The sequence below is a fragment of the Bubalus kerabau genome, chromosome 2, assembly GCF_029407905.1.
Source record: "Bubalus kerabau isolate K-KA32 ecotype Philippines breed swamp buffalo chromosome 2, PCC_UOA_SB_1v2, whole genome shotgun sequence".
In the NCBI taxonomy this organism is placed as follows: Eukaryota; Metazoa; Chordata; class Mammalia; order Artiodactyla; family Bovidae; genus Bubalus; species Bubalus kerabau.
Genome location: NC_073625.1, coordinates 29,587,814 through 29,860,945, shown reverse-complemented (window position 1 = coordinate 29,860,945; position 273,132 = coordinate 29,587,814). Strand labels below are relative to the sequence as shown.

Below are 273,132 nucleotides of genomic sequence, written 5' to 3'. Positions count from 1 at the left end.
CTGGGTTCTATCCCTGGCTTGGGAAGATCTCCTGGAGGAGGGCATGGCAACCCACTCCAGTATTCCTGCCTGGAGAATCCCCATGGACAGAGCAGCCTGGAGGGCTACAGTCCATGGGGTCTCAAAGAGTTGGACACGACTGAACAACTCATCACAGCACGTAGCACAAGGCAGCCTGGGTGCTTATTAGAGATGTGGACTCCTGGGCTCCACTCTACAGAGATCTGAATTCAGTTGCTCGGGCCAAAATCCACTGTGGGTGGTCTGTGGACCACACGTTAAGTAAGAAAAAGTACATCAACACATAGGATTCTAATGTCTTATACTGTGGCTTCGTATGTGTGGTTCATCCTTTCGGAAATGTCTTATTTTCTCTATCACAGCCCACTGCTTTCCACATTTTCTGGGAAGACTTGATTGGCCACCAGTATCTTCCCTGGACATTTTCTTGACTTAACTCTTATTTCTTGTCAATATATCTTGATTTTGAATTTAGCTCTTCTCCAATATAACCAAGCACCTGCTAATGTGATGGATGCTGGGGTTAAACACAGGGACAAGGGATGAGTCTGGATTTTGACAGGCACATAATCTTCTAAGGATGATGTTTTATTTTGTTTTTATTCTTTACTTTTATTTATTTATTTTTTGGCTGCTTGGCATGTGGGATTTTAGTTCCCTGACCTGGGATCAAGAATTTCCCTGCATTTGAAGCACAGAGTCTTAACCCCTGGCCCACCAAGTTTGACGTTTTCCTGAGAGTTATTTTGCATTCCCAACCAGACAATAGGTTCCTCCAGCGCAGGCGTCCTATTTCATTGGAATTTACCAAAACTGCCATCTAGTACAGGGCTTTGAGGAGGTGATTGGTAATTACTGATAAGTGTGCCGTGCTGTGCTAAGTCGCTTTAGTTGTGTCCAACTCTTTGTGACCCCATGGACTGTAGCCCGTCAGGCTCCTCTGTCCGTGGGATTCTCCAGGCAAGAATACTGGACTGAGTTGCCGTGCCCTCCTCCAGGGGACCTTCCATAGGTAGAAGCAGGTTTTGGTCTTGACTGGAATTGGTTGGAGTAGGGAAGCTCATTGTTCCTTCTTGATTCTCCCTTCCACAATAGTCCTACCAAGAAGCACCTTCCCTGACAGCTTCTGTTATGCTCATTGTTCACAAGGGTTTAGTCTCCCCAGCCCTACCTTGCTGGTGCAGTATTTGCGTGTCTTTGCTGGTATGGGCCACACAAACCAACTTATCCAGGGGCCCGGGCAGCCAGCCAGTGCTCCCAAGCCCTTCCCTGCATTGTATCTGACTTCCTCTTTGGTAAGAGCCCGTGTGATTTTCATGCTTTGGAGGATTTGGGCCCTTGTGAAATCTTTTCTGGAGAATTAACCACACTGAATTCCATGCTCTGTGCCTGCCCTCGGTGCTGGCAGGAGCCTCCATTGTTTCATTCCCACGTCGTCACACTCCTTGGGACCATGCGATGGTTCAGCTCAAGTTCATTTGGTATTCCCCTCTAAAATGTCACTGAGTTTTTCCACTGTTTGTACTGAATTAACTAATAACAATCAAGAGACTCATCAGTATGCTGGAAATGAGAACTGAGGCACTATAGGCTGAGCAGCAAAGAGGGGCGACTTCTGGGTACCAGCCTCTCTTACTGCTGGTGGCTGCCGTTTGCATGCGAGGGCCTTTGCAAATTGCAGTGTCATATAGAGAAAGAGAGTTGGTCAGAGGATGAGAGTTTTTTAATCATGTTTTCCCATTGAAACCACTTATCTGGGGTATTTCCATCCTTACTAGATTGTCTTCTGGGTGGACTTCAAGCCGAGTGAGGGCAGGTTGCTTCCTGGCACTGGCAGCTTGAGGAAGAAGCTTCTTTCTTTGTGGACTACTTACCTGTTTCTAGTTCTGCCAAAGTGAACTTGATCAGCAGAGCTACTATGGTGTGTCAGGCATTGTGCTAAGCATTTAACAGGCTAGTTATTTCTGATTCCTAAGACAATCCCGCAGAATAGATATTATTCTGAAATTATTATTCAGAAATAGGGACTGTGAGAAAATAAGGAAGCTACCTAAGATCTTATACCTGACAGGTGGCAGAGTTGGATTCAAGCGTAGATCTGTCCCTTTCGGCCACTTCCTGCTTCTTCTATTATTTCATAGTGCTTCTTTTTTTTTCTTTTTGGCTATTCTGGGTTTTTGCTGTGGTGCACAGGCTTTCTCTCTAGTTAGGGAGCCCCTGGCTCTAGAGCGTGGGCTCGGTAGTTGTGGTGCATGGGTTTAGTTGCCCTGCAGCAGGTGGGATCTTAGCTCCCTGACTAGGGATGAAACCCATGTCCCCTGCATTGGAAGGTGGATTCTTAGCCACTGGACCACCAGGGAAGTCCCTTCATGTTGCCTCTTAATTCACATTTGCTAGGGTTTATCCAACCCAGAGAGCCTCTAACAACCTCTACTGGCCGTTCAGTGCCATGGTTTGAGGTCTTTTAGAAGCCAGAAGCTTGTTTTCCCTGGGGACCTAGGTGGAGTCACAAATCCCAGTGGAAAAGGACTCCTCAGAAAGTTGATATTGCTCACCACAACCTGTTTTTGATGGTTCAGGGTCCCTAGAAATTCCTGCCTAAATGGGTCTTGGGAAATCAAAGACCTAATCTTCAGTCAAATGGTATTTTACTTGGTAGGGTTAACTGCCCTCAGATTCTATCTAGATTTCTCTTTTTAACACACTCATGAGCCATTAGAAGAGCCAAGATAATAGTTATAATAGAAATACATTGGAACCCATGCTTCGGTAACAGAGACCATGTGTTTTGGGGCTTTTCTGTTTGGAGTCAGTTTATCATCACTATAAAAACATTTCAGATGAGAACAGAGTGAGTGGGAACCCTGGGGAAATGTACAGGGAGCTCTAGACTTGGATGGCTGGATGCCGGGCCTGGATTTAGTCACCCAGAAGGTTTGAAGGGAAGCACTAAGGCTAGAATTTAATCTATCACAGACGCCTTGGCCATCTCCTTGAGCGTTTCCACCTGCTTCACCACTGGGCTGCGTGACTGGTGTCTGAACAAATAAAACGTGTGTGTTCTGTACTTGATATATCAGTTTAGTCCAGATAGAACTGGGTTCCATACACAGTCATCTTAGTGGCCCCATGTTTTCTTTTCTTAAAATTCTTTAAGACTTTTAAGATGAAAAACGGGGACAATAACTAGTGAGTAATTAGTATATACAGTCTGTGTTTATATTATTTGGACAATGTTATTGCTGTTCTAGAATAATGGGCTCAGCCTCCTCTTGTGTGGAGGAAAATGAATACTTCTGTCCCATTTGTCCCAGTTTTCTGGTCACACAAAGGGAATGAACATTCCGGGTTCCAAGTCCTGGCCAAGCGATTGTGATTGGAGGAAAGCCTTCTCACTACAGGAATGCCATCTGCAAAGAACACACATTTGCTCTTCCTCCAGGATAATGAAACCTCTTGAGTTTTAAATGTAGAATTGGATGCTCCTGGTACAAACTAAAACCAATTCAGTGAAGGCTCTGGTCTACTTATTCTGTTAAAATTGTGCATCTCTTAGACCTTGTGATACCAGAATTTTCTGGATTTTTTTCTGACATGTATCATTGGAAGCTCCTGAGTTTCTTCAAAAGCCCCCTTCCATATTTGCCTCTTAAATGTCAGTGGTTCCAGGCTCATCTCATGTTCTGGAATCTCACTGCGAGGTTTTATAAAAGCCTGTGGCTTTTTTTCCTACTTAAAAATTAAAGTCTGGGAACTTCCCTGTGGTCCAGTGGTTAAGACTTCATCTTCCCATGTAGCGGGTGTGGGTTCAATCCCTGGTTGGGGAACTAAGACCCTACATGCCAAAAAACCAAGACATAAAACAGAGGCAAGGTTCTAACGAATACAATAAGGACTTTAAAAATAGCATATGTTAAAAAAAAAAAAACGTAAAAAAAAAAATTCTGGATGGCTGTCTGGCTTCCCTTATCAGCCAGCATGGAGGGAGAGGGCCCGGAGAAGGGCTCTGCAGAGCTGGAAACCTGGGGAAGGGAGTGACCGGAAACCAGAGGCGGAGGAGGAACAGTTGGAACCCAAGAGGCTGCGGCAAGAGACGGATACCCTCTGTGTACATTGCGGCCCCCGACCCCTTCAGGCCTCTGCACATAAGGAACCTTCGGGAACCTTCTCGGCACGCATGGAAACTTCTCAGCTCTGTGAGGTCGGGCGCAGTATTTTTCCAGCGAGGCCGCGGGTTTGTGAGGTGCTAGAGGGAGGTCGCAGGAGGAAAAAGCAGGAGGAAAAAGCAGTCCAGGTGCCACGAGGCCTGCGCCGAGGGCTGGGTGTGTCCTGACAAGCGAGGAGGCTTCACCGAGCGCCTCGGGTTCTCCCAGGCGCAGCCTCTGCTCGAGCACCTGACTCGTGGTACCTGGTCCCGCCCCAGCGAGCATTTTGCAGTCTGAGCGCCAGGTATGCAGGCGGCGCCCGAGGGGTCAGGTTGGCCGGGTCAAGGGTGAAACCGGTGTCTGTCTCCCGGCTATGGTGCGCGGACACCATCTCCTCATGGCAGATGGGGACTCAACCTGCCCGGACGGCTCCTGGGCCTCTGCCCGGTCACCTCCGTGTAGGCGCTGAGGGCCGGACGGCAGGGCGGCCAAGGGGACGCGGACCACTAGCCTGGTGACCGCTCAGGACCGGCCCTGCTCGGACCCAGAGCTTCTTGTCACCTGGGAGTTGGACACTCTCAGAGACCATGGAGGGCTCCTCACTGGTCAGGAGTTCTTGAGGGGCAGAGAGGGCCCTTGCTAGCTGAGCCTATCTACTGATAATGGCTATAGCCAGGTGGACGTTCCATGGTGTTTATCAAACGAGGCATCTCTGGTGAGTGCTCAGGCATTGGTTTTATAGGCTTCTCCATCTGCCTCCAGCTTCTGTACCTGCCTGAGTGAGGCACCTAGTTCTTAACTAGCATGACTGACTATTGCAGATGTCTGGGGTTGGTTGGTTTGTTTTATTTATTTTTAGCAGCAGTATCTAATTGAGTTCTATTGTGTTTTTGGCTGTGCGTGGGGTGTGTGAGCTCTCCAGCTGTGGCTTGTGGGCCCCAGAGCTCAGGGGTCTCAGTAGTTGTGGTGCATAGGTTTAGTTGTCCTGATGGCGTGTGAGATCTCAGTTCCCTGCTGCTGCTGCTAAATTGCTTCAGTCGTGTCCGACTCTGTGCGACCCCATAGATGGCAGCCCACCAGGCTCCCCCGTCCCTGTGATTCTCCAGGAAAGGACACTGGAGTGGGTTGCCATTTCCTTCTCCAATGCATGAAAGGGAAAAGTGAAAGTGAAGTAGCTCAGTCCTGTCTGACTCTTAGCGACCCCATGGACTGCACCCTACCAGGTTCCTCCATCCATGGGATTTTCCAGGCAAAATTACTGGAGTGGGTTGCCATTGCCTTCTCTGCTCAGTTCCCTGACTAAGGCTCAAACTTGCATTCCCTAAGCTTAACCACTGGATCACCAGGGAAGTCCCCTAGATCTCTGTTTTGTCTTTGTTTCTTGACTGCTTGCCTCTTGCCCTCTGGGCCCCTATAAAAATCTACTTTCAGGCCCCAAGAAGAGTCTTTCTTTTGAGCTAGAATGATACTGGCTAGTCTACACAAGTGTTTACTAACCATGGTACTGGGCGGTAGCAACATCCTTTTTGTTTAGAAAACATTAACAGGGACAGGGGTTAATGGGCTGGAGTGGCTTGGGAGCCTCCTTCCAAATATTTTTTTTTATAGAAAAAGATATATTTATATACTGTATATGCCTTTGTAGTTTATGGTGGGTGGGGATGGTCACTGGATAAGTTCCAATTTCGTCTTTGTCTCATTCACTCACCTTCACTCCTCTCTTGGTCTCAGTCCCCAGTTCAACTTATACCCTTTTCTATGTATCTGATCAACTTCTCTGGCTTCCCTGGTGGTTCAGTGGTAAGGAATCCTCCTGCAATGCAGGAGATACAGGTCTGATCCCTGGGTTGGGAAGATCACTTGGAGAAGGAAATAGCAACCCATTGCAGTATTCTTGTCAGAAAAATCCCATTAACAGAGGCGACTAGCAGGCTACAGTTCATGGGGTCGCAAGACTTGGACATGACTCAGCAATTAAACCACCACCACCACCAATCAGTTTCTTAGGCCACATTACTAACAGTTATGTGGTTAATTACTCACTCAGTCCCTATATGAGAACATAGAGTGACAGTGGGCAATAACACATGGGTCTTGGTATACGTCTTATAGACTACTAAAAAAGAAAGATGTTGGGGCTTCCCACGTGGTCTAGCAGTGAAAGACTTTGCCTTCCAATGTAGGGAGTGTGAGTTTGATCCCTGTTTGGGGAACCAGGATCCCACATGCCTCCAGGCCGAAAAATTGGAACGTAAACCACAGAGGCAATGCTGTAACAAATTCAGTAAAGACTTTAAAATGATGCACGTCAAAAAAAAAATGTTTTTTTAAAAAGGTAGATGTTTAAGAAATAAATGTGCAGAAGGACTACAGGCATCATGACCGATGTGTAAGAGGGGTGGAGTGGGGCCATGGGAAGCATGGTTGATTCCTTCTGGGTAGGTAAGCCATGTGCTCAATGTGGAACTGATTTCTGATCAGAGGCTTCTGAGATGGGTCAGTTTTCACCAAGTCTTTCAGATCATTCCTGAAATCTGAAAGAACCTATGTATGTATGAATGAAGACTCCATTGTGTCCAACTCTTTGCGACCCCATGGACTGTAGCCCATGAGGCTCCTCTGTCCATGGGGTTCTCCAGGCAAGAATACCAGAGTGGGTTGCCATTTCCTCCTCCAGGGGATCTTCCTTATCCAGGGATTGAACTTTCATCTTTTGAGTCTCCTGTATTGCAGGCAGATTCTTTACCCACTGAGCCACTGCAGAAGCCCCAAAGAGCCTAGTGTACTCCTATAATTGCAAACAAAGCTCCATGGATATAGAGTGTTGGGTCAAGACCATGGTAAAGGTAGGCAAAGCCTGGGAAGCATTTGTGTACATGTGGTATCCCTGTGGTGCACTTATACATGTTGTCTACGCTTAGACAAGGAGGGATTCACAGACAGTGTGCAGAGTCGCTCTAGAGGTGACTGAGAATCCCTGTAAGCCCCTAAGGGGAGCTGAAAACTGAGGTGTCACCATAAACCAAGAAAAATCTCCATACGGCCTCATAATAGATTAAAATTCTGGTCAGTACCCCGGCTTTTAAACTTACAGGAAGTGTTAGAGTGATAATAATAAATAATTGAGTTTTGAAACAAAAATGAAAGTCTGTCTCCCCCAATGAGATATATATCCTGTCATTTCTTTCTTTTTCTGGATGTAAGAGCCATATATCGAAGTGTCTGTTAACCTTTTCCCTCAGAGAAAGGCAGGCTCAGCTTGTCCAAACTTTGAATCCTCTGCCTCTTTCCCTTCCTCTCCCCTCCGTTCTGGTGAGGAGCACCCCCAGTGTTGCCAGTCAAGGCTCGGACCTAGGTGCTGGCTCCCCTTCTCCTCGCAGCCACTGCAAGTAATGAGCACTCCCCACATGTTGTATTATTCCACTTATCTGAATATTCAGAACAGCCAAATCCATAGAGACAGAAAGCAGATTAGTTGTGTCTGGGGCTGGAGACTGTGGGAAATGGGGAGTGACTATTTCATGGGTGCAGGATTTCCTTTTGGGGGAGATGAAAAGATTCTGGAACTCAATAGTGGTGGTGATTGTACAACACAGAGAATGCCCCTACTGCTACCGAATTGCAATCTGGATGAACATGGAGGACATTATGTTAAGTGACATAAACCGGTCACAAAAGGACAAATATTGTGTAACGTTACTTAGATGTGTGTGTGTGTGTATGTTTGTGTGTGTGAAAGTTGCTCAGTCGTGTCTGACTCTTTAGCAACCCCATGGACTATCTAGTCCATGGAATTCTCCAGGCCAGAATACTGGAGTGGGTAGCCTTTCCCTTCTCCAGGGGATCTTCCCAATCCAGGGATCGAACCCAAGTCTCCCGCATTGCAGGAGGATTCTTTACCAGCTGAGCCATGAGGGCATGAGGGAAATTTAGATGAGATGTCTAAAATAGTCAAACCCACAGAAACTCAGAAACGGGGGCCTGAGGGGAGGAGGAAATGTGGAACTGCTGTTCAGTGGGAGTAACATTTCAGTTATGTAAGGTGAATAAGTTCTGGTCTGTTGTACAATACTGTGCCTCTAGTTAGCAATTCCATACTGTACGCTTAAAAGTTTTCTAAGAAGGTAGATCTCGTATTAAGTGTCCTTACCACACAAAAAAGTTAACTTGAATCATGAACAAGATCAGATCCATAATTTACATGTCATTAATCAGCTTACCAAAGATGATCAGCGAGGCAACTGGAGTTCTTCCATGCTTTTGATAAACTCTCCACTCTGATACTCAGCCGGAATCTGTAGTCTTCTTTGAAGGTTTTCTGAATTCCTACATCAAGGAGTACTATCTTCTTGGAGCTGTTTGCTTGAAAGTTAATGAGGCACATGAAATTGGCGAACATTTTCTGTTCTCAGGATAATGAATGGTAGGTAGCATTATTCTTGGGGTCATCTATATTCTTAGAAATTAGAAGAGGTAGATATAATTATGCATTTCTTTAGGTAAAAAAATGAATTCCTTTCAAGAGGTCATGGGCTTTGGAGAGTTTTCTATCAATAGTTATGCGTTTTTGCTGTTCTGTACATACATGCATGCTCAGTCATGTCTGACTCTTTTGTGACCCCATGGACTGTAGCCCACCAGACTCATCTGTCCACGGGATTTCCCAGACAAGAATACTGGAGTGCGCTGCCTTTTCTTCCTCCAGGGGATCTTTCCAACCCGAGGATCGAACCTGCATCTCCTGCATTGCAGGCAGATTCTTTACCAACTGCTAAGCCATCAGGGAAACTCTGTACATACATTTTGTCTAATTTCCCTGTTACTGGGTATGTGCATACTTTAGGTGGTTGGCTGGGCTCATGGAGTGGTCTGAGGGCATGAAATAGATTATAGCCAGCTTGTTAATATGGCAACTGAATCCTTTGATTTATATTTCCCTAAATTCTACCCTCCAGCCAGCAAATTGACCAGCTGCAGATTAAAAGCTTCCTGAAAATGAAACCATGAAAGGATTTAAAAGCTATTTTGAAATGTGTCAAATATTGAAAAATGTTAGTTGATTGTGTATTTCTTAAGATATATGAATTGTGCATTTACCTGGCAGCGTGACGTTTAAAAGAAGCCAACACAAAACAGAAAACACTGCATCTGTGGCTGTCACAGAGACTCTACTATAAAGACTGCCTGCCATTCATATTTTACATGCTCATTTGTTTAGTGGAGACATACCCTTTTGTCCTAGGAAAACACCGTAGTTTTTCCTCTCTCTTTCCTGGGTTAAATTTAGCACATCTCCACCCATAGCTTATGGTATACTTTTAAATAACACAGGGCCCCACTGGAAGCAAGATATCCCTTTAGCTAAATATTTTTTGAAGGTGGATGAAATGGTGATTGACTTGAGAGGTTGGTGGGAGGCTTAGCAGGCATTCTTAGAATTGCAGGCATGTCTGATTTCATTTTACCAAGCAGTTTAAAATAGATGATGAAGAATTAGTCTGTCTTGGGGGCTTTCATATCGCCTGCTCCTCCAGCTGTGATGAGGAGTGGGTGGAGCAGTGACAAGCAGGGCATCCACATCTGACGGCAGTGTATCTTCTTGTGGGTCTTTCTCTGTGACCCTCAAATTAGAAAAGCACTCTTTATCACAGACTTGTCAAAGAGAGTCCTGTGATCCTTACATTGTGATATCTGGTTATGAAATTCAAATTCCGATTAATTACTGTGGTATTCAATGAATTGTAAGAAATTCGAAACTTCTTTTCTTGATACTAACTTTCTGTACCATATTCTGTTAAGGTTTTGGTGGGTTTTCTCAGAATTGGGACACAGGTTTTAACTTCTTTAAAGAAGATGTGATGTTACTTCTAGAGACACCCACAAAAGAAACAAAGAAAAACAAAATTGCCAGTAGTGAAAATTGAGCTGGTTCAGTTCAGTCGCTCAGTTGTGTCCAACTCTGCGACCCCATGAATTGCAGCACACCAGGCCTCCCTGTCCATAGCCTGTGCTTTTTGGAACTCAAGTTTTGAACTTCTAGGTTTGTCCACCACTTGGCATCAATAAAGATAAGACCATTTCTTATTGTCTTTGAAGTAAATACTCTTAAAAAAATAAAACACATAGTTGTAGCAGGCAGGCCATGGAATTCCAGATTGTCTGCATATATAAAGGACTCATGAGCTGACCAGGCACTGAAGTGTTAGTTGCTGTCTACTAGGTGCTATGTGGATTTTTAAATGAAGAGTAGTTGCATATAGTTCGGGCTTCCCTGGTGGCTCAGATTGTAAAGAATGTGTCTTCAATGCAGGAGACCCAGGTTCCATCCCTGGGTTGGGAAGATCCCCTGGAGAAGGGAATGGCTACCCACTCCAGTATTCTTGCCTGGAGAGTTCCACAGACAGAGGAGCCTGTTGGGTAGTTGTGGTGAGTAACTCCTTCTGAAGAAATTGATCCCAGAGCAAGAGAGAATAAGAAATTGGATAATACTCAGAGGTTTGGTGCAAGTCCATAAGTTAAGTTCAGTCATTCAGTCATGTCCGATTCTTTGTGACCCCATGAACCACAGCACGCCAGGCCTCCCTGCCCATCACCAACTACCAGAGTCCACCCAAACCCATGTCCATTAAGTCGGTGATGCCATCCAGCTATCTCATCCTCTGTTGTCCCCTTCTCCTCCATCCCTCAATCTTTCCTAGCATCAGGGTCTTTTCCAATAAGTCAGCTCTTTGCATCAGGTGGCCAAAGTATTGGAGTTTCAGCTTCAGCATCAGTCCTTCCAATGAATATTCAGGGCTGATTTCCTTTAGGATGGACTGGTTGAATCTCCTTGCAGTCCAAGGGACTCTTAAGAGTCTTCTCCAACACCACAGTTCAAAAGTATCAGTTCTTCGGCACTCAGCTTTCTTTATAGTCCAACTCTTACATCCATACATGACTACTGGAAAAACCATAGCCTTGACTAGATGGACCTTTGTTGACAAAGTAATGTCTCTGCTTTTCAATATGCTGTCTAGGTTGGTCATAACTTTCCTTCCAAGGAGTAAGCGTCTTTTAATTTCATGGTTGCGGTCACCATCTGCAGTGATTTTGGAGCCCAGAAAAATAGTCAGCCACTGTTACCCATGTATTTGCCATAAAGTGATGGGACCGGATCACATGATCTTAGTTTTCTGAATGGTGAGCTTTAAGCCAACTTTTTCACTCTCCTCTTTCACTTTCATCAAGAGGCTCTTTAGTTCTTCTTCACTTTCTGCCATAAGGGTGGTGTCATCTGCATATCTGAGGTTATTGATATTTCTCCTGGCAATCTTGATTTCAGCTTGTATTTCCTCCAGCCCAGGGTTTCTCATGATGTACTCTGCATATAAGTTAAATAAGCAGGGTGATAATATACAGCCTTGACATACTCCTTTTCCTATTTGGAACCAGTCTGTTGTGCCATGTCCAGTTCTAACTGTTGCTTCCTGACCTGAGTACAGGTTTCTCAAGAGGCAGATCAGGTGGTCTGGTATTCCCATCTCTTTCAGGATTTTCCACAGTTTACCATGATCCATACAGTCAGAGGCTCTGGCATAGTCAACAAAGCAGAAATAGATGTCTTTCTGGAACTCTTTTGCTTTTTCGATGATCCATCGGTTGTTGGCAATTTGATCTCTGGTTCCTCTGCCTTTTCTAAAACCAGCTTGAACATCTGGAAGTTCACGGTTCACGTATTGCTGAAGCCTGGTTTGGAGAATTTATAAGGGTGGGGGTGTTGTACTTAGTAGTTATCATTTCAGGTCAGCCACACTAATCAATATCAAAACATGTATCAATGGGTTTCAAAGCCCTAAGGCAAGAAGTTATACGAATGAGAAAGAGTGATCTCACGAAAATGTCAATGTGATTTAAGACACATACTGCCAGTTACAGGCTTCCCTGGTGGCTCAGTAGTAAAGAATCTGCCTGCCAATGCAGGAGACATGGGTTTGATCCCTGGGTCAGGAAGATCCCCTGGAGAAGGAAATGGCAACCCAGTCCAACATTCTTGCCTGGAAAATTCCATAGACAGAGGAGCCTGGCAGGCTACAGTCCATGGAGTCACAGAAGAATCAGACACGACTTAGTGACTAAACAACAACCACTGACAGTTACTCTAGTGTGAACAAACTGTTAGCTTCAGAGAGCAGCTTCGTTAGCCAGCAGTACCCTCAACACTGGGCATGGTTCACTCCTGGGGACTGGTGGCCCAACAACATAAGTAGACGTTAGCAGTAATGTCATTGCTTCTGGGAGGGAGCAAGCACATTGTCGACTTGGTGTAGCTGTATTGCCCACTTTTCTTGGAACTGTTATTTGGATCAGTGACTTCAGTGGGCATAGGCAGCAGTGATAGCAGCTTCTCTGGGCATTGGTGGTTTTGACTTCATCATGTTACATTGGCAGAAGCTGTCATTTTCAGTGTAAACAGTTCTAGGAAGCAGACCATGAAAGAAGGCATCATGGTGTACAAGTGAGGTACTCCTGGGGAGAACAGGGAAGCTGGGAGGACTGCCCAGTCGTGGGGGCAGAGTCAGATAGTAGTCTTCTGCCATTGAGTGTGGCCTTCTTTTTAATCTCAGATTAAAGCAACCTGAGAATGAGACTTGACCAGTTTGGGCCAGATAATCAGCTTACGTTTTGAAGTTTTAGGCATCTGGAAGGAACCAGTGAATAATCGAGAAGGGAGAATTATAAAGCATTCCTTCCGTTCCTGTTTTCTTTCCATCTTTCTTCTGTTTCTGTTAGAAATGTTTAAAATTTGCTTAATTTCAAGAAACTTTCAACTTAACTTTACATTGAAAGAAACTTTTGTAAAACTAAATATTCTGTTTACATTCTTTACACACGTGTAAAAAGAATATAAATGAGGATGAGATTTACTGAAGCCCTACCGGCCAAAGCCAACTAGATAGATCCTTTAAAAATACATTATGGCTGTTCCTCTGGAAATCGGGTGTCATTATTTTCCATTCTGTCATTTTCTCCTCAGTGGCTCAGTGCCATATTGATCGTTAGAATCAAACGTCATCTCCAAGTTTGGCAAACAGCTGCCCTGACTTGGTTTAGGGCTAAGACCTATTCTGGCAAAGAAGATGGATCTGCTCATTCCAGATGAGAAGATTTGGATGGAAATGGTGGGCCGTCAGCCAGAGCTTCAGGGATCAGAGCAAGGGCCGCAGTCCACGTACAATGTGAGCTGGACCCAGGAGTGCGGATGGAATCTACAGTCTCGGGAGTCTGTGTGCCTGTGAGCAAATGTTGAGCTCTCCAGCCAGCAAAATCTGCTCATGGAACAATTGCATGGCCTTGAATCTAGGTATGTTGCATCATCTCCTCTGAAAATACTTACACATGGCAAAGGTCAGTCATATTTCAGTTCTCTTAGCAGAAGAAAATTAGCTTGGTTTTTCATAAAATTCCCTGTCCATATATCATACTTAATTGGAATAGTAGTTTATTATTCCTGCTGAAAATATTTTGGATAATACTGTGTTAGATTAGCCTTTAAGCAGCCATTCTGAATCTGCCAGTTTCTCGATTATTCATTTATTTTAAAAACTCCTATGTGTCTCGCATTGGATAATAACAGAAAGAAATGGAACGTAAGATGACATTCCCTGTCTTTGAGAAGACACATATGGTTGTACAAAACAACTTGAGATCAGTAAATGGGTCAAATGAGTGTTAGCGGTTTCAAAAGTTAGACAATTCTGAACAACAGTCTCAAGGATGGGAAATAGTCAGGGAAGGATTCCTGGGTGTTTTGTACATTGTGAAGAGTATGTTTGATCTTAGTTGGCAGAGAAGAGAGGATTTGGCTTTGCAGGCTGGTAAACATTAGCAAAAACTACTAGGTGGTGGAACTACTACAAAAACTACTAGGTAGGTGGAAAAACGCATCTTGTGTGATTAAAGGTAAAAGAAGAGGTAGTGGGGAGCTTGGAAAATGGTTGGAGTGGGAGGAGAAAGACTGAGTAAGAAGAAGACCAGCCTAAAATTTGTCTTGTGAAGGTTATTGGAAGAAAACATTAGATAGAATGGATGGATCCATCTGATGGAGGTTTTTACAATGTCTGTCAGGGGCCTTTGAGTTATTATTCATTCATGCATCTGTTCATTTATTTATCAAATGTTTATATGTGAGGCATTGGACAAGACATCGGAGATGAACATACCCATTGCTTACTCTAATGACCTGACATTAGGGTAAAGAGGCACAAAGACAGTCACTGCAACATAATAAAGGTCTGTTGGAAATAGCCTGTAACAATACAGAAGATTCATTTTGCCTGGAATAGAGGCAGGGCTGAAAAATCTTTGGAAAATATAAATTCTTTAGCAGGTGGAACTGATGAAGCCGGCTCTGGAAGCTGTTGCAGAATAATAGAAATCGAGACGCAATGAGAGGAGTACATGTTCTAACACAAATTGCAGTGGGTGCTAGCAGTCAAGGACAGAAGAAACACCCTAAAGATGTGTGCAGTTTAGGTGTGTAGCTGGCCTGGGGTTGGGCTGCTGGGAAGAGGCAGTGACACAGAGCAGTTTGGTGCTTACAGTTAGAAAGTGCTGATGCTGAAGGCAGAGATGAATTCCTGGAATCACTGTGAGTACCAGCATGCTGCGTGGGCTGGCCACTGAACTGCACCCAAGTCACCATTCACAGAGACTTGGTCTGATTGTTTTCTTTGCTGGCCCTCCAATACTTCAGATATTATTTTGTGCATCTCGATCTGTGAGTATTTCACTCCTCTCCCCATCTACCACCTGAAAGCCCTTGTTCTTCTGGAGAAATCTTATTCATGTTTCAAATGTCATTTCTCTGACACCCCAAGGAACTCCTCATTCCTGTAGATAAGTATCTCTACTTAATATACAGCTCTACCTTGGCGTTTACATCTTATTATATTTAGTCATTTACTTGTGAACCTTTACTGTGGATTGTTCATTCTTGAAGGACAGAGCTTGTGTTTATGGCAAAAGCAGGATTAAGCCTAGTTTTGACTTCAAGTCCCTGCCTTACCACATATTAGCTCTATAACCTTACAAAACATGGTTAATCTGTCTTTATTCCTCATTTAAAAAACAGGGCAAATTGTATCTACCTCATAAGGTCTCTAATAAAAAGTTATTAAGAGAATATATGTAAAACACTATCAGAGTGGTTTATTCATGAACACTCAATAAACATTAATTTTTTTCTCCTCCTTTTTTGTCATTTGTATTTGCAGTGCTCAGCCATATATAGGAGTTTACCACATCCAGGCACTGTTCTAAGCACTTAGATATATGTTAACTCATTTAATACTCTGTGTAACACCATGAAGAAAACACTTAATATCCTTCTTTTGTTTATGAGGCATCCAGGACACAAAAATGTTAAGTACTTATTGAGGGAAGTCCAGGGAATAAATGGCAGAGGCAAGATATTTTAAAAATATAATTTATTTATTTTTGGCTGTGCTGGGTCTTTGTTGCTGCGTGAGCTTTTTTCTAGTTGTGGCGAGTGGGGGTTTCTCATTGTGGTGCCTTCTCTTGTTGTGGAGCATGGGCTTTAGGGCCCTGGGGCTTCAGCAGCTGCAGCACCTGGGCTCCATAGTTGAGACTCACGCTCTAGAGTGCTGGCTCTGTAGTTGTGGTACGCGGGCTTAGTTGTTCTGCAGCATGTGGGATCTTCCTGGATTGGGCATCAAACCCTTGTGTCCTGCACTGGCAGGCAGATTCTTTACCACTGAGCCACCAAGGGATACCCAGAGGCAAGATTTGAATCCAGGTAGATGCAACTCTGAAGTCCATGCTCTAATCTTAACCTTGATTCTATACATAGTTTAAATTTGATGTTGAACCTTCTGGAAATTTTCTCATGGTGATGAGCTGGCCCCCTCAATAGAGTTCGAAAAGTAGGACTGCCCTGTGCCTTGAGCAAACCCACTCCTAGTATGCTCTTTCAAGGACTTCTGACTGCTCTTAAATTTTTGAGAAATTATTTCCCAAATAAAAAAGGGTCAGTTCTTTCTTTCATGGGAACTCCCTCACCCACATGGACATCCATTCAGATTAGAATATGAATTAACTAAGTAGCTTATTCGTCTGAGTCCTACTTAGAGGTTGCTTAATTGTTGTTAAGCTACAGAGGTGTAAGACATGGCAGTTGCCCTTGTCTTGGTGGTGGTGTTATGGAAATATTTTGGAGTAAGTTCTGCTATAGCTTCATCTTGCAGCTGAGAAAGGTGAAGCTCACAGAGGTAACTCATTCTCCATGGTCATAGAGAGAGCAAATATTTATACCTAGGTTTTCCTGACTCAGGCACTATTGGGAATGCAAAAGCAACATAATTAGAGAAGCTGGGTGATGGTTCCGTAGTAGCTTGTCCATGGTTTGTCTCAAGAGGAGAGAATGCAGTGTACGTTATCAGTACTCTGCTGGGAAGTTTTCAGTATCTGTGTGTCCAAGACATCAGGCAGGATGTCTTGGGTTTGAGCCTGGAATCTCCACTCAAGTCTCCTAACTCCTTCATTTATTTAAAAAAAAGTGAGAATAATAATGGCACTCACCCCAAAGGGCTGTTTTGAGGATTAGTTGACATTACGAAGGTGCTTCAGCAAGGTAAGGCACTTTTGAGGACATTTATTGTTTTGTCTGTCCAGCTTCTATGAGATAGAGACATTCACTTATGAGTGGGAGCATAAGTAGAACAGATATGTGGGCATGAAGTAGGAGAGTCCTGAAGAAACCATGAGTACGAGGAGCCAAAATGCAGAGAGTCAAGGATACGGGCTGCTTATCGCACACAGGTTGGTAGCATTGTCACCTTGCTATCCCTGAGGGGCAAGACGGTAACTAACACAGTAGTCTTCTATTGTTAAATATCAAATGAGCGCAGACTCAGCTGCTTAAGACAAAGAAATCTATTTTACCACGATTTCTGTGGATCAAAAGTCTAGGCACAGCTTAGCGGGGTCTTCTGCTCAGGCTCTCACAGGCTGAAGTCAAGGTGTCGGCAGGGCTGTGGTCAGATGAGGCTCAGCATCTTCCAGGCTCATTGGTTGTTGGCAGAATTCAGTTCCTGTGGCTGTAGGACTGAGGCTTTCAGCTCCCAGAAGTTGCCTGCCGCTCCCTGCTGCATGGCCATCTCCACACTTGGCAGTATGCTTCTTCAAGCCCTACATGAGGATTTCACTCCAGTCTTCTACTCAGTGTCTTATGTAACAGTGTAATCATGAGTGACTGTCTTACCATACTCACTGCTCCACATTCAAGAGGAGGGGATTGCACAGGGTGTGTACTCCGGGGAGTGGGAGTCTTTGGGGCCACCTTAGGATTCTGCCTACCACACTCAGTCTAGTCCCAAGTGCCCCTCGCTGTGCTCTACCTTCCTGGGTTCCCACACAATTCCTGTCTCTCATCACTAAATATTGTAATTCCTAGAGTGAATCAAAAGACCCTATTTAACATATAGGACGGAAGCATAAGAAAAACTATATCTTCTGAGAAATGATCATTTTTAGTGAAAAAAGAAAAAAGTACACATCAAACATTTTAATTATTCCTGATTTAACTATTAGTTTAATATGAATTTTGATTTCAGCAAAATAGTGGTTCTATGACCTATAGTTCCTCTAAGTCAGATTTTTTCATGAAGAAAAATAGAAAGCTTAAAAATCAATTTATTTTCTGACTATTCAGATGGAAGAATATTTTTCTGTAAGAGATTTTACTTTAAAATTAACAAATGGGGCTACAATAGTTTTCGGGTTTTTTTCTAGCTCACAATATAACTTTTCAATTTGTGGGGAGGCCAGAAGATGAATTTCTTTTTAGGAAATGAAACAAAACATAAATATTTTCTCAAAAGAGGCCTGCACAGACAATATTAATTATTAGTGATGAAATGGTATAACCTTATGACATCTAATTTTGGTTGTGTTTCAGAGTATTGATTGATGGAATTCAATTTCCTTTTTGCTTTATTTAAACCCATTTTATAGTTCCTGAGCAAAGGCTTGAAAGCCAGCAAACATGATAAATAAGACTAATGTACACCAAGTACATATTCCTTTCCAAACTGGAAAGTACATACATTCCTTTTTTTTTTTTCTCTTAGGGGTTACTTGGCCAGATAAGCACAGACTGTACTTATGACTAAGTCAAGAATAAAGTCATAAACTTATAAACTTCAGGAGAGCAGTGTTGAAAATGAATAGATACATGTGAATTTCCACATAGATGAGACTCCATGGGAAGTCAGTTCAGATGCCCAGCGCAGAGAGGACTGGGTCTCGCTCCCCTGGCTCGGGTGCCCTGGGGCCCTTCCCTCCCACTGGCATTAGTGTGCTGCTCGAGTCAGCGGAGAGCGATGCCCCCAGGCCTCTGTTGCTGGGAGAATGCGGGGCAGACATGCTCCAAGGTGTCTAATATTATTGTTGCAGTGGGCCTGGGTCTCTTTTCTTCAGACGCTAACCCTCAACACAGTAGGACCAATCTGGCCAATTTGCTCTTTCTTGGTCTCTTCCTTTCATCGTGAAGGCAGTCCTTATACAGGTGTTGAGAAAACACCTGCTTCTGTTTTGTTCCAGGAGGTACTTAAGTGATGGTGTTTAAATGACAGGTAGACCCAGGGGGCTCCTGGGATGATGGAGTCTCTGAGCTGGATGCTAGCACTTCTGGTCCTGGCACCTTCTGGTCTCCGTGGTCACCAGCATCTCTGCCTCCCAAGGGGACTGACTGGACTTTTTACTCCTCATGGTTCCTTAAGCCTGTATTCAGCCAAGAATATCCCACAACAAACCTCCTTGACAACAAAACACCAAAGCCTTCTAGCTCTAATGACACATCTCTTTCCATTACTATGAGTACCATTTGCCTTTTAGCACACACATTGTGACAGTGTGGCTGGAGCATCAGCTACACTCCTGGCTGGGGATCAGCAGTTTTTCTACCTAGGCCCCGCTGTTGTGTCTGGATCCATCCTCCAGACACCCTTCTCCCATCATGATGATAAATGTCTACCACGGTCTTTTGCTGTTCTTGGGACACACATAAGATTATGCTAGTTCAGCAGGCAGATTTTGAAATTCTTTGGCTTTTAAACAGAAAGAATCAGGCCACTAATCAATTGTCTTCTTGGTCCTCTGCCCCTTAGTTGCTCATGGTTGCAAAATGATGCACGGGGAAAGGCAGCACTCTGTAACTTTACCAGCCGAAATGCAGATAGATATTTTGGTGGATGGTGACATCTGTCTCCTACACCAGTGGTGTCCAGGACTCAAGATCTTGCCATGCTCCATGTAATGTGAGGACAGCGAAGGGATTTGAGCTGCATCCATATGCTGATGAGCAAGCGCTCACAACATTCCGGGTATGGTGCTGCTTACTTGCAGGTAACAGTGTTTCTGCTCTCAATAGTCCCCTCTGACTAGGTTCCATTTATTTCTCTGTGATGTGCTGAAAACTCCTGCAGTTGCCGAGAGGCTTGGTGTGACTTGTTTATCAAGTGGTGTGATGACAGAGGGATTTATCTCCAAAGCACTTCCATCATAGCTGGGTTCTCTCGCTCTCTTGATTCCAGAGCAATGCCTTTGTGTTGAAGTGACATTTCTTCCTGGAACATGTGCTCTTTGTCTCCTTAGACATGGACCTGTTCCTCTGAATGATAAAATTCAGGTTTGGAGACCTTAACAGCATTTTCTTCAATGTTCCTTTCCCATATTTCTGAAGCAAACCCCTTCTGGTTCTGAGGGAACCACACACCCCTCTGCATGCAGAGGGTATTTGCCAGTGCCTGCTCCTTGGGATCAGAGATGAGCTTCTGAAAAAATGTAGACATCCTGGGGCCAAGGAGGAGCTTAGTCAGCAGTTACCTGCTAGCTTGAGAAAGGAAAAGTCCATTTATCAAGGATAAAATCGTATTACTCTGTAAGTATCTCTCTCTCTCTTCTTTTCTGTCTCTATAGATTAACTTTTCCTGGACATTACACAAATGCAGTCATGTAATATGTGGTCTTTTTCTCAGTCTTAGAGGAAACAGCATTGTCTTTCACCAATAAGTGTGATGGTAGCTGCAGATTTTTCAAAGAATCCTTTTATCAAGTTGACAAAATTCTTTCCATCTCTAGTTTTGAGACTTCTTATCATGACTGAGTGTTAGATATTGACAAATGCTTTTTTTCTATGTGTTGACATGATCATATGGTTTTTTTCCTCTATTCATATTAATTAAAATTATTTTACATTGACTTTTAGATATTAAGTCAACTTTGTACTCATACTCAGTCATGGTGTATAATCCTTTTGATACGTTGCTGAGTTCAGCTTGCTGACATTTTGTTGAGAATTTTTGCATTTAGACTTGTGAAGAATATTGGCCTGTAGTTTTCTTTTCTTGTGATGTCTTTGTCTGGTTTTAGTATTAGGGGAATACTAGCCTTGAGTGACTAGTTGGGAAGTGTTCTCTCTTGTGTTTTGTGGAAGAGTTTTGAAGGAGTGGTGGTGTTTGTCCTTTAGATATTTTATAGCATACACCTGTGAAGACATCTGGACCTAGCCTTTTATTTGAAGAAAGATTTTCAATTACTAATTTAAATTCTTTATTTGTTATGGATCTGTTCATATTTTATCCTTTTCACTTAGTCAATTTTGTTACTATGTACCTTTTTTGAATCTTATTTCATCTAAATTGCCTAATTTGTTAGCATAAAAGTATTCATAGCATGTCCTTGTAATCCTTTTATTTTCTGTAGGATTGGTAGTGATGTCTCATCTTTCATTCCTGAGTTTAGTAATTTGAGTCTTCTCACTTCTTGGTTGGTCAGACTAGCTCAGGTTTCTCAACCTCAGCACTATTGATATTTGGGCCCAATAGTTTTTATTATGCCGGGGCTTTCATGCTATGTAAGATGTTTGGCAGCATCTTTCCCTGGCCTTGGGCAACCACTCATCTGCTTTTTGTCTCAATGACTTTGTTCATGTTTTCTAGAATTTTATATAAATGATCTCATGCAGTTTGGACTCTTTTGTGTTTGGCTTCTTTCATTTAGCATAATGATTTTAAGATTCACCTATATTGTTGTATCAGTTGTCCATTCTTCCTCCTCCTCTGTTATTTTTTCCTTAGTAGTATTCTATACTGTGGATATTCCACAGTTTGTTTATCTTTACCTATTGATGAAAAATTGTTTTTTTTTTCCCCTCAGTTTGGGGTTATTATGAATAATACTGCTTTGAACACTTATATTTAACTCTGTGTGGACTTATGTTTTCATTTGTGAATTCCTAGGAGTGGACTGACTGGATCCTATGGAAGGTGTATATTTAACTTAAGAGACTAATAAATAGTTTTTCTATGTGGTTGTTCCATTTTGCATTCCTACTAGCAGTGTATGGGACCAGTTACTCTATATCCTTGCTAGCATTTGGTATTGTCAGTATATACCACATTTTCTTAAAGTATAAATTCATGTAAATGAATGGTTGCAAATAATTCAGTTCAGTTCAGTTCAGTCGCTCAGTCATGTCCGACTCTTTGCGACCCCATAAATCGCAGCACGCCAGGCCTCCCTGTCCATCACAAACTCCCAGAGTTCACTCAGACTCAAGTCCATCGAGTCAGTGATGCCATCCAGCCATCTTATCCTCTGGCGTCCCCTTCTCCTCCATCCCTCAATCCCTCCCAGCATCAGAGTCTTTTCCAATGAGCCAGCTCTTTGCATGAGGTGGCCAAAGTACTGGAGTTTCAGCTTCAGCATCATTCCCTCCAAAGAAATCCCAGGGCTGATCTCCTTCAGAATGGACTGGTTGGATCTCCTTGCAATCCAAGGGACTCTCAAGAGTCTTCTCCAACACCACAGTTCAAAGCATCAATTCTTCGGCGCTCAGCCTTCTTCACAGTCCAACTCTCACATCCGTATATGACCACAGGAAAAACCATAGCCTTGAGTAGACAGACCTTTGTTGGCAAAGTAATGTCTCTGCTTTTGAATATGCTATCTAGATTGGTCATAACTTTCCTTCCAAGAAGTAAGTGTCTTTTAATTTCATGGCTGCAATCACTATCTGCAGTGATTTTGGAGCCCCAAAAAATAAAGTCTGACACTGTTTCCACTGTTTCCCCATCTATTTCCCATGAAGTGATGGGACCAGATGCCATGATCTTCGTTTTCTGAATGTTGAGCTTTAAGCCAACTTTTTCACTCTCCACTTTCACTTTCCTCAAGAGGCTTTTGAGTTCCTCTTCACTTTCTGCCATAAGGGTGGTGTCATCTGCATATCTGAGGTTATTGATATTTCTCCCGGCAATCTTGATTCCAGCTTGTGTTTCTTCCAGTCCAGCATTTCTCATGATGTACTCTGCATATAAGTTAAATAACCAGGGTGACAATATACAGCCTTGATGTACTCCTTTTCCTATTTGGAACCAGTCTGTTGTTCCATGTCCAGTTCCAACTGTAGCTTCCTGACCTGCATACAGATTTCTCAAGAGGCAGATCAGGTGGTCTGGTATTCCCATCTCTTAATTACATGTATTGAAAATAATCTTGAAGAATTATTATGTTTTTGTAACTAAAGTGCTTCCCAGGTGGTGCAGGGATAAAATATCTGCCTGCCAATGCAGGAGATGCAGGAGATGTGGGTTTGATCTCTGGGTCTGGAAGATCCCTTGAATTAGTAAAGGGCAACCCACTCCAGTATTCTTGCCATGGACACAGTCCATGGGGTTACAAAGAGTCAGACATGACTAAGCACACAGGCAACTGAAGTAGTTTATAGATCTCCCTCTTTTTTTGTTCTCTTATGTTGTATCAAGTCAATTTCTTTTCACTAAGGAAAGGAAGTTCATATTCTAGTCACTGCTGCTGCTGCTAAGTCGCTTCAGTTGTGTCCGACTCTGCGACCCCATAGATGCTAGTGGACAGTTAAACCCATTGTAGCTGAGGTTAATGAAAAGCACTGCTATTAGTATCCTGGCAGAAAAAAAGAAATCTCTAAATTACAATTGGGGAAAAATGGAGAAGGAACAACAAGTGATTAAATATTGTATGTGAAACTGAGGGATTAGGTTAGAATATGGTGATTTTCACAGTAGTTCTGATCATATACAGTCACATTGCTGTCCCCAGACCAGAGTTCCACCTTTAGATTTCAGAAGTTGGGCAGCCAAATCGCACCAAACCTATCTCTTAATGGTGAGTGTGCTTTCCACTCAGTTTTCCATTTCCCACCATCACTCTCTGGCCATGTTAACAGGGCCTCCTAGAAGACCAGAGGTCATGAGAAATTGGCAATAGCTGTGACCGATTCCCCAGTTTTCCCTGAGGCTGCCCGTTTGCTGCCTTTACTATTTAGTTAACAGCAAACAAAGCAGCTGGAGTCAGGCTGGGCAAGGAGGAGGATGTGGGTGGGGTGGTCATTACTGGCCACAGCAAGTATCCTGGGAAGTCCTGAGTTCATGAGCTTTCTTTTACTCTTGGGGCTCCAGTGTAAGTTGAGTGTGTAAAAATGGAGAGAGAAAGGAGAAAAGAGGAAGAGGTAGAGGAAGAGAAAAAAAAGACAAAATTTGTGACCAAGGAAAAGAGCTTTAAAAAAATACAAACAGTATACAACAAAGTTTCCCATTTTTACAGTAAAAATACTCACTATGCCCTCTGCCTGCTCGTGCAGTGGCATGTTCTGATGGGGGAAGGACCAGCACCATAGGAGTGGCTTGTTGTATCCACACGCGTCACTGCAGCCTTACCTGAATCACAGTACATGCAGGATGGAGGCTGGATGAAGGGGAGGAGCAGTCCTGGCTTAGGCTGGAAGCCTGGCTCTGATGCTTACAGACCTCAGCTCCTCTGGGCCTCAGTTTCCTCATGTGTAATGCAGTGGAGATAATATCCTTGTATGTGTGCGTGCCTGCTTACTCGCTTCAGTCATGTCCGACTCTTTGCAACCCCATGAACTGTAGCCCACCAGGCTCCTCTGTCCTTGGGATTCTCCAGCAAGAATACTGGAGTGGGTTACCATGCCCTCTTCCAGTGGATCTTTCTGACTCTGGGATCAAACCTGCATCTCCCGCATTGCAGGCAAATTCTTTAATGTTGAGCTACCAGGGAAGCTCAGATAATATCCTTATCAATTGTGGGGATCAAAATGAGCATGAAAGTTGGCATTCAATATAAAAACTCTGTTCACAATATTTTTGCTTTTTCCAATTTTGAAACGTTATTCATGAGAGTTAGTTCTTAACTATCTCTAAAATGTCATATGTCTTCAAGGACATGGTAGGAATATAGGATTAAATAATTTCTTCTGGGTGTCTTTTACTTTCATTGCTTTGATGATTAGCATCCCAGATACTTGCCGACAGGCAGCACTTGAAGGATCGTGGCTCACAAAAGTTTAATTCTTTCACTCAATTACTGAAGCTTAGTGTATTTTAGTTATTCTCAGTTTAGGTTTCACACTGTCTGGCCTTGCAGTATTGCACCAAACTATCCTTCCCTCTTGAGGATTCTCCACAGTTTTTCCTCCATTAAACCCAGTAATGAGTTTTGTTACCAAGATGCCTGCTGTTTCCATGCCTACAAGTCCTGTTTTCCAAACTGGCTGTTCTCAGGCTGGCAAGAGTGAACTGATTTAACTCCAGAAACATTTTCAACTTCCTGAAAGCTTCAATGGCCAGGGGTGCTCCCACAGATCCTCTGTGGTATTTTTTTTTTTTTTTAAAGTTTCTGCTTTCTTTACAGACATGATGATTTTCTGTAATGCTCTCTAAAATGTAGTATCCATCAAGGCTGTTCTGTGGTTGTCAACAAAAAAACTCCCTATCTCCTCCCTGCTCCTTCTTTCCAGAATCTCTTGAATGCTTTGATCTCCAGCTGCTTTTTCGGTCATTTTGGTTTCCAGAACTTTTACCTGTTCTGGAGGAACATGTCATCCTTGAACTGCCTTGGCGATGACTTCCCGTGGTGTCTGACACCAAAGACTAAAAATAGCAAGATGGAGCCCAAAGCATTCTCCAAGGAAGTAAAATTGAATAACGTAACCAGATTATTCTTGGTTATCTTGCAGATATCCGTGTGACCAGACGTCTACAAATGGCGGTGAGATCATTTCTAGTCGCCCTTTAATCTGTTGGCAGCTGGCTTCTGAAAGCTTCTTGTGAGTTTTTTTCTTTGTTTTCCCCCAGGCCAAAGGCAGCCAGCAGTATTTGAAACTTTCCGTACTGGATTGTCCTTCTGATTTTCACATGGACCTTGGTCAGTTCCCTTTTCCTTTCCTTCCTCATTTCAGGCTTGTTTTGGAGGTGGGGGAAGGGAGCGTTCTACGTTTTCACAGTGGTTGCTAAGAAAGCATCTTCTCTGTTTATAGGCCCCTAACAAATAGTGACAGCTGAAAGACAAATATGGTATGGTGTTTGCAGGAGGAGGATGGAGGGCGGCCAGCAATTAGCAGCTCCGAGCACCAGCGCTCACAATGAGGCCTTTGAGAGCGGGGATTGGCATTATGCTTCCACAGATTGCTTGCAATAATTTAAAAAGGGGCTTGCCTCATGCCTTCAGTGACAAACTTATTTCCAGAAATCAGCCAGGGTTGTATAACTTGATAGGGTTGTAAAATAACATAGTCTTTTCTTTCTCAAAGAAGCCTTTGCTTATGAATGGGAGCCAAATCTCCATTCTCCAAATCTCCCATATCCATTTTCAGAACAGGGTTCTTGAACCTTCTAGTCAGAGGCTGGAGTGTCACCAGCCAGAAAAGTAAGCCAGGTGTAGTGTCATTCCTGTTCACCCTTTGTTTGGGAGCCTTTACTCCATTCTGGTGGAGTGGCCCTAGGGTAGGAGTTTGGAAAAGCATTGTGCAAAGAAAAGAAAAATGAAGTTGTCTTTCTATCTAATACTGATATCTCATAGGAATTTAGGTTCTTCATTTCCTAATTTTACAGTATAAAAGAAACGGTTGTGTGTGTGTTGCTCAGTGGCTCAGTCGTGCCTGACTCTTTGTGACCCTATGGACTGTAGCCTGCCAGGCTCTTCTCTCCATGGAATTCTCCAGGCAAGAATACTGGAGAGGATTGCCATTTCCTCCTCCAGGGGATTTTTCCAACTCAGGGAACGAACCTGCATCTCCTCCATTGCAGGTGGATTCTTTACCACTGAGCCACAAGGGAACCCCCTAAAAGCAATGGTTCAGTTCAGTCTCTCAGTTGTGTCTGACTCTTTGCGACCCCATGGACTGCAGCACACCAGGCCTCCCTGTCCATCACCAAGTCCCGGAGCTTGCTCAAACTCATGTCCATTGAGTTGGTGATGCCATCCAACCATTTCATCTTCTGTCATCCCCTTCTCCTGCCTTCAATCTTTCCCAGCATCAGGGTCTTTTCCAATAAGTCAGTTTTTTGCATCAGGTAGCCAAAGTATTGGAGTTTCAGCTTCAGCATCAGTCCTTCCAATGAATACTTAGGACTGATTTCCTTTAGGATGGACTGGTTGGATCTTCTTGCTGTCCAAGGGACTCTGAAGAGTCTTCTCAAACACCACAGTTCAAAACCATCAATTCTTCAGTGTTTAGCTTGCTTTATAGTCCAACTCTCGCATCCATACATGACTCCTGGAAAAACCATAGCTTTGACTAGATGGACCTTTGTTGGCAAATAATGTCTCTGCTTTTGAATATGCTATCTAGGTTGGCCATAAGTTTTCTTCCAAGGAGCAAGTGTCTTTTAATTTCATGGCTGCAGTCACCATCTGCAGTGATTTTGGAGCCCAAGAAAATAAAGCCTGTCACTGTTTCCACTGTTTCCCCATCTATTTGCCATGAAGTGATGGGACCAGATACCATGATCTTAGTTTTCTCAATGTTGAGTTTTAAACCAACTTTTTCACTCTCCTCTTTCACTTTCATCAAGAGGCTCTTAGTTCTTCTTCACTTTCTGCCATAAGGGTGATGTCATCTGCATATCTGAGATTATTAATATGTGTCTCCCAGCAATCTTGAATTCAGCTTGTGCTTCATCCAGTCCAGTAATTCTGATGATGTACTCTGCACATAAGTTAAATAAGCAGGGTGACAATATACAGGCTTTGAGTTACTCCTTACCCAATCTGGAACCAGTGTGTTGTTCCATGTCCAGTTTTAACTGTTGCTTCTTGACCTGCATACAGATTTCTCAGGAAGCAAGTCAGGTGGTCTGGTATTCCCATCTCTTGAAGAATTTTCCACAGTTTGTTGTGATCACACAGACAAAGGCTTTGGCATAGTCAATAAGGCAGAAGTGGATGTTTTTCTGGAACTCTCTTGCGTTTTTGATGATCCATTGGGTGTTGCAATTTGATCTCTGGTTCCTCTGCCTTTTCTAAAACCAGCTTGAACATCTGGAAGTTCATGGTTCATATACTATTAAAGCCTGGCTTGGAGAATTTTGAGCATTACTTTGCTAGCGTGTGAGATGAGTGCAATTATGTGGTAGTTTGAGTGTTCTTTGGCATTGCCTTTCTTTGGGATTGGAATGAAAACTGACCCTTTCCAGTCTTGTGGCCACTGCTGAATTTTCCAAATTTTTTGGCATATTGAGTATAGCACTTTCACAGCAGAAGGGAACACAGCCCCGCTATTTAACAGGAAATTGAATTAAAAATTTACTGAGCATGGCCCCACCCATCAGAACAAGACCCAGTTTCCCCCTCAGTCAGTCTCTCCCATCAGGAATCTTCTGTAAGCCTCTTATCCTTCTCTGTCAGAGGGCAGACAGACTGAAAACCACAATCTCAGAAAACTAACCAATCTGATCACATGGACCACAGCCTTGTATAGTTCAATGAAACTATGAGCCATGCTGTGTAGGGCCACCCAAGATGGATGTGTCATGCTGGAGAGTTCTGACAAAACATGGTCCACTGGAGAGTGGAATGGCAAACCACTTCAGTATTCTTGCCTTGAGAACCCCATGAACAGTATGAAAAGGCAAAAAGATAGGACATTGAAAGATGAACTCCCCAGGTTGGTAGGTACCCAAATGCTACTGGAGAAGAGTGGAGAAATAATTCCAGAAAGAATGAAGGGGTGGAGCCAAAGTGAAAACAACACCCAGTTGTGGATGTGACTGGTGATGGAAGTAAAGTCCGATGCTGTAAAGAGCAATATTGTATAGGAACCTGGAATGTTAGGTCCATGAATCAAGGCAAGTTGAAAGTGGTCAAACAGGAGATGGCAAGAGTGAACGTTGACATTTTAGGAGTCAGTGAACTAAAGTGGACTGGAATGGGTGAATTTAACTCAGATGACCATTGTATCTACTGCTGTGGGCAAGAATCCCTTAGAAGAAATGGAGTAGCCGTCACAATCAACAGAAGAATCTGAAATGCAGTACTTGGATGCAATCTCAAAAATGACAGAATGATCTCTGTTCATTTCCAAGGCAAAGAAATGGTTATCTGGGATAAGATAGAAGGCTGTGAGATAATACTTATTGGAAAGGAGGCCATAGAAGACAGATGAGGAAAACAGACAGTGATGTGAAGAAACACAGACAATGATGAGTGATGCAGGGGATGACGACAGGACCCCTTCTAATGTCCTTCACACATATATCAACTTTGCTGTCATGCACACCCCCACCCCCACCCCCAGCCTTAGCCGTAGGTCATGTAATGATCAGTTTGCAAGGGAACAGAAGAAGGTATACATTACCTGCCCAGGATACGCAGTGGATGGTGGAGCTGTGGTCTGAATCCAGGCGGCTTGATTCAGAACCAGTGCTCAGAACCCTGGCTCTGTTACTCCGTTGGGAGGCCTCCATTCTCCAAGCCTCAGCTTGTGTTCTCCGTCTTTTAGTTTGATCGACAGCACTTTTGGTTCTGGGGAAACTGTCTGGAGAAAACTTTTCTGCCGATTTAGTAGGAAGACCACCTAGCTTGCCTGTCTTCTTTTTCCATAAGCCTCCTCTAAGGGGACATTGTGTATGAAAAATTCTGAAGTGACTTTAGAGAAAACAGAGGACATGTTGATATGGAAAGAATAATGAAAATCTCAGTGTTAATTCTTTTCCCAACTCAGTGTACCATTCACAATCTGAACGTCTCAGTTCAGTACCACCATCTGCAGATTTTCTTGAACCCACAAGTGCCTAGATTTAATTTTTCTGGAATCCAAATTATGTCAGAAACCATCCATAGGCAGGTGCTATCAGGTAATAGTGGAGAAAAATTCAAGTACCTATCGGAAAGATTTCATTCCGTTGGAGAACTAAGATACATATTTGTTGATAGAACTGATTAGGCAGAGTTTGTCCTTGCCTTCAGGAGGAAATTCAGATTTCTCATCTTCAAGGGCCCTACTTGCCTCTTCATCCTCTGGTGCGGTGCATGAGTCTGCAAATGCAATACTCTCTGCCTTTATATCCTTCTTGGCCTCTTCACTTAGGAACCTCTAGTGTAAATTTTCTCCTTTACTAACTCAGGTTATTAGGCAGTACTTCACTCACTTAAAAAGAAATTTGAAGAGTTTCAATACTGGCTCTTGAAATTATTTGGGGTTGAATGGAGACTTTTTTTCATTTTATACCCATATGATTATTTTGTAAAATTTCCATATTATTATTTTTGAAAAGAAATCTAACTAATTTAAAATGACAAGGCTTTAATTACTTTGAATGTTTATGGAGCATACTTGAAAAAAAATTATTTCTAACTGAAGGATAATTGCTTTACAGTGTTGTGTCGATTTCTACCAAATATCAATGTGAATCAGCCATAGGTTTACCCATGTCCCCTCCCTCCTCCCCTCTCCCTCCCTATCCCACCCCTCTAGGTTGTCACTTAACCCCTGTTTGAGTTCCCTGAGTCATACAACAAATCCCACTGGCTATCTATTTTGCATATGGTAATGTATGTTTCCATGTTAGTCTGTCCATACATCCCACCCTCTTTTTCCTCCCCTGCCAGCTGTGTCCATAAGCCTGTTCTCTATGTCTCTGTCTCCACTGGGGTATGGAGCATATTTTTTATGTGGCAAGGATCTGAGGGCGGCCTTGGGAAGCTCGTCTCCTGGGCAGTGAGGGGCAGTGGAATTTTTATCGTGTGAGAGGTGATACCCGTACAGTGGTTATGATACAGCCTGCTCCACTGGCAGCAAGATCCACTTGTTATGGGAGCACAGAACAAGCAGTGGAGGGTGAGAAGGGGTGGCAGCATTAAAGAAAGGTTTATAGAGGAGATAATATTTTAGTTGGATTTTGAAGGATGTATTCACCTTCATTCAACAATATTGTTGAATGCCTGTTCTATGTAGGCTCCATGACAGGCACAGGGTGTGAAGAGGGGGGAAAAAGGCTCACCCTCTGTGTGGATTCAGAAGCCAGGAGTTGGCATTGGCGACTGCCATGGGCAGTGATCTGGGTGGCGGGAGGCAGTGTCGGGCTCAGATGTCAGCGACGAGGGAAGCCATCGTCTGCCCAGTCCAGCGCGGACCAGTTGTCCCGAGGGGCACAGATCCAGAGTCCAGCCTCATCAGGCTGCCGCTCTGCAGAGGCCAGCGGAGGACGATGTCTGCCCCCACCATTGCTAGGAGGATCCTCAGGTTTCCCTTGGACCCAGAGCAATTCGGGAAGGAAGAGGGAAGGGAGAAAAAACCGGTTAGCCAGTATGCTTTGCGCTTAATGAGTCTTTACCAAAATTAAATTGTCCTAAACCAGAAATGTCTGAGATGCTAATTGCTAAGTTTGAGCTAAAGTAAAATTTTACTGCTGCTTGACAGGATAAGAGTTCTTGGGGCAGTTTGGTTGGCTACACAGTCTATGATCTAATTGGTAAGAAATATCTGAAATAGGCAAATTCATAGAGACAGAAAGTACCATTAGGTACCATCCTAATCTGGTACCATGTTGCTTAACAGACTACATATAGCTTTACATTATTTCTACCAAAGAATAAACTTCAAAAAGAAACACAACTGGTAATCATAGATAGCTCTGCAAAAATAAAGCAATCCACAAGGTGTATAAACTCAGTGTGAGAAGACACAAATTCAAACACTTTGGGTTAAGTCAGTGTTTTATCTTTTTGATTTCTCTTATGCTTCAAAGATAACAAATGGCATGTTATGTTCTAAATCAGAGCGCATCTTACAGCTATTAAGTATACTGATTCAGAACAAATTTTTAAAAATTTTCATTTTCACTTTTACGTCTATTGATATTGTTATCACAGAAAACTTTTATGTGGAAAATAAATTACCATCACTCTTTTTTAAGAGCAAGACTGGAAGTGGGCCATTTCTCATATTGTTTTTATTATTCCTGCAGTTGGCTTGGCTTGGAGCCGCATAGTTGTCATGGACCCCACCATTTCCTTTCATCCTTAACCCAGTCACTGGCCAAGTCTTGCTTCTTTTATTTTTGTAACCCCTCTGACACGTTTTCCATGGCTGCTGCCTTACTGTAGACTCTCCTTTTCCCCCACCTGGACCAGCATGGCTGCCGGCTTCTTGGCATCCGTCTCACCCCCTCTAAAGGCTCCAGGGTCATCCTCTTAAGCTTCGTGTCATGTCACCCAGCTCACTTCCCACATGCTCTTCACCATGCTTTCCTTGATTGAATCTTCATTTTTCTCTCATACTTTGGTCTGTCTTCTTTATACAGCTATATCATCTCCAACATTTCTTTCTTCGTTTTCTGTGTGAACTAGAGAGTTTACACCTTTAAATGCTTCTAAAAAGAAGAAACATTCTTTTCATTTTTTTTGAAGCTCCTTAATCATATACCATTCATTTTTCCTGTAGGCTGAGAGTTATCCCTGTCAGCTGCTTGGAATCCTTTCTGGAACAAGAGAGCAGAGAAATAAACCATGGACATGGGTGTCTTAATTATTTATCCTGGTCTCCAGAAAGTGTCATGCCCGCAGCAGGAAGATTGTGCGTAGCATAATTACTTCTCTGTGAAGCAACATGAGTATGTAGAGAAAGTACACGAAGTACGCAGGATGTTTTCTTTCTTCTTCTTTATTTTTTTAGAAGACGGTATTTTATTTAATTTATTTTTTGTCCATGCCACAGGGCATGTGGAATCTGAGTTCCCTGACCAGAGATCAAACCCATAACCCCCTGCACTGGAGGTGCAGAGTCTTCACCACTTGACTTCCAGAGGAATCTCAGACATTTTAGTTTTTATCTCTCACATTTTCTCTATATTTTGCACTGATTTATCTTAATTCCCTTCATTAACATCCAGCATCCTCCAAGTCTCAGTTCATCCTTTCCTGGTATCTCTCTGTTTTATCTAGGTATGTAGTAATATTTAGGCTGACTCTTTTTTTTTAAATAGCTTTATTATGGAGATAAAGTTTTAAAATATTTAATTTTTTGCTTTCTTCAGTCAAACACCTTTGCTGCTTCTGCCCTCAGTATTCGTTTAAATATAATTTCTGTAGGAGAAATACCAAGAGAAAGACCAAGGTAATATTCATTATTAATATGATCAAAAAACAGAATGATATAAACTACTGTCTTGCAAGCAGTTTCTTGAGAAAGGCTTCCTACTTCCCATTATCAGATTAATAACTGAGCATAGAGGGTTCAGATTAATAACTGAGCATAGAGGCTTCAGTTCAGAGAGATTTTTAATAGTGCAGAGAAGAGGGCTCAGTTGCTTCAGTCATGTCTGACTCTTTGTGACCCCATGGATTATAGCCTGCCAGGTTCCTCTGTCCATGGGTATTCTTCAGGCAAGAATACTGGAGTGGGTAGCCCTTTCCTTCTTCTGCAGCGAAGAGACCCCTGCATATTTAGCTGGAGTAGGTAGCGGGAAGGGGCTGGGTATAAAGGAAGAGAAAGAAAAGCCAGGCCATATTCTGTCCTGGGAAATGAAATGAAAGAAAGATGGAGAAGGAGAGAAAGGATGAAGAAAGTGGGATGTCTCGATTCCCCGCCCCCGCCCCCTGCCGCCCGCCACTGGAGGCCTATGCTCTCAGGTGAATTAGTAATCTGGGCCTTGGGCACATCACAAATAAGCTGGACAAAGCAGTGTGGTCAGGCAGATGGGGGGCCCTGGGTTTGAGTTTTGCCCTGCTACCATAATTCTTTATCTGATGGGGATGCAGAGTTGAAAAGAGAGAGACCTACAGTGGTGCACACGATGGTAAGGTGAGGTGATCGCCGAGGCAGAGGCTGAAGGAAGGGCATGGCAATTGTTCAGTTAGCCTGCAGAAGCTAACACAAGCCTGAGTCAGCCAGGAAGTGACTGTTTGGAGCAAACCAAGGCAGATCAGATCGCTAGCCACACCATCCTCAGATTTCAGCCCTGGAGGCCAGGGGACACCCAGGGGACAAGGGATGCAGCCCTGGAGACCAGAAGAGGTAGAGGACATCTTCTCCCAGACCCCGGATCTTGCCCACCATCATGAGGATGTCAAATGCTCCTTCTTCCCATTCACCTGGGAACTGTCTTGGGAAGGAAGCCTAGGAGTGGAGGCTAGCCTGAAGGTCCAAGCATTTTCATCCTGATGAATGATTCTTTGGGGAAGTGTTTTCCCTAAAGACTTCATGGACAGCTCAGAAATGAAAGGAATTCACTGATTCTGTTGATATTCTTCACTTTATCAGTGAGGATATTGACCTTTTGGCCATTCCAGTAGCTTTCAATGTCACAGATCACACGAGGACAGAATTCAGGCTCCATAGTGCCGTTCTAGACGTCTAGTCTGGTTGTATGCCCATCACCCCCAGTCCCACTAGGGTTTCTGCAGATGGACTAGATCTCTGTGTTGGAACTGTCTGAATAACTCATGGTTGGTAGCGCTTTATCCACATTTCCTGCTCTGTAATTTTTCTGTTTCTAGCTTTTAGCTCTGTTTTTATGTCATTTCCTTCTTTAGAACAATTAGCTTATATGAAAAATTATAATACCTGTTTTATATAAAATATGCTTTAAAATATTATTTGTTTAAAATGTTTTTTAGTGCTGTATTCTGACTGTCCTCGTCAAACATCTAGACTCTGAAACTTAGTAGTGTAGCCAAGAGGCATATCTACAAGTAAATCCAAATATTTGCGCTAATTAAGAATCAGCCAAAATGGTAACTTCAAAAGGAAAAGAAGGCCAGGGAACTAGCCTTTAGAGTCAACTGTGTGTTCAATTCTGCTTGTATATTTTTATCTCATTTACTTCTCAGATAAGCTTTATGTGATTTTTAAAAATTGTATCCATTTACAAGCTAACTGAAGTTGTCACCAGTTCAGGGCAACTTCCTTAGAAACCTAAGCAAGTCTGAATTTGAACGATGTGCTTTTCATACTGTTTTACTGATTTGTGTTGGCAAAGCAAGGCATTCATTCTCTTATGCTTTTTCTTTTGATTAATCCTGAATTCCAGAATGATCCTCAAAAAATATGTCATTATCAGCACCTGCAGAGTCAAAAAGTCGCCATGTTTGAATTTGAAGTTTACACTGTGTTCCTTGTTTCTTCTTTAAATCTTTTCTTGCCGGGAAAAATAGCTCCTGAGGTAGGAAGATTATTCATGAACCCATTTAGAAAGCAGGTCATCTCATCTATGCATCATCAGTGTTGAGAAGTATGCTGTGGTTTTCAATACAGCTGTCTAGTGATTTATCTTTAATAGTGAAAGAAATACCAAGCCCATTAATCCAGGGGCAGATGTATGCCAAGCTTGTTGTCATATCGTCTGACAGCTGACCAAAGGCTAACTGTTTGTTGAAGCGGGGGTGGTGGTGGTGGTGGTGGTGGGAAGTCTAGATGGCAGTAGCTCAGAATTCATAAGCATTTTGAGATTCCTCCATTAGAAGAAAGAAGGAAGGGAAAGGGAAAGAAGGCGATATTTTAGGGGCTTCATTGTAAATACTTTGAACAAATAGTACCAGTGTTTTTCTTAGGGAGTAGGTCAAAGATCAACTTGCTAGTTCCAACTCATTTCTGTCCACCAGTAACTAACTATCTTAGCTGATGAGTTGGGGGAAAATGCCAGTAATTCTAGGCAGAAGCCTATGCTATCAGCAACTCTGATAAGCTATCTAACAACTGCCTGGTTTGTACAGGAGCAGACTTCCAAGGAGGGATTTTCTAACTAGCAAAGTAAGCCTACAGGTGGTCAACAGACACATGAAAAGATGTTCAACATCACTCAACGTCAGGGAAATGCAAATCAAAACCACAATGAGGTATCACATCACACCTGTCAGAATGGTTATCATCAAAAAGCCAGGAAATAACAAGCGTTGATGAGGGTGTAGAGAAAAGGGAACTTTTGTGCACTGTTGGTGGGAATGTAAATCAGTTCAACCACTGTGGGAAATAGTATGGAAGTTCCTCAAAATTATTAAAAAATAAAACTGCCATATGATCCAGCAATTCCATTTCTAGGTATTTACCTGAGGAAACAACAGTAATTTGGAAAGATATCCACACCCCCATGTTCATTGCAGCATTATTTACAATAACCAAGACATGGAAGCAACCTAGGTGTTCACTGACAGACAAATGCATAAAGAAGATACGGTGTACATATGCAATGGAAGATTACTCAGCTGTAGCAAGAATGAAATGTGTGCTATTTGTGACTACATGGATGGACCCAGAGGATATTATGCCAAGTGAAATTAGAGAAAGAAGAATACCACAAGATCTCATTTACATGTAGAATCTAAAAAACAATAAAACAAATGAACAAACAAAAACCAGGCTTATAGACACAGAGAACAGATGAAGTGTTGCTGATGCGGAGAAGTGGAGGGGACTGGGCGAAATAGGTAAAGGAGATTAATAGTTGCAAATTTTCAGTTACATAATAAGTCACAAGGATGTAGTATGTAGCAGACAGTAATACTGTAATACAGACAATAATGCCATAATAATTTTGCAGGTGACGATTAGTTACTAAGCTTGTTGTGGTCATCTTGTAATGTGTTTGTCAGATCACTAGGTTGTACACCTGAAATGAACATAATGCTGTACATCAACTATACTTCAGAAAAATTTTAAAAATTAATACAATATTGTAAAGTTAAAAAATAAAATAAAATTAAAAAAAAAAAGTAATCAAGCCTCATGTCCCAGGTCTGATCTATGGTGACACACACAGGTTCTGAATAGCTCTACGACTAAGTATGTATTTGTTTTGTTTTGAGTTAAATATCTTCTATAGATAATGAGTCCCCAAACGAGCCCAGTGGAATGATCAACAGCAGTCGTGTCTGGCCGTGTCAGAGCTCTGGGTCTCAGGCCCCAGGGGAGCTTAGTTGAGATATTGGCAGCTTGCAGTCAGGAGTCTTCAAGCCAGGATGCCTTGAATACGTGGTCTTGATAGCCTATTCCTTGTATCAAAGCTCATCTGCAGAAAAAAATCCAGGGGCACAGGTTCAGATATAGACTAGTGGTTTTGAGCAATGACAGTATAAGGAGTCCTATGGGTTGACGTTCATTAGAGACCCAATAAAGCCAATATTTATACCAATCTAATTTTGAGACCAGTTTTAGTTGACATGGTTAAATAGTGAGTGAGTCTTTAGAAAAGGTATGTTGATTCCTTGCCATTTTGTCTAAGGGAATTTCTCTAGGATAAATATTATCTGTAAACTCTTGAGCTTATACCTCATCATGGCTTTATCAGTACTTACACCCTCAGGAGAAACATTGGTATTTCATATCCAGTCAACAACTTCTGGAGCCAATAGCACCCCCACTTTTGACAACCAAAAATGTCTTCATACATTGCCTGATGTCCCCTGGGAGAGGGACAAAATTGCTCTTGGTGAGAAGCACTGTGCTAGTACATTATGAAAATGTTTTAGATCTAACTTTTCTGGAATATATCTACTTTCAAAATAAATTATTATCCGTTCTCTCAGTTTTGATTCAAAACTTGTGCACTCAGCTAACTCCCAGGACAGTTTGGATGTTGTATCCAACTCCTCTGTAGTTCATACATTTCTCATTTTAATCTCTCTCTTCCTTTAGCCACCCCTTTAGCTATAAAAATGCCTAATGCATGTGGTGGCTTATGGCAGGGAGATAATAAATATTATTTCTTCTCTCTCTTGATCTTTGCTTTCTTTCATTTACCAATTCCTTGGATTGCAGCAGATTTTCTAGCCTAGTGGTAATTCTGTAGTTCTTGCCTCTTGGCTTTGTGTTCATTACATTTTCATGAATCCTGGGGTTGACTTTGACTTTTTCTCACAGGTTTTGTAAACCTTGGTAATGTTGAATTGAAATACTATTTATTTAGTATTTCAGAGTCCTGTTCAATGTTAATTGTCAAGTAATATGTTCAGTATGATTCCATTTTTTTTCCACACACACACATATGTACACACACACAACAGGCTAATACACATGTGCAGAAAAACATTATGGAGGGATATATTCCAAATGATAATCTTTACCCTAAATGAGATCCTGAGTGATTCAGTGTTTTTTCTTTCTGCTCATTTATATTTTCTAATTTTTCCTACAATATGCATTTGGCTTGTAAATTAAAAAAGACAAAAATGTTTGCAAAGTCATTCTCCAGCTTTCTGTCTCATCAGTGCAAGAGTTGACACTCACCCACGGGTGTTGTTAATGGTAACCAGAGTTTTGTTTTCAGTGGTGCTTATTTTTGGAAGACACCAGGACAACTGAGTCACCCATCGTATTTTAGGGAAAAGGATGAAACAAGAAACCCCAAAGGAACAGGTGAAGATTCGCTAGGCAGATTTCTGCCTTGTACTGAAAGTCTTTTGGGTCAAGATATATGTACGTGCATGAGCTCAGATGGAACTTTCCTGAGCCATGGCGGGGCTGAATTTAGCCGTGAGCTAAGGCTCTCAGTCACTCAGAGTGTCATCCAGCAGAGAATGGCTAGTGTATCCTGGGGCTTTGTTTATTGAAAAGAGGTCCAATAAGCACACCATGTTCTTAGAGCATGCTGGCCTTGCTCTTCTCCAAATGGCTCCACAATACTAAGCATCTCCCTGAGCACCATCAGCTGCTGACGTGACTCATCGTCAACAGCCTCCAGGACCTTCATGAATCACAGCTCACAGGCAGGCTCTTGCTCAGCTGAGACATGCCAATAATTGAAGCTATAGCCTCACTGGTTACTGTGTACTTTTAGAAACCCAAATTAGCTTTCCTCGGGGAAACACTATGGTGGTGGGCAAAAGCAGACGCCTCTTTCTTGTCATCTTGGGCACAGCTTGATGCTGCTTTGAGTGGCTGGCTGTTGCTGATGGCGGAGTTCGTGAGAGGGAAGTGATAGGGAGGGAGCTGGGTGGATGTAGCTGTTTGACTCTGACTGCACACGATCTAATCAAAAGTGTTTAGCACCAGGCTCAGCTGGCTTAGAAGGAGGAGTACAAGCTTGGTAGATAGACCCCAGAGTGTGAATTCAGCTTCCATTGCATATTTTGTATTAACTTCTCATAGCCTCAATGTCCTCATCTGTAAAATGGTCATAGAGATTTCCTCTTAGATCTGTTGTGAGGATGAAGAAAGAATGCTTGTAAATGACAGTCTGGTATACAGCAGACATTCAGCTTTCCTTTCTCTCTAGTTGGTTTCCAGGTTTGTGACTGACGATTTGAATAGATGAGGGGTTCACAGTTTTTTTTTTTTTTTTTCCTATAAAGGGACAGAGAGCAAATATTTCAGGTTTTGTGGGCCAGGAGGCAAGATTGAGGATATTATGTACCTATTTACATGGATGGAGGTTTGTGACGTTGTACAGGAGACAGGAATCAAGACCATCCCCAAGAAATAGAAATGCAAAAAAGAAAAATGGCTGAGGAGGCCTTACAAATAGCTAAGAAAAGAGAAGCGAAAAGCAAAGGAGAAGAGGAAAGATATACCCATTTGAATGCAGAGTTCCAAAGAATAGCAAGGAGAGATAAGAAAGCCTTCCTCAGTGATCAATGCAAAGAAATAGAGGAAAACAATAGAATGGGAAAGACTAGAGATGTCTTGAAGAAAATTAGAGATACCAAGGGAGAATTTCATGCAAAGATGGGCTCAATAAAGGACAGAAATGGTATGGACCTAACAGAAGCAGAAGATATCAAGAAGAAATGGCAAGAATACACAGAAGAACTGTACAAAATAGATCTTCACGACCCAGATAATCATGATGGTGTGATCACTCACACTCACCAAGAGCCAGACATCCTGGAATGTGAAGTCAAGTGGGCCTTAGGAAGCATCACTACGAACAAAGCTAGTGGAAGTGATGGAATTCCAGTTGAGCTATTTCAAATCCTAAAAGATGATGCTGTGAAAGTGCTGCACTCAATATGTCAGCAAATTTGGAAAACTCAGCAGTGGCCACAAGACTGGAAAAGGTCAGTTTTCATTCCAATCTCAAAGAAAGGCAATGCCAAAGAATGCTCAAACTACTGCACAATTGCACTCATCTCACATGCTAGTAAAGTAATGCTCAAAATTCTCCAAGCCAGGCTTCAGCAATATATGAATGGTGAACTTCCAGATGTTAAAGTTGGTTTTAGAAAAGGCAGAGGAACCAGAGATCAAATTGCCAACATCCGCTGGGTCATCGAAAAAGCAAGAGAGTTCCAGAAAAACATCTATTTCTGCTTTATTGACTATGCCAAAGCCTTTGACTGTGTGGATCACAATAAACTGTGGAAAATTCTGAAGGAGATGGGAATACCAGACCACCTGACCTGCCTCTTGAAAAACCTATATGCAGGTCAGGAAGCAACAGTTAGTACTGGACATGGAACAACAGACTGGTTCCAAATAGGAAAAGGAGTACGTCAAGGCTGTATATTGTCACCCTGCTTATTTAACTTAGATGCAGAGTACATCATGAGAAATGCTGGACTGGAGGAAGCACAAGCTGGAATCAAGATTGCTGGGAGAAATATCAATAACCTCAGATATGCAGATGACACCACCCTTATGCAGAAAATGAAGAAGAACTAAAGAGCCTCTTGATGAAAGTGAAAGAGGAGAGTGAAAAATTTGGCTTAAAGCTCAACATTCAGAAAACTAAGATCATGGGATCTGGTCCCATCACTTCATGGCAAATAGATGGGGAAACAGTGGCTGACTTTATTTTTTGGGCTACAAGATCACTACAGATGATGACTGCAGCCATGAAATTCAAAGATGCTTACTCCTTGGAAGGAAAGTTATGACCAACCTAGATAGCATATTCAAAAGCAGAGACATTACTTTGCCAACAAAGGTCCGTCTAGTCAAGGCTGTGGTTTTTCCAGGAGTCATGTATGGATGTGAGAGTTGGACTATAAAGAAAGCTGAGTGCTGAAGAATTTATGTGTTGGAGAAGACTCTTGAGAGTCCCTTGGACTGCAAGGAGATCCAGCCAGTCCAAGGAGATCAGTCCTGGGTGTTCATTGAAAGGACTGATGTTGAAGCTGAAACTCCAATACTTTGACCACCTTATGCAAAGAGCTGACTCGTTGGAAAAGACCCTGATGCTGGGACAGATTGAGGGCAGGAGAAGGGGGCAACAGAGGATGAGATGGTTGGATGGCATCATCGACTCAATGGACATGAGTTTGAGTGGACTCGGGAGTTGGTGATAGACAGGGAGGCCTGGCGTGCTGCGGTTCATGGGATTGCAAAGAGTCGGACACAACTGAGCAACTGAACTGAACTTACAGAGAGAAAACTAATTTCTACCAATTTTGAATTGATGAAATCCAAATATAATAACAGAATAAAGTTTCTCTAATACAGACCTACCATTGAAAAGAAAGGGATTCTTTTTCTGGGGAGAAACGTTTGACTTAATTGGGACTCCAAGTCAGTGCTCCTTATCATCAGATCGATTGCCCATGTTCATCTGTACAAACCATTCTTAACTTGCAGACCAAATAAACACAGGCAGCAGGCTGAATTTGGTCTGCAGACCATAGTTTACAGTTTCTTATTGTAGACTCTCTACAACTAATGCCAGTCTCTGCTTGTGGTCTAACCCAATCATCCATGATGAGTAAATAATTTGAAATCATAATTGCTACATAAACAACAATTGGAGGGCTACAATCTGGAAAGGAAGATGAAATAGTTCAATCTATAAATAGGCTTTTGGAAGCTGACAAAGTGCTTATTCTATCTGATCCATTTGTGGCTGAAATCAAGAAAACGGTAGGAAGAAGTGATCAGGCCACACAAACTAACCACCTACACACAGAGATCAAGCCATGGATCATCATGGCAACAGACAATTACTCTATCAGGTTCTTTCTGCTTCTTATCAAATAAGAAGTGGACATGCATATTTGTATTCATTCCCACCCCCTCCGTGCAAAGAAGGGATTAAAATTTGGCACATAAAACGTCAGAGGGTCCCTTCCTGCTGCCCCTCCCTTGACCCGGCTGGCTGGTTGGTGCACGGGTGTGAGTCCGCAGCCCACTGAGGCCAACGAGTAGAGACAGTGCTCTATGGGGCTTATTGTGTTGGTTTCACAACAAAATGGATCCTATTCTACCTACCAAGGCAACCATTAATGGCGTAAATGAGGAATTTCACTGATGATCGTGCATTGACATAAAATCAAGTAGAATAGGTCACTAAGCATCAATTTTGGAACAAAAAAAATAATTCAGCATTCAACCCAGAGAGTGGGGAAGCACGGCAGGAGGGCTGAGCGCTGTTATGGTGTCTGCATCTGGCAGCATTGCTGGCGTGGCTGAGTCAGAAGTCTGGGCAAAATGCAAAGCTGTTTAGGAATTCTTTGTACTATTTTCATTCTTTTTTGTTTGTTTGTTTTTTCGCCTGTGCCATGTGGCATACAGGATCCCTGACCAGGGATCAAACCCATGCCTCCTGCACTGACAGCGTGGATATCTGTCACTGGTTAAGAATCACTGGACCACCAGGGAAGTCCCTGTTTAGGCATTCTTGAGCTTGGGCTTTGACAGAGTTGCTGGGGCATCTCAACAGATTCTGCAGAGGAGCACAGATGATAAAATTCAGTGAGACAAGGAAGTCCAGATTTTGATGCAGGTGGTTTATAAAATCCCAGGTTTATATATTTAGAGTGCCGATCATTTGGCAGATTCTCTTGCAGAAAGTTCACCAACAGCATCCTGCATTTGATCAGATTCACCTGGTTAAATTACCCATAAATGTTCTCACAAAACCAGGGACTAGAAGAATAATACAGGGCGTATTCTTCCTACAATGGAAACATACTTTTGTGGAAAGCTAATACATGGTGGAAACTACCCAGTGGAAAAGAGGGGATCAGGGTGGGTGTTAGGGTGAAGCTACATAAGACAACATTGATAACTAAATTGCCAACAGAGGAACGTCCGTGTTTCTGAGTATGTGAGTGATAGATATGGAAGAGGGCTGAAGCACATAGAGCCAGAAAGGACTCCAGTTTATTAGAAAGGATCCAAGTGGGAGAGCTAGCTGCTTACTATCTGTTGAGATGAAGGAATGACACCCAATGGCAACACATAATTTGAGATTCATTGAGCGCTTGTGAGTATTAAGTTTGCCATGCCAATGGTGATAAAGCTTTTTGGGGCAAGGATGTTGAACTGAAGATTGTTGAATTTGTAAAGTGCTTACAACTTCTTATAATTAACTCCTCCTTAGAAAAATAGCTATTTTTGAGGCAGAAACATTTTAAAATGTGTTGTTTTAGCCGAAGAACAATCTTTAGCCAAAGGGTATTTAGCAAAGGAGCTTTGGTGATGGTTTTAAAAAATATTTCTTATCTGAGCTGATCCAAATGCATCTTTTCTCCATTTGTGTGTCAAGAGAACAGAGAGCAAATGCATGTTATCTGAGTTTATCTAACCAGTTGGAATAAAGTACACAATTCATGAAAGGATAAATGTCAAGAAGAAAAGCTGAAGTATATGTCCAAGCAAAATTTATTAGATGTCTATTCAAGAAAAACACAATGACCTTTGCTTGTAAGAATTTGAAGTCAATTACCTAAAAGCTTGGTATGAATATTTTTCCTTTTAAAATCAGATACAGAGAGTAGAAACATTAATTTTTCTTAAGTATGACAGGCAACAGATATTGAAGTCTTCTCTCATAAATGGCATCAAAGGTAATTATTCATTTATCAGCAAAGCCGCATGCAGTTGACCTAATTTCAAACCCAAAGCCTTTAAAATATAAAGCTGGCTGTGAACTTGACAGTAATCAAGGTAGGCTACTCAAAGATGTTTCTTTACCTTCTTCCTAGTGAAATTCCTCTATAATCAGTATTTATATACATTTTAGTTTGGCTGCTAAAATCTTATATTCATAAACTTTTGCATAAGTGCTATCTTACAGAATCGCACTGTCGAGTCATAATAATGATTTGTGGGAGATGTAAAGGATGCTCTGTTGAAGGTGTTTTAGCTTAGTTTAAATGAAGGATAAAGACCAAATTAGGAAATTCCCCTGTCTTCTCAACAACTAAATAGTCTGTACAAAAAAAAGAGCAAATGTATGTACAAAATTCTAGAGTCTACGTACATTGTGAAAAGATCAATCACTGTCCACAGAAGAAATGCTGTAAAAAGTTTTATCTATAAGGTGCTGAAGATCCAAATATGAATAGTTCTTATGCAAAGTCATAAGAAATACAAAGCTAGTTCTCAGGGTATGCGTAATTCAGGCACTGTTAACCATGTTAAATCTTTCAGGTCCCAATATCGTCTCGTAGGTTTCTACTTCAGGGCAGAAAATATAACCTGAATGATTTAGCATTGTCTCTAAAAAGTGCCTAATGTATTCCGAGGAAGTAGTTTACACACACCAGGAAAAATCAGGCTCAACATATTCCTGTCCTCAAATGTAGCCAGGATTCTGAGTTCCAGAGAAGAAAAATAATTATCATAGTAAAAATAATTGTATTGATCATAATCCTTACTAAAACCAGCCTTAATACTTGTGATGCTTCCAAAGTACTCTATTTCTATAAAATAATGTGTGAGATTCTTCTACATTTCCATAAAACGTACAACATAGCATATGGATTGTCTGTTTTCATACAATCTCAGATGTGTATGTGTACACACAGTGAAATCTTACCTATGAATATTGCTTACACATACTTTCAAGTGTCTATGTTAGAATAATTCATTGCCCCTGTCACTAACACTGCTTTTATTTAACTTTTATCAGATAAATAAAACACTAAGAGCTCATTGTTCATTATGCTGATTATTACATTTTAATATAAAATAGCAATGCAACTTTACAACACAATAGTTATTTTTTTTTTTGTAGTCTAGCTAAACCTCTTATATGCTCATGATGATTACCAAAGGCTCTTATTCATTTATTGTTTGCACTTCTAAAAAGTACAAAAAGAAAACCTGCAGGAAAAGACTCCTACTGGAAACTCACATTCAATTCAACACAATCACACTCATTCGAATGAACTTTCCTACTCTTACTTTGGATTTTGTAATCACTGTGCATGTTACAACAGGTAAGTGCAGGCAAACAATAGTTGAAGTACAGTTGTCATATCGTGTAAACCAGGACACTAGGCAAACTCGTGAAAGGAAAATATACTGCCAAGCTAAGAAGGTGAAAATGCGAACCACAGCAAATAGTAAGAAACAATCTTCTGGTTGCCTGAAGGGAGAGCAGCTTCCAAAGTGGACCGGGGAGCCTCCTTGAGACACTTATTTGTTTGCCTCAACTGCTCAACCCTTATTAAGCATAGGGTTTTCTTTCTGATGCCACACATCCACTTTTCCAAGTTTAGAGCAGAAAGCAGGAATATGCGCTTTCACACGGAGGCTAATCCGCCCATCTCCCCAAGGCGTGGCAGTTCAGTTGCTGGTGGTCTGGTGGCAGGTGGAGATGGTGACGGTGGGTGACTTCTGTTGGAAATGGAAGGCATTACAGCAGGAGCCCTGAGGGATCTCTCAGGCAAGGTTATGCAGATGTGCTGCTGAAATGCGGCATAAATAACCAGGAGAGTGATTCACAGCCTCTTGACATAGTTTCCGGGAAAAGTACCAAAGAATTTGGTTCTTCTAGAGGTTCCTGAAAATAGAAATGATAAAGGAAATGGGTGGGGGGTGGGTAATAACCGTGAGATACCAGTTCATCAATTCAAGTGGGCTTGAAAACTCACTAAGAGAGCAAGCCCTCAGAGTTTGGAGAAGAGAGACTCATTGAAGGGATGGGATGACAGAGTCGGCAGTCTAATCTCTACTGCCCGATGCCTTCAACACTTCTTAAGCTTAAAGGCTTCACTCCCATCAGTTCAGTTGAGTTCAGTTCAGTTGCTCAGTCGTGTCTGACTCTCTGCGATCCCACGGACTGCAGCACGCCAGGCTTCCCTGTCCATCACCAACTCCTGGAGAGCTTGCTCAAACTCATGTCCATCAAGTCAGTGATGCCATCCAACTGCTCCCATCACACCAGGCTAAAGAGAAAAGCTCAGCCTCTTGGTCTGAGGGGAGAGAGGATCTCGCTGAGGAGGTGGGTTTTTAAGAACAAGGATACTTGAGTATGATGGGGCTCCATCACTGAGGCTGCTAGACAGGAGTGAGGAGCGGAAGAGGAAATGCATGTGGGTACAATCTTCTTAATAAAGATGGGGCTGGCCGTGGGATAGGATGGACTGGAAAAGGCCCACACCAAGGCTTGGTTCTGTGAGCAGGAGGTCTGTCATGGCTCCTTAGCACAGTGTAACACAAAAGCTTTATCAGGGATGCCATCACCACCCAGGTTTGTTATTTCATAGAAGATCGTGCTGAATGCCACAGCATTCATTTACAAATAGCCCTGCCAGGGTCCTTCATAAAATGTAGAAAATTTGAACAACTTACCAAATCACTAAAGAAAAAAAGGCAGACCACCATTAGCGGGTGAGGGTTCTATCATCGGCGAAGTTTCTAATATGAGAAGTAAAACCAAATGCATAAAGGACCATCAGGATGATCGCCTTTGGATTCAAATATCATAATTCCTTTGAAGCTTTTTGGAAGAGCAAGTGTACCAAACTCTTCCTTAGGTTTTCCAGCTCACATAGAGTGAACACAGTCTCTGTACTTCCCTTTCTCATTTACCCTCTAGAGCTTACTGTCCTGGTTTGATGACTGATCTTCTTTATCCCTGTGCAGGTAAGCCATTTTACTCTTCTCAGTGGGGAATTAATATAAACAGAGGCAGAGGCTTGTGGCTGCTAATGTGGTCTTGGCTTCTTTATTTCCCCACAGCTGGCCTGTCTACAGAAAGCCTTCATACCTCCATCAGCTGTATCCTTCATCTTCCTACATCTGTTTCCTTTTTATCTCTTTCCTCTGTGACTTAGTGTATGATACTCTTGTCTACAAAAAATTTCTCAGAAAACCTCTAGTTTTCTTTCAAGATGGTAAGAATGGGGTTGTTTTTTATGTGGTAAAAATGGAACTTCTCTCTACTTGGACCACATATTGAAGCTAAGGTGGATCAGTGGATTCTTAAGAAAAGCTATGACAAGCCTAGATAATGTATTCAAAAGGAGAGACCTCACTTTGCCAACAGAGGTTCCTCTAGTCAAAGTTAAGGTTTTTCCAGTAGACATGAGAGTTGGATCATAAAGAAGGCTGAGTGCCTAAGAATCGATGCTTTTGAACTGTGATGCTAGAGAAGTCTCCTGAGAATCCCTTGGACAGCAAGGAGATCAAACCAGTCAATCCTAAAGGAAATCAACCCCGAGTCTTCATCGGAAGGACTGATGCTGAAGCTGAAGCTCCAATACTTTGGCCACCTGATGTGAAGAGCCGACTCATTGGAAAAGACCCTGATGCTGGGAGGGATTGAGGGCAGGAGGAGAAGGGGGCAACAGAGGATGAGATGGCTGGATGGCATCACCAACTCAATGACATGAGTTTGAGCAAGCTCTGGGAGATACTGAAGGACAGGGAAGCCTGGCGTGCCGTAGTCCACGGGGTCGCAAAGAGTTGGGACACAACCAAGTGACTGAACAACAATGAAGGGCACCTTCCAGCAGACCTAGTCAAGCATGAGTTGTTCATTTCATCTGTTTTCTCAGATTAGATCCTCACTGCTGATGACCAGCATTCTGTGCTGAATAGAATATTCATGTTTCTCATCTAGGGGACAGCTCATTGTTGTTCTCAGATCTCAGCCTTTACTGATTGGTGCTATTTAGAGAAATTTTCTTCTTTCAGTTGACTTGGAAATAAAACCAGCAGGAAACCACATATACCTGAAGCAGTAATACTAAATTCTATTCAAAGTGCAGTTGCCCTAGGATTACATAATGCATATGGATGTGTGAAAGATAAAGGCATTATGAAATCAAAGAAAGCTTGACTATCATATCCAACTATGCACGGGAGCAAATATAAGCAAATTATAAAATGGCCAAATGCCTGAAAGGAAATGTACACATACCAACAAACCATCCATCATCACATTTTTCCATCACATCAATGACATCACTTTCTCTGAGCTCCAGCTCATCTTCATTCCTAGGAGTATAGTTATACAGAGCCTGAAACCTTAAACAAGACAAATGCACATGTTAAAAAATTTTTTTGCACTTCTATGAAACTACCGAAAGAATATAATATTTATTTTACCTCGAACCTATCCTTAACATATTAATTAGGTAGTATAAGTCTTTGGTAAGGTTGTAAAGTAAGTAGAGGTAGTTAAGCTTTCATAAGAATTAGACCACTCTAACAGCATTTCAGAACTCACAATGAGGAAAATTTATGGAAGATTCTAATATTTATGAGTTGTATTAAAACATTTTAACATTTATAAATTCAACCTGCACTTCAGTTGTACAGTCATAGATAGCTATCATTTGGACATTAAATAATAATACAGAATAATAAGAGAAGTGGTATGTGTACTTTTCAGCTATATAAAGTAAGAAGGAATTATGGTTTTAACTAGCCATATTCAGAAGCAAGGAACTGCAACTTGCAAGTGGAATTTTCAAATGATTCTAAATTGAGATGTACAAAATGTCTCAGATAAAGCTTTTATATTGCTATGTGGAAATTACTATAAAAGAGAAGTTTATTTTTTTTTCCTGGGAGGAAGTCTTTAAAATAGTTTAATTTCGTAGTTTGCATCAGTGTAAGTGGTGATCTCAAGCAGTAGATTTAGAGACATAAGTTCTTTTTTAAAAGGTCCTGGAAAAATTGTGCTTAATGTAAAAACTCTCTCTTGAAATAATTGTATGTAAAAGTATTACTGAATGAATGCTGCCACTTTTCTTTCTTTCTTTGAATTCTTTGAAAGCATATATTTTGGTGGCATCAATCAGTAATAAACTCAGAGAATTTGGGGTAATAAAATAGCATGCATATTAATATGGACTGGCATTTTGGAAGGACACTGATTCTAACAGTTTAGAGGGTCAGGAAGTATTTGATATGCAGTTAACATGAAAATGACATATTACTACTAAAATATTACCAGTATTGTGAGGGGGATTTTTTTTTTTTTTAAGTTAATGAATTTGTTTCTGCTGTTCTTCTTAACAGTTAATGTAATTTTGGAAAAGTAGGAAATAAGAACCACATTTCAGGACACTTTGGATTTTTTCAAGCCAACTTTAAAAGGTTGATAATATTGGATATTGCTCAGGAACAAGAATGATTTGTTTTGATTACTTCATTCAGTCAAGAGAATAATCCTTTGGTAGAACAAAACTATTCCTTCACCTGAACTCAAATGTCATGTGACAAATCAGAGACGGGCTGCATTGGCTTCTCTAAACTTTTCAGATTGGGGGAGGAGGGAGTCTGGATAAAGCTGGCCTGGGGGAGGGTGTACTGGGGAAAGACCTGGTAAGATGATGTGTCTAACAGCCTCACCTAGAAAACATTATCTTCTCTGGCCTGAGAGCAAAGCCTGAAATTCCAATGTTAGAGATTTCTTCCCCTGTTAACATTGTTTTCTCTGGGTAAACCTTTTTAGCCACTTGGGGTTTCGAAGTCTTCTACAGAGAAAGGATTCTGGTTGTGGGGAAGGGCTAAGAAAGATAGCCTAAATCCTAGAGCAGTGGCAAAATAGGGAGGTCTTGAGTACCAACATTCCTTGATTTGGATGTTTGCATGGGGCCAGCCCTGGTTGGAGGAGTCGGGTTATTTTGTTGTTTGATTTGAAGATGCTCAGGTGAAGGAATGGTATCTTTTGTCCATCCCTGGGGGAAGTTAGTTTCACCACCGTTCCTTTTCTGGTCTCACATTTGAGGGAGATAGGCATTCCTGGGCTGCTAAGTCAATGGATATACATTGCATCTCTCACTTTGGGAAACACTGGATCTCTTCAGGCTTCAGCCTTGACCCAGGCCCATCTCCAACCACTCCCAGAAATAAGCCTATTTAAGGCCATAAATCCCAGCTGCTTGAAGAATCTCAAGGTCCCAAGAGTGAAAAAAAAAAAAAGAATTGGCACGAACTCCTACTTCACTTTAACATGATGAAAACCAGTGTGCTTGTCAAAGTTTACTTACCATTCTGGTTTAATTAGACCACACAAAAAAAAAAAAAAAAAAAAAGGAAGTTTCATGGAAACATAAACAAACCTTTCAGAAATACTCCTGCCTCTGTTGGCTTTCAAAATCAGTGTTGCACGACAGGAAATGCAGTCAAATTACAATTAAAAAAAAAAAAAATGCTGTTTTGAAGAATGTGTTGGTGAGATGAATGATGGTGGTGGGGTGCGGATGCCTCAGAAAGAAATTTGTCTTTAAAACAGGAAATGCTCAGCCAATCATGAAACTCTGTCTATAACTTGCAGCTTTTTCTGTAACATATTTTACCATACTTCTGAATTGGAGTGACATGATAACATTTTGTTCCTATTTTCAATCAAAACCTATTTCTTAAATGAAAGAGATTAAGTGATACCCTGCAGTCCATGGGGTCACAAACAGTCGGACACGACTGAAAGACTGAACAACAACAAGCTATACTTGGCACTGTAATCAAATAGAAACTTAATAAAGGATTTTTATAACGTTCAAAGCGGGACATTGAAAATGTGCCCTCTCCCACCTGTGAGCTCATAAACACATGCGAGTATTAACTCCGTATGACATGAAACAGAGTAATATCACCTATATCCTAATTCATAAATTGATTAAAAGCTTCTCATATAATGCATTGATGATGCGGTGCAGTAAACCTAATCAGTCTTGGATTTATTCTCTGTGATTCATCTCATAGTCAGTTGTGTAAAAAAGAACACAAAGTCAACCTTTAGACTTAAAAGGATTATATTTAAACTTTTTTTTTCTCCAACTAAATGAAATTTTAAATGATTTGTTCCTCCAAACCTTTTCTTTTCATTAACAAAAATTTCTTTCTAGCGGTACCCAGTGAGAGCTAGTTTGGGGTTAGAGATGATTTCTGAGGCCTGTGCTTTTAGCTAAGCACCAGGTATGTGAGCAGTGAGGAGGGACCAATAGCTGGGAGATCGCCAGGCCCTGCTGGATTGCTCTGCTCCAGCCTGGCGTGCTGAAGTCCATGGGGTCTCAAAGAGTCGGACTGAGCGACTGAACCGAACTGAACTGAGGGGAGTTGAGCTTGGCCAGCCAGCAGGGGGTGCATTATGTGTCCTCAGGTCAGCCCGACAAGGTTTAGCCCTGCCCTGTAACCGCGCCTTTCCTGGGGCTCGCTCCTGACTCAGAAAGGCAACAGCCAACAGGAAGTGGATAACCTCTGACTGTCTTCCTAGGGCAAAATGGAACAGAAAGACAACCTTAAAGACAGTATGTGACACCTTCAGGGTTGGTTTGACTTAGTATCAGTAAGTGGGGATTTGAAAGAAAGGGTGAAAAGGCATTTATTTTTCTGGTCCTCTGGGTAGTAAACATGACGTAACTGAATAACAGTGCATGTTTTAAGACTGCCATTTCCAACATTCTGGAACTTCGGAATTGTGTCACTAACTTATCACTGTAGGTCTACTTTGACCTTCTCTTGCTTTTCACATATGTATAAAAACAATGTTAGAACATTTTCAGTGTCTTTAACGCTGCAGTTACTAGAATCTACATGCTGAGTAGAACAGGGAGAGAGACAGGTTCATAAATCTTAGGAATCACTACAGCATTGGAAGGTTTTTCTAGTGCATAAATCAATCTTTGCAAAATCATGGATTTTTTTCCAAAAGTAGCTTCTGTTCTCTGTTGTGAAAGATGGAAGTTATTGCAATTACTCTTAATCAGGGAGGTCTTATCTCATGTTAGTTACTCTGGTCTCTTTCATGTGCAAAGTTGTACCATCCTCGCTTATGGTACATCAATGGTCTGTTTTGTGGGTCAAGGTTAGTCTCAAATTTAGAAGATAAGAAGAATACTTACGGTTCCCCCCCACCTTGAATGTTTTCATGAGTAAACACAGGACGCTGTGGCTGAAATGAAATGATTTTCAATGTAATCAATGCTTAAACTGGTACTAATTAAAAGATAATTTGGATAATGGCATGGCACTTTTCTTGACATTTAATATTTCCTGTTGTAAAAAACCAAGAGGAAGAAAAGAAAAACCAAATAAAGGGTTTCTACAGGATTCATAATTAAAATATTTTGAAGGGTGCTTTAAATTAAGTCAAAATAACCAAAGTTCAAATGTTTGAAACATATCTGCAATCTCGTCTGCTCAAGCTTTAAGGAAGACTCAGGGCTCAGTCCCATTGATTTTTCAAAGGCCAGGAACATGGCAAGAACATAGACACCAAATAACTAGACTGGGGAGTTTGGACATCTTCATTCAACCTTATTCTTCAGCATTTTTTCAAACAAGCAAAAAATAAACCACATGTAGTCTTAACAGCAAAGTATCCACATTCATTCTAATATACTTTTCCTTCACAGACAACATTTTCACATACAGTACAGAGGAACATGTCAAGAGGCAGACATGCCATGCTACATTTGAATTAACACTCTCTGTTCTCAATGTGGAGGAAACACATGCATTTTTAAAAACAGAAAACAGAGAGTTTTAAATTGCATGTAACAAACAATATCCAGGTAACATGTAACATTTTACCTGAGAAGAGAAATATTGGTAGAAATTCCCAGTGCACTGAACTCTCAAAAGAGTTTCCTTTCTTTTTAAACTAAGCATCAAGACCAGTATCTGTAATAGATACTTATAATATTGGAAATGACAAGCCTTTGAATCCATATATCCACATAAATACTTCAATGAATGAAAGTTAACACGTTTCTTGAACATGTAAACTCAATGTCATTTATACCAACTGTCTAAATGTTACCTTTTAGAAGGGGAAAAAAGCATCACAGTTCATTCACAACACACTTCAAAACCATTCTCTTATAAATGATGGCAACGTGGTAAAAATGAAATAAATCAGAATCTGAATGACAAATTGCATGGCAATTATCAAAGTAATTCCTTATTGATGATTAGATTTTAGATCCATGACATTAGACGTCAGGGTCAGTTCCTGGATCCCGGAGTTATAAATGGATAACTGAGAGACTGGGAATTCCCCCCTGCAAACTGTCCATCGAAACCCCTCTGGTTCAAGAATGGAGGGTGACTCTGGGGTTTCTTTCAGTCTACGAGTCTATAACCTGCTCCCTTCCTGCATTCTTTATCCATTCCCTTCCCATCCAAGCTGTCTGTCTAGCATAGAAGACTAGATGCTTGTTACTATACTACTAAAACTTCAAGCTTTCAATTAATAGTAATTGGAACCTACTATTTACCAGCAATATTCTTAGAAATTTCACTCAACAGTCTATGCATGGAATATATAAGTGTAAGATTAAAGAGTGGATAAAAATTGTTGGACACATGTATGGCTTAAGAGTATAATACTTAGACTGTACATAAATATAAAATAACTAACAATGTATTTATTATTAAAATTATAAAATATATTATTTAAAGATTGATTAAGACTAAATCAATTTAAATAAATGAAGAGGTAAAGTTAAGTCATTCTTAAGCCTACATTTCTTCAAGTTTTCATTCAATCATATATATATGATATATTACATATATATCTTATATAATTTTATGCAGAAATAAGATTTGTATTTATCAGTTGCTATTTATGTTTTGTAATAATTTCCAGTCTCCTTTTCTCAGTCTTGTTTTTCATTTTAAATCACTGCAGAATAATGTTCCCTCACATATGTATATATATCTTTTTTGATTGTCTTAGTCATCTCTCTCTTTTGCTTTTGAAATTACGATTGATCTTGCCTTTTTCACTATCATAAATATCAAAGCTATAAACATTTTTATACAAAGAGATATTTTCTTCTTTTGAGCTATTCTTTAGAACACATTTCCAGGAGTAAGATTTCAGGCCAAAGATTATGCATTCAAGCCACATGATGTTGAAAATGCTGGTGTTAGTTACTCAAGAATACTACATTTAAAAAATGCAACTTAAAAACATCTAAAATGCCATATTTCAAATCTCATACCAAGATAGCTACTAATTCTCTCACACACAAAAAAATCACAGTGCCATTTACAGTGTATAACAAAGTTATAATTAGGAAAATAGGACATGTTCTTGCTTTAAGAGAAAATGTTTTGTAAAATATATTTCATTGTGCTCTAAAAATGGCATGCCTATTTTCACACTTTTAAACCATTCTAATATTTTTGAGTTGAGTAAAAGTTTCACTTCTACATCATGGCATCAGTGCTTGGTAAAACTGGTTGGTCTAATTTCATTGCTGCCTCTGTTAAAATGTGAATACAACTTTAAAATCAGATTGTTGATATTAAAAAAATTTACCTATTATAACCCATATAGCACTTTTCTAGTGTTGTCATTATAGTTCTACTAGTTTAATTTCTTTAATTCAACTCATCTCCTAAATCATTTAAATGAACCATCTCTTTGCTAATTATGAAAGTCAGGCTTTTACCAGAATCATGTGGCTACCTTAATTCCAGAGGCCTCTGTGTCTTAATAATTCATGTTCCTGGGTGTGTCAGCCAGTAACGTCCTTGTTTTTTAACCAATCTCTCTCAATACTTCCTTCATATCCTTTAAAGGACCCACCCCTACTTTTTTTTTTCCCTGAGTCACTGGTTTTCTATACTGTTCACATACTCAGGCCAGGATTTATCACCGCTTTTATTAGCAGAGAAGTTTTGTATCTATTATAATAGAGAGTTTTAGAACTTTTCTGAGGTTACCTTTGATAGGACTCATCTCCATGTGAATGTGGACACCTGGGAACCAGTTTGGAGGAAAGATGACCAGTTACACCAACTGAAATAATTTATTTTAGAAGTATTTGGTCAACAGAGGAGTGAGCAGTATAGATACTCGTGAGGGCACGCTGTGTCTTTCTGGCATTGGCAGTGACTGACTGTGTGACCTTGGATATGCACCTCAGTTTCCTTATTGCTGAAATCAAGGAGTCAGACATGATGATGGTTTAGGTCATGTCCCCCTGCTGCTGCTGCTGCTAAGTCGCTTCAGTTGTGTCCGACTCTGTGCGACCCCATAGACAGCAGCCCACCAGGCTCCCCTGTCCCTGGGATTCTCCAGGCAAGAACACTGGAGGGGGTTGCCATTTCCTTCTCCAATGCATGAAAGTGAAAAGTGAAAGGGAAGTCGCTCAGTCGTGTCCGACTCCTAGCGACCCCATGGACTGCAGCCTACCAGGCTCCTCCGTCCATGGGATTTGCCAGGCAAGAGTACTGGAGTGGGGTGCCATTGCCTTCTCCCATGTCCCCCTTAGGGAATCCATAAAGGAATCCACATTTCCACAGATGTCTCTCCCTTGTTACCCATTCAGTTGTCAGAGAGCTGTGACAACTGGTGTTGGTTAATTTCCAAGTGTCTCCGTCACATAAAAGCAATTAATTTTAAAACAATAATTAAACTTCATTTTTCAGATCAGTAAACCAAAGCCCAAAGAAAATTTCTTAATACCACAAACAGGTAAGAAGAAGAAACTGAATTATAATTTTGACTCTGTATTGGATTAAAGGATTCCCTGGTGGCTCAGACAGTAAAGCATCTGCTCACAATGCGGAAGACCCGGGTTCTATCCCTGGGTTGGGAAGAGCCCCTGGAGAAGGAAATGGCCACCAACTCCAGTACTCTTGCCTAGAAAATTCTATGGATGGAGGAGCCTGGTGGGCTACAGTCCATGGGGTTGCAAAGAGTTGGACACGACTGAGTGACTTCACTTCACTTCACATATTGGATTAAAGATGACTATGGTGGAATAGATAGTGTGGGCTTATTAAAGTCACATCTTAATTTCTTCCTTTAGGCAAGTGTTTATGTTCTGTGTGGATACTCAACTGAACTGTTGTGGGAGGCTGTCTTTTGCTTTTCCCTCTCCTGATGTTGCACCTGGACACAAAGCTTGAGGCAAAGACCTGTGTTTGCACTCTATTGCCACCTAATGGTGAGTAATGGCAGCAACATGTTAAAAAGTGTTAATGCCTTTGGACAGCTCTTGCCAAGTTCCTTCAGCCTGGAGTCATTTTGAAAGGCTATTTTAAAGACCACAGAGCGATGTGGAATAGATATTCATCTGTGTTTCTGACCTGTCTCAGATTTTAAATTCTGAGAAAGGATCAGTCTTTAGCCACCAGTATTTTCGGTCTGTGTTCATTTGTATTTTCACTATCTGCTCAGGCATTTCTATTACTCATAACTTCTTAGTGGTTTTGTGATAAATATAGAACCAGATACATTAGTGACATTCAAGGCTTCCCTGGTGGCTCAGTAGGTAAAGAGTCCGCCTGCAATGCAGGAGACCTGGGTTGGATCCCTGGGTCGGAAGATCCCCTGGAGAAGGAAATAGCAACCCACTCCAGTATTCTTGCCTGGAGAATTCCATGGACAGAGGAGCCTGGTGGGCTACAGTCCATGGGGTCACAAAGAGTCAGACATGACTAAGTGACTTTCACTTCACAATGAGTCTAAGAGCACAATAAAAATTGGAAAATTCAATGAAACATGATATTTTTGTAGAATCCTAAATATTAGCTTTTCCCTTGACAATGTAGCAATCTTTTTTTTCCTCTCCTAGTGTAGCTATTTTTTAGTGATGTCAAAAGCAGATACAAGAGCGACAGGTTTTAAACACATGCTAATTTCAAAGCCAGAACCAACCACAAACCACTGCTCATAAGAAAGCTGGTTTGAAATATCCTAGAATCTCTGGTATCAGTAAAATATATACTTTTCTAGTTCAGATAATAAGTCTATCCTAAAATTAGATAATTCTTACATAAATATTGACCATTACTTTAAATACTAATGTGGAAAAATCTTGGAAATAGCTATAAGCAGTTCTAGAGTTCTTCCCTGCCCCCCGCCCCCCCCAGAAAATGTTAGATGTGGTACTTTCCAAGCAGAATTAGATGAAATTCTTTTAATAACAGTACCATGTTTATGTTTATAAATGTATTTTTCTTTCTTACATTATACAATTGTTTTAATATTTAAATTATTTTTAAATTGCAAAACACAACTTTTCATAAATCTAAAGAATATAGAATATTTGTCTTTCATACAAACATATATAATAGAACATATAAGCACATAATGTAAAAATCTGGCAAAGAAAAAACTTAAGGTGACCCAAAGCATACCATCTCACTGACCCAAGGAGGTTTATGGATGGGCCATATTAATTTTGGAAAATGCTTTCTTTTTGTTTTGGCTCTGGAAAGCCCTTCCATGAGACTTTTTTCCTAGTCAACATTCCTCATTTTCTATGGCAACAACAAATCTCTGCCTCAGAAGCAAAATCAGGTCTTATTATGCAAAGCAAAAAGCACAAAAATGGCCTAAACACAGAGAAGTATCTACATTTCTAAAAAACAGAAAAGGAAATCTTTGCCATCAAGCCCTTAAAAGCCTGAAGAACCACAACTTCATCATGTGATGAAACGTGGGATTGAACCAGCATCCATTAAAATAGAAATGGGAAAGGACTGACTTATGCAGAGATGAAAATTCTCAAACTCCTCCACTGTCATTCTCAGAACTGATGGCACCAGTTAGAATCAATTTATTTTCAAGGGCTGTTGATGCTACAGATCTAAGTAGTCAAAGGGAATGTAATCTGACCTTTAAGTTCATTCAAAGCTCTCAAGAGGCTGGGAGACCCTGGAACCCAGAGAAGTAGTGTTGGCTTGAAAGGGTCATGGAGCGAATGCAGCACATGCCAGCAGAGCAGGAAGATATTTTACAACAAGGATCGTGGATTAAAGGAAATCCAAATAAACTGAACAACCCAGAAGCAAACATGCCCTGAAGGGTGTAAGTTCAGTATGTGATTGGCAGCAGCTTTATTCTTTGCACTAAAAATAGTGATGGGAGAGCAGTGATTTACACGAGATAGGGGGATGGAAGACAACATGTACCACGCCCTTTTGTGTACAGAGGAGAATTAGGACATGTCTTTTTGGCTTTTGGAAGGCTTGCACACACGCATAAAAGAGAAGCACGCTGCCCACAGACGCAGGATAGGATTTCTGTGTTGATCTGACTTCATAGCTGTTCATCAATAGATCATCTCCTTTCAAGGGTACGTCCAGTCCTACTTCCCTGGCAAAGTACAGCAATGACAACTAAGGAAGAGCCAGCCCGCCGAGGGCGGAGGGGTGGCCGGGAGCCTGGCTCAAGGCGGGGCGTTCTGACCCTACCCTGTGGGAACCGCCGAGCCCTCTGACAGGGGAGCTGGGGGTCCTCCTGGACATCACTGGGCTACGCGGAGGCTTACCCAGGACAAATACCTCGCTTTTAAAATCAGCCTGGAAAAGCCATAAGAAGTTGATTAGTTCTCATCTTCATTATCCAGCCTTCAGAGGAGCTTTCCGGTTTCTTTTTTGTTCCCCCCATGCACACACAGCATGCCAAACTCCCGAATAACAGAGCCGGAAGGTTAACAGTCTGCAGACAGCTCGCCTGGTGGCCCAGAGTTTTCACTGCACAAGCATCAGTTGCTGCTTTAATAAGGAACTCACGGGCAGAGCAGAGCGACATTTATGGAGGGAAACTGGTATAGGGAAAATGTCTGAATGCAATATTGCATGGCATGCAATATGCACCTGCAAGAAGTTTATGTCTATTGAAATGCTTAACGATTGGTTTCAAGAGATTCTCAGATCTGACCTCTTTTCTTTGTGTGTGTTTGAATAGATCCAAGGTAAGATCCAGGGACATTTCACTTAATATCCATCAGATTTCATAGATGGTGTCAATCATTTATCAAAGGCAAATTTTCTAGTAAGACACATATGAAGAAAATATGGCTTTTCTGGAGGAAGTGGTGAAATATAATTAAATTCAGAATACTGTTCTAACTCCCAACACCTTGTGACTGTTTTGATGGTCCTTCAAAGTAACATTTTTTAATACAACAGTGAAAAAGCTAACCTTTCTTGTGTGCCTGTCTGATTTTCTGTCCATTCATGGACTGAACCTAGCAGTGTATTGTCTAGTATTTGATTTGGCTTATGGGAACCTTGGGCTTCCCTGTTGGCTCAGATGGTAAAGAATCTGCCCAGAGTGCAGGAGACCAGGGTTTGATCCGTGGCTTGGAAAGATCCCCTGGAGATCTTCTCTGGAGAAGGGAATGGCAACCCACTCAAGTATTCTTTCCTGGAGAATACCACAGACAGAGGAGCCTGAAGGGCTGCAGTCCATGGGGTCACAAAGAGTTGGACACGACTGAGTGATTAACACTGTACTGTATTATGGGCACTTTAGCAGGACTAAAGGACTTTTAAATAAAAGCATGTGCTTTTCTCAAATTTCATAATAGTTAGTAATGATTGACCTCCTATCCTCAGTCTCTGGGGATGAAATGCATCAGACGCTTTTCATTATGTCTTGGGGCAGAGAATGCTTCACATTATCCAGTATCCATTCTCTTCTTTGTCATCCCAGTAATGGAATCCTGAATGTCAGGTAGGCACACGGCCATTCTGAATAAAGTCTATTTTCCAGCCTTCCTTGTATCTATATGTGCTCATGTGATAAGTTCTGACAGATGGGATATGTTTACTAGCAAATGTCCTTCAAGAAAGAAGGCATAAGCTCCCTCCTCTTTTCTCCTTCCTGCTAGTTTGAGGAAGGGACTGTTGGAGCTGCTGCAGCCAGTTTGGACCACCAACTGGAAGGTTTTCATTGAGCATGGTGATTTGCTCCTGATGAATATAGAGCAACCTACCAATCCTGGATGCCCTACATTTATACATAAGAAATATATACTTCTACCTAATTATTTTGAGTTTATGGCACTGCAGCTGCCCCAATCTTGACTAATACGAGGTTTCTATAAACATCAAGAGTCATAGAAAAAAAAAAGTAGCATCGGAATGATGTGGATAAACAGCAGGAAAGATCATTTGAACATATTAGGAAGAATTGGGGCTTAATTTCATGTTGGAAACTGTGTTCAAGGGGATTACCTTCTGCTGGGATGGCTTTAAGGTGAGGAGACTTCCTTATGGTACCGTAATAACTGAGTTTCTTGGGGAAAAAAAAAAAAAAAAAAACAACAAACGAGTCTTTCTATCTCTTTACAAAGCACTTCCACTGCAGTTTGAATCCATGGGATACATGGATTTTTACAAAAGAGTTTTACATAGAATTGGAAGTTCAACTTACATCAAAGCTGAGGATTATAATAATTCTTTTCTGTGAAAAAACATTATTTTCAAAAAAGATGCTCTAAGACTAGAAAAAATGTTGGATTCTGATTTATGTATCAAATTCATAATTTATATGTACATTTCAGTCTTCTGTAATCTATAAAGTGGTGACAACTTTTAAAAATGATTTTGCATTGCATGTGACAGACTTTTATTATCTCAGAAAATACTTTAGAAGAATAAAACTGCATTAAATTAATATGGGTTAGGTAAAACAGTGGTTGATGAGTATTGATAAAAATGTTATAATGATTTCATGCATACTATACTATGCCTGCTGCTGCTGCTGCTAAGTCGCTTCAGTCGTGTCCGACTCTGTGCGACCCCATAGACGGCAGCCCACCAGGCTCCCCCGTCCCTGGGATTCTCCAGGCAAGAACACTGGAGTGGGTTGCCATTGCCTTCTCCACTATACTATGGTTCCTAAAACATTATTGCCATTTTATTTTCTCTTCTTTGTAATGAGCATAATTTTTAACATTCTTGAAACAAGAGAACTAGGAAGCCTTCTTAAAGGATTCACATCAATTTTGACTGTGTCAGATGTGGATTACACCATAATAATGGCCTAAAATTTGTAGTTGATTCAATTTGTATCTACACTTATAAGCATAAATTCAGTTGACTTGTATTCTTTCTATGAATAAAAAAATTGACCTATAAGAGTCTAAAAAAACTCAATAGGGGATTAAAATTAACATTTGCTCTCAAATAAAAGGAGAAAAATAACTATTTTTCTGGAATTAATTATTTAAGTATTCTTTGAAAACATAGTTACTATGAATATCTCCATGGTCTCATATCATTTTATGAACTGAGACATAAAGAATGTATGAGATGAGCTTGGTTCTTGCAGGAGAATAAACCTGTTTAAATTCTGGTTTTGTCCTTGACACTACAACGGTGAGTGTTCCATCTCTCTAAATTAGAGAACTCCGATTCTCAAGTTACTTGCCCACTTATTGGCTAACCAATTGGCTGAAGAACAGGTAGGGAAAGGCAAGGAATAAATATTTTGGCTCTAAAAGAAAACCACACACATATACCCAGAGAAGGCAAATTCTTAGTCTTAGACCTTATCTAAAGAATTATTATTATTTAAAAAATGTCCTAATTATTTCCTGCCAGCTAAGATAAAACCTCAAAGGGCAAAGAACAATTAGTCTTTAAAATATATTACATTCCCCCCGCCCCAAAAAGATTCCTTTTCTAAGTAAGATAAAATTCACATAGATGGACTATTTTGGTGGATAGATTTGGTGATTGGGGTTTGGAAGATTGCATAAATGGCATTTCTTAGGTGTTGGTGCTTTCTATTAATAGTTCAAAAACATGAGCCTACCAGAGCCTTCGTTTTGTTTCATTTTTTACTTATCTGGAGAGGCTCTCATTCCAAGTGGAGAAGATTGCATGCGAGGATGAGTCATTATCTGAAGTCCTTTTGTGTAAAGGAAAAGGTTTTGAGGATTGTTCTGAGCGCAGAAGTAAAACTTTTCTGTGATGGATTGATTTCATGCTGTGGTTCTCATTAAATGTCTTTCCAAGGTCAGTCATTAATTGTGTTAAAAATCTTTTATCACGGTATCCTAAGAGGGAGTTAAACACCAGCAGAGCCGCCCGACGGCCTGCAAGTCTCAGAGCTGGATGCTTTGTTAACTGCTACAAAAGAAGCCTCCTTCCCACGTCCTCATTAGTTTCCTGCAATTTTGTGGAAGAGCAAGGCTCAAGACAGTCAGTGTCAAGATCATCCAACCCTCAGGCTCTGCTGAACCTGCTGATTAGTTGGGGAACTCGGGAGGCAACGAGCCCACTAAGATGTGATGGAAGATGACAGGCACATAGCTGATGCCTTTAAATGGGATGGTTCTCCTGCTGATCCTCAACTTAAAAAAAGAAAAAGTCTAATGATCACCTTTTATTACTATACAAAGTTTAGCTTGTTTTTCTCCTCACTCTTATGTATAGTTGCTGTGCAAATGTATCTTTCAAATTTTCAGACAGAGGCCATGCTAATGATGTTAAAAGTTAGCAACCAATGTTGAATGACTTTTTAAATCTTGTAAGACGACATGAATCTAAAGACATACATTTAATTAATGAAGTTCATTGAAAGACATGCAATAAACCACACTCAAGATGCAGTTACCTTTAATTGTGGTGAACTTATCTCCTGTTGGTAAGAGTATTTAGGGAGGAGCGGAGATGAGTAGGGCTGGGTAGGCTGAGAGAGTGTGGGGACCAGGTCAGAGACAGTGGCCAAGGAGGAATGAAAGGGAGGGGAGGAAAGCAGACAGCTGGAAAAAGATGTAGACATTCGATGTCCCGAAGAGAATGAAGATGGCTTAAATATTGAGGAAAGACAAGATGTGATTATGCTTGTGTCCAGAATGAGGAGGTTACATGCTTTTTAGAGAATACCACCCCCCCCCCCCACCAACACACACCTAAATATATTTAAAGTTACTACATACCCTGGGTGTGTGACATTTATGACCACTTCTTGCTTTGAAAGCACTAACTTCTGAATTTGATTCAAAATTCCCAGTGGGTTTGATCAGTTTCATTTTTCTGATACGAGGGGCTGGAGATCAGAATTCCCATAGTCTACAGTTTTATAAGGTATTTGTGAGGTGGGGCCTTCTAACCATGAAGGGAAAAAAGTGTAAAACCCTGCAATGACTGTCTGTAACTTGCTTGTGAAGTAGATCGCAATTTATGAAGAGTAGGTTTGTTACAAAGCTAGGCAAGTTAGGACCTCTGTGCCTGTGTGTGCTTGTTGGGAACTGGCTGTAAAACTCGGCACCCCCTTCCTGAGCACCACACCAGTGGAGCTGCCTGCAGCCTGCAGCAGCAGTTCCTGGAACCAAGCCACATATCTAATCACATCTTAAAACTGTTTAAATTGAAGGGAAAATAAGTTATTTAAGTAGTGACTTAAAAATATTTTTGATTTACTGCAATGAATGACCTCTATTACTAAAAAGTGTGTTTATTTTATACAAATGCAGGCATGGCTGGGTTCTTTGGCCAGTTGACATTTTCTCACCTGGTTGGGGAACTGCCAAGACTCGGGGTTTTGTGGCTGTCCAGTGACCTAATGGACACTTAACATCGTTTAATCCCAAGAATACCCCATATAGACCAAATACCTCTATATTTGTTATTGGTAAGGTCTTAATAGGAAATTATGAGGTTTTAAAAATGATTTTCATGATGTAAAAATGTTTCAATAAATGAAATGCACAAGAAAAAAATTGTCATTTTAAAAGATTTCTAAATAGAGGAGCTATGGGAGAAAGTGACTTGCTTAGCAGCAGAATATGACTCATTGATTTGGTTCATAATTTTAATATTCGCCAGTAGTCACATTTGCTTTTCTAATTCACAGATTAAATATTTGGGATATCAAGTTTCATTTTTGTCTTTTTTAGAAGAGAGAAGCTTACAAGAAGCTTAAAGATTTAGAGCATTTCCCTCTTTATTGATGAAAATCATTGCCCAAGGCTCTTTGTTGGTAAGGTGAATATGCAGGACCCAATTCTTAAGTAGTTACCAACTTAAAAAATTACGTCTTCACAGAGAATTGAAAGGGAACTGGCATGTATATGTATATTTTTCTTTTATTTCTTTCTCTTTTTTTCCTTCCTTCTTTTTCAGACTGCTGTTATATCAAAGAAATGGTATTTAGTTTTTGCACTCTGGAGGTGAACTAATCTCTCTCTGTGTGTATCAATTTCCTCATCTGTAGAGTGGGTATGATAATAATATTACCCACCCTATGGAGTTTTGAAAAGTAAAGATGTACTGTTCTTAGAAAACTATTTGAAACTCAGTAAGACCTCAAATATTAACTACTATTATTAATATTAAAATTAGAAAGACTTTATAAAAATGTTTAAATATGGATTTATAGTAATAAATAACAGAATAACAATACATATATACATCATCTTATTAAAATTTGATGTGTTTTTCATCCATCCTTCCACCTTGCCCTTATACTGCATGGTGCTGTGTTTATTGCGTGAAAACCTTCTAAGACAATGTCAGAATTGATGTTTATTAATATGATTAACTGTCCTAGCTAATTGTAGTAAGGCTGGTTAGTTCTTCAGGAATTAGGCAACATTAAAATACCTCATCACTGGTTTTTGCTGCATTGCTGTCTTCCTTAGGGGCCCTAGGGCCTGTGAGGGTGGCTACCGGATATCTTGGGCAGTCAGCTTGTCTCTCCTCACCCTCCTCTTCAATGTGCAGGTATGACATCACCTCTGTGCCATCACGGCCACAGCACAGGGCATCTGGATCTTGAGATTCCAGCCCTCTTCGGGTGCCTGCCCTGACCCCCTCATAGACTTCCTCATCTTCCTCTCCAATGACAGGGAGGGTATGGGGCAAGGGACCCAGGCCAGGGTGTGCGGAGGTCACAAACTTATCACCTAGGACCTCCAGTACCTTCTCTGGGCCTGCAGAGCCCTCTCTCATTTTGGTCACATCTGCAGACTTGTTCGGACGTGTCTTTCTAGAATCCGGGAGCATCGTGGCCTCAGGAAGCCGGGCCGCAGCTGAGGTCGTAGCCGAGCTGAGCAAAGGCAGCTGAAAGGAGCGCGCTTTGGCAGGTGTGGGTGCTCGCGGCCACGGGGGGAGAGCGGAGGGGTCCTCCTTAATCTCAAGGCTGATCTCCTCTGGGGTATCTGGTTTGGCAGGGTCAGCTGGTAAAGCTAAAGCACCAAGCTTCTCTAATTCATCCAAGAACTTGTCCAGAAAATGAGGCGGCGTTGGAGCTGAAGGATTTGCCAGTGCACCTTTGGCTGGCAGGGACAGCCACCCCAGGGTGGTTCCCTGGAGAGTGTCGCTATCTGGGTCACGTGAAGCTTTGTGCAAGAGGGGGGGGCCTGGTTCACTGGAAGCCAGCTTAGAGATGAGCAGGGATTATGACGTTACAGAAAACATGAAAGTGAAAATAATGCATCAAAACACAGAGACAGAAATGCAGAAAGATGTGGTGAATATAAAAAATACCTTATGCTATGGTGTAGATTGGCTGATAGCTTTTGAATTTAAATACATAAAATCCTTAACATATTAATTAAAGATTGATCTGAACTATGCTAGCATTTGGAAAAGGTCCATTAAATGTCAAATGACAAGGTAAAACTCATAGAGATTATAAAGACAGGAAAATTATTTAGAGATTTAATAGACTACTTCTTTGAAAATAGGTTTCTAGATATTGATTTAATATAAACAACTCTGGAATAATGTTAATGTAGGATGAAAACCAACAATTAAGCCTTTTTTATTCCCAGAATTTGTTTAGTGTTCTTCCTGTGCCAAATCTTTTGAACTTTCATCATATTCTCACTTACGGTTGCGAGGTGATTATAACATATGGCATAAAATATTTTTAGATCATTATACGTTAACACGTTTCTAAATGAATAAGTTCTGAGAAAGATTTTTTTAAGAAGAGAAACTTATGATCAAAATGAGACTGAACTTACATAACTACTATTTCAAAGTTTTAAAAAATTCAAAGTAAATGTTTACACAGAAAGGGAGCAGAAGATGTGAACAGGAGTAAACTTCTGGCAGGACTTCCATTCTCTTTTTCAAAAGCTTGACATTTTATGTAAACTAGTGGAGGTCTAATTTATGAAACTTAATCTCCTGAAGTAAAAAAAAAATACTTCTGTGTATCTTAATATGACCACTGCATTTTGGATGTACTGAACAAAACAGAATTCTTATTCATTAAAAGTTGTTCTTGACGTGTGCCTAGGAACATTCTAATACATTTATATATTGTTTTTGGACTAGGAAGAATGTTATATGCTACACATGTGAAGTATTTGAGATAGGCTGGCGGAAGACATTTTACTTTGGCTCTTTCCAAGTAGATGATTGGGGTTTGGAAAGAAAAAAGTCTTCAAGAGAGATTGCACTTTCTGGCTGACTGTTTTGAATCACATGTCCCTGGTGCACTCAGCACTCTTGGTCCTCGGGCCTTTGTATGGATCAGCGCACAGTGCATTCTGCATTTAATTTTAACTTCTATCCTATAAGAGGAATGGGGTTTAATGAATTTATCTAGATTTTTTTTAAAAAAGGAAATGTGATGTCACATCACCATGGGGTGGGATAAATGAGACAAAGAGTCACAAAACGTTTATGAGCATCCTTATAGAAGATTCAAGACTAAAGGCTACATAGCACCTTTTAGTGCCAGGAATATGATGTGGCTGAGGAAGAAAGGTCTTTAAATTCCATTATTGTCATGACTACCACTACACCATTACTACCATGGTTACTACCTGTTACTACGACTACTCCAATGCCATTACCACCACAGGTACTAATATACTTGTTAACTAATATACTTGTTAACTAATATACTTGTTAACGGGTTCAAAGTGCTTAGCCTCACCATGGGCTTGCCTCTAATGAAAGTTAAATCGAGTACCCTGAGATACCTATATCACAAAAAATATACCTGTAGTACAAGTATCATATAATTATCTTATCTTCTAAAAGCATTAGAATTGGATTCTACTCTACTAAAAGCAGAAATATCAGAAATAATACCAACTTACATTTGAACCTCTCCTAAATAAAGATAGTATGTCTAAAGAAATGTGATTGGAGCATGTCCAAGAGTGATTCATAAATCACAATGAATTCCCTTCTCTATTTACAAAGATCAGTTAGAAAATAGGATATTTAACATTTAGTTTATTTTGGGTGTCATGGTTTAGAAGTACATTACAGTTTTTTGTTTTTTTTTTTCTGAAAATGATTCAGTTCAAAACTATTAAGGAGTTTCCTTTATTTAGCCAGTGACATCATAGTATGGATTCCGGTTGGTGAACAGTTAAATATTTTTTTTAATTTATGGACATAAGCTTTTTAATGTATTTTTCCCCAGCAGTGAGAATAAAACACTAATTAGTTATTAGTGAAATTTGTACACATCTCTACTTATAAAATGTAGAATATGATATCCTAAGAAAAACCTAGGAAATTGAAAATACATTTAAATTATATTCACAACAAAGATCAAAACATTGTGATCTAAACTACTACATTGCCAATATTTATTAAGACTTCATGGAAAAATTTCTTAAATTTTAAGTAAGCCTTTGTAGATACACTCTGATTCTTTCTTATAATTTTTTACTTGAAAGGGTGGTCACTTTGAAATGTATCCAGTAGTTCTTTTAAGATGACTGAATGCTAGATAAGACAGATATTTAATACAGAGATGAAGATTTTTTTTCTTTTTATCAGTAGGAACTACCAAAGGAAGGATATTGCTATCTAAATGCTGAGCTCTGCTAGCAAAGTAAACATACGAAAGAAGATTGTGGAAACTTTTGTCACTAGTCAAACAAAATTAGCAAGTACTAAACTGTTTCACTCTCCAATGCTAAAGGATTGAGAGTAATTGCTCATAAACCCAGTCTTCAAAGAAAAGTAGAATAAATAAAATACACAGCCTTAGCCCTCTAAAAGAAAATGCTTCTCTTAAGATAGTAGATTCTTTGTGTCATTTCCCTTTGTGTAGCTTAAACCATTATGCTAGCATCCATAAGAAAAACTAATTACACTGACTTGACCTGGCACTCACACTTAGAAACACAACATGTAAATCTTTCATTGTGCCATAGATACGATGTAGTATAATGCCCTAATATATACCAGTTATCTTACTCTGAGCTCCCATGTATTATATTAATATGCTAGAACATCTTCTTACCTTATTTGAACTTAAGCTGTGGATCCTATCACTAGAATAGCTGTGGGGTATTGGAAGTTCAGGATAGTCCTCAGCACCTTTGGTTGTATTCTTCTTGACAACTTCTACATAGGAAACAGGGAAGATGCCTTGTCTGTTGGTTCCTGGAATTTTACCTTCATACCAGTTTTGATCAACTCTTTTAAGAAGAATAATTCTATCTCCCTGTAATGAATAATAGGAAAATGCGTTAGAAATAGACATGCGATAACATAAAAAGTTATCATTGTCAGTGTTTTTTAATAACAGTTTTCCACCTGGGAAAGTCTTATACTTTGAGCGTTTTATTTTCGTTAGGAGAATGCAACTAAAGCCTCCAGATCTCACTCCTAAATTATAGCTCATCAACATATATACAGTGTAATCATCCATTTATTAGAATCTTTCCTAAGGATACTTGGGCTTTACACATGTTCAGATTGGCCCTGTGGGAAATGTCATGTGTGAGGTATTTCAGAAAGTGCAGTAGTTTAACCTGCAGTGTGTCGGTGACAAGACCATCATCTGATCGCTGACAGACGCAAGGGGATGAGCTGCAGTGGGCAGAACTTCAGAATGTGCACCAGAGATTGCGGTGACAGTGTGTCTGAAAAGGGTTACAGAAAGCAGCCTCTGGAAGGGATGAAGTTGGATAGCGCACCATTTTTCTTCTTTATCGAATGCACTGCGTAGTAACGAAAGAGTAAAAGCTAATGGGACGGGGCATAGCTAGCATCCTAGATAATGCATAGCTGTGGCCAGGACTTACGTCCACCTGGTCTGCATCAAGACGGTGTAATACCAGCATCCATTCTGACTGGTGGGTGGCCATGCCACAGTGGTCAGTAATGTTTTTCATAAAACCCCCGGCTTTGGCAATGCTAGGAGAAGGCAATGGCGACCCACTCCAGTACTCTTGCCTGGAAAATCCCATAGACGGAGGAGCCTGGTGGGCTGCAGTCCATGGGTCGCTAAAGGTCAGACATGACTGAGCGACTTCACTTTCACTTTTCACTTTCATGCATTGGAGAAGGAAATGGCAACCCACTCCAGTGTTCTTGCCTGGAGAATCCCAGGGACGGGGGAGCCTGGTGGGCTGCCGTCTATGGGGTCGCACAGAGTCGGACACGACTGAAGCGCCTTAGCAGCAGCAGCAGCAGCAGCAGGACCTTCTACGGTCACTATTTCTGTGACCTGAAGGATCAAGCCAATGCTACAAAACCCAGTTTGCTATAACCTTTGAATAACAAGGCAGCAGAAGAACAATATTTTGAAGTGTACTAAAGTGCTATTTTCTTCTGATGTTTTCACTTGTACAGCTCCTGATATTTAGCCCGAGGCACCCCTGGGAGACAATTTGGAGCTCCCCCAGAGGAAAAGTCTCTCTGCAAAGCTTTGCATCTCACAATGACCTCATCAGGAAGGACACAGGAGAGGTAGGTAGCAGTGACTCAGGGCACCCTTACAGGGCCCTTTGCAGAAAATGAGGAAGATGCAAAAATTGTCTAAGGAAGAAGATGACCTGTCTTAGTTTTGAAATGATGCAGCCTTTCAAATGCACCAAGGAAGAAAGCTGCTTACCTTTCTCAGCGATAGCTCCACATTGGTGTCAGCACTGAAATTATATTTGGCGACAGCTTCTCCGATTTCACCAGGCTGGGCTGGGGGAGGTGGTCTTGCAGGCTGTGCTTTTTCAGGAGGTGTGAGTTTCTACAAAGGAGAACAGTTCTCTTTATTCTTTGTTTTCTTTTTAAAATTTTATTGGTGTATAGTCGCTTTACAATGTTGTGTTACTTTCTGCCGTACAGCAAAAGGAATCAGCTATATGTTTACATATATCCCCTCTCTTTTGGACTTCCTGACCAATCAGGGCACCAAAGAGCTCAAAGTAGAGTTCCTGTGCTGTACAGTAAGCTCTCATTAGTGATCTATTTTATACATAGTATCAATAGTGTATGTGTGTCAATCCCAGTTTCCCAATTCCTCCCACGCCACTCCCCACCCCTCTGTTGGTGGGAGTGTAAATTGATACAGCCACTATGGAAAACAGTATGGAGGTTCCTTCAAAAATGAAAACTAGAACTAACATATGACCCAGCAATCCCACTCCTGGAGATATACCCAGAGAAAACCATACTTCAAAAGGATACGTGCACCCTAGTGTTCATAGCAATACTATTCACAATAGCCAGGACATGGAAGCAACCTAAATGTCCATCAGCAGAGGAATGGATAAAGATGTGGTGCATGTATAATGGAATATTACTCAGCCATAAAAATGAATGAAATTGGGTCATTTGTGGAGACATGGATGATGCTAGAGATGGTCATACAGAGTGAGGTAAGAAAGAGAAAAACAAGTATCATATATTAACTCATAACTGTGGAGTCTAGAACAATGGTACAGATGAACTTATCTGCAAAGCAGTTATCTATTCTTGACCCATGGTGACTCTAGAAACAATAATCAGGTAGGGGGGAAGGGGAGGGGCTTACCTCTACATATGAGATTGGGAAAATGCCCACTCTTCCGTGATGCTCTCCCTCATACCAGTTTTGATCAATTTTCCTGAGGATGTAGACAGTATCTCCTTTCTTAAATGACAGCTCCCTGGAAGAGATACATTTAAATGTTTTATTTTTTTTTTTCCATGATGTACAGCAGTTATTCTTCAGATGAGCATTCTCACTGGATCTGCATTTGGCTGGTTAATGTACTTCCAGTATTGAAAAAAAATCTGTTGAGCCCAGTTAGCTAAGGATGCTCCTTGAAAGATTTTTAGAATTCATTTGAAACATTATCACTTTAGAAATGACTGAAAAAGAGCAAAGATAAACATCATGTCTGATTTAAATCACAGGCAGATTAATATGAGATTCAAAGGTGGGGACAGACGATTGCTATTTAGTCTTTGGTTTAGCGGAGAAGAGTTGTGATGCTTGAAATAATGCTGGGTTCATTCTGCACTGATTTTTATTTGTCCTGAAGTTAGTTAGCTAGTTAGTTACTTCTCTCTCTCTCTGTCTCCTCGTTGTAAGCTCAAGCTTGAGCTTACATTATCATTTTGCCTTAGCACACAAGTGCCAACATGAGAAAAAATTTTATTTGTGGTTCCTTGAAGCTGGTTGGCAGGCATTTAAGTAGAGTATCTTGATAATGATTTTATCTTGTGAAGCAGAAAAGATTTTATACTTTGATTTTTCAAGGAGGCACAATGAGAAATATTTTTAAAAAGTGGAGTATAATTGACATGTAACATTATGTTAGTTTTGGATGTACAACATAATATTTGTATATATTTCAAAATGACCACCACAATAAGTTAACAGTTACCCCATATAGTTACCTTTTTTTTTCTTATGATGAGAACCTTTAAGATTTATTAGAAACTTTCAAATATGCAGGAAAGTATTATGAACTATGGTCACAAAGATAAACTTGTTTCAAGTGCAAAGACATGCACAGATTGCTTGTACCCTCCTTTATGTTTTTTGTTTTTTAAATATAAAAATAATTTCAAGAAACTAAGTATGCTTTTCCATTTTGGCTGTTTCTAAGGAGACAGTAGGTAGACTGGGGTGCTTAATTTTAAGTTATAAAGACATTACTCATCATGAATAATTCATGCCTAAAGTCTCACCCTCACTGCTTTAGTTTTTAATGGCTTCGTCTCCCAGGTGATTGTGTCTCTGTGTTATTCTGCCTCCACAATTACGTCTCGCTGAAGGGTACTTATTTCAGATCTTTTGCCGAGAGCCCCGCGGTCCCACACATCTGCCTTCCCACTCCCAAATCTTCTGTGTTGTTTTGTTCGGGATCTTGAGTTGGAGCATTTATGTGTGCAGGGTATATAATGCAGAGAGGTTTATAGTAAATGTAGAATATTTCACACTGATTAAAAGAATTAATTGAAAAAAGTTGCATAGTAAAAAGAATGATCACACATTTAGAAGTGCTAAAATCTTCACAATGCAAGTGTGTTCAATTTTCAGTAACCCTAAAAGCAAAGAAGATTCCCAGAGCCTTACATTCAAGCACAGTACTTCCCTCATTATGCATGTGGCTAATATAGAAAATAAAAACCGAAGTATTTTCATGTTTGTAATCCAACAGTTTTATTTATACTAAGTACGTTTTGTATCTGGAAATGAGATCAGAAAGCTTAGCTTTAGAAAAAGAGTAATTAAGAGACAGCTAATTATTTTTCTTTTAAATATGAAAAGATAACTTTTCTATGTGTGAAGACTTGTACTTAAATTTTTCAAGTCATCTGGGAAAAAAGGACACTGGTCTTACTTTTCAGTTTTCAAAATTATGTTCATCTCATCTCAGAGCTAGAATTTCTAGAAGTCTCATTTTTTTAATTTATTTTTTTCTTGAGGGATAATTGCTTTACAGAATTTTGTTGTTTTCTGTCAAACCTCAACATGAATCAGCCAGCCATAGTTACACATATTCCCCTTCCTTTTGAACCTCCCTCCTGTCTCCCCCACCCCCATCCCACCCCTCTAGGTTGATACAGACCCCCTTTTTGAGTTTCCTGAGCCATACAGCAAATTCCTGTTAGCTATCTATTTTACATATGGTAATGTAAGTTTCCATGTTACTCTTTCCATACATCTCACCCTTTCCTTACCTCTCCCCATGTTCATAGGTCTATTCTCTATGTCTGTTTCTCCACTGCTGCCCTGAAAATAAGTTCTTCAGTACCATTTTTCTAGATTCCATATATTTGTGTTGGAATACGATATTTATCTTTCTCTTTCTGACTCACTTCGCTCTGTATAATAGGGTCTAGGTTCATCTACCTCATCAGAACTGACTCAAATGTGTTCCTTTTTATGGCTGAGTAATATTCCATTGTGTATATGTACAACTTCTTTATTCAATCATCTGTTGATGGACATCTAGGTCACTTCCATGTTCTAGCTATTGTAAATAGTGCTGCAATGAACAACGGGATACATGTGTCTTTTTCAATTTTGGTTTCCTCACGGTATATGCCTACGAGTGGGATTGCTGGGTCATCAGTTCAGTTCAGTCGCTCAGTCGTGTCTGACTCTTTGCGACCCCATGAATCGCAGCACGTCAGGCCTCCCTGTCCATCACCAACTCCCAAAGTTCACTCAGACTCACGTCCACCGAGTCATCTATGCCATCCAGCCATCTCATCCTCTGTCATCCCCTTCTCCTCCTGCCCCCAATCCCTCCCAGCATCAGAGACTTTTCCAATGAGTCAACTCTTCGCATGAGGTGGCCAAAGTACTGGAGCTACAGCTTCAGCATCATTCCCTCCAAAGAAATCCCAGGGCTGATCTCCTTCAGAATGGACTGTTTGGATCTCCTTGCAGTCCAAGGGACTCTCAAGAGTCTTCTCCAACACCACAGTTCAAAAGCATCAATTCTTCGGCATTCAGCCTTCTTCACAGTCCAACTCTCACATCCATACATGACCACAGGAAAAACCATAGCCTTGACTAGACGAACCTCTGTTGGCAAAGTAATGTCTCTGCTTTTGAATATGCTATCTAGGTTGGTCATAACTTTCCTTCCAAGGAGTAAACATATTTTAATTTCATGGCTGCAGTCACCATCTGCAGTGATTTTGGAGAAAAATAAAGTCTGACACTGTTTCCACTGTTTCCCCATCTATTTCCTATGAAGTGATGGGACCGGATGCCATAATCTTCATTTTCTGAATGTTGAGCTTTAAGCCAACTTTTTCACTTTCCACTTTCACTTTCATCAAGAGGCTTTTTAGTTCCTCTTCACTTTCTGCCATAAAGGTGGTGTCATCTGCATATCTGAGGTTATTGATATTTCTCCCGACAATCTTGATTCCAGCTTGTGTTTCTTCCAGTCCAGCATTTCTCATGATGTACTCTGCATCTAAGTTAAATAAGCAGGGTGACAATATACAGCCTTGATGTACTCCTTTTCCTATTTGGAACCAGTCTGTTGTTCCTTGTCCAGTTCTAACTGTTCCTTCCTGACCTGCATACAGATTTCTCAAGAGGCAGATCAGGTGGTCTGGTATTCCCATCTCTTTCAGAATTTTCCACAGTTTATTGGGTCATATGGTGGTTTTATTCCTAGGTTTTTTTTTAAGGAATCTCCATACAGTCTTCCATAGTGGCTGTATCAATTTACATTCCCACCAACAGTGCAAGAATGTTCCCTTTACTCCACACCCTCTCCAGCATTTATTGTTTGTAGTCTTTTTGATGATGGTCATTCTGACCAGTGTGAGGTGATATCTCATTGTAGTTTTGATTTGCATTTCTCTAATATGAGTGATGTTGTGCATCTTTTCATGTGTTTGTTGGCCATCTGTATGTCTTCTTTGGAGAAATGTCTGTTTAGGTCTTTTCCCCACTTTTTGATTGGGTTGTTTGTTTTTCTGCCATTGAGTTGTATGAGCTGCTTGTATATTTAGGAAATTAATCCTTTGTCAGTTGTTTCATTTGCTATTATTTTCTCCCATTCTGAGGGTTGTCTTTTCACCTTGTTCATAGTTTCCTTTGCTGTGCAAAAGCTTTTAAGTTTAATCAGGTCCCACTTGTTTTTATTTCCGTTACTCTAAGAGGTGGGTCATAGAGGATTTTGCTTTGATTTATGTCATCAAATGTTCTGCCTATGTTTTCCTCTAAGAGTTTTATAGTTTCTGGTCTTACATTTAGGTCTTTAATCTATTTTGAGTTTATCTTTTTGTATGGTGTTAGGAAGTGTTCTAATTTCATTCTTTTACATGTAGCTGTCCAGTTTTCCCAGCACCATTTATTGAAGAGGCTGTCTTTGCCCCTTTGTATATGCTAGCCTCCTTTGTAAAAAATAAAGTACCCATAGGTGCATGGGTTTATTTCTGGGCTTTCTATCTTGTTCTATTGGTCTATATTTCTGTTTTTGTGCCAGTACCATACTGTCTTGATGACTGTAGCTTTGTAATATAATATGAAGTCAGGAAAGTTGATTCCTTCAGCTCCATTCTTCTTTCTCAAGACTGCTTTGGCTATTTGGGGGTTTTTTGTGTTTCCATATGAATTGTGAAATTTTTTTGTTCTAGTTCTATGAAAAATGCCATTGGTAATTTGATAGGGATAGCATTGTATCTATAGATTGCATTTGGTAATACAGTCATTTTCACAATATTGATTCTTCCAGGAACATGGAATATCTCTCCACCTGTTTATGTTGTCTTTGATTTCTTTCATTAGCGTCCTATAATTTTCTGTGTACAGTTCTTTTGTCTCTTTAGGTAAGTTTATTCCTAGATATTTAATTCTTTTTGTTGCAATGGTGAATGGGATTGATCTCTTAATTTCTTTTTGATTTTTCATTGTTAATATATAGAAATACAAGTGATTTCTGTGTATTGATTTTTGTATCTTGCAACTTTGCTAAATTCACTGATTAGCTCTAGTAACTTTCTGATACTATCTTTAGGGTTTTCTATGTACAGTGTCATGTCATCTGCAAACAGTGAGAGCTTTACTTCTTCTTTTCTGATCTGGATTCCTTTTTATTTCTTTTTCTTCTCTGATTGCTGTAGCTAGGACCTCCAGAACAATGTTGAATAATAGTGGTGAAAGTGGACACCCTTGTCTTGTTCCTGATCTTAGGAGGAGTGCTTTCAGTTTTTTGCCATTGAGAATAATGTTTGCTGTAGGCTTATGGTCTTTACTATGTTGAGGTAGGTTCCTTCTATGCCCATTTTTTAAAGAGTTTTAATCATAAATGGGTGCTGAATTTTGTCAAAGGCTTTTGTGCATCTATTGAGATGATCATATGATTTTTATTTTTCAATTTGTTAATGTGGTATATCATATTGATTTGTTTGTGTATATTGAAGAATCTTTGCATTCCTGGAATAAACCCAACTAGATCATGGAGTATGAGCTTTTTGATGTGTTGCTGATTTCTGTTTGCTAAAATTTTGTTGAGGATTTTTGCATCTATGTTCATCAGTGATATTGGCCTGTAGTTTTCTTTTTTTGTATTGTCTTTGTCTGATTTTGGTATCAGGGTGATGGTGGTCTCATGGAATGAATTTGGAAGTGTTCCTTCCTCTGCAATTTTTTGAAAGAGTTTTAGAAGGATAAGCATTAGCTCTTCTCTAAATGTTTGATAGAATTCTCCTGTGAAGCCATCTGGTCCTGGGCTTTTGTTTTTTGGGAGATTTTTGATCACAGCTTCAATTTCAGAGCTTGTAATTGGGTTGTTAATAATTTCTATTTCTTCCTGGTTCAGTCTTGGAACATTGAACTTTTCTAAGAATCTGTCCATTTCTTCCAGGTTATCCATTTTTTTGCCATATAGTTGTTCATAATAGTCTCTTATAATCCTTTGTATTTCTGCATTGTCTGTTGTAACCTCTCCTTTTTCATTTCTAATTCTGTCGATTTGATTCTTCTCTTTTTTTCTTGCTGAGTCTGGCTAAAGTTTTATCAATTTTGTTTATCTTCTCAAAGAACCAGCTTTTAGTTTTATTAATCTTTACTACTGTTTCTTTCATTTATTCTTTCTTTATTTCTGCTCCAATCTTTATGACTTCTTTCCTTTTGCTAATTTTGGGGGGTTTTTTGTTCTTCTTTTCCAGTTGTTTTAGGTGTAAAGTTAGGTTGTTTACTTGATGTTTTTCTTGTTTCTTGAGGTAGGATTGTATTGCTATAAACTTCCCTCTTAGAACTGCTTTTGCTGCATCCCATAGATTTTGAGTTGTAGTTTCACTGTCATTTGTTTCTAGAAATTTTTTGATTTCCCTTTTGATTTCTTCAGTGAGCTATTGGTTATGTAGAAACGTGTTGTTTAAACTCCATGTGTTTGTGTTTCTTATAGTTTTTTTTCTTATAATTGATATCTAGTCTCATAGCATTGTGGTTAGAGAAGATTCTTGATACAATTTCAATTTTCTTAAATTTACTGAGGTTTGATTTGTGACCCACGATGTGGTCTATCCTGGAGAACAACAGTCCATGTGCACTTAAGAAGGTATATTCTTCTGCATTTGGATGGAATGTCCAGAAGATATCAATGAAATCCATCTCATCTAATGTATCATCTAAGACTTGTGTTTCTTTATTAATTTTCTGTTTTGATGATCTGTCCATTGGTGTGAGTGGGGTGTTAAAGTCTCCTACTATTCTTGTGTTATGGTCAATTTCTCCTTTTATGTCTGTTAGTGTTTGTCTTATGTATTGAGGTGCTCCTATGTTGGATGCATAGATATTTACAATTGTTATGTCTTCCTCTTGGATTGATCCCTTGATCATTATGTAGTGTCCTTCCTTATCTCTTGTAATAGTCTTTATTTTAAGGTCTATTTTGTCTGATATGAGGATTGCTACTCCAGCTTTCTTTTGCTTCCCATTTGTATGGAATATACTTTCCCATCCTCTCATTTTCAGTCTATATGTGTCTTTAAGTCTGAAGTGGGTTTCTTATAGACAGCATATATATGGGTCTCATTTTTGTATCCATTCAACCAGCTTGTGTCTTTTGGTTGGAGCATTTAATCCATTTACATTTAAAGTAATTATTGATATATATGTTCCTATTGCCATTTTCTTAATTGTTTGGGGTTGATTTTTGTAGATCTTTTTTCTTCTCTACATCCTGTCATCCCTCAGGGCTTCACACATCTAAGGACACATTTGCTTGTCATAAATGAAATTTACATGTTTTAAATCATTATTTTATAAACTGACATGCCTTGTATGAATGATCACACTACATCCGAAGAATGGCAGTGGAAACAGAGGAGATGTTACTTCTCTCATCAAAAAAAATGGTTGTAAGCTTTCTTTCGGAATTTTTTTTTAACCCCAGATTTAAGTCATGTTCAACATCTTCACCTCTAAATAGCATGTTCTTGTTCATTCCCAAATTTTGAGTGGTTTTATTGTTTATATGTCTTCTGCCAGAGATTAATTCATATAATATGCATTTTTATGAACAAATGTTTTGGCCATTGTATATAGTCCATCTAAACGGCATAGTGTAATTTAATGCCAGTATCTTGAATTAGTCTATTGGAGGCCAAAGTTTCTTAAGTTAGGCATGTGACATGGACCATAACAGAGCTGGAAGTCTTGCTCCTATTTAAACCTCCTCATGTGCTTACTATTAGCTTTCCCTAACCATGTGCCCACCTGATGAACAAGTTCCTAAAAAAAAAAGTGAAAAATTCCAACACAATTTGTGTTATGAAAACACCAACATTAAAAGACCACAGAATAGGGAATTCCCTGGAAGTCCAGTGGTTAAGACTCCATCTACATGCTTCCACTGTGGAGGGTGGAAGGTTGGATCCTTGGTTGAGGAACTAAGATCCCACATGACCCTCATTGTGGCCAAATAAATAGATAAAATGTTAACCTCTTGAAAAAGAAAAAAAAAAGGCCACAGGATAAAAATGTGCTCAGAGTCTTTAAGCTCTGAGTATTGAGAAATGGAGATTTTTACTATAGGAGTCTTCGTACACAGTTACAGTCTTTAACCACAAACTAGCCTTGATATAGCTGGATAAATAAATGTTATCAAATTCTCTAAGTGTTAATTACTCCCCAACACTTTATTTTTACTTCATTCTTGACATGAAAATTCTAGAAAAAAAGATCCTTAATTTCGTTTTGTTTTTCCTATCCTTTTGAACTCATTGTGCTCAAACATATTTAGTGTAATTTAAAACTCAATGTTTCTCAATGAAACTCAAAATGAAAATAAAATTACGCCCACATCCCAATTAATTCTAAAGGAACCATTTAATTAGAGTTGATTGCTAAATTGGGAACTAGGTCTTATTTGTAACACATCACAGTGCAATATTTGTCTTTTAAAGTATTATTTATGTATTTAAAGTCAACTTAAATCATATGATGAATGCTTATACTTACTTGGATGTCTGAGCCTTAAAATCATAAACAGCTTTTGCAGGCAGTTTCTGAAAAGGAAAGAAATGGTTGATGCTAACTTAAAATTTTGGATTTCCTATTAAAAAATCAGTTTCATATGAATTAAAGAGAAATGAAACTTGAAGGATTTATTAAACATATACAATGTAAATGATGTATGCAATTTATAAGCAAATCAATTGGTTCTTTTTAGATAGTTAAACTATAACAGATGACCTATTCACCATAATTGTTGAATATCACATTTCATCTTAGAGACTAAGGTAAATATCTGCCATGAAAGGGGAATAAAATGCCTGCAGAGGATTTGGTCCTACGTATAATTTTGGCTTTTCCTGGGATAACCATGGAAGGTCAATTGTTCTGTGTCCTAAGTATTGACACAGCTTCTGAACCATAATTAAAGGACTGGAAAAAGTCACAAAGGAAGTCATTACTCCTTTTACCAAACACTTGTTAACATAGTAGCAGAGAAATATAGCCTAGTTATCATGGAGAGGCTAGTTAGCGGCCAAAAGCATGGGCTTGGTCATTTTGTATTGCCTGGGGAGTTCAGGAACTCTTCAGCACCCAGTAAACCAGCCACTTATCTTTGAGTCCTGACCAGATTTGACACGAGCCCACACTCACGCTCTGGGGCCCACAGATCTGCCTGGGGCACCTGTAGCTCTTCCTCTCTGATGCCAATCATCCTCTCACCGCTCTTTGCCTGAGACTGGTGGACTTTGGGCATCCTGGATCATTCCTGACTTTGGATCCTGGATCCATAGGCACTGGACTGTGTTAGACACTGGTAGAGAACTTTCTGGAGTGGCTGACAGTCCAGGACCAGCCTTCTGTTTCTATCAAACCTTCATGGCTCCAGGACAGTACAAGCCAGACCGTCAGCCCTGGCTCAGGACCACGGACAAGAGCCAGCAGGCTGGGGGTTCCCAGGAACAGTGGGTTTTTTTTTTTTCAGGGATCCTCCCCAACAAAAGCAGGGCAGCAAAAATTATTTCCATGGAATTTGTATTGATTTGCAGCACAGCTGATAGGACCGTCCCCTTCATAGCTGGGCCAGAAATCTCGACAGGGAAAGCTTTCTTCCTCCAAGGGGTGGCCCAGCTCAAGACTGTTTCAGACAAAGCTATTAATCTATAGGTCAGGTCAAGACTCAGAAAGTCACTCTCAAAAATGGACTACAACTGGGGGAGACGGGCTGCTCAGGTTAGAATGCCGTGGCTTCAAATCCTTTGCTCGGGCTCCAGGGAAAACTAATTTCTAGTTTCTCCATCAACACTTTAATGTTTTTAATCAGGGCTCTTTACTGGTTTTAGACATAACTCCGGCTGGCAAATGCTTTCTCAAGTATATTGTTGAAAAAGACTCAGATGCCACTAAGCAGACTACCTCTTTTTCTGGAGTTCCTCTTCTTTCCCTGGGTGCAGTTCTTCCAAGCTCAGTCAGTGTGGCCGAGTAACTCCTAGGGGACTCATGGTCTGTTGGAAAGGACAGGGTCAGAGTGAGTATCCACGTAATCAAAAGCATTTTTCCTGGTGGCAACTATATTCCCCTTCAAACGTGGAGAGATACCACAATGGAAAACACAGGCCTAAAACTCATAGGGAATTACAAAGATGTGATGTAAGACACAAAACAGCACTTTTAGAGGAAAAGTATCTAAGATTTCAGAAGTATTATAAATATAAAGGTTTAATTGTTACACTGCTGATATAATTATGCTGCAGCATAGGTAATTCAAAGTTACAGGGATTTTTCATCTCAAAGATTTAATACTTGCTGTTCTTTTTGCCACCAGTTTATAATTACTATGATAGAGCCTATAGAAGATGAAGACGGGAGCAACCATTTATAAAAACTGAAGCATGTTATGGAACAATTTAAGGATGTAGTAATGAAAAAAAATATGATGATGGCAGAACTACATCGTGACCATTCTCTTCTCTCTTTCTCTCTGTGTTTAATGACCTATTGAATCTGAAGATGACATCTTAAGGTTTAAGGCTTAATAGGCCATCATCTATTTGCTTCCTTTGTGTTCAACTATCTTATCAGAAAGTGAATATTTATCCCAAGAAACAAAAGGATAAAAATTTTCTAAACAGAAAGTGTTGTATTGGTGGCCAATGACTTATGAACTGTTGCATTGTTTTTGTTTGCCTTAAAACAAAATATACACAGTTAATTGCATTATAAAGTAAAGATGCAAGTATCTGTCTTATGCTTTTATATGTGGAAATGTAAATGATATTGAATAACTGGAAAAGGTAGCTAATTTATGAAAACATTGCGTTATGACATGTATCAGTCAGTGAAAATTTCAAGTTGTTGACTTTGATTTTAAAAATGTAAATTTACTGTTTTTGAAGCATGTCATATGGTATAAATGAAAACAAACCTAAATCCTAATAAGATAAGAAAATTTGTGCAATAGTTACTAACAGTTGGGTTATATATTCTGCACTCAAATTCTGAATTACATCAATTTGAATTTTGTTTCTGCTACCTACTCATTGTGTGAATTTGGTCAGATTTCTTGTCCTCTTTGTGTATTAATTTCCTCATCTGTAAAACAGGGCTTACAATAATATCTATCATCTAGGTTTATGCCGTGTTATGTAGAAAATGTGTATAAAGCACTTTGGAATGTCTGGTGCATAAAAAATTCTGTGAACAATCCAAGTTTAAGCCTGGAAAATTCATTCCAGCTTCTTAAAATTTACACAGTAAACAAATGCACTTTAAGCATTAATGAAAAGGATTGAATAAAAATATCAAAACATCCTGTGTTTTCCAGTAATGTATACCTGAAAAAATGTCCTTTGTATTTGTCCATGTGTTCCACTTTAAGGAATCTACGAAAATGAAGTTGAGAATCACTTTTATCCTAAATAATCTAATTCAAATGTCAGTACAGGATTGTTTTAGCAGAAATAGAAAATAAATTAAATAATGGAGAGGAAGAGAAAATGAATACATGACTGATGGAAATATGACTTTTACATATACAGCTTAAAGATATATTCACAAAAATTTTATCAGTTGTATCTTTTAAAAGAAGAAAGTTATTAAACAAGTTCTATTTATTCTCTTAATTGCCCATCAATTACTACATTACATATTTTGGTTTTGCTTCCTGAGTGTGCTAATTTTTTATCTTCTATATAGAATGTAAGCAAATTATATATTGGGCGAGTGACTAGAAAGTTAATAGAATCAAGGAAAAGATGTTAAACTAGTGATTTTGATTCATTTCACACAACGAAAAAAGAGTTAATGCAAAGTTGTCAGTTTCTTAAGGATACTGATATTCAATTATGATTTGTCTTGAAATTCTTGTAAACTGGTAAAATAAGTTTAATTTGTCATTTCTATGTAACAGTTATCTCAACCCCAACATCAAGCTGCAAAACTGTTTATCCCTTTTGATTCTGAATGAGTAAATTTTTGTGATCACTTTAAGCCACACATCAAGTCCAAATATCCCATGAACAAATGAGAACTATTCGGTAAGATGTTTGTACAACAAGCATTTGCTTCACAATACATAATGAATCCAGGTGGTCACCACTCAAGACTGATGAGATGTAGGGGTGAAGCATGAAAGAACTGGAGGGTGTGTATGTGAACCACAAGGGAAAGGAAAGAAAAGCTGGTCCACCTTGGAGGTGCGGTGCACTGGCGTGGTCTTGGTGGTGGTAGTTGTTGGTGTCGTCTTGGAAGGAGGCACTGTGAGGCGTTCTCCCACAATCGTTCTGGTACAACGGACAATGGATAGCACCTTCTTGAGGCAGTGGGTGAAAAGGCTGGTGCGTGGGGCTCCTTTTTAGGGCTTTGAGCGATGAATTCCTTTCAGGAATATCTGGCAGCAGTTCACTGATAAGTCGGTGCAATATACTGTTGTCTGGCAAACTTCCCCTTCTCTTTTCAGCCTTAATTTGGTCACAAATGTCTTTAAGGGCAGAGTCCAGAGCCTCAAACACAGACGTCTTACATTTTGCCTTTTCCATCTGTTTTTTGGGAGTCGAACTTTTTTTCCTCCGGAAAGGCACGGGACTGACTAGAAATGCCAATTTCGAAAGGCCAGGGTCCATTTCTTGTCTTCTGGGCTCATCAGTGTTTTCGTGTTTAGCTCTTTCGTGTTTTAACATCGTGGTAAATCGAGTGTAGGAGGCAGGGCATCTGCCTTTGCAGGAGCTGATGAGGTGCCGGTGATGGTGGTGGTGATGGTGGTGGTGGTGGTGGCTGGATCCATAGAAACTTTCAGAGGATGTGAAAGAAAAGTGATCAAAATCGCTCTCGCTGCAAAAGGATGATCCTTCAACGTGAATGTAATCACTGTGGTCAGACACAACTCCGTCCTGGTCACTATCAGAAAACTCCACGTGGGTTCTTGGTTGGTCGTCACTGGTGACTTCAATGTGGATGGGCACCAGGGCTTTAGACTTGTAGCTTCGCGGTATCTGAGAAGGGTGTCTACCTTGATTCTCTTCCTCTAGCAAAGACTCAATGGAAAACCGCCTTTGGGGACACAAACCATTCTCTTGCGGCTCTAGGGTTACAGGAGATAATATTTCGTCTCCCAAATTTGGCATGGACTTTGACTTCTGAATCAACTTTTCAAATTCAGAAATGCGGGTGGGGACCATGTCCCTGGGCACCTCCTCCGTGGAGGACTGGCTCCATCCGTGGAGCAGCCCTTTGTGTTGCTGTTCCTTCTCATACTGCATTATTCTCGACTTGACGGAGCAGATGACTTCAGAGTTCATCAGATCCTTGCGGTTGATGCGGTGCATTTTCTTGTACATCTTTAGGAAGCCCGGGGCGTCGTGGGCCGACCTGTGTCGGAGCCTTGATCTGCCGTTACTGCGGCCCTCCTGGATGTAGGGGGAAGCCCACGTCACGGGGCAGCTCTCCTTGGGGTCCTCCTCGCATAACAGAGAACCCATACTTTCCGACTTGGTTTTCGGGTCAGGCAAGCTGTCGCAGTCATCATTTAAAAGGTCGTCGCAACTACGGGATTTGATTTTGGGGGAGACGGTTTCTTCAGTGCTGCTCCAGACCTCTGCATTTTGCCGGGCCATCTGCCAGCCGTTTTTGAAAGTAATGGCTCTCTGCGAGTCTTGTGGGACATCTAGATGCTGTCTGTAAGTGTTACAGTAATCTAACTCGTGGGAGGGGTGGCCATTGAGCCCTGAGAAACTGCAAAGGGATGGACACGTTTGGCTATCGTCCCCACCTTTTAGTCCAAGGCAGCATGGTGGAAAAGAGACATTGGAGAAGTTAAGAGGCTCGTAAAGAGGACAGCATGTCAGTTAGCATCAGATAGCACAGCAAAGAGAAAGCAGTTAGTGGGGTTCAATCCAGACACCGAATGTCATACGTGTAGCTTCAACTTAGAGAAAAAAGTCTAATTCTAAAGCAATAAGCATAGCTTGGCAGACAATCGTTAACCAAACCGTGTATGAAAAGTAACTGGTATTGCTAAATATATTTATTTCCATTGCATACTTTATCCATCTTTATGCAAATATGGTATGTCAAAAATCTAATAGTACCTCGTAAGCCAATAGCATGACCTGTTAGTGGTTTAAAGGTTTTGTAATTAATACCAAAAATATTATAGATTTAATCATCTTAATAGGATCAGAATTTGAGTCTTATTTGATTTATAATAATATGGACATAAAGAATAACTTACACATTTACGTTTAATTAATACTCCAATAATGATATCAAAGAATTTTTCATGGGCGTTATATAGAAAAAGCTATAAGACAGAATATTTTCCAGAATTTCAAAATTAAGTTCAGTTGCTGTGAACTACTGCTGCTAATATTTTTCTAAGAAATAAACCAACTAGCACCTTTTTAAACAAATGAATTTATCTCTTTGATTTCTCTACCTTCAACCTCTTATTAGGCAGGTTCCCATAAGGATAACTGGATATATGATAAAACTTTGATCAGAGGTGAATGCATTTGCTTTTTTCCAGGAAAGGTCTTTTTAAAAAATCATTTGCAATATAATAATGTAGAGCTAACCCTGATGGAAATAGTACTTATGGAAATAGTCTTTTCTTTTGTGTTTCTGAGCTAATTAATGAATGACAGACAACATTAAATCTAACGGGACATGTTCTTAAAAATAAGCCTAATGGAAGAAAATATCTCTGTTGACAGCTCCTGCCTTCCCCAAATTCTTCAAAAGTACATAAACACATTAAGTAGCTAAGTAGTATTTGGGAAAGGACGTTAACAGCCCCCTAGGATAAAAGCAAAGATCTAAAGTAATCAGAAAGAATCCTTTTAACTTTTTGGAGGGATCCAAGCATAGTAAGTCAATGGCATTTCATGACCTATTGGTTTCTTTAGGATATTTGTTTGTATAAATAAGTAGAATCTGGTAAGGGTGCTTCTGACAATTTGAGGAATGGTATATTGAAAAGGACTTCCTCCCTCTGAATGCTGGAATCTGGATCTTCCAGCAAGTGCAGCTTTACTAGGTCATGGACAAGAGCTAGCACCTCCTGCCTATCCAGAGCCCAGTCATCAGAACCAAAAATCCTTTCTCACAAACCAGCTAACTCTTAGCTTTACTTTTATGTGGCAGCACTTTCAGTGCCTGCCTTTGGTATGTGTAGCTGAATCTCTGCTACTGTATGGAAACTTCATTTACAGCTCACTTTCTTCCACACTTCAAATTGCTTCTCTCTTCTGTTTCAACCCCAGAGGGCTGGAAAAGACCTTGGGTCCCGAAATCGTAGGTACCTATGGATGCTGGTTCAATCCTAGGTTTCTGTTTGGGGACTCTTCTTGTTACAGCTGCAGTAATATGTAACTAAACAGATTTGAAGTAGTGACTGCTCCCTTTCAACACAACTCACTAAACTTCTAGAGAGGAGACAGGCCATATAGAAAAATGGCTTGTTGATAAACAAACTTCACAATAATGGACTGTTGTGAATTGAACACTATGTTACATGTGGGACATGGATATTCTACTGTATGTATGAATACTGACTAAAATATAAACCAAGTGATTAAAGAAACAACTTTCATAGGTTAGACAAACTTTTGTCTAGAATTAAATAATTTAAAAAAAAACCAACCCAATTTATGTTTTAGGCAACAATGCTCTCTGTTGCTACTACTATTTTCTATTCTATAACTCTGACTAATTTGACTAGTTGTAGTAACATTAGAAAATTTTGACAGTATGCAAATGTTTGTAAATGTAATCTTTTAGTAGCCTGACCATACATTTTTTGATACTTTAAATTTGTTCCAAATAACACACATGATATATTTGGAGACAAGAAAGTATTAACAGATGAGAGTCAGAGTCCTTTAAGCCATTCAGAAGGTTCATCATCCTGACTTAGTCTGTGTATAGGAAAGCTATTGTTTTGAAACTATAGTTTATTAAAATACTAACCCTAACCATCTCTGGGTGGTCATCATTGAACCAGCTCTCCCAAGGTTAAAACTTGAACTAGTAAATTATTTACACACGATTTATTGCCACTCACCTTTTGCTCTTGATGGAGAAGAAGGAGAAGAACTAATGAAGGACTTTGTCAGGGTGGTGCTTGATCCTGGGAGGTCTGCTCGGCCTGGGCTAGTGCTCCTTGCACTCGGGTCCCCCAGGCCCCTGGGCTGCCCTACCGCAGGCTCGCTCCTCCGCCTTTTCCTAAAGTCGCTGGCCATGCTTGCAGAACTGCAAGAAGGAATTGGCTTCAGTTTGGCTGGTGTTGCAGGGATTCAAATGTGAACCAGAAAGATAGTGGAAGGTGCTGGAGGTGGCCACAGAATGACTCTCACCCTTCATCCCCCAAACTGCATTTTTTGGAATTCATTCCTTAATATAAAAAACTATTTCTTTACAGTCACCTCTTTGACAATTAACAGGCTCATCTGCAAAGAGTGACAGATTCATTTCTTCCTTTACCATTTGGATATCTTTTTCTTTTTTGTTTGTTTTGTTTGATTGCTGTGGTTAGGACTTCCTAGACTTTATTTTTCAGAGCAGTTTTATGTTTATAGAAAAATTGATTGGAAAGTACAGACGGTTCCCATGTACTCCCTTTCTCTTGCACATGGTTTCGCCTGTTATTATCCTCTTTGTTAGTGTGGTACATTTCTTGCAGTTGATGAATCATATCAGTATATTATTATTCAATGTAATTAAAGCCCATAGTTTACATTAGGGTCCATGTTTTCTGTTGAACATCCTATGGGTTTGACGAATGTATGACGACATACACACATACATACATCCCTCACTATTGTATCATATAAAGTGCCATTACCATAAACATCCCCTGGGCTCACCCCCTTCATCCCTGCCTCCCGATGACACCTGGTGGCCACTGATCTTTTTATTGTTTCTAGTTTTCCCTTTCCCAGAATGTCATGTAGTTGGAATCAAGAGTATACAATGTTTTCAGATTAGCTTCTTTCGTTTAGCAGTGTGCTCTTAAGTACCTCCATGTCCTTTCATTGCTGAATAGCTCATTTCTTCATATCATTGAATAATATTCCATTATATGGATGTGCCATTGTTTATCCATTCTCCTACTGAAGGACACCTTGGTTGCTTCCACATTTTGGCAATTATGAATAAAGCTACTGTAAAATCCATGTACAGGTTTTTGTATGAACACAAGTTTATAATCACCATTTAAAGTAAAAATTCTCCTATTAGAATAGTATTTTGTTACTGACAATTCAGTGCTATGATTTGTACCATACATTTTTTCTCTATATAGAGGAGTTGCGCCAACATGAATATATCCAGAGGAGGGATGCCGAAATGGAAGAGATGACTGGAAAGAAGGAGGAAATCTGATAAGATCAATTTCTCTTACTTCAAGCTTTCCATAAGGTTTTTCCTAATCATCTTAGCTTTAAAAATCTTACACTGCAATTCCAACATTTAATTAATGAATAACCAATAATCTGGTCATCAAATAAACTATTTAGAGTCCTTTCACTTAGTTGTATTAAAAGATGTTGATAGTCTGTAAGGGCAGGGGATTTTTTTTTTTTTATCATGGTTCTGAGTATAGCATTGTTTAAGACAAACATTAATGAACGAATATATACATCACATAGCATGCTGTCAAATCATTAGATAAAATTCCACCACCACCAGCAGCAACAGTACAACAGGTCCTATGACCAAAGTATGCTATTTACTTTACTGACATTATTGTCTTATACAGCATGCATGCACAGTAACCTATGAGGTATTTCAGTGTTTTACAAATAAATGGAACCTACAGACTATGCACGTATAGCGATGGAGCCAGACCTTGGAATTTGTCTGCATTCTTCCAAAGAGGATGCCCATTTTCTATTATTATCCTGTCAGGGTCTGTGTGTCTTTATCGAAGTTAGATTAGAACTCTAAAATTCAAATATTCTAGGTGTATACATAGTTGCACAAGACGTAAAAGGAGGGGTTTGGTGAGCTCTTTTCCTAGTGACCTTAATGTTGTTAAATGGCACTCGTGAAACCAATGTACAAAGGATCCAATTTACCAAGTTTTTCATTTATGTTGATAGAAATTTGCAGAAGGGCAAATTATTGTTGAATATTTGTTGCCGATGATATGATATGGCTGGGAGTCTGCATTTTTCAATATTGTCACTGAACTGTGTCTGAAGTTCTGTAGTACTTTAAGGTAAGTGTGATATTGAAGGCCTACAAACAGAACTTGCCTTGGTAGTCTCTTAGGGCAATTAGGACCTACAAGTAATTTGGGTTCAGTTATACTTTAAACTGTGGTGTTGGAGAAGACTCTTGAGAGTCCCTTGGACTGCAAGGAGATCCAACCAGTCCATTCTAAAGGAGATCAGCCCTGGTGTTCTTTGGAAGGAATGATGCTAAAGCTGAAACTCCAGTACTTTGGCCACCTCATGCGAAGAGTTGACTTACTGGAAAAGACTCTGATGCTGGGAGGGATTGGGGGCAGGAGGAAAGTGGACAACAGAGGATGAGATGGCTGGATGGCATCACCGACTCGATGGACATGAGTTTGAATGAACTCCGGGAGATGGTGATGGACAGGGAGGCCTGGCGTGCTGCAATTCATGGGGTCGCAAAGAGTCAGACATGACTGAGTGACTGAACTGAACTGAATTGATACTTTGTCCCTTGCTGACTGTGTAAACCTGGAATGTTATGAAGCCTAAGTTTCCATTTACTAGAGATAAAATGTAGATAATAGTACTTAATTAATAATTAAGGCTTGAGTATATTTTATGTACTTAGAATGCCTGGTATATGGTAAGTTCTCATTTATCAGTTGTAACAGTATTTCTAGGCCTTCCCTGGTGGCTCAGTGGTAAAGAACACGCCTGACAATGCAGTAGACACAGGAGATGTGGGTTCGATCTTTGGGTTGGAAAGATCCCCTGGAGAAGGAAATAGCAACTTGCTCCAGTATTCTTGCCTGGGAAATCCCATGGACAAAGGAGCCTGGTAGGCTACAGTCCATGGAGTTGCACACAATGACTCCATGGTATTTTGAAATGTGTGGTCAGAGTATAATGAACAAATATATGCAGAACATAATTTATAAAATTTTTATAATTTACTACAGTTTTAAAAAACTGTATCCTCATCATATCATCTAACAGTATTGAAAATTAGATGTTTATAATCCTTATCTAAGGAGAAGACAACTGAGTATGGAGGAGACAGGAAAGGCAAGAGTTTCTCGGCCTGTAAAGTGACCTAGAATTATTTCACTTAAACTTTATACATTTTTGAATATTTCCTCATATAAAATGATGCAGAAACAAGTTAAAACAATTTCATGAATTATGGTGCTTAAAATAAAGATGAAGGATAAAAAATTTATCATTACTATTTCACTGAAAAAGAAACCACTGGCATAAAATATTCTGGTTGCATAATGTAAGGAGATTTAAAAATTTTTTCATTTGGAGAATAATTGCTCTACAATGTTATGTTGGTTTCTGCTGTACAACAATGTGAATCAGCTCCAAGTATATACATATGTCCTCCCTTTTGAGCCTCCCTCCCCACCTCACCGCCTGTAAAGAGATTCTTACCTAGTGGGTCTTTCCAGGCTTCTGTCTATAGAGGATTGATACAATGAGGCCTGTTAAGACAGAAGGATAGTTAACATGAAAATTTTTACCTTGGCAAAATTTTGTGGTCCCTGGACATTAAATTAGGTATTCTAAAAAGAATATTGTCAAAATTGACATTAAAAATACCATTTATTATGGGCATTAAATTGTTTTCCCAAAAAGAAGTCATGCAGCCTAATTTCTACTTTTCTCTTATCTACTTTTTCATCTGATATACAATTTGAGGGGAGTTGGTTCCAGGAGCTCCTCAAGGATACCAAAAATCTGAAGATCTCAAGTCCCTTATGTACAATGGTGTACTATTTGCATATAACTTACCCACATATTTTGTATATTTTAAATCATCTCTAGATTACTTATAATACCTAATGCAATGTAAATGCTATAGAAATAGCTGCTAGCATGGCAAATTCAAGTTTCACTTTTTGGATATTTCTGGATTTTTTTTTGTGTGTGTGGGGGAAATATATTTGTCCCTAAGTTGGTTGAATCCATGAATGTGGAACCTACAGATATGGAGGGCCAACTGTATTTTTCTCTGTGTACTTTTCTCTGTGTAACTAAAAATATTCATAAATCAAACATTGCCTAGGGTGAGAAAAAGAAAAATTACCCCTTCATGTAGAAACAGACTATAAATAGAAATTTCTTACATAAAGAAATGGTTTGATGTTTAAAGAAGTATTTGTAGCCATCATTCAATCCTTATAAAGCATAAACCTTTATACATTTTTGTCATATTGCCAGGTGTAATTTTTATGTAGACATAAAATTTAAGCAGAACTTCTTTCGTCTGTCAACATAAACATGACTTTTTAAATAAAAAAACCACAGAATTTGGTTTGAAATTAAACCACCTGGTCCTTGAATCAGGTACAGATTTGTATCTTTGCAATTATTTACATTCAGGGTTAGGTTAAAACAGAGTATTTAATGAATCAAAGTATAAACTTTTCTTTAAAAGTGGACTTTTAATCTTTTAGTCAGAAAATCAGCTTTCAGTTGTCCATGGATATAGAACAAAGAAAAATAGATACTATACATTTGATAAATAATTCCAAATGCTTATTGTACACACCATTTTCATACTCCTTCATCCTGAACAATACAATGAAATATATATTAACAATTTTTTGTTAGACATGGATTTGAGAGGCAAGTAGTTGTGGTATGATGTATGATGTCTAGGATGTCTAGGAAAATGCATACCAAGTATGTGTATATATATACTCACAAGCCCCATTACACACAACTCTAAAATATCTTCTATTAACTATTATTTTCATTTATACTGAATGAGAATGGAATTGCCCCAAAACAAACAAAGCATCCCTATGCAAGAGAATACTACTCCCTCTTTTTAGACAGAGAAAAAGCATATATAAAATATTTAGATTCTGAGGTTCTCAACAAATAAAAAGATAGAAAAAAAATTGGTCTGCTAACCGGGTAAGTTTAATGACTGTTTTAACTTGCTACTCTAAATTGGATACTGGAAGGGTGGAAAGATAAATACAAATAAGAAGGATGGAAAACAAGTAAATAAATAAAACCAGATAATTATATTCTGATTTATAAATATTAGTTCTTCATGTTTGCAGAAGAGCAGCACCAAAGAGCCTCAGAACATCTGTGTGGTTCACAGCTTTCATGGGACACCCAACCACAGTGCCCAGTTGGCCAAAAAAAGTGTCCATTTGTGGACACTCTTACAATACCCTTAAAGTGATCAGAAATTTTGAATCACTAGCTTGAGATGAGCCTAACAGTATTGTAATATGAAATAAAACATAGTGTAAGAAGTGAAGACTCCATGCTGTTAAATTGTGTTTTAGACTTAATGCTAAGAAGCTAAAATTATTCCTCCATGTGCTGGTTTCCACAAGGTAAAATAAACTGAAACCAGTATTGTGATGTACGCTCAAAGGAAATGGTTCAGTGTTAAATTATAAGGAAGCAATAAGAAGTTTAGATAGATGACTAAGAGAAAACTTTGTATATGATTGGTACTCATTCTGAAATGGAAATTGTCTTCAGAGAGGAGGTACCTGTTTTATCTATTATAATGTACTGAGTATTTACATTTTACCATTATTTTAATACACCCAAATGAAGGGCATTTAATAAAGTACAGACATTGAGTCTAAGTGATCATGTGGTTAAACTTTGCTTAAAAATCCTTACTTGTTCCTTATTAATGTCAGTTTCTCACTTATACTTATGGATTAAAAATGTGTTATTCATGGCATATACTAGGCACTGAATAAAGAACGGTGGCTAGGTTGATGTCCAATCAATTACAAATTTTACTAGAAATGTTTTACATGAGGTTATTAGAGACAGAATTCAGTACCTTATTAGAGTATTTTTTAACACCAAAAAACCATGATGTGAAATTAATAATATAGTTAATATGCTATCAGAACAAATAACACCCTCTTCTCAGTCCCAAAGAGAAGATGAAAATCAGTTTAAATATCCAAGTGCATCTATATGTGATATTTTCATCACTATCATTAACATTACAGAGTGCATAGAATTAATTTTCTACTATTTTTACACCAAGTATTATTATGTAATATTAATTATAGAAATGTATTTTATAGAAATCTATAATTATTAAGGAATAGTATAACTTGTATAATAGTATAAACAAATAAAACAATTTGTATCTAAAAGGTTTTAGTTCTTAGTACATCTCTTGGAAGTGCTAAGAAGTATGGTATAAAGGAAGTTTAGGAGATGTTTTTTATCTTTAATTTGCCATCATATTATCATCTAGTTTTGAATGTATTTCTTAAAATAGTTGGACTCTACCTTTCTTGACTGAAAAATGAGTGGGTTAGACATGGTGATCTCTGAATTCCATCTCAGTTCTCAATGAACTGTCTTAATAATATCCTGGAAATATTTGGCCAGGATATCTAAGATATGTGACCTTATCAAATTCTGAAGTAAATCCTTTGTTTGTATGTTGAAATGATACTCTTTCTTCAGACTCTATATAACTTTTAATTTAATATATAAATATTATACACTTCTCTGTTTTAACATACACTCTGATGCATACCTCAGGGAGAGTCATTGGAATAGCAGATTGCTCTAAATAGTTGGGTATCTTCTCCTGCAACTGTGCCTGCAATTCCAGTTATCACCATCGTGTGTCAGTAGTACATCCCACAGCATAGGTCTCCTACTAGTTTTATTTTCTAATTGAATATATTTAATTGAATTAAGACTTTTTGATGAAAATATTGTTTTTTAAATTTATTTAGGATCACAGAGAAACTACTATGTAAAAACTACTGCAAAAGCCAGTTTATTCACTTTGCTCTCACAGCTGCATCTATAAATTCCCATGGGAGGTTTTTTGTTTCTTATTAGCTAATGTTTAATCAACCATCACTTTTGTTTATGTCTATTAATGAGTCCTAAATCTACTTTCCAAAATAATTTCATTCTTCTTTGCAGAGAAGAAGCTTTTGGCTCTGTATAATTTCTTATACTCTTTTTGACTAATTCAAATAATACTTTACATTGCCAGGCATAATATTTTTTTATGTATCAGATTGTCATGAACATCATATACAGAGATGGAAAATACATCTCATCTCATGTGCCAGTGATAGTCTAATCTATTATAGTGGCTTCCTGGATCACAGCATTGAGAAGGATCCGTAATGTCTGCCAAGGGCATAGTAATGTTTGCCTAGGAAGTCGTAACATGTGTGCCAGTTATTTGTCAGTCCTATTCTTGATTTTATCTGATCTTAAAATCTAGAAATTGTATCTGTGGAAAAGAAAGAATTGAAATAAATTTTAGGAATATATGAGACATAAAAAATCTGATTATGGGACTTCCCCAGTGGTCCAGTGGTTAAGATTACATGTTTCCACCATAGGGGATGTGATTTTGATCCCTGATTAGGGAATTTCCTTGTGCCACATGGTATGGCCAAAAAAAAAAAAAAAAATCTGATCATCTAAGAATCTAAACTGTCATTCTGTACCTCCAAGCATGATGATAAAATGGCTCTGAGGAGATTTCCAGCAGTATTTTATTCAGTATAATCAGATATAAGCAATAATGCTTTTTGATGATCACACTCAGATACCAGGATGCATTGAATAGTTCACCTGAAAGTAGCGATTGGCATGACTGTTCACCTAAAGAGCCAACAACTGCGATGTAATTAATGTCCAAGCAGTGATACTGGATACAACACAATGGTGCAAAGACAGATTTTAAAAAACAGGTTATAGATACTTTAGTGACTCATAAAACATGGATGTTCAGAATCACAGTAACAGCTCCCAAGAAAGAAATCTGAAAAAGAAAGTAATTTGTTTTTTACCTCATTGGAAACACCAGGAGAATGATCTTGAACATAGTCCAGAGCCTTTTTGGGAGGCTGGGTGTAGGTGCACCACATAAGCAGAAGTGTAGAGATGGAATGGAGGAGAATCAATGGCAGCAAGGAATGACCATGTGGGAAAGGTGACAACAGTTAGAGCCTGACCGACAGCATCAGATACACACAAAAGAGCGACACGAATGGAGCAAAACGGCGAGGCGGGGGCCAGGGGCCCAGGAGGAGGAGTGCAATGCTTGCAAATATTTTCAAGCACTGGGCAAAATCACGAGTGATTTGATTAGTATAAACTCATTTCATCAAATCAAAATTAGCACTCCTAGTCTCTAGCCGCAGAGGAATGCAAGGTACATTAAAGAAACACCGAAGGAGCAGGTGGATAGCATGCTGGTGAGTTTCCACGTGTAGCTGAAAATGATTGTAGAAAAATGGTGATAATTTAGGCTCAGAACAGAAATTGGTTCTATCCCCTGTGAACTGTCTATAATCAACAGTAACGACAACACATTTAAATTAAAGCTGGGAAATTTTTTTTCTCTAAAGTGAAATGCATTTATGTGAGTTGTTGCTGTTTTAGTCACTATGTTGTGTCCTAATCTTTTGTGATCCCATGGACTGCAGCCCACCAGGTTCCTCTGTCCATGGAATTTCCCAGGCAAGAATACTGGAGTGGGTCACCATTTCCTTCTCCAGGGGATCTTCCCAACTCAGAGATCGAACCCAGGTCTCCTGCATTGGCAGGCGGATTCTTTTACCACTGAGCCACCTGGGAAGCCCAATTTATGTGAATACTTGGATACAAATTAGGGAAAATATTCTTCCTTATCACTTATAGAAATTCTAAAAAATATTTGGTTTATATTCATTTACAGTCACTTTTGATCCAGTTCAATAAGATATAATGAATCTAATCAAGTCTCCTTTGCATTTTAATGGATAAAAGGGACTAACCACTATAACCACCTAGTATATAATACATGGTCAGTATATGAGTGTATAAATCAGTACATGATATGATAAAAGAAAGATTTACTAAAACTTCTGTGCAGTGCATTCAGTATGTTCTTCAGGCATGTAAAATTCAGAAACACCAATGAAAGTATAAAAAACTGTGTAGTTGACAGACATCAAATGCACGGCTATTGGCATCTGCACTTCCCCAATAAAATTTGAGTTGATAGAGGAAATTGTTATTTGAAGCTTGGGTCAACTCTTTATCCCAAACAGACTAAGTAATTCTTATTGGTGGGGTTTTGGGGACTAGAGATGTTGTGATTTTCAGTAGCAGGAGGGGAAATCAAGGTCCACAGGGTTTCCTTGTTTTTCCCTTTCTTTTCATGCTAAGACCAAATGAGACATTTTATGGTGGTGATATTCTAGCAGTATATTATAGTAGGGATTTCCCAGGATGTTTGTTTTTTGTTTGTTTTTTGATAGGTCTAGGATTAACTTCTGACTCTGCCAGTTGCTATCTTGGGCAAATTAATTAACCCCTCTGGCCTCTGGCTTTTTCTTACTGGAGGGATGCTGTGAGGTCTCTCAGAGATCACACAGAACAGGCCCTCTGCAGGTGCTTGGTGATTCCAAAGCAAACAGGAGCTATCATCATAGTAATTTTTATTATCGTAAATTTCACAGGATGCTCTTCTGATTGAATTAGACCTAAATGGACTGTAAACAAATACAAATCTTCTAACAAGAATTGTCTGACTATGGGAAGACAGATACTGGTTCAACATTTTGAATTTGCAATTAGATATAAAGTAATCCTAATGTATGATTTGGTGGGGGAAAAAAAGAACTATATAGGAAGTGTCTGAACATGTTTAACCATTTGGTAGAGAAGTGAGTGTGAGCTAAGCTGTACCAAATTTGTGTATATAGAATATACTTTTTTCAGTGGTTTTTGGTGTCTATAGAATTCAGCTCTTATTCTCTAAATGACACCTATCTCTTCTGATAACAATTATGTTTTAAAAATCAAACAACATTCTCCTAATTGTTTTATATTAACAGTCTAGCCTCACTTACCGGGCGTCCAAACTCCAGTTCTGAAAAGAATTTATACCAGGGCTCATTTTCTAAATCTATGTCATCTGGATTTATGCGATCAGTCTGGAGCAGATGTGAAGGAAAAGGGAAGGAAAAGTCACACTGAGCTAAGTGAGGGCAACGCTGTGAGGCATGAAAAACACACACGTTCGCACATAAACATGCATCAACTTTCATCCAACAAATCTCAGCCAGAGAGAACAGAGGAGGTAAAGTAAAATGAGTCACTTTAGGATATGAAGGTTTAGCTTCGAGGGTATCACTTAGGCCCTCGTTATTTTCTCTGCCATCATTCCTGGTTTTCTCCTTAGCTGGATGCATAAACTATGATAGACTCTCTGTGACAGTGAGATTGAGCACTGATAGCCCAGCAAGGTATTAAAACAGGCTCAACTCCGTCCCCAGGTAGCTCTTCTGGGCGAGTGCCTCCATCGCCCCTGCCCTCAGGGGTGCCAGTGAGTGAGCCTGGCTTCTGCTCACAGCTGACTTGGGTGCAGGCACTTGGAGAGCCTCGGGGAGGGAAGGGTGGGGTACGTGGGAAGAGATACAATGTCGGGGGAGGAGTGAGCAGTGCTGGGAGATTGTTAGAGGCCCTGGACATGAGGAACCCGGAAGTCTCAGTGGGAGAGAAAAGGGCAGCAAGGTGGGGGGTGACGGTGAGTAGCCAGCCTCTGATTATTTTCTCAGCTTCTGGGGAACAAGGGCTACACCTGAACTTCCCGACGGACGGACGGCGTGAGTTAAAGAAGGAAGGAGCTCACCCGGATGGGGGAGAGAGCCGGGGCGCACGGGCTTGGTGCGGGGATACTGGTCCTGGGCGGAGGGGAGGGGCTACCAGTTACTTCTCCGCAGGGTGACATAGAAATAGGCTTCCGGCCAGGGTCCCTTGGAACAGGTGTCGGAGTGGTTGGGAGAAGGGGCTGCAAGAAAAAGGGGTGAAGGACAAACTGATTTATTAGATAGAGGTTCTTGGTGGGAGCCAACAGGACGCCAGCTAGCAGTGCGTCATGCCCTGCCTTAAGTCAGGCAGAAGAAAACGTTCCAGGAAAGTAAATGCCCCAGGGGCCCCCAGATAATTTAGGACTGATCCAGAACACTGAAGACAGTGTGGAGAGCCTTCACAAAGCGAAGAAAGGTCACATTTTATGATACCCCAAGTATCACCTACCTGTCCACCTTGAGCTAGAGACATGGATGTGGGTGGGGAGGGGTTTTTCATACGATCAGTCAAGGGTTGGGGAAAAGAGAAAATCCAACCCTGGTTAACATTCTAGAGAAAAACTAAAAAAAAATTTTTATAGTTGACTTTCACCTCTCCAGTGGTTTCTGAATGTCATATTTAAGGTACAAAAACTAGGACTGTTAATATAAGCAGGTTGAGAAAATAAATACAATTGCTTTGATAATAGAAAAAAAAAGAGCATTTACTTTACCCAGCAATATCCTTAATGCTTTTAAATAACACATGCCTGACCAGACTGATTCAGGCTACTTGATTTTACATTCAGAAGGGATGCTTAAAATACTATGTGTGGGTTAAGACTTTTTTGAGAATTCACCGTTTAGTGGCTAAGTTGTGTCCGGCTCTTTTGTGACACCATGGACCGTAATCGGCCAGGATCCTCTCTGTCTGTGGGATTTTCCAGGCAACAGTGCTGGAGTGGGTTGGCATTTCCTGCTCCATTACATGACACTAATTAAATGTGGAGCAGCTGGACGGTAGTATTTTAAGGGGGGGGAGGGGGTGGGGAAAGCTCCTGTTTTCTAAAAGCCATTCACCTGGGCCAGGAGAGGACATAGTCCAAGAGGTCTGTGATGTGCTCACGGCCTCAAAGTGGATCCTTATATTCTCTTCCAATCCCTAAAGTTCTCAAGGACCTGCACTGAGGAACTGCATGTCAGCTCCAGAAGAAATGCTCTACAACCTCTGAGGTACGCCATATTCGAACAGAAGCCACTGTTTGAGCCTCGCTTGTCCAAGTGTTTTGTTGGCCTGTTGCATTCCCAATAGTTTTGTTAATAACACACGGTCTGTATTTAATAAGCAATTATATCCAAAGTCTTTTAACAGATGTGCTTTTTATTTCAGTATTTTCTGAGATTGTGATAGTAGTTACAGGCAGTGATAGAAAAAGTCTGAGACATCATAACAGAAGAGTGAAAGGGCCTACAATACCCAAAATATGTGGTGAACAAAGTGATAAAGACCATGTAATAACCTTGTAACACATTTACGATGGGGTGCTAAGTGAGTCAAAACACACTATGATACTAGTTATGCGGTGTCACAAAGCTTGTGTCTGGACAAACACGGTGCTGAGACTTCTTTCTTTTCAAATATTGTTATCCTTTACTATTATAACATTATGGAAAACACTGTATGATTACTATGAAAAATGCTGCAGATATCTTGAGATGTATTCTCCTTTTAGTAAGCATTATGTTTGGTTTACATTTCAGAAGTAATGGACAGAAAATATTCTGGTAACTAATTTACCATTTCCTTAATTAAAAAACCTGTTTCAATTTATTTCTGAGTCGATAGGGCAAAAGTAGTCATTGAGATTTTGATTGCACTAAAATATTATTTTTCTCCAATTATCATTTAGATTATAGCTGCAGCATGTAGGCATGTTGTGGAATAGTTTGGCTGGAGCTGATTTTTAGGGTAAATGATATTAGAATTTTCCAGTAATTTTGTTCTGTGTGTAAGAGGCCCAGTACTGGTTCCAGAGAAGAATAATCTTTAACTTTTTCAAATCTCGCTGTTTCTCATGCTACACCTTTAATAATATTGTTAATTCTTGATTTTATAATCTCTGTTTTCATGTACGATACTTTATTTTTGTTAAGGGGAGACAGAAGCTTCTCTTAAGAGAAAACATTTGTTTAAAAAACGTTTTGAACAGTAGAGGGCAGCAAATTTACCAAACAAATAAGTATATTTTCCAGTGGTTACAACTTCACTCTGATTTCCACCTTAAAAGTATATATATACAGCAAACAAATATACTAAGTTCTGACTTACAGAAATCTATTTCAATGATAGACTAGGGGAAAGGGAGAATACTGTTTACCATCCCGCATCCCACCTTAGAGCACCAACTTCCCATGACATAATTTTGTAGAATAAAACTTCAATTTACTGTTTCAATGGGCACATGCTAATAGAAATTAGAAGAGAACCTCGCCCCCCTGTCCACCGCCCGCCCAACAATGATCATTAGCAGTTATCCCTAACTTTGGGACGTAACGAAAGGCACAGGCTTGAGCAGAGCCTGCCAGGTAAAGAAATGCTAAGTGGCAGAACTGGAATTTTCTCTTTGCTGAGGTTGACCTTTTGAATCCCTTTAGTCAGGCAAGAATTAAATGTATTATGTAGCAACCTAGAGTCACCCTAAGGCACACAGGGGCCTCATGGAAGTCAGTGATACACATTCGGATGGTCAGCCCACAGACAGACAGACATACTCATGATTCCACAAAACAACACTTTCCATGAGTGAATCAAGTGTTTTCAATTGTTCAACACAAATGTTAACTCTCAGAACTATTTAGGAAGCACAACCATGCTCATACAAGACAACAGAAGAGCAGCGATACTGCTGCACCTCTTTCTACCCTCCTTGGGTCTCGTCTCATTGTGAAAAACGCAGCACACCTGTGCTCACAGTGAACGCTGGGTCATCAGCGCACGAGGAAGGTGTGTAAGAAAATCCGAAAACTGTGCATCACATACGATTCTTATTTAAAGGTAACCTATTTTTCAAGGTTTGTTTTCTACAGTTGCATTGTGCTGCTTTTCAGATTATAAAAATTCTCCTGTTCTCAGTATTCTTATTGCAGGCATGGGGTTTCTATTTGCAGTTCTGAACAAAAAGAAATTGCCACTGTCATTTGGTTCTTTATAACTTAGGCTTATTAGATTTTTAAGCTTTAATGATATTGGCTACTATGTTTTATATTTACTGAGATTCCACAGTAAATGCTCTACATATTGTTAGGACAATTTTTTATGGTTTAAACCAACAGATGAAACTCTCGATTTTTATAGCTTAAGCTTCTAGTGACAATCTTCACTGCTAAAGAAGTTTAACTTCACTGAGGATTTACATTGCATTTCAACTCTGCACTGTATTTTCAGTGATTGTTTGCTCACTTTATCATGGGTGGGTTTAGTTATCGTAGAGAAAGATTACATCTCCACGTTATTTTCTATTTTCAAGCATAAATGTGTTCTGCTGCTGCTGCTGCTGCTAAGTCACTTCAGTCGTGTCCGACTCTGTGTGACCCCATAGACGGCAGCCCACCAGGCTCCGCTGTCCCTGGGATTCTCCAGGCAAGAACACTGGAGTGGGTTGCCATTTCCTTCTCCAATGCATGAAAGTGAAAAGTGACAGTGAAGTCGCTCAGTCGCGACTCCATGGACTGCAGCCTACCAGGCTCCTCCGTCCATGGGATTTTCCAGGCAAGAGTACTGGAGTGGGAAGGGTGTTCTAAACCAGTGCTTAATTGAATTTAACGTGGTTCACCTGTAAATATATCCAAGCCAGAGAGGATGTAGGATTTTTATCAATATAATCGCAGGAGAGAGTTTATATAATTGTCTCGTGGAATAAATTGTGGTTCGAGACAGTTTAAGATAAATTCCTGGTGATTGCAGAGTACTTTTCTAGATCAAACATTAGGGCCGTTTAATCGTCATTCCTGAATTTATAGTCAGTTGAGAATGCAGGCACTTCCAAAAAACTGTATTCATTTTTACTTTCCTATTAAAGAATATGAATATACATTCGATTGATTTCTAAGGAAGAGGAGGATCCCTTTGGCCAGGGTCTGGGGGAGGACTTCTGTTCAGATAGCACTGTCTCCTCTCCCCACTTCGTGTGCCAGGGAATCAGGAAACCACAGTTACTAACAGCAGTGTGTGGGACCCCTCATGTGTGCTTTGATGGAGACCGGGGGTGCCTTTCATCCCTAGAAACATACAGACTTCACAGATAAGCAACAGAACAAGGATTCCATCCCACCAACTTGACCATTAACTCCAAGGGTAAAACCTATCCCCATTCCCTTATTATTAATTCACTGTGTGTTCACTGAGCACCTACCCTGTGCCAGGCATTGCTCTAGGTGCTAGGGATTCAACTGGTGCACCAGATATGGTCTATGCCTTCAAGAAGCTTAAAGTCTAATGAGGGACACAGACAAGTCAGCAGGCTGTTACAATTCAGGGTGGTGAGGGGCAGTGCAGCATGCTTTAGGAGGGCTCCTTACAGCAGGGGAGGCAGGCATCTGGTGTCTAGAAGTTAGGGTGGTGCCCTGGGGGAAGTGAGCCAGGCTGAGCAGGAGATATGGGATTTTCCATGGGAGGAAAGAGGTGGTGGAGAGAACATTCCTGGCCAAGGGGCAGCTGGATAGAGGTTCAGGGAGGAGGGCATGCAGAGCTCTCTGTGGAGCTGCAATGTGGTGAGACAGGAAGGGCAGGGAGATACTCGGGGCTGCAGAGGTCAGTGGAGCCAGACCACGAGGTTTTTAGTGTATTATGTTAAGGAACTTGGTTTTGCTCTAAGGACCCTTGAGAGCCAGGATAAAGTTTTGAGCAGGAGGCTTTCTAAGGTTGTCATAGCTATGGTGTGGAGATGAGATTGGAGAATTAGGGAAATGAGTTAGTGGCTGACATTCTAATCCAGGTGTGGACAGCGGTGGGCCAGATGGACAGAGAAGGGCAGTGGCCCTTCTCCCAGGAGGCAGGACTTTGAGATGATTGGGGAGAGGGGAATCCAAGATGACACTTGGGAAGAGTGGGCAGACGATGGCATCATCTCGGAATTCAAAAAAGAAGCAGAGAGTACCCTAGCTGTGGTGTATACTTTACAGAAATTAAAGATGAAAAGAGCAAAGGAATGCTCACAAACTGTCTTGGAGTAGACATGAGAGTGCTAAACCTCGCAGCTTACCTGCTGCCCACTTGCTGTCCCATCCCTCTTATTTAGCAAACCTGCTCCCTATCCTCTCTCTCGTGTGTCTATGACAGTCTCAAATCTTATGTAAACTCTATCAAAATATCAAGACATAGCCAATCTCTGCAACCATGCCCTGCGGCACCCCCCCTTTTTTTTTTCTGGTTTAGAGAGGCAATTGGAATGGATTCAGGGTTGATGAAAAGAAGAAGATACTAGACTAGCTGAGCCCTATAATAAAAAGCTTGGCCAAAATGATACAGATGACTGGCTGAGATCATCTTGCATAAGGCTGGTCCTCAGCAAAATTGTTTAGGAGGCATAAACATTTTGGTTCTTTCTGTTTCTTCATGAGATATCCATTCTCACTTTTCCCCAAGTTTCTAGGTTCCTTTCACTGCCCTTTTCCTGTGGCAGCAGAGAGCTATCAATATCCGAATCTTCAACCACACCCGCCCTCCAGATCTTTCCATTCCTTTTAGAACTAGTTCGGTATACTGGGTATATTGGTTTTGTGTCTTAACTACAATACTCAGGGCCCAGGTTGCTGGTCAAATAAATCCAGGACACTAATTTATTATAAATGAACAAATTAACTTATACTATAAAATAATTAAATAATCAAAGCATCTAATTAAGGTGATAATGACTACTAGCTAAATGTGTTTGCAGTTTGGCATTGTGCAGGTGATGAAATGCACCAGGTATGAGTCTGCCTGGGCTCAGCTCCCAGGTGCAGTGCTAACCAGCCACGGGAAGCTGGGCAAGGTTGCTTAACAAGTGTTCAGTCTCTCTACCTGTAAAATGGGAATTCCATACATTTACTTCATAGAATTGCTGGGATCATTATATGGTAATAAGGCATGAATTACAAGGCCTGACATCTTAAGTAAGTGCTCAGTAAGGAGCTACAACTATTGCTACTGCTTTTGTCATTGCTGTTTTTAAACTTGGAGTCTTCAAGGCATTAACCCAAAGACATGACTAAAGGGACATTTCATTCACAATGACAGGGCCTGTGAATAAGCTGTTGAGGGGGGCAAATTCATTCTGCGTGTCTCCGTTTTAACCACACTGGAGATGGTCTACTTCTTACAAATGTGGGTCTACTCTGCATATTGGTTAAACAGACTCCAGGTTCCTTGAGGTAAGGACTATGTCTTGCTCATTGCCATGTCCCCTGCACCTAATCCAATGTCTGGCACATAGGTGGTGCTTCATAAATTTTGTTGCATGAGTAAATACTAGAAATATCCTGATGGACAGCTTCCAAAATCAATCCTGTTTCCTGACACCAAAGCTGCAAAAGCATTCCGGGACAGTAACAACCCCCATCATCCTAAGGGTCTTAGACGTTGTTAGAATGATCATTAATGTTTTGGTAACTACATTTAACTCTGAGACTCATATTGCATGATGATTTTGATCTTTTCCATTTTATGCAATGGTGAATTCATGGTTCTCATCCTAAAAATTTCAAAGACCATGATATTAGTTCTCATTCTAAAAATTTCAAAGATCATGATATTATATCATATAACTTAGTGAATGAGTTACATGTTTGCAGTGGAATCTGCAATTCAGTGGTGTTCTTTTTTTTTTTTCTTTCAGTTTTTCTGGTAAAGTCCTGTTTCTCTAAAAGATACAAGTTAATTTGAAGAAAAGCAAAGAAGGTTTAGAAAAATATCCTGTATGAATTATGTGATTATAAGGTTTTGGAACATGTTTCTCAAGAATATAACCATAAATACAGGGTTTGAAAACTAAATCAAGGACACTCATATTGGGTGTGGTGCACAACAGTTTCTAATCAAATTTCAGGGCTGACCTTATATATAATGATGTGGCTTCCTGGGTACTCTTAAAGACACTAACAAAGAAAACTCTCTATTTTCTGTTCACTGACACCTAACATTCTTTCAAGACAAGGACAAGAGTAAACTGCACAACTGTTTCTCTAGAAGCAGGTTTTGATAGAAATGACACAGAGGAATTTCAGAATTTCAAAGAGATCCTGAAGGCATTGGTCAAAGAGGGAAAGCAGAGGACTCAGAAAGGAGGTTTAGGGGAATTAAGAGGGCCAAGGAAGAGCCTGTTTGTTAAACTGCACTTTGAGGAGACATGCGGTTATTTTCAACTTTATAGATCTTTTCCTTTGCAGATAATTAAAACATATAATTGGAAAAAATGCTGCAAAGTTAAATATAATCTTGATCCATTAGATTGACAATCAGTCAGGAGACTTGAGGCTTGGTAACCTGAGAGAGATTTAATAAGAATCAATTAAAACAATTTTTATAAAAATGGGCATTTGGAAAATTTCCCTTGAAGTCAAAGAAATATTAAGAAACCAATAATGGAAACGAAGGGATGGAACTGCTTGATCCCTTTGTATCAGAGAGGTCCAAGAATGATTGTTCTCACTGGCAATGTAGATGGGCAATTTAGTGCAGCATTTGAGTGTTCTTTTACTTTAAAAAAAAAATTAAATTCAGGATCATGATTAGGCATAATTATAGTTCCATGCCAATGAGTCCTATATTTGGTGGGTAGGGACAGTATAATAGTGAGTGCATCTTTGATTCTGAGATAAGATGCACAAGTCATGATGTACAACAAGCATGATTTTTTAATAATGCCAACTAAATAAATTACCTTGGTGATAAAAATTGCTAAACAATATGAAGTTCAGGTTTATTTGGGAACCCAGGAAGCCTAGAGAACTGGCATTCTGTTTAATGACAAGTGCTTACTGGTCTCTCATGCTGCAGAATGGAGGACTTCCCAGGTTCATATTCAAAAATACTCCTCGGCTCAGAACGAAATTTCCTTGTGTCTACTTTTCTGTCTGGAGGATCCCAGTCATGCCTAGAAATCAACAACAAGTTACATATTAAAATCATTCTGTATGCTTAAAGCCATGGATAAAACCACTGAATATCTGTTTTCAAAGTTAATTATGATATAGACTTTTTAAAAGTGTCTCAGGATAAAATGTTACGCTGAAAAAAAAAAGCACATTTATGTTCTGTTTTACATAAATGATTTAAAGAAAGCCATTTCTTTGTTTTCATGTTGTATGTTCCTCTGTTTTTTTTCATACAAGGATGTGCCTCCTGTTGGTTAAGTAAGTCACACGAGGGGTCTGTGCAATAGATATGCAGACAGTGATGTGCTAGTGAACCCCGGGGTCACAAATGGCAGCTGTGTATGTTTGTGTTTAGAGTAAGTGGCGGCTACCCGCCATTAAGTCCTGTGAGTTTATCCCATCACTCTGTGACCTGGCATCCTTGATCTGAAGTGACAGGGAGTAATGTACACATCGTGTTTGATCTTGTTTATCTTGCAAATGGCATCGTAGTTTGTCTGCAAAAAGTGCAAAAGTTTCACTTGGGTTGCTGTCCATAGGAGCAAATTGTGTGACAGGCTAGACCCTCCATGGTTTTACCCTTGAGAAACCAGAGCCTGGCATCTATTCTGTGCATAGGAGACCTTGGAGTCAGCTCTTTTTCCTGAACTAACATCCTTCAAGAGGCAGTCAAAGAGGGACTTTGAAAGTAAAACTCTTCTAGGTAGCTGAGGCTGAAGAAGGCTTCCTTTGGGAGGATCACTTTTGAGGAAGAAGAATTTTCTGCCTATAGATGGGGGCAGTTCTGGCCCATGGAACAGGATGAAATTCTGACTCTGTGCGAGGTTGGAGACACTCATATTCTGCAAGACAGGAGAGCTAGGGGAAAGCAGGTCCTGGCTTTCTAGTAAATTGATGAGCACTATTTGGCAGAGAAGAAAGCATTCTAGAAAATGTTAAGGGATTACCATGTTTCTTAAGGAAAGATTAATTTTTACTAGACATATAGGACAAATAATACATTTAAGTCTGAGTTAATCTTGGTTCTTTATGGTAGAGATACTGTTTTGTGTCTAGACTATTATTTCTCAAATTTAAGATATCATACCTGTAAACATACAATAATCATGAAGAGATGGCATTAAAGTAGAATCTCTTCACATATAATGTATGTCTTGTCTTTGTGCTGTCTTGTAACCTATTTGATCGTCAATTACTCTTCATGGTACAGCAGGGTGTTGAATATAATTTCTGGAATGGGTCAGTTAGATGGATGCTTAATAACCACATTAATACTAAATAATCCTTACATTTTTATTTATTATTGCTAGTATGGAATGAGCTGTGACTTTATTCAGAGCCAAGTGTGAGTCTGGCTTGGACATACTAGCTGCATGAGTTGAGCAACTTACTTTGATTTTTGAAACTACAGCTTTTTTCCTCTCTAAAATAGGTTTAAAATAGAGCATGTCTCATTGGGTTGTGTTCAGAATTAAGTGATATTATACAGGAAAAGTACTTAGATGAGTGCTCGTAGTGAGGTCTCAATGAAGATTACCTATAAGTAGGGCTATTAGTCATCATCCTAATAAAAATGGCACAATAAAAGTGTGTTTATAAATTTTTATTTTTGTTTGAATAGTTTCTATAAATGTATTTCAGTGGGGAAATTAAAATTAGTGTGTGGAAATGAGTCATAGGTGGACACCTGTTAATTGATGCCTTACTTATGAATAACCTTTTCTGTACTTTTGGATATCAGAGGGGAAATTTTAAATCATTAATAGTCCTAACAGTTTGAGGAACCTGAAATTTAACTGCATAGTCTCTGACCTGCTATGCCAAAGGGAGCGGGTGTCCATTATTTCTGTTTGGCATATGCATTTATTGATCAAAGAGTGGAGATGGCGCTCAGTTACTTCAAGTCTAACTAAGGTGACTAGGATATTATGAGGCAAGTGTTTGCTGCACTCTTGATAGAGGAGGTCACCATGGCACCTTTACTGATTAATAAGATGACACGTATAAGGTTATACACAAACTATCTCGTAAGGTAAGCACCGATTCTTCTGCTGAATGCCGTGTGGAATTAGTTTTATCCTAAACTCACTGTTGGGCACTTTGAGGGGGAAAGCCTTACTTTTCTGTTGAAGACCGATCTCTTGCTCGAAATGGTGGAACCGGAGGAGGAATGGGCGGGGGAGGGACGGGGGACGAAGCATCCTTAAACGCATTGGTGCCGTTGTCGGAGTGGCTCTTGGAGAGCGGTCTGTAGGTCTGGGTCTTGGCAGCAGGATGTGACTGAGTACTGTAGGGCGAGTTGTATAGGCCTGTTGGGAAGCACAGCACGGCAGAACAAGAAAAGAACAGAGACAAGTAACGCTTTTAAAGTGCATTACACTATTTGTAATAAATAAAAATCTTTTATTTATTTACAAAATATCCCATGATTTTACCAATATTATTATCGGTAAACATACTCATAATGCATGCATTGAATGCTATGCTCTTGATTGATTAATATTATTAATCATTATTAATTAATTAATGTACTGTAGGCACAAGCATTGGTTACAGTGAATCTTCATCAATTATTATGGAATTGGTAATAATTCAGACTGGTACTAGAAACAGACTTACAGATACTTAGCAAATTTGCTCCTGGATAATGTAAACTAATAACATGTTTCCAATTATCTTCTGTTACTTTAGAAGCTTTGATTTGTATATAGTAATTGACATGTTAATTACAATCATATAAAATATTGAGCAAGTTATCTACATGCTGTGCAAGGCATAAGGAAACTTAACCCTCAATAAGCTCATAGTACGTCTCTGGAAAAGAGACATGATTAGAATTATGATTGAAAATAATTGGTAACATATGATAAAGGCCACATGCAGAAACTTATATTAGGAATTAAGATTTTAGAAGATGGTTGATAGTTGGAGAAGATATAAAAAACTGAGGGCACTAGAGTGAGCCCTGAAGGATCGGTTTGGGCTGGTAGGGGAAGAGGTTGTGGAGATAGCAGAGGAAAAAAAGAGGCAGAAAGTGCAAAGCATAGAACAGCACCATGCAAGGTTAGTAAAAGGGGAAGAGACTGACTAGAGTTGCTTTGTCTACGGATTAAATGGTAAAGCTCTCTAAAGGGCTCTGTGAGTTGATAGGTAACTGCTGTTCAATTTGTTAATTATTCATGGATGCAAATCTCAGTATGAAAAATAATTATAAAAATTCTGAATTTCCTGCCACCTCAGTCTTTTGAGCTATTACTAATTTCACTCCTCTGCTTCTCTTGGAAGCCCATGCACATTGGCTATGCCAAATAAGATACAGTCTCTACACTTTGTTTTGCCTCAGTTCCACAGTTAGACTTCAACTGTAGTGCTTTTTAAGAACAAAACAACAGACCCAAAATGGAGTCACTCATGCTAAGCCCCACGTCATGAAACCGAGACTTAACTTAGTTACAGTTTTGACTTTCCCAGAAACAGAGTCTTTAACCAGTCCATCAGAAATTGCCTGGTCAACATGCGTTAGACACTCGGCCTGACAGACCTCTACCCTCCCCTCAAGGAGAGTGACCTTCTAGCAACGTGCTGGCTTTTCTCCTTGGTATGACTTCCTTGTTCCTGCTTCCCTCTGCCTATTTTAATTCTTTCCTTGCATTCAGCTCCTAGGAGGTCCTTTCTGTCTGCTAGATTGAATGCCACCTGATTCATGAATTGTCGTATAAAGTCAATAAGATCTGTGAAATTTTCTCAATTGGGTTTTGCATTTTAACAGGCTAAACCCAAGAGGGGAGTTGGGAGTACCTGTGACCAGGATATAAAAGTTGAGGGACTCTTAGGCGGCCGCCTGCTATCATCTAGAGGAGTGAGGGCTGAAAGCCAGATTCTTGCAGCTTGTTGAGCTTGTTCTGCTTGTATTTTTTTTTTTCCCTCTATTTGTCCTTGGACGCTAGTAGCAAAATCCTCAACAGTTAAAAAGGCCCAAGTGCTGGCCTTCAAGTGTCACAGAGAGGGCAACCTCATCTAGTTCAGGGGCCAGGCTGACCCAGAGGACCCTGAGAGGAGGCCGCAGCTGCCAAAGGGGATGTAGGCCCCCAAGCCTGCTATAAGAAGGGAATACAGACACAGTGCTGTAGTCCTGAGCCCGGAACTGGCAAGTGACCGGAGGCCCTGTGCAGGATCCCCCGATGTGATATTTAGAAGACAGCTGTAATCAGAAACATTTTTTAGGGGCCCCTCATTCTAGCCTGCAGCCATTCCCAAGACACCAGCTCACAGAAACACTAGTGGAAACGCCCGGGGCTGAAGCCATTCCATCATGACCACCGGCAACTCTGAGTCAGAAGAGTGGTCTGGCAAACTGGGATTTTTAAAAAGCTTTCTATGAATGGTTGCATTTGGAGCAAAAGCATGGACAGGGTCACAAAATACTTTGCTTGACTTGTTTTATCATGAAGTGTAATCCGAAAGATCTGACGCAATTTTAAGGATTCTTTACTGATAAAAGGAGACCTTAATCTTACTTTGTACCCCCATTACAGTAGGTTCTTCCCTGCTGTCCTTCATATTTTGGTTAAACATTCCTGAAGCCGAGAATAAACTAACAGTGGGGAGGAAGCAGATAAAATAGTATTAGTTCTCATTTGCATGAGAAAAGACCCACATTTTTTTGTTACACATGCTGAGAAAAGAAAGAGAGAGAGACACACACAAAAGCATCTTCCTAATTGTAGAAACTGAAATCGTGCACTCAGAGTGGTTAAAAAAAAGTGGGAAGTTCTTCCACGCATGGCAAGGCACAGTGTATTCATGGCAAGCAAGGAAACCAGCCTACCTGCATTATATGTATAAGGAGTATTATACATGTCTGTGTCATCATCTAGAAAACGAAACATAAATATTATGGTAATACAGATTCGGTCACCACATCCTATCGAGATGGCAGAACTTCAGGGAAACAACAGATCTGTTAGAAAGCTAACATGGTTTGCCTAGTTCATAATACCAGTTTAAAATGTTCAAATATTACATTTTGGTTTGTTTTGCTGGGCCTCTGCAAATTGACTTCTCTGGGCTGTAACAGCTTCGCTCTGCTGCCCACTTCACAGCATATGGACGTCAGTCCCTCTCCCCTCTTTCCACCTGTTCTGGGTCATGAATTTCCTTTAGTAAGTGCTTTAAAGATCTCTTATCAACTTGGTGAGACCCAGCTATGGCCCACTGTCTTGACACAGGGTGGATCTGTGTGGACAGAGGAATCATGAGTCTGTTTAAGCAGACAATAGCCAGGCTTGTTTATCCTGTGATCAGGGAAGGATGAATGGATAAGGCCAGAGCCTCTGGTACTCCTCGAGGGTCATCTTCTAAGAGGCTTTCTGGCAGCTCACGGGTGAAGAAGAAGCACAGGTGTCTGGGAATTGAGGGGTGATCTAAGAATAAGGGCTTCCCTGGTGGCTCAGATGGTAAGGAATCTGCTTGCAATGCAGGAGACCCCAGGTTTGATCCCTGGGTCGGGAAGATCCTCTGGAGAAGAAAATGGTAACCCACTCCAGTATTCTTGCCTGGAGAATTCCATAGACAGAGGAACATGGCAGGCTACAGTCAATGGGGTCACAAAGAATCGGACAGGACTGAGTGACTAACACTTAACACTAAGAGTAAGGAGGAGTGTTGAAAAGAAGAGAGGGCCATGAAGTTTGCTAGAGTCTTGACATTTTGTGTGAAACAAAACTGCACAGAAGAGTACTTATTCTTCCACCCGCAAGGACCTGATCAGAAAACAGAACTACATACCCGGCTTGTGTACCATGTGGATTTGCTTAAACATGGTCTTGTACCAGTCCTTCGGTCTGTCAACTGTCTGTAAAAGAAAATGTCCCAAAGTTACAAAACTGGTCACAAATAGACGTTGTTCCGCTTTCTATATTTTATCCTTTTTCATAGCAGATTCTGTTCTGTAATACAATTTTCTCTTTATTATTTCATGATGACAATATCACATTATTGACCAGGGGATTTTTGTAGAAACTAACACCTGTGGCTGGTGATTTGTTATGTAAGTAAATATTGAAACACTCAGGTCAATACTGTTTGGGTAACAAAAGATGTATTAATACATCTCTGGTCAATAAGCTGATATCACTAGACAGCTTATTAAAAAGCAGAGACATTACTTTGCCAACAAAGGTCCGTCTAGTCAAGGCTATGGTTTTTCCAGTGGTCATGTATGGATATGAGAGTTGGACTATAAAGAAAGCTGAGTGCAGAAGAATTGATGCTTTTGAACTGTGGTGTTGGATAAGACTCTTGAGAGTCCCTTGGACTGCAAGGAGATCCAACCATTTCATCCTAAAGGAGATCAGTCCTGGGTGTTCATTGGAAGACTGATGTTGAAGCTGAAACTCCAATATTTTGGCCACCTGATGCAAAGATCTGACTCACTGGAAAAGACCCTGATGCTGGGAAAGATTGAGGGCAGGAGAAGAAGGGGACGACAGAGGATGAGATGGCTGGATGGCATCACTGACTCAATGGACATGGGTTTGGGTGGACTCCGGGAGTTGGTGATGGACAGGGAGGCCTGGCGTGCTGCGGTTCATGGGGTTGCAAAGAGTCGGACACGACTGAGCAACTGAACTGAACTGACCCACAGTTTGTAAACATATTACCCCTTGTTTGAGTTTAGGATGAGCTGGAATATTATATGCTATGGTTTTTTTCCAGATCACAGTTGTGCCCAGCCCTGGGTAGTTGATATTTCCACAAGCTTATTTATATAAAATTAGCTAAACTGAGCAAATTCTGAGAGACAGTGAAGGACAGGGAAGCCTGGTGTGCTGCAGTTCATGGGGTTACAAAGAGTTGGACCCAACTTAGTGACTGAACAACAACAAGTTGAATCAAAGCTATAGTTTTGTAATTATAGTTTGTAGTTATAGTTTTTTGTTTCACTACTTTTGGTGATAATTATCATTATCCATAAAAACTTGTTAGTATACTATTCAATACATTATTTTTAAAATTAACTGGGCAATATTTTGGATGCAAACTATTCTGATCATTGGCTTAGAATTAGAGAAATAAAAATTTGATATTTACTAGTCTAAGTTAATAAAATACTGAATATAGTAAATAATTTAGTGTCCTGGAGCAAGTCCAAAAATTTAGCTATTGCTTCAAAACTCCTTTAACATAATAATAAAATGTTGGCAGTATTTGCTGTGCTAAACTGTAAGTTCCTTAAAAGCAGAAGCTTCTTATCCACTCTGCTTTTGACATAATGTAAACAGTAGGCTACAGTGGAAAGCTGAGATTAATGTCAGATCAACCTAGATTCAATTCTTGGTTCCTTTAATTACTGTTTAATATTTCCCAGCAATGTGAATTTGGGCAAGTGAGGTAACCTTTTAGAGCCTCAGTTTTCTCTAAGAGGAAATAATTATATCCACATCATAGAATTGTTATGGAAAATGAAAGAGACAGTGTATGCAAAAAGATCTAAAACAGTGGCTAGAATATAAGAAATGTTCCATAAGCCATAATAGTAGAAAATCTCAAATATTTACAGAATAAAAGAATGGATGACCTAGGTTTTTGGATGGAAGTCTGCCTAATAGTATACCTGTAAATGGGTGCATATGCCTTATAATCATAATCAAGATTTTGCTTGGCAAGCTGTTCACCTCAGCTCTTCCAAGGTTATTCCGGTAAGAAACATGACTGTTCTGTCTATAGTAACTAAATATACCATTTTTTTAGATGGTTCTCTTCATATAAAATATTCTGTAGGACAGCCATAAAAGTAATCATGTGTTTGTTACACTGAGCTTTGGTGTACATTTTGTATCCTGATTTTTCTCTCCAGTGTGGACATTGTGTTTTTCTTCTGGAAACTGAGAGTTTGTCCTATATCTAAATTTCTTTTGCTAAGAATATCTGATTCTGATAATCACGACAAATAGAGTACCATCAAGGGCTACCTGACTTTGTAGGAAATCGCTTCTTCATTCATTTTAGGCTCTTTTTACAGTGGAAATATTGGGTGGACTTATACTCAAATGGTGGGAGCTGGTGGGGGAGGAAGTGACAAAGCAAAGTCTAGCTGTTATTTGCTGGTTTAAACAAAGTAGCTGAACTTGTATTTTTAAGGGACATTTAGTTTCATAAAAGATGGATTTCTGTTTTTTTTTTTTTTTATTAAGCTTTGATTCCTCTGTAGTCTTTAGCAATAAAAAATAAGAAATAACACTGTATAAACATGTTTCCCAGCCATACCTGAACACCACCAATGGCAACGGGGAAGCTGAATAAGTGAGTTATATCACTGTATATGGCAAGGTATCCTGACAGATGGGATTTTTTTTTTTCCCTTCACTTGCTAGAGGGCACATATCAGGCAGGATCTTCGTTGTACCATCTGCTAGCTTTATATGGTGAGCACTGAGATACCAGGAAATGCCCAAGTTGGTTGACAAAGAGGAATATGAACCTGGTAAATGGGAACACTTAACCTCTCCATCTCTTTCTCAAAGAAGTCCTCTAAGCATTTAAAGTTCCTTTTATATATGTCCTCATGTAGGTTGTTACAGCAAATGGTGAGATTAAGTAAACAGAAGTCTACTTGAATTTGAGAAAGTAGTGTCTTATGTGTTCTTCAAAATGGTTTTGCATGGATAGTAGCTATTAGTAAATCACTCTTTGGTTGTTTTCTCTAACTTGGCTGAATAAACCTGAAAATTTACATTCCTGTAGTTTACAAAACATCAGAATTCTACATTGATTTATCAGGCAGAGATTTCCAAAAAGGGAAAAGACACTTATTTTCTACCCACCAGTGTTCATTGTTCTAATCTGTTTTTGCCCCTTTCCAGCTTTGAAAAGGCTCTACCGGTGTTATATTTGAGGTAGAAGAAAAGAATCTTGTATTTCACTTAACTAGTTGGCCTTAATTACACAGTCTCGTGGGAGCTGGACCCCAGCGGGTTTTGTTGTTGTCGTTAAGGATGGCAGTAAAAGACTGGCATAGACGTCCCAGGTCACATGAGAGAGGGCAGTCTGGGGAGCTGCTCTCCTTCCTGCAAATAGCTCAAAGATGCGTTTGTTTAACTCTTGGCTTTCTAGAGTTTCTAGGTGACTTTACAAAATTCTGTGTCCTTGGTCTATGGAAATCGAGAGAGACAATGTATATAAAGGGACCTAACACAACACCTTGGAGAAGGCAATGGCAACCCACTCCAGTGTTCTTGCCTGGAGAATCCCAGGGATGGGGGTGCCTGGTGGGCTGCTGTCTATGGGGTCGCACAGAGTCGGACACGACTGAAGCAACTTAGCAGCAGCAGCAGCAGCACACCTAGAATATGTCTAAAATGAGCCTACAGTCTAAACTGTCTAACTGAGACCGTGAGACTATAAAATGGTACACTGGCACAGCACTGCCTTTGGTGTGCACCCTGAGCGGAAAGCCCATGTGAAGTAATGTAAGTCAGATAATCATTGCTTTCTATGCGGATGAGAACGGAAAACAGCCTTGGAGATTCTTGGCCTGCTGTGGCTCCGAGATGGCCTGACTCCACATTTATAAACACAGCTATACTTGGGGATGTGCTGTGCGGGGCTGACAAATAAGAAATGTGAATGAGTCTTCAGACCTGTACCTTTTTTGTAAACTTTGAAACGTCTACAGAGGAGCCTGGCTGTACATAAAAATGCTGGTTCCTTATAAGGAACTTCTGAGTTGCTTATATTTTATTTTCTGTTTTTTAGAAGGGACGCTTGCATTGAATGTCTAGTATATGCATTTGTTTATGCATATCTAAACATGCTTTTCATTTGGCAGTAGATAAAACATAATATAAAATTTTTAATATTTTTTGACTTTTCATTAACCATCTCTAACATCTCGGTTTTTTCCTTTTAAAATGTGAAAAGCAAGGCCTTGTTATTTAAGAAAATTATATCTAATGGATAAAAACAGTTCTAACTTTGCAGTGTACTGACTTAAAAACACACCTAGAGGTCTCAGATAAAATAAGAGAGTCTATATAACTGTGCAGAATCAGGAATCTCTAATTTGTGTAACTATTATGTTTCAAGGGTCAATTTAACAAAACCAGTGACACTGTACCTGTCTGACACTGTATCCCTACTCTGTTAGGGAAAAAAAAATTCTAATTAAAGTATTTGGGGTCAGAAACCTTAAAAAAGAAATATACAAGGAAGCGCCACCACCAGAAACATGCAGTCACTGTAAGATTAAAAGTGTTAGTCCGATCCCAAACTTTTCCTGTCACTTAAATATGACAACCATTGGTGCCAACATAGATTTTTTTTTAAGGTCTTTATAATTAGCCACATTCAACATTCCCAGAATCTCATGAGTCTAAAGCCCTAGCAATGACTCTACAGACTTACCTTCCGGCTTCCCTTTCTAATACAGATGCTTGGAATAATCAGTTTTTAACTCTTCTCTCAGATCGTGGGATCCATTTAAGAAATGCAAATTCAAGGAGAGAAGAACCTCACCCACCCCCACTCTCTCGTTCGTTTTGAGCAGATTCCAATTGCCCCCGATCTCTTTTTCTGATCTAATGCCCCGTCTTTTCCTCTCTGCACTCTCGTCTTTGGCCCGGCAGGCAGGTTTGCATTCCAAACCAGTAGCCCTCCGCAACCTCCCAGCCAGGTATGCGGACTCCGTGCATGCAGTTGGCGCTGCGGTCCCTCCCCGCCCCCCAGTTTCACCTGCAGAGGTGCTGCGGCTCTCATCCTGGCGCCCGGTCTTCTTCCCCGCAGGCTAGCACAAACCTCCTCTCCAAGTGGACTAGCTCAGCAAGCAGCTGCCTGCCCGAGCGCGGCCTCTGCCGCTGCTGAACTTTGCCAGAAGGGGCTGCCCTGACGCACTGAGCAATGGTCTGGCAGAGTTTACAGACTGGAGGAAAAAAAAAAAACCCAACCCAAACACTTCCACTGATCGCCCCGGAGAGCTCTCGGCAGGCACAGCCGACGAGGGACACTCAAATGTGATGTGTATTTTCCTCGGACAGCTTTTCCTTTCTCTGACATGAACTCCCTTCCCTCCAATCATCAGGCTTCTCAACTCCCAATCCAGGGCTCCCAATCTCCTGGCGGTAAGGCACATCCATCTCCAGACACAAATCACTGGCTTATTTGCTGTGCACGTGGGAATTCAGTGCAGCCAAAGAATTCACATTTAATTCTCCCTTCTCTCTTCTCTCTCTGTTGCCTTAACACTCCTTGGTAAAAGGTGAAGGCAAACAAAGCTTACTTCTATCATCTCACAGAATCACAATTTTCGTGCTTTTTAAATTGAAATAGAGAAACAGATTGGGCCATTATCTTCAATGGACAGTTCCTTTTCTCTGCTGCACACAGCATAATATTCATGAGAACTCAGATGGCACAGAGGGCAATCCTCATTATATAAGAGTGTAGGAATGCCCAAAGCCACCGACAATCCATCCTTTGTGGAGATTTGCACAGCCCCGGAGCAAAGCGGGCCCTGGCATTTCCTACCGTTCTGATTGCTGTGGGGATTCCGGATTCATCCACCGGCCCGATCCCTGGGTAGTGGGGCGCCTTGATGACTGTCACTCTCTTTTCCTCCTCGGAGGACCTGTACAGTGGTATTGAGCTGCCCACGCTGCCGTCCAGAGACTGAGCATGCTGGGGGTACGCCTCTGAGGAATCTGCAGAGAAGATGTGAAATATAGTTGATGCACAGGGAATCAGAGTAATGAAGCCTCATATTCATGCCTACTATAATACAGTATATTATAATTACGTGTAATTACATAGTTATATGTGATTAATTATGCATAAATATGTAATACTATGTGCTTCCCTGGTGGCTCAGACAGTAAAGAACCTGCCTGTAATGCAGGAGGCCCAGGTTTGATCCCTGGGTAGGGAAAATCCCCTGAAGAAGAGAATGGCAACCCACTACACTATTCTTGCCTGGAAAATCCTGTGGATAGAGGAGCCTGGTGGGCTACAGTCCATGGGCTTGCAAAGAGTCAGCATGACTGAGTGAATAACACACATGTAATACTACATTTATAAATAAATATAGAGTGTATTTGCATCAGTATATCTTTTAGCTCATTTATCTTAAATTTGAGTCACTCATTGTTAACATGTAGGCATATATTGAACCAGGCTCCTCTGTCCATGAGGATTCTTCAGGCAAGAATACTGGAGTAGGTTGCCATGCATTCCTCCGGGGAATCTTCCAAACCCAGGGATCGAACCCAGATCTCCTGCTTCGCAGGCAGATTCTTTACCATCTGAGCCACCAGGGAAGCCCAGGAATTCTGGAGTGGGTACCCTATCCCTTCTCCAGGGGATCTTCCTGACTCAGGAATAGAACTGAGGTCTCCTGCATTGCAGGCAATTCTTTACCAGCTGAGCTGCCAGGGAAGCCCCATATTATATCTATAAATAAACACAGAGTGTATTTCCATCACTATTTCTTTTAACTCCTTTATCTTAAATTTGAGCCACTCTTTGTTAACATGTAGGTATATACTGTTTGGACCTCTGAAAACAAGATCTTCATCATTCAGTGACAGGGGTTAAGGGAAGAATAGTATTTGTTGAAAGACCATGTGGCCACCACTGCGTTAAGAAAGTGCTTTTGAGATTTTCCTGGTGGGTCCAGTGATGACGACTTCCTAATCACATCAGGAAATCTTCACATCCAAACATATACTTGGATGTTAAGGCATATGGGTAAAGAAATGATCATAAGCTATTAGTATTAATTTTTATCTAAGACTCTATGATGGCCATAATAGCTTTGCTTTTACTTTAAAGAAGCAAAAACCATGACTTCTCACCCCTGGGATGGGAAGTTGCCATAAGCATACAGTTTGGCTGAAATTTATCACATTCTTATTTTCAAGCCATCTTTGTTAACTTTTGGTGTACTTTTGTAAGAAACAAAGAGGACATAGGTGTATTATATATTCCACTTATAGTATATGGGTATTTATAATTATCATTTATTTAGTACAATTGATGATACGACTTTCTGTTTTTCTACAGTAAATTTCAAAATTTTGCTGACCAAGTATGACTCTCAGCCATGGTTTGCGAGGTCTGTTACTCATGTAACTTGGGTCTTTTTTTTTTTTATGTGGATAAGGAAGTCTTTATGTCAGGGTAGCAGTCATTGATTACATATAAGTATAGATATAGATATAGCAGATCTAAAAAAAATCTAAAAAGATACAACTGTGTTTTGTAGCAGAACTTCATAAGATATTTTAAAAATTTGACTCATCATTATAAGGATAAATAAAGATAAGACCTCTTCAGACTAAAATCCATTGTAACATTTATAACTTCTATTCTCTGATTATGTTTTAGTTTGCAACAGAAAGGCTTCTTCAGTCCATTTCAATTCATGATGAAGGATAAATAAGGCTAAGAATAAAACTGCTTTATGTGCTATTGTATATAAAAGTAATATATTTCCCAAGCAACTCCAAATTAAGATGCAAAGTGATATTTGACTCTGATTTTCCATTTAATTATGGAAAGGATTTGAGTGGACACCACAATGCTAGTATTTCTATCAAATATTTTTTGAGCACTGAGTATGTGCAAAGTCCCAGGCTAAATGGTGTTCTGTTCAGTTCAGTTCAGTTCAGTCACTCAGTCGTGTCCGACTCTTTGCAACCCCATGAATCTCAGCACACCAGGCCTCCCTGTCCATCACCATCTCCTGGAGTTCACTCAAACTCACGTCCATAGAGTTGGTGATGCCATCCAGCCATCTCATCCTCTGTCGTACCCTTCTCCTCCTGCCCCCAATCCCTCCCAGCATGAGAGTCTTTTCCAATGAGTCAACTCTTCGCATGAGGTGGTCAAAGTACTGGAGTTTCAGCTTTAGCATCATTCCTTCCAAAGAAATCCCAGGGCTGATCTCCTTTAGAATGGACTGGTTGGATCTCCTTGCAGTCCCAGGGACTCTCAAGAGTCTTCTCCAACACCACAGTTCAAAAGCATTAATTCTTTGGTGCTCAGCTTTCTTCACAGTCCAACTCTTGCATCCATACATGACCACTGGATAAACCATAGCCTTGACTAGATGGACCTTTGTTGGCAAAGTAATGTCTCTGCTTTTGAATATGCTATCTAGGTTGGTCATAACTTTTCTTCCAAGGAGTAATCACCTTTTAATTTCATGGCTTCAATCACCATCGGTGTTAACTCTGTCTTAATATGTGATTCCTAAGATTCTATGAACTAATAGCTTACATAATACAAGTTAGCCTTTTATTTTATTGTGCTCTTATATGGTTCACTAACTCTCATTTTCAGTCTTTTTGTCCTCAACTTTATAAAGTTCCTTTAGGGCAGAATAGTTCCTCTAGGCAGAATTTGTTCAATATTTAATCTACAGAATTTCTTTCTGGGTAGTATAGTTTATATGTATAATCGACCCATTGATATGTTCTAATATAAAAATCTGTCCATTCTCAAGTATTTATATATTTTATTTGTTGGAGTGGGAGGGACAAAACTGTGTTCATTAAGAGAGACAAAGAGGAGAGTCTAATTTTGATAATAATTATTTGGAAAAATATTATGGCAAGAGTAATTTATAGAATTTTACTATAGATGTGTGCTCATGCATATCTCCATAAAGAATCTAAATATAACAGACTCCTATTATAATACTACACCACAGATTGCTTATATAAGGGCAGTGTTTTGGCACAAAGACATTCTACTTTCTTATACTCTAAAAGGACATCATTATAAGATTCACAGATGATCCCAGGAGCAGCCTTAGAGAAGGAGCAAGTATATTAGACTTCTGCTTAATGAGTCTCATGGCTCCATGTAAGTCTTATAATTAGAGAGCTTTTGTTGGCCACAGAAGTTTGAGTTGCATAATCCATAGGCTGGGTGTTCCTGGGTAAATTAATACCATCATTTTCTTTCAATACACAGTGTCAGGGATGAGAAGATGCTGTCTACTGTCAATGAAGGCATGGGAGTTAAAGCCCTGTCTAGTTCCTTTCTCTTTGCTGCTTGGTGGTGTCCAGAGGATTGGTCTCCTGCTTTTCTGAGAGGTAGGTTGAGGTCACGTGGCCCTCCGCCAGGTTCCCGGTTTCCAGCTGTCCTGGAGGCCTTCCGGTTGCTAAGCATGAAACCTTTTTCAGCTTCAATTCAGATGATGGTTTGATTTGGTCAGTTTCCCAATGTTTGGGGTTTTTTTCTTTACTCTTTTAAAAGCCAAGAAATACTTATTACATTATTTTCTAAGTTGTCCTAACATAGTTTGCTACATAAAAATGTTTCTAGAATTACATAGCACAGCTTCTTTTTCAGGAGGCTCTAAAGAGTTCATTAGCCCCATGAAATTATGTCTTAAAATTTATGTGGCTGTCCTAATGTTAATTTCTTTTTCTGGAGGAGAGCTCTATCTTTGACTTAATTCCCCAAAGATTTAGAAATAACTTCCTATAAAATTCTGGAATCATTTAAAGGAACTCACACCCCCCTGTCTGATGGTCTTCTGGTCTCGGTTCCAACAGCAGTTTACTACTTTGTGAGGCGCCTGTCCCCTTGGTAGGCTGTTTTAATTGCTAAACAGTTCTATAATGAAAGCTTTTCCATGAAAGAAAGGGCTGTCTCGAACACAGATGGTATCTGTCCCTCATGGAAAGTTCTGCTATATGTGCACTCGCTTCTCCCTAAATGGCCATCTCTGTCTTTCTATGCCATCACCCCAAATATCTAATAGCCTTCTCCACACACAGGCATAGATGCAGTCATCGTCTTAGAATAGCTGGTGTCTATTTTCTCCAGTGTTGAATCCTCTGCCTTTAATTCCTCTCCTAGGATAGGCTTGTTAAAAAAAATGCAGTGTTGCATGTTTCTTCTTCCTTTTCCAAAAATTATTTGGATGCTTTATATATTTCTCATGTGGTTTGTACCTGCTATATTGAAATTGTCATGAAAATCATGATTATCAGATGACTTACCAAGTGACTGGCCATGCTGCATGATCATGCTTGAATTGAGTGAGCCTGGTAGCGAGTAAGCAGAAGGGGAAAATGGCCTTTGATAGTAACTCATTGGACTCACAGTGCCTCCAGAGTTTCCATTGACTGTTATCTGGCTCTGAGAAAAGTGCAAAGACATCCTGTTAAAGTACACATTTCCCTATACACCTCACTCCTTTAGATGGCAATAAAGACTTCCACTCACATGACAGTAATCAGCTGTCAAGTGTTTATTTACTTTGAAACTGATGTCGAGAAGGGCATGGCACGTTCTTTTCAGTGTCTTCTCTATTTTCCTTTACTTTGAAAATCACTTTCTTTTTATGTCAGAGACCATAGGAGGTGATGAGGGAATGGAAGCTGCTGACCACTGGGCACAGCACTCTGCCAACAGTGATGTCCAAAGATCTCATAGGAGTCAGTTACAATAAACACGAGGGTGAATCTGTTCCTATGTCATGACTTAAGTAGTCAGAACACTGTCATACTGCTCTGCGTGTGGGATTTGAAATGAATGTTCTTTGGCGAGAAGAAAGGGATTGGCTCTCAGGTTTAATCATGGATGTATACCCTTTAGTGAATCAGTGTCTCCAAGGCAAGGTGACTAACAGAAGGAGGATAATTGTTTGGATTTATATGTCCTGAGGAAATCTATTCTGGAAGAATCAAATACCTGGCAAAGTATCAGAAAGATGTGTTAAATCTCTGGCTACTTCCTGCTCTCATCTCACTTTTTGCCCTTTATAGTAATACTAATTTGTTGTTTTGATAGCTTTTTATCTGAGTATTTTCATATCCCCATTGGTGTTTCAAGATCCCTGTTGGAAATTGTGATACATATGCTTTTTAAACATTTTTTTTTTCCTGTATAACATGCAATCTGGTGCTAATAGCATAGTAGATATTCAGTAGATACATATTAAAATTGAATTGAATCAGCTCAGTTCAGAGAGGTTGAACTCACTGCTATTAAGCTTGCCTGTCTGTCTACAATGCAGCACTGGGCGCTGTGCAGATGCATGCAAATAAGATAAAACATTAGCAAGAGCACTTAGTTAAAATACAGCTGAATATAGTACATGCACAGCACACATATGCATACAGATAAAGAACCATAATTTGTGAACGTAATCTACTTATTTTAAAACAATTAAACTTTTGTTGTACAGGCCTGAAACATAGATAGTCAATTAATTTCACATTTCCATGATTTCTCACTTTAAAGCAGATGTTTTCAAATCATGTAGAATTAATCCAGTTTTGTTACTTTCTAGCCATGCCACATCTGTTCTAAAGTCAGTAAGCATTTCATTACAATGATTGTGCTTAACGATGAAGTACTTCTCTGAGCTGTTACAGAAATTACTCTCATAAGCAACTCTGTCTTGAGGGTCTTCTAACTTAGAGCACTGGCCATTCAAATAAGTGTGATGCACAGATCTCCCCAAATGCTTCAGAATGCTTATATACCTTTGATGAATTATTCAAGAATATTTTTGCCTCGTGGCCCAAATCCAATTTGGTTGATCTTTGTAAATATATTTTCAATATTATTGTTATAATGTGTTTGAATTAACATTAAAGGTAGGAGAACTAAAAACTATCATGTTTTGTAACTAAACTTAGGAAAGCTGCCCTTCCTTCTATATTGATGGTTTCAATAACAATGGCTATGGGTTAAAAAAAAATAAATACTGCAAATAGATTTAGTCTTTCATCATGTTAAGTCAATTAGGATTTTACTAATTGAATATTACTATTAGAACTTTAGAATATATTTTATTGTTATATGAAATGATTATTAGGAAAGCCATCTCATGGAGAAGGTATATGCAATTTAAAGTAAGTTCATATAGTGTTGGGTTTTGTATCAGTTAGCTATTGCTGCTTAACAAGCCACCTAAAACTCAGAATCTAAAACAATAAATGTTTATTATTGCACTGCAAAAAAAAAAGTAAGTTCAGTTACAATTAGCTCCACAAGGATACATGTTTCCCTTTCAGGCATACATGCAGTACACATAATTGAAACTCTGCACCATAAAATTTTGAAGCACTTCAGTCATTCATAAATCATTTATTAGGGGCTGCTTGTCAAATAGACATATGTAAATGATATAAATATGTATGGAAAATATTTATATTTAATCTAAATGGAAGACAAATTATTGCTATATAAAACAATAAATATTCATAAATTTCTCTACTGGAATGGCTTGGGAAAATGGTTCCAAAAAATTCACAGGGCTAAATTTCTGCAGTGTAGATTATTTACATTATTTACTCCTGTTGGACAAATGGGTTCAAAAGATGTAGCTGTTAATGAAGGAGCAGCAAGAATTAACATCATACAGTGAGTAATCATGTATGTGATGAATAAGGAGATGTGAACTGCTCACACAGGGCACATTCATATGAGTCTCTGAAGTAAATTATTATCTACCAGGATTTAGACTTTATAATCTAATCATCATAATATTATATGGATATCTAAATTTTTGAGAAACCTTCTTATTAAGGCAAATCACTGTACAACTCACTAGAGCAACACAGTGTGAACATAAATGACTCTAAAATGAATTAAGAGAATGTAATTGACTTTTTCAGCCCAAAATAGGCTTAAGAGGATGATTCTAGTGGAATTTTCCCTAATAGATGATACAGGATTGGTTTAGATGAAATCAACACCTATGCAAATAAAAATGCTCAGGTGCAAAATCAGACAGCAGACAAGAAACTGGTCCTTTTGGCTTTTGGAGATCTGTTTAAAAAATGATGGAGCAAAGGAAAGAGGAGTAATTCCATGCATGGCATTAGGGGTGGTTAAGGTGACGCCATCTGTCATGGCAGACTGCTGACCCAAGGCTGGGGAAGGTGTTTCAGAACGGTCAGTGGTGTCAGAGTCAGCTATCTGCAGTTCATCTGGGGTGGCTGAGGAGGACTCCCTGGAGGAGCAGGAGGAGTGCTCACCCCGGGATATGTGGGTTATAAAAACAGTGTGAAAAGGTTGGGGGGTATTTGCAGGTGTGAAGACCCCAAATCAGCAGGTGGTGGCAGGGTAAGTGAGGCTGGGCTGGAGCCACCGTCTTGTGAAAAAGGGTTATGAGGTACCCCAGAAAGTGTGCATGGGGCAGAGGCTTCTGGTCAGATTTGTCTGTAAAGCATTTACCTCCAACACATTGGCAGTTAAGTTCTGATTTCCAAGCTGAGTTTGAGGAAAAAATAATGAGAAGAGAGATAAATTATCCAATTAATAAAAACATCTCTTTTTGTGCAGTGTGACAGAGAAGGCAAAGCACAGATTTATTTGCAAGCCCTTTAAGGAAATATATTTAGAAGGATTAGGTGCCAACCACACAGTAGAGGAAAAGCATGAAAACATGCAGAAAATGAATCCAGTGTGTTTTGGAAATAAGACCAGTTTTCACACAGCTTTCATTTGGGGTAGGAGCTTAAGAGTGCTGGCATAATGGAATTTTTTTCTCCTAAGTTTTAGTTTTTGTACTGGTGACAGCAAGTTAATACCTGGTTATCCATCGGTTGGCAGAATTAGTTTCCCTTCACCAGAAAAATCTTATAGCGGTTTTCTCCTCCTGCCTCCTTCTTGGAAAGTGTCCCCCAACTATAAATCAGTTTGCCTCGTGTTATGCTGATTTACAGATCTAGAGACTGATCAAACTAAACACAACTAAGTGGAAAGGGAATTTAGTTTCCTTTCCACTCATTGAATCTCTATTTTGATTTCACTGCTGCTGCTGCTGCTAAGTCGCTTCAGTCGTGTCCGACTCTGTGCGACCCCATGGACTGCAGCCTACCACTATAAGATGCTAAAGGGATTGAACTTTAAGGTATCCTAGCAGTGGAAATAGTGGTATCTTTGTGTGAAAATGGAAAAAGACAAAACAAAACAAAAACCAGCCATGGATGATGTTAGAGTACATCCTAGTTGGTTAGAACTACTGTTGGCTTTAAATCTTAGGTAAAGGAGAAAGAAACTGAAGACGAAAGAGAAGGTCTAATACCTCCAAGGCTATACAACCCAAGAGGCTGAACATGGTGGGAAGGGTGGTCTGTAAAAGGAAGAGAGTGGATGGCCCATTAAAGATTATTCGTCTTAACCTTCTGTTATCTGACCACACAGGTCAAATATGATGATAAATGTATTCACTCAACATGAGTAAATGAAACTCTGAACCAAAATATTTTTTCTTACTCCTCACTCTGAAACCCCCACCTCCAGAATAGAGGATTTTTGAGTGTTTGGTATGGTGTCAGTTGTAACATAGATAGCCAAAGTATTATATTAATACAAGGATGGGGAACACAGCAAACAGAACTGTATCAATGTAAAAATCTTGCCTAGTAAAGATTTAAGTGGTTCTTGGCCAGTCATCATGTTCCTAACAGTTGATCTCATGTAGACTGATGATCTCATAAAAAGTTAAAATTAATTTTTTCCTCAGATGTTTAATTGAAGAATTAAAAAAAACCCACTATATAAAATGATCTCTTGGTCATAGATGCCTTGAAAATCTGAGAGCTATTGATCCTTCTCAGGAAAAGTGCACACATTCATAAAATTTCATGTCAATTTTAGGAGTTCATGAATACTCAAAAGCATATCTTTAACAGGTTAAGAAACTCCAACCCTGAATAAAAGTCGGATTTCTCTATTCTAATCTAGTAAGCTTGTGTTGTTGTTGTTTAAAGACACTCATTTTACCTTCTTTTCCCATTTAGGTTGTTACATAATATTAAGCAGAGTTCCCTGTATATACAGTAGGTCTCTGTTGGTTGTCCATTTTAAATACAGCAGTGTCCATCTCAATTTGAAAAAGAATAGATATGTATGTGCGTAACTGAATCGCTTTGCTATGCACCTGAAACTAACACAACATTGTTAATCAACTATAAGCCAATATAAAATTAAACATTTATAAAGTAAAAAAAAAAACACTCATTTTAAATGATACTTTTATACTTGTAGAGTTTGAAGATTTTAGAAATAACTTATAGAAACTTAAAAATAACCCAGAACTTGAAATGTTTTAGAAGGACTGCATCCTTTTTATTAGTAAATTTTTAATCATAAGTTTAGATTTTAATGCAAGTAAAACTGTAACATTATGAAACTATAATAATTACAATCTAATAGGTTAGAATTTTGCTACAAGTCTGAATGGAATTCAGTATAGAACAGTCTTGGGTTGGATAATGTCAATGAAATTCCTCATAACAATGCAGTTTCATTTAAGACATTTTCATATAATATAAATTTCTTTAGTTCTCTTTATGCTAAATAAAATTTTTTTAAATTAAATCATTCAAAAATATTTGAGTAATCTGCATAAAGCAAGTGTTTTTTTCCTTTAAAATAAAAAGAAAAGTTAATGATTGTACCCTTCTTGGGACTGGCTTGCCCATTTTCTTTGGATGTGAAACCTGTCAAAAGCTGAAGAATATCATCTCTAAAACCACCATACTTATGGGGAATATGATCAGTTTGTTTGTATAGCATTGTATCTAGGAAGGGTCGTTATTCATTGTTCTTCTAGAGAGTGTCTACAGAAAACAGAGCTATCTCACTTTCTGAATTTCTCTCAAGCAGCTGATATGCTTACAATTTTCACGTGTATGTGTGTGTAGATGACAGTAAAATGCCTCCTGTTGACTCATATCACAGTTAAATTTCCAGGGATAAAACTGGAAAGTTCAACAGTCGATTGGGCACCCACACACAAACTTTGAAAACTTCTCTCTTAGACTAGCTGGAGCTTCTTTAACATAACCCTGATGCCTGTGTTAATGAAATACCCTCTTAGACACAGTGGGAGAAAGAATCGCAATACAAATGTTTCCCTGAAGAGAACGTAAGAGGAGGAAGATGAAAGTATGAAAAGGGGAGGGAAGTATTTTCTCATTCTGAACTACTCTGAAGTAGGAAAAACTAGTTTAAAACAAGAGCAGATTTTTTTCACCCTACTGAGTTGGTGGCAGATAGATGACTGCAGAAAATCATCATATTTGTTTTGTGTCTCTGTCTTTTCATGACCATGTAAGGTTAAAGTGTTTGAATGTAAGTCAAAGGTCACCAATATTTTATATCAGTTTGTGAGTGTAACGCCTGATCAACTGATCTCATAACAAACTCACACAGAAGAAGTCATGAAATATTGGTTGGTCATCCTAATAGAACACATGAGTGACTGGGGCTGGTGTTGATGGGACTGGTCCAGAAAGTATAGTCTGTATTCTCTACCTTTTCTAGCATCCCACTTTGCTGGCATTTATTCGTTATCAGCCTTCCTTCACATTCTACATCTTGACCCCATGGAGCCACAGAGGTGAGTTCTCTCCCTCTTCTATATGACACTGAGACAAAGTCCCCTCTGAGTCCCTAACATTTGTGCATCAGCAGCTGTGAAAGTAAAGCTTTGGCAAATGATCGATAACTGTATTTCATAATAGATTTGTTATATATTATATGTATCATAAAGTTTATTCTCCTGAAGCAAAGGACACAGCAGTAAAAAATGCCAGAGAAAATGTGTGAGGTGTAGATTTTGCTGTCTTTCAAAGCTTCTGACTTAGACTTGCACTTATCTGACTTTGAGAACAATGCAACATTTTTAGCAACAGGGTATCTGTTCACATAGGGACAGAGGGTAACATACCTCATTTTGTGTTCTCTCTATACATAGATGTGTGGGAGGTAAATTATAACATATGCAGCTTATAAAGCAATGTGTTATATTATCAAATATGGAGAGAATGAAAATTCCTAATGGTAGGCTATAGTTTTTTTCTTACACTAATGGTCAGACTTTAATAAAAACAGAAGTATATAAATGAAACTTCTAGAGCACGAAAGTTTCCTTTTTACTCTCAATAGAGCATTTTTGTTTCTCGGGACTGCTGTTTTCTTGGGAGGATGATTCTTTATAATAGAGCATATATTTGGCTGATTTACGATATGTAGCTCATAGCTCTTGGCATTTACTGAGACTTTCTTACAAGAACATGGAATGTGGGTATTTAAAACAAAAGGTCACTACTGTGAAAGGCCATTCCATGGCAAATGAGACTTAAAGTATATCACAATAGGCAAGATGTGGAAACATGTCTAGATCCTCATCAGTGAATGAATGAATAAAGAAAACGCAGTATACACAGGCAAGGGAAAATTATTCAGCCTTAAAAAAAGGAAATCCTGTCCCATGAGATAACACAGATGATATCCAAAGGCATTATTCTAAATGATATAAACCAGTCACAGAAGGAGAAATATTGCATGGCTCCATTTTTATGAGGGATCTAAAACAGTCAAGCTCATAGAAGCAGACAGTAGAATGGTAGTTGCCAGGAACGGGGGAGACAGGGAAATGGGAGTTGCTCTTCACAGGAGGAGTTTCAGTTATGCGAGATGGTGACGTGATTACAGTCTGGAGATCTGTTGTACAAAGCCGTGCCTGTAGTCAATGATACTATATTGTATACTTTAAAATGTGTTAAGTGGGTGGATCTCAGTTCTGTATTCTTACACAATTAAAACAAGTCAGAACTGCAACGGTTTTATACCACTTTTTGACAAAGTGTTATAAAACAAACTTTAATCCACCCATTCAAAAAATGTATTGTTGAAAATAATATATTTCCTTTTCCCAATCAGATGCACAGGAAAAAGGATATTTAAAAATAACCACAGTTACTCCATATTGAGGGATTATCATGGCAGTCACTGTACCCAGCTCCTATAGGCAGTGAAACCTCCCAGCAATAGTATGCGATGAATGCTACATCATTATCCCCATTTTATAGATGAACTAAGGTTTTTATAGATGAAGTAAGATGAGGTTCAGGGAAGGGTAATCATTCAGTGAAAGGTCTAACATTAATAACCCCTTAAGCAGCTGACTGTCCAACTTTTCTCCTCCCAATCTCTCTCAAGCTCACGAGAGAGCTTGAGAAAGCCCCCTTCCCCACTTCTAAGTCAGCGACAGGTTAGCAGATCTCATCTTACACATACCGGCAGCATCAGTTGTGCAGTTAACCATCTCTTCTTAATGTACTTTCCCCACTTGGCTTTCAGGAGGCCACATTTTCTAGATTTCCTCCTCCCTTAGCAGACACTGCCTTTAGTCTTCTGAATTGGTTCCTCCTCTTGCTATCGGGATGCCCTTGGGCTCAGTCCTTGGGCCTGCTCCTCTCTTTGCAGCCACGCTCTGGTCATCTCATTCAGTCTCATGGCTGCAAAAGCATCTATAAGCCGATGGCTTATATCTCCAACCCGGGCCTTTCACCGGATCTCTAGACTCCTATATCCAGTTGCATCCTGGACCTCTTCACATGGCTGTCTAAAACCCACCTCAAACTTATCAGGTCCCAGATGGAACCTCTGATCTTTCCTCAAACCTGCTCATAGACCATGGTTATCCAGTCGCAGGGGACAGAGGGTGGCAAATTCCATCATTTCCCTGTTGCAAAGATGCAAAACTTTGAAGGCAGCCTTGCCTCTTTTCTTTCCCTCACCTCCCACGTGCAATCTGTCAGGAAGTCCTATGTACTGTATTTTCAAAATACATTCCGAATCCGATTTCTCACCACCTCCCCTGCTTCCACCCTGCTCAGAGCCACCGCCATTTCTCACTTAAGCTGTTGCCATTGCCACCTGCTTGGCTTGCCTACTCTCCGTCTTGCCCTCCTGTAGTTTGCTCTCCACGGAGCTGCCAGAATGATTCGGTTAGACTGTAAGTCAAATAGTGACAGTCGTAGCCTTAAATTCCCCCGCTGACTCCCATTTTCATTGAGAGTAAAAGTTGAAATCCTTACAGTGGCTTCTTAGAACTTCTGCCATCTGCCCTGTCTTACCTCAGACTTGACTTCCTCTTACTCTGAGCCTCACTTGATTTCTTTCCTTCCCACTGGCTTCCCTGATGGTCTTTGAGCAGCCCCAGCATGCTTCAGCCTGAGCGCCTTTACACTACTAAATATTCCCTCTGCCTGAAAAGTTCTTCCCCCTTCAAAGCTGCTCTGTCTGCTGCATGAGGGCTCTTTGACTACTCTATTTAACACGGACTCTGCTGCCCTCAATCCTGGTCAGTGCTGTTTAGTTTATTGACATAATCTCCTTCTAATGTATGTGATTCTACTTATCTAAATTTTTATTAATATTTGTTCCCTCTGCCATCGACAAGACTTTAATCATCAATGGTTTCAAATGCAACTCTGTGGCTAGAATAGATGACACACACCCAATAAATATTTGTTGAATGAATAAAGTGTGTGCTAAGTTGCTTCAGTTATGTCCAGCTCTTTGTGACACCATGGACTATAGCCCGCCAGGCTCTCTGTCCATGGGATTCTCCAGGCAAGGAGACTGGAGTGGGTTGCCATGCCCTTCTCCAGGGGATCCTCCCGACCCAGGGATCAGACGGGCATCTCTTATGACTCCTGCGCTGGCAAGCGGGTTCTTTATCAGTAGCGCCACCTCGGAAGCCCTTAATGAATCAAAGTGACAGCATCTCAAATCCTGGTCCGTGGATCATGCTGATTTCCTGGGGACTGTACAGTGAAACCAACTGTCTCTGGTCAGCCTGGATGGTGACAAAACCATAGGGAAGAAAGTGTTCAAGTTAAGTTTCTAAGCATAATAAAACAATTTTAGAAAGCTGGACTATGTCAGATGAGTGAACTGAGTTGTGAATGTGGTGGTGTCTGCTCTGACTTCTACATCTGCTCCCAGGGACACGGACACAAATAAGTCTGCTCTCTGACACTAGCCCATCCCTGTCTGTGGTGTCTCAGCTTGATTTTGCTCCCTACCTCATGGGATTGTAGAAGTAGTTAATAAATGTGAGTGGTTTGGAACAGTACCTGCATACAGTGAACTCTTGGTATTTGTTAGCTGCTATTGTTGTTTTTACTGTTTTTATTATTATTTCATAGGGGCTTTCAGAAGATATTACCCTAATTCAAAGAATTGGCACTGATGAAGGAGGTATTTTAGTAGGAACACCCACTTGTCTTTTTAATCATCTAAGCTTAAGGTTTCTGCTTTATGGGTGGGTGTGTGTGGGAAGGATGTTGATGTCAATCAGATGTCTGTTGAAGACTTTCTATAAAGATAAAAAATACATTGCTTCAAGGACATGTCTTGGATGACTTTTAATAGTACAGCTACAGTGGATACCATTCTTCACATTATTTACTCAAGTGTGAGTGTTTTCTGGGCTCCCACTACTGCTGCAATTGCTAGATGTCCTTATAAATGGCTACCATTTAAGCAGAGCTTGCTGAATCCTAAGTACTGTACCTCTACTAACTTCCTACTCTTATCATAGCCATGAATTAAGGGTTAATTAATACTCTCATTTCTTTGTTCAGACTCACAGAGAAGTTAGGATGGTTGCCTTATCACATAGCCAGTGATGGCGTTTGGACTGGAATCTACAATTTAGCCTTAAAGCTTATGCTCTTCACATTACATTATTCTGTGAAAAAGCCAAGAAGAGGAACACATTTCTCTTCTAACTAGATTCATAAATGTCAGCAGAATGACACTATGGGACAATTTAACATATAAGGAAATACAGATTTACTTCTGAACAGTGTAAGTACTAAAGATTTATTAATATACTTTCTGAAATAATAAACTTAAAAACATAGAAATTTATCGAGTTTCAATGAAAATGAATTTTGAACTGCAAGAAAATAAATTCTGCTAGGATTAAGATAACTGTTTCTTTCAAAGTGAATTATAGCGGACAGTTATTTTAAGAGATTTTACCCATGTAAATAAAGTAAAATCTAAGTACTCAGAAACCTGGCATGAACAATATTTCTTTAAAACTTAAAGGTACTTTTCAGTTTTAATTGTTAACCAATCATCAATGATTTCTAATAAATACCTAGAAGGAAGATGCTTATAAAACATTATTTCTGGGTAAAAGATCTGTAGATTTTTTAAATTAAAAGATCCCTAGAAATTTACTGATGAATTTGGTGGGGTTTTAAACAGGAAGATGGTTTCTTTCTCCTTTCCTGATTGCAAACTAACAAAGCATCGGGTTATATAAGAAGCCCAAACCAAAGGAGTTAGGGTCTCTACAGAACGCTGTAAGAAGAGATTGGAAGGTGTAAGGTACCACTTGGCAGTCTGAGGACTGAGAGGCCGCAGCAACTGCAGGTCTTTGTCTCTCTGGCTGAAGAGGTATCTTTGCAGTCTCTGGAGAAGGCTCAGGTGGCTGTTTGTGGCTTTCAGGATCGTGTCCCGAAAGGGGAGCTATCTGGATGGAAAGAGATGCTGTGTGTTTCTCAGGCATTGGGTTAGCGGGTGGTGAGCAAGGCCTTTTGAGCAATGATGGTATTTCAACAGATTTGGGAAACTGGGGGGGACTAAAGGTGATGCTGCTTCCTGGGTCCTGGTTATGGATTAGTTTCAATGTGGAAATTCTCCGAGTTTGAGAATCTTGGGTGTAGTCCTCTTGGAGAAATGGGGTACTCATATCAGCTTTTGGTGGGGGACCTGTGCTGGAAGGTGGTGGTAGTGGATTAGTGATTTTTTGTGTATATGACACGGTTGTGTTAGATTCTTCAGAATATACAATTGTCTGGCTAGAATCATCATTAGAATACATAGTTCCCTGGAGAGGTGTTTTGTTAGTAAAGAACTCTGTACAGGATGGAATTTGTGTGTTAGTTACTAATTGGTCTAAAATGTCACCCTTTGTATGATTGGTTATCAAGGAGCTACAAAAGCTCTCTTTTCTGGGTGGTGGAAGGGGTGCCTGGGTTACCAAAAGCATCCAGAGAAAGAAATAGTGTTGAAGGAAAAACAGAGAGAAAGTCAAAGTTAATCATTAAAGAAACCAGTGTTAACTCTACCCTTAAAGAAAGTAAAGCAATGTCACACCTTCTACTTATGCTATACATTTTGTTGGCATGAATGATCATGTCTATTTCATTCAGAATGCATTTTAATTTATTGTCAATAGTTGCCTTCTAGGGGAAAATAGTTTTATAGAGAATACATTATCAAGTTTGTCTCCATCTACTTTCTGGGAAATTAGGTTAAAAGTGAAAATATTTTCTCTTGGTATATTTTTAGACCTTGAGGTATATATACAGTATTTACTCACATTGTTTTGGTAACACGTTTCATGCCTGTGAGAGTTTTACTAATTATCTCCAACACTGAGTTTCTTTAGTTAATGTAACAAGCAGTTGCATAACTCATATTTATTCAGTAAATAATATATTGCTGGCCTCATAACTTAGAAATCCAAATCATCAACTGGCTGTTTTTTTAAGAATTAGAAAATATCCTGAAAATTATACCAGAAACTGATGTGCTTTTATCAGCTGAATCAGAAAAAAGAAAAATCAATAACCTGTTTTGAACTTAAGACTTGTCTTCCATGTTGTAAATACAAGTCAATACAAATATAAAAGCAACATATTAAGAATAAAACATATCAAAACATGCATGTTACTAGAAAAGAGACTCTAGAGCAGTCGTTTAAAATAACACAGTGGACAGCAGTGTGCAGGATTACCTGAGTTGGTGATTTTTTTTCTTGTAGATTTGGTCGAACGCTTCTAAAACCTTTTGCTGCAAGAGAGGAACATGTAGCATCTCCATTCAGTGTCTCTTGATTTCGATCATTGAAACATCTCCAAGCTTTTATTAAGAGAAAACAAATCGGATACAAAAATATCTACATTCACTTTTAACATATTTTTAAAATAAAATTTATTTTTATTTCCGAAATTGAAATTTTCTTTTTAGACATTAAAAATGCATTACTGTGTATGCAATTTAAGCTTACCATAAGAGTAACAATGTGGCTATGAATACGTTTTTTAAAAAACTCACAACAAATGTAGTAGTTATTCAGAATAGTTTTTTAGTACCTGAGTCTGGTGACTGAGAATCACGCCCTAAAAGAAAAAGAAATGTCGAAATTAGTTCTCTGGTAAAATGAACAATTCAGTAAAGATCATTTGGCAAAAAACCACGTGCATTTTGTTTTTTGGGCAAACATTATCTCAGTTCTAAAACTCTGGGTATATAAAATATACTAATGGAAATTGGTGCATTTGTTTTTACTTCAATTAGACTAGAATTAATTAAATATGATATATAATTAAAACATATATCAAACACTGATTTTCCCCTCAGTATTAGTGCAAGAATTCAATTTTATCTTATTACTGCTTAAGGTGAATATATGAGTTTTTAAATATCCGTTTGAAGGATCAAAAGTTTGGTAAACAATGAATGGTTCTCTAACAATGAATCAAACCACCAGGTCCTTAGCTTTCAATGCCATCAATTTTTTTGTAGCTTTAATTCTTCTTTATTTATAAAGTGTAAAATACACTGCCATATTATGTGACATTTTCAAATCACTCTCTAGACTTTGAATTTTCTTCTTATTGCCATTTAAGAGTGATTTTATATTCAACAATGAAAAAGCTGTTTCAAGTATTCCACTGTCTTGCAGTAAGCATTTCAGTACTAATAAATTGCTTTTGATAATACAGCTGGAAAGCAGCCCAATGACATATTAACTCTCAGTTTTATTTGGAATTATACTTTCAAGAATCTCCTATAAATTATGCACAGTTTTAGGTACTCAGTTGGTATTGCTTGGTTCTATGATACCATGGGGCCAACTTCACCTGGAATTATAAAGCCTTAATTTTGGAAAGGATCTTAGAGGTCATTCAGCCTAATCTTCTGTCCAGGTCCTGGATGTTAATGATTCAGATTTACTTTTAAGTGGGTGGTCCTTTAAGAACCCTTAGGTGTACAAATATTTCAGTTTCTTTAACATAAACCTAATTTTAGATATATAAAATGCCAAGTGCCAGTTTGCTACTTTACTAATATTATAGTTCTTTGGAGGAACTGAAAGTCATGCAGCATCCCACATGGACACTGTTCACCATAGCTCTGTTTTTATTTCACCCCTGCCAGCAAAGCTTAGGAAAGGGAGGGCAGATGTGATTTGGAGTGGGTAATAAGAAGCATCCTAGACACATGTCAAGTAAAGAGAATAGAGCTTTTTGTTTATTTTTTTAAGAATTGGCCAGGTACATAACTTGGCAGATGCTTGGAGAAAATGGTTTTGTCTAATATCTTGAACACTCTTCATGACCATTCACTTGTGAAAAGAAAAAAAAAAAAAAACCCAGCTAGAATTCTAGGGATCAGAGCCTTTAATTTTTAGTATTCTTTAGTGGGTGGTCATTGCTTCTTTGAAAATTTAATGAGTAAATGGGACGGATTTAATGTTCCCTGGTTGTTCTGTGAGTGAAAATAGTCTTTGAGAACTAAGAACTTTAACTGCTCTTCCCTCTTACAACAAGCACTCCCTGTGAGCTGCAGAAGGTAGCAAACACGTCAGAGAAGTTGTCAGGGCTTTCCTGGCTTGGTGTCGGGGACTGGACATAATGTCCATAGCGGTCCTTTCCACCCTTATGATTAGAACATTATGATTTTTATGTAGCTGTGTTTGCAGTACCCCCTACCTCATAGTCTCTACTCTTGGGTTTTACTTAAATTTCTTTATGATATGCTATATTCGATACTTTTCTTTAAAGTTATGTTGATTTTAATTCTTATAGCCCCTTTCTTTAAAGGGTTCAAGTGCCTTGCAAGAATTAAATGTATTAACTAAATTCAAGTTAACTAACTGAATGGCTACTGTCTTTGTCAGTACTATGATAAACCTGTCCATTTATTTTCTTCATTTACCCTCATTTAATTCTGACAAATTCTATGAGTTGGGGAAATGATTGTTTTTCTAACATTTTCTATGCTCATATACACATGAACAAACATGTACAAATATATATATATATATATATATATAAAGATAATTTTTTTCAAACCAAAATGAGATCATTACTACATCCATTGCAATGCAATTTATATTTTTTAATAAAGGTAATATCTTATGGAACCACCTGGTTTTGTATTTAAATTTAGACATTGAAATCTATTTATGGATTGAAGGTGGTGGTCAGGAGTAGGAATCTCCACATGGAAGCTTGATTTTTCCTCAACAAAACTGGATAGTTTAGGGTCAAGTGGCTTCATAATCAAGGACATCCTGAATAATTAACTAATAAATGCATGTGTATAAAAGACACTAATACGCACAGTGAGAATTAGAATTATTTAAATATCCTTCATCCCTTTCCCACTTCTGTTCCAAAACCCATGAATATTATTTAAAAAATCAAAGGAAACCCCAACTAACCAAGGAAAAATGAAACTGACCAACCAACTAACCAGTCACCTAGTGATACGGGTATATTTCAGTGTCTAGAGAGACTAGGGTTGAAGTCATGAGAGATTATTTATTGTAAAAAGATGCACTTCAGTGGATGCTGAAATATCACACTCCCAGTTACTTTCTAGAGTATATTTATACTTGCGAGTTCATGTTAATTTTAATTGGACCAAGATGTTTAAAAATATATATTAGAAAGCTCTTCGTTGATTGGATTAAAGGAAAATTTAAAGTCTCTTTCAAAGTTAATATTCTATCATTTTATTTGCAACCTTTGACAGAGAAGCAAATTAATAAAGATTCAATTTCCTGCAAATCCCACTTCTGACACTCTGTGCCTCCACCCTCAATAGTTTTTAGGTAAAAAACCAAGAAAAGTACCCATGAGTTATCTTAATTAAATATTATGTTACTTTAGTTCATGCAGTACAAAAACTTAGTTGTTAAAACTTGCAGCTACTTAACACATTTTTGGCAAGTGACTATTGTTTTTAATTATGTTTTTAAAATATTTTCTACAAGATATCAGTTCCCTTTGACATTTTTTATTTTTAGAGCAAAACAGTCATAAGGGATAGGAGCTATTCTTGAGACAAGAAAAATAAGAACTTGTGGGGCATTAGAAAGGTATTTACAGCCACTTTCGTCATCCAAACAGGATAATTCTGGAAAGAGAGAAAGGTCAGAGAAAGCCATTCAAATGTGACATTCTGTGAGTTAGTGATATTATACCTGCAGCCAACAGGTTTGGAGAACTCTGAACTCTCTTCACAGATGTTAATGTAACAGACATGGCGGCACGTTTGCGAGCACACCCACCGCTATCTGGAAGCAAAAAAATGACATAGCAGAGGCCACAGCAAAGGAGAAAGCACGTGCAGTATCATGCATCTCAGTGAAATGTGACAGACATCCATGAGAGAGATGAACTAGTAACCATGGAATACGTCTGCAAAATTTACACCCACCCCAAACTAAACCGAAACAAAACAAGGAAAACGCCAGGGTTATGTCTTAGAAATAGATGCCAATGATTTAGTAAAAAAAAAAAATCAGATTTTATATTTAATGTTTTATGGTTTTTCTTTGAGGAACACCATGTATAGAACTGAACTTTGTGTATACCATTTGAATTCAACTATTAAATTTACAAGCAGTGTAACTAGCTTTTAGAGTTATGAATATCCTGTATTTCAGGATTAAGAGCTATGGTATAACATACTTTCATATCCATCATTTTAGGTTTTACTGTATTCGAGCTATTATGATTCCTGAAGGACCTCTTGAAGTAAAAGTTGTTACCTGTTATAGGCATAATACATTTGATATGTAAGATTCATAAAGAAAAATATTCTGTGTCTTCCCATAGTTGTTATTAGTTATGGGAAATTTTGCCTAATTGAGATAACACAATATTGATATATACAGTACTGAAACGACTATGTTTAAAAAATTAGTTTTTGTACTTCTGAACAAGAAGTATATGATTTATGTATTTACACTTAATGCGAATCACAACATGAAGCAAAAGAAGTGAAAATGCATCAGCTATTTTAATATGATTTGAGAAGCTTAGCGTAACAAGACTTCTAAAATTGGAAGGTTAATGTTCTATTTAGGAACAGATTCCAATTCCATTCCCACATTCCTTTGTAGCTGGAATGTGCAATAAATAGTTTTGCTCATTCCCCTGGAACCAAAAGAACTTAAATTTAATTCTTTTTGAAAGCTATAACAAAAAGATAAATTCTATAACCACCAATATTATAATTGTTATATTTTGCCACATGCTAGTCTTGCATATTGCTTTCCTTTATTTCTTAAGGAGTGTATCCACTTTGTTTATTGGACATGAGGGAATTGAGTGCTGAAAAGTATGATTTGAATTAATTGTTGGTAAAATCACAAGTAGTAAGGTCAGCAGACCTTTAAATTGACAGAATGATTCTCATGTCAAAATATGTTTTTAAATATATACTTAAAATAGCAATTTTGTAATGCAGATAATAATTAAAACAGAGAAATGGGACAACAAAAGAAAGTAAATAAACCAAAGACCAAATATAGAAAGACATAAATGGTAAAAACATACAACCAAATGTATCTTCAGAAGAGGCACCAACAGGATTTTAGCAAACTCTGCAAACTGAAAATAGCCATGGGGGATGAATGTTTCTGATAAAATAGAGGTAATATTATTGAATACACAATATATAGCAACTATCAATGTCACAAAGGGTTAAGTATTCCAGGGTGTTGACAGTGTGAATGGAAAGCTCTCATTTACTAGAGATTACATTTTCTCGTTCTTTTAATTCTGAACATCTGAAGAACAAGCAGAGATGCAAAGGGAAAAATTCAGAATGAAGAGACCCAAGGTCACTGGTTAAACCTTTGGTTTCCAAAACTCTGTATTAAGCACCCACCACAGTGGATTCACAAGAGTTTGGGAACATAGTTCACATTTTTGAGGAAAACACAGTGATGTGTATCAGACAGACACTGCATCTGCCACTAGCCTGAGGCAGTTCCCAGTTTCGACATCACAGATCCTGTTATCTCCCTTTAGGTGATGTCACATCTTTTGTAAATCTGGGTTTTTGGTGATGGTTATGGCGGAGCGCAAGTGCCCTGGGAAAGTCATCCGGGCCAGTAATTGAGAGAAGTGAAATACCATCTAATTCTTGAGTCTGAGAAATTTTATAGCGCCCGGTACGCACAGGCATCCCAGTAACAAGTAACTGTGGTCATAGGGATTTGGATAAATGATTATTTTTTCAATTGAATATTGCACAATATGAAATGAAGTGAAGTGTTAGTCGCTCAGTTGTGTCCGATGTGCTGCAAGTCCGTGGACTGGGGCTCACCAGGCTCTTCTGTCCATGGGATTCTTCAGGCAAGAATACTGGAGCTGGTTGCCATTTCCTTCTCCAGGAGATCTTCCCAACCCAGGGATCCAACCCGGGTCTCCAACCCAGGGATCTAACCCGGGTCTCCTGCATTGCAGGCAGACTCTTTACCATCTGAGCCACCAGGGAAGCTCTAAAATAACCTCGGCAGTTTGGAGATGCCGGGGAAGTCTATGATTTTGTTCAGTTTGCTTCTGAGTTGATAGAATATGAGCACTTACTAACCTGTCTGCACCTAACTGCTTACTAAGCACAACTATCAGGTTATTTCTTTTGGCTTGAGGGCGTGTGAAAAATTACCAAGCTCTCTTGGCCCCGTCAACCAAGAAAGTGTGGGAACCTCTGGGTTAAATAATTTTTGTATTCCACGTAACTCTAAGAACTCAGTAAAATGATTGGAGAATTTTTCTTTATTAACAGTTTAATAAAGAGCTTAATTTGAAAAGTTGAGGCATTGGTGAAAGTGCTGGAATGAAGAAATCTATTATATCCTGTATCTTCTTACTTATGTGTTGATGCTTCCTGCAATTTCTTGAAGATATTCTTTTAGATCTCAAAATGAGGATGCTATCTTATATTTAGGTCATCCGAAAGAACACTAACGCTGTCCTCGCCTTCACTCATAACCTGCTCACGCTTCCAGGCAGTGGCAAGACCCTCGGGAGCTGCTTCTACTGCTGGAAAACACTCACAGGAGTAAACCATATATACAATGGAGCATTTGATGTCTTTCTCTCTCTCCTCCCCAGCAAAGATTTTCCTTCGAAAATAGTGGACCAAAAATTCTAAGAGTACAAATACAGCATGTTTTGTATATTTTATACATTATTTAGATACTTTAGTATGAGAAATGTGTCACACTTCCCTTGGTAGGTTTATTATGTATTGGGCTAAAAACAAAGAGCTGCTTTGAAAGAATCTTTTTTTTTTGGAAAAACTTTAGTGACTGACAAATGAACATTGAAATAGTAATATCTCTCTTTAATGACTGATAGGTAGATAATGGAGACCTGTTTTATTTATTGGATATTTGGGAACTAATTTCTACTTTGTTTTGAGATACAGTGACAACACTTACTTCAACTTCCTACAGTGCTGAAAAACTGTGTGGGTGTGTGTGTGTGTGCATGTAGTTCTATGGTGCATGTGCTCAATCACTTCAGTCGTATCCAACTCTTTGTGACTCTATGGACTGTAGCCCTTCAGGTTCCTCTGTCCATGGGATTCTCCAGGCAAGAATACTGGAGTGGGTTGCCATGCCCTCCTCCAGGGGATCTTTCTGACTCGGGGATCACACCTTGTCTCTTATGCCTTCTGCAACGGCAGGTGGGTTCTTTACCACTAGCACCACCTGGGAAGCTCTTATAGTTCTATATATATTTTCAAAAGTGGTATGTTTTTATAGCAACACTGTAGTATTACTTTGGCATTTTAAACAAAGGGTTCCAGTCACTTCTAATTAATTTTGTATGTGTATGCTTGAATAACATATTTACATGCATATATGGATGTGTAAATTCACTCATATAATCAAAATATCTGCAAATTAACATCCCATATAGAGCCCAGCTCACACCTTTTAATGAGAGGATGCTTTAGAGGGTTATATTCATGCTGCTAGAGCAGTAACTTAATTCAAGTACCCTGGAGAACTAAACAAATTTACAAATTTCTATTTGCCTACTTTATTATTGGGGATTGAATTCTATGAATAGGAAGGTTAATTCTTTAATGCATTGTAACGAATATGATATTAGTATAATTGCATATTATACATCTGTCATAATAAGGTTATAATAAATAGGAAAATCGGACTCCACAAAATGAAGGATATTGGGAAATTACATTCAACTTAAGTCTGCAAGAAGACACTTCAGAACAATCGGTGAATATAACTTCCTCATGTGCATGTCCCACTGGGGTGATTTTGCAGTTTCACAGTATGACTTAGACAAGCTTGTTCTATTTGCTTTCTTTAGTCTCCTTTGCCTAATAAGATTTGTCCTTTCATTTCCCATGTATAATTCTCACATTTCCAATTGTCCAAATGACTTTACTTGGTTCATTTCCAGGATTACAATTTCTGTTGATTTCTAAGCCTTCCCTGTACTTGCTGACTGTCTCCAATGTCCTCATCTTGCCTGCACACCTATGAGCTGACTGCATCCCCAGGGGCCAGCTGACTTCAAACTCTCAGAGGTCGGTTGCAGCCGGTTTCTGCTAAGGGGCAGCCGCAGAATCACCTTCAGAGAGCATGTCTCTACACTTGATCTAGGGATTAGGTATTGGTTCTCACCAGTGGTTGTTAATCCTCCCTCGAGGCATTTTGATAACAAGAGACAGCAAAAAAGCAACTGGCTTGATGCCATAAACATATCTTCCACTATGCTTTCTCCTCTGCTCTGGAGTGATCACTTATGGGTGGGAAGTGGTATTTTCTAAATACAGTTGACAATTAGAAAACTTCAACTTGCTTTCCAGAATTATTCAGTACTGACTATAAGAATTTCAGAAGGAGAAGGTGAGAATGTAAGCTAAAATAATTATGGGGAAAAAATAATATGTATCTAGCAAGTATTACAAAATTTTTTTTAAAATTAATCTGTATACAGTCTGGGGTTCTGAGCACCAATGTTAAGCTATTTGGAGATACTGTTCTCACATCTAAAAATATAATACTTAGGACTCTAAGTGTGTCTATGGATTAATTAAGCTGATTTCCTGTGGGGTTTTGGCACTCTATCTACTCCTGCTGTGAACATAAAATGTTTATAGAATGGAGAATTTTAAATGTTCTCTCACTAGAGCAACCTGCCTATGAATTTAGCCTATTTTAAGTGAGAGTTTTCAAATGTATGCATTGAATGATATACTACCTTTTCCTAGGGTTTATAGGAGTTAATGTCATGATATAATTATAGAAAAAAGGAGTAAAAGACAGCAAAACAGAAAATTCTACTTTTGATAGCTGTAAGATTGACGTACAAAAACAAAGAAATCAAATAATGACTTTGATTATCTATCTCAGAAACTTAGTATCACATTTAGGATCAGCCAAGTGCTAAACTAATGATTTAAGGCCAAGATGATTTTTAGAGAGTGAGGCTGAAGAGTTTAAAACTAACAGAGACAGCATACCTGTGTTCATTTTGACCTTGGAGGGTTTGTTATTTAAGTCTTCAGTTTTCCTGTAGAAAGAAAATGATGTATTAATTTGTTCACTAGCGTGGGGAGCAAAATATCAAGAAAGTGTTTTTCTTTGATTTTGGTGTACCTGTGAGCTAATATCACATTATCATTAGTCTCATTTAAATGAGAGTTTAATAAAGTGGGCAGAATTTATAGTTCTATTCAAGTTAAACTTCAATTATTATTGGTCTTATTATCATAAACATAAACTCATGTTTTTGTTTAATGGTGATCATTAATGGATGAAAATGGAGTAGGGTTTTCATGGTTAAAAATTAAATTGCTTTCTCAAACATTTATAGTAACAGTTTTTGTTCTCTAAGCCAGAAAGGATCACTGATGGTTAAGTGCCCTCTACCAGAATTTTAAAAAACACTCTGATACTTTGAACTCATTAACTTTACATTATTCAGTTTATTGCATTATTTATTTTATGTGAGATTATTACTTTACATTATTTAATTTATTATATTCAATTAATTATTGAGTTAATTTATTGCCAGGGAATATTTAATGTATTTAAGCAATGTACTTGTATTTTGAGCAAGTATTCAAAGGTAAGATTCATCTATTTTTACTAAAGTGCAAGAAATAAATGATGACTACTAAACCCAGTTCTGTTTCAGTATCAGATGTGGTGGTTTTCCCCATTGGAGTGCTTGCTGTATGACAGTTGAGATTAATTTATTGGAAATGGTTGGGAAAATGGTACTTGTTGTAGAAAACAAGTTTCAAAATATTTGTAGTATTTCTTGATGTGTAACATGACTTAGTTCTTTTCCTGGCATATTCTCTGTGCTCACTTTTAGAGTTTTTTATTTCTCTATACCCTGTAACCAAAGTGAAAGGATAGGCTCTTCAGGAAGCAATGCTTCTAAGAGGAAGAGCTCTCTGATAGTTGTTTAACCCTGCTCACTTTGCCTTAGCTCCTGAGTAGGGCCTATTGTCAATTAACACGAACTTCCCCTACACCACACATTCAGTTTCCATGTGCATTAGCACTCTAATATCTGATAGGTTAAAAAAAATTATCTATACCTCATGGCTCAGTAAATAATAATAAAATTAAAATGTCCAATTGGGAAGACTGGACAGCCACATCAAAAGCATCAGACTGGACTACTTTCTCACATTATGCATAACAATAGATTCAAAATGGATTAAAGACGTAAATATACAACTTGAAACCATAAAACTTCTGTAAGAAAATAGAGGCAGTACGCTCTTTGACATTGGCCTTAGTAATATTATTTTTGGATATGTCTCCTCAGGCGAGGCAAACAAAAGCAAAAATAAACAAGCATGACAACATCAAACTAAAAAGCTTTTGCACAGCAAAAGAAACTGTCAACAAAACGAAAAGACCACCTACTAAATGGAAAAAGATATTTGCAACTAATTTATCGGATAAAGGATTAATATCCAAAATATATGAAGAACTCATACAACTCAGCATCAAAAAAATCAAACAACCCATGTAAGAATGGGCAGAGGATTTGAAAAGCCTTTTCCTCCTAGAAGACATACAGATGGCCAACAGGCACATGAAAAGACACATACCATCACTAGGAGGTAGTTAAAAAACTGCTCCATGAAATCATTCCAAGATTTGGTCTGCCCAGGTCATTACAAAGTGACAATGGGACATCATTTACTTCTAAGGTCACCCAAGGAGTCTCGAAAGCATTGGGCATTACTTATTACCTCCATTGTGCCTGGAGGCCTCAATCTTCAGGAAAAGTAGAAAGAGCCAATCAATTCTTAAAATCAGCGATAAAAAAGATAACCCAGGAGACCTCCCTGGGATGGAAGGAGGCTTTACCAATAGCTCTCCTCCGCACCCGCATTGCCCCTAAGGAACAGGTTGGTCTTAGTCCTTATGAGATGCTATATGGGAGACCTTTTGTTTATGTCAATGACCTCTTCCTAGATCCAGAGGTTCAGACCCTCCAGTCTTATACCATGGCCATTGGGCAATTCCAACAGGATATACGCTTGTGGGGTATGAACCAGGACCCAAAAGATTCTAAAGAGTCACCACTATATGCTCCAGGAACTCAAGTCCTAATTAAAGTCTGGAAAGATGGGTTCCCAAAGGCTCAACTCCAGCCCACATGGAAGGGCCCCTACCCTGTAATACTTTCTACCCCCACAGCAGTCAAGGTACCAGGACATGACTCCTGGATTCACTACTCACGAGTCAAGCCGTGGAAGAAAGCAGAAGAGGACACTCAATACACCTGTGAGCCCCTGGGAGATCTCAGATACCTATTCAGAACTACCAATGAGTGTCATTCTAATGAACACACCCAAAATCTGGTTTCTGGGGATAAGATTTCTCAGGATAACTCTAAGGAGCCAACACAGCTTGACAGAGATTGTACTCCAAGACAGACAGGCGATAGATCTTCTGATCCCTGAACAAGGAGGGACTTGAGCTATCCTGGCGATGTGAATTTAAAATTGACCAATGTCCCTACTAGTGCTTGTTATGCTATATTGATGATGCCTATGATTATTCCATGTACTGTCAATTGTCTAACCTGTTTTGTCTCTGCCCAGGTCAACCAGCTACAACATGCAGTGCCAGTTCAACAAAGATATAAAACTACAGCTGACCACGGAAAATATCACACACCCTTGGACACCACTATAAGGACTCTGAGGATTGAGACTAGCAAGAGGGGGAGGCCCAATACCCCTCGCCGCCCCAGTTCAGCAGGAAGTAGCCAGAAAGACCTTGACGCCCCTATTCCCAAAGAATTGGGCCTCCCATCTCTTGAGGGGGGAATGTTAGGTAGGTAGAATAGGGAAAAGGAGTCCAAAATGGCGGTGGCTAAAAGACAAGGAAGGTCTGAGGACCAGAGTGAAGACTTCAGGCAGAACAAACAGCACTCCTGGCTAAGCCCAATTTGCATAGGGCAGGCCCAGGTGGAGGAAAAAACATATAAAAGGAGGAGCCAAAGCGCTTTCTCTCGGACTCTCTCTCCCGCGTGCATGAGCGCGCGCTCTCTCTCTCTTTCTCTCTCTCTTTCTCTCTCTCTCTTTCTCCCTCCCCACGCACTCCTCCACTCTCTTCTCTTCAAGTCTTGGATTCTCCTGCTATCTTATAAATAAAATGGAGCTGTAACAACAAAAAAAAAGAAAATGCAAATAAAAACCACAATGAGATATCACCTCACACCCATCAGAATAGCTGTTATCAAAAAGACAACAAATAACGAGTGCTGGCAAGGACTTCAAGGAAAGGGTATCTTATGCACTACTGGTGAGAATATAAATTGTTGTAGCCACTATGGAAAAGAGTATGGAGATTCCTCAGAAAATTAAAAATAGAACTACCATTAAGTTCCAGCAATTTCACTCCTGGGTATTTATCCAAAGAAAACAAAAATACTAATTAGTAAAGACATATGCACCCCTGTTTGTTGCAGTGTTATTTACAATAGCCAAGATATGGAAGCCACCCAAGCACCCATCCATAGATTAATAAGGAAGATGTGGCTTATATGTGCAATGGAATATCACTCAGCCATAAAAAGAATGAAATCTTGCCATTTGTGACAATATGGGTGGACCTAGAGGATATAATGGAGAAGGAAATGGCAACCCACTCCAGTGTTCTTGCCTGGAGAATCCCAGGGGCGGGGAAGCCTGGTGGGCTGCAGTCTATAGGGTCACACAGAGTCGGACACGACTGAAGTGACTTAGCAGCAGCAGCAGCAGCAGCAGAGGATATAAGTGAATAAGTCAGGCAGAGAAAGGCAAATAGTGTATGATTTCACTTGTGTGTGAAATCGAAAAAACAAGATAGGGAATTCTCTGGTGGTCCAGTGGTCCACATTTTCACTGCTGAGGGCATAGGGCTAATCCCTGGTCAGGGAACTAAGATTCCGCAAACCCAGATGGCAAAGCAAAAACATTTTTTAAATGAAAAAGCAAATGAACAAACATAACAAAACAGAAACAGAGTCACAGATACAGAGAACAAACCGGTGGTTACCAAAAGGGAGAGGGTGGGTGGAACAGAGAAATAGGTGAGGGACATTAAGAGGCACAGACTTCCAAGCAGCAAAATAAAGGTGTCATGGTATGAAACGTACAGTGTGGAGGATATAGTCAATAACTATGTAGTATCTTTGTATGGGGACAGATTCATAACTAGACTTAATGTGGTGATTACTTTGAATTGTATAGAAATAGTGAATCACTATGTTGTATAACAGAAGCTAACATACTACATTGTAAGTCAGTTATACCTCAACAAATAAACTAACAAACTCATAGGAAAAGAGATCAGATTTGAGGTTGCCACTGGTAGGAGTAGGGGGAATTGGATGAAGGCAGCTAAAAAGTACAAACTTCCACTTATAAGATAAGTAAGTACCAGGTATGTAATGTACATGATAAATATAATTAACACTGCTGCAATTATCTATGAAAGTTGTTGAGAGAAAATCTGAAGAGTTCTCAGCACATTGAAAACTATATATTTTTTCTATTTCTTTAATTTTGTATCTATATGAGATGATGGATGTTCACTAAACTTAACTGTGGTCATCATTTCATGATGTATGTAAGTCAAATCATTTTGTTGTTTACCTTAAACTTATACAGTACTGTATGTCAGTTATATCTCAACAAACTGGAAAAAAGTTTATTTAAACCTGCAAAAAAATTTTTTAATGTGGATACTGGCTAAATAAAATGCTACGTTCTCCCCCAGGGTAGAGGGAGAATTCGAGAAATAAACCAGCACGGAAACAATACACTCAAATGATATGAGATGTACATATGAAGCAAGAAGAGAAGGATTTTATCTTTTTTATGCCTACACTGAATTTCAAATATCCTGGTACTTGTACTAAGTCGCTTCAGTTGTGTCTGACTTGTTGCGACCCCATGGACTATAGCCCATCAGGCTCCTCTGTCCACAGGATTCTCCTGGCAAGAATACTGGAGTGGGTTGCCATTGTCTTCTCCAAGATTCCGGTACTCAATGAATAATACAGCAGTGAATATATAGAATTGATAAAATGAGAGTACTGATGTTCACCCCAATTTATTTTTTAGAGCTTACACTGAAAACAGCACAGATGACATCCTCATTACATCGTGTTTTAGTATCACCCAGTTGTGTTTAGTGTTACATTCTTGCCCATCCGCCCTGAAGGACACCACAGCTGCCACATCCAGGACCGAGAGAGTCATGACGTTACACTGAATTTTACCGTAAAATTTCATGCCAACTGACTTTAAATAGTGATTGCAGGACACTTTATTATGATGAGTTTTAACTCTTGTTTTTCAGCTCGTATACATAAAGAGGCAGGGTTCTATTTTCTTTTTCCGAATACAAAAATAAACGTGGTACATAGCTAAGGAGCTCTACTCTGTAGCCTTAATACCGCCTGGATTGAGGGGATGCCAGTGAAGTCAGGCAAGAAGGCAGTGGTCAGTGCAGGAGCCTTGAGAAAGCCCCAGATGTATTTATTTTAATGTCTCAGTAGCAAAACTCCTAATATGTTAACCTTAAATGGGCAAAATAAATAGAAAAGAGAAGCCTCAGGGGATGTCTGTGACCAAGGCTGAAGCAACTGCTAAAACAAGAAGGAATAAACAAGCCTCCAGAAAAATGAGGACTGGAAAGACATTTCCCCAGTTCTATGTATCACTCCTTTTCAAAACACTTGATGTTTAAATCTGTTTGAAGTTTTTGAAGTGGGAGGGCACATAGGTAAACCTGTGGCTGATTAATGTTGATGTTTGGTGGAAACCAACACTACTGCAAAGCAGTTACTCTTCAAATAAATAAATAAGTAAATAATGTTTTAAGTTTTAAAACTGAATCATAAAGACAGTGTTTGAACTGGGATAGTAATAATTGCTACAGAAAACATGAAACTGAAGGAAGGTTAGTTCTCAAAACATGAAACCTGCTTCTATAATAATGTTTTGATACCAAGTTTAAGGAACTAATTATCAGCATTTGTTGTTTGAATTCAAATGCTGATATTTACAAAGTATCTGACACTCAAAAAAGTAGAATAGGGTTATTGGGAACAAAGAAAGGCATCACAAATCCTTGAGCTTGTCATCTTTAAAGTGATGTATCCTGTTACTTATAAATGTAATTTTTGAGGGTTGTTTTTTTTTTTTAAACTTCGCATTGTTTTAGATGTCAAAACATGAAATGACTAACTTCCTAATCAGGAAAGACATTTTCCAAGTTGTTAAAAGAAGAGTCACAGTGATTGAGCTCTGCAGAAGAACCCGAAACCCAAGGCTTCTTTGGTGACTAATAAAAATGCGTGATTTGATTTCCATTATTTGTGCTAAAGCCATTCACAAGTCTACAGCTGAGAACTCTCTTTAGACAGTTAGAACTAAGGCGAATCTAATCTCTTTTGTTCTGTTTTGAAAAAGTGCCTTTGATGGTACTTACATAACAAGCACAGATTATTCTGGAAAGCATCGAATTCCTGGAGTGTTTACTTGCTACTAGGAGAGACAGTATTTCAAGTATTCTCTTAAATTGGAATTATACTAGGGCCGAGACTATGAAAACTGACCGTAAAATGCAGGCTACCTTGAACCTCAGCAGATAATCCACAGGGCAAAGAACTATCTGTGCATTCGAGTGTCAAAAGGATATTCAACAGGGGGTGTGGAGCTATATTTCCTTAAGGTCAGTTCTTGCTGAAGTTTTTATGTAAAAGGCAACATAAAGGCTTCCTTGGTGGCTCAGATGATAAAGAATCTGCCTGCAATGTGGGAGACCTGAGTTCAGTCCCTGGATTGGAAAGATCCCCCTGGAGAAGGAACCCACTCCAGTGTTCTTGCCTGGGAAATCCCCTGGACAGAGGAGCCTGGCAGGCTACAGTCCACAGGGTCACAAAAGAGTCCAACATGACTTAGCCACTAAACAACAGCAACAACAACAATTTGTATATAGCAGAGCGTTTGTTTTTCTCACAGGTCAGAGGGCAATGACATGATTTTGTGGCTATGGTCTCTTAATTTCCCTTGAATTACCTTCAATTATCAGATCTCTCTCTTTTTTTTAATGGATCAGAGTAGCCTTTATTTCCAACATGACAGCAGATTGGGTCATTTAAGTTTTGAATGAGGATCTTAAGATGTTTGATTGCTCATTCATGGGCACCAACATGACTTTGTGTCCATAATCTTATAGTTCTGCCTGAATTCTTTTGATTATTGGGCATTCCATTCTGAAGAGGAGCAGGGTCAATGCCTCTCCTCAATTTTGCTCAAGAATTCTGTGTTAGTTATGTTATTTTTGTAGACTTGAATTTAAGCACCAAGGCCAGCTGTACAACTATAGGACTACATTTTAGCTCAGTTAATATGAGGATTTTAAGACTGGAGCCTGAAAGATTTTCCATGGAATAATTTTAATCCAGTAAATTGCTAGGTCATTTAAAAATTATTCTATTCAGAGTTCATATATAATTCAGAAGACAGGACACACAGAGCGGTGGGAAACATTGAGGAATGTTAGATTTTTTTTTAAGAGATAAACACAAGAATAAAAATATGGTGCATATTAATTTTATGTACCAGAGTTTAGCCTGAATTTACTTTGAAATGGGGTCATATACACCATTCTTTCTGCATAAACTACCCTGAGTGGTCAATGCATTTCTCTCTCTCTGTGGTAGGACTAGCAGTATTCATAAATGCCAAATGATTTCACTTTTCAATTATAGCCAAATGACATAAGTTAAGTTGTTAACATTTGTCCTTTCTACTGTATTAATAGGCTGCTTTGAAATGTTCACGGAAAATACCCCAAGTTGTTTATTATGTTCTTTACAATCCCTGAGCTTAGATAAATGAGAATCCACGTCAAACCCTTTTCTGAATGGCTTCTCTGAACTGACAGCCAGTCTATGATGCCAGCTCCGGGGCTCCTTTGCCTCTGAGTGGGTGGCACAGATCATCTCAGTCAATAATGAGGGCACAGTTGTCCCTGCTCAGCCCCCATATAAGAACTTAAATCCCTCTGGACATTCCTGAATGAATGCTGCCTAAAGATGGGTCCTTAGTATGCAGGTCAAATTACCCATAGCATTCACACATGAATGCTGGGGTCAGAACACATTTAGCGTCATTTCATAGGAATAAGACAAAATCATTACTGTGAATAGTGTTGAACAAAAGGACATGAGATCATTGATTATTTTCATAAAAGTACAGTGTTCTTTTTCATTATACCAAATATCATTATACCTGGAAGATTTTCCTGAAGACTATAGAAACACGTGTTATAGGTGAACTGAATAGTGTTGGTTCAAGAATAGGTTTTTTTTTTTTTTTAATTTAAATTTATTTATTTTAATTGGAGGCTAATTACTTTACAATATTGTATTGGTTTTGCCATACATCAACATGAATCCACCACGGGCATACACATGTTCTTGAAGTCAAGTGGACCTGTATTCAAACCCAGTTTTGCCCATATATTTTTCAAGGAAACTATCAATTTTATTTCTGAGACTTTACAATGCAAGCTAGTCCAAATATGTACCGATTTTCCTTAAAAAGTATACTAGTTCAAAGTCAATCCTGGTAGATAATTTTCTTTCTGATGCTATTCCAAAGTTCCAAAGTCTGTAATTTACTCTTATTTAATGATAAAAGAATATTGGTTTCTTTTTGCACTAAATGATCACATGATTTAATATTGTTCTAGTATCATACTTTCATGATATCTTTTACTTTTATAGTACTTAAGAATGATTATAGAATACATCTAAGTACTTACAAATGCATTTTTTTCTAAGTCAAAGCTATTGATCAACTTGATAGTATAGTACTAGGAAATTTCTGTTGGTTTCTATTCTATAAATCAAAAGCCAAATATATTCCTACAGAAAATAAACCAGAACCTTAATGTGGACCTGGTAAGTCAGACACATCATCAAAGAGACATGTAAAGAATTAGACTATAGAAACACATGTTATAGGTGAACTGAACAGTATTGGAATGATAGGTCTTGAAGTCAAGTGGACCTGGATTCAAACACAGTTGTGCCCATTTGCAGCCATCTAAATAATTTATTCGCTCAGTGGTATCCAACTCTTGTCACCCCACGGACTATAGCCCACCAGACTTCTTGGTCCATTGAACTCTACAGACAAGAATACTGGTGTGGGTTGCTATTTCCTTCTCCAGGGGATCTTCCCAATTCAGGAATTGAACCTGGGTCAGTCTCCTGGATTTCAGGCAGATTCTTTACTGTCTGAGCCGTCAGGGAAGCCCTTAAAAATGATTTATAGCAACATTATTGTCATCTTCAGCAGCAGCAACAGCAGCAGGATAAAACACCCTCCCCCACTGTTGCAAACCATCCCCAGATTGGTTAACTGGCATTATTCCCATTCACCAATATTTTGAATATTTTGAGACAGACCTTTACCTTTGATTGAATGTAATCAACACTTTCCTGAAAATACACAGACTTTATTTTATTGCTTTAGATTGAACTAAGCCACCACAGTCTATAAAGTTAATTTGTGTGTATTTTCCCATTACTCAATTACTCCATGCTCAACTTAGTGACATATTGGAATTGAAAAGGAATTCTGCTTTCCAGGCAGCTTTTCTTTCTTCCTTAAACAGAGCCTTCTTTTAGCTGAGATTCTCCCCATGCCCTCTGCCCACTGCAGCGAATAAGAGGAGACAGATCCAAAGAAATAGTTGAGTCAAACACTAGCCTCTTGTCCCAGTGAAGTTCTTACTACTGAACCTAAGGGGAAGGGACACTTTAAAGGTTGTGACAATTAGCTTTAAAAAAAGACTTTCCATTACCTTTGACAGCTTATAACCTAAGGTGATGGTTGGAGGAAAGTGATGTCTATAAAATGTCACATAAAGAATCGTGTGGCAAATTGCAGAGTGATAACATCCTGATGACAGCCATCCTTGTTTATTTCACCAAGTGAATGTGTCTCCCCTGCCGTCCACCACTGCAGAGAGTACCATAAATTTCTACTTTGAGAAGAAAATCTATGCTCTTTTAAAAGAAACACTTGACGGGGAACACATGTATACCTGTGGCAGATTCATTTTGATATTTGGCAAAACTAATACAATTATGTAAAGTTTAAAAATAAAATAAAATTAAAAAAAAAAGAAACACTTATTTCTTTCTGATTTGAAAGAAATAAAACTGTCTCTATTTGCAGATGACTTGATATCACATATGGAAACCCTAAAGATTCTACCAAAAAAACTGTTAGAACTAATAAATTAACTTAGTAATGATGCAGGATACAAAATCAATGTGCCAAAATCAGTTGCGTTTCTATCCACGAATCACTAATATCACTAATCACAAAATATCAGAAAGATTAAGAAAATAACCCTGCTTGCAATTGCATAAAAAATAACAAACTACTTGGAATCAATGAAACCAAGGAGATGAAATACTTGTACACTAAAAACTGTAAGACATCAGTGGAAGAAATGGAAGAAGCTATAAATAATGGAAAGATATTTCATGCTCAAGGGTTGGAAGAATATTGGTAAAATGTCTGTACTACCCAAAACAATCTATAGGTTCAAAGCAGTCCCTACCAAAATTTCAATGGTGTTTTTCACAAATAGAAAAGACAATTCTAAAATTTGTATGGAATCACAGAAGATCATGAATAGCCAAGGTGATCTTGAGAAAGAAGGACAAAACTGGAGACATCACACTTCCTCATTTCAAACTCTATTACAAAGCTATAAAATAAAAAATATGGTATTGGCCTTAAAAACAGACACACAGACCAATGGAACATAATACAGAGCCCAGAAATAAACCCATGCAAATATGCTCAGTTTATTTATGACAGACGAGCCAAGAATATATGGTGGGAAAAGGACAGTCCCTTCAATGGTGCTGGGAAAACTGGACAGCCACATGCAAAAGAATAAAACTGCATGCCTGTCTTGCCCCATACACAAAAATCAACTCAAAATCCATAAAAGATCTGAATATAAGGTCTAAAACCATAAAGGTCCCAGAAGAAAATACAAGGCATAAGCTTGACTTAGGTCTTCACAATATTTTTTTTTGTACTTGACAACAAAAGTAAAGCAACAAAAGTGCAAATACACAAGTAAGAGTATAGCAAACTAAAAGCTTCTGCACAGCAAAGGAAATCATCACAGAAGGACAAAACAGCCTCCAGAATGGGAGAAAATATCTCCTAGTCATATATCCGATAAAGGGCTAATATATAAAGAACTCCTATAAATCAACTGCAAAAAGCCAAAACTCAAAAAAGACCAATTTGATTAAAAAATGGACAGAGGAACTGAATAGACATTTTTCAAATAAGGACATACAATGGCCAACAGGTACATGAGAAAGTGTTAACATTACTAACCATCACAGAAATGCAAATCAGAACTACAATGAGATTTTACTTCACACCTGTTAGAACAGCTACTATCAGAAAGGCAAGCGATAACAAGTGCTGGTGAAACGTGGGGATAAGGAAACCCTTGTGCGCTGTTGGTGGGAATAAACTGGTGCCGGTACTACAGGGGAAAATACAGAGGTCCCTCAAAAAGTTAAAAACAGAACTACCATATGATCCTGGAATCCCACTTGAGGGAATATATCCAAAGGAAATGAAGATAGAGTATTGAAGGGCTGCCTACACTCCCGTGTTCACTGCAGCATCATTCCCAGTAGTCAAGACACGGAAGCAACTTAAGTGTGTGCCAACTGATGAATGAATAAAGATGTGGTATATTTACACAATAAAACATTATTCAAGTGTGAGAAAGAAGGAAGTATTGTCATTTGTGACAACATGGATGGACCTTGAGGGCATTATGCTAAGCAAAATAAGTAAGACAAATACTGCATGTTATCACTTATATGTGGAATCTAAAACAGAAAAAACCCCAAACCGTCAAACTCATAGAAACAGAGAGTAAGAAAGTGGTTGCCAGGGGCTGGGGGTGGGGGCAGGGAAATAGGGAGAGGTTGGTAAAACGGTACAAACTTTCAGCTGTCAGAGGAATAAGGTCTGAGGATGTAATGTATGACATGGTGACCGTGGTTGATAACACTGTATTGCAGAATTGAAATGTGCTGAAAGTAGACGGCTTCCCTCGTGGCTCAGTGGTAAAGAACCTGCCTGCCAATGCAGGAGGTCCATGGGTTGGGAAGGTGCCCTGGAAAAGGAAATGGGAACCTACTCCAGTATCCTTGCCTGGGAAATCCCATGGACAGAGGAGTCTGGTGGACTATAGTCCATGGGGTTGCAAAAGAGTCAGACAGACTTCATGCCTGAACAACAACAACCGAGAGAGTAGAATTTAAATATTCTCAACAAAAAAAGAAAAGATTAATATATGAAATGATGGATGTGTTAACAAATGGAGAGAATCATTTCACAGTGTACACATGTCATCTTTATGTACACTGGCAACATCTTACAACTGTGTATGTCATTTATAGCTTCCATAAAGTTGAAATTTAAAAATGTTAATTACAGTTATGTTCAATGTAAAAAAACAAAAGAACCATATTTTTAAAAAATGTGAACTTTGAAAAATTTCCTCCATTTTCAAAATTAAAAAACATTATTTATCAAAGTATAATTGATTTATAATATTGTGCTAATTTCTGCTGTACAGCAATATGATTGAGTTATATACATTCTTTTTAATATTGTTTTCTATTATGATTTATCCTGGGATATTAAATATAATTCCCTCTGCTATCCAGTAGGATCTTGTTGTTTATTCATTAATTTCCTATTTTTATTTTTAAACCTTTCATTTTAATTTTTATACACTGATATCACAAGTTAGCTGATATAAAAGGAAATTAAATAATCTAGTTTAGTTTTATATATATCATATTTAGACTTTAAGTGGAAGCAAACATTAAATGCTGTGGTAGTAGTAAAGAAGTATAATTTTATGTGTGTTTTATTTTTTAAATTTCAACTTCTGAAAAGGACCTGGGATCAGTCATTTCAATTTCTGAGATTAGGCTTTTGGGGATTAAGAAAAATGACTGCTCCAAGATCAAATAGTAACAAGCTGACACTCAAAACTGACTTAGCTCTCCTGACAGTGAAGAAAAGGCATCTCCTTTTAAGACATCTTCAAATGTAATTGAAATCAAGGTGCTTCCCCTCAACACATTACAATTAATTATAATACAGTACATTAGGCATAGTGCCTGAGTGCTGAATCCTACCTACATGGCAGGGGCTACAAGACAGAGATATATGTACCTCCTACAAATGAGGAGGTGTGGTAGATTCTATAGGTAAAACACAGACCTGGTTGATGAATAAGTAAGGACTGTTAACAGAGGACCATAGATTTATTCTTCTAGAACTAACATGGAGATAATGGTTGCTTATGACAAGGATTTCTTTTGCCCAACTACTGCACAAGCCTAAATAGATAGCTTTATTTAGGCATAAGCCTAGATCAATAACTATTGCTTTTTTTTTTTTTTTAAGAAAACCTCAGAATTTTAAGTTAATATTTATTTGGACGTATTTCCATGGCAATGTTATTTTATGAAATAACTACCTTTAAATAATCTGCTTATTGTTAATTGACTGTTAAAGAGTCACATTTTTTCTTTTGATTGAACACACCTGCTTCCTGAACACCTGAAATAATGTTTGCATAACTTAGCAAGGGCAAAAAGCCTGCTGTATACTGCCAGCAGCAGTACAAACCTGTGTTTGTGTGTGCCTCAGATATGACATGGTGAGACTCTATTTGCTACTCTATGTGGGATTTGAATTTGGGGGTGCTGGTGGTGGTAAGAACTTTGCTCTAATTGGGTCACTTAACATTTAAATAATATTTCTCTCGCAAAGTTTATTTAGAATGAAAATGTATCTCAAATCAGTTCACAAACATCTTAAGATAATTGGACTAATTTGTGAAAATCCAAGGAAGAAGATAAGAGGCCATTGAAGGAAAATACTGCCTCTGAAGAAATCCTTAATTTATTAAAAGTTGAAACTTGGTATTTTTGCTGAAGAGTGGGTAGTTTATGACACTCTTCATTGGAGCCAAAGAAAATAGATAATAAAGACATATATCTTCTATTTTCATTGTTAAAATTATCGACTTCTTATATCCAAATGCAATATTCAGAGTGCAAAAGTAGTTCACTAGATCTTTAGCAAGAAATCTGGCAAAATGCTTCATGACATCTCTATGTACTAATGTGAAAGTGTTAGGTGGAATTACAGATGAATGAAAAATCATTTTCAGGAGCACCCTTCCCCAGCTGTGTGTTTTCAACATTTTTATTTTGGGGGAAAATAACTAGCATACTTATCAGTTCCACAGAAGGCATATACCCAAGAGAGGACTAGGTAACGAGTAGAAAGATTATCTTAACAGGCTGAGTTAAACTTTAACAGGGATAAATAAAAAGTCTTGCAACTCAGCTATACCAAATTGTTTCATGATAAGGTTGAAAAGATTGATTTCTCAAAACTTTATCAGAAATACGTCTGCGAGCTTTAGTGGGCTATGAGCTCAGTGTGACACAGGCGTTTAAAAATGTGATTGTATCAATATAAAAATGAGCAGTGGTTGTAGAAATCAAGGAAGATTATGATCTCACTTTTACACTCACGTTGGCACCTCATGGCCTCAATTAAAAAAAAAAAATGTCGTTCTTTTGGTTTTGCCCATGAGCCAGCCTGCTGCGGATGTGAGTGTCTCTGCAGATTTTAGAGGCTAGCCCTGAATGCTGAAGGGAAGTGGAGAGGCCTCTGAGTGACTTGGTGGAAAGTGCTGTCGTGTGAGTGTTAGCAGCCATAAGAAAATTACTGACAGTACCCTGATTTTTTTGTTTGTTTGTTTTTTCATCTCAGGGAAATCATCTCAGTGGCTTTTAGGATTAATACTCTTAAGTTATTCACACTTAGGCTTTGCACTGACAGGGAGAAGAATAACAGTTGTAACTCAAAGTTTCAGTATCCCTTAGGATGCACCAACCAGTCCATTCTGAAGGAGATCAGCCCTGGGATTTCTTTGGAAGGACTGATGCTAAAGCTGAAACTCCAGTACTTTGGCCACCTCATGCGAAGAGTTGACTCACTGGAAAAGACTCTGATGCTGGGAGGGATTGGGGGCAGGAGGAGAAGGGGACGGCAGAGGATGAGATGGCTGGATGGCATCACTGATTCGATGGACGTGAGTCTGGGTGAACTCCGGGAGTTGGTGCTGGACAGGGAGGCCTGGCGTGCTGCGATTCACAGGGTCGCAAAGAGTCGGACATGACTGAGGGACTGAACTGAACTGAACTAGGATGCACCTGAATTTAAGAAACATGATATCCAACTGTTCCCCGGTGGCTCAGACTGTAAAGAATCCTCCTGCAGTGTAGGAGACCTGGGTTTGATCCCCGGGTTGGGAAGATGCCCTGGAGAAGGGAATGGCAACCCACTGCTCTATTATGTCCAAATGCAACTATTTCTCAATGCTGGGTTTTAAATAATTTGGTTTATAACTCTCATCGGAAAGGATATAAATAACTCCATCCTATAACTAAGGGCTTTAATAATTCTGCATTATACAACAAAACTGGAGTTGATATCTGTTACTCTCTTGCTCAACAAGATGCCAACTCAAATGACCTCACTTGTAGGTCTTAACCAAGTCACATGTTCCCAGCATTCTTCACTTTTTAATACCTAATATAGTCCTTTATACCCTGCCACTATTTAAAGCTAAAACTTTCACTCAGTCCACCAAAAATAGGCAAAGAAAACAGCATACAAATTTATACTTAAATTAAACATTGGGGAACAGTGAAAATTATTTGAACAAAGATTGTGCCGTTTCATGACACCTTAGACACACTCGCTACATCTAGAAATTATTGGAATACTCTTTAAGATGATTGTTGGACATATTTTAATATATACAGTTAAAGTCTTATTTGATCTGCTCCTTGTTAGTCTTCCCTCCCCCCTTTTATCTATGGGGAGAAGTTCTCTACTATCTTCCTTTTGAGTTTTGGCTGCTCTTTGAAAAGCATAAAAGACTTCATCTTGACTTCCCAACGGCCTGAGGATTCAGGGCAGGTTGGGTTCCCCTCCAGGGTAAGCTGTGGCATGGGGTCATGATCTTAAAAACCCACCCTGGGCTTTTTGTGCCCATCATATGGACTCTGCTGTGAACTCCATCAGGTTCACAGATAGCGACTGTGTCCGCAGTGAACATCCCATGACAAAAACCTGACACTCCCTGACTTCAGCATCATTTCTTCTCTATAATGGAGAGCAGAAGCATTCCTTCATTTCTCCTGCAACATTGGAGACCTAGAAACTGTGTTATGATCACAAGCTGTCATAATGATTCTAGCAAATGTAGTTGAGGAGAGCGATCACACTTGTGTTTTCTAGTGTGAACTCATTCAGTTGGGATGTTGCCTGTCTGCCCTTCCTATGTCGGGGTGAGAAATGGAGCCCATCATATTATAATTCACGTCAGGTTGTACACCTCAAACTTACAAAATGCTGTATGTCAATTATAACTCAATTAAAAAAAGAGAGAAAATATAGCTCATATTCCCTCAAGTCAGGAGGGAGCCAAAGATAATGGGTGGATCAGAAAGTTAGCAACTTTCCACTTTGTGGGAGGGGCAACTTCAGAAATATATTAATACATATACTGTCATCAGCAGCTAGGAAGTGGCAGAGTCAGGATTCAACAACATGTTTTAGGGAACTTTCAGGTACATGTTTTTTAACATTCCCTCAAGGTCTTCCTTGTATGAAAGTGAGTGTCAGTATTTAGTCTATATGTGCTTGGGCAAATCTCTGTACTTCTTGCTGCCTGAGTGTTTTAACTTATAAAATGAAAGGCTTGTTTTAAAATGCAAAAGCACATAAGGTCCTTCTGTGGTCTGAAATTTTCCTAAATCCAGAAAGAGTAGAGTTAGTTAATTTATATGTATTGAACGGTACAATCCAGTATCCTTACTAACATGATTGTATATGATATAAAGCAGAATCTTCTTGGAAGTCAGTATTTTAATGACTCCTTTACACATTAAAATTCAGAAAAAAAGATTTTGAAAGATCTGTATTTCTAGTAGCATCAGTATGTGACAGATACATATTAGTACGAGTCTGAGCCATCGTCTGTGGCTGCTTTCCTCTAGCTGCCCCGTTTACATAAGTCCAGGAATGAGGTCTATAGCACTCTTTCTATATGGCCTGTCTTCCCATATTATCTCAAGTGCCTTTCAGTGGAGATGATCAATTTTGAGATTTCATGTGGCCTAAAACAATATCCATTTTATAAATGTACATCCAAAAACAATTTGTATAAAAATAAAGTTCAGTCAATAAATTATCATCACCTTTTTAAAGCTTTTTCCATTATGGGTGGTGTGATGGTGTCAGGGACATTGGGAGTGACAAGAATCATTGATTTTGGGGGTTTTCTATTAGAGTTTGCATTTGCAGTGGAAAAACCAGATAAGTCAAGAATGTGGTTTCAAATTCCGAATGTTACATTATTTTGCATATCTCGTATTTCCAAGAGTAAAGTCTGTTGACCTTTGAGGAAACAAAAGGCTGAAAGATCTCAGCACATTGTGTTCCAAACTAGTATTTTTATTACATTTTCTTAGTGGCTGAGTCAGTCATGCCACCGCTTGCTAAATTATAATAGCATGTGAAGTACAGTGTTATTTCACATGATTTTTCATGTGGATGATTGCTATTATATGCTTTGGTTACTGTGGAAGTTTGACATCAGGCTCACAAACAAATTACCAAAGTCTTATGACCCACAGAAATTTCAATCAGCCTGTTCCTCTTTTCAGAAGCTTTGGAATTAGACTGTTTACTTAGCATAAATTATGATTTTAGGATATTTGGTTATTTATATGGCAACTATATGATACACGTGTTATTGAGTTACAGTTGACTGAGAAAGAAAATTGACTTAAGGAGAAGGATGAATTAGCAAATGTTTGTGAAGAAACAATTTATTACCTTCAAAAACATAGATTAACTCTAGGTCCAGGAAATAATGCCAAAAAATGGGTTCTTTATTTTAATAAACACATAAGAATGACTTGTGCATGTGACATCAATTTACATGTAGTAAATGTTTCAAAAAAGCCTTATTTTATGTTGAGTAGGTATTTATGCTTGGAGAAGGCAATGGCACCCCACTCCAGTACTCTTGCCTGGAAAATCTCATGGACGGAGGACCCTGGTAGGCTGCAGACCATGGGGTCGCGAAGAGTTGGATACGACTGAGTGACTTCACTTTCACTTTTCCCTTTCATGCATTGGAGAAGGAAATGGCAACCCACTCCAGTGTTCTTGCCTGGAGAATCCCAGGGACGGGGGAGCCTGGTGGGCCACCGTCTATGGGGTCGCACAGAGTTGGACACGACTGAAGCGACTTAGCAGCAGCAGCAGCAGGTATTTATGCTAGCATTTTCTTTAAGAACCTAGCTTTTAATATCATCAAAAGTAAATGGCAGCCTAGACCCTCATCCAATTATCCTCATTTGTAAATTGATACATCTAAGTTACATTTCAAATATACTTTATTTCCCACTTCATGCTGGGTTCATGATTATTCCCCTCTCCTCAAACCTCGCCCCATTTTTTAGCATTCCCTAACTCAGAGAATGTCTCCATTCATTCATTACTCAATGCATTAATTCATTAATCAAAAAATTTGAAAGCAGGCATTGTATAAGCAGAACTTGGGGGAATCTTGACCATTCCCTGTCTCCCAACTGTATGTGTTTGAAGTTAAAGAGGAGACATTTAGCCCTGGAAAGGACAGTATGCCTCTATCAGCCACACAGGAAGAGATTTGGGTATGAGAGGATAAGCATTTTTAGCTCTCTGAACTTTCTGTGGGCCAAATACAGGTAAAGCATCATTTAACATCCAGCATCAGGAGATGGGAGCACATGAAGTTTAATGGTGACGCAAGGATGAATATTATTGCTTCATGTACCTATGACAGCAATGAACCCTAAATGGACGATCTTCCAGTGGTGTATAGGTGGGGGCAGCAAGCAGATAATATCAGCTCTTTATATCTACTTTACTGCTCCTTATCACAGCCAAAATTAGATCAACACAAAGCAAACCAGTAGTCCCTCAACTGACTTGCTAGTTACCTATTTTATACGCAGTAGTGTATATATATACACATGACTTCCCTGGTGGATCAGGTGGTAAAGAATCTGCTTGCCATCCAGAGACCTGGGGTCAATCCCTGGGTCGGGAAGACCCCCTTGAGGAGTGAATATATGTCAACGTCAATCCCCTAATTCATCCCACCCATCCTTTCCCCTCTTGGTGTCCATACATTTGTCCTCTACTTCTTTGTCTCTCTTTCTGCTTTGCAAATAGGTTCATCTGTCCCATTTTTCTAGATTCCACGTATAAAAGCGACTTTATGTAACATCTGTTTTTCTCTTTCTGACTTCAGTCTGTATGACACACTCTAGGTACATCCACATCTCTGCAGATTTTGATGTTGAAGGTTTCACTGCTTGCCCCACCAGCCCAGCGGTGGCAGCTCTCAGATGCACTTGTCGCATCTCTCCACATCTTTGCATCGCTCTACACGACAATCAGAGGATACTCATCTTCCCAATCACCTTGCTCATCTTCATCCGCCTTTAAGGTGCCCATGTGTGTGCATGCTAAATCGCTTCAGTCGTGTCCGACTCTTTGCAACCCCATGGACTGTGGCCTGCCAGGCTCCTCTGTCCGTGGAATTCTCTAGGCAAGAATACTGGAGTGGGTTGTCATGCCCTTCTCCAGGGAATCTTCCTGACCCAGGGATCGAACCCGTGTCTCTTACATCTCCTGCATTGGCAGGTGGGTTCTTTACCATTAGCGCCACCTGGGAAGACCCCTTAAAATGCCCAGGCTTCCTCTATGCCTTGATATCTAAGTGCACAGTCTGGGCACCTGGTGGCTCTCAGGGAATCAGACAATGATCTTAAGACAGAGACAACTTGGATTCTCCCTTCCTAGAGAAGATGTTCCTACATGAAGAGCAAAATGCTCATGGACCAGTAACGCAGCATCCTCAGCAATGTATGGACATTCTGACAGATGATGTGTTGCATGTGTTCCTTTAAGTTTACATATGTCACTACACAATAACTCATAATACATTTATTGGGTCAAGAAAGACTATTGCCATAAATATACATGAAATATCAGAGACAGGAAGCACAAATAACATTGGATTCCTTTGCCAGCACCAAAACCATCATCAGAGCCACCCTACCTGGCTCCATTAAGCTCTTGTTCATCCTGATTCTGAAGGTTTATTCTCAAGAGGAAGAATGAGCCATCAGAGGGATGAGTCATATTTTAGTTATAATCACAGGAGCATTCAAAAATGAAATCATTTTATTCAGCTGAACAAATCTTATAAAAAGTAAATTACTTCATTTACCTTTGGCAAAAAGACTAATTTAGCTATTTTGAGTTCTCCCTGGAATTATCTCACCCATTCTTTCCACCCTCTGTGACACCTGCTTCCATCTCTCCCCTTTCCCAGGCCTTTCCTGGTCACACCAATAAAACAGGAAAAAAGCAGGAAACGTGGTGCTGAAAACCTTCACATCATCAAGGCAAGAGGGAAAAGGCCCCACAATCAGCAATCTTTTAAAAGCGTGCATCTTTCAAAGAAGCAAATACTTTCAAGACAGCTTAATATTTTAATCTTCATTGTTGCTTTTTTTATGCCATCTTTTAAAATCCAAACTAGAACATTATTTCTGGATTTCCAAGCTTCAGCTGTGTCTCTGTCTATCTCTACCTGTGTTTGAGTATACATGCCTCTCCCCTCACTCCAAATTCTTCTTACTCCAAATTTTCAAGATGGAGTAAAAGTGTTTTCCCCTATATTTACTATTTAAGTTCTTTCCCACCCAATGGCATGATGCCTGTATTTTTATTATGGCTGTTAGTTTCCAGCACTTGAGTTGTTTTTGTTTCAGTCTTTATTTTCTATGTAAGATACACAGCTGCTTCTGTGCTGTGGGAGCCCTCGTCTTATGAGTTACAAATTTTGCGTTGTGCGTTAGTGATGAATGCTAATGGCAAAGTGAGCATCACCAGTCTGCTGCCCACACTGTGTGGGAGGCAAGAAGGTCTGGCAGTGGAGATGCAGAGAGACCATGTACCTGATGGGGCTGGGAGAAACCAAGCTCTTCGGGTAAACACTGAGGGACCATAACAGATGCAAAACTGAGTCACAGCTCTGTTCGTAAATTGCACATAAATCTATCCCAAACAAGGATCCTACTAATTAGATATTTGGAATTATTTTAAAACCAATGTAATGCCTTCTACAATGAGATAGAATTATGTAACAGATCTCAACAACTTTTTATTACAGATATTTTGCTTCTCAAGTTCAGGTAGAGCAATTCGCAGAAATATACAGGTCTAACCAACATGCACATGGTCTCTTGCTGTGCAGCCTCGTCCAGGTGAGCCCTAAGGGTCAAAGCACCTGCTAACATGGCAGAACGGGGCAGCACATCTCTGGTGTCCTTCCACCCTTGTTCCGTGTTTTTACTGCCATCATCTTTTTGTATTATTTTTTGCTTGTTTGTTTCATCACAGTTGGGTTTATACTAAGCCCAAGCAAAATTCCCAAACTTAATGTTGGGGTTTAGGCACTCATCCTTGGAACAGTGGCAGAGTAAAATATGAATGTGTTTAAAAGAGAGACTGGGTAACTTAAAATTACGACTATTTGAAGATTCATAAATTGACTTCTCAAGCCCCTGCCTGTCCTCAGCGTGCCAGGCTTGGAACATCACCTGCCTGTTGGCCGTGTCCACCTGGATGTTCACAGGACATGTCACCCTGACCTTTCATTTCACCCTGTCACCCACCCTCTCCTCCTTTCACTTCTCCGTAAACAGCATCACCACTTCGGTTGCTCAGACCAACAGCAGTGACATGATATTTGACTTATATTTTCTCTTACATCCCTGACCCTCATTTATGAGCAGATTCTACTATCTCTGCCTTCAGAATATGTCCAGAATCCAAATGGTTTTCATTGCCTTCTCCACTACGGCCTTTCACTTTAGTCTAAGTCTGAACTATTTCAGGGGGCTTGCGACCGGTCTCCTTTCATCTGCTTATATCGCCTGCATTCTGCTGTCCCCAGAGTATTCAGGATGATCTCTCTAAAACCTGAGCGCTATCACTCAGTCCCCTGGTAGAAACCCTTCAGGGCCTCTGGTCTCCCATGCTTACCGTAGTCTGCAGGGTCCTCGGGGTCCTGGGCCCTCACTCGACCTCGGGGTTCATGCTGCCCCTCCCTCCCTGCTCCTTCTGCTCCAGGCTTGTAGACCTCCTCCCTGTGAATACATAGGCCAAGCTCACATGGTCCCAGGTCTTTGCCTTTGCCTGGAACACTCCCTTTGTTTCTGCAGCTCTCTCCTTTAGCCCTTCGGGTCTAAGTTCAAACACCCCGTTGTCAGAGAGAGCTTTCCTAACCATCCGTTACAGAATTCCCGCTCCATATTTCCTTTACCCTTTGTAAGCTTTTTTCATCAGAACCCTTCTTATCATCCCTCACCTTATGTTTATTTATCATCTCTTTCCCACCCCAAGAACATAAGCTCAGAAGAACAGGGACTTTCTCAGGAGAATGTGATTCAGAGGCAGGAAGTTCAGTCATGGGGTGGAGCCTCCTGGGCAGTTCCGCGGACACATCGGCCTCCTGTGGCTCCGCACAGGGTAGTGCCGGGAAGTGAAGAGCGCTACCAATTCCTGAAATCAATCCCCCTGTCTCCCTTTATAGTTAATGCAAAGAGGCAGTCAAACATTACCACTTAGGCAGCAGTGGGAAATTTTGCTGTTATGAACGGGAGTACAAGAAGAAGAGTGGATCAGATCAGTGTTTTATAATTGGATCAACAGAAACTCTGATCATTATTATTTGCTAATTGCTCCACTGTCATTACGCTTCAGCATCGCACACATCAATACTGCCCTACGCTCATTCTGAGCACCATTATTTGCCTTTGTTGTCTTCTCATGTGAAACTAGACAAACAGTCACCAATCAAGTTTGGACTCTGATCACGGGCATTGGTTCCAAACAATGCTGACGCAGTTCAGTGAAATTTGGAATCAGTACCACTACTTGTGATCTTAACTTTCAAGTCTAAATGGGACAGGTAGCTACCACCTATCGTAAGTATAATGAAAAAATTACTTCCTTGGTGGGAAGAACCTTCATTGTTTAATTGGCTGTATGGTGGATGTTCTATCTTACATTATCAAAACATCAAGTTTTGTTAAGATTTCAAGTGGTGACTTCTAAAAAGAAAACATTTAAATTTTTAACAGGTTGTCTTTCATTTATTTCTAAAGGAGTATCCCGAATAATGGGAGGGGCCAACAAGCTAGACTGTAGTATATTTTGGGGGCAGTGTCTTACAAGTGAGCCTCAACAAACCCCATAGCTAGACCACAGATTCTGTACTTGGTCTATACATGGTTCATATCAGGTCAGATTGGAGTTTCATGGATACACTAAGCTGGTGTCATGTAGAATGATGGCAGATTGTACAAGCTTAGTGTTTATTTAAACACTTTAGTTTTTTTTTGCTTTAGTTATTTGTTTAGTTATTTATTAGTTTTTTATTTATTTATTAGTTTTTATTAGTTATTTAATTTTTTATTATAATTTATTATAATTATTATTATTTATTAGTTATTTAGTTATTTGCTTTAGGTCTTTTCCTCATTTGTATGCAGAATGTATCCTGAAATTTGACAGAGATATGTTTTATAACAGCAATAAGTAATACTATCTTGCTATGATCTTGAATGATTTTAGGTTTTCATTTACGTCAGCTTCAGAACATATGACTCTATGACAAGGTAAGAAGTTGTGTTTCTGGACTACAAGTTAAAGGCTTATAAGCCACTGTTAAAAAAGAAAATCTACTTTACAGTGGCAGTTTTCAAGGAAGGTTTAGGAAATAAGGTTTTCTTATTCATGTACGTATACATGAATTCTTGGAAATAAAACCAAATGTACTTAATCATTAGCTTTACACTACTTTTGGAAAGCATGTCTGTATAATTTGTCTAAATAGAACAGTAGTAAAAGGAAGCGTCTTTAATATTTATGCTGACATAACAGGCATAAATTGGAATTATCCCAGATAATAAGGCAAAAAAGGGACTTAACAAAATTCATTCTATTTTAATATTAACGTAGTTAATATTATTCTCCAGCAATTTATAGTATTTAATATTATTTTCCAGCAATTTATAGCTTTTCTCTCTAAGAAATATCCCTGCATTCTAAGAAAAAGATAATGAAGTTAAGAAAAGGCATGTAACAAGGTCAAAGGGACAGATGTAAAACAAAATAAAATAACTTTTCAGATTAAATAATAAAAATTATAATTTAGCCCAAATAATCAAGATTAAAAAAAATGGGACTGAAATGTTAAAATCAGGAAAAACATTTGTAAAGTTAATTCTACTTTTTCCATAAGACCTAACTTAGCAGGATTAAAAGATACTCCTTATACTTCAAAAATCTTTTTGATAAATGTAGATGAGACACCATTTTATATAATGAGTAGAAAATTTCTGGGGATCAATAATTTGAACTATACAGACCGAAAATGTAGACAGAATCCTCACAAATATGCATGAGTGACGTCCCATTCATGTTTCCCTCTTGACTTTAAATGGCTTAAAAGACAGAGATCATAAATAATAAATGAAAAATACCACATGCCCAACAGATAAATAATAAATACTGACCACTCATTAAATGTTTTTAGAATATCTAACAGAATATTTTAAAAAGAAGGCTGTTCATGCTCACTGCACAGTGTCCTGTAATGTAACTCTACTGGAGGGCTTGGGACTAAAGTTGATTACGTATTTTTGTCTGGTCAGAACAGTAGTACTTTTCCATACAGAAAACACAGCAAGACACCTAAAAGGTAACAGTCCTCTTCTTTTTCTTACCAAATAAAAATGGACATATTTCTACACCAGAGGATTTCGTGGGAAAGGCTGGAAATAGACATAATTTCTGTATCAGAAGATTTCATGGAAAAGGCATGTTAGAACTAATGCTTATGATCCGAATTATGGGCATTTTCAAGAACCGTGTCATCATTACCTTCTGCCCTTGGTTTCCAGACAGAGTTGGGATTGGCGAACGAGAATGCCTGCTGCTGGGGCGGGCTGGCGCTGTGATCAAGAGTTTGGGGCCAAGCCAGCTGGGTTAAAAGCCCATTCTACCATATCCCCAGATAACTTCAGGAAACTTATTACTTCTCCTCTCCTTGAACCTATGGAGCTTCCCACTCTATAAATAGGAGTAACAACAGTGCCCGCCTTTTCGCGTTGTTTGAGGGTCCAGTGATTAATATACATAAAGCGTGCAGAAGTGGGTCTGGTGCATCCTGCCAGTAATGTTACTACTTACTACCCCTGCTGTGAAAAAGCGAGTGTTTCTTTGGTGTTGATTCCTTGGACTAGTGGCTGGCTGACTCCTTCCAGACGTAGGTCTCTTTCTTGCCATGGTCATTCATTCAAACAGATTCTCTAGTCAGGTTTCCTCTTTATATAAATTAAAAATTCTAAAGGAGCGCACTAACTCTTGGTTTGAAGAGCTCAAATGAATTCTCCGAGTCACAGTTGCTTCCTGGAAGCACAGATGGCTGAGTCAAATCTGCTCTGACGGCACCTTCATTTGGCACGCGGTGGCTTCCTCAGACTAACGAGGAGCCGATGTTGACTGACTGGTCTCATCAGCACAGCAGACTGTGGGGGCAGAGAACGAAGCCCCCACTGGGAGGAAACACCCGGGAAGGCAAGGCTGCCGTGACGCAGCCCAACCCTAGGCGACAGATGTCCCTTTATACAGGAGAGTCGGGGAACAGGCGTCAGCAAAAGGGGAACCTGGAGCCGCAAAATGATCTTGATGCCTAGTGACACTGCACTGCGATGAGATTTTTTTTAATGACAATGAAAAAGATTATAAAACTCTTTCAGTGTCTTTCACATAAAACTGCTCACGCTTGGGATATTTTAGTGCCTGTTCTTCCTGCAACATCATCAAAAACGAGTTCAGATACAATCTGCAAGATACAGAGAAGAGTTAATGGCCAGGGCAGGAGCTCTGCTGGCTTCAAAGTTATGTGCGCTCCAGCTCAGCCACACAAATTATTCCCTGGGAGTAATCTTCAGTGAGTTGCTAGGAGATGACCAGTGTATGTTTTCCTTTGATTACAGGGCATAACCACCCCACTGTCAGAATGCCAAAAGTTTAAAAAAAAAAAAAAAAAGGCAGTGATTGCTTAAGGATCATTTTTTCCTGTTACTTGCAGTGAGGTATTGAAGCCAGGACCATTCTGCATAAAGAGAGGAGGGTAAGGGAGCCATGGAAATGAATGTAGTAGAATTTTAAGAATTGTTATCTGAGCAGGGCCAGTAATAGTTGGCATGTCCAGTGTGGTTGGCATGTCACTAATGTTTAATACATATTATTTGTTTAATCAAATGGAATTATAATTTTTAGTAATTTCTTCAAAACCAGTATCATGCGTAGGTGCAGTGTGAGGTTTATGTCTTAAAAGAAGTGCTTATACATATATGCAGGAGCTTAACACGGGTCAAAAGAGATACACAAACAGAGGAGGACAATTAGCTCAAGCCACTGGATTGAAATAAAATAAAAAGAGGAAAGACTGTCACCCTTCTGGCCCCAAGATTAGGGCTCATTTCATTATGCCACACCATCCTCTGTACATACTGTATATGTATAGCTATATATGTTATGAACTCTAGAATTCTTTTTCTATGAGAGCTAATATGTTTTAGCAATTGAAACCAACAACTCAATTTAAATGATAACTCTTACTCTTATTTCCCTGGGGCTCCGATGGTAAAGCATCTACCTGCAATGCAGGAGACCCAGTTCGATCTCTGGGTTGGGAAGAGCCCCTGGCAAAGGGAATGACAGCCCACCCTGATATTTTTGCCTGGAGAATCCCATGGACAGAGGAGCCTGGCGGGCTACAGTCCAAGGGGTCGCAGAGTTGGACGCGACTGAACAACTAACATACACGCTTATTAGCTGTGGGACTTGGGATGGATTAGTTACATGCTCTGAACCTTGGTGTCCACAGTCATAAAATGGGGGAAATACTAGTACATACCTCACAAGATCCGTGTGAGGGTGAAATGAAATAATATATGTAATATACCTAGAAAATAATGTGCTTAAGAAAGTCCATGGCACTAAGAATGATTAAGGGAATATGAACTATCAAAGAGCCTCTTGATGAAAGTGAAAGAGGAGAGTGAAAAAGTTGGCTTAAAACTCAACATTCAAAAAACTAAGATCATGGCATCTGGTCCCATCACTTCATAGCAAATAGATGGAGAAACAATGGAAACAGTGACAGACTTTTTATTTTCTTGGGCTCCAAAATCACTGAAGATGGTGACTGCAGCCATGAAATTAAAAGAAAAGCATGAATAACCTAGAAAGCAGATTAAAAAGCAGAGACATTACTTTGCCAACAAAGGTTCGTCTAGTTAAAGCTATGTGGTTTTTCCAGTAGTCATATATGGATGTGAGAGTTGGACCATAAAGAAAGCTGAGTGCTGAAGAATTGATGCTTTTGAACTGTGGTGTTGAGAAGACTCTTGAGAGTCCCTTGGACTGCAAGGAGATCCAAGTAGTCCATCCTAAAGGAAATTAGTCCTGAATATTCATTGGACTGATGCCAAAGCTGAAACTCCAATACTTTGGCCACCTGATGCGAAGAGCTGACTCATTGGAAAAGACCCTGATGTTGGGAAAGACTTAAGGCAGGAGGAGAAGGGGACAACAGAAGCTGGTTGGCATCACCGACTCGATGGACATGAGTTTGAGCAAGTTCCGGGAGTTGGTGATGGACAGAGAGGCCTGGCGTGCTGCAGTCCATGGGGTCGCAAAGAGTCAGACATGACTGAGTGACTGAACTGAAGATATCATTTTCACTATGTTTATGAGCATTATTTTATTGTTTCTAGAATACAGCTCACCACCACCCAAGAGTTAGAGAATCTCAGGTGTATGAAACCTCAAAAGGTTGGAAAGCCACACATTCAGATAAAAAGGGTAGACTCACCAAAGTAGGAAAGTGTCAAGGAAGCAAAGAGAAAGCTAAAGTTTTCTTAAATTTCCCGTGTTGGTAGCTGCTGATTCTCACTGTCACAATGACAGTTACAAATTTAGTGTGTACGTGTTCCAGGCTGCCTAAGGTTAGCTATGTATTAGTCAGATTCTGTGCACAAGGACCTCTGTGTTTATTCCACTTAAAAGTCATGTGGTCCTAGTACACTTCTGTGGGCTTTGGGAGAACCTGGGGTCCAGGTTCTGGTTGCTAACTGTGTGGAATCTTGTGGATTTCTCTGTGTCCTCATTTGCTAATGAAAGTTGGACTTTTAGACAATGTTTCCTAGATCTCCACAACTCATAATTTTCTGATCCCTCTTTGGAAGAGCAGTCCTATACAATAATTTGTTTCACAGGTTAACTCTAAGCAAACATGTCCATGTGGAAACTCAGAGTTATAAATCAGGAACAGTTAGATGATTTATTTTTGCTCTACAAATGAGCAAATGCATGATCATATTCCATTACATAGCATGTTTGCCCAATGCCTTTAAAAGAGAATTGGGTTTCCAAAAAATCAGCTTATCTGTTGTCTACTGCATCAAGAAAGGTGTGTTATAGAGTTGTTAAATGGTGCATTTTAAAAACTCCTCTGGCAAATCATTTTCTTAGAGAGAGGTTACCAAAAAAAAGAAAAGAAAAAGAGGAAAATACAGTCTTTCTGATTTGGAGAAGCAGCAGGTGCAAGTCACAGCTCTGGTACTAAATTGAGACAGGTCCTTAGAGAATGACATATCCAGACTTGCCTGTAGTATTTTTATAAAGGCTCTCAAACCAGCATGAAAACTACTGTGATTAATTATTAAATGTGATCCAGGCTGGGAAGTCCATGCTAACACAATTCAGATCTGTTTTGCTCTGCAGCCTTTGGTTATCAGTTATGGGGATATATAGAGTAACAAGGATATATAGAGTCATAAGGATCAGTTTCTGCCATGCCATGCCTCAACCTACTTTTATTGTAAATAAACCAGACTGGGGGGCGGGGAAGGCAAAGGGAGAAAGTGCCATGTTTCAAGAACATTTGTCTTGATATTTTAGTGACAAGCTTAATCTAATTAATCATATTTGGCTCTGACTAGCTTAGCATAAGGTGTGAGCTTTCAGCTGCGAGAGGGCAGCTCTTGACAAGGTGAGAAATCCTCTTTTGATTGTTGAAATCGTCCAGGGTGCATCTCATCTGTTTTTGAAAATGAAAGCTCTAGTAATATGTGACTTTAAAAAAAGACGCTTTCCTCATACATGACTCTGAGTTCTGTGGTAGGAGGTTATAGCATGGTTACTACATGTGGCAGAGACAACTAGCAGTCTTCTTACCTTACCCTGTAGTCTCTCCTCCTTACCCTATAATTGAAGTTTTAGCTGGGCACATGGCTTAAGCCAGGCGAGGACTCCATTTCTCAGTTTTCCTACTTTGTGACCAGAGTTTGGCTGGTGAGCATGAGACAAATCATATGTGCGCCCTCCAAGGGTAGGTTTTTACAGGGAAGGGTGCCTTCGGCTTTCTCTCTGTCTGCTCTCGACAGACCTGGTGTTAGGATCTGGAGTGGCCATCTTGACCATGAAAGGGAAGCCGTAAGTTGAGTGTGCAAGAGACTGGTTCCCTGATAACGATGCCAGTACGCATCTGCACTGATAGACGAGTGGGCAACAAGCATCTCCCTTATTTAAGGCTCTATCATTTTGGATCTCCAGGAGCACTGAGCTTTTATCCCAGTGAATGGACTACCACAGTTGGAATCCAGCAAATCATAATTTCTCATTCAACTTATATGTAGGAATAGTTATAAAGGGAAAATCTCCAATTTTATAGTAAATTTCATTTTTTTTTCTGTCACAGGTTGAGTGAAATATTGGCTAGCAAACATATTCCTGGTGGCACTACAACCCTTGTGTCTCTTTTAAAGATCTTGTTTCCTTCCTCCCTCTGTTGTCCCTTCCACTCTTCCCTGAATATCTTATCATCTCCATTGGATTATAGATTCCTTCAGGTCTAGACCTACATTCCACATTCCAGAGTTTACTATCCCATTGTCTAAACACAACGTTTTGTACATAAAGAGTTCAGAGTGAGCCTTTGTTTAAAGAGATACTCCAAAGTCATGCACAGAGCTGTGTTAATTTTTAACACACCATGCATGTACTTTAATTCCTAAAATGAATTTGAAAACAAGTGCCTAAATTAAATACAAAATTAGATTTCCAGGTTTCTAGACAGATATTATTAATCGTTAGTGATAACACATTAAAAAAAAAATTCAGTGGTGTTTAAGTGATTCAGTACCTCAAGAAACAGCCCTGGACACAACAAAGAGTAGCATGATGTTTTAAACAAGATGAAATTCTTAAAGCCTTTAAGTGTAAAGCACTTCATGCCCAATATTTATTCCCTTATTATCACTTCCAGTAAAAGTTATTTAAAGGTTAAGGAGACCAAAAACCATAAAAGGCAAAATATCTATGGAATGTCCTATAGGAAACAAAATGATTTACTCTGAAGTTTAGAAAATAAACTTTTTAAATGCCTTAAATTTCTCATATTGTCCCAAATTCTAACCCAAATTCTTCATGTTGCCTGTGTTGATGTTATGACAGTAGATTCTGATTATCCACATGTAATATAATCATTTGAGAGGATTGCTACTGCCAAAAGACGAATCAAGTTACATTTTACCTGTGTGTACTGCATTAGGTATAGAATGTATTCTGTCTTTGCAGTATAGAAACAGGTTTTAGATGTCTGGATAAAATTTTCGGAAACATTTCTCAGCCAAGAAAGGCATCACCTTTGCAGTGGGGATGATGATGATGCTACAATTCCTGATCTGTCTCCCTCATGGGGAGACAGAGAGTGGGGTTGGTCAGAGACTAAAGTGATACCGTGTTGGACACCATACACTGGGAACAAAAGAACAACTATAATGAAAACTAACTTCCTAATAACTTCTCCTCCCTCATCCCCTGCCCCACCCTCTTAAGTGTGCTAGAAATGTTTGATCTCTAACCTATTTGTAGATAAAAATCACCACGGTAATTGAATTGGTGCCCTAACTTCCTTAAATAGCAACAGGTAGCAGCTCTTGGCGGAGAAGGCAATGGCACCCCACTCCAGTACTCTTGCCTGGAAAATCCCGTGGATGGAGGAGCCTGGTGGGCTGCAGTCCATGGAGTCGCTAAGAGTCAGATACGATTGAGCAACTTCACTTTCACTCTCCACTTTCCTGCACTGGAGAAGGAAATGGCAACCCACTCCAGTGTTCTTGCCTGGAGAATCCCAGGGACGGGGGAGCCTGGTGAGCTGCCGTCTGTGGGGTCGCACAAGAGTTGTACACGACTGAAGTGACTTAGCAGCAGCAGCAGCAGCTCTTGGAAGCTAGTATAAGAAAACTTCCTGGAGCAGCCAGTGAAAATCTTGCTCTCGTCCCTGTTTTGTCACATTTAATGGGGATTTTGATCCAGATGAGACATGCAAACGGGGTTAAGAACCAAAAAATTATGAGAAAGAATTCTGGGGTATAGCCAGAAGATGAACCCAAGACCACAGTTTTTGGTCTAGACCACAAGCCAAGTATTTTACTATAAAGTGAAAGAAAAAAAAAACCAAACAAACAGATCTTTCTGTAAAGTAAAATGGTTTCTGTATTAATACACACTGAAAAAATGGGGAAAACAAGAACTTTCTTTAGGAGATGAAATCTGGTCACTTGAGGAAAAGCCCTGTTCCAGAGAACTAAGGTCTTCCTCTTAATTATAGGCTTTTGTTTCTATGTTGCTCAACTTCTAAATCATTTAGGGAAAACTACCATGTGGGATTATAATCTTTATCCAAAACAACCTTCTCAGTGGTAGTAAAGTGTAGTAAGGCAGAAAAATGAGAAGTTGTTCAAATTTTAGCCAGAACAACAGTTGAAGTCTCAGGATATTATATAAATGGGCACCACTGATACCTGTTGAAAGGTCATGAGTTCTGTAACAGCTGTTAGAATAAATTATACTTCAGAATAATCTGTAAAAAATAAATAGAAAAGAGATCATGTTTTGTCACTGAGCCCAGACAGGGTGATGAAAAAGCCATGATCATGTATAAGCTTTATTTGCTTATCTGGAGGATGGTGTTAAGGATGGATGTGGAGCCTATTATACAGAGTGAAGTAAGCCAGAAAGAAAAACACCAATACAGTATACTAACGCATATATATGGAATTTAGAAAGATGGTAACAATAACCCTGTATACGAGACAGCAAAAGAGACACTGATGTATAGAACAGTCTTTTGGACTCTGTGGGAGAGGGAGAGGGTGGGATGATTTGGGAGAATGGCATTGAAATACATATAATATCATATATGGAACGAGTCGCTAGTCCAGGTTCGATGCACGATACTGGATGCTTGGGGCTGGTGCACTGGGACGACCCAGAGGGATGGTATGGGGAGGGAGGAGGGAGGAGGGTTCAGGATGGGGAATACATGTATACCTGTGGCGGATTCATTTCGATATTTGGCAAAACCAATACAATATTGTAAAGTTTAAAAATAAAATTAAATTAAAAAAAAAAAAGGATGGATGTGTTACTTTTGTGTGTGTGTGTTTGGGTTACTTTTTGAGTTCTGTTTTTTTTTTTTTTTTTAATGAAAAACATCTATGAAAGTCTAGTCTAATGAGACAGAAGAGTTGTTAATTCTTTGAATCTCAAAATGATTCTTCAGTCCTAATCAGCTATGAACAATTAGATTTCAGTTATTGTTATTATTCACATGGTTATTTAGTTAGAAAGTGGTCTTATTTGGAAAGGACTTCCCAGGTGGCACAGTGGTAAAGAATCTACCTGCCAATGCAGGAGATGCAGGTTCGATCCCTGGGTTGAGAAGATGCCCTGGAGAAGGAAATGGCAATCCACTCCAGTATTCTTGCCTGGGAAATCCTGTGGACAGAGGAACCTGGTGGGCTACGGTCCCTGGGGTTGCAAGGAGTTGGACACGACTAAGTGGCTGAGCATGCACACACACACCCATTATTTGGAAAATTGTTTCTACAATTTATTCTAATTGAATTTAACATGAAGCAGCTATGTTGCCTTTTTGAATATTTTTAGAGTTGTGAAAATGCTGAATATCGCTTCAGACTTTGAAGAGCAGAATGACATTCTACAATGAGTCTGTTTGTGGCATGAGATTGGTGATAAAAAATAATCAGGCATGGGACTTCCCTGGTGGTCCAGTGGCTAAAGACTCCACGTTCCCAATGCAGGCAGCCTGGGTTCAATCCCTGGTCAAGGAACTGGATCCCACATGCCGCAACTAAGAGTTCAAATGTCAAAACTAAGACCCAGGACAGCCAAATAAGTAAATGCGTTTAAAAAAATCATCAGGCATGGATCATAAGTTATTCTGGGACAGAATTCTGAGAACTATTGAAAACACGGGACTTGAAGAGACCGTAAGGCTTCTTTTCCTTCATCCCTGTGTTAGAACTTCATCTCCCTTTTCTAATGGCCAAAGCATTGAGAATAGTATTGATATTAAGTATCTACTAACCAGAAACACCTGAGCTTTTCTTAACACCCCCCCCCTTTACTCTTACCCAAAATACTACCCACAATGGGCATCCAAAGTGCCAGGAAAATAGCCAGCTTTCTAAGACTCCATGTAATTTTATTTTGTGTAATAGCTGAAGTGGGCCAGAGATGAATTTCACATCGTCATGGAAGGAAGAAGGAAAACATCTGAGAAATTAATCAGTCTCAGAGCCATTTAAAGGTATATTGTATTTGGAGGCATGACTCTGGCCATAAAGGTGAGCACCTGAAATAACACAGGTGCCTTCTTGCTGGAGGGGAGCAGCAACTTCACCAAAAACACGAAGAAAAGGTACTCTTTAGCTCCATCTCCCTTAAGGAAGTCTGAAAACACTTTTATGTTTTGGAGAATAAGACCCAATTTAGTTGAAATACAGATCGTATAGAACATATTGAGTATGTTCCAATAAGCTGAAAGCTAAGCAGCAGATGTTAACAGAGCAATCTATTTCTATGAGGATCGTGAGGAAATAATTATGAAGCTTTGCGGGAAGCCAGGAGGCCAAAAAAAAGAAAAAAAAAAGATCCAGGGTACCAGTACCAGTGTATTCAAATATCCAGAAGGAGAGATGCTGATTTGCTTTAAGAACTACCAACTCTTAGTCCATTTCACCTCCTTAGAATAATTTCCAGTGTTTGTTAAGGCATACGGAATCTGTAGGCTCAAGGTACAAAGTGTGTCTTAATCACACTGGAAATTTCATAGCTTTGGGGAGTTTAGTAATGCTTCTTTTTGAAGCATGCATCTTTCTAGTTCAGTGATCTCTGGAGCTGAGGGAGAAGCAGGAGAGTTCACAGTCACAGATCAGGGCATTGACCTTGCTTCTGTGACTCTAAAGGCCCTGGGTTCCCAAGGAGTGGGGAGAGAGTACAGTAATTAATCCATAGACTCCAGCTGTATTGAGGCCTCATATTTTTAATCACTTTACTTACTTTAAACTTTTCTTGTATGCTACATACACAAAGGGCGAATACTCAAGAAGTAAGGATTTTCAGTGTTTCTAGCATTTATATGTTAGCAGATTACTTAAATACTTCAGGGAGCTGCACTCTTCCACGCAGAAAGCCAGTTGCTTTACAATTGGAGAGCAGGAAGCAGTTTTGAGGCTGTAAGTTATCTTTCGTTGTTGCAGCTCCCAAATTAATGATCCAAGAAGCTTTGTATTAAAATAAATAAATAAAAGATCTTGGGGAAAAAAATCTTAGGCTTCTTGACTTACATATAGGCATCTCTGACTATTTTTGAGGATGCTTGGGTGTTTTAAAAGATTTTTTAAAAGATACCGTAAATTTAGATCTTAAACTGTGCTGGGACCACTTTGGTGTGTTTTTCTTGACTACTTGGGGGTATTTTTTCATGCACAAAAAGTGAAAGAGGAACGAACAGCTAGTTAATGGTCTTCTTGGCTTCTAGAAGGAGCTAGTTATCCTTCAACAGCAAATGTTTGTTGGAATGCTGTCATGTTTGCAGAATTGACCTAAGTTTCCTAATATAGGATCCAGCGATCAGATCCATATTTTGCGTTGTCAGGTAGGGGTATCTAACCTAATTCCTCTACTTCTCCTCACCATCATTTGCACTGTTGCCCCAGGCCCTTCCTAAAACCTAGCCCAATTATGCCACTCCTCCTGAAGCTTCTCAGGGCTCTGGTTGTCCAAGGTCAACTTCCAACAATTTAGTGTGACCATAAGGCCATGCCCTGATCTGATGCCATCCTCCGTTTCCAGCCTCCTCTTCCACCACAGCCCTTCCACTTCAGCCGTGTCTGCCTGTTCTTTCAGAAAGTCCACCATGGATGGTTATGCTGCTTTCCCCATCTGGGTATAGAATTTCCTTTTGGAAATCTCTTGGTTTCCTCAAATCTCACCCATTCTTCAAGGCTTCTGTCTCCCTAATTAATTACTCTTTCTCTGCTTTTAAAGGTGTTTTTAATCTATTCAAATCCTGTAACATACAGTTTATTTTCCCCCAGTCAGGAAATGGCCACCCACTCCAGTGTTCTTGCCTGGGAAATCCCACGGACAGAGAAGCCTGGCGGGGCTACGGTCCACGGAGTCGCGAAGAGTCAGACTCGACTTAGTGACTAAAACAACAAAAATAACCACAAATAAACAGTGAAAAATAGTCTCTGAAATCTTGCGTGTATTCCTCATAGGCTCCAACAAGGAAAGAGGCTCTAAAACCAGCTTGTTCTTAAGCCTGTTTCATTGACTGTCACAATTCTTTTTGCGTGTTCTCAAAACACACTCCTCTGGCAGTACTGGTATGCTTACCTATTTCGTGTCTGTCTGTTTCATTGACTATAATGCACATGAGATTAAGGCTAACTTCTTTATCACCGTTTATCTCGCATTCCATCTAGTTCAGGACCTCGTGCATCTTATGTGCTTAGTAGGTTTTTAAAAAGGTGAATCACATATAAGATTGTTGCCAGTTTATATTGTAATGGAGAGTTTTTAAGCAATTACAGTAAATCTTTGACTAGTTCCTTAAAAAGATTTAGACATCTATTTTTGAGCATTTCTCCTGTTAATGTTTACAATGAACTTCAGTTTTCTATGGGTCAGCAGCTATAAACCATCACAGCCTGCTCACATCCAGTAGTTACAAAAGCATGGAAATTATCCTTAGTCCCTTCAAGACTCGATGACCTATAAACTTGTGAATTACAACTTTGAAGTTGGAGTCCTAAGAGGTAAATTAATAGACATTCTGACCTTGTGCCTGGATATAGCATTGATCATTAAATATTAGCTATTGTTACGTTTATTATTTTTGCTATTGTTCATAGAGTTCTTGTAACTATTGCTATTAATTTCTGTTATTTTAATTTCATTTTGGCAAACAAATTATCATTTTAATCTTTTGATTCATTTTCCTATCTCTAGTCTCCTTTCTGACCTCTCTCAGTCTCTCTCTCTTTTGGTTTGATGGTGCAGTGTTGCGAGGTTTATCTTTTGACAAGGACCAGTGACTTAACATTATCTATTTATACATTCCAAATCAAGCCCAGCACAATATGTTCCCATTCTAATCTTCAAGATGTTCTATTCTATTTCCCTTCTCATATTCTGTTATTTAGCCAAACTGGACTTTCTGCTGTTCCTTTTTATATACATTTTATGTTTCAGCTTTCATATGAATTTAATCAGCACATTTTAACTGGGCACCTCCCGTGTGTCAGGCCTAGTTCTGGGTCTCAGGGGTGCCCAGATCATCAAAACCCATCCCTGTCTCCCAGGAACGCATGACTAGTGTGGTGAGGCAAATACGATTTTGAACCACCTTTTATGATATCTTTCCTTAATTGGCATTACTCCTAATCACTCTTGAAATCACACTTATTCTTGGAGGTCCACTGAAAAGTTGCCTGCTATGTATATGACATAAATGGCCCTCTTTCATTTAAGTGAATATGGTTCCTTGTCTGTACCATTTCATCTTGTCTTACTTTCTGTTATCTGTGTTTATGTTTTCTTGAGGGCAAGAATCATGCTTTATTCACTTTTGTGTTCTTCGTTGTGCCTTATACATATTAGGCTTTCAGTTAATACTGGTTGAGTATCAAATGAACGTATCAGTAGAATTTTATTTTAAATAGAAAAATACCCAAAGTCTTCATGGATCATTCTTTATCGCTCTATCCCCAAAGATACTTCATCTAAAGAAGCTTTGTTGTTGTTCACTAAGTCGTGTCTGACTCTTTGCGACACCATGGACTACCGCACGCCAGGCTCCTCTGTCCCCTACTATTTCCTGGAGTTTGCTCAAACTCTTGTCCATTGAGTCGGTGATACTATCTAACCATCTCATCCTCTGCTTCCCGCTTCTCCTTTTGCCTTCTGTCTTTCCCAGCATCAGGGTCTTTTTCAGTCAGTCAGCTCTTCACATCAGGTGGCCAAAGTATTAGAGCTTCAGCTTCAGCATCAGTCCTTCCAATGAATATTCAGGGTTGCTTTTCTTTAGGATTGACTGGTTTGATCTTGCAGTCAAAGGGACTCTCAAGAGTCTTCTTCACACCATAATTCAAAAGCATCCACCTTCTTTAAGGATGCAATTCTCACATTTGTACATGACAACTGGAAAAGCTGTGTGTGTGTGTGCTCAGTCTGACTCTTTGTGGCCCCATGGACTAGCCCACCAAGCTCCTCTGCCCATGGAATTTTCCAGGCAAGAATACTGGAGTGGGTTGCTATTTCCTACTTCAGGGAATCTTCTCAACCCAGGGATTGAACCCTCATCTCCTGCCCTAGCAGGCAGGTTCTTTACCACTGAGCCACTGAGCTACCAGGGAAACCCATACATATATATACCCACACACACTTTACTTGGCTAGATGTAGGTTAAGCAAATAAGGAGATTGATTGCCCATTTTTTTTTGACATTCTTTTCTTATCTGTTTGTCCTACAAGTGTATATGTATTCACATATTAAAAAATTTTGGAAACAGTTGTAAGATAAATAGAAAGACACAAATATAAAGATAAATATAGTACGGGATCCTGGAGATGGACCAGGGCTTTCAAAATAGAAGTAGTAGAAATGTGTCTGGGAGGAAGGTCTGTTTTTAGCACATTTGGGCACACGTCTTTAAATATGAGACACACTTCTGGAAAGAACATGGGGTCCTGTGAGTGAAGTATTGGGTTGCCTTGTTTTATATTTACTTGAGGCTCTTCTAGAGAACCAACAAAAGTGGGAAGGGAAAGCAAAACCACGCAGTTCTGTGAGACATTAAGCGTGCTTCTCACAGAGCCGGAGCCCCGAACAGATGCCCCCACAAAAGCAGCAGCGTCTGGAAGCCTGCACAATCACACATTCCTCCCTTCATACTCCCAGGCGTCATCTCCATGGTGACTGAATGAGTTATTCACTTCAGTCAACCCTGATGTGATAGAAATAGCTTCATCAGAGCAAATTCTCTTCCCCTCTGAAAAGCCAACAGATTTATTGAGGAACTTCCTCAGTTTGCATCAGGGATCCTGTAGCTTCGATGGTCACAATTACACAGTCACAGCTAACAGAACAGGTGTGTCAGAGTCAACATGTTGTGTTACTCACAACACATGTTGTAATTGTTGTGTTAACATGTTGTGTTAATTATTACACTGTTATTATATATATTATTAATTATATAATAATAATATATTAATAATTATTAATAATATATATTATAATATAATAATGCTCACATACAAGAGGAAGTTAGGATTTTAATAAATTCAGTAACTGACTCTTTCTTATACTCTTGTATGGGGCATTTAAATGAACCAAATCTTGTTTATTTCAATACTTTTAATTTTTTTTTAATTAATGAAAAATTAATGATTTTGTTACCAGATTACCAAATTAAGCCTTTTATGGGATCATACTTACATTAAGAAAGAAAAGCCTGAAGAGATTCATTTCAATAAGCTCCTTTAACTAAATGTGTTCATTAGGACGCAGGCTTATTTATCATGGTTATTAAACTGTTATGCAACAATAAAACTTGATTTCCAAAATAATGTCCCATAATTAGGCTTATTTTCTTTTGATAAAACCAATTTGCTATACCTTTTAAGATAAAGCAAGGGGAATATCTTGTTCAGGAAAAATAATTAAACAGAAATAAAACACCTCAATCCTCAATCACTGTTTTGAATTACTGGTTAGTATTCATTCCTGGGCTTCCCAGGTGATGCTAGTGGTAAAGAACCTGCCTGCCAATGCAGGAGATGTAAGATATGCAGGTTTGATTCCTGGGTTGGGAAGAACCCCTGGAGCAGGGCATGGCAACACCCTCCAGTATTCTTGCCTGGAGAATCCCATGGACAGAGGAACCTGGCAGGCTGCTGCTACTGCTGCTGCTAAGTCACTTCAGTCGTGTCTAACTCTGTGCGATCCCATAGACGGCAGCCCACCAGGCTCCCCCGTCCCTGGGATTCTCCAGGCAAGAACACTGGAGTGGGTTGCCATTTCCTTCTCCAATGCATGAAAGGGAAAAATGAAAGTGAAGTTGCTCAGTCGTGTCTGACTCTTAGCGACCCATGGACTGCAGCCTACCAGGCTCCTCCATCCATGGGATTTTCCAGGCAAGAGTACTGGAGTGGGGTACCCTTTCCTTCTCCAACCTGGCAGGCTACATATAGTCAATAGGGTCACAAAGAGTCAGATACAACTGAATTGACTTAGCACTCATGCATTCATTTTTGAATCTGCTCCAGACAGGTTTTATACTTTCTTTGATGACTAACTCTCATGGAAACATGATTTGCTTTTAAGATTAAACACATCCTAGCAGTACAATCCTTGACTAAGGGTTCCCATATTAAAAAGCACTTGAAATATACATGGTCAATGCTTTCAAATTAGCTTGAGTTTTAGTAAACCTAAGGAGAATAGCTTTTCTGGACATTATTTCAATGTTCAAACAAAGATTTTTAGTCCAAAAACAAAGTGTTTTGAGTTTTGGGCCTGTGGGTTTATCCAGTCAGCCCAAGGATAGGACTCAGATAAGGTTCTGTCTTCCTTTATGGGGACCAGAAGATCTGTCATAGCGCCAGTGGCTGCATTCCGTAGGAAAGCCCACTGCATGGTGTATGGAAAGAATGTGGCTGCAAATGGACACTTTCAAGCTCTGGTTCTACCATCTGTCACCTAGGCAAATGTTTTCACCTGCTGTGGCTGAGAAGAGCCCTTGGCTTGCCAAATAAAACTGTATTTGTGAATGGGGATCACTTGAAAATATCTTGCTAAGGTCCTGTCTTTGCCATTCTCTCTAATTCTGGTCATTGTGATGAACCTTGTGTTCTAGGTAAATATTGGTGGTGCTTCTCTTACTGTAAGCATTCTTCTCTCTTCTGTGGCGATCGATAAGACTCTTTTTGGTAAAGCAGCAAAACCACAGGGCTTTATTTCTAAATCTGGTTAACCAAACATCTCCCGCCTCAACTCATCATCACAGAATAATGCACACTCGCACTGGTAATTTTTCATTCCAGGTTCTGAAGTTAATCACAGTGATTCTCAACTCAGGAAGAAAATTAATGAAGATGCAGTGCGATTTGCTGGTCTTCTGTGAGACTGCACAGGTTTCTCTATTAAATAGCACTGTTAGTGTTTGGTTCCATGGTTTGGAGATGGGTAGACAAATGCATGGAGAAGGCAATGGCACCCCACTCCAGTACTCTTGCCTGGAAAATCCCATGGACGGAGGAGCCTGGAAGGCTGCAGTCCATGGGGTCGCTGAGGGTTGGACACGACTGAGCGACTTCACTTTCACTTTTCACTTTCATGCATTGGAGAAGGAAATGGCAGCCCACTCCAGTGTTCTTGCCTGGAGAATCCCAGGGACGGGGGAGCCTGGTGGGCTGCTGTCTATGGGGTCGCACAGAGTCGGACACGACTGAAGTGACTTAGTAGTAGTAGTAGTAGACCAATGCAAATCCCTGGCTGCTTGGGGAGGACGCAGAGGTAACGGCCATACTACCAACCTCATCTCCTTCATTCAGACCATGCTGGCCACACATTAGGAGCCAAATACATGTTCTGTGAGGGAGTAGGTGGGGAAATGAATGAAGTCAGCCCTCCGGTCCCTCCTTCTTCAGCTGTAGAATAAAAACGATTACATCTGTTTACCACCGATTATGTGAGAACTAGATAATATATGTAAAGTGTTGAGCACAGGGATACTGCGTATGATGAGAATTCTGTGACTGGTAATTGCTGATCTTCCTACATGGAGGTCATGTCTCTGATTCACAGAATTCATTTATTTCTTACTCTCCTGTGTTTTCTCATGTGGTAAACTGTAAGTTCTACCAAAATTAAATAAGTATAGCCACGATAAAGCTGCTTTTAAGTCTGTATGCCTGAAAAATGAAAAGACTCTAAGATGTTTCATTGACTTTCTACCCAGTTCTCTCTGGGCCAGCTGAGCAAATCTCTACTCTTTCAGAGGACTGCCCTCTAAGGGACTAGAGGTAGGATGTTCTTCTGCCATTTCCTCTGTACGTCTAGTTTCTGAATAAGTAAAGAGCAGAGCTAGATGCTTAGTGCTGTCTCCATCTGCCTGGTCCTTATGTTAAACTGATTCGAGGAGAACACCCCTCACATCAGGCCAGCTGATGGCCGTAGGTCTATAAGCACGTGGGTTACGAGTACTCAGGGTGCGTTAATCCTACAAAACCATCCAATCTAAAGCTTGCCCAGATCCCTAGTTTCCAGCCTGTGAAATACAAGGAATAATACAGATCTTTGGTTTCCTGGAAAAACACCCTATTTACTCTTTCTCTTTTTCTACTTACTTAGTCTAATGATTCATATTCCAGGTGGTTCTGGCCCATTTTTAGAATTATCAAGATCTACTTTGTAGGAAAAAACCCCATCACATTTCATGTACAATATAACTTATGTAATTTTTTTTTAGGGAATGAGAAAAATCTAACATTCAATGTAGAATTTCTGGCTCCTTTAACATTAAGAGAAAATTTTAGTTTTTATCACTGGGTTGTATTGTAATACATTTATTTATTATGTAACTCCTTGTGTCACTAATTAATTTACATTTTTCAAAAACATTTCATGAATGGAAAAATACTCTCAAAACAATGATGTAAAATTGAAGATGCAGACCAACACAGTGTAATTCCAATTTTGGTTTTTAAAAAGGTCACTATGAAATTGATTCATTTTGATATTTGGCAAAACTAATACAATTATGTAAAGTTTAAAAATAAAAAAAAAATAAAAAAAAAAGAACAGGGGAATAATATCTCCAAATGTTCATTTCATCATCTCTCAGATGGGTTGGATTTTTGTAAAAGTCATCTCTCATTTTTGAGAAGCACGCCTTCTTCCACTCAGGGGGACACTTCAGGACAGCCAAGAAACTTTAACACGTCATATTTTAGCTCTTATGAACCTTCACAAATAAAGGCAACATATGTCTGTGATGAACTGTAATACAATATTAATGACTCAGCATTTCTGACAGGTAGTCCTTGAGCGAGTCCCTTTTAAGTTCCTTTAAGAAAGGACAGAGATTCCTCTTGTGAATTGCTGCAGCCCAGGTTGCAGTAGGCAGTTTACAGCTAGAATGCACAAATAATAGCTCAGCTCAGGGCCCTGCCCTTAGAAGTCACCGGCTGGAGGAGGTCCAGGCTTTAAATCCTGTCCCACTTTTGGAGCTGGGCTTCCAGGCACCTGCCTGCCTGCTGGAACAGGTAAGCAAGTATCAGCTATCTTGAAACCTGGAAGGGGCTTTATCCTGACTTAGCTGCAGCGTTCTACCCAGATTCCATCCTTATGGCTAAAATGTCATATAGATATATTTTTTAATTGATGTTATCTGCTTAGTGGATATTTTTCCTATCAAAATCACTAACCAGGTTATTCCTTTCTGCTGCTGCTACTGCTGCTAAGTCACTTCAGTCGTGTCCGACTCTGTGCGACCCCATAGACGGCAGCCCACCGGGCTCCCCCGTGCCTGGGATTCTCCAGGCAAGAACACTGGAGTGGGTTGCCATTTCCTTCTCCAGTGCATGAAAGTGAAAAGTGAAAGTGAAGTCGCTCAGTCATGTCCGACCCTTAGCGACCCCATGGACTGCAGCCTTCCAGGCTCCTCCATCCATGGGATTTTCCAGGCAAGAGTACTGGAGTGGGGTGCCATTAAGCAACAAATGTTCGCTCATTATTTTTTATTTTTTTCTTATGTGCAAGTATCTATATTCTTTAAAAGGCTGTTTTAAAAACCAAGTCTCATTGGTTAATTTAAATCCTTCCTTGAGGCAGGGAGAGAAGAAAGGAAGAAATTATGACCTCACTGTAATGATGGATCAAGTCTAAATTAAAAGTAGAAGCAGCAGTAAAATAAAATAAGATAACTTCATCTCTGATACATAGAACTTACTTGGATACACAGTTTCATCTGGACAGATTCAAATACAGACTCTCCATTACTGCCCTCCTAATATGGGAGGAGCTGGAACTCAGAATAGAACATTTCTCCAAATGGAAAACAGCTCAGATGGCTAATGCAAATGAGGAATTTCAGTTGGCTTTGGCCATAGCAGAATGCAAAATTACCGTCTCACAAATCACTTTCTCCTGTATCTGCGTATCAAAATATTTATAAAATGTCTTGAATAGCCATACCTAACTAAGCCTCTTGATATTTACCTTTTCAGTAGGATTCTCTTTGTCTTTACACAGAATGCAATGACTAAGCAGTGACTCTTAGAAAGGGGAAGGTGTCTCTCATTCTGCTCCTGTCTCTCTCTTCCCAAATATACTTTTAAATCACTGTGCAGACAAAGGACTAAAAGTATCACACAGATTCTTATTTGTAGATCATGGATAATAAATTCCACAGCCTGATATCTATGCTCTGATATCTGATCTGCTTTCTTGAAAAATATGCACCTTTAAAACCCGATTTACAATACAGGAAGTAAAAATTTTCCTTTTAGAAGTAATATATGAGTAGAAAATGGAAAGTTCAATGGAGATGGGTGATCTTATAAATTGTCTGCATAGGAATAAGTAACTCCAGGGTACTCTGCAGCCCTCTAAATTCAGAACCATCAAGGAGACCCATGAATTTTTAGGAAAACTCATTCCCTTGAAAGATAATCTCAATGTTGTGTGTGGATTGGAAGGGCATCAAAGTGTGACAGAAAGACTGTAAAAAAAGAATAATCTATTTTACATGGATGGTCCTAGTTTTTAGGAAGAAGTAAGTTGTGGGCTTAAGGTTCACTCAGACCAAAGCTCCTGAGTAATGGTGAGGTGATGAGTTCTCCGGGCTCTGATCTCACTCAGGAATCGCCTGGACCAGGTGGGCCTGTCCTGCCAGTGAGAGACTGGACTACAGCCCTCTGTGCTCCACGTGGAGTAGGTCAGTTGCACAGATGTGGGAGGGGGTGAGTGCTGAGTCTGGGACTGAAGGGTCACCAGTTGGTGATCCACACTTGAAAGATACTTCTTGCTCGGACATGACCCATTGTCCAGGAGTGCTGATCCTAGGGTGAACTGGGTCCCCAAAACAATATGGTGAAGTCCTAATCCTGGTACCTACGCAAGTGACCTCACCTGGAAATAGGCTCTTTGCAGATGAGGATTAAGGACATCAGTGGCTGGTGTCCTTATAATGACAGAGATTCAGAGAGAGACAGACACACAAGAAAAAGGAACACCTCCACGTGACAGTAAGAGACTGGAGCGATGCTGCCATCGGCCAAGGGATGCCAAGCATTTCTGGCCACCACCTGGAGCAAGCAAAAGGTCAAGAGGGGTTCTTCTCTACAGCCTTTAGGGGCAGAGTGACCCTGCTGACCCTTGACATCCAGTGGTGGCACCTTGCTGTCCTGTCCACTCTCGGAGCCCAGTGGAAAGCCAGGGAAAGTTCACTGGTAGGTGGCTTGCAGGCCTTAGAAGTGCTGCTCTCAGGGGTGTGCACAGTGGTCAGGGCATTCCCGTGCCCTGTCGAGTGTCAGTGAACAAGAGGCATCCTCTCGCTGTAACAAGTAGGACCATGTGGGCGTGGCTGTAACTGAGAAGCAGCGAGATGGGACATATTTAGGACAAGGATGGGGCCCGATTGGAGAGGGAAATGGCACTATTCTGCCTGGAAAATCCCATGGACAGAGGAGCTTGGCAGGCTATAGTCCATGGGGTCGCAAAGTCGGACATGACTGAGTGCCTAAGCACAAACACAAAGCACGTGGGGCCTGATTAGTTTCCCCTTTAGGACAAGGATGGGCCCTGATTATAGTTTCCTCACAGCATTCCTAAGATTCCTTGTCCCCCGCCCCCCGCCCCGGCCTCACCCCTACCCAGCACAATATCCTACTGAGAAATAAGGCAGGGTCAAGAATTCCCAGAACCATCAACTCTGGTCTCCCCCCTACCCCCCAACTTCCTCTGATTTCCCCACTGGCCTCCTTTACATCAATCAACTTAAACCAAGGGTATCTCTGAAGAATCCCAGCAGAAATTCTGCTGGGACACGAGAGGAATGAGTATCAGGAGAGGGCAGAGCAGCCTCAAAGCCTTTGGTGCCCATCATTTTACTTCCCTCACTTCCCTGGGAAATCTTCTTGTTAAAATGCACACACAGACTTTCCTCCCGGCCTTGTCAGCCCCATGCCCGGGCAGCCGCAGTTCCCCATGAGCACAGCGTACCTTCTGAAGAAATGCACCCAGATCAGAATGGTATATGAGTCTGTCCTATTCTGGCTCTAGAAAAGAAACGTTACAATAAATAGGTGGGTGGGATCAGCTCGGTGATCACGAAAGCAATCAAAATAGCAATGAAATCAAGCTCAGGAAAGCTTAACTTTATTGTTGTATTGTGTATACGCTTCTTCGTTGACCAAGTTTGATACCTTGTTCTCGAGAAACAATAGGAAAGGAAATATTTGGGCCAACACCTGTAGCTATTTTTAGTTTGTGACACACCGCAGCTAGTCGCCAGAATTACATAGAATAGGGTCGATCGGGGCTGTTTAACCCACAGTGGTCTCAGGTTGGGGTGAAGCAGGCACTGTGACTTTGGCAGCCCTGAGTTGTTTTGCTGATCCATTTCCACGTTCCTCGCCCCATTTATTTAAAACAAACTTTCTCTAACAAAGCTTCATTACCACCTTTGAGTATTTTAATAGAATGGAAGTATGCAGGATAGCAAAGACTCTAGTGTCAGTATATCTTGTATCCACCATTCCCATCTCCTCTTGGCTCTTCCAGAGTCTTTTCCAAATCTGCGTGGAGCAGGATAGGAGAGGTGGGAGGCATAAAGGGTAGGAGGGAGGCAACCCCACTTCCTGCAGGATCCAGGCAGTTCTCTGGAGTGTTCTCCCCCACCCCCACCCTCACTCACCACGTGCTTTGCTGTCTGCTGTCCACCCACAGCCAACTCATCCTGCGAGGAGACCCCATTATGTCCCCTCCTCAAAGGATCTCTCCTCAATTGATTCACCAGCTATCCACCCTTTCCTTACAATTCAAAATTTAAGTTGCCCAGATGCTTTTTTCACATTGAAAATCACCTTTCTGGGTCTGCTTGCTGAATCTTGAAGGGGTACAGTAGTGTATCTGACCATTTAAGGCTCTGTGAGATGCTAACAAGTTGAACACACTCTCCTCTCAGTAAATTCTATCTTAAGCAAGTCTTCTGTGTTTTTGAAACATAGGATTGACCCTGTGGGCAAGAATTTCAGACCAGCCAGTAAACAAGGGTCATGAGAGGTAAGGAGCCACTTGGAGGCCAGTGGGAACTTCTCAGGGGTCCTCCTATCTTGTCAGGAGGCATTGCCTAGTCGACTTATCTCTAGGGAAGGCCCTGATTTTCAGGTGAGAAGCAATACCTGTTTCTGCAGATAAATCAGTCTGTCAGAGTGATAAATATTCCCTTTTGACATTGTAGGAGATTTGTTTCAAATGAATCATAGTAAGCTGTTTTTTCCCTTCTAGGCAGAATACTATTTGCAGGCATCTGCAAATTTGGGAAGAAAGCTTGTTTCCAAAATGGAACCATTCTGACAAGGAAAAAGGCAAACTGCACACACACACACACTCTCTCTCTCTATCACACACACACTCTCTCTCTCACACACACACAGTCTCTCTCTCTCTCTCTCTCTCACACACACATACTCACATGCAACCCTCCCCCCAAATCTCTCTAAGTCTTCATTTTGTTTAAGCTACCTGTTTATAAATAATATCTGATGAAACCTCATTAAAAATGCATCTGCTTTTGTGTTAAACTTTAGTTAAATTGCCATTCCTGGACTGTATCTTTAAAATATTTGTGTGTGTGTATGTGTGTAATTTTGTCCTGTTCATCACTGATGGATCAAAATAAATGATTTACCTGCAGAAAACTAAAATCCTGTGTATTGCATGTGCCTTGATGAAGTTAACAGTTGCAGTGAACAAATTTCTTAGAAAATGTTCAGAATTTCATTTTTCATACAATCCTAATGTTGCTGAATTTCCAGCAACACAGTTATAGTATCTATTGCAGCCAATGTGTTCTGTGTTCAAGCTCTTTCCCAAAGCGTTTCTATTAATCCTTCCAAAAATGTGCAAGGCGGAGCCATGGTAAGGTGCCAAATTACCCAGGTCTAGGTGAGGGGTTGGGAGCTGGGTACCCTGTACTTACATGTAAGAGTACTTACATGTACCCTGCTATGGCTGCATTAAAATTGGCCCATTCTAACGGTCCCAAAGCATTTGCTCATCATGGCTTCTTGAAAGCTTGGGATACCCAGTCAATCAGGAACCATCTCAACAGTTGTGTCAGCCTCAGAAATCACCAGCTTTCCTGCAGGTGCTGTAGTGCAAGTCTGGGTTTGTACTGAACTAAAAGGAGAAGTATGCTTTGCATTGAAGGCAATTGCAGCATGTAGCTGTTGTCATTTATAAGTGAAGGCCAGCAGAATATACTGCCCCAAGTTATGCTGCTTCGGTATATTCATTATTTTGAGCTGTGGGCACTTGAAAAACAGCAAATGCAGGGCGAGGCTTTTTTCTGAGTTCCCTTATCTGCCTAAAGACAGAAGCTCCAAAAGGAACTCAATGGTCATGGATCCCCTCCAGGAGTTTCATCAACGAGGGAAGAGGGACTCGTCTTTGGAGACTAGGAATGACACCATACCACACACACATTGCCACAGACGATCGTACCTCCTGTGCACTCTAAGGGCTCACTCATCTTCCGAAAAGTCATTTGCCCTCTCCTAAGAGACCCGCATCTTCCTCCCCTTTCCCTGTGAAGATGACAGTGAAGCCTGAATTCTAAGCCACCCTGGGGAGTTTCTCATTTTTCCCTGTGTACCTCCATGTATACAAAGCATACAGGTTAATAAATGTGCTTGTTTTTCTCTTGTTAATCTGTCTTCTGCTAATATTACAAGAGCCATAGCTAAGAACTCAGGATAGAGGGGAGGATAGAGGGGAAGTTATGTTCCTCCCCTACAAAAGTCTTCCCTTGTCTGCAAGCACCCTGGGATCGTTAAGGTCAATGTAGAAGTCTGTGCATGAAGGAACTGGGTACTCTGGTGGTCACTGAGCAGACCTGGGACCCAGGAGGAATAGGGAGGTATGGTGAGCTTTAAGGAGAGCTTGAAGCCGATGACATTCAGTCATCACAGCACTCAGCTCTGTCTGGGTACTTTAACACAAACTCGGAGGATGAGGCTTCAGACAAAATGCCTTTTGCAAAGGAGCTAAGGCTGCCTGGTCATAGCTCAGGGTTTGTACTGTGGGTGACCCCCAGCCCCGAACAGTTTCCAGGTATTCCCGGGTGTCCTCTTCAGCCCAGGGCCCCTCTGACACAACCCACTCAACCGAAGGGTCCTCCAGGACAGGGCTTAACACTCGTTCACTCAGAGATAGGTCATCCCACACAGTGGCCACTCTCAGCGGTGACTTGCAATCAGGAACGGAGCCCATAGTGAGGTTAACTGGAGGGTTCCCCAACAAGAAAGCCTGATCCATTTGACCTGAGAGTACAAGCTTACCTGGCTGTCCTGTAATTTCTCCCTTGGCCCCTACCACTAACGTATTCACTTCAAGTCACAAGTTGAGTAAAGCACCATAAGGATGTCTGAGTCCTGGGTTGCCCTTCGCAATGCCTATGAATCTGAGCTTCTCCCCTCATTTACTAAAGAACAGGAGCCAGGGTAAGAATGGTCAGTGTTCATTGCTATTGAGATTGCCCACAATTTCTCCCTTTTTAGCAATTATTTAAGGGCTTTCAAAGTGCTGCTTCTTTCACTATGTTTCAGGGTGAGCTATAAGGAGAGGTTGATTTTCCAATGATGGTTTGGACTTTGCATTTACAAGTAGAATTTCCACAGCTTTCAGGTCTCAAGATTGGGGCTTAAAGAGGTAGGGCAGGAAGAGCAGTAGCTGTCCAGCCCGACCGCAGCTGACACCTGCCAAGCCCGGGAGGAGGGGGAGGAGGGGGAGGACCGAGGGATTGTCCTGCACCTGGGTCTGCCCTTCCTATGATCAGGACCAAGACTTTGTCTGCTCCTTCACAACCTGTGCCTCCCCTTGAATGGCCCTACTGTTTAGGGGGACCTGTGCTGACAGTAAGGTGCAACTCAAAAGAAATGAGGGTTTCTTAAGGGAGGTTGGAAAGGAACTCTATCATTAAAACAAACAAACAATGTTAAAACATTGTGCGCTCAAAGATTAGATGGTCTGTAAGACCCTTGACAGTGTGAGGGTTCTGATTCTTGGGTGGGAAGGCGAGGAGCTTCTGGTTATCTCCCCAGCCTCAGGGAAAGAAAGTAGGGCATCTTTGTGAGCATTTATGTTTTACATCGTGGGAGGAATTAAAGGACTCTCCCACAGATAAAGCCAAATCTCCCCCCAATCAGGTTCTGTCTGCTGCCTACCTCTTGTTGACCTCTGAGGTACCGTGGAAAAAAAAATTAATAATACAGTGAAGTTTCCTTTCAATAAACAAACCTTTCCACTCTCCACTCAGCGAACAGAAACACCCTTTGTTGACTCCAGATACAAGACCACAAGAGCTAGTTTGCTTGCCACTTAATCTATCTCATTGAAACTGCTTCAGGGAATATAACACACTAGGGGCAAAAAAAAAAAAAAAAAAAAAGGAGATGTGAGCTCCAAGCTCTATTCACCAGCTTCTGCTTGCACGTCTGATCCCGTCAGGGCAGCTTGTTGGTGAGCAGCACACACAGAGACTCCGCGGATCCGGGAAGAACACGTGATCTACGTTTGCAGCAATTTTTGTATAAAAGATTGTGCTGTTAACCTCCGGGGGTCACTCTCATATTTTCTGAGAAATTGGCTGCTTTGGCTTCTTTCTCAGAATGCCGTGTGTCTCATTCAGCAGGGGCAGGACAAATGACAGCTTAGGCATTCCAGCAAGTGCCGAGTTAATGTGACTAACCCCCATCAGGATAGGGGACGTGATGGGACTCAGAAGGCCGTCCCCATCGAGGCTTTTCCTTCTCCCCGACCAGAAAAGCAAAACATGCTGTGTGGTTTTGCAACTGGTCAAATTGGGAAATATTTTTAAGCTTTCTGCTTTGCCAAGTGCTTCAGAAGAAAAAAAAAAAACAAAAACTATTTTCTCTCTCTTTCCTGCCAAAACAAGTTCCCCCTTAAATATTTTTTCCCATATCTGGCTACATGTCCAGGATTTCTTCTTTTCTAAGAATAAATAATTTTTCTGGAGTATAAAAATGCCACTTGCTTTATCAGATTAAATGTCTCTTTATATAGAAAAAGCATTTGAAACATTTCATCAGTGGGTCTAGGGAAGGATCCTTGCTTAATGTGATTTTGTTAAATTAATTTTGATTAAATATTTGGTCTCTGAATTCTTTTTGTGATCCTCACTGGAATGTTCAGGCTTGTTTTGTAACACTTTCCATACTACTTTTTCTCTCACTGCCCTCATATGATTCCCTTTTACTAGAGAGTATTAAACATGAATTAATTTCTGTATTTGACCAAAATAAATACCTTGGAAATGATACCAATGCAAGGGAACCCTCTGGGTTCCATTCTCTATTTGCATACTTAGCTGAAGTTAAAAGGGTTCAAGCTGTCAGGGTTTTAAGAACTCCAGCATTAAAAATGTGTGAACGTGCAAATTAGCTGTCAAGTTTAATACAAAGTGGACAATGTAGCCCAGAGCTGACTTGTTTCCCTTCCTGGGGTCCTACAGATCTTGCTGTTAGGTAGAGCACAGACACACAGGAACACTGAAAAATAGCAGTTCACGTGGGTTGGTTGGGTGTTTTCGTTTTTTACCAGCTGAAAATGTCAATAACATTCACAAAACCAAAAAGCTGAATAGAGTTAGAGTCGAGAATATAGGCCAAAATAAAAACAGGCTTGAAAAAGCAATAATAGCTATATACCTGAAATGTGATAAATATGCATATGGAAATAAAGAGCATTAGCTCTCATAAAACCACAAACGACCTGGTGAAATACACTACGGATTTAAAGCTTAATATTGGGCAACAAATACGGTCATTTATTATTGAAATTTAATGAATCATTCTACGTAAATCTAGTGTAAGCCAAAAGCATTCTAAGTTTATATATAATGCTATTACTAGTTAGCTAGTTAATGTTTAAAATCTCTTTATGTTTGTTAGTGTGTGAGGGTGTGTGGAGTGTTTAGTATGGGGAAAGTGGCTTATGGTCCTTTATAAATGGTCATCTTTAAATTTCCTGGTTTGCAAATCTTTATCACTCTTCGTAGAGAAGTCTAAAAATGCAAGCTTATTCTATTTGGAGAGCATATAAAGATGAGAATATGCAAGCATTTCAGAGACAGCACATGACAGTGTGATTCTGAAATGTCACAAAGCTGCCTCAGAATAAACTAAGATTCTCTCAGAGGTTAATGACATACTAAGAAACTGGAGGTTGCCGCAAATTCTTTTGCTCATCTTCAAACCCACTGTCATCCTGCCACCAATGGTACCAAATAAAACCCCCATCCCTCTTCCATCTTATCACATGGGCCTTTGCCCCTCATGTGTGGGGAAGTAGATATTTACATTTTGAAAATACCAGGCATCTCAAAACACTTACGTTTTGTTGAATTGAGTCTCCCATGGTAAAGGATAAAAGCTAACTCAGCAAGCCTGCTTCCCAGGAGGGTCAGACCAGCATGGTGATGCACCCGAGCCAGAAAGAATACCCTTCATCTGCTGCAGCCGGTTTAGTATCAGTGCTATAAAAAATAGATGATGGAAAACGGAGCCTTGGACAGAAATACAAGTCTGCCGTGGGTGTCTTCTACGGGACTGGAATAGAGCAAAGTGCCGGTCTCGCCTGTACATTGAACCTGGACTCGGCCTGCATTGGCCAGCAGCCACACGTGCACAGGATACTCATCAGGGCACCAATGATGCGGGCTCAGCAATGCTGCTTCATTTACATAAGTGACGGAGAGCAAGCACGGCTGAGGAATCCGCGGACACAGAGGCTCCAGCCTACGGAGTATCACTAGGGTGGACAGGCCACGTTATCTGTGCTGCTTGGATCTTCCTCTTTGCTTGTGCGAAAAGGTGATTTCAAACCCAAGAGTGATCTGTGGCTTTGGCATTAAGGAAAGCTGGCAGGCAGTGAAATGAAGGCTTGAAGGTCAACTTGTCTGCACTGTGGCATGGAGTGATGCTGAGAGGCCAGAAATGCCAAAGAAGCACCTCAGACCAGTTCCCACTGTGTGTACTGGTCCCTTGGCAAAAAGAATTAGAACCCAAAAATTCGTAGGGAAAATCTAACTAAAAACTGCCAAGTTAGGACCTGTGGTCCATGCCTTGCCTGAATATGGACAAGGTCTATGAGTATAAGACATGAAAGAGAAATGTCGGCTGAAGACTTGATATAAAGAGAGGACGAGAGGAGTCGTGAAGGAGAAGGAAGAGGGGAACAGAGAGAAGTTCATGATAAATAGTACCTTTCATTTCTCCAGTCCAGTCACTGCTTCAGAGCCGGGGTCAGGCCCCCGACCTCCCCTCCTCCTTACTTCATTACGACTCTTGCTTTTGTGGCCCCAATTGGACACTGCTAGACTCTACACAAAGCAAACTAAAAATACATTTTTTGTTTTTTTTATCTACTTTATCTCTGGTCCTTCATGTTGGACTAACCCAGCCACAAATCATACAGTGGCCAGCGGACGAGAGCAAACTTGAACACCTGACTTTCAAGGTGGTTATTAAGATGCTCACCGCCTCCCACCCCACCCGCCCTCCGCCTGACCCTGGTTGGTACTGGCTCCTCTCGTCTCCTGCATCTCAGAATCCTTCTGGTTTGATGCAGCCTCGAGTCCCCCCGCGGTTGGCAGCCCTTCCCAACGCCCCCACATGCCTTTCTCAAAAATAGGTATCTCAGCTCCCTCGCATTCTTCCTGACTGAACTCACCCCACTGACTTCTTAATTTTGCTCATTCTTGGTGAAGAAAATAGTGTCTAGTTCTTGAGGATGCGTTCCTGGCTCCAGGAGTTTAGCTGTGGGATTCAGACAACCCTTCAGAATCCTATCTTTCAAGCCTGCCAGCTGGCACTTTAGGACGACTCAGTACCTAAAGCAAGCAGTGAATAAAAATACAACAAAACCCACCTTGTGTGAAGGTCACACCTGTACGCATCAGAAGCATGGTCTGTGCGGACAGACTGCCCAGCTCCGTGTCTTGTTCTCACCATTGACTGGCCACTTTTCATGTCGCAAAATGGGACTAATCAAAGGACCCAGTTCATAGGCTGCTCTTTCACTCTTTCATCCATTTGTTCATTCCTTCAGCAAAAATGTATAGAGTACTTACTACCCCTGCCCCCAGGCAAAAGGAATTCAGATAAGAGTCCTGCCCTCCTGGAGTTTATATCCCAGGGCACTTTACTTCCAGGATTGAATAAAAGAATCCACCAGAATGGTTCACCACTGTGTCTTTGACGTAGGAAATACACAAGAGTTGTTAGCTATTATTATAACAGTAAACTTATAGCCAAAGTTTAAAATTAGAAGTGAAGATGTATCCGCTATGGTAAAAAGGACGGAAAATATAGGGAAGTCAGAAAAGAGAAATAGTTGCTAAAATCATGCATGAATTTGGTATTAAGTGGACTCAATGTTTCCTAACCCATGAGCTGTGCTATTGGATGCGCGTTACACAGCTGGAAAGGTGTATTTATAAAGCTCTGCAGGGTCGCAGACTGAGTCGGACACAACTGAAGTGACTTAGTGTGCGTGCACATCTGTGTGCTCATGGTCTGACCCCACTCCCAGCCACACAGCTTGTGGCATGTGTCAACACCCCCCACCCCAAATCTAAAGGGCCCCAGGGAGAATGGCGACAAATAGCCCTGAGTCCTTGGGACACAGTTGGTACCAGCTCCAGTTTCCTGAGGAGGCATCTCTTTTACCCCCATCTACAAAGCACCCCAGATCTGAACCTCAGATCTCAAGATCAGACAGTGGGTAAGATGGAGCTTTGGTGCTGTTACTCTTTAGTTGATACACACTCCTTTTTAAGTGTATCTTTGTATTTTTATGATCATGCTCACATTACTTTTTTGGTAGCATCCTCGTGAGCAGGCTTGTTTTATAATCTGCTGCTTAGAGGGAACTTTCGATGTCATTTGACCTCTCTAAATTTCAGCACAGTGGGAAAGCCTAGAGTGGTGAACTCGCTGTGTCTTGTGAACCCACTGGATCCCAGATATTGATGCTGACTTTGCACCGGCGGCTCACCTTGCTCCTTGCCTGGTACCTAGGAGGCTGAACACCAGGACTGGTAAAACCAGACTGTGAGGCTTGTAATTATTTGTTCCCCATCATCCTTTGGTCCTCAGGATGAAGTGAGGACATGGAGCTAAAAAGTGTGATGTGCAATGATTTATTGCCTCCTTGCAGGATGTGCCCCCAGTAGCTGAGAGCTCGTTTCTTCACTTCATTATCTACTCAATTACCCTTACTTCCCCTCTCCCACTCCTACAAGTTCAGAGAGGCTTCAGATATCAAATGGGTGGTGGGACAAGGCAAACTGAAGATTCTTTGTGTCATTTCTCTTCCCTCTCCTAATTCTTCTTCCTCTTCCTCTCTTCCTCCTGTTCCTCCTCGCCTTCTCCTTTTTGTTTTATTTTTCTGTCTCTCACTTTCTCTTCCTATAAGTTCACATGGCTGGATGCTATTGTAACTATATAGTTACACTATGATCATGTCAGTGCAGGTGATTTCAAAACAAATAGCCTCTCCTGTAAGTTCCTGCATTCCTGGGGGATTTGGGAACACAGTAGTTCCATAAAGCCTTTTCCAAGGCTCCCCAGAATACTTGGTGAATATGGAATCCACTTTCTTGTACCAGTCAATCAGTGTATTAACCTACCTAGAGTATACACTGTGATATTTAGTAGAATATGTGCTTAATAGTTGGTGAGAATTTAAATTAGAATATTATTTTCATGGATAAAGAACAAAGTAGCAACAGACAAAGAGCATTTCTCTTTCTGGTTCTCTTTATATGGTACATTTTTATTTTTAAACATATACTACCCCCACCACCTACCAGCCACACACATTTTGAAGATACCAACTTAGGCGCCTATGATGAAAGCCTGTTTCATTGATCTCTTGGGTTTCTGTCCCCTGGCCACGACTCTGCCATTTTGGCCTTCCTGAAAAGTGGGGCGGCCCCAGCTATCCCAAATAAGTCTTCCTGGTCATCTTTTTAGTTGTCTCCACTCATCGGCAAGACTTCAACCCTGTAGAAAGCTACATTAAAAGCTATGGAAAAGATAGCAGAGGGAGAAATCACAGAAGGAAGAACAAAATGACAGACACCTGGGGGAGAAACAGCAAGTGACTTTTCATTAGGGTCGCTTTTAGGTAAGATTTATAGGTGAGAATGTTTTCTCTACGCTTACGTGACTTGAAAGGTTATAGAAAGATGATTCCCCTGGTGACATAATTCAAATACATTTTGTTGTTTCTGCAAAGTCTGCCACTGACATCACCGAAAGTCAGGTTTTGGGGGTTTGTTTTTGAGAAATGGGATGGATTTCTCTGGATCCACATGGTCTCTTTTACCTCATCCGAGTTACTTAAGTGAGAACGGAGGCTGTGTTTGAAGGGCGGGACCAACCATGACAAGCTGTGACAAGCCGAGTTCATCCGAGACTGATGCATAGTTAGGAATGCCTGGTAAATGTCCCTGTGTGGATAGATTTTCTTCCCTCATCACCCAGACTGTCTCCTAAACTAGTTGCAGCCTGTAGGCTTTAAGCGGTAAGTAAGGGATGCACATTTTCCTTGATGCAGTAATTTGAACTTACTGCATATGTCTGGCTGTGAGTGCAAACAGGCTTTTGATGATCTATGTGATAGGAGAGGCCTGGAGGCTGGTAGTTAATGGGCTCTGTGTTCAGGATGGCCTGACCTCTCCCGATAAGAGCCCCACAGCATCGAAACCATTCTGTCCTCTCTCAGGAACAGCCAGAGGTAGCAGGTTGTGCCATCACTGGTCCCTTCCTGGGCCCCAGACAGTGAGTTAGACTCAGAGGCGATCAGGGCAATGGTGTCCCCTTGTCCTCTCCCAGCATGCACTGCTCCCCGTCTGGAGGAGGAAGATGTGGTCTCTGCCACCTCCTGGACCTGGGATTCTTACACGTCTCCCCAGGTTTGGTGTAAGATGCTGTAAGAGCTGGTTACAAAGCTGTCTTCCATTCAAGGCACATTTTGTGAATTTTGGGGTGGTCTGCTCTGAGGTAGAGAGGGCTGTTCTTGGTGATACTGTGTAACTGTGAAATTAGTATTAACCCTGCAACATCTGATGGGCTTCCCCAATGGCTCAGTGGGTAAAGAGATGCAGGAGATGCAAGAGACACGGGTTAGGGAGATTCCTGGGTCAGGAAGATCCCCTGGAGTAGGAAATGGCAACTCACTCCAGTATTCCTGCCTGAATCCCATAGAATCCAGAATCCTGTGGAATCCAGAATCCAGAATCCCATGGACAGAGGAACCTGGTGGGCTACAGTCCATGGGGTCGCAAAGAGTCAGACATGACTGAGTGACTAAGCACTCACACACTACAACATCCAGGCCTGTGGCCTTGGCCTCATTCATGACGACTGGGCTCTAATGAAGCGAGCTGTGGCCCAGGGCCTCAGGGTGTAAAGTAGGGTGACTGAGAATGGCAGGCTAGGCTTTCTGGATCTTATATGAATCCTCCACAAATCCCACCCAAGGATGCTTAGTCATTCAAGGAAGCTCTTTTTAATCATGTCGCCTTTGATTCATGCAGTTGGTTCTTGAACATAATTTCAGGATGTGTCTATCAGTCTTACCCCTCTGCTATAGACATCTGCTTCTGGGGTTTGAGGTAAAGGGAAATGGAGAGGAGAGTGCTGAAACCCTCTAAGGGGTGTATCATCTCCTTACACATTAAAGCAAGAACGCCTTCCACAGCCCTCCCTGGTGGGCTTCCCAGGTGGCTCAGATGGTAAAGAGTCTTCCTGCAATGCAGAAGACCCGGGTTCAATCTCTGGGTTGGGACAATTCCCCAGAGAAGCGAACAGCTACCCACTCCAGTATTCTTGCCTTGGAAATCCCATGGACACTACAGTCCATGGGGTCACATAGAGTCGGACAAAACTGAGCAACCAGCACTTTCTTCACTTTCTTTCACCCTCCACAGCCAGTCCAGGGTGTCAAGGGAGGGCCCGGGGCCATTTTAAGGAGCTAATAATGGATGGGAGAGATTGATCATGGGCTTTGTGTCTGTAGTTTCGATATTAGTGACATTTGAAGCATAAAGTTGATTTGTTCACCACCTCAAAGTAATCTCTGATGCTATTAGATCTTGTTAGAGTTTATTTATCAGTTTTTTTTTTTTGTAATCCAAGTAACATATTGAAAAATGATAGCCAAACCTGGCTTATTATTAGAGCCGGTTCACCTTTTACCTTTGGCAACTATAGGATTTCCTTGGGCTGTTTCTGGAGCCTAATTTATTGATGAGCTCCAGTGCCCCACTGCAAGAAGCAGCAACTTTCCACCGGCAAAAATGAGGGGCTCCACCCTTTGGAACAGAACCTGAGGAAGAATGAGAGAGAATTCCAAGCTAAGATGGTGTTATTTTCTCAGAGGGGAGCAGACAAAGACCAAAAAGATGTTTGGAAATACAGCTCTGCTTGCTATGGTTATGTTTTTTTTTTTTTTTTAATGCATATTTAGGAAACTTTGAGTAAGGCTCTTTTAATAAAAACTGGTCCTTGATAAAGCCATGAAATTCCACAGCTACCAGCAGGGATCAGCCACCATTGCATTAGTCAGCCTCCTGGTGGTGCTGAGGAGACTGAAGTGCCCAGCCTTCCTGGAAGCAGAAGTTGCTTCTGACCATCTGGGAAGGAGAGGAACACTGAAACAATGTAAGTCACTGTTGCAAAAACCCGTGCCTTATGGGAGTGACCCTAGTGCCACAGTCAGGAGGCAAGATGGCATGGTGTTGCCAAGAGCAAACAGCGCCGGGAATTGGCCCTGCTCTGAGCCACCCCCCGGGACGGCCGAGACTGTCAGAGGAGATTTAATTACTTTGAGTTTCCTGCCTTGTTGATACCCCACTGAGAGTCAAGCCTTGAGGGAGATAGAGACAGAGCCCTCATATTGTCTTAAGTAACAACAAGAAAGAAAGAAAAAAACACATTTTTTTCCCACCTGAAATCTTAGTGGGATTGGATATCAGAACTAATTAGATACCAACTAATTAACACGTGGACCTCTGACTCCTGGCCATTTGGGGTCAGAATTACAGAGACAACTGTGCGAAGCTGTATAACCTCAGAGTAAATGGACTTCTAGGCCAGTGAAATTTTAGGTAGGGAAGAAACTATACAGATGAGTTAGTTAATGTATGTATTGATGGATGAGGAAATAATTTTGGAGATGTTGCAGAGGCCAAAGCAGAATGGGCCAGAGTGGACTCGTTTGCCAGGAGTTTACAGATCTAATGGAGGACTTTGTGTTGCCCGTGTAGACAAAACAAATACGAAAATGGGAGATAAGAGCCTTTGATGCAACCCCAAAAAGAAACTGCATGCCTACCGAGTGAATGCCCATTAAACTCCTTATAAACCAAAAATTAGAAGCTGTTCTTTGGGGAATTGTTGCTCACCTGCAGCCCTAACTGGGTGCTGTGGCTTAATTTTCTGTCTGGTGGGGCTGGTTGCTAAGTGTATTCACTGGGGAAATAGTAAACTGTTCAAATGTAACCATTTATATGGCTACTTGCAAATACCTTTTTACCTCTCTACTAATATGGAGAGATTCCCTGCTGTCCTGGGCTGATCTGGGTGCTGGAATGTGACACAAAGCAGGTTTGAATCCCGGCTCTGTAACTCACTAGCCCAGGGACTTTGAGAAAGTTAACACTTCTGAAGCTCTTCCCAATGTATAAATGAAAATGATCATACAAAGCATCATTTTAAGGGTCAACGATATGTACAAGTTATAAAATCCAGCTTCATTTCATTATCATCAAACCAGGGGTCTAAATTTCCTCATCATCCCAGCAATACTGTCTCTTTCCCACTGGAAAATATCAAGAATATAGACAGCATCTGTATTCAGAACCCACACACCTGAAATCACATATTTTAAAAGAATTTAAGCAACAATTCATTGTGGTTAGACTTTTATACATTGACTGAGAGACTTTTAAAAGAATATATTCAGTTTCATCACCCTTTTAAAAGAATAAAATGAAAATATTTCCATCAAAATCATGCCAATGGAAAGCAACGATATTCTGAGCTTAGTCCTTTACAGAAAGAATTCAGATGTAATTGCCTTAAAGAAAAAAATTGAAAGAAGTGACAACTTAATTAAACTCAGCTACTGGTCCCACTTTATATTTGTCTTTCCAAACTGCTAATGAATTCTGACCCATTTAGTTATGAAAAAATGTATATCCTGAAGAATCTTAACCCTTTTGAGGTAATTAATGTATATCTATTAGACAAAATGCATGTCTGTGATTCATAATATCTGATCTTTAAATTGGCATTAATATGCTACATTTAGACTAGTGGGAGAAACCCCAGCCAAATTATATAAAGCAGCTACTGAGATGAAAGACATTCCATAAAGGGGGACCCAATCTCAGAACCAGTTAACACAGTCATGAATACTTTATGGTTTCTACAGCACATTAGCCACAAACAATTTCCATCCTAGGAAATACGCTCAGTGTAGCTACTGGTGCATAATAAATATTTGATCCTAATTAGACCTAATGAATGAATTTTAACTCTGTATCCACTATGCTTTGTAGGACACTGACCCACGAATACCAAAATAAGGTTTTAGGGGAGTGGATATAGAACCATGGCCGTTTAAACACCAGCACTATCGTTCATTTTCCTAAGTCATTTAATGATGATGAAAAACTGTCTGGAAGTCTTTTTTTTTAAAAAATAAGTTTTGGTAAAAAACACATCAGGGAACTATAATTTGTATAAAGATTCAATAAGATCTACTACTTTATAATAAGAAAATCTTAAATTCCCTTTGTTTAACTTATTTTAATACATTGAGGAGTTCAAGGTAAAATATGCCTCCTAAAAATCTAATCTGGAAAATTTCAATTTGGGTACTAATTTGGATTGACAGGTTCAAATCTGTTTTTAGAGATTATTCATAAAAATACTCTTTTCAGATAAAGTAGAAAGGATAACAGTTTCACTTGGGGGAATTAAAAAATTGATATCTTGTGGATTTTTTCTTGTGTTAGAATAACTCTTATCCTCCTAGAAAGCAGAAATATTTAATGAGCATTGTCCAAAACACATATATGTAACTTACATACTTTCAAATGAAATCAAAAAGTTAAATTCAATGATTTTTAAAAAATTCTTTTAAAATCAGAGCACCATTGGATTTGAGTTTCTGAAATTATTCATGTATCTTTTAATAATACAAAAATTCAGAAATATATCTTCATATGTGATCATAAAGTCTTTTAGGCTATGTTGGCATATTTCACTATGGATTCATGTAGCTATATACTGTCACCAACTGTGTAAGGTTGGCCAGTGTCTATAATTGACAAGCCCTGCGTTTTAGTGGCTTAACACAGGAGATTAAATATCCAGTGCAGGTCCGTGGAGGGTGGGAGTGAGAGTGGGAAGGGCAGGTGTCTGTTCCACCCAGTCATTTAGGAACAGGCCTGGTCAGTTATCATGCCCAGACTACACTCTTGACCATGTGAGCAATCATGCTCCTTTCCTTCTGGAAAGAGCAGTCCTGTCCAGTTCAGGGAAAGATTTGACTAGTGTCCCCTGCACCTTTGTCCTAACGGGGAAGAGTCACTGTCGCTGGAATGTGACTCTCGATTCTGCCGTTCATTTGTCATTGTTGTTGTTTTTCAGTTGCTAAGTCACGCGCAACTCTTTTGCGACCCCATGGACTTCTGCTTGCTAGGCTCCTCTGTCCACAGAGTTTTCCAGGCAAGATTTTAACTGGCAGACATTAGCAGAGGAGATAAAACGACGAAAATTGTCATAGAGCTTGGCAGTAGCACCAAGTCTTAAAAACTGGATTTGACTACCAAGAGGGGCTAAAGCATTCATTAGCTTGGATCACAATGGCTAAAGGTCTCATGTGGACCTTCTTGTCACTCATCAAACATCACTGCATAGAACATACCCTCAGTGGCTCATTGAGGCCATTGAGGCCAAAATCTTTCATTTGTTTATCTCATTGATCCTGATTTCATACCCACGTACATGTATTAAAAGATCGAGTTTCACTTCAAATGTTAGAAAATAGATCTGCAGTAAATATCAGTGTGTATACTATCATACGTGAAACAGATCGCCAGTCCAGGTTCGATGCATGAGACAGGGCGCTCAGGGCTGGTGCACTGGGATGACCCAGAGGGATGGGATGGGGAGGGAGGTGGGAGGGGGACTCAGGATGGGGGACACATGTACACCCATGGCTGATTCATGTCAATGTATGGCAAAAACCACCACAATATTGTAAAGTAATTAGCCTCCAATTAAAATAAATAAATTAAAAAAAAAATCAGTGTGTGTGTGTGTGTGTGTGTGTGTGTGTATATATATATATATATTTAAGCCATACAAAAACTCAAGTTCTACTCATCACTGAATGCGGCTTGAACTCTATGTAATTCTAATTACATGTGGTCAACCTACAAAAATGTATCTACTACATGTGCTGTTAGGTAATATAGTAATATCTAGGTCTGGGTCCTGAAAAGGCTTTCCATTTCTCCACTTTGGGGATGGCTTCCTTATTGAACTGCATGAGGTGAAAAACAGAAGGTGCACTGCTCAGAGCGCCTGATCTTCTACTAGAAGACTTTAAGATACTGTCAGGTTTGGTTCATTCCTCTAGACTTCAGTGGCTTCTAAGATATTTAGAGTTTGCAAAGCCCCTTCAGGAAACATGAAACATCCTATTGATTATGTTATCATTTCATAAGTAGTCTCAGCAATAAGACAGGAAATTCATCTAAGTGAAGGACGAAAAGCAGGACAAAATACCCTTGAAAGTGAAAGTTGCTCAGTCGTGTCTAACTCTTTGAGACCTCATGGACTATACAGTCTATACAGTCCATGAAATTCTCCAGGCCAGAGTACTGGAGTGGGTGACTGTTCCCTTCTCCAGGGGATCTTCCCAACCAGGGATCGAACCCAGGTCTCCCACACTGAAGGTGGATTATTTACCATCTGAGCCACCAGGGAAGCCCAAGAACATTGAAGTAGGTAGCCTATCCCTTCTCCAGCAGATCTTCCCAACCCAGGAACTGAACCGGAGTCTCCTCCATTGCAAGCAGATTCTTCATCATCCAAGCTACCGGGGAAGCCCTATCTTGAAATTTGAAGAGCAAAATACCCTTGCTGCTCTTCAAATTTTGATTTCTGGGTAGGAGAACACACAACTAAACTTTATATCAAATTTTAGTCTTTAACTGTACATTTGAGCTTTTAGAGATTTTTTTGTTAATTTCCTTTTCATTGTTAAGCTGATATTTTAAAGACTTCAGAAACTAATGCTATTATAAAATAATTTCAAGATAGGAAAATAGCATTTATCTTCAATGTCATTTGCTACAATGCAACATCAAAATTCTATTTTAATGGTTATTCTGAGACCTTAGAAATTAAAACACTGTGTTTACCTTTTTCAAGATAACATAATCAAACACAGAAGCACAATAAAAGTCTAGCAGAGAGAAACCTGTTTGGTACAGGACTGTATTGTATAACACATCACACAGACGAGAGCATAAATTAATTCAGCTATTTCAAGTCCTTAAAGCATCTGCTTTCTCTCCAGTTAGATCTACACAATGAGATGGTAAAATTCAGGCTTAGGTGTTTAACAATGATTTCCATAATGGTGGTTTTCTTATTTTACTCTTATTATAGGAGTTATTTGCAAGACAGCTTGTACAAATTGGCTGATTCACTCATGTGATTGAGTGTAATAAGTAGAAACTACTATAGATTGTTAACATGAAGGTTGATAACCAGAATATCATGTAATTCTTCACACAATTAGTAAGACGGGTGGTGCAGAAACTCTCAGGTTCTAAACAACAATTTACAGATTTCCAGTAGATCTGCATGAATTTTTTTGTGTTATACCTCATTTTTTTGGAGTATGTTTATCGATACCAGTTTTATATAATTCAGTGAAGTAATCTATAAGTATAAAAGCATTTTTATTTTGGGTATCACCATGGTCCATGTAAACACTCAGCAGTCAGAAAGTGCATCTGCAGGAAGCACTCCAAGTCACGTGGTGACGTTTACCGGCCTGAAGACACGTATTTCATTAAACACTGGCAGCGTGTGCTCAAGTGGTCCAGTGACTGTGGAATCTGTGACTGCTGGGCATGTGGAGTAAAAATAATGTGGAAGTTTAAATCGATCAAAAAAGCTATTACCCACCAATAAAAACACTTGTTTTTTTTTTTTTTAAGTTAAATATCATGCCAAAAACCTTCCAGAATTATACCACTCCACCAAATTGCTCTTGTCAGGGTCACTAATCATCTCCAATTTGTGAAATTCACTAGCCAAGTCTCAGTTGTCATCTTACTTGATCATGCCTCCTCCTCTGATACAATTTCCCCTTTTAAGCTTCCAGCACACGGCGCCCTCTTGCTTTTCCTCCTGTCTCTCTAGATACGTCTTCTCAGGTTCATTGATTGGTTTCTCCTCTGCATCCTGACCTCTCAATCTTGGAATGTCCCAGGGATCTAGATACCCATGGAGAACCAGCCACTTCTTGTCACCTCTTCCTTTCCCACCCTGTCCAAAGCCATCATCTTCTCGCACTTGGTTATTGCACTAGCTTCCTACTTAGTTCCCTAGCTTCCACCCTTCCCTTGCAGATTTCTCTCAATAGAGCAGCCAGAGTATAAGTGCCTTTTATAGTGTAAGAAGTGCCTCTCTGATCTCATCTTCCAGTTGCTCTCTCCTCTCTCTTGGCTGCAACTGGGTCAGGCTCCTTGGTGTACCTCGAACAGGGAAGCCTTGGCTCCTTGGGGGCATTGGTGGGGGGCACTTCCTTCTGCCTAGATGAGGGTTCCCCCAGAGATCCATATGGACAGCTCCTCACTCCTTCATGTTCTTTGCTCCACATTTAAAATTCTGAGCCGCAGTATCCTTAACACATTCTCCACATCTTCCTTACTCTGTTGTATTTTAAAAGCACTCTGTTACTTTCTCACCTACTACGTAATTACTTATTATGTTTATCTTCTATTGTTTGTTTCTTTTCATGGGAATGTAAGCTCTTTGGGGGCAGAAATTTTGATCAGTGTTGTTCACTGATGTATTCCAAGAACTCAGAGCAGCACTTTGCTCTTAGAAGGTGCTCTGATTGCATCTGTCTGAGTGAATGGTGGTGCTATGAATATCTCTAGAGAGACAAGGAACTCAGTCTTTCTAAGTCAAGAATTGAAACATGTCCTGTGGTGCACCAAATGCCAGAGGAAAGAACAGTTTCTTGCTTAAGAGATGAAGTAGGAGTTAAAACTATTTATGCCTAATGTAAGGAAAGCACCTTTCAAGTAACAGCGACAAAGAGTTGATTGCTTTTTTCTCAGTAATTCTCCTAATACCAAGCATTGTCAGGTTCATAGATGAGGATAAGGTTTTCCATTTGATATATTTAGAAGTCAAATAAGATTTGTGTGTGTGTTGGAAAGGAAGAGGGATGTCTTTTCCTAAGGGCTGAGCTACGTGACTATAGCATAGGACAGATTTACTGACCGTGGGTAAAGAGAACATGGAGAAGGCAATGGCAGCCCAGCCCAGTGTTCTTGCCTGGGAAACCCCATGGACAGTATACTAAGTCAGTTTCAGTAATCATGCAAGGTCAAACTTCAACTTCTATAAAATACTCTATGCCACAGCACTTTCATATTCCTATGAGGCAGATTTCTGTTTTCCACTCAAAGTTGGCTCATTCAAGACTTGCACAGTTTAGGGACTCCAGTAAACATTCTGATTCTTCTTTTTTCGACATATTTCTATTGCCTATGAATGCCCAGGTTTCCCAGTTCTTGGCTTCAAGACTTTTATTCAGTTCATTTCAGTTCAGTCACTCAGTCGTGTCCGACTCTTTGCGACTCCATGAATTGCAGCATGCCAGGCCTCCCTGTCCATCACCAACTCCTGGAGTTCACCCAAACTCATGTCCATGGAGTTGGTGATGCCATCCAGCCATCTCATCCTCTGTCATCCCCTTCTCCTCCTGCCCCCAATCCCTCCCAGCATCAGAGTCTTTTCCAATGAGTCAACTCTTCGCATGAGGTGGCCAAAGTATTGGAGTTTCAGCTTTAGCATCAGTCCTTCCAAAGAACACCCAGGACTGATCTCCTTTAGAATGGACTGGTTGGATCTCCTTGCAGTCCAAGGGACTCTCAAGAGTCTTCTCCAATGCCACAGTTCAAAAGCATCAATTCTTTGGCACTCAGCTTTCTTCACAGTATTAGGAATACAATATTCATTGAATTGGAAGTGCTTTGTTTAATACTCTTTAAACTGGAAGTTCGTTGTTTATTGCTCTCTCTGATTCCTTTTTGCTACTGTTCATGGTAGCATGAGGAAGGAATAATCTGAAAAATTAACAAAACATATCTACACAGATACCCACTTTGTGATTTCAAACAGCAGTTCCTAGAGCAATACTGATCCCCGGAAAAGAAATGTTACAAATGTGCTCAGCTACCTTTTATAAATATAAAGTTTATGATTATTTCTGGAAAAATTCCATGGTGGCTCAGTGGTAAAAATCTGCCTGCAATACAGGAGATGTGGGTTTGATCTCTGGGTCAGAAAGATCCCCTGGAGGAGGAAAAGGCAACCCACTCCAGTCTTCTTGCCTGGAAAATGCCATGGACAGAGGAGCCTGGAGGGTTATAGTCCATGGGGTGGCAAAGAGTTGGACACAACTGACCACAGTAAATACCTAAAATAAATAATGCATTAAAAACCATGTTTCTCTCTCTCTCTCTCTCTTTTTTTTAGTTGCATGCAGGTATTTTTGTTTGAAAACCTTGGAATTCTTAAAATAGTCTCGTTGCTGATTTTGAAAAATGTGAATAAGGGTATAAGAAGCAGAAGAAATATTGTTATCAGTACTACTCTGAATAATATTATTAAAGCAGAAAATGTTTTAAATAGTTGCCATTTCAGATACATAATAAAAATGAACAGATATAACCCCAACCATGAGATTTAATTCACATTCATACACATACTTGGGTTGGTCTATGGAGGAAATATATTTTACGTTGAAATTATGTATTTCTTTGAAATGTAGTTCAAAGTGAGGAAGAGAACTTTAAACATTTTCTTTCACTTTTAACTCCTTACATGTCTCAAAACAAACACCTGAACATATGTAAAAATACGTGAATTCATAGCTGCAATCAGTAAGGTCTTTATTCATTGAGAAATTGTGTTTCAATATCCCTCTTGTTAGACATTTCCTTGGATGTTTATCTTGAAAATACTACTCAAAGCTCAAATAAGTTTTACTCAAAGTCACATTCATCTTTCATAAATCATTTCAGAAATCATACTCCTTCAATATTTAAGTCAGGGCAAACATAACACTATATAATTCATGGAGAATTTATATATATATAAGCTAGGATATATATATATATAGATAGATAGATAGATTAGTTTGTGTGTATATATACACACCTACATATAAATTAGCATGTGTGTATGTGTGTATATATATATCAGTTCAGTTTGGTTCAGTCGCTCAGTCATGTCTGACTCTTTGCAACCCCATAAACCACAGCACGCCAGGCCTCCCTGTCCATCACCAACTCCTGGAATCCACCCAGACCCATGTCCATTGAGTCAGTGATGCCATCCAGCCATCTCATCCTCTATCGTCCCCTTCTTCTCCTGCACTCAATCTTTCCCAGCATCAGGGTCTTTTCAAATGAGTCAGCTCTTTGCATCAGGTGGCCAAAGTATTGGAGTTTCAGCTTCAACATCAGTCCTTCCAATGAACACCCAGGACTGATCTCCTTTAGGATGGACTGGTTGGATCTCCTTGGAGTCCAAGGGACTCTCAAGAGTCTTCTCCAACACCACTATATATATACTAGCACAGCTAGCTATCATTCTAAAGATATTTTCCACAGGAGAAAAAGTCCATCACATGCACTCACTTGTATCTAGAGGGTGGATGTTCACAGTGATGCCTGATGTATCTATTTTTGGAGGAATCGTGTCCATCTCTCTTCATTCTTTACCCTCAGTAATCGGTAAAAGGGACCATCATTCTCGGCACAGGAAATGCTTCTTCTGGTTGCTACCCCAAGTGACTCACCTTCCTAATAATTTCACTAAATTCCAAATCTAGCTATCTTTTTGTCCTTGACCCTTGGTCCTCAAAGTTGTGAATTCTGCTCTTCTAGCATCCTTTATCTTTCTTTCGTGGCTCTTATTATAGTTTTAATTATATGACTATTTGGCCAATTACCTTTCAATAACTATCTCCTACTGCACAGGGTGGGGGGATGGCTAGTTCTCAGGGTCTGTCACAGAGGCCAGAACAGACTACTGAGTAGCCTCTTAAATGATTACTGATCAGATGACTAAAGATTAATGGTGCCAGAAACGTTAAAAGATTCAGAAGATTGGTATTTAGAATTTCACTCTTTATATCCTACTATTCAGATACAGTTATATTTACTATAATTATGACAGTCATTCAATGAGTGGGACCTTTATGCTGTCCCCCAAAACAACTCCATTCCTTGTTTTTGTATTTTTTAATGGACTATTAGAGCTTGGTACGTTTAACACTTGGCTGTGCTTATGTTTAAGAAGAGTGTTCTTACATGTAAATCAGAGAGGAAGGAAATTAGGAATTTACTAGTAAAACCTATTGGCATTTTAAGTGACCACGGATGATTTTAATACCTTGAGTGATTTCATATTTATTGAGTGAAATATTGTCATAAGGATCTTTTTATATTGTTTCAGTCATTTCTTTGTTTTCTAGTTAGTTCTGAAGATGTTCACATATTTTAGAGTTGAATGGCTATCATCAAAAAGATAAGAAATAACAAGTCTTATTGAAGATGTGGAGAAAGGAAACCCTTGTGCATTGCTGGTGGAAATGTAAATTGGTGCAGCCTCTATGGAAAACAGTATGGAGGCTCTTCAAAAAATTAAAGTCATTTATTTCTCAAAGACCTCTTCCACTGTCTCTTATGAATCACATGGGGTTTCTGGCTTAAAACTTTGTGTTCTGCCTATGGTCCGTTTTTTTTTTTTTTTTTTTTTTTTTTTTTAACAAAATGTTTATCACTTAGCCTTTGCCTACAGCCATCACATTGTACATAATGAGCACCAATGAAACAGGTGATTTGTGAACTACTGTTAGAAGGAGAATCGGAGGGAAAGGATTTTTTGAGAGAAATAACTAGACTGACTTTGGATCTCTGTTCCATGGCTGGCACAGCAAGCCATACCTTTTCTTCCTAATGAGTCTGGAAAGGTTGCCAACTCTGCCTTTTGTCTGGGAAAACACAGGGCTATTTATGTCTGAACACCATACACTGAGTTTACTTCCATTGGTTGACATGATCATCTTTCCTGGTCCCTCAAGCCTGAGGCGAGAGCAAAGTGAATGTACTTGCTATATGATAGAGGAGTGTGGTGTATGGGGAGCCTATATACCAAGCTTGTTTATTTCAACAAAGCAACTCTGGCTTCAAGGGATTAGACAGGAGGGTAGAAAATATGGATGTCAAGAGTGATCAGGACAGAGAAATTCTAGTCAAGAATGTTGCAGTGACTTTTAAGCGGGGGCCAGGGGGGATATTGAAGTTGTGTGTGTAGGGAGACTCAACGGTGATTAAGTTGGTATGAAGGAACATTTGAATGCTTGTTTAAGATTCTGATTCTGAATAACTCGGTGACACAATTATTAAAACAGAGCCCTGGGGAAGAAGAGCAGGTTGGGAATTGGAAGATGATGAGTTTTAGAAGTACTGAGTTTGAAACACGCTAAAGATATTCATATGGGGTGTTGGACCATTTCCTTACAAATGTGAGGCTGGAACTCATGAAAGAGATGAGGGAAAGATGCATAGATTTTAAGATTTTCACAAAGGAGGATAAAGATGAACTGAGGGGAGATTTGATACAAGGAACAGAACCCAAGGGAACACCTTTAAGATCAGGCAAAGAAAGATTCACCTGTCAGTGGAATTCAGGAGTGATCAGAGCCTGGAGGAAAATACTGCAGTGCCACAGGAGGCAAAGGAGAAGAGACTTTAATGGTCAGGGAACTGACAGTGTCTAATGCCAGAAATCAAAAAGCCTCTTCCTCACATTTGTTTATAGATGTTACTCTTTTTTAATTATTTAATAATTGGTTTCACAGCTTTAGTAACAACGGCATGAAGAAATTCAAAGTTATTCTCTGTGTTAGGCTTGGCGTGCTGTGATTCATGGGGTCGCAAAGAGTCAGACACAACTGAGCGACTGATCTGATCTGATCTGATCAGAACATCACAATTTCTTCGATGAGTTTATTATTTACAGTTCAAATGTTTTGATAGGCTTTGCCTGGAAACCTAGGAAATATATTTTCTTTGAATTCTGTGATTTAAAATAAGGGACTTTTGGCTTGTACTGAATTTTTAGACTAAGTGTAAAATGAAAAAAAAAAAAAAAAGAAAAAAGTTATTTGGTATAATCCATCATTCATCAAACCTCCTAAAAAGATAGTGCTGCCTGTCAGCTTTTCCATTTTAGCATTTTGAAATAACTCTATGGATAAAACAAACAAACAAAAAAATTAGAATGAAAATTTGATTCAGGAATCTGCCAAATGATCATGAAAAATCACTGGATTCCCCCCGCCCCCCACATGATATCAAACTGTTAGTGTGAAAATTAAGGAACAGTTGTGTGTATGTAAATTTTTTTAATAAATTTTAAGAAATGTGTTATTAAGTTACAGAGTGAAGTCTTTATATTAAACATAGGTAGTCCTTACTTCGCACAGGATAACATTAACTGGGAACTCACACATATCAAACCACTGCTGTGGTCCTGTGCCATTGAGAGGCTTGCCTATATGTTATAAAATCGCTTTTCACTAAAATTAATATTGTCTTCTCAATATTAGCAGCTGAGAAATATATTTAAATTTTTTTCATTATATACAATGTTTATCTTAAATTTAAGGCATGGAAGATGCTGGCATTTACTCAGCCATTTGAAAGATAAAGGAATAATATAAAAATATCCATGTACCCACGATTCATCTTAAAATATAAGCCATTATGAATTCAATTAAATTCTGTGGTACACGCCTCTGATCAAAATATCTTCCCTATGTCCCCCAAGGTAACCAGAATCTGAGAATCATATTTTTTAAGTGCATCTTTTATAATACAGGTTTTTAATTGATGCTTCTTTTTTTCTTTAAGGTGAAAGCAATTCTTTCCTATGTCTGGTTGTGAATTTTTAACTTGAAAAGTTGTTTTGGATTTTTCAATGTCTTCTACCTTGAGACTGATCAGTAGTCAGAGTGTCAGAGTGTAAAGTTTTAAACCTCAAGCTCCATATGCTTCATGTATAGGATGGTGGCGGCAGTCTTTAAGAAGCAAAGACTGAAGCAATATAAAAAGACCCTTAGGACAATATTCACTCAATAAATATGAAAATGCCTAGGATATTAAAAGTAGTTATTTGTGGTCACTTAAAACACCATTTGCATTTACTAGTAACCTCTTAATTTGTTTCTTTTTGATTTATATGTAAGATCATTCTTCTTAAATTAAAAAGCACGTCATGTGTTAAGTGAAAGAAGCTATAATGTTCATTAAAAAACGCAAACTGGTCTTCTGCCAAGTGTTTTTACATGTAATTTTTGTATGCTCTTATATAGTCATTCAGAATGTTGATTAGGAAAAGGATGTACATGATTTAGGCACAAGTGATTTTTAACCTCAATGCTTTTTGTTTAATTTCAATATACAAAATAGGTAAAATATTATGAAGAGGATAAAACTCTCACTGCAATCAAATTTTCTTACCTTAGCATAAATATTATCGCTTCGTTTCCAGGCCAGTTTTTACACAAACTATGGCTAGTAAGTGATGGATCTCACCATGTGAGACAAAGTGCAAATGCCAACTTTAATTTTGGAATATAAAATTCATCCATTCATTTTTAAAGTAAAGTAGCTTGAACACTAAAATGAAATATATTTTATACTGAAAACTAATAGTCATCTTAAAAAAAGTTTTTTTCTTTTTTTACAAAGTCAACTTTCATTATTTTTTCTACAAAAAATTGTCTGTCACCGAATTTACCATTTCACTCAGCTTCTCAGTCTTTTACTTGGTTTTTAAAAGTTTCTCATCATAAGCCACAGTCTTTTGTGATATCAATATAAAGTTTAGAACTTGTTTATATGTACTTTTGGTTTTATTTTGCTTTGAATGAAGTCATATTTGATATAAAAAGAAAATTTCAGTGATTTAATTTTACGCCCCACATCAATAGTAAATTGTTGTTTTGCAGCAAATAATTTATAAAATAGTTTATATTTTATAAGTAAAATAATTTATATTTCAAATTATAAAACATTTATAAATAAACAGAATGAGTTTATTTATTTAAAATTTTATTTAATTAAATAAAAATACTAAAAAATTTATATTTCAAAGATTTTTATTCAAAGCAATTTAATTTTTTTTAAATCTCAACCGCTAAGAAGTGATACTCTGTAAGCTGTTTACTTCTTCCCAAAGTTATCATTTTACTGCCCTGTACAGTCAGGGATAATGACCACTTCTTACATCAGAAAGAGGTGTGGATCTCTTAGCTTGACATTTAGCATCCTTCTTGAATTAGTGCAAAACTTCCTCCTTAATCTCCAACACTCCCCTGCTGAATGCTTCAGTACAGACCCACTGTTCTGGACTATTCACAGATGTCCCCATGAAGGTCAACCAGATGCCAGACAATACCTTCAAACACTTGGCTTTGCTGGTACCACAAGGATGTGGTTTCTAGTCTAACTGCACATTTACTCAGCCATATTTGTTTGGGGATAGATTTTCATGCTTCTCTTTTCTTTTCTCTTTAAGAGAATATTTTGGCTACGCCCTGCGGCTTGTGGGATCTTAGGTCCCCACTCAGAGGTTGAACCCATGGGGAGCCCAGGCCCTCAGGAGTAAAAGTGCTGAGTCCTAATCCCTGGACTGACAGAGAAGTCCCAGTTTTCTGTCCTTAACCATGATCTTTAATCCCAGTATAATAAAATTTTTTTTAAAGTGAATACTTTCATAGTAAAACATATAAATGTGGAATAGAAAATAGTTTTGATTTACAGATCAAAACTGTATTTGTTAACCATATTTGGTTGTATGCTCATTAAATTTGCAGACAGTGTACCTATACATAACTTTTTCAACATTCTTAGGTATTTTTAACACTAGGAATTTGTTCTAAAGTTGAGTGTTATGTGGTTTTAAAATATTTAAATGGTCAGGTCGAACACTGCTTGGAGCTAAATTCGAAACCAACCAAATTTCTTAGGTTTGCAAAATTGAACAAGAGAAGTACCACTGAGCTGAATGCATGTCAAGAGCAACGGCTCCACTAGAATTAAACCAATTCAAAGTTGTGCTTGGACCAGGATTTGTATCAGGTCAAAGTAACCAAAACACAGTGCTTTAATAACACAAGCTGTACATGTGTTTTTCCATTAAACTAAATTCACTTTCTTTTTTCAAGCCCAAATTTATCTTCAAAACAAGAGATTAGTGTTTCTGTCCTATCTTTTCTAATACTGGATTGACCTTTCAGTAGCAAGTACATTATTTTATTTAAGCTGTATCAAGTTACTAACGCGATTCTTTTCACTGACCTGCATCTTGTTTTGATCACCAAGTCATAACTTTTGGTTCATTATACCACTGGCCCATGCTTGTCTTTCTCTGTAACCTTCATCCCACTTTTGATTATTTGATTATTTGATTATTATTTCTCAGTGAAGTATAGAAACTGAGAAATTGTTATGATTCCAAATAGCGCTCTCGTAGCTTGGACTAACCATTTTCTTATTACCCTTTGGCTACTATTTTTAACTTGTTTTATAGCTTTCTATTATGTAATGAGATGGAATGGTACACTTTGAAAGCTCTTGATATGAGAGCCAACCTGCCATTGGCTATTTTCTAGGGATGTAAAATAGATACCGTGGCAACGCTGGGGATCAGTGTCCTCACCTGTACACTGGGAACACACTGCCTGCATGACCAACCCCATATTAATAGGAATGCCACCCTACCTTAAGACAGATGATCCAGGAAACCAGTTATTGAATGTGAAACATCTATGCATGGGGTGAAATAAAAACACAGTCTATTATCTCTGATAATCCTGAGTATTAAATAAAATTACAGGTGTGGGTATTTTGCAGGTCGAGTTTTAGTTTCTAGGACAAAGTCGAGTTAAAGAAGTCATATTGAACAGTCCTGATTCCTCACCCTCTGCACCAGATGGTCTCCTCTTACTTCCAGTGCTCTGCACTCATCTTTGTCCCCTTCTTCTTCTCAGTTATTTTTCGTGTAAATGTAACATTTGCTGAAGGAAGTTTACAAATCCCATCTTCCTTCCAGCCACTCAAAACACACACTACTTCACAACCCAACCCATTTGACTGTCACACAACAGCTCGAGGTCAAGCTTTTCTGAAGAAAATTGACTGCTGAGGATTCCTTTACCCTCAGTATACATTACAAGTAATGTTACTTTTCAATGCATACAATGTTCCCTAGGAGTGTGTCAGTTGAGCAGGCCAAAAAAAAAAAAAAAAATCTGTAAGTTTATTATTTTTCCACCAATATATTTGACACCACTTTTGGAGAACGAACAAAAGGCATACTGTCAAGCAGATAGACCTGGACAAAATGTTACTGTTTGTTCCACATGAGCACAGAAGTATATTTAAGCAAAGAAAGCCACTCCATGACTCTCCTGGGACTGACTTCCTTTAGCTGAATTATACCAACATGTTCACACCACTTGCTTCAGACTGTGTTGGAATTTAAAAATGCAGACTTCTATTTGCCAATTGCTTCAATACCCCAGCGATAAAAATTCACGTTAGGATTGAACCTGGCTTTAAAGTATCACAGAACAAATGGAAGTTTATTGCAAAAATGTGTGTATACATGAAATTATAGTCAGAGATGTGAAAATAAGGGGTGCCCTTGTTTGACAGATTCTGTACTTCTACAGGACAGCCTCAAAGTCATCAGAAGTCACTTGACTTGGGATTAGGTTTCAAATCCAGGCTCAGTGACATTCATGAAACTTTTGGCAAAACGTGGGCCAAGTTTCGAGCAAGGCTGGGCAGAATACTTCTTTCATGTGGAACCTGTGTGAAACTCAGTGGTTTTGGCTACCTTTCTCCTTGAGTTTCACATTCAAACAAGCCAAAGTTTCAAAGTAAAATTAAGAGGCAAAAGAAAACAAAAAAACCCAACAGAACAGGAAAAAAATGGCTTGCTCAAGAATGGAATGGCCTCTGTCACATTCCAAACACATTTCAGCCATTGGATTCTGCAACTGAACTGCTGCTGCTGCTGCTAAGTCGCTTCAGTCGTGTCCGACTCTGTGGGACCCCATAGACGGCAGCCCATCAGGCTCTCCCGTCCCTGGGATTCTCCAGGCAAGAACACTGGAGTGGGTTGCCATTTAACTAGCATTTAACTAGCATTGCCTTTTTAGCAGCACATTTCTCCTCAGCAATGCCAAATCAAGAATGCCCAGTATTAAAGGGATGAGTATTCTAGACCCCCACCAAAGGTAGTGAAGGATATGCTCAAAATGACCAGAGGATTTTAAGTTTTGACTATACACACATCACAGAAATGAGATGATTCAAAAGCTCTATAATGCAGATCTGAAGAGAGAAAGTTAGTAATTAACTGTCCAGCTTTGGGAAATTAAAAAAAAAAAAAAATTAGACTGAACAGCTCTAGGTTTTCCTACAATGTCAGTCCCAGTTCTAGAGATCATAGTGCATCTGCTTCTAATCCAGAGGGACGTCTCCCATAACTTACTCCCTAGCTCCACCCTCTGAACCTGAGTCCAGTGGCCACTGGCTTCCTTCCTTGTCAGCACGATGCAGAGCACAGGGTGCGTCCTGTATCAGCTCTGAGGAGCCAGGGCCCCTGCCTGGCACTTAGTCTCCTGACAGGCTTAGGCTCGTCCTACTGTTCACCTTCACCAGGACGCAAGGCCAGATGGCCAGGAGACGACAAACTCAGTATCTGGCTGAGGACTTTGAAAATACCCTTTGTTTGCAGTAGAGAAGAAAAGAGTGACAGACAAATGTGGTATACCCACGAATTTTCTCTAAAACAAAGAGAACATCTAAAAGTTGACTGAACGGCTAGAAAGCGCTACACTCTGCCTATTTTAGGAAATACATTTTTTTCATTCCTTATCCCTCATTCAGCAGAAGTTTCACTAGCATAACAGATTTCTGGCTACAGAGAATTTTTTTTTCTCCTTTCCTTTTTTTCTAGTTTTCCTTTTTAAAATGTTCCTTTATTTCTTTAAAAAATTTTTTTCTTCTTTTTTGAAAAAAAAAAATTACCCGGAAGATGTGTGTTTAAAATGCATGCTTTCTTTCGACATATGGTGAGATACCAATAAACTTCTTTGGAAATAAGAATCTCTAAATTCCAAGGATTTCAGTGTCCATGTTAAAAAGCAACAATAAGGCCCCAAGGCATATGGCAATTTAGAGGCACTTACTTACATGAGGGGTTGATAGTCTGGTTTGTGCACCATTATTTCCTGCTTGATTTTAGACATCTGCTGAGTGGAGCAGAGAGCTGTCATAAACTCTGTGATGGTCAGAGAAACCTGCCATAGAATAGTCTTTGCTTTTCTGCTGAGGGGAGGGGGGGTCCCTGTACTAATAAAACCTAACACAAATCAGTGAGAGAAAACCAAAACCCAATACATTATTCCATGAAAATGATATAAACGCCTTAAACAAAAAAGACTTTTTACTGAACATAGTAAATACCCACAATCAAAGTAAATGCCATGTTTGAAGTTAAAGTCCACAGATCAAAGTGCTTTGCAAAATGTCAAGACCAAGCGTAAGGTGGGGGAGGGGGAAAAGCACAGAAAACCCTCCAAACTATTATGTTGCCACAGTAGAGAAAGAAACCTGCTAGCCAAAGACCATCAGCTAGGTACAGAAACCTCAAAACTGAGTCACGGAATTGTGGTACAATGGTGCAATACAAAAGCAAACAAAAAATTGTTCTAATTCCACAGTAGCAATGAACAAAACAGTGGTGAAAGAAGGTAATAAGACAAAGCCGTCTCATTGTCCTTAAAGAATAAATCACTAATCTAGCTCCTTTACTCAGGTAGTTGCATCTTTTCCCTTAAAAAAAAAAAAAAATGCCCTTAGAAAGTTAAAAATAAGTAAACCCCGTCTAAACAAGAAAATGAGGGTGTCTGAAAGGCTCTGGGACGACCCTGGCAAGGAGGCTTAATTAGCGTTCTGCCTCGGCTCTGGCTCAGTCACAGACAGGTCTGTTCTGCAGGTCAGCATTGTGCACAGCGCGTTCAGCACTGTTTAAAGCTGCAGCCGCAGAAACGCACGCAGGCTGCTGCTGGACTCTGGAACACCGTATCTACCTGGAGGGCGTTCAGCACCCCCAGCACCGCCCCCCCCCCCCATCCCCCTGCTTATTTTCACCATTGACAAGTTATTTAAAAAACATTGAGTCCATGTCATAAACCAACAAAATAATTCCAGAATTAAAAAAAAAAAAAAAAAAAATCTTACCTACAGGCAGCCAGGTTCAACAGTTGCTCTGAAGAGAGGAAGTAGGAGTCAGTGGCCTTTTACATGTGGAGGTTGTTTATTTAGCCCTTTTTAAAAGGTCTTGAACTCCAGAGGTTTAAGATTAAGTCCAATCCAAGAGTCTGAAAAAAAAAAGGTGGGGGGGGCAAGAGAGAAGGCAAGTGAGAGAGGGAAAGAATCTCAGCTGCTGGGTGGTGCTACTGTTCTGAGAGCATTTGAGCTATTTTCAGCATTTAACAGCAGCCGGGGTTGTCTGCAAGGGATGAAAAAACCTTGCCTGGATCGCCACATCCCGCCCCCCACCCCCGGGGGGGGGGTGTGGGGGGCAGGGACACAAACCAGGAAACCCACAACAACTTGCTTCACTGTGCAAATATTCATTTATATTTTGAGGAAAACTGCCAGCATGATTGAAAGCAAAGCACACAGTAACGACAACAAAAAAAAAGTTAACTGTAATCTTAAAGAAACATAGTACTTTGCCATAATCCTTGCATTTTCAAAACGATTCACCTGATTCGCCGAAAATCAGATATCCTATTTATGCCGTATTGAGAGGAAAGGCTTTTCTTCTGATAGTTCCTGGCCGAATTATATGGGTCTTAAAAAATATTTTAGGCTTCTCTCTGGGAGGAATAACTGTTGTCAGCCTATCCTCCTTAAGACTGAAGACAAATGATTTATTTCTAGCCCACACCCACATTTCCAGTCTCATCAACCACGCTATTTTTGAAAGCTACTGGGTTAAGCTGTTGACATTTCTTATCTCTTGGCAGAGATTGGGGGCCATTCAGTGACAAGACGCAGACAGGCACCCATCCCCTGCTCTCTCCCCACTCCAAAGGCCAGTGAAGAAATACTTCAGACTGGGTCACCAGCAATGACTGGCAAACTCTGAGCTTTCGTTTGTAGAATGATGAATTAAGATCTGGAAATTGTATTCATTCATTCAACAAACATTTTCGTGGCAAGAACTTGTGATATGCCAAGCACTCTGAGAATACAATAGTGGACAAAATTAATTTCTTTGCCTCGAAAGGTTTACAGCACACAAACGCAGCGAGAGTAAGGACAGAATTTGTTACAGACGTTTACAGCTTCTTTTCCACAGGCTATTTAAACCATGGCAACTGGAGATGTGGAGATTTCTTACTCTGACCCAGGGAATATATGCGTCATCAGACGACTCCTGACTTCCATTGCTTCATTAGGCTTTTTGCAACATCCCGAAAAAGGAAAATTAGTTACTTCCTACCAAGGAAACACTTAAGTATTTGTATAAAAGCCTCTGTTCTAGATGAAATCCCCGAAACCTCTGAACTCCCTATTCTTTGTAACAAAGAAAACGCTTATGCAGTCAGGAAGTACTGCTGAGAGATGAAAGATGATCTTAGTCTATTATAAAAACCACCTGATATATTTTATAGTTAATATTATGAAGGCTGGCTACCAGAGGCTCACATCAAATTCAGTTCTTTCCTTGTAACTGATTAGAGAAAATACTGAGGAAAAAAGTAGGTGAGGCAGATTGAGGTATGAACTTCCAGTTGCAAAATAAATTGAGTCACAAGGTGTGAAATGGACAGTGTGGGGATTTTATATAGTCCATAATTATGTCATGTCTTTGTATGGTGACAGATGGTGACTAGGCTTACTCTAGTGATCGTTTTGAAATGTATAGAAATACCAAATCACTATGCCATGTAACAGGAACTAAACTTTTTAACTGCTTTTCCTTTTTCTCCTTAGAGTAGTTTATAATGAAAAGGAAAATACATTTGAAAATGGACCTTCCTTGAGAAACTGTGGAAGTTAAGGGAACAGATAAAGATTAACTATTTGAGTACTAAGTCAACCATTATTTTTAAATTACAAACTGGGTGCTTTTCACACCAATACTGAGAGAAGCCCATTGCTTCGTGTTGAACTATTTTTAGAATCATTTTATGTCAATCTGCACTTGAATGAACAGGTTATGACCCAGCTCCCTGTTCCATTTAGGATGAGTCCTACCCTGCCAAGTAACTCACCCAGGACTCCTTTGTTCCCCAAAGATCCTGACTGTCGAGACAGCCTGTCCATAAGTACTTTTCAACAGATTTGGCATCACAGAAGAGTGCAAATTGAGGCATATTTTTAAAGGTTAGAGTACTTACCCAACTACTATGTCTTTGTAAGTTATTAATAACATAACAGTTATATCAACTGTACTGTTAATGGTTTTATTTCTCTTTTTTTTACTTTGTGTTTTTTACCAAAAAATTGATTTAAAATCATTCGGAAATGCTTATATTAGAGTGGGCTTCTTATATTGATGAAACATTAAATAGGCCTTTGGCGTAACTCTTCTGTATAAGATGGGGGTAATAACAATGCCAATCCATAGAGTTGTGGTTAGGTTTATAGGATTATGCACATAAAATGCTTAACCAAGTAATGGCTGATACACAGAAAGCATAAAAGTTAATGATATTATCACTGTTAAGCCTTGTTGTTGTTGCTGTTGAGTCGCTAAATCATGTCCAACACTTTGCAACCCCGTGGTCTGCAGCACTCCAGGCTCCTCTGTTCTTCATGACTCCCACAGTTTGCTCAAATTCCTGTCCATTGAGTTGGTGATGCTATCTAATCATCTCATCCTCTGTCGTCCCCTTCTCCTCCTGCCCTCAGTCTTTCCCAGCATCAGGGTCTTTTCTAATGAGCCAACTCTTCGCATCAGATGGCCAAAGTATTGGAGCTTCAGCTTCAACATCAGTCTTTCCAATGAATATTCAGGACTGATTTTATTTAAGTCTAGAGCCTGCCTATCTACTGTGGTGGATACATGTGGCTCTTGAGCCACATGTGGTTTGTCAGAACTGAGATGTCATGTAAGTGTAAAATATATACCAGACTTTGAATATGAAAAGCAGATTGTAAGCAGAATTTTTAAGAAGTCTTGATCATATGTTGAAATAGTATTGCAGACCTATTGTGTTAAATGTTTTGTTAAAATTAATTTTACCTCTTTTTATTTTTTAAAATGCCAAAGTCTTTTATATTATAAATGTGACTTATATTATATTTTTATCAGGCAGTGCCATCTAGGCCAGTGGTTCTCAAACTGTAGTAAGCATCAGAGTCACCTGGAAGGCTCATCAAAAGACACATTCTTGGGTCCTAGCCCTAGTTTCTGACTTAGTATGTCTGAGGAGGGGCCTGAGATTTTGATCACTAACAAGTCCCCAGGTGATTCTTGACCATACTTTGAGAACCACTGCTCCTGATCCTTGCTACTTAAAAGAGTGGTCCACAGATCAATATCTAATGTTTGGAGGAATCAGGACATTTCGCAAGATTCCGGGCAGCAATGCAGGCTCTGAAGAAAAAGATAAGAACCTAATTGCCTGGTGCCCTGGCCACCATGTTCACTGAGATTCTTAAACTCTCCAGAAGGACAGGCTTGGTTTCAGAGGCTAGAGCAGGAATAATCCTTCAGAGATGAAGAGGGAACGGGGAAATGGACGGAAACGTTGAAAGTCAGTTTAGCGTTTCACTTCTTTTTCTCCCTCCATAGCACACAAGAAATACTGAGACTGTTTTCAGCTAAGTATTGGTCTAATCGAAGCTGTAACTAAGGCACAGTTGATGTAGAACAAACCATCCTAGAAAGTATTTATGTCTCAAGGAAGGATCTTATTAACTCAGGTAACCCTCCAATTGTTCGAAGCACAAGAGATTGGCATTTTGGAGAAGAGAGGCTTCTGCTGTCCTTTGCCCCACCGTTAAGTGAACACGTTATTTTGAATGCTTTCACCGGTTTGCCAAATGCCTTCTCACCTTTTCAGGTGGCACCAAAGCCTCGTGGGCTCAAAGGGCTTCCTAAAAATGAAATCCTCGCTGTAAGAGAAAATGTGGACCCACACCAGTCATATTTAAAACTCCCAGTTCTGTATGCAGCGATCATCTGTAGCTTTAGGTCTTACTGGTTGGTTGATTGTTTCAGAAAACTTAAAAAAGTGTGTAATGCTTAAGAGCAGAGAGTCTGGGACAGTGTGTCTGTTTGAATCCACTTTGGTGTGACCTTGGGCCAGTTACTTCACTTCCCTGTGCCTCTGTTTCCTCTTCTTTAAATAGGACTTACTCAGTAGGCTGTTGTGAGGATTAGAAGAGTGTCATTTCAAAGGAATGTAGAAAAGTCTGGCATGTTGCAAATGCTATTAATGTTATTGGTTAAATAATTAAAACGTAACTGTGCAGGTTTTCTTTTATGGCCAAACATGGTAGTTTGTTTTCAGATACCATGATGATTTCTAGGGACTTTTATGTGCGTGGTTTCTTCAATACATGCGTTGTGAGGGCTTCTTTGAGAGTTGTTTAAATTTTTTTCCCCAAGAGAACTCCAAATTCTCATTTGATTCCTCATCGCTTCCTATGATTTGAGAGGATCTCAGTAAGGAAGGAAGTGAATGTAGTTTTCCCATGAATATTGTTTTCTAGGTTACACATTCTCCCCCCGCCCCCACCCCCCGAAGTCCTTTGAAAAGTGAGTTGCACTATAAATGTTTGAAGGCTTTCATGGTCATGTCAGTTGGGTAGCATTGTCTAATTTTCCAGGAGAACAATGCATCATTCTCTTAGATATTTTAGTACTTAGGGAGAGGCAGCAGGTCTGCCTGAAACACTGGCATGAGTTTCAAAGATGTACTGAAAAGGCAGTCAGATTCTGATCCTATAGAAATGATAGAAATCAGATAACGGTGATGAAAGGAAGGGGCGGACCCCCAAAGCAGGCATGCTGGATGCAAAATGAAGGCTCAGTTAAGTGTACTGACATCTTTTACACTTGTCTGCTTCAACCACATGAAACATAGTGAACCACGTGTGTGTGCAAAGAAACTAGTGATGCTTAGAAACATCACACACTCAGTGTCAGCAGGGTTGTCTCCAAGAAGTTCAGTGTGTTGAACAGTGAATAAATGCACCAAGTGGGGAAACCCAAGCCCATGGGTTGAATGGTTTCAGACCAGTCATACGAGTCCTCTGAGAGGATACCCTAAAATGGAGGCAGAAACATTGAGCTATATAAACCCCATTCTTAACTCGAACATCTCAACGTTTGCTTGGACTGATAAGAGATCCCATTTGGCCATTCCTGCTCACCCCCATGATCCACATCTGCAGGCATAATTATTTTAAAGTTGTCAAATCGTATGTCACCTATTTCTGCTTCCTGGTTTACTGACATGAAACAAAATGTGACTTGCCATCCCATTTGCCATTATCCAATCTGGGACTGGATTTTACCAAATAAGGTGAGTGTCTGAATGAACAATTCAGACTAGAGATTCTATCTATCAGGTGCTAGAGATTCTATAGAAATAACTTCTTAAAACCTTTGTTACAACTCACTTTTCTAGTGAAAACCTTATTGTTTTTAAACTGACTGTCTGAACTCCGTGTGTATTTAGCAAGTGCCTCTGCTGTTTTATATAACTATGACTTAGATCTCGATATTTATATTCCATTGAAATTGAGCATATGCAACAGTTGCTACATATGGTAGAAAAATCATCAAAATAAGCCTTCATAAAGGGGCCTATTTAAGGCTCTGGTCGATCTGCTTCTTCTCATCCCCACACACATCTCCCTCCCTCCTCTAGCTCCCTTTCTTCCAGTTTCTCTGGCCTCTCCTCAGTTCCTGGGTTGGACCAGGAACTGTGTGTGTGCTTCATTCCCTCTCCCTGCCGCCTGCCCTGCTTGACGTGGATGCCAGGCACCCTTCAGCTGTCAGCTCAAGCGCCTTTTCCTCAGGACGGGTTTCCCTGCTCTAGTCAAGGTCAAGCATTTTTGTTTTTAACTCTTAAAGAATCGTGTTCCTCGCGTTCCCTCCAACATCAAACGTTGCCTTTGTTTGAGTGATTGATTCATGGATTACTCCTCTGATTCCCATCGAACCCCTGACAGGTGTGTTATATTTGTGCCTGGCACTGAGGGAGGGCTCAGTGTGCATTTGCTGAATAAAGAAGCAATTCAGTAAGTTCTGCTCAAGGCATTAAGTAACACATGATGGTATTTTTGTTATATATAAATGAGAGCTTATAAAAGTATCTTATCTTCTAAAAAGCAAAAACTCTGTATTCTGATTAAGCAGCTGTTTCCAACCAAGAGGATTCTCTGAACGGTATTGCTTTTTGGTTACATATTTGATTTAAAAAGTTTTTAAAGAATCAGCACTTGTTTTCCTCCTCGGGATATAATCTATTATCTTAATAACTTGCATTTATCTTCTAAAATAGGCTTGAAATAAATCGATACCTGCATTCATGCATCATCTCTCCAGATCTGTTTAAAAATCATGTAATACTCCATTAGGGTGTATTAATCACTCAACTGGGATCCCTGATCAAAATTTCTTTTGATTAGGGTTATTGAGAGAATGACGTATTTGTGTATTACTAGACAGTTATACCACATGGCTTCCTGCAAGCCGTACCTGACGCTTTTTATAGATACTTGATGAGCAGACAAACAGACATGAAGTATCTCACCCACAGCACTGCCTGCTCAGGCCATTGTCACTCGAGTGGCATGAAACCCTTTGTCATGTCCATATAGCGCATTAGTTATAAACACACCAGGAATTACTGGCTGTCGAAAAACTGGGAGATATGTGATCTTGTTCTCTGGCACAGGAGAGGAAAGGGAGCTTTGTGTGGCCTGGAATACAGAGCTGAGTTGGAGACTGGGGGCTGGTCTTTGCCCTGTTGCCTGGGAAGAGGCTGTGAGACACTTTCTTCTACCCTGGGCACAATGACACTGGTTACAGCCTAAGGATGTTTGAAGATGTACCATTTTGTACATGTGTACATGCTTTTTGTACACGTGTAAGACACTTTGAAATCGTGCTTTTTGTACACGTATAAGACACTTTGAAATCGTGCTTTTTGTACACATGTAAGACACTTTGAAATCATGCTTTTTGTACACGTGTAAGACACTTTGAAATCATGCTTTTTGTACACGTGTAAGACACTTTGAAATCATCACAGCAGAGCATGAAAAATATCTTTTCTGAGGCATTCAAAAAACAAACTAATTAACCCAACCATCTATGGCATATTTCCATCATTACTATGACCACAAAAATTAATTTTGCAAGGACAGGCATACATAAATAATACACAAAATGTTAGAAAAATGTCCTTGAAACCCACAGAGACAAAATATGAGTGAAGAATAATAAGGAAGAGTGGACCCGCATTCAAGGGTTAGAAGGAGCTGTATAGATTTGTCATATCAAGTGCATAAGAAAAACATTTTCCTAAAATGAATGTGGGTTAGAAATGGGAGCTTTCAGATACTGGACATGTGAATATTTTCTGTATTATCTGCCCTGCAATCCAGACCTTGTTACCTCTTCGTGTGGCCTGTTGGTGTGTCCCAGGTGGGTTACAGATGTTGCTGCAATCTTGATCCCTCCAGTTGTCACCTCACTAGGTGACACCCAAGGCACCTGGAGCTTTGGGGCCAGTCACCTTTGGCTGTTAGCAACCTCATCTGATGTAGGAACCACATCAACCTCAGTGCCTACAGATATGCTCATTTGTCCATGTGCCAGATATAGACAAGTTTGGGTGGGAACAGTCTAACCAGCAAGGTCAGCCTCCTAAAAACAGCAACAATAGTCTTGTTAACAAAGGAAACACAAGAAATGAGATGGTATGGGAGAGGCATGTTAGAAATGTCAAGAAATGAGTAATGATAGCTCAGTTTTACCAAAAACAGGGGGGAAATCATTGTTCAGACTCTGGGCTGAGCCAGGACTGGCCTGGTCTCCAGAGAAAAGTGCTGGACGGTCTGTCCTGTCTGTGGGTAGTGTGTGCTTAGGCAGAGGGGTGGGAAATGGACATCTGAGCCAAAGTAAATGCATGCATTTTCACCTTCTCGTGAGTTTCCTCTTTTTCTCAGCCAGGGTTTCTTTAAGGGTCACTTTTGAATGAAGTTTCTCTCTGACACATTTCATTTTACAATCAAGTCACTCACTATATCCAGACTCATGGCTTGAAAAGAAATAAATACTGTAACACAGTCGTGGCAGACGCAGCTTCCCACCTATGGAGGATCCATTTTTGCTTTCAACACTGCTACAAAATCCTGGTCACAGGTCTATTTAAAAACTTATCTTCTGGGATTCCCTGGTGGTTTGTTCAGGCTGATAAGCTACAGGCAAGACGTCTCACAGGTGCGATGCTAACACAGAACCTCCTGAGGAGGGGGTCCTCTACCCTTCACCCCATCACCTGGCACTGCTCCTCTGAGCTGATGGAAATGCAGATGTCCTTCTGGGAAGCACCTGCTGAGGCAGCCTTGAACCCACCCCGGGCTCCTTGTTGTTTTGGGGAAACCAGCCCCTCACCTGGTTAATCTGGTCACTGGAAACGAAGAGGCATACCGACACAAACATCCAAGAACGAGTTTCTTAGCTCAGGCTGGCTGAAAGATAGCCGAAGACTATTAGGCTGGCTATGAAGATATCATAATGAACCTAGAGCCTGTCATACAGAGCGCAGTTAACTCAGAAAGTGAAAACCAAATATCATCTATTAACACGTGTATACGGAATCTAGGAAAATGGTACTGATGAACCTATGTGTAGGGCAGGAATAGACGCAGACGTGGAGAATGGTGGATGCAGAGGGGCAAGGAGAGGGTGGAATGAATTGAAAGAGTAGCACTGATACATATATACTACCATATGTAAGATATACAGCCAGTGGGAAGCTGCTGTTTAGCAAGGGGAGCTCAGCTGGGTGCTCCGTGATGAACTCTAGGGGTGGGATGGGGTGGGATGGGAGGGAGGCCCCAGAGGCAGGGCATATATGTAGACATATAGCTGATGCGTGCTGCTGTGCAGCAGAAACTAACAATATTGTACAGCAAGTATGTTCCAATAAAAAAAATAATAAAGACAATCACGTACAAAATAGTTTCAGAAGTTCTGAAAGTACTTCTGGACATCAACAGTTAACCCTCACCTCTTGTGAGTTGCTGTGTTCAGTCTCAAGCCCATTATCATTTTCTAATGGACTGAAAATTGCCGTGAAAAACAGAGCGGATATGTTTGAAGCCCAAGGAGCTGCAGCATTCGAACCTTTTCGGCTTTAAAGAAATATAATCGAGTAGTTGGCTCTTTTTTTTTTTCTCCCTAAAACTAACAATTAGTGATCAGTGATATCAAGAGGAATAAGAACATTATAATAGTCTGCAGGAAATAGAAAACAGGAACCCACTGTTTACCCTGTTCTCAGTGGACATTGCCAGAGCATTGTTCAGAAAACTTGGAGCAGGGTCACTGCAGTGTAGTTTACCAAGGTTTCAAAAGCTAAACTGAATGATGGAATTTGTCCTTGGTACAAAAAAAAAAGTGATTTTGAGAAGATGGCGAAGGATGTATTTGAGTATTAAAAGATCTTAAAATTTCCTATTTAGGATTTCTTAAAATGGTAAATGCTCTCAGTCATAACTGAGGCGAAAGCATGTTGGATTAGGAAGCCAGTAATTTTTTCAGTTTCAAATAAAACTAAAGATACACATACAATGTGGAAATTATTTTAAGCATTCTTATCTCATGGCTTCTGGATGCACCAGACATTGAAGAAATGAATATAAAGTATAATACATTCCATTTTGTAACCATCAGTCACGTATAACCGTTTTGTCTTTCTGTCCATATTGGTGAGGAGCTTGATGTTCGACAGGAAGGGTCTGGAGGCTGCCTGCCACCAGTGAATCTGACACGGCTGCCTTCAGTAGCATGGTTACCAAATCTCCTTGAGCTACAGTTCTTTCTTGTGTGAAGAAAGTAAGAATTACCGCAGCACTTAACACATCTGATTGGTATGAAGATTGAATGAGTTAATATACGCAAAGGTCTTAAGACAATACCTTGCATACAATAGGCATAAGTGTTGGTTGCTGCTCTTGATATGATCATTGTCTCAATGATGCATGACACACACACAGTTAAAAACACACGCTTTGAGGATAAATAGTCCTTAATTAACTTTCTGGTTCTGCCCCTTATTTGCTCCTTGGTTTGGGCATGATCTCTGAGTCTCAGTTCCCTCAGCTGACAAGTCGCTCAGTTGTATCTTACTCTTTGTGGCCTCATGGACTGTAGCCCACCAGGCTCCTCTACCCATGGAATTTTCCAGGCAAGAATTTTAGAGTGGGTTGCCATTTCCTTCTCCAGGGATCTTCTCGACTCAGCCGTGGAACCCACAGCTCTTACATCTCCTTCATTGGCAAGCAGATTCTTTACCTCTGGTACCACCTGGGAAGCCCACTTAATTACCATAGAGCATTATTAAGGGGATAGAAGAAGATATTCAGAGAAGGCAATGGCACCCCAGTACTCTTGCCTGGAAAATCCCATGGACGAAGGAGCCTGGTGAGCTGCAGTCCATGGGCTCCCTACAAGTCGGACACAACTGAGCGACTTCCCTTTCACTTTACACTTGCATGCATTGGAGGAGGGAATGGCAACCCACTCCAGTGTTCTTGCCTGGAGAATCCCAGGGACGGGGGAGCCTGGTGGGCTGCCGTCTATGGGGTAGCACAGAGTCGGACACGACTGAAGCGACTTAGCAGCAGCAGCAGCAGCAGAAGATACTGCACGAAAAGCCATACCTGGCACAAAGTAATCATCAGTTATTTTAAAAGTCAGGTAGAAAAAAATTATTTGTCAATGTAGTAATTGATCTTTGCAAACGTGTTCTTTTAGTTTGCGAATGGGGGAAAATGAAATGGATAGGACACACTGAGATTCTGAGTTTAATTTCCTTATAATTCATTTCAGAGAGCTCACATTCAGACTTTTATGGGGCTTAAAAAATTTTTAATTTTAAATAAGAATTCATGGAATTGTCAAACAGATGGATTAAGAAAATTCCCAATCTTTGCTAATGACTTTGATAATGACTTTCTCTATGATTGATATTTTCCCCTTAAAGCAACAGCATTATCATCATCTTATTTGGTGAGTAACAGGTTGACGAGGAAATTTATTACCATTAAAAGGAATAAACCAGAAGAAGCAAAATTAAAAAAAAAAGAGTGGACTTTGTAAGTCCCTTTAAGAGTCTGTCGTTTCCTTAGCAAGTGGGAGGAACAGAGCTATAATTCTATCCATCTTTGCTAAAAACAAATGCACACTAATTATATCCATTGACTACAATTTTGATAAGTGATTAATTGAAGTATGCTGCTGCTGCTGCTAAGTTGCTTCAGTTGTGTCTGACTCTGTGTGACCCCATAGACGGCAGCCCGCCAGGCTCCCCCTTCCCTGGGATTCTCCAGGCAAGAACACTGGAGTGGGTTGCCATTTCCTCCTCCAACGCATGAAAGTGAAAAGTGAAAGTGAAGTCACTCAGTCGTGTCCAACTCTTAGCGACCCCATGGACTGCAGCCCACCAGGCTCCTCCGTCCATGGGATTTTCCAGGCAAGAGTACTGGAGTGGGGTGCCATTGCCTTCTCCGTAACTGAAGTATAAGTACCCCTATTATAGCAATAAGTACGTTGCTGGAAAAAAGATTCAAGGTTTGGACTCAGACTTAGCAAGCCCTGTCACTTTTAGCAAGTTACTTAGTCTGAGCCTTGATTTTCTTTATCTGTAAAACACAAACAATATTCCCTACCTTTTGGGGAGCCTTTTGAGAGGATGACATGAGACTGTGGGAAAACCAGTTGGTCAAGCACCTGCTGGGGAAGAGTGTTTGGTGTGTTGTTGCTGCTGTTTGCTGTCATTTTTCTACTAGAGTGTAGGCTCCTTGAGGACTGGCCTCCCTTGAAAAACACAAGTATCAGGACCTCCCTGGCAATCCAGTGGTTAAGACCTTGCACCGCTAACGCAGGGGCCTTGGGTCTGATCCTTGGTCAGGATCTAAGATCTCACATGCCATGTGTGCCCTGCGGTGTGGCCAAAAGATTAAAAAAAAATTTTTTTTTGAAGCCCATAAGTATCGCCAGTTCCCAGCACAGTGTCTGGGCCCCAGAATCTTCTGCATGAATATTTATCTAATGAAGGGGATACCCTGCATGGGGAACTGAAACAATGATGATAATTTCTGGCAAGCTTGACTTGCTTAAGTGAAAGAGGCACTGACCAACTGAACCACTGTTCTAGGGAATAGATTTAAGTAAAAAAGTAAATAGCTTTCCTGGTGACTCGGTGGTAAAGAATCGTCTTGCCAAGCAGGGGACATGGGTTCAATCCCTGGGTCAGGAAGATCCCCTGGAGAAGGAAAAGGCAATCCACTCCAGTATTCTTGCCTGGAAAATCCCATGAACAGAGGAACCTGGCGGGCTGCAGTCCAAAGACTAGGACACGACTTAGTGACTGAACAACAACAAAAAGAGTAATTGAAAGACAGCCTCTTCCTTACACATTTAGAAGGGAAAGGCAAGCTGTAAGGGACAGAGAAAGGTTGTTAACACGGATCCCTTTGCTAGCTGAGGGGATTATAAATAATGTTTTTAAGTGAAACTGTCTATGTATCATCTATATTTTCTTTCTTTATTAGTTCATGATTTCTGTGAGTGTTGTCTGATTTCTTCTTTGATTCATAGGAGTTTTTATATAAAACTCAGATCTCCTGATTTCTCTTTGATCCCCAACAGCATTGCTAAACAGCTATACTCCAATATAAAATTTAAAAGTTAAAAAAAAAAGAACACTGGGGTACAGAGGATCACTTTATAGAAAATCACTGGGGCCAGAGTCTGAGAAACCCTGTCCTTCTGAGGCTGAAAGGTCAAGCATCAACAGCAGATTCGAGACCCGAGTTGGGATGAGCAGCCCCCCTGGGTCCTGTCGGTCTGTACCATGAGCTCCAGGGCTCCTCCATCACTGACTGCTGCTTTCTTTCGCTGGGAGCCGCTTTGATCGAAACTGGGATTCAACCCCTCAGTTAACTAAATTAGAGTGAATGCTATCCACAGTAGTAGACTCATTGAAGTATCAAGTGATGGCTTCAACTTCAACCAAAAGAGGTTTTCAGACAGATAAGAAAACAGACACAAACAGTAGAGAAGTAGAATTATTTGCAATAATTCTAATGAGAAGGGATTCAGTGGGGGAAAGAAGTTAATAGACCATCTCATAAAACAGAAAATTTAGAGCTTCAAAGTTTAATACTATGTCTATTTTAATTGAGGCATAGTCAGACACGCAAGTAGAATAAAGTGATCTTGGAATCAATCATCAAAGGAGAAGAATACCATTTAAGATAATTAGAAAACTGACTCAAAAAATGAGATAATTCTCAACAAGTAATTATTTTTATGAATGCAGGGCTCACTTAGTAAAACTCTTCTAAAAAAACAGAACCCTGAGTTCATTTAATAGCATTACATTAGGGTGCACTTATTTGCCCAGTTTTACAATTCTACTCTGTAATGAATCCTACCTGCAAAGACAGATAAAGAGGGCTAAAATCAGGTTGCCTTTAGATTTGCATATACAACGTTGAGTAAGAGAAGAAAGAATTGGGAAGGTCTTAACAAACGCTGCCTATCACCTGTGGCCAAACCAAACCTGGGCTATAAATTGCAAGGCTCTAACATTCTGTAACACGAACTCTGTTTTCTTGTTCCTGATTAAGATCTATCCACTTGGCCTCTTTTTAAAGACTTGTGCACATTTGAACACACCTTTGAGACTCCAAACTGGACTTCTGTACCACGTTCTATTTTGGGTAACCACAAAGGTGCTGGAAATTTCAAGTAGTAACAAACACCACAACCTACAAACTGAAGAACGTGATCTGGTGAAAACCTGATCCCCTGGGCTGTGGGCTCCAGTTATTCTTTGGAGTGTTTGACTTAGAGATTTAGACCAGGTTAGGTCATCTTTGCTGTGATGATTTTATTCTTCCAGCTAACGTATTATGGCTCTTTCATTCCCCCTATAACCACAATTCAGCTTAAGGCTATTTTTAAAGCTTGCTTTTGTGTGCCCTGAGATGGGTACTAGGTCCTTTCCCTGTTCATATGAAATGATGCTGTCCACTAACCGTCTCCATGGAGAACTCGTTCCTATTCATAGGCAGAGCTCATCTTATCTGGATTTTAATTGAACACAAGGTTATCAGAGCCTTCATGTTTCATGCATAACTTGTTCAGAATGTAGTCATAATAATTGATTTATCAAAATATAATTGATCAAATCAGTGATAAATTACATTTATAATTTATATATAATATAGTTACATAAGTCGATATATTTATAGAAGGAAACCTTGGTGTGCTGCCTTCAGAATATATTAGTTTCTTACAACAGAATCATTCGAGACAGACATAACATTGAATTCATCTTGATTTTTAATGCAATATTTCATGCCTCTCCTTCTTAAATAGTAAAGAATCTTGAACACACACAAGGTGAGGAATGGTTATGTAAGTTTGCTGGTATTCTTGCTTCTCAACCGTCTTCTCACTGTCTTAGTATATTTAGAAGTTTTGAGTTTGAAGTGTCTTCCTACACATGTAAATTCTTGCACAGTTTCCAAATCAAAGTGAGCAGTGCCTCAAGGGCTGTGTTTGCCATTTCTGTTTCAACGAAAAATGATATACGTACAGTCATGAAAAGGCTTATGAACGGTCCTTGCTAACTTCTAGGTTGATGAAACAGGGCTCTAGTTTCACACACTTCAGCAGGCAGGATATGCAGGGTCTTGTTTCTTACTACTTATCTCCACTGTCTGCTTCAGTGGTTTTGTTAACTTTGTTCTCAGAGGCACTAGCATTGGGTTAAGATATAAAACACAAGAACAATGAAGTGAGTAAATCAGTCTATTAACACATACCGATTAGTGCCCACACTTGCACACAAAAACACACTTAAAACTGAAACGTTCCTGATTCTCACTTACATGATAATCTCTGTGGCTCTACAAGGAAAATAAGTGTATCTCTGTCATTTTATCTGTTGGATATGTACTAATGGTTTCCTCCAAATGGATAAGGGGTATAAACTTTGGGAATTATTACAAGATACCTGAGTAGCTGCGTGACTCGAAAATTGGAATGATTTCCACCCTCAAAGAGTTAAGAAATATATGGATTCGTATTTCACTCCATTTATCTGGATAGCCAGTCACAGTTACAGATGGTCTCTTCATGTAAAAGAAACTTTAACGTTTTTTAAAACTGAGGTATAGTTGATTTACAATATTATATTTGTTTCGAGTATACAGCAAAGTGATTCAGTTATATGTATATATAATATGTACATATTGTTGCTGTTGTTTAGTTGCTAAGTTGTGTCCAACTTCTCCAGGCTCCTTGGTCCTTGGGATTGTCTGTATATATTAATATACCTATACAGGGCTTCCCCAGTGTCTCAGTGGTAAAGAATCTGCCCGCAATGCAGGAGATGCAGGTTGAATCCCAGAGTAGGGAAGATCCCTTGGAGAATGAAATGGCAACCTGCTCCAGTATTCTTGTCTGGGAAATCCCATGGACAGAGGAGCCTGGTGGGCTACCGTCCATGGGTTTGCAAAAGAGTTGGAAACAACTTAGCAACTAAATAACAACAATATATACCTGTGTATGTGTGTGTGTGTGTAAAATCTTTCTACCATAGGTTATTACAAGATTTAAATGTAGTTCCTGTGCTACACAGTAAATCCTGTTGTCTGTTTTGTATATGGTAATGTGTATCTGTTGATCACATACTCCTGATTTATTCTTCCCTGCTCCTTTCACCTTTGGTAACCATAAGTTTGTTTTCTATGTCTGTATCTTGGTTTCTGTTTTGTAAACAAATTAATTTGTATAATTTTTTTAGATTCTACATGTAAGTGGTATCATATAATGTTTGTCTCTGTCTGACTTATTTCACTCAGTGTGATAACCTCTAGGTCCATCCATGTTATTGCAAATGGCTGAGTAGTAGTCCATACCACATCTTCTTTATCAGTTCATCTGTTGATGGACACTTAGTCAGTTTCTGTGTCTTGGCTATTGTAATTTGTGTTGCTATGAACACTGGTGTGCATGTATCTTTTACAATTAGAATTCTCGTCTTTTCCAGATATATGCCCAGGCGTGGGATTGCTGGATCATATGGTAGCTCTATTTTTAGCTTTTAAAGAAAACTCTATACTGAGAAACTTTCACATTTTAATGTCATGAATGTTAACTTCCTTATTCTTATAATAGTCCCCTGGGTGGGTAGAAAGCATCTCTCATTTCACATATAATAACTCTAAAATTTATTTATTACTTAGCAACTGGCTTTATTAATTTAGGGCAGAAATCGAGATTCCCTGGTCACATTTTCCTGAAATGAATGACTTTTGTAACTCAGCACTGATTCTGTATCATTGAAACTGCTTCCTTCTTTTACATCCCATAAATGGAAAGAAGAGCTGATTTTGGTGTTTGGTTATAAATATTCCATATCCTCTGAAAAAGTTTGAACATTGAGTTGGAGACCATGAATGTGGGGAAAAGCAATAAAAGATGTCAGCGTGATTTAAAAGCATAGTAATATACTGTTTTTAATGATGCTTATTAAAATGGCATTTTTAATAAACAACTTTAAAGATTTTCCTAATTCTGAAAAGTATGCTTATTTTCAATGCAACTTAAAAATGACATCTATTTAAATTAGAATGAGTACAGTTTGCCAATGCACCATTTAATTACCACTCAATGGGATGCATACATTCACAATCTACATTAGAAAAAAAAAATTGGGAAATATATTTATGAATACAGTAATTGTTTAAGAAAATTTTCCACACTTCATATCATCATATGTTTTGTGTGTATAGGCTCACACATTCATGAATTAGGCCATTCAGCTTCATATACAAAGTATAAATAAACCTTAAGACTGTAAGCTCCACAGGGACAAGAACTTCTGTTTTGTTCACGTTAGTACAGTGCTAATATAGCACTCGCAGGAATAAGCTTACTTCATCCTGGTGGAAAGTGAATGATGAATAATGGAAGAACCAAAGCAGTGAGACAGGCCATGTGAGGTATATTGAACAACGAATGCTTTGGAAATGATCTTTTGAATTTGAATTTGAAATGATCTTTTTTCCATCTTATTTTTCTTATTTTAAATGTTCTGGATCTATTTCGCCTAGTGTGTTAGTGCTTACAGGTTAAGAGTCTTAATGGCTATCTATGGTTCTAGTTCCTATCTTAAAAATGTGAAAGAGATAAGACTGTTTTCCCTCAAAGTATCCACACATGCTCTCAGAGTGGCCACTTCTCCTTTAGATCACAGTGCCCTGGTTAACAAAGGGAGATTGTTCCACGTGTACATAGCCACAAGACTCTTAATTCTTTTCGAACTCCAGTTGAACTGTATTTGATTCCAAAGTAGAACTAATCATTCTTAATCCAGAGGTAAAACCATCACCACCAGTAAACAGGCCCACTGACATTGAGCACAAAAAATTCAAGCTGTGATCAATTTCTAGTGGTACATCTTCCAGGCAATAAAAGGAAATTTATAAAATATGTATAACCAGTGATTCATTTTGTTTTTAATTTCTATTGCTTCGCTTTGCAACATCAGGTTGAGATGTCTAAGGGCCTTTGATGCCCCACAGATTTCCTTCGGCCCTCACCAATATGCATCTCCTTATTTTGAAATTTTCAAAATTTAGAAAATATTAACAAGCAAAAGAAGAAAAGAAAATTTCATCTGCAATCTCACCACAGAGAGATAATCCTTATTTGCCTTCTAGATTGATTTTTCCCCCCTCCTTAATTCTATTGTTGTGTTGATTCCCGTCTTTGAGAATAATGATACTTGGTATAGTCTGGTAAATAAATATTTCTACAGAGTCCACAAAGAAAAAATATAGAGAGGAGGATAGCATGGGAATTATAATACTTTGGGGGGAGCTAGTCAGAAGTTCCCACAAAGAATCAATCTAGAAAAATGTTAGAGCACCGGTTTGGAATCTGGCCGGCCCAAGTTTGATTCCTCCCTTCCCCACAAGTGTGACCCTGTACAAGATGTTTAACTTCTCAGACCCTGTTTCCTCTTCCGTAAAATGAGAATAATACCCTCATCAGAGTGTTTTTGTGAATAGTCAGTGAGAGGTATTTGAAGAATTTGGCAAGCTGCCCAACACAGTATGCATTCAGTGAATGGTAGCTAACATTTATAAGAAAACTTACTGTTATTTGACATTCCTAACTAACAGTTGCAGGTCACCAAGCTCAGCACCACGTGACTTGAAGATTAATTTTAGATCAGCTCAAGAAAAACATAATTAAGCAGGTAAATCTATTGGCAAAAGACCCTATAACACATTCTGGAGCAAGTCCTTTGGGATTGTAGGGCTCATTAAAATTCTTCTCTATTAGCTCAGTTAATGGTGGGATGGCTATTTGGAATTAGGATCTTTAAAAATAATGATCTCCCCCATTCTATGCTAACACGGTGTTTTCACTTAATAACTCTGCGAAGTTTGCCTTGGCATGAAATAATTCGGTGATAACCAGAAGATAGAAAAGTATGTGGGTTAGATTATTCTAAAAGCTTCTTTGAGTTTTAAAGGTCAAGTTTAAGAACTATGTGATCACTGAAAGTCTGGTGGGTTTTATACTAAGATGCTTTACATTATCTTTTGTGGAAATTCATGTAAATAATTTTGCAGTACATAGTTTTTGCCCTGGGCCCAATCCAGATCTATCATGTCAAGACCTCTCTGCTAGATCCCCATTTCTCTTTCATCCCAGAAGACTTTTGAAGGCAGAGTTGTCATTTACTGAGAGCCAGTTATGTGCTAGGCACTGTTGTGGGTACTTTTGCATGAATTATTTCATGTACTAGAACTAACCGGCCTATGACCCAGGCATAATATCCTCATTTACCTGGTTCCAGACCTATGGTTGAAAGATGTTAAATCACACGCCTGCACTTACATCCCTTGAAGGCCACGCCCATGACCAGACCTTACTCTACCCTGCAGGCTCCTCCCTACCTGCCCCTGCTGCTGCTGCTAAGTCGCTTCAGTCCTGTCCGACCCTGTACGACCCCATAGACGGCAGCCCACCAGGCTCCCCCGTCCCTGGGATTCTCCAGGCAAGAATACTGGAGTGGGTTGCCATTTCCTTCTCCAATACAGGAAAGTGAAAAGTGAAAGTGAAACTGCTCAGTTGTGTCAGAGTTTTCATGACCCCATGGACTGCAGCCCACCAGGCTCCTCCATCCATGGGATTTTCCAGGCAAGAGTCCTGGAGTGGGGTGCCATTGCCTTCTCTGACATTATAACATGGGCAGATTTATTACTCATCTGATAATCTTCTTCATGTAATTTAACCAACCAAATAAACACAGTTTAATATCTCTCTTTGGAATGTTTCAGAGGCCCTCTGAAGCACCCCAATATTAGCTAGAGGTCAAAAGAACTTCAAAAGAATTCTATTTAGGAAGTTTTATCGAAAAGATCAATTAAAAGGGTTTAGAACATTTGGTCAGATTTAGTCAATGCTGATGGGTGTATCATTTAGCCTGTTGATATGTCACAATACGGGTAAATACCAAGGCTCAAGGTCTAGTGAAAGTCAGCTCCGCCATCTTGGACCTAGTTGACTCTAACCAGTTTTCTTATGGCTGTGTCATTTCTAACAAAATCCATTTATCTAACTAATTGTAATCCAATTTTAGAAAGTCCTGATCATGCATAACTCTTTTTAGTATTTTTTTCATACCTTTTTTTTTTTTTTTACTGAAAACACACTTCCTACTTTCCTTTAGCAACCTAGAACTTTTATATTAGTATTTTATAGATTGGTGAGCATAAATACCAGTGACAATTTCTAAAACCCTTGCTTTCTTAGAACATTTTAGGATGGCACCAAACATTATTCATTTATAGTCCCAAATCTCTTTAGTTTCTCTGTAAAAGGAAATTAGTGTTTAGTAGTAAATGTTTCAAAATCTTATTTTATTTGGAAATGACCTAACTATTCAATAGACTACCAACACTTAACACACTTGCCTCTTTCTTTAAAAAAAAACTGCAGGGACTTTGATGCAGAATGAGAGAAAATTTGTCTTTGACAAGGCTCATACAAAGGGAAAAGCAGTTATGGGCTATTGAAACTTACTTAATTCATACTGTAATTTACTGACCTTTAAAAATCAGCAACCAACAATAATGAGCGTAAAATTGTTTACTAAATACAATTAACTGGGACTTCAAACTGTAATTTGGATTTTTACAACAACCCCATGAATAAACGACATCAGACGGAAGGAGAATGGAGACAGATGGAGGAGGAGGAAGGGCAAAGCGGGATCAGGGTAGGGGGTCTTGGGGGGCACACTCACATTCCTGAGTGTCTGGGGCCCTCTTGGCACCTGGTGCTATTCAGTGAGGCAGATCCCTACTTCCATTTGTGATGAGCTACAGGGAAAGTCTGAAACTGATCAGTATGTTGACACTGTTAGGGTCGAGGACCTTCCATTCACAGAAATCCGTAAATACAAAAATCCAAATGCATCTTCAAGCATTGGCCTGGACATAGAACTGCAGGCACACAATCCACCCCAAACTCTCGAGCTATTTGGCTTATCTGAGAGAGTTCCAGATTATGCTTCCTTGACCCAGTTCCCCTTCCCGCATCCTCTGGGAAGGCTCAATCTTCTCACTTCCATGTTGGAATGCCCTCTTACCACAGGAAAGGAGGGGAGAGAGGGTTTTCTAGAAGGTAGAAGAGAAATGAGGAGCTTTCAGATTCCTCCCACTTTGGGAACTTCAAGGGCCCCCTTGACATGATGCAGGGGTCCAGGTGATGATGTTCTGATGACTGAGGTCCTACCATGTGGAGTATGGGAAGGGTATGGCAGAACTCACGCATCCCAAGGACCCCAGCCTGGGGAGAAGCTGATTTTCCTCCAACCAGGAAAAGTGGCTGCCAGTAGTGGTAGTCAAATTCATTACTCATTAAGTCCATTGAGTTTGATGGACAAAAGGTAAGCGTGTTCACATCTGATGAATAAAAATGCAAGTTGTGTGCAGGGTTGGCTTTATGGACCTGCGGTGCCTCAGAAGTAAAGAATCCACCTGCCAATGAAGGAGATGTGGGTTCAATCCCTGGTCCAGGAAGATCCCCTGGAGAAGGAAATGGCAACCCACTCCACTATTCTTGCCTGGGAAATCCCATGGACAAAGGAGTATTGGCGGGGGTCCATGGGGTCACAGTGAGTCAGACACAACTTAGCAACTGAACAACAACCACCTGAGCATTTATACCTGGTCCTGTGCTTAGAAAGGGCAGATGCTGGGTTTAATACTTTATGGTCTTCATCTTGAAATTATCAATAATTTTTGAATAAGGAGTCTCATCGTTTCATTTTGCATCAGGCTTTGCCTATTACATGGCAATTCCCATTTGTATGAAATTTCAACACAGATAATCAAAGTTTCCTGAAGTTTCTGAAACTCCAATCTCATGTCCCACATCCTTAAGAGATAACAGATCAAGGTCTGGGGCAGTGTTCTTCCTGTAATTTGCACCATCCTCTGTGAAATCCTTGAATTTAGTCTCACCACCTGCCCCCACCCTGGTTGTACTTTATACCGGAATAAAGGTTTTATAATGGAAATCTTATTACAGTATTTCACCTTCCTGCTAGAACTCTTCCAAAGCCTTCTCATCTACCTGAGCGTGACACATGATGCCACCATCTGGCTCTGGTGTTCTTGTCTGTGTTACCCTCTCTCTGTCCATGTCAAGCACCCTGCATTCCAACCACACCCAACGACTTGACTTTCAGTCTTTAGAACACCTCCTTCTTGCTCCTGTGCTTTAGCACATGCTGTTTGTCAATCACAGAGCTCAGTGCATTCCAAGATAAGAGCCCACTTATTCTTTATGCCCCATATGTTTCCTTGTTGATACCTTGGGAGCACCCCCCACCCCACAAGCACAGTAGATCCTGTGCATGCCCTACATTTCTATGAATGCCATACCATCCTGAGTGAGAATCACCTATTTTTAAGACTGTTGAGCAGTCCTTGCGGAGAAAGCAATGGCACCCCACTCCAGTACTCTTGTCTGGAAAATCCCATGGATGGAGGAGCCTGGTGGGCTACAGTCCGTGAGGTCGCGAAGAGTCGGACATGACTGAGCGACTTCACTTTCACTTTTCACTTTCATGCATTGGAGAAGGAAATGGCAACCCGCTCCAGTGTTCTTGCCTGGAGAATCCCAGGGACGGGAAGCCTGGTGGGCTGCCGTCTATGGGGTCGCACAGAGTTGGACACGACTGAAGCGACTTAGCAGCAGCAGAGGAGTCCTTGTTTGAGATGCAGCCCAAACACTTAGAAGAGTTGATCTGAGTGTTCCCTCACCTCTATATTGGTATTTGTGATACTCTTTGGTCATCGTTAGCATCCTTTCCCTCATCCCTGAAGACTGTGAACAGTTCTCAAGAACTGAGTCTGGCAAGTCACCACTGAACTTGCAGAGCCTGCACAGCACATGCCTCTCTACTTAACTCGTTTATATATACATGATTGCTAATAATATTGGGTTGGCCAAAAAGTTCATTCAGATTTGTCTCTAAGATCGTACCGAAAACCTCAACAAACTTTTTGGCCAGTGAAATACTGCTAGCACTTTGTAAGCATCTTCTACATGCTGGGCCCCATTCTACACACTTAACCTTTATAATCCAGTTAAGCCTCAAAAACCCTTTGAGATAATTTATTTTTTTAAATCCTTATTTATTTTTCCCAGCAAAATTGAACTAGTAGTACTCATAACTTCAATAGGAAAAATAACTTTTGCTCAATACCAAACTATACACAAAGGCATGTCTTTTGAGGAAATACATAAATGCATGGTTATACTTCCCTTATAGTACTTATTACTCTTCATCTTCTAATTATAAAAATCAGTGTTCCTGTCTTATCTCTATTACTAAACTATAAGCTTTTTAAGTGTCTTTCTGTTTCATTTTCTTATCTTTTTATCCATGCCAAACACATTGTAGGTCCTTGAGGGTGCAATAAATGACAAAAATGAATGATATGAAAATTCAAGAATGATTTTTAAATATACACTTAAAACTTTGGTAGCTGTATTTGAGTCTGGTCTCTCCTTACATTGTTCTCAGAACTTAGCATCTCTCTCATCCTCTATTTTCCCTATCAAAGCCTTCTTTTCAATATCAGATAAAATCAGATGGCAACTAATTGATGTGAACATACCAGCAATTGAGACAACAATCTTCAGAAGTCTGGGAAGAAAAGGGAGTTAGAGACTCTTGTCAATGTGTGGTCAAGGCCAGCTGCAGGAACAGGGGACTCTAGATATTCTAGTCTACTTAGCAGTTATGGACTTACGGTTCTGATGTGTTTGCTGGGCAAATCTAGTTTGAGGATAGTCTTCAAATTGTCTGTCCCTGATGTTATACTTGTCAGATGCAATTCTGATTTTATTTCCCTACAGAACGCACTGACCAACTATATAGTAATCTGACCTTTTGGGAAGTGATGTTTCTTAATGTTAGTCAACAACAAACCATTCAGTTTTGTTGGCCAGATAAAATACTGTCACTCTGTGAGATGCATTACATAAGAGTGTAATTCTTATGTACTGATTTCTCAAAAAATGCTTTACTTTTCTCATAACACAAAATAATATACAGGGAGCCAAACAACAGAATGTTGGTTCTGTATATGAACTGTGCAAGTGTTTCATTAAAGAAGACTGAGTAAGTTGTCATGGAAATTGTTCTAATTTGAGACTTACTGGATACATCAATATTTCATTTCCGTACCTGCCATATCTCCCTGAAATGTAAGACATGGAGCTTCATAGGAACTCAGATTTTGTTGTAAAAGGGAATAGCGTTGGTCTAGGTCTTTTTCCAGTAGTCATGTACGGATGTGAGCGTTGGACTGTGAAGAAAGCTGAGTGCCGAAGAATTGATGCTTTTGAACTGTGCTGTTGGAGAAGACTCTTGAGAGTCCCTTGGACTGCAAGGAGATCCAACCAGTCCATCCTAAAGGAGATCAGTCCTGGGTGTTCACTGGAAGGACTGATGCTGAAGCTGAAACTCCAATACTTTGGCCATCTCATGCTAAGAGTTGACTCATTGGAAAAGACCCTGATGATGGGAAGGAGGGGGGCAGGAGGAGAAGGGGACGACAGAGGATGAGATGGCTAGATGGCATCACCGACTTGATGGACGTGAGTCTGAGTGAACTCCAGGAGTTGGTGATGGACAGGGAGGCCTGGAGTGCTTCAGTTCATGGGGTCACAAAGAGTCGGACACGACTGAGCGACTGAACTGAACTGAGGTCTTTGTAATAGTTAGAAGAGGAAAAGAGCATAAACTGAACTGTATTTCGGTTTCTGTCATTAAAATTAGAACTTGAATTTTCAAAAGAAATGCTTTACTTCTGGTTGGAAATCAGAACATGTGACTTTTTCTAATTTCTACTGAACTCCTAGCTCTTTTAGTTGAATGACCTCATCTGATAGCAAATACCTTGGAGTACTGGGATCCTCCTGGGTCCTCGTTGTTAAGCTCCTGTCCTCTCCTCCCTTCTGGGCTTTCTCTGGACCATGGAAGTCAGCACTTCCTCTCACAGACTGGGTTATAAACAGAATGCAGAGGAGTCTGGGAGCAAGGCAGTTCGTGAATGGAACACTCCCCAGGAAGCTTAATTTTATGATTGTAATCTTTCAGTTCTTGACAGTTGCAAAGTTAAATGTTAGTGCCAGGAGGAGTGAACAAGAGTTTCAGGGGTATGCTTTCCCAGTTCATCCCAAAGGAAGCAAAAGTTTAGGGTTCAAAATGATTATGATGTGTTAATACATCACATAATAATACATACATCAGGTGCAATTATTTTACCAGAGAACTGTCAATATGAGAGGACATTTGGGACTTTGGGTCAAAAGGAAGGTGATTTTCAAATTAAATTAGATTATTCATGGCTTTTTCATTTACTTTTATTTACAAAATGAGAATGACGAAACGCCTCTCTGCTGCCAATAAATCTAAAAGTTAATTTAAAATGTATTAAAAGCATGTTGTTCACTTCAGAAGGAAAGTTTTTTAAATTCAAGAAAAAAGTCATATTAATTATATAAATCAGTTATGTTAGTCTTCTAAAATTAAATTTATGTTTGAAAGGAAGTTGAACTGCATATAGTAGACTACATATAATATAAAAAGTCATGTTTCTAAGTAAAGTCAGTGTCAAAGAATTCAGAATATATTACCAGCCATCTGAAGTTTTGATCTAAGAAAAAACCCTTTTCCCAAAACAGATTTTCAACAAATGAATAACAGTTTTTCTGGTAAAGGAGATAACGTGCTTTCCCACATTTTTATTGTTTCCTTGATTGTCAGAGATACAAACATATAGTTAACTTGTTCAGGCGATTAAATTCTGGGGGGAAAGTCTAAAGTGGTTTAAGTGAGCAGGAACATTTTTGGTCGTGTCATGATTTCCTCTGTTGAGGAGGTCCCATGTATTAAGAAGACTGGCTCTGACATTTAACTTAGTGCTTTAAATGAAAAGCATACTAACCAAAAACAAAGAGTAAAACCGTAGCAAAGAACAACAAACATTTAAAGATATGTAAACTGAATTCATTCTCATGATGGTTACATGGAATCACTTACAGTTTTTATTACCTTGACTCCATCTATTTTCCTTGGTGTCAATTTTATTTGTTGAAATTGATTTAGCAGACTACTTGGGCTAATCATCCAAACTAATCTACTCTAGGCCATTCCCATGACAAGTTGATGGAGGTAAAATGGACATAAAACGCCATCACTCCCTCATGGAATTCACTTTCATATGGAAAGATGAGACACATATAGGGAAAACTTCATTAAAATTGGATAAAAATAATATAATTTACAAACGGATATGAGAGCATCTTAGAAGGAGCAACTAAATGTGCTATTCATTCAGTCCCTCTTTGGGGACTACTTTAAGATTCCATTATGGAAAATTCCAGTTAAAATACGCTTAAAAGCTTCATGAATTCTCAGATCCTTCATTAAAAGTTAATATATGTAAAGTTCTTGGGGTAGTAGCTAGCACAGAGTAAACTCCACACACGGTAGCCAGATATAGTAGAAACCTAAATGTCCATCACAAGATGAATGCATAAAGATGTGGAATGTGTGTGTGTGTATCTATGTACATATATATGTACACACACACACACAGAGTAATATATGGAATATTACTCAGCTCTAAGAAAGAATGAAATGTTGCCATTTGTGACACCTATGAATGGACCTAGAAGGTCTAAGTGAAATACATCAGACACAGAAAGACTAATACTATATGACTTCACTTTTATGTGGAATCTAAAAAGGAAAACAAGTGAGTAAACATCACAAAGCAGAAACAGACGTCATAGATACAGAGAACCAACAGGTGGCTGCCAGAGGGGAGGGAAAAAAACAAGTGAGGGAGACTAAGTGGTGCAAACTTGCAAAATAAATGAGTCACAGGTATGAAGCGTACAGAGTGGGAAACACAGTCAGTAACTGTGTACAATCTTTGTATGGCGACAACAACGGCAACAAAAAGCTGATACACGTCAAGCTCTTCAGATGGCAGCTGCTGCTGCTGCTGCTGCTGCTAAGCCGCTCCAGTCGTGTCTGACTCTGTGCGACCCCATAGACGGCAGCCCGCCAGGCTCCCCCGTCCCTGGGATTCTCCAGGCAAGACCACTGGAGTGGGTTGCCATTTCCTTCTCCAATGCATGAAAGTGAAAAGGGAAAGTGAAGTCGCTCAGTCGTGTCCAACTCCTAGTGACCCCATGGACTGTAGCCCACCAGGCTCCTCCATCCATGGGATTTTCAGATAGTAGCTAGCACAGAGTAAAGTCTATGTAATTTTTTTATTAGTAGTAGTATCTTTTGAAAAAACTGAGAAATTTTTTCTGCAGCTTATTGAAATCTTATTATTCAGTTTTCATTGTTTTCTTGAGTTTAATCAGAGCAATTTTCTTTGGCCATGGAAGGTCTCCCAGTTCCTATGGTTTTTAACTGGAAAAAATCTCCCAGATGGATGCCTTTTTCTGTCTTGAATTCTCTGTTTAACTATATTCTAAAGCCTTAAAATAAACCTCTTAATTTTTGTAACTCTAGGTTTTAACATTTTTATCTTACGCTAAAAAGCACAAGATACTTTTACTCTTTAGTGTTGATCATATTTTGATGAATGTGATGGTAATCAGAGATTTTAAGAAAGTTAAAAGAATGGAAATCAATTTTTCTTGGTGTCTGAATTATTCACTAAATGATGTATGTCCTTTGAGTTTTATCTAAGCTTCTGGTTATATTTCTGCTTTATATCATTGTTAAAATATATGAGTCTTCTCATCAGAAAGACTATTTTATTTTTAAAAATAATAGCATTTAAAAATTTTTCCATCTTTTTTTCTGTCTCAAGTTTCATGATTTCCAAAAAAAAACAACTCAGAAAATCTTGTCAGTGACCTTTTAATCTTTACATTCAAGCAACATCTTCTGATCAACATTTGCCATTAGCACAACATCAAGGGGAAAAGTGTGATCCATTCATTCAGTCCACAAATACTGACTGAATATTTAATAAATTGACTTGTCTGCTACGTGCCTACAAGCTTCCAGCTGCCCTTGCAAAGCAAGCTGAGTTGTCCTTGGAACTTTAATTCTGCGCAAGCAATCTGTACCTTTTCCTATTCTTGCTACAGTCAGCATCTCCCTTTACCTACACTGGTTCAAGCCGGTGCTCAAGGTGTATCAGCCAACACAAGTCTATTCACTCTGTTCCAGAACAATTAAGTTATAAAATTTTTATCTTCATTACTAGTAATGCTATGCTATTGATATATACATCTCCACATCTGGATACGGAGAGGCAAGTTCTTTCAAAAGTTATTTATCCCCACGGGATATAATAGTATTTATTCTACTGCAATTATATACCTGACAGATTAAGTGTGCTTGTTTCAGAAAGTGCTCAAACAGTTCACCAGATGACATGGTTAGCACAAGAACAACTGAAACTGTTATCTAATCTCTTTCCCTTTGTTAACTGTAGCACAGAAATTTGAAATCTTTTGATGTGTGAAGACATCTTGATAATCTGTGAAAAAGCTCGCTTGCAAACAACCAAGCGTTGCTTTCTTAAATTTTTTTGGTTAACGTGTAAAGTGAAGGAAAACCTTATTAAACATTAAGATCTGATCGCAAAAGAAACCAAAGAGACAGAAGTAGCTGATGTGTCCACAGGTGGAGGATGAGTCCTCACATACTCAAAAGCTTAAGCATGTTTGTTTCGATCTGCCACCTCCGCGCAGGACTAAATGTTTCCGAAGAAGATAATTACCTCTGACTAGAAGTAGCGACAGCGACTTTATAGAGGCAGATAGAATGAACATTTATACTAATACATTTTCTGCAACATGGCCAGTGTTTCCTTAGATTGTCTCATTTGCATATATTTGTGTAGATACATTAAAAAAGTTTCCATTCTTTATACTATTCCCTGCCTGGACTCTTAGGGATTTTTGTTAACAAGTGCTCTTGATTAGAAGCCTATTTTTGGTACAATTTGTTTGGCTTCCTTTTGGCTGATCCTTAAAGCCACATTTGTCTCTAGAAGACACCAAATTCAGCAGACGGTCAGAAGGCTTGGAGCCTGAGAGGTTTATTCTGCCCCTCACATTCAGCCATTCCTGAAAATTTATCAGGAAAAGAAATCAAAAAAGAACAAGTATTTCTAATTGGTTGGATTAACTTTCCTACTTAAAGCAGAGGATAAGATTCATTATAAGAAAGTCTTTTTGGTGTGTAATTTACACCAGCTGTTGAGAAGACATCTCAAAGGAAAGTTAGAACTGAATGTCTAGTTTACTTAAAAAGTCAAAATTTTAAAAAGTAAGCAACAGTGCACATTAAAAACCCAAAATATAACTAAAACTTTTAAATAATGTTCTTATTAAAAATAAAATTTTCTTAAATTCTAACGTGGATAGAAAAAATTAGGAAATATAGCGAGAGTATGGCTAGATATTTTTTTTTTTTGAGGTAGGAAATTTTTCTTTGAAAGTGAGACTTTTGCTTAGAGTTAGGAAAAGTGAAAGATTTCTGGATTTTGGCTCAAATAATGCTTTTCAAAGGTGCAAAATTAATCCTGGATCTATATCATACCAGACCTGTATGGGGAAGAAGAAACCACTGTCTTTTTGACTAAATTCTTGGTTGACAAAACTTCTGTTTTGAAGAGTAGGGTAAAGTATAATACAGTTTCATACGGATATATCATGTTGCTGAAACTCCAAATAAAACCCTCTTTTTGATGATTCTCTGTCATATATCAAATAAGATCATCTTAAATAAGCTTAATCTGGAATGAGGGTTCTTATCCATCAATATTTAGAACTCAATTAATTATAGATGTGTTCCCTTATATCTAAATGTATGTATGTCTTAACTTTCTCAGAAATATAAAGACATCTTGAAAATCTCCATATAATTCTTTGCAGTAACAATTTAGAATTTAACAGACATCTATTATGAAATTATTTGAGGAACTTTTAGAAAATTATCTAATACAATTAAATATTACATTACTTCATTAAAAAATGCAAGGAGTGCCCTCATTTCATTTGAATGTCAACATACTTATATGTCATACATACATATAATATGTTGACATTCAACTTAGTTACTTAAAAAAGAAAATCTTAAAAATGATACAGAAATACTATGGAATCATGTTTCCTGAAATCTAATTACTATATACAATATAAAATAATTGATTAAGCATGGTTAGTCTTTAAGACGACTAGAACCAATTTCAACTTTAGCTATTATTTAATTAGCATGCTATACATTAATAACAGCTAGAAGATAGTAAAAATAAGCCTTTAAAGGACAGCAAGATACTTAAGAGTTACTATATATCTTACGTTGATTATAAAGTTCAATGCTGGAAAATAGTGTAAAAAATATAAAATATGAATTTAGGTGGCTTCCTAAATATTTGGCTTAGTAATTACAAACATTTGGATATTTTAAATTCCCTAATCTTTGCTACTTTATAAAGTACAAGAATTCATATTATATTAATTCCAACTTTTTCTTTTTAGGTATCTTAGAGATGAGGGATTATATATTTATTCATTTTTAATGTAACTTTTGATGCATTCTTATTTTTATTACAACACTGTGATAAATTTTCCATAAAAGACCATAAAAATTTAGGCTTTAAAAAATAACAATCATGCCATCTAATATAGAAAAAAGAGTGGGACGTCTCTATAACCAAACGCATACCTGTACAAGAGTGTAACAGTTCTCTCCATCACCCAGGAACTCAAGTTATGGAAAATTATAATGTAACTAGTTATTACCTGTAACCTTTCAGGTTTGCATGGAAAATCAAAAGAAATTCTGCTATTGTAGGCATTAATCCTTTGGTATCTTCCCAGTTCATGGCCTCTACTTTCCTCTGACTTTAGTATGGAAAACAATTCCATAACTAACACTTTTATAATCAACTACTAATCATCATCAATTCAACATTAATTTTAAGTGACCTGATTTTAGAGCATATTTCTTATAGGGATATTTATGGTGCTTATTTTCCCCTGCAAATTCTATAATAGCTACAAGTAGAAAAACAGTATCTTCTAGATATTAAAGCTTTTAAGTTGGTTTTATTTAAAACTTACATATTGTAAAATTTTCCTTGAGCAAATTCTGATGTATTACAGGACATGTATTCCTTCTATTAAATTGTGATCTTGAAGCTACAATTTGAAATCAGGGAAATTAAAGGCTCATTGCTGTTCTTAGTTTTGAGTTTCTCTGATCAAATGCAGTATAATCGATAATAGGACTTCCGTTTTGAGATCAAGCCCATATTTATGGTAACTAACAGGAAAACAGTGAAGTCGAGGTTATCAGTACAATGTCAGAATGCCAAGTTCTAGACACTCGACCAAGTAGGTTCAGAGGTCAGTGATACTCTGGAAGTCCTTGAGCAGAGACAAGTGTAACCGGGTGTAGTGGGCAGGACTACGGACATAAGATCGGATGAAGCTGAAGGGGAAGGTGAGGAAGTGTCAGGGGAGACATTCTAGCTGGATTTTGAAGGGTGCCTGGCAGGTGGCTGCCGCTGTTGGGGGTGATTTAAAGAAAAAATCTATACAGAGGAGACAGGCTTTGCCAAAGTTTGGAATAGTGAATTTGGGGAATTACAAAGTATTTGCTATTGCTAGCAGGTGAGTTAGGAAGTAGCGGAAAACAGTAAAAGCTGCGGAGTCTTGGAAGATTGGGATTTGCATCTCTGTGCCTGTTTCTCAAAATTGTTGCATTGGTAACTATGCAGATGTGCTGTGCAGTAGCAGACCTAGACTGCTAATCTTTCAGAGCACATCACCTCAAAGGTTATTAACATAGGGGAAGAAAGCACAGGGATAAAGTCTGTGCGTCCCTCTTCCCAGAGTCTGACTCCTGTCACATATGGTGCCATGCAAAGGCAACAGGAGACAACCTTCGGTATGTCACACCCGGTTCTTCTAAAAAATCCCACCAAAAAATCTAATAAAAGATCCTCTCTTGCTGCAGGGCTTTTCACTGTGTTACTTCCTTTTGCCATGCAAAGCTTCAACAGGAATTAAGTTGATGAAAGACTTTTCCCACCTTTCCTTTTGCTATAGCAGACTTTCTTGGCTGATGTTATTTATAAAATTGGACTCAAAACTAAGTCTGTTAGTTCAACTTTGCTTTGAAAGTTAAACATAAGTGAAGTACAACGCTATCACCTCACTATTTTATCCTATACATTGTCTCACACACACAAACAAACAATATTCCTAGTTAGAGCTCTTATCGTTAAATGTTTGGAGATGATTTTCTGGACTGAGATTGCTTATATCTTGAATTTTTTTTTAATATTTCTGTATCTTGATTATTGGTGACATTTAGAACAGAAGTTTCTAAACTATTCTCCTTGTGCTCTATAACTCTGTTATCTGAGGGCATAATGACATTGCTCTATTTGTGAAACAGGTGATGTACACTCATACATAACTATGAAAATTATATTATCATACTTAAAAGGTTTATCCTATGTCATTCACATGTTGGGTAAAAGGATAGCAAATAAAGATATATTTCGTAGAGGTAGATCTCAGATCCTATGTATTTTACACTTCATGGTAGATTTCATCTTTAGCACTTACAGGTTTTTATTCAACATTTTCAACACAATATTTTTCCTTAAATATTTTCTATAGCATTGTAAATGATCTGACATTTTCCGATACACCAACAGAACTGATTTACCTAAAACTGAAATGTTGCTGAAATAGAACTTAATCATTATTTGATCATTTCCTTACCAGGAATTTCGATTTGACTGACCAATTTCAACCCACAGTAACAGCTTTGTTCCTAAGAGATTGTACTCAGTAAGGAGCAATTCCTACTGCAATTCAAAATCTGTGCTATTATCATGTAGCAATGGATAGCAAACATCCACTGCAAATATTAGTACATCTGTCAGAGGAGTGTTGTGTTTTTGGTTTCACTCTCTCTCTCTCTGAAACCTATCTGCTTGTGAGAAAAGTTGTGCAATAAAAGAAGTTTTACTGTCACATAGTAATGATGTGCTTGAACTCAATGCAGCGATTCACTTCCTTTCTTTGCCTGGATTCCAAGCTAAGGCGCACAATGAGGGTGTTGTGTTCTGGGCTAGCGTGGCATGCATGATACTCAGGGAGGACGTGTGAGCAGCTTCCAATACCTACACTATTTGCTTTACAACTACCCCCAACTAAATCAAACAGTTCACCAAGACTCTGCTCAGAGTACGCAGGGGACACGATGCACTGGCTGTTATGACCTACATAGGGAACAGACTTCCTTAATGTAAATGTATATAGAGGTGTGTTAAGAGTTAAATACATCATTTCAGAGGCTTAAAAATAAATGCTTCACAGTTTTCCAGCCCTGATTTTCAATGTAATTGTCTTAATGTATGTCAAAGCGCAGGTTATAAAAGCCTCCATTGTTTCTAAAGGAGAAAGCTTGTTGATTATGAAGGTTGTCCAAACGGACAAGCCATCATGGTGTGTTAGAACAGCAAATTTTTATCTGAAACCCCAAGGCATTAGGAATTTTTTTAAAAATCGCTATGATTTCTAGAACCTGAACTTTTACTAAAAAAATTCTGTCTGACACTATTTTATGTGTGTGTATGTGTGTGTATGTGTCTGTGTGTGTGTTGCCTTGGTAAAGCCAAAGAACCAACAATGAATGTAAACGTCTAGGTGAAGTTTTGCCCAGAGTTATTGTTATGCTGTGCTGGAGAAAGGACAAAAAGGCTTACCTCTGTCAGTCAAGTGGCTACACGGGGACCCTCCTTCTCAGCCTCGGCCTCAGTGTGCAGGCAGATGCTCTCTGAGCCAACAATCTGTTAACAGGAAGCAGGTAAACCCGAGCGCGTCCGCCCGCGTTACAGTCCAGTGCCCATCGGAGCACACACCTGCTTCTTCAGACCTGCCACTCATACGCAACAGCCACGCAGCGGACCGGTGTTTGCAGCCGGAAACACCTCCTGCGGGGTCAGTAGTTTTCAGGGTAAGCAGCTAGAGAGCTGCCGAGATAACACTGCAGGCCAGGCGAGCCTTCCCAAGACAAAAACCTTTCCTGCTGTGTGATAGCAGATAGGCAGTGTTATCTCCTTGCATTCCACGTTCTCAGATCAGCTACTAGGAAAAGCAGTCAACAGCTTGTCCAAACGGCAGCTGGCAGGCATGCCTGGCCGTGCTAATTGTATACTAATATGCCCACTGCTTCTCTCTTCCCTCAAATAGATTTTTTTTTTTAAATGCTCCTTCCAGGGTAAAGCTCGGCAGAATATGCCACCCTGTTTTCCATAAGTAAAATGGCTGGTCCTCCCAGCAACTGCTTGCAGACAGCTCATTGGGTTCCACTGGCTTTTCGTAGCCATAGCAACAACCAACAGACAGACTTAGCAGGCACGGCTGATCACGTGCGGCGCCCCGACACAGCTTGCTAATTTCTTTTCATCGAACTCATCATTTTGGGAGGAGGGTAGCTTCTGTGATCATTCTCAATATTTCACACTTGGTACAAGTGCTCTTGAGTTTTCAGCTTTCAGGAGGAACTTCTGTTATCGGAGTCATGTGAAATTGAGCCAGGAAAGCCCTTCTCAATACATAGATTTGTGTCTATCCAGGTTAATAACATGCAAATCACCGTAGCAACAGTAATTGAAACCATTGTCAAAATGGGGTCTACCTTCCTCATAGCCTCAAGGAGACTGGCAAATATGGGTAGTTATATCAGTACTTTCTGTTTTTCAATGATAATCTTGTAGCCCCTCAGCTGAAACAGAGCCCTTTGACTCATTATATGTGGCCCAAATAACCAAACCAGTTGGGATATTTTAATGAGGTGTTATTTATGGATTCCATGTATTTAATTACTTTAATACACTTTTCTGTACTACAAACTTTAAAATAAAATTCTAAAAATTCCTATTGTCTCCTGTGGAAAATGACTCTTTAACTGACTTATAATTTATTTGTAGTATTAAAATACTCTAGAAAATCAAAACCAAATTAAGACTCTTTTGCTTTAAAACTACCTTTGAAGCAGGAATAGTTTTACTTCCTCAGTTAGATGGCTCTCATCCCACACTTCCTTAAAATTTCACCTCTTCCCGGGAAGTTCCCGTAATACACACCATTAACCATTTATACTTTCTGCAAAATCCCCACCCTTCAATACTGTCACCAGTCATATTCTATTTGACATACTTTCAAGACACCATCCTGTTTCTTTTTGTTTCTAGCACCTTGATTGGAATAGTTGTATTGATACTTTGCACTTATAAGCACAGATACTTCCTTCATTTGCTGGTAGTCATCGGTTTACTGTTTTTTAAGTATTGTGTTCCGCTACCCACCCCCCCACCCCCCGCCTTGCAGATGTTCCAAAGCCTTCTCTGTCAAGTCCATTCCCCCAGAATCTTCTGCCTGCATCCCAGTCTGCTTCCTACTGTACCTTTCCAACCCTTGCTCAAATAGACCCCCTCCCTAAAGACAGTCCTGGGTGGATTTGCAGTGGTCTTCTCTGTGCCCCCACTGTACCTGGAATCTGCCACTACTGTTACATCCTTGTCATGTGCTCTAGATTATTAGCAGTTTTCCTTTCTTTTCTGACTCTTCTACTGCTCCATCAACACTCTGAGGTCAACCTGGTCAATGTCTTGTTCATCATACTTCAGTCAGTTCAGTTCAGTCACTCAGTCGTGTCCAACTCTTTGCAACCCCATGGACTGCAGCACATCAGGCCTCCATGTCCATCACCAACTCCTGCAGTTCACTCAAACTCATGTCCATAGAGTCCATGATGCCATCCAAACATCTCATCCTCTGTTGTCCCCTTCTCCTCCTGCTCCCAATCCCTCTCAGCATCAGGGTCTTTTCAAATGAGTCAGCTCTTCGCATAAGGTGGCCAAAGTATTGGAGTTTCAGCTTCAACATCAGTCCTTCCAATGAACATTCAGGACTGATCTCCTTTAGAATGGACTGGTTGGATCTCTTTGCAGTCCAAGGGACTCTCAAAAGTCTTTTCCAACACCACAGTTTAAAAGCATCAGTTCTTCGGTGCTCAGCTTTCTTTATAGTCCAACTCTCACATCCATACATGATTACTGGAAAAACCATAGCTTTGACTAGACGGACCTTTGTTGGCAAAGTAATGTCTCTGCTTTTTAATATGCTGTCTAGGCTGGTCATAACTTTCCTTCAAAGAAGTAAGTGTCTTAATTTCATGGCTGCAGTCACCATCTACAGTGATTTTGGAGCCCCCAAAAATAATGTCTGCCGCTGTTTCCACTGTTTCCCCATCTATTTGCCATGAAGTGACGGGACCAGAAGCCATGATCTTCATTTTCTGAATGTTGAGCTTTAAGCCAACTTTTTCACTCTCCTCTTTCACTTTCATCAAGAGGCTCTTTAGTTCTTTTTCACTTTCTGCCATAAGGGTGGTGTCATCTGCATGTCTGAGGTTATTGATATTTCTCCCTGCAATCTTGAATCCAGCTTGTGCTTCATCCAGCCCAGCATTTCTCATGATGTAGTCTGCATATAAGTTAAATAAGCAAGGTGACAATATACAGCCTTGACGTACTCCTTTTCCTATTTGGAACCAGTCTGTTGTTCCATGTCCAGTTCTAACTGTTGCTTCCTGACCTGCGTACAGGTTTCTCAAGAGGCAGGTCAGGTGGTCTGGTATTCCCATCTCTTTCAGAATTTTCCACAGTTTGTTTTCCTTTCCTGTCTAACTCTTATACTGCTCCTTCAACACCCTGAGGCCAACCTGGTCTACGTCTTGTTTATCATACTTAGAATATTCTAATTTTTCAATATACTTTTAGTGACAACCTAGAACAGTGTCTGAACAGATGTTGAAAGACTGGCTAGTGTAAAGTCTGGGTTTTAATTCATCTTTTCAATATCAGGCATTACTAACTTACTATGATTTCAGAAAAATTTAAGTGATTTTGATTAAATGTTGGCATTAAAAAAAATTATCAAGAAACATCCTGAATTCATCTGGTATTTTAGGGTGGATTCTCACTACCTGTTCAAGAATGTCTTTATTCTACCTTCACATGTGATTGATTGTTTAGCTAAGTTTAAGCATCTTTGACGTCATTTTCCTTTTAAATTATCAAGGTCTTCTTTTGTCTTGTCTTCTTGCCCCAATACACCCCCACTGTACTCCACTGAAGGAGAGAGCTAGAGAGTACCCGAAGCTGCACAGGATTAGGAGCTGGGAAGCTGGCAGGAACGGAGATGGATCATTTTGCTCCCATGGTGTCCCTCATGGCCCCTCTGTTAGTTGTTATAAATCACTCCGTGCAGCGGGGGATGGGGAGGTGGGTGGTGGGGTGCTGTGTTCTTTGCAGAATCAGGCTTCACCACCTGCCCCAAGCCTCTCCTCTCATTGCTCTGACTGCCGGACACATCACTCTGGCCCTCTGGCTCTGCTCTGCCTCATCTGACTTTTATTCTCCCTTCTAACTTGCTCATTGCTAAATACAGAGTCCCAAGAAACAAATAGGATTTTCCCAGCTCATCTTTCTGAGCCAGATGAGATACATCATAAGTTGCTAGTAACTGTATACCTGGCCTGCCCTAAATCAGATTCCAATGCCAGCTAGAGTAGGGACCCTTGGCATCATATGGCTTTCAAAATGTTGCCAATATAATAGGTACAAAGCAGTCACTTATTGTTGTCTTAATTTGCATTTCTTTACTTATGAAATCGACCTTCTCTTCATGTTCAGTGGTCTTTTGAGTCACCTCTTCCATTCATTTCCTGTTCATAGCTCTTGCCTGTTTTCTCTATTGAGATTTGTTGTCTTAGCGTAGAATTTTAAACAAAATGTCCGTGAAAAATATTTTTTAAATTTATATATTTAAACATTATAATTTGGAGAAGGAAATGACAACCCACTCCAGTGTTCTTGCCTGGAGAATCCCAGGGCCTGGGGAGCCTGGTGGGCTGCCGTCTATGGGGTCGCACAGAGTCAGACATGACTGAAGCGACTTAGCAGCAGCAGCAGCAAACATTATAATTAAATTTGGTACCTAATTAATAGCTAATAAGTTATCCTATATAAAGGGAAACCAGTAATTCACTGCCAATTGTTTTGGTTTTTATTATGAAGAATGTGAGTAAAAATCCACATTTCTAATTTTGAAATTTTTTTCAGTATAAGTGTGTATACTGCCACACTACAATATGAAGAATGATTTTCTAAAACAAAATCTAATGTCATATAAATCACATTCCCCTTTTAAAATGTTGTCAGCAAAAGTGCCTTTCAAGATTACTGTTACTTTTATCTCTAAAATGGCAAGTATCATTAAAGAAAAAGAAATGGTGAGAAACTGTTGTCTGCAATGAACATATATTGCTTGTAAAATTAGAAAGAAAACAATAAGTGTCTTTAAAAATGAATATAAAAGGTCTGAGGAGCTGATGCAGATAAAAGGAGACTTAGGAGACAGACTGAAAGCCACGTGTGATCCTGGATTGGGCACTAGATCAGGAAAAAAGATTCCATAAAGTCTACTCTGGAGACAATTCATGCATTTGAATATGTACTCTGTGATATTTAATAGTGTTGTTCCCATTCTGTATTATAGTATGTTTTTTAAAATATATGTCTTTGTTCTTAGGAAACATATGTTGAAGTACTTAGGGTAAAGGGCCATGGACTCTACAACATACTTTCAAATGGTTCAGCAGAAAGAATAATAATGCGTAATAGTTAATATATTTGTCTTTTTTTTTAATGTATCCATCTTATGTATGCATGTTCATGGTACAATTTACCACTTATAAGAACAGATAGGGACATATGTATACTTATGGCTGATTAACATTGTTGTATGGCAGAAACCAACGTTACATTGTAAAGCAATTATTCTCCAATTACAAATAAAAAATGGGACTTCCCTAGTGGTCCAGTGGCTAAGACTCTGAGCTCCCAATGCAGGGGGCCCAGGTTCGAACCCTGGTTGAGGAACTAGATCCTACATGCTGCAACTAAGACCCAGCACAGCCAAATAAAAAAATAAATACTAAAAATAAAAACTAAATAAAATAGATGGCGACTAGATTTATGTAAACCTATGTACACATCTGTCCATCCATCTGTCGAAGGCTAACACAGATGTGGCAAAATACTAACACCTAGTGAATCTTAGGTGAAGGGTATTCCAGTTTATTTTATTATTCTTTGTACTTTTCTGTAAGTTTGAAGTTATTTGTTTTTAAGATAAAAGTTTAAAAAAATGAAATAAAACAAGTGTTTAGAACAAAAACAGATTTAAGGTAAAATTACTTGATGAGAGACAAAGTTAAAACTAAAGTTATTAAGTTCTAGACTAAGATGATAATGATTAGTGTTATGAAGAGGCTACTTTGGTAGAGAGTATTAGAAACATTCTGTACTTTCAGAGAAGTTTGTTGTGTCTCTACATTTACTGCTTTCCTACACCCTGATAATAAGCCACATATCCCTTGTTTCCCATATAGAAATCCTTCTTAATCTGGTTCCTTCACTGCTGTAAAAATTCAGCAAGATCACTGCTGATTGAAGCAGTATTTTGCAGTCATACCAAGCCCCCCAGCCTCTGCAGCTGGGTGACAGTCTACCAAGGGAACCCATCTTGTAACAAAGAAGCTCTTTGTACAACTAAGAGAACAGAACTTGAGCATGGTTTGTTTAATGGGATAGTACAGACTGTTATAAAGCTTAGACTGAATTTTCTAATTCCTAGCAACACAGAGAATATGCCAAAGAATCTTACTAAATCTTGCATAATTAGATATGTTAGCAATAACATGAAAAAATGTGCTTTTAAGTGGGACCAAGATGGGAAGTGTGACAACTACCCTGGATGGGATTAGAAAGAGGCTTGGGGTACCTCTGTTAAGCAAATGGGATTTATTTCTAAACTTCCATTCTCCAAGAAATATATGCTGGGAAGCCAACTGACTCACAGGCTATTAATCAATGCCTTCATATCCTCTGAGGAAGTCTAAGCTTGATAAGGATCCAGAATGACCTTGATAAATCAGAGGTACCTGAAACCAAACAAACCCAGCAGAGTGAAGGCTTTATGGACATCCACTTACTGACTGAATTACAAATGAGAAAATGATTACAGAAGAACAAAACCTTACTAGAGGGCAAATGATAAGAATATAAATATCAGCTACGTAAAAATGTTTTTAAAAGCTGAATATAAAGTGAAATCTGTTAACACAAAAATACCATATGTGTACCACAGAAGTAAATTCCATTGGTAGTTCTAAGAACCCACTAGAAATTCTGTATCCCCTCTGCATGAAGAGGAAAGAGGAAACTGTAACAGAAGGTACAGAAAGAAGATTTGGCCAGGCTTAAATACAGAAAACATGGTCTTGACTGGCTAATAATAACAATGTTGTTTGAAGCATTTCAGGTTTCTCAAGCTCTGGGCTTGCAGATACCTTTAATTGTAGGTGCTTTCAAGTGTGACTTTATCTGAAAATGTCCATTAATATGCATCAGTACCAGGTGGGGGGAAGAAACAGTGTTAGCCAATAGCAAAAGTAAAAACCTAATCTACAACGAACTTTCCACACCCACCAGTCCCTCAGCCCTGGTAACCCCCACCCCAAGCAAATACATCGTGCTTGCTCCCCCTTCCTGCCTTTCCTCACCCACAAAGAAAAGCACCCTTGGCTTTTATTAATATTAAGCCCACAGGGTGAGAGATTCGTCGAGCCCCATATAGCAAAGGCTGCACTTGCTCCCAAAGAATTTGACTGTTTGTACTTCATAATGATAAGCTTGAAAAGCTACCTAGAAAGAGGCGGCTGGTGGCTTTTGCTCTCCTACAAGGGGCCAGGCTTTGTTCTCTGAGAGGCACTCTGACCAGATGAACAGAGTGTCTCTCGAGGGAGCTTTTCCACCTCCAGTTGTTTCCTTGTGGAGACAGCGGCTCCCGGGTACCTACGGGCTACGTGGCACAGCGCCCGACCCCACAGCAAACCATGGGCTCAGGCGTCACCACATTATTGAATTAGTAACGAAGCCCCATCAGCCTGGGCAAACAACTCCCGGAGAGAAGCACTCTAAAACAAATGCCGCTGGTTTCACCTGAGCCACCGAAACAAATCATGAGGCATGAGGTGAAACTTGGCAGGCCCTGCGTGCTCTGAAGAGGCAGTTGCCAAAGCCCTCAGCCACCAAACACACAAATCTCAGAGGAATGCAAATTAGCAGGGGTTGCCCTTTGCCCTTTAGACGTTTTTTTCTGATGTAACTGTTCAGTAAGATTTATTCATCAGAGTGAACAAATAATGAGGTCTGAGTAATACATGATTTAGTACATATTTTAGGATCCAAGTGTTTGATAACAAATGAGAAAAATGTTGAAAACAAACTAAAAACCATAGGGACAAAATGTGCTAGACTTAGTAGATGCACGGTTGAAAGCCTCCCAGGGATGGCATACACAGCTAGAAGAAATAAACAACCTGTGTGCCCTTGCAGGGGCTTCCTGGGTGGCTCAGTGATAAAATATCCACCTGCAATCCAGGAGACACGTGTTCTATCCCTGGGCCTGGAAGATTCCCTGGAGGAGGGCATGGCAACCAACTCCAGTGTTCTTGCCTGGAGAATCCCATGGACAGAGGAGCCTGGTGGGCTGCAGTCCATGGCGTTACAAAGACTTGGACATGACTGAAGCGGCTTAGCAAGCATGCACACAGAACACTGGATGGGAGCTCCATCCAGCTTTTTTCAGGGTAGAATTGTAATCCAGAATGGTAATTATTCTACCAAATCTACCCAGAGCAGAATTCATTTCTCATGCTGTCTAAAGTCCTAATTGCCAGATAGTTCCCTTGAAATGATAGTTGGATAGAATGTTCACCTTTTAGGCCATTTCTACATCAAAGGAAGACGATTAACTCTGTAAACAGTCCTTGTGGGTTTAAATTAGCACAGAATATCATTTCATACCAACTTTACCAGAGAAGGGATAAAGAGTTGATACCTAAACTATATTTTGAAAGATATAGAGGCCTTGATGAAGGAAAGACAAAAAAAAAAAAAGTCTATAAACCAAGGCAATGACATGAGTCAAGTGTAAGATATATGAGGGACCTTGGTGGATTTTCTTTCATAAATTGGGTGAAGTGACTGTATCCCCTGAGTGTCTCATAGGACTTTGATGAGGATCAAATAAGATAATATGACCCAGCTCAGGGTGGCCCTTTCAGGAAAGAGTCACATTTTCCTTCAAGGTTTCTACAACTGGACTTTTGAAAGTAATGCTGCTCACAGACAGGGCCCTGGGGCACCCCAGTTCCTACGGGATTATAAACTTCATCAGAACAGGAATCGTGTCTGTTTCATCATCGCCCTGTTTCGGTTGCTTAGCGTAGCACCTGGCACCCTGAAACAGACATGATGGCTGAACGAATGAACGGGCTGGTGAAGTCCTGGGTTAACTGTATCTTCCTTCATGGCTGCCCCTCTATGCAATGCAACAAACATCCCTCTAACCTGTACTCCCTGCCAAGAACCTCATCCGATATCAGGTTACTAAATTACAGCTCTCCTCCTGAGAGAGGAAAATTCAAGTGACTCAAGTAGTTACGTTACAATGGGACTTGCTCTTAGGTACAATTTTGCCCAGGGAGCCAGAGAAAAATGACTACAGCCTGTACTCGACCTGGGCTAAGAGCACTAGGAGGGGTTTTTCATTCTGGGACCTGGGGGACAGGGCAGCCAGCAGAGCCCATGTGACAGTTCAAGGACAGGAGAGCAAGTGTGGAGTTTGTAGGACCTCAGTTGAATGTGGCGGAAACACGGGCCGGGGCAGGCGTGAGAGGAGATGAGACCGAAAAGGCAGGTGTGGGGCAGTTTGTGAAATACCTTGTTCTACTTGTTAAGGACTTTGGACTTTCAGGAAATGGGAAGCCATAACAGAGTCTTTAAAAGACCAAAGATGTGACCATATTTGTACTTTAGGAAGATAACTCTGGGACACATTTACCGATGCAATACATTTTAGTGGAGCAACTCCTTGAGCTGGGTGTTTTGATGGCTTTTTATTATCAGACCTTTATTGAACATCTTCTTCATGTGAGGTATTAGATCAGGTGCCAAAGACTTGCCAGCAAAATGAAGGACTCATAAATCATAAGACATATCCTTATTTTACATTCCCCTAAAGAGAAAAAAAATGCTTGCCGATAAATTGGTGACACAATGTTCCATTTTATGTTTGAATACTATTTGTTGGAAGAGTTCTTTTAAATGGCTATGGAGTAAATGTCATCATCTCTCACTCTGGGCACACGAAAGAGAAAGAAAGAAAAAGTAGTTAAGATATTCCTAAAATTCCTCACTTGCCTGGAAAATCCCATGGACGGAGGAGCCTGGTAGGTTGCAGTCCATGGGGTCGCTAAGAGTCAGACATGACTGAGCGACTTCCCTTTCACTTTTCACTTTCCTGCATTGGAGAAGGAAATGGCAACCCACTCCAGTGTTCTTGCCTGGAGAATCCCAGGGACGGGGGAGCCTGATGGGCTTCTGTCTATGGGGTCGCACAGAGTTGGACACGACTGAAGCGACTTAGCAGCAGCAGCAGCAGCAGCAGCCGCAGTGTTCAACTCCTTGAATGACATTTAGATGCCCTCCTTCCCCATGACACACACAGTATTGTCACCTGTTTAGTGGTAATTTTAAAAACTTGGCCTTTAACCTTGAACCTTGCAGGTCCCCACTCACCCTCTGCCAGGAGCTGGGCTAGGAGAGTCGGTTTAGGAGTGCTGGCTGAGCCCCGCCAGGGAGCCCCTTCTCATCCCCACTGCAGGCTCACCACCTTGGCCTCTCTGCCGAGGTAGTTTTCCTTTCTTTTGTGTGTGTTTCTATGTTCTTGGTCCCCAACCCGTCCTGCCACCTTTGTGGATCAAGACCAGGTCCCAACCCCAGTCAGAAAACAACACCGTGTACAGTGGCATGCCTTGACCAGTCACTAATTTTCACTGTTGTGAAAGTGATTGGATTTAGAATGAAACAAATGGTCTTACATTTAAAAAAAAGAAGAAGAAGAAGAAGGAGAAGAAAAGCTTGGCCAAAAAAACCAAAAAACAAAACTTGGCCAGTTTTAGAATCACTTAGAAAAGTGGTAAAGACAGAGCCCTAAGTCATACTTCATTCTGAAAAGCCTGGGCCTCCATGTTCTTTGCTGTTATTCCAGGAGATTCTAGGACACCTGACGTTTGCAAATCACTGCTCTATGCCACCAGGAAGGCTGTTGGCACAGGAGCACTGCTTGAAGTGGGTGTGCCTCTTGTGTGTTCAGAACACTCCCCGATGTTCTGTGAGTGTCGATGTCCGCACACGTGGCGAGAGCTTCAAGACTGCTGCTGCCTGGCTGAGAAGCATATGGTTTTCTGAAATATTTCAATGGCAGAAAGCATGTATCTTAGAATTATTGAAAGACGGTTATTTTCTTTTAGAAATAGAATGGGAACTTGACAAAGTAGGCAGGGAATTCATTAAAGATAATGATTACTTGAATTCTGTCATAGGGAAGTGATTAAATCGATTATGGTTCTTCTACACCTAGGGCTTTCCAGGTGGCTCAGTGTTAAAGAATCCACCTGCCAATGGAGACGCAGGTTTGATCTCCCCAGGAGGCTTGGGGAGATCCTCTGGGATAGGGAATGGCAACCCACTCCAGTATTCTTGCCTGGAAATTCCATGGACAGAGGAGCCTGGTGGGCTACTGTCCATGGGGTCGCAAAAGAGCTGGACATGACTGAGTGACTGAGCACTCTACTCCTTTACACCGCAGGATATGTTTAGTATTTAACAGTAATTATGTAGTATGATATCTACAGAATGTGAGAGGCTATTCAAAAAGGGCACCACAGGCCAAAAACAGTGTGGGAAGCCCTGTGAACTGTGTCTCTTTGGTAGTTTCATGGTGTACTTGAGCATTTTGAAAGACATGAAAGAGGAATCAAGATCCTATTTGACTTTTAAAATAGAATTGTCCTATTTATAGCACAGAAGATGTTCATATTATATTTAAATAAATAACAATAGCAATAAACCCATAAAAGTATGCAGTAGCACAATTTCATTTTTGTAAGTAAAATTTGGAATATATTTTCATGGAAGAAATATAGGATTTATGCTAAACATTACCCATATTTAATAATGAGTGATTGGATTATATACAAATTTTCTTTATTGTGTTGAATTGTATACTCTTCAATAAATGGACATATTTTCTGTAAGAAAACAGTTATTAAAATAGTAATAATGAACTGACTATATGAAAACATCAAAGGAAAATTTGAGTTTTACTGATCTGTTCTCCATGGAAGACTTTATGAATATAATTTCAATGAGAAGGTGGAAACCTGTTTTATAAGACTTTTTCAATTAACATCAGACTGGGAGGGGAGTATTAGTCATAAATTATAGTAAAAGGAGAGAGGAACAGAATAAATGTAGGCATTGGGTATGGTTCTTATTTGTCTTTTTCAAGGTCATATATTTATGGAATTGAGATTTTGAAACAAATGAGTCAGACTTTGTCTATGGTTTGGTATAAAGGCCAAGTAGAGAATTCAGTGTATTGCATCTCAAAATTTTGTTCAGCTGTTGAAGAGAAATATCCTGAAATGAACAGTCTACAGCTTACACGGCTGCTGTGTGTGTGCTCAGTCATGACTGAACAACTGAGCATGCAGCACATACCTGTTTGGGGAACACAATTCAACCCGTAACAGTTATGGTGTTGTAATTATCATTTCTTTGGAGCAAAAAGTTGTAGCTCTCAATCCAGAGTTGGGGCTGCAAAGAACTGAAACATGGATAATATCAAACAGGATGTTTATTTAGATGCCTTTTTTCCCTCCACTGAATTGCCTAGAAGATTCTTCTACCAGATATAGACTGAATCTACCATGATAAAATTGAAGCAGTGACAACAGAAAGGGATATAATTGATATGTTGAAGAGATCCTACCAAATCTCTTCCAGACTGAATGCATTTTTCCAGAAGAATCTTCCAAAGCAAAATTCTCCAACCCCACATATTCTCACTTCAAAATGTGTCCTCTTCCCATGTGGCTGTGGACAGTCTGATGCCCATATGTGGATTCTGAGATCTGCCTGTAGGCTTCCATATTCTCTTTAGCCATCAGTTTCTGAGAAAACATGTATGATTTCATTGCATCTTCAAAGGCAAGCATTGCTTGTGAATCCAGACTCTCTCAGACTTTACGTCATTGTCTGGTTATAGGTCAAGTATGGCAGCATGGGACACCAGTCATCTAAAGCGGTTATTGTGCCTTTCAAATGTACCTAAAATCTCAGAGAATTATTAGGCACATGGAGAACATCTTTTTGTTGTTCATTTTGTTCGGTGGGTGTGTTTTTTCACTGTGTGGAAAATCATTTGCAATTTCAGAGCATAGTGTAATGGTCCCATTGCTGTCTCAGTGTAATTTATTGAGCAGATTACCATGTGCCAGGCACTATGCTACAAGTTTTATAAATATTAAATCAGTTCCTCATAGAGACCTGCCAAGTAGGAATTATTTTTATGTGAGAGATGAGAAATTAGGCTTCAAAAATCATGATGTCCAAAGTCAGAGAATTACATGATATTTTTGCCATATGAAATTTCTTATTGAAACACTTTGTAAATTAATTTTCTGTAAATGTAGAGACTCCTGTGGTTTGTTTGGATCAGATTACTGAAAGTCAGCTATAAAGAAAGGGTGATGTTTTCAGCGATTTTTTTTTTGGCCATTTATCTAGGATAAATCATTTTGATTGTTCTCATTATAGTTTCTGCATCATAAAATATAAAGTATTATATTTTTTCAATGCTTTAAGGCACTGCACATAGGACTGTGGTGAGGGAGAAAGGGTTATTAGACTTTAAATGCTAAGTTATTTGACTAGCAACAGTTATGACTTTAATATCAAACTACAGAGTTTCTCCTGACATGAATGAAACAATTTCTGCTTCCAGCTGTTCTATACACAGGGTCTAAGTCCACTGTGAAGAAAGTGGAATAATGGTTTTGATTTTCTCTCAGCTGCAGTGACTTCACTTGCTTAAGATTTATTCTCTCTGCTATAGAACATCTTCCTCTAAAACTCCTACAAAGTGAAATAACTTAGGTCACCACAGGGAGTCTTTCTGCAGTTAATGAAACAAGCTAGCCCGAAAGCATTTCAAGTCCATGGCTTCAGAAGCCAAACAAGAACTTAATTCAAGCAGAATCAAAGTAGGGGAGCAACATTTTAGTCAGCAATATTTAAGTCAGTGACACCTCATCAAATGTAGACTCAAATTCCTGTAAATTCTTTCACCACATTCATGCATATACAATGGGTTTCCCTGGTGGCTCAGAGGGTAAAGAATCTGCCTGCAATGCAGGAGACCTGGATTCCATCCCTGGGTTGGGAAGATCCCCTGGAGAAGGAAATGGCAACCCTCTCCAGAATTCTTGCCTGCAGAATTTCATGCATTCTCCATGTGGTGCTAGAGGACTCCTGAGAGTCCCTTGAACAGCAAGGAGATCAAGCCAGTCAATCCTAAAGGAAATAATCCCTGAATATTCATTAGAAGGACTGATGCTGAAGCTGAAGCTCCGATACTTTGACCACCTGATGCAAAGAGCTGACTTATCGGAAAAGACTCTGATGCTGGGAAAGATTGAGGGCAGGGTGAAAAGGGCGTGACAGAGATGAGATGGTTGGATAGCATCACCAACTCAATGAATATGAGTTTGAGCAAACTCTGGGAGATAGTGAAGGATGGGGAGGCCTGGCGTGCTGCAGTCCATGGGGTCGCAAAGAGTCATACACAACTTAGCAACTAAACAACAGCAACGCGTGTATATCCTAAGAAACATCTTTTAGCGCTCAGATGCTCTACAGAACTAGGGGAGTTTTCTCTACTGTTTTTCTTTACATCCAGGATTTGGTAGAAAGATTTTTTAATCAGAGTGACCCATAAGATACACTCACCAAGCTGAGGTTTGCACATTTATTTACTATTAATACCTGTTATTCAAGTTATACTGGTTTATGATAGGCATCAACGCAGAAAAACAGCACAGTATGTCAGCATGTTGTGGAAATATTTCTTGAGTTTCCTTTTGAAAATTTTTGTTTTCTTTGCCTTTTTACATTATTCTTGCTGCTACTGCTACTGCTAAGTCGCTTCAGTTGTGTCCGACTCTGTGCGACCCCATAGACAGCAGCCCACCAGGCTCCCCTGTCCCTGGGATTCTCTAGGCAAGAATACTGGAGTGGGTTGCCATTTCCTTCTCCAATGCATGAAGGTGAAAAGTAAAAGTGAAGTCGTTCAGTCGTGTCTGACTCTGAGCAACCCCATGGACTGCAGCCTACTGGGCTCCTCCATCCATGGGATTTTCCAGGCAAGAGTACTGGAGTGGGGTGCCATCGCCTTCTCTGACAAGTCATATTTTCTGAACAAAATAAATTGGTTCTCTTAGCTGGTGAGTACAAGCAGATTTATTGAAAACAGAATTCAGAATACTTGAAATTACAATTATCTTGCAAAATCAGATAACATTCTACCTTTCCCTGATTTGCAGGGTCAGTGGGAGAAAAGGAAGGATAAAAAGTCAGTGAAATCACACTAATTTACCCAAAAAATAGTTCCTTGAGTTCTATGAAGTGTCAGGCACTAAAATTAGGTGAAATAACATTAAAATGAGAACCAGAAGGCAAGATTTACTGTAAAATTTATACCTAATTCTGGGAACTTGGACACATCACTGACTTTATGTTTCTCAGTCTCCTTATTTGTAGATTGGGGATTATTTGGGTTCCTACCCGTTCCATGTTATTATGAGGATCTGAAGGGTCTTTGTATTTGCTAGTATAAGGGATAATGCAAATGAAATGCAGTTGGTTTCCCTTCTCCATGGCTACCACTACCTGCCCTGTCCCCCATCAGCCATCTTTGTCGCCATCATCATCATTGGTTCTCTAGAAATGGATGGTAAGGAGGGGCTTTACTCAACAAGGTTACTGGGGAGTACCCTTAGTTATAATACCTGTAGGAGAGTGGAAGAAGGAAAACTGAACAAAGAGAGAAGGAGAACTCTGATGCAGTGTCTGCAGAGGACACAGGAAGCTGTGGTGGTAAGATTACGCTTTCAGTGTGTCCCAAGTAAAGCCAAGGCAGATGGGCCTTTTTACTGCTTCATCCACTCATTACATGCAGGCTGCCTACATGCGTGCATGCTAAGTCACTTCAGTTGTGTCTGACTCTTTGTGACCCCATGGACCATAACCCACCAGGATCCCCTGTCCATGGGATTCTCCAGGCAAGAATACTGGAGTGGGTTGCCAAGCCCTCCTCCAGGGGAGCTTCCTGACTCAGGGATCGAACCCACATCTCTGATATTTCTTTCATCGGCAAGGGGATTGTTTACCACTGGTGCCTACATGAAGGGGACATAACTTTGGGTAAAAGCATTTGTGGAAGGAGACTCAGTTGTAAGCCTTCAATAATACACACTCCTGGGATAGGGTTGGAGGGCTGAGTGAGTGAGCACTTGGTCCTGAAGGGGAGATAGGAGGGATTTTAGCATCCTCTAAAATTATTGTCATCATCTGGAGCTTGAAATGACCTTTAAGAAATTCTTGAGAGGCACTGTCATTTCATTTTTCTTCTATAACATAACAAGGAAAGAAAAGATAAAGCTGCTCTGATAGCAGTTAAGCACCACAGGATAGCTGAACCTCAAGAGCATCCTAGAACAGCAAGGAATTATGGTCCACCCACAGTCATGGCAAGATCAGGTCCCACATGGCCCACGAAGCAGACACATAACAGAGTACATCGATTCCATATTAAATATCTCTTGTCTCCACATTGATCACCCTTCAATTTCCATTTCTTCCATCGAATGATAGATTCTCAGCGTGGGAGAGGGCTTTGCAGGTCAATTGATTGAAGTACCACCTTGTGCTTGAGCTCTGCTTAGAACCCTGACAAACCCTACCAGCCTTTATTGGCTGGACTGACTCCTGTGATGGGGGCTCCCTGTGTTCCCGAGCAGCCTCTTCTGTTGTCAGGGACTTCATGTGTGAGTGGGGTCTGCTTTCCCAGTTTCTACCGATGGTCCCGTTGCTGTGGTGTGAAACAACAGAACAGATCTAATCTATCCACCTTGTGTTCTATAAACATACTCTTCTTGAACTAACTGTGCCTAGTCCCTAAAACTTATCCCCAGTTTATAATAATTTTAAAATCATTTCAACTGTCCTTTGAATATCTTCTTTTCCCTCTTAAACTGTGAAGATTGCTCTAACTTTTCTCTAACCCATGCAAAGGATGAGATAGCCATAGTTCTTGCTCCTGCCTCTGTTCATGTGGCCTAATATTAACATACTAGATGCTAAGCTCCACATGTGAACTGTGTGTTACGGTGCTAAATACAGCTCGGTTTTAAAGCCATTTGTCTCTTAGCCTTGGACAGTGCAGCTGGGTTTCTTTGAATGTTAGTGTATGACGCTGCATAGACCTTGGTAAAACTTAACTTTGCCTCTCATTCCAACTCTTTGAGATCTTGGTGGACCCTAATTTTGTTCAGGCACAATTGTAATTGCATAGCCCTTGATTATACATTTCTACTGGCAATTTTGCAAATCAAGTTGGATTCTTTTCACTTCTTCACATTTTTTTTTTGTTATTTCCATTTCTCTGATTACTATTATTAATTTGTCATTGTCGTTTAAGTTGCTAAGTAGTGTCTGACTCTTTGCGACCCCCTCCACTGTCCATGGGATTTCCCAGGCAAGAATACTGGAGTGGGTTGCCATTTCCTTCTCCAAGGAATCTTCCTAACCCAGGGATCAAACTCACATTTCCTACACTGGCAGGCGGATTCTTTACCGCCAAGGAAGTCTTTCACTTCTTTTTCACATTTTTGGTTATTTCAATTTCTCTAATTACTATTATTAATTTAGATGTAGAAAATTGAAAGAAAAATAGTGAGGAAATTTACCTTCTGATTGGCCATCTAGATGCTCTCAGACCATAGTTTGGAGAATGAGACACTGAGCCATTGGAAGTTTCCTGATTAATGAATCTGCCGGATAATCATATAAAGGCAGGAACTCCAGCATACATGTTGAGGGACTATGAGGTGATAAAGCACATTTTTGCTGAATCGTTCTTTGAATTACACAGTATCTAATTTTGAGTCTGCAAACAGAAAAGAGTTATGGGAGGAAACAGCTGAACAAACACGATCATAAACATTGAAGAAATAAGAGCATATCTAGTGTGTTGGAAAGATTTCCTTTTGATCTCTGAAAAGCAGTCTCATCCAGTTTAAGAATAGTGGCTTCTGCAGTAAAAGTAAAGACACTAAGGTCCACAGGATAAAGAAAAAAGCTTCTCAGGATGGAGTCTTGCTGGTACTAATGCTTCCTTTTTCAAGGTATAACCTGAATAACTCAGATTACTGCTGTTTGTCTCAGTAACATAGTTAATTATTTACCTTTCTCATCACTGGTTCAGATTCTTTTCTTATCAAATTGCTATGCCCCAACCTCAAACAAACAACCTCCCTAGAACAGTCAGTGATCATGTTAAACTGGGTTGGTGTGACGGTGATGGAACATTCTTCTATTCTTTCTCTCATGGTTTCTCTTGTTTCCCACAACAATTCTGCTAGTGAAGGTCAGGGATAATTTGTGTTCCTAAGTTGAGGGTACTTAGGATTTGCTGTGACTTGGTTCTTTCTGATCTTTTAAATCTGTCCTTTAGACCTCATCCGTAATTTTTGAGCTATTCCAGTTTCTCCATTCATTGCCCCTTGTAGCTCATAAGATAAAGAAGTCTCCCGGAATTCAGGACACCTGGGTTCGATCCCTGGATCAGGAAGATCCCCTCTCCATTCAGTAGAGTATCTCACATTTCACTGGAGAAAGCCTGTTTTCCTATGCAAGGTTTTTCTGCTGTTTGGACTTTTGATCATATGCTCTAAAACGGACCTAACATGATCATCTAGAATTGGAATGATTTAATGATTGAAAATAATTAGACAGCAAAGCTGCTATTTGGGGACTTTTCTTTTCTCCAAGAATCCTTTCGGGTGCAGAATGCTCTGCCCAAATTGTGGCAGAAGAGCTGGCAGGTGAGGTGATTGTAAGCAGATGCTCCTTTTCTGTTGCAACTTTCAGTCTAAATTTCATGCTCAAATGAAGCAGTTATTTTTATCCTTGACTTTAGGTATGATTTTTTCATACTTAAGGTACATCACTCTTGATCTTTTATCCTTACTTTAAAGGTCTTATGCAGTTGTATCTTTTATTATGACATCTGAAATCATTTGTGGAAGCAAGGAAGATACAAAATAGGAAAGAAATAAAAAAAAGAGGGGAGCCCAAAGGGATTAAACAACTTGGCCAAGATTATACACCAAGTTAGTGGCCTGTTCAATCATTCAGTCATTTTAGAATAGCTCATTAAGTATTCATTATGTCGCAGATATTGGGAGAGGTGTGGGCATAGAATGGTAACCAAAATAGAGGCCTTAGGGAGCTTATAGTCTAGAACAGAATGCAGGTCTCTTGACTCTCAAAGTTCTGCTCTTTCCACTGTACTCTGCCGTGTTATTGGTGCTGAAAAAAAATGCATTCCCTGTGTGTCTACCTGGGGCTGAACAGAAAAAAAAACTGTGAAGCTATGAAGACCTCAATTTCCTCATCTCTCGGAGAAGGCAATGGCACCCCACTCCAGTACTCTTGCCTGGAAAATCCCATGGACAGAGGAGCCTGGTAGGCTGCAGTCCACGAGGTCGCTAAGAGTCAGACACGACTGAAGCGACTTAGCAGCAGCAGCAGCAGGGCTACAGAGAAGGCAATGGCAACCCACTCCAGTACTCTTGCCTGGAAAATCCCATGGACGGAGGAGCCTGGTAGGCTGCAGTCCATGGGGTCGTGAAGTCAGGCATGACTGAGTGACTTCCCTTTCACTTTTCACTTTCATGCATTGGAGAAGGAAATGGCAACCCACTCCAGTGTTCTTGCCTGGAGAATCCCAGGGACAGGGGAGCCTGGTGGGCTTCCATCTATGGGGTCGCACAGAGTCGGACATGACTAAAGTGACTTAGCAGGGCTACAGATTAAATGAAATAATTCCTATGAAAGGCTTAGCACAGTGTTTGGAGAAGACTCTTGAGAGTCCCTTGGACTGCAAGGAGATCCAACCAGTCCATCCTAAAGGAAATCAGTCCTGGGTATTCATTGGAAGGACTGATGTTGAAGCTGAAACTCCAATATTTTGGCCATCTGATGCGAAGTGCTGACTCATTTGAAAAGACCCTGATGTTGGGAAAGATTGAAGGCTGGAGGAGAAGGGAACAACAGAGGAT

General features: G+C 39.7%; 1 protein-coding gene across 35 annotated transcripts; it reads right to left on the bottom strand.

The window, feature by feature from the left end:
- Window positions 1–42,993: 42,993 nt before the first annotated feature.
- Window positions 42,994–255,111, bottom strand: SORBS2 (sorbin and SH3 domain containing 2). Of its 35 annotated transcripts, none has more exons than XM_055567360.1 (29): window positions 253,454–254,569; window positions 220,037–220,176; window positions 142,233–142,282; window positions 136,918–137,010; window positions 133,796–133,822; window positions 133,438–133,562; window positions 132,028–132,168; window positions 124,053–124,088; window positions 120,863–121,001; window positions 116,379–116,551; window positions 110,643–110,709; window positions 109,684–109,728; window positions 106,975–107,164; window positions 104,740–104,854; window positions 96,785–96,943; window positions 96,003–96,086; window positions 93,954–94,010; window positions 89,557–89,606; window positions 86,004–86,191; window positions 79,862–79,950; window positions 78,452–78,498; window positions 70,055–70,169; window positions 69,140–69,268; window positions 67,541–67,744; window positions 63,922–64,698; window positions 61,931–62,125; window positions 51,456–51,505; window positions 47,522–47,628; window positions 42,994–45,157 (listed from the first exon to the last, which is right to left on the bottom strand). In XM_055567360.1, exons 3-29 carry the CDS (start codon window positions 142,240–142,242, stop codon window positions 45,096–45,098), a joined length of 3,474 nt encoding a protein of 1,157 aa, XP_055423335.1. In that variant the 5' UTR covers window positions 142,243–142,282; window positions 220,037–220,176; window positions 253,454–254,569; the 3' UTR covers window positions 42,994–45,095. The 35 variants fall into 35 exon arrangements, with proteins under 35 accessions (XP_055423335.1, XP_055423336.1, XP_055423337.1 ...); XM_055567361.1 differs by having other exon boundaries at window positions 42,995–45,157; window positions 133,438–133,493; window positions 253,454–254,568; XM_055567344.1 differs by having other exon boundaries at window positions 45,019–45,157; window positions 132,028–132,669; window positions 253,454–254,572.
- Between the last annotated feature and the right edge of the window lie 18,021 nt (window positions 255,112–273,132).

What these genes read in the sequence shown, in the direction of transcription:
- SORBS2 (XM_055567376.1), bottom strand. An exon ending in AGCCTGGAAAGACCCACTAG is followed by an intron (nt 86,192 to 89,556) that starts GTAAGAATCTCT and finishes TCCTTCTTGCAG; the next exon opens with TTCTGCAAGCATGGCCAGCG. An exon ending in CAGTGCACCGCACCTCCAAG is followed by an intron (nt 79,951 to 82,133) that starts GTGGACCAGCTT and finishes CCTTTCCAACAG; the next exon opens with ACCATGAGTCCCCTAGGAGT.